Raw genomic sequence first — 275,166 nt, 5'->3', positions numbered from 1 at the left:
ATCTTGCCATTTGTGACACTATGGATTGACCTTGAGGGCACTATGCTAGGTGAAATAAGTCAGAGAAAGACAAATGCCATAAGATTTCATTTATATCTGGAATCTAAAAACCAAAAAAACCAAGCTCATAGATACAAAGAACAGATTAGTGGTTTCCAGAGAAAGGGGCTGGGGAGGAGGACAAAATGGAAACAGGGGGTCAAAAGGTACAAACTTCCAGTGATAAAATATTTAACTCACGGGAATGCCATTACAGCATGGTGACTATAATTGATAATACAGCATTGCATATTTGAAATTTGCTAAGAGTAGATCTTAAAAGTTCTCATCACAAAAAAGCAAAATCTGTAACTATGTATGGTGACAGACATTAACTGGACTTATGATGAAGATCAATTCAAATGAATACAAATAATGAATTGTTATGTTGTACACCTAAAACTAATATGATGTTATGTCAATTTTACTTCAATAAAAAATAAACTATTGAAGATCCCAAAAAAGTTTTGTTTATGTCGGTTATATTAATTCATATTAAACATATTGGAAATTAAGACAGAGAAATTTATGAAAAATCCCTCTGGACATCTTTACATAAAAGGAATAAACTTTTAATTTGTTTAAACCATTGTTAATTTAGATTTTGTTGTCACATGCAGCCAAACCTAATCCCAGTGGAGACCAGGAAGTGGCTGGATATTGGGATGGCATGATGTGGTCTTGACCTTCTAACTTAAACCTAGAGAAGATGTAAGATGCATGCCAATCTGGGGTAGATGGAGAAGACCAAGAAGGGTAGACTTAAATTCCATAGTAGCTTTCCTAGAGAGAACAGGGCTAATTTTATTTTAAATTAAAGGTGATCTATCTACTAGGGAAGGACAAAAGTGGAATCCTGAGAAAGAAAAAAGCAGCAGGCTGCACTGTTGGAATCTCATTAAGTGCAGCAGTTTTATTTTTACATGGACATCCAATGTGACAGTCTCTAGATTCTACTTTTCAAGTAGTACTAACTTGGCTGTGCTTTGACCCTAAAATAAGATTGTCCTAGTTTCATTGAACAAAAGGCAGAACTAGATAATCACACATATGGTATTAGAGGGGTAGACTTCTGGCACTACTACTCTAACATTTGCAGTGAATACATGAAATTAGGGTCTTCAGAAGAGAAGCCATGAGGTCTTTGTCCACAGATAGCAGTATCGTTGGACATAGACACAAGGCAGTGTTTTACAGATTTTCTCACCTACATAGGGACAGTCACTCACAATGAGGATGTAAAATGAAGAGGAGTCCCAAATAGGTAGTAGAATAAATTGAAAGAGCATCTTTGAAGATTCCCTTTGAAAGATCACTTAAGCTTTTTCTTATTTTCTAAGAATACAAAGTCTATCAAAAATGACTAGTGGAAACACAATAGTCCAAAAATTGCAGGATGTAGCAAAAGCAGTTCTAAAAGGGAACTTTATAACAATACAGGTCTCCTTAGAGAAACAAGAAAAATCTCAAATAAACAATCTAACCAGGGGCCCCTGGGTGGCTCAGTCAGTTAAGCATCTGCCTTTGGCTCAGGTTCTGATCTCTGGGTCCTGGGATCAAGCCCTACGTAGGGCTTCCTGCTCAGTTGGGAGTCTGCTTCTTTCTCTTTCTCTCTCTCTCCCTCTGCCCCTCCCCACCACTCATTATCTCTCTCTCAAATAAATAAAATCTTAAAAAAAAAATCTAACCTTATACTGAAAGGAACTAGAAAAGAAGAACAAAGTCCAAAGTTAGTAGAAAGAAGAAAATAATAAAGATCTCAGAGGAAATAAATGAGAATAAAGAAATAAAAACAATAGAAAACATTAATGAAACTAGGTGTGGGTTGTTTGAAAAAATAAACAAAACTGATAAACCTTTAGTCAGACTCAAGAAAAAGAGATGGAGGACCTAAATAAATAAAATCAGAAATACACAAGAAGGAACAACAAACACCACAGAAATACAAAGGATAAGAAACTACTACAAAAAATTATAGGAAAACAAATTAGACAACCTAGAAGAAATGGATAAATCCCAGAAATATACAATCTTCCAAAACTGAATCAGGAAGAAATAGAAAATATGAATAAACCAATTATTAGTAATGAAACTGAATTGATAATTGAAACTCTCCCATCAAACAAAAATCCAGGACCAGATGGATTTACAGGCAAATTCTACCACACATTTAAAGAAAATCAATATCTATTCTTCTTAAACTATTACAAAAAATAGAAGAGGAAGAAAAACTTCCAAATACATTCTATGAGGCCAGCATTACCCTGATACCAAAATCAGACAAAGATAATCACCTCCCCCCAAAAAAACTACAGGGCAATATTCATGATGAACACAGATGCACAAATCCTCAAAAACATTAACAAACAGAATCCAACAATACATTAAAAGGATCATTCACCACGATCAAGTGGGGTTTATTCCAGGGATACAGATATAATTCAGTATCAGCAAACCAATCAAAGTAGTACACCACATTAACAAAATGAAGGATAAAAAATCATGTATGATCAACTCAAATGATGCAGAAAAAGCATTTGACAAAATTCAACATCTGTTCATGATTAAAAAAAAAAAAAACTCTCAACAAAGTGGGTTTAAAGAGAACAGACCTCAACATGATAAAGGCCATATACGACAAACTCACAGTAACATCATACTCAATGGTGAAAAATTGAGAGCTTTCCCTTCAAGGTCAAGAACAAGACAAGGATGTCCTCTCTCACCACTTTTATTCAACATAGTGCTGGAAGTCCTAGCCACAGCAATCAGACAAGAAAAAGAAATAAAAGGCATCCAAATTGGTGAAAAAGAAGTAAAACTTTCACTATTTGCAGATGACATAATACTGTACACTAAAAACCCTAGAGACTTCACCAAAGAACTTTTAGAAGTAACAAATGAATTCAGTAAAATTTCAGGATACAAAATTAATATACAGGAGTCTGTTGCATTTCTATACACTAATAATGAAGTAGCAGAAAGAGAAGTTAAGAAAACAATTTCACTGACAATTGTGCCAAAAATAATAAAATACCTAAAAATAAACTTAACCAAGGAGGTAAAAGACCTCTGAAGACTATAAAACACTGATGAAAGAAATTGAAGATGACACAGACAAATGGAAAGATATTCCATGCTTATGGATTAGAAGAACAAATATTGTTAAAATGTCCATACTACCCAAAGCAATCTACAGATTCAATATAATCCCTATCAAAATACCAATAGCATTTTTCACAGAACTAGAACAAATAATCCTGAAATTTATATGGAACTACAAAAGACCCTCAATAGCCAAAGCAATCTTGAAAAAGAACAAAACTGGAGGTCTCACAATCCCAGATTTCAAGATACACTAAAAAAGCTATAATAATCAAAACAATATGGTATTGGCACAAAAAGAGATGCAGAAATAAATGGAACAGAGTAGAGAGTGCAGAAATAAACCCATGATTTTATGGTCAATTAATCTATGCCAAAGGAGACAAGAATATACAATGAGGAAAAGACAGTCTCTTCAATAAATGGTGCTGAGAAAACAGGACAGCCACATGCAAAAGAATGAAACTGGACCACTTTCATACACCATACACAAAAAGAAACTCAAGATGGATTAAAGACCTAAATGTAAGACTTAAATCATAAAAGTCCTAGAAGAAAACATATGCAGTAATCTCTTTGACATCGGCCTTCTCATTTTTCTAGATATATCTCCCGAGGCAAAGGAAACAAAAGTGAAAATAAACTACTGGGACTACACCAAAATTAAAAACTTTTGCATAGTGAAGGAAACTCTCAACAAAACTGAAGGGCAACCCACTGAATGGGAGAAGGTATTTGCAAATGATTTATCCTGTAAAGGGTTAATATCCAAACTGTGTAAAGAACTTAAACAACTCAACACAAAAAAACCCCCAAATAATCCAAATAAAAATAGGCAGAGGACCTGAATAGACATATTTCCAAAGAAGACATACAGATGGCAAACAGACATACGAAAAGATGCTCAACATCACTAATCATCAGGGAAATGCAAACCAAAACCACAACGAGAGCGGTGCCTGGGTGGCATGTCAGTTAGGTGTCCGACTTGGTTTCAGCTCAGGTCATGATCTCATGGGTTGTGGGACCAGTCACGCATCTGGCTCTGTGCTCACCAGGGAGTCTACTTGAAAGGTTCTCTCCCTCTGTCCCTCCTCGTGCTTGCTCTCTCTCTCTCAAAATAAATAAATAAATCTTAAAAAAAAAAAAAACACAATGAAATATCACCTTATATCTGTCAGAATGGCTGGTATCAAAAAGACAAGAAATAACAAGTATTGGTGAAGATGTGGAGAAAAAGTAATCCTTGTGCATTGTTGTTGAGAATGTAAATTGATACAGCCACTGTGAAAAACAGTATGGAGTTTCCTCAAAAAATTAAAAACAGAAATACCATATGATCCAGTAATTCCACTACTGGCTTTTGCCTAAAGAAAACAAAAACACTAATTCAAAAAGATATACGCACCCCTATGTTTACTACAGCATTATTTACAACAGCCAAGATACGGAAGCAACCCAAGTGCCCATCCATAGATGAATAAATATGTAGTATTATATACACAATAGAATAGTACTCAGCCATAAAAAAGAATGAGATCTTGTCATTTGCAAAAACATGCATGGACCTTGAGGGCATTATGTTAAGTGAAATAAGTCAGACAGAGAAAAATACCATATGATTTCACTTATATGTGGAATCTCAAAAATAAACCAAAAAAAGCAGAAATAGATCCATAAACACAGAGAACAAACTGGTGGTTTCCAAAGGGGAGGGGAGAGGACATGGGCAAAAGGGGGTGAAGGGGAGTGGGAAGTACAGGTTTCCAGTTTAAAAAAAAAAAAGTGGATTTTCATTTCCTTCCTCTCCCCCGTTCAACATTTCCCACCTCCCCAGAGCCACTTTATTGGCTGAGAGATTGTCCACTGAAATCTATAAATGAGACAAGAATGCTCTGTTTTTCTTTAGGACACTTTCTTCTAGCTATGACACCACAGATCTCAGCTCATCACTACTAACTGACCAAGAGGCCAATCCCAAGTAGGAGACTTTAATTAAAACCAGACTAGTCACTCCTTGTTATAGTCATCTACTTAATTCCTGGCCATCCCCTTACTGACGTGGTCCATGGTCTTCCTCTACTTCTTCTATCGCCATTCTTAGCACTTTTTAAATCACATAGTTGGTATATCCAAGTCATGTGGCCTCATCTTTTCCTCTATCCCACCTTCTCATCACAAATAATTTCACCATATCTTAAATATTTATTTCAAGTATCCAACTATTTGAATATCTATCTTTCCTCTTCTTTACTTTTAAAAGTCCTTTCCTCCATCCACTGGTCCTACCACTCTTTCAATTGACCATCATGAATCCCTATACCTACCTCATGTTCTCATTTATCTCTTTACCCAGCTTATATTCCATGATCCATCACCATAATCACTCCCTTGAAAACGCAGTTTGCTTGAACCTATCTACCTTCATTATACCCAGCTGGAACAACCCAAACCCTGGTTAAACCCAAGTCTCCCCCTATTCTGTTCTGGCAATTATACCAGAACAAGTGAAAGTGACTGGAGAAAAACAAATGGCTGCTCCACTTAGTCTCACTTTAAATTTACCAACCCCAATATCAAGTGAGCCTTCAGCATTGCTTAGCAATTCCATTGCATTTCTTTAGAAATTTGATTTCCTATTATCTAAGAAAATGGTTTTCACATGTTCTCACTATTCAAATCTCCAATACTCCCATTCATCTTCCTTACTCTCAACAAAAACTTAATTCTCTGAGAAATTAAAAGGAATCATAAGAAAACTACCTCATTTACCCATCACCAATTCTACCCAGCTCCCTGCATCTCTACCAGTAATTTTACAATGAATGAACTGTCCCTGTTCCCCAGGCCAACATCTTTGTGAACTGGATCTTGTCCCCTCTCACCTTCTCGAGGATGTTTTCCTGCAATTATTCTTTCTCTCTTATATACCCAGGTATCTTTTTTCTGTTGTTCCCATAAGTATCTCTCCCTTTCTCCATGATTCTTCTAAGGTCCCTGGGAAAAAAGTGAGCAATTTCATTCACAATTTCTCTTACTATTCAATTTATTTTGTCTTGGAAGGCCAGGAATAGCTATTAGATCTACATTTATTTTAGGAGTCCACACAATTCTACCTTTTTTTCCCTCTAGTACAAAGATTTCTCTTCGTTGGCAGAGAAGAGAGAAGCAAAATAGGCATATGACACTATCATTTGCACATCTCCCCTTCAGGTGCCTGATTTCTCAGATCATAAATTTTTAAGGAATTCTCTGATTGTATTTAGCATATTTGCAAGTCCAAGTTCATTTTAAAAATTCTTGGTACTACTGGAGTGCCTGGGTGGCTCATTCAGTTGAGCGTCTGACTCTTGATCTCAGTTCAGGTCTTGATCTTGGGGTCATTAGTTTAAGTACCTCATTGGGCTCCCCACTGAGGGTGGAGCCTACTTAAAAAAATTCTTTATACATTATTCCAGGCCTATATGACATTTGTATATTCTTACTTGATTATAGTCCTATCTTTTCATCTTTTGTACAATTTTTTTGACACCTGAGCTCAAGGAAAATCTCTCTCTTCTACCATTCAAAATTTAAATAGTTCTTCTCTTACTTTCTTTGAAAGTATTTGCATTTGTACTTTCAGATTTTGAGAGTTTGAGACTCTTTTTTATTCCTCTTTCCCTCCAAGATTTCATGCCATATAACACTGCTCTTTGGTGAAATAGACTTTTTACAGTCTTGGCAATATATTTGACCATGTCTAATTTTTCTCTCCTTAACTATTAGAATTCTCTAACATCAGTTTTCCTGTTCCATCACTGGCTTTTGCCAACAATTCCTCTTTATTGCTTGGAATTAAGTACAGAGTAGCAATCCTCCTACTTGTTGTTTCTGTCTTCTTGGTAATTTTAACCATTGGTGAACATTTTTTTAGGTCATCTAACATGGACCAAATACTATCACTGTCATTACATTGTTTTTATTTTCAGAGGACATTGTGACATAAATATATATTTTTTTCAGATGAAGAAATAGAGATTCAAAGAAATAAAGTAACAAGTAATATTTTACTTATTTGATCTTATATTATATACAATATATTATTCTAGAAGCTAGAAATACAAACAAAATACAAAGTCCTTGGGATTTTTAATATTGTAGCAAAGAGAAAATCTGGCAGAAGACAGCTTCACAAAACCTGAATGTACTGAAAGTAGAAGGTGGGTGGTCCAGACAGTAATATTGGAATATATCAGAAGACTTCATGTTACCTGACAAAATGGATGTCTACTATAAATTTGATGACTGGAATTTATAAGGAACACAAACTAAGGGCACACTGGAGAGAGCAATATGGAGTTTAGAGTATCAGAAAATTTCACCACAGTAAGAAAAAAGTTAGGAATTTCTCATCCAGCTTCTTACTATAAGAAGCTATATAGGTACAATTAGTTGTAGCAACGTGGTTTAGAGCATTAAGTCAGAAAATTCTAGGATGGAGAAAAATCTGAATTTAAATTCTTACCATGTCACCTACTGGTTGTATAGATTTGAAAGAGTTACTTAATACTTCAGCTCTCAGACCTTGATTTGCTCCATTTGTAAAATGGGAATAATGATGTTAATCTTATAAGACTTGTGAGGTCACATTAAGATATACTTAGCATAGTACCTGGCACAATAAAAGTTAAATATGTATCAGCAGTTTTCAAAGTGTAGTCCATGGAAACAAAGAGTCCCCAAGATCCATTTCAGAGGGTCCTCGAAGTTAAATGATGCATTTCTTAATAATACCTTATTTGTCTTTTTAACTATGGTGACATTTGCACTGACTGTGTAAAAGCAATGGTGGGTTAAAACTTATGGCATCTTAATATGAATCAAAACAGTGGCACCAAACTATACTATACTAACACTCATTATAATTTTCTCTACCACATACTCTCAAAGCTGGAGGAATAATAGGCAGTTTTAGTTAAGGATTTCCTCAATCCTTGATGAAGCAATAAAAACTTAATTTTATCCAAGCTTGACCATTCCATATACATCTTTTTAATATTCTGTGCAATGAAATAAGAAGTACCCATAAAAAACTTCATACCAAAAAAATGATGGTTATCTCAATGAAAAGAACTTATATGATTCTTTGAGTATGTGAAACTAACTGCTTTTTTCATGAAACACTTTTTACCTGAAAGAATGATGGGCATCAGTAGCAAAACAACAATTTGATTAAAAAATGGGCAAAGTACACAGAATAGACATTTTTCCAAAGAAAACATTCAAATGGGGGGCGCCTGGGTGGCTCAGTTGGTTAAGCGACTGCCTTCGGCTCAGGTCATGATCCTGGAGTCCCGGGATCGAGTCCCACATCGGGCTCCCTGCTCAGCTGGGGGTCTCCTTCTCCCTCTGACCCTCTTCCCTCTCATGCTCTCTGTCTCTCATTCTCTCTCTCTCAAATAAATAAATAAAATCTTTAAAAAAAAAAAAAAGAAAACATTCAAATGGCTAACAGATAAATGAAAAGGCACTCAACATTACTAATCATCAGGGAAATGCAAATCAAAACCACAATGAAGCTGACATGATGTCAACATCAATTTATGACAAAAACTCTCAATAAAACAAGTACAGAGGGAATGTACCTCAACATAGTGAAGGCCATAGATAACAAGCTCACAGCTACCATCAGACTCAATGGTGAAAAGCCACAAGCTCATCCTCTAAGATCAGGAACAAGACAGGGATGCCACTTTCATGCAACATAGTATTGGAAGTCTTAGCCAGAGCAATTAGGCAAAAATAAAAAACAAGTAAGAAATAAAAAGCATCCAAATTGGAAAGGAAGGTATCACTATTTGCAGAGAACATGACATAGAAAACTCTAAGTACTACACAAAAAAATTACAACAAATTAATTTAGAAAAGTTACAGGACACAAAATTAATACACAAAAATCTGTTGGTTTCTCTACACTAATAACAGATCTTTAGAAAGAGAAATTAAGAAAACAATTCCAATTACATCAAAAACAATAAAATACCTAGAAATAAATTTAACCAAGGAGGTGAAAGGTCTGTACACTGAAAACTAGAAGACACTGATTTAAAAAAATTGAATACAAGACAAATAAGTAAAAAGATATTCCATGCTGATGGACTGGAAGAATATTACTAAAATGTTTATACTACCCAAAGCAATCTACAAATTCAATGCAATCCCCATCAAAATCCCAATGGCATTTTTCACAGAAGTAAAAAAAAAAAAACCCCAAATTTGTATGAAACCAAAAAGACCCCAAATAACCAAAGCAATCTTGAGAAAGAACAGCAAAGGGGCGCCTGGGTGGCTCAGTTGGTTGAGCGACTGCCTTCGGCTCAGGTCATGATCCCAGGGTCCTAGGATCGAGCCCTGCATTGGGCTCCCCGCTCTGCAGGAAGCCTGCTTCTCCCTTTCCCACTCCCCCTGCTTGTGTTCCCTCTCATGCTGTCTCTCTCTCTGTGTCGATTAAATAAATAAATAAAATCTCAAAAAAAAAAAAAGAATGAACAGCAAAGCTGGAAACATCATTCTCTGATTTCAAACTATATCTCAAAGCTAATCAATATAATATTGTAATGGTACAAAAACAGACACACAGATCAGTGGAACAAAACAGAGTGTCCAGAAATAAACCCACACATATATGGTCAATTAATTCATAACAAAGGAGTCAAGAATATTGTCTCTTCAATAAATCGTACTAGGAAAATTGGAGAGCCACATGCAAAAGAATGAAATGGGACCACTACCTTACATCATATACAAAAATCAACTCAAAATGGATTAAAAACTTGAACATAAGATCATAAAATTCCTAGAAGTAAATGGGTGGTAAGCTCCTTGAATAAGTCTTGGTGATGATTTTTTTGAGTATGACACCAAAAGCAAAAGCAAGAAAAGCAAAAATAAACAAGCTTCAGCACAGCAAAGGAAAGCATCAACAAAATGAAAAGGTAACCCAATAAATGAGAGAAAAATAATTGCAAATTATTTATCTGACAAGGGGCTAATATCCAAAATATATAAAGAACTCATACAACTCAATAGCAAAAACCAAAGCCCCAATTTAAAAATGAGAACTCTGCATTTTTCTTTTTTTCTTTTTTTTACAATGAACATGTTATAGGATTTCTACAGCCAGAACTTGTTTTTCTTCCTTCCTTTTAGAGACCTAATGGCAGAAGTGAAAGCTAGAAAGACAACCAAAGTGACCAAGATTTCAGGAATTCTATTGCATGAGAATTGACCCAAATTAACTAAAATCCCACATTTTATGTAGCAAGGGTTAAATGAAATGTCAGTAATATTAGTTGTATTATATTAACTGACTCCTAATTGCCAGACACCAAATAGAGGTAAATAAATTATGTAATTGAGATTTCAAAATAAAATAAAATAAAAATTTGTTAAAAATGGCAAAAGATCTTAGTAGAGATTTTTTCAAAGAAGACATCGGATAGCCAGCAGGTACAGGAAAAGATAAAATTCATATCATTAATCACAAGGGAAATGCAAGTCAAAATCACAGTATCACCTCACACCTGTTAGAATACTTACACGCCCCCCCACCACAGAAATACTATTCAGCCATAAGAAAGAATGAAATGTTGCCACCTGTGCCAACATGGGTGGACCCTGAGAGGCACTGTGCTGTGAAGTGAGTCAGACAGAGAAAGACATGCTGTATTATCTCTCTTATATGTGGAATTTTGGGTGGGGGGAAGCTCATATATATAAAAAACAGATGCGTGGTTGCAAGAGGCAGGGGCTTAGGGTCAGAGAAATCAGTAAATGGTTTCTGTTTTTGTTATTTTTTTAAATAAATTAAATTTAAAAAAATTTTTTAGAAACACCATGAGGTATCACCTCCCACTTGTTAGAACGGATATCATCAAAAAGACAATATTAAAGGTTTGCAAGGATATGGAGAAAAGGGAACCCTGTGCACTGCTGGTGGGAACATAAATTGGTACAGTCACTTTGAAAAACAATACAGAGGTTCCTCAAAAAATTAAAACTAGATGGAACAGAAAGACCAAAGACAGGAGTTAGAAAAGTAGGAAGCACAAAAGCAGTAAAATCAAGTGTATCTATAAAAATCAGTCAAAGGGGGCGTCTGGGTGGCTCAGTCGGTTAAGCATCTGCCTTCAGCTCAGGTCATGATCCTGGAGTCCTGGGATTAAGCCCCATGTCAGGCTCCCTGCTCAGCAAGGAGTCTGCTTCTCCCTCTCCCTCTGCTCCTTTCCCTGTGCCCCTCCCCCCACTCATTCTCCCACACTCTCTGTGTGTGTCGTCTCTCAAATAAATAAAACCTTAAAAGAAAAAAAAAAAGAAACAGCTATTAAAAAAAATCAGTAAATGGACTCACAAAATAAAAGGATGTGAAGTATGACACCATATACCTAAAACATGGGGGGAGGGGGAAGAAAAAATTTAGTGCTTTTATATATATTAACGTAAATATATAGAAACATGTAGAAATATATGGAGAGGGGCGCCTGGGTGGCTCAGTCGTTAAGCGTCTGCCTTTGGCTCAGGTCATGATCCCAGGGTCCTGGGATCAAGCCCCGCATTGGGCTCCCTGCTCAGCCTGAAGCCTGCTTCTCCCTCTCCCACTCCCCCTGCTTGTGTTCCCTCTCTCGCTGTGTTTCTGTCAAATAAATAAATAAAATCTTTAAAAAAGAAAGAAATATATATAGAAATGTATATACATATAATTTTGAGAGAGAAGGGTATGGGGGCAGAGGAGCAGAGGGAGAAAGAGAATCTTAAGCAGACTCCACACCCAGTACGGAGCCTGACGCAGGGCTCGATATCATGACCCTGAGATCATGACCTGAGCCCAAATCAAAAGTCGGATGCCTACCCCAGTGAGCCACCCAGGTGCCCCTATATTAAAATATTTTATATTTCAAGTTTTTAAATTCTAGTTAGTTAATGCATATGGTAAAAATTGGTTTCAGGTGTAGGATTTAGTGATTCATCACTTACACATAACACCCAGTACTCATCACAACACCCATCACCCATTTAGCCCATCCCCCACCCACCTCTCTCCATCAACTCTGTTTCTCCTCTATGGCTAAGAGTCTCTTATGGTTTGCTTCCCTCTCTCTCTTTTTTCCCTTCCCCTTGTTCATCTGTTTTGTTTCTTAAATTCCACATGAATAAAATCACATGGTATTTGTCTTTCTCTGACTTACTTTGCTTAGCATAATACTCTCTAGCTCCATCCATGTCATTGCAAATGGCAAGATTTCATTCTTTTTGATGGCTGAGTAATATTCCATTGTATATATACCACATCTTCTTTATCCATTTATCAGTTAATGGACATTTGGGCTCGTTCCATAATTTAGCTATTGTTCATAATGTTACTATAAACATGTGCCCATTTGAATCCATATTTTTGTATCCTCTGGGTAAATACCCAGTAGTGCAATTGCTGGGTTGTAGGGTAGTTCTATTTTTAACTTTCTGAGGAACCTCCATACTGTTTTTCAGAGTGGCCACACCAGTTTGCATTCCCACCAACAGTGTAAGAAGGTCCCCCTTTCTCTATATCCTTGCCAATATCTGTTGTTTCCTGTGTTCATTTCAGTAATTCTGACAGGTGTGTGGTGGCATCTCAAAGTGGTTTTGATTTGTATTTCCCTGATGATGAGTGATGTTGAGCCTCTTTCATGTGTCTGTTAGCCATCTGGATGTCTTCTCTGGAAAAATATCTATTCATGTCTTCTGCTCATTCCTTAACTGGATTATTTGTTTTTGGGGAGTTGAATTTGATAAATTCTTTATAGATTTTGGCTACTAACCCTTTATCAGCTACATCATTTGCAAATATCTTCTCCCATTCCATAGGTTGTCTTTTAGTTTTGTTGATTATTTCCTTCACTATGCAGAAGCTTTTTATCTTGATCAAGTCCCAGTAGTTCATTTTTGCTTTTGTTTCCCTTGCCTCCGGCAATGTTTCTAGGTAGAAGTTGCTGCAGCCGAGGTTAGCCGAGGTTAAAGAGGTTGCTGCCTATGTTCTCCTCTACGATTTTGATGGTTTCCTGTCTCACATTTAGGTCTTTCATGCATTTTGAATTTATTTTTGTGTATGGTGTAAGAAAGTGGTTCAGTTTCATTCTTCTGCATGTGGCTGTCCAGTCTTCTTAACACTATTTATTGAAGAGACTTTTTTTTTTTTTTTTTGACAGAGAGAGAGCACGCACAAGGCAGAGTGGCAGGCAGAGGGAGAAGCAGGCTCCCCGCTGAGCAGAGAGCCTGACCTGAGGCTCAATCCCAGACCCTGGGATCATGACGTGAGCCTAAGGCAGATGCTTAACTGACTGAGCCACCCAGGCACCCTGAGACTGTCTTTTTTCCATTGGGTATTCTTCCCTGCTTTGTTGAAGATTAGCTGACCATATAGTTGTGGGTCCATTTCTGGGTTTTCTTTTCTGTTTCATTGATCAATGTGTCTGTTTTAGTGCCAGTACCATACTATCTTGATGATTACAGCTTTGTAATACAGCTTGAAGTCCAGAATTATGACGCCTCCAGCTTTGCTTTGCCTTTCAGGATTGCTTTCGCTATTCCAGGTCTTTTGTGGTTCCTTACAAATTTTAGGATTGTTTGTTCTAGTTCTGTGAAAAATACTGGTGGTATTTTAATAGGGATTGAATTAAATGTATACATTGTTTTGGGTAGTATAGACATTTTCACAATATTTCTTCTCCCAACCCGTGAGCATGGAATGTTCTTCCATTTCTTTGTGTTCTCTTCAATTTCTTTCATAAATATTCTATAGTTTTCAGAGTACAGATCTTTTACCTCTTTGGTTAGACTTACTCCTAGGTATCTTATGGCTTTTAGTGCAACTATAAATGGGATCGATTCCTTGCTTTCTCTTTCTGCTGCTTCATTATTGGTGTATAGAAACACAAGAGATTTCTCTACATTGATTTTTTATTATTCTAAGTCTTTTTTTAATTTAATTTTATTATGTTATGTTAGTCACCACACATCACATCATTAGTTTTTGATGTAGTGTTCCATGATTCATTGTTTGCGTATGACACCCAGTGCTCCATTCAATATGTGCCCTCCTTAATACCCATCACCGGGCTAACCCATCCCTCCACAACCCTCCCCTCTAAAACCCTCAGTTTGTTTCTCAGAGTCCATAGTCTCTCATGGTTCGTCTCCCCCTCCGATTTCCCCCTCTTCATTTTTCCCTTCCTATTATCTTTTTTTTTTTTTTTTAACATATAATGTATTATTTGTTTCAGAGGTACAGGTCTGTGATTCATCATTCTTACACAATTCACAGCACTCACCATAGCACATACCCTCCCCAATGTCCATCACCCAGCCACCCCATCCCTCCCACCCCCCTACCACTGCAGCAACCCTCAGTTTGTTTCTTGAGATTAAGAATTCCTCATATCAGTGAGATCATATGATACTTGTCTTTTTCTGATTGACTTATTTCGCTTAGCATAATACCCTCTAGTTCCATCCACGTCATTGCAAATAGCAAGATTTTGGGTTTTTTTAATGACTGCATAATAGTCCATTGTGTGTGTGTATATAGGTGTGTGTGTGTGTGTGTGTGTATGTATATATATACACACATACCACATCTTCTTTATCCATTCATCTGTTGATGGACATCTTGGTTCTTTCCATAGTTTGGCTATTGTGGACATTGCTGTTATAAACATTGGGGTGCATGTACCCCCTTCAGATCACTACATTTGTATCTTTGGGGTAAATACCCAGTAGTGCAATTGCTGGGTCTTAGGGTAGCTCTATTTTTAACTTTTTGAGGAACCTCCATACTGTTTTCCAGAGTGGCTGCACCAACTTGCATTCCCACCAACAGTGTAGGAGGGTCCCCCTTTCTCCGCATCCTCACCAACATCTGTCATTTCCTGACTTGTTAATTTTAATCATTCTGACTGGTGTGAGGAGGTATTTGATTTGGATTTCCCTGATGCTGAGTGATGTTGAGCACTTTTTCATGTGTCTGTTGGCCATTTGGATGTCTTCTTTGGAAAAATGTTCATGTTCTATATTGATTTTATATCCTGCAACTTTGCTGAATTCGTGTTTCAGTTCTAGTAATTTTTTGGTGGAGTCTTTCAGGTTTTCTACATAGACTCATGTTGTCTGCAAATAGTGAAGTTTGACTTTGTCCTTGCCAATCTGGATGCCTTTTATTTTTTTCTGTTGTCTGATTGTTGTGGCTAAGACTTCCAGTACTATGTTAAATAGTAATGGTGAGAGTGGACATCCTTGTCTTGTTCGTGACCATAGAGGAAAAGCTCTCAGTTTTTCCCCATTGGGGATGATATTAGCTGTAGGTCTTGCATATATGGCCTAAATGATATTGAGGTATATTCCCTCTATCCCTTTGTTGAAGGTTTTTATCAAGAATGGATGCTGTATTTTATCAAATGCATTTTCTGCATCTATTAAGAGGATTTATGGTTCTTATCCTTTCTTTTATTAATGTGGTATATCACATTGATTGATTTGCAAATATTGAACCACCACTGCAGCTTAGGAATAAATCCCATTTGATCATGGTAAATAATTCTTTTAATGTACTGTTGGATTTGATTTGCTAAGTATCTTGTTGAGAATTTTTGCATCCATGTTCATCAGGGAAATTGGCCTGTAATTTGCCTTCTTAGTGGGGTCTTTGTCTGGCTTTAGACTTAAGGTAATACTGGCTTCGTAGAATGGGTTTGGAAGTTTTCCTTCCATTTCTATTTTTGGAACAGTTTGAGAAGAATAGGTATTAACTCTTCTTTAAATGTCTGGTAGAATTCCCCTGGGAAGCCAGCTAGCCCTGGACTTTTGTTTATGGGAAATTTTTGATTATTGATTCAACATCTTTGCTGGTTATGGGTCTGTTCAAATTTTCTATTTCTTCTTGTTTCAGTTTTGGTAGTTTGTATGTTTCTAGGAATTTATCCATTTCTTCCAGATTGCCCAGTTTGTTGGCATATAATTTTTCATAATATTCTAATAGTTTGTATTTCTGTTATGCCGGTTGTGATCTCTCCTCTTTCATTTGTGATTTTATTTGGGCCCTTCCTCTTTTCTTTTTGAAAAGTCTGGTAAGGATTTACCAATTTTATTAATTCTTTCAAAGAACCAGCTCTTTGGGGCACCTGGGTGGCTCAGTCATTAAGTGTCTGCCTTTGACTCAGGTCATGATCCCAGGATCCTGCATTAGATCTCCCTCTCCCACTCCCCCTGCTGTGTTCCCTCTCTCGCTGTCTCTCTCTCTATGAAATAAATAAAATCTTTAGGGGAAAAAAAAAAAAAGAACCAGCTCTTCATCGATCTGTTCTACTGGATTTGTTTATATATTGTTTATTTCTGCTCTAATCTTTATTATTTACCTTCTGCTGGCTTTAGGTTTTATTTGCTGCTCCTTTTCTAGCTTCTTTAGGGGTAAGGTTAGGTTGTGTATTTGACACTCTTCTTGCTTCTTGAGAAAGGCCTGTATTGCTATATACTTGTCTCTTATGACTGCCTTTGCTGCATCCCAGAGGTTTTGGACTGTCATGTTTTCATTTTCATTTGCTTCCATGTATTTTCTCAATTTCTTCTTTAATTTCCTGGTTAACCTAATCATTCTTTAGTAGGATGTTCTCTCTCTCTCTTTTTTTAAGATCTTATTTATTTGACAGAGAGAGAGAGCGCGCACACGCACAAGCAGGGGGAGTAGCAGGCAGAGGGAGAGGGAGTAGCAGGCTCCCCGTTGAGCAGAGAGCCCAACGTGGGGCTGGATCCCAGACTCTAGGATCATGACTTGAGCCAAGACAGACGCTTAACCAACTGAGTCACCCAGGCGCTCCTAGTAGGATGTTCTTTAACTTCTATATACTTGTGGTCTTTCCAAATTTTTTCTTGTGGTTGACTTCAAGTTTCATAACATTGTGGTCTGAAAATATGCGTGGTATGATCTCAATCTTTTTGTACTTGTTGAGGCCTGATGTGTGACTTGGTATGTGATCTATTCTGGAGAATGTTCTATGTGCACTGGAAAAGAATGTGTATTCTGCTGCTTTAGGATGAAATATTCTGAATAGGTCTGTTCAGTCCTTCTGGCCCAGTCTGTCATCCAAAACCATTGTTTCCTTATTTATTTTCTACTTGGGCATCTGTCCATTGCTGTAAGTGGGGTGTTAAATTTCCCTACTATTATTGTATTATTAACAAACAAACTCATTGATATTAATTGATTTATGTTTGGGTGCTCCCAAGTTGGGGGCATAAATATTTACAATTGTTAGATCTTCTTGTTGGATAGACCCTTTAATTATGATATAGTGCCCTTCTTCATCTCTTTTTACAGTCTTTGGTTTAAAATCTAATTTGTCTAATATAAGTATGGCTACTCCAGCTTTGTTTTGACATCCATTACCATGATAGATGATTCTCCATCCCCTCACTTTCAATCTGGAGGTGTCCTTTAGGTCTAAGATGAGTCTCTTGGGGTGCCTGGGTGGCTCAGTTGGTTAAGATTTGCCTTCAACTCGGGTCATGGTCCCAGGGTCCTGGGATCGAGCCCTGCGTTGGGCTCCCTGCTCAGTGAGGAGTCTGCTTCTCCCTCTCCCTCTGCCCTCCAATTGTGCTCTCTCTCACTATCTCAAATAAATAAATAAAATCTTAAAAATAAATAAAAATAAAATGAATCTCTTATAAGCAGCATTTGTATGGCTATTTTTTAAAATCTATTCTGATACCCTATATCTTTTGATTGGTGCATTTAGTCCATTTACATTCAGAGTAATTATTGTTAAGAATTTTGTGACATTGTATTACCTATAAAGTCTCTATTGCTGGAGATTTTCTCTGTTCCTTTCTAATCTTTGTTGCTTTCAGTCTTTCTTTCCCACTTCAAGGGTCATCTTTAATATTTCTTGCAGGACTGGTGTAGTGGTTACAAACTCCTTTAGTTTTTGTTTGGGAAGCTCTTTATCTCTCCTTCTATTCTGAATGACAGCCTTGCTAGATAAAGTATTCTTGGCTACATATTTTTCCCCTCAGCACATTGAATTTATCAGGCCACTCCTTTCTGCCCTGCCAGGTTTCTATGAAGAGATCGACTGCTAACCGGATTGTCTTCCCTTTTATGCTAGGGATTTCTTTTCCCTTGCAGCTTTCAGGGTTCTTTCCTTAACTCTGTATTTTGCAAATTGTACTACAATGTGTCTTGGTGTTGGCTGGGTTTTGTTGAATTTGATGGGAGTTCTCTGTGCTTCCTGGATTTAGATGACCATTTCCTAGGGGCGCCGGGGTGGCTCAGATGGTTGAGCATCTGCCTTCGGCTTGGGTCATCATCTCCAGGTCCTGGGATCAAGCCCCATGTTGGGCTCCCAGCTCGGCAGGGAGTCTGCTTCTCCCTCTCCCTCTACCTCTCCCCCTGTTTGTACTCTCTCTCTGTCTCTCTAATAAATAAATCTTAAAAAAAAATAGATGACCATTTCCTTCCCCAGATTAGCAAAGATTTCAGCTATAATTTGCTCAAATAAACCTTCTGCCCCCTTTTCTTCTCTTCTTCTTCTGGGACTTCTAGGATACGAATGTTATGACACTTTATGGAGTCACTGAGTCCCTAAGTCTACATTCATAATCAATACTTTTCTTTCCCTCTTCTTTTCAGCTTATTTTTCATAATTTTATCTTCTATATCACTGATCTGTTCCTCTGCTTCATCCATCCTCATTGACATTGCATCCCCTCAGTTTTGTATCTTGGGCATAGCATTTTTCATTTCAACCTGACTAGTTTTTAGCTCTTTTATCTCTGCCAAAAGGGATTCTCTAGTGTCTTCTATGCTTTTCTCAAGCCCACATAGTATCCTTATTTTTGGGGTGGGGGGGTGTTCAGAGGGAAAGGGAGAGAAAGAATTTTAAGGAGGCTCTATGCCCATTGTGGAGCCCGACATGGGGTTCAATCTCACAACCCTGAGATTATGACCTGAGCCAAAATCAAGAGTCAGACACTTAACTGACGGAGGCAGCCAGGCACCACTGATTGTTGTTTTAAATTCTGGTTCAGGCATATTACTTACCTGTTTTGATTAGTTCCCTGGCTGTGACCTATTCCTGTTCTTTCTTTTGGGGTGAATTCCTACATCTCATCTATTTGTCTAGGTCACTGTTTTTTGTGTGTTAGGAAAGCTTGTTATATTTCCTGTCTGAGAGTAATGGCTATATTAATAAGAGGTCCTATACTGTCCAAGGCCTGATACTTCAGGAAGTGTTTCAGACTGTGCATCCTACTGTTGTGTTTTGGTTGCTCTTTCCCTCAGGTCAGTCCTCTGCAGAGTTTCTCCTTGCCTACAGTGGGTAATGTTTGGACCTTGTCGACATTGTGGCAAATTTTAACGAGGTATGTTTTGGTCTGCTTGTTAAGAGGCTAAATCCTATTTCCCCTATTGCTGAAGTTTGCAGCACTCTATGATCAGTAGATTTGGTGTGCAGGAGGAGTTTGTGCTTGTCTTCTGGGGGACGGGCCTGCTGCACAACTTTTCAGGCTGACTTGCCATAGTAAAGATGCACCTGCAGGGCGTGGTGCGGGGGCGGGGGGAGAGGCGGTGCTTGGTGCAATTGGCTTCAGCCTCCACTGTGGATGTTGTGTTGCTCACTGAAATCTGTCAGTGTTGATGGGGTGGGTGGGGATGGCATCGCCCCACTCTCTTGTCCCCTAAGTGGGGAGTTCACGCCCACCACTCTTCAGGAAGCCCTTACAGAAGAGCAAACAATCTCCCCTCTTGTGTCCCCACCTTCTGTTAGATCCCTTCCTTCACTCTGTGTCCAAGCTGTCTGCTTGGCAGGCAGCACAGTGCTCTTGTGTTTTATCTCAGGTGCAGGGACCCAGTGCAGGGTGGACCCATGTTGATCCTCTGGGGGTGGGTCTTGCCATGCTGCAGCTGGTGCCAGTTAGTCCCAGAAAAGCAGTTACACCATCATGCAGCAGCTTGGAGTGTATGGTAAAGCACAGCAAAAAGCAGGTACCAAGGTTTGCTGCCCTCAGCAGGTGTCTCTGTTCCTATGCTAATGAACACAGCAGCATGTTGGCACCCATCAGCTCTTTGGTCCCCTGAGATGCCCCACCACCTCTCCCAAATGCACTCCAAGAAGGGGAACTGTCTCTCCCAGTGCTACCCAAACCACACTGTCTGCTCCCAGGCCTCTGCCCTCCTTCCCCACAGGAGCATCACTATGCCCACCAGGCTCCACCCAATGGTGGTGTGGACTTCTAAAATTTCAGACTTTGGGCTCCGCTGCTTGTGAAAACTTGTGATAATCAGCTGCTCTAGTTTTCCCAGTCAATGGTTTTGTGGAAGTGTTTCTCTTATGGAATCCCCTGCATGCTGCTTTGGTTTCTTTATTTCTCGCCCTTCTCTCTCTGAGATCAAGGCTCCCTCCCCTCTGCAGACCCATGATTCCTTTCTCCCCAGAATCACATCTCTGCACCTCCTATCTTCTACAATGTGGCTTCTTTACTCTCTCTAGTTCTGCAGTTTGTTCTTTCAGCATTCATATCGATTTCTTGGGTGTTTGGAATGATTTGATACCTCTTTAGCTGTGTTTGAGGTACGAGTCAAGCCTAAGATCTACATACTGCTCTGCCATCTTAATTCCTATTTAATGCTTTTAGAATGGGTGCAAACTTAAGCAACCATCCACTTAACAGAGACTGATATATGCATATAAGCCTAATGGTAAGCACAAAAATTTGTAATAGATCTGCAATAAATAAATAAATAAATAAATAAATAAATAAAGAGAAAGGAGTTCAAGTATATCACTAAAAAATACATCAAACAAGAAAAAAAGAACAAGAGAAGAAAGGGACAGAGAAGAACTATAAAAACAACACTAAAACAAGTAACAAAATGGCAATAAGTACATACCTATAAATAATTACTCTGAATATAAATGGACTAAATGTTCCAATTGAAAGACAGTGTGATAGAATGGATAAATAAAGTAAGACCTATTTATATGCTCCTTACAAGAGATATACTTTGGATGTAAAGACACATGCAGATTGAAAGTGAAGAGATGGAAAAACATTTATCATGCAAATGGATGTGAAAAGAAAGGCAGAGTAGCAATACACAATACTGACATGAGACAAAATGGCTTTAAAACAAAGTCTGTAAAAAGAGACAAAAAGGGGTGCCTGGGTGGCTCAGTTGTTGGGCATCTGCCTTTGGCTCGGGTCATGATCCCAGGGTCCTGAGATCAAGCTCCACATCGGGCTCCCTGCTTGGCGGGAGGCCTGCTTCTCCCTCACCCACTCCCCCTGCTTGTTCCCTCTCTCTCTGTCAAATAAATAAATAAATAAAATCTTTAAAAAAGAGAGACAAAGAAAGAGACCACATAATCATAAGGGGAACAATCCAGAGAAGAGAAAACAATTGTAAATATTTATGCACTCAACAAAGGAGCACCCAAATACATAAAGCAGCTATTAACAAAGGAAATAATCGATAGTAATCCAGTAATAGTAGGGAACTTTCACCTCCCACTTACATCAATTGATAGATCATCCAAACAGAAAATCAACAAAGAAATGGGCTTTGAATGAGACATTGGACTAGCTGGACCTAACATATATTCAGAACAATCCCTCCTAAAACAGAATACACATTTTGTTCAAGTGCACATGGAACATTCTCTAGAATAGATCGCACGTTAGGCCACAAAGTAAGTCTCAATAAATTCAAAAAGATTAAAGTCATATTATGCATCTTTTCCAACCACAATGCTTTGAAACTAGAAATCAACCACAAGAAAAAAGTCTGGAAAGAGTACAACAAATAACATGCTACTAAACAACGAATGGGTCAACCAAAAAATCAAAGAGAAAATTTAAAAAAAATACGTGGAGGCAAATGAAAATGAAAAAGAGTGGTCCAAAAGCTTTAGGATGCAGCAAAAGCTGTTCTAAGAGGGAAGTTTAAAGCAATACAGGCCCATCTCAAGAAGCAAGAAAAATCTCAAATAAACAACCTAACCTTACACTTAAAGGAGCTTAGAAAAAGAAGAATAAGCAAAACCCAAAACCAGTAGAAGGCAGGACAGAAACAAGATCAGAGCAGTAATAAACAATATAGAAACAAACAAACAAACAAACAAACAAAAATCAAAGAAACCAGGAGTTGGTTCTTTGGAAAGACCAACAGAATTGATAAACCTTTAGCCAGACTCATCAGAGAGAGAGAGAAGGGACTCAAAATCAGGAATGAAAGAAGAGAAACAACAACTGACACCTCAGAAATATAAAGGATTATAGGAGAATATTATAAAAAACCATAGGCCAACAAATTGGACAACCTAGAAGACATGGATAAATTCCTAGAAACCTGGGCCCCTGGGTAGCTCAGCCAGCTAAGTGATCTGCCTTCAGCTCAGATCACGATCTTGGTATCCTGGGATCAAGTCCTGCATCCGACTCCCCGCTCAGAGGGGAGTCCGCTTCCCTCTCTCTCTCCCTCTGCCCCTCCCCCTGCTCATGCTTTCTCTCTCTCTCTCCCTCTCTCTCACTTGCTCACTCTCTCTCTCTCTCAAATAAATAAAATCTTAAAAAAAATTCCTAGAAACCCATAATCTCCCAAAACTGAATCAGAAAGAAATAGAAAATTTGAACAGCAGTGAAATTGAATTAGTAATGAAAAAAATTCCCAACAAACAAAAGTCCAGGACCAGAGGGATTCACAGGTGAATTCTACCAAATGAGAAGAGTTAATACCTATTCTTCTCAAACTATTCCAAAAAATGGAAGAAGAATGAAAGCTTCCAAATTCATTCTATGAATGAATTACCCTGATTCTAAAACCAGATGAAGTCACTACAAAAAAAAAGAGAACTACAGGTCAACGTCTCTGATGAACATAGATGGAAAAATCCTGAACAAAATATTAGCAAGCCAAATCCAGTAATACATTTAAAAAATCATTTACCATGATCAAGTGGGGTTTATTCCTGGGATTCAAGGGTGGTTCAATATTCATAAATCGATCAGCATGATATATCACACCAACAAGAGAAAAGATAAAAACCATATGATCATTTCAACAGATGCAGAAAAAACATTTGACAAAGTACAACATCCATTCATGATAAAAACCCTCAACAAAGTGCATTTAGAGGGAACATACAACAACATAATAAAAACCATATATGAAAAACCACAGCTAACATCATAGTCAATGGTGAAAAACTGAGAGCTTTTCACCTAAAATTAGGAAAAAGACAAGGGTGTCCTCTCTCACCATTTTTATTCAACATATTTCAACATGGAAGTCCTAGCCACACCAGTCAGACAAGTAAAAGAAATAAAAGGCATCCAAAATTTGGTGAGGAAGAAGTAAAACATTTCACTATTTGCAGATGACATGATACTATATATAGAAAACCCTAAAGACTCCACCAAAAAACTACTAGAACTGACAAATGGATTCAGTAAAGTCACAGGATATAAAATCAATATACAGAAAATGTTTGCATTTTTATACACCAATAATTAAGCAGCAGAAAGAGAAAGTAAGAAAACAGTCTCATTTACAATTGCACCAAAAATAAAATACCTAGGAATAAACTTAACCAATGAGGTGAAAGACCTGTGCTCTGAGGACTATAAAACACTGATGAAAGAAATTGAAGATGACAACAAATGGAAAGATATTCCATGCTCATACATTAGAAGAACAAATATTGTTAAAATGTCCACAGTACCCAAAGCAATCTACAGATTTAATACCATCCCCATCAAAATACCAATAGCATTTTTCACAGAACTAGAACAAATAATCCTAAAATTTGTCTGGAACCACAAAAGACCCCAAATAGCCAAAGCAATCTTGAAAATGAAGAACAAAACTGGAAGTATCACAATCCCAGATTTCAAGATATACTTCATAGCTGTAGTTACCCAAACAGTATGGTCCTGGCACCAAAAAAGGACACATAGATCAATGGAACAGAGAGCTCAGAAATAAATCCACAATTATGTGGGCAATTAATCTACCACAAAGCAGGCGAGAATATGCAATTAGAAAAAGACAGTCTCGGGGCACCTGGGCGGCTCAGTTGTTAAGCGTCTGCCTTCAGCTTGGGTCATGATCCCAGGGTCCTGGGATCGAGCCCCACATCGGGCTTCCTGCTCGGCAGGAAGCCTGCTTCTCCCTCTCCCTCTCCCCCTACTTGTGTTCCCTCTCTCGCTGTCTCTCTCTCTGTCAAATAAATAAAATCTTTAAAAAAAAAGAAAAGAAAAGAAAAGACAGTCTCTTCAACAAATGGTGCTGGGAAACCTGGGCAGCCACATGCAAAAGAATGAAATGGGACCACTTTCTCACACCATAAACAAAAATAAACTTAAAATGGATCAAGGACCTAAACGTGAGACTTGAAACCACAAAAATCCTAGAAGAGAGCACAGGCAGTAATTTCTCTGACACTGGCTGGATCAACATCCTTCTAGATCGATCTCCTTAGGCAAGTCAAACAAAAGCAAAAGTAAACTATTTAGACTACATCAAAGTGCGAAGCTTCTACACCGCAAAGGAAATAATCAACAAAAAAGACAACCTACTGAATGAGAGAAGATATTTGCAAATGCAGTATCCAATAAGGAGTTAGCATCCAAAATATAGAAATCAGTTATACAATTCAACACCAAAAAATAATCCAATTAAAACATGGGCAGAAGACATGTATAGACATTTCTCTAAAGACAACATACACATGGCCAAGACACATGGAAAGATGCTCAACATTACTCATCGTTGGGGAAATGCAAATCAAAAGCACAATGAGATATCACCTCACACCTGTCAGAATGGCTAAAATAAAAATGTAAATAACAACAAGTGTTGGCGAGGATGTGGAGAAAAAGGAACCCTAGTTAGTGGGAATGCAAACTGGTATAGCCACTGTGGAAAGCAGTATGGAGGTTTCTCAAAAAATTAAAAATAGAATTACCATATGATCCAGTAATTCCACTACTGGGTATTTATTTACCCAAAGAATATAAAAAACACTAATTTGAGAAGATATATGCACACATATGTTTACTGCTGTTTATTTACAATAAACAAAATATGGAAGCAACCAAAGTGTCCATCAATAGATGAATGGATAAAGATGTGCTACATACATATATATTATAATGGAATGGTCCTCAGCCATAATAAAGAACGAAATCTTCCCATTTGCAACAACAGGGATGGATCTAGAGGGTATAATACTTAGTCAAATAAGTCAAAGACAAATACCATATGACCTCATTCATATGTGGAATTTAAGAAGCAAAACAAATTAAAAAAGAGAAAACCAAAAAAACAGACTCTTAAATATAGAGAAAAAACTGGTGGTTACCAGGGGGGAGATGGGTGGGGGAATGGGCAAAATAGGTGAAGGTTAAGAATACACTTATCATGATGAGCACTGAGTAATGTACAGAATTGTTGAATCACTATATTGTACATATGAAACTTCTATAATACTATATGTTAATTACACTGTAATTAAAAATTTAAATGGAGACATTTAAAAAATTAAAACTGTAACTATCCTATCTGGCAATTCCACTTCAAGGTGTTTATCTGAAGAAAATGAAAACACTAGGTCAAAAAGATATCTGCACCCCCATGTTCCCTGCATAATAGCCAAGACATGAAGCAACCTAAAGTGTCCATCAAGGGATGAATGGATAAAGAAAATGTGTTGTGTGTATATGTATCATGGACTATTATTCAGCCAAAAAAACAGGAGAAAATCTTGCCATTTGTGACAACATGGATAGATGTTGAAGGCACTATGCTAAGTGAAATAAGTCAAATAAAGACATACCATATGGTCTCATTTTATGTGGAATCTAAAAAAAAAAAAAAAAGAACTAAACTAAACTCATGGAAACAGAGTAGATTGGTGGCTGCCTGGGGTGTATGGTGGGGGTGGAGGAAATGGGTGAAGGTGGTCAAAGTGTACACATTTCCAGTTATAAGATGAACACATTATGGGGATGTAATGCACACCATGGTGACTATAGTTAACAATACTGTGCTGTATATTTGAAAATCGCTAAATGAATAAGCCTTAAGAGTTCTCACCTTCCCCCCCACACACACTGTAACTACATAAGGTGATGGATGTGTTAACTAAAATTATGTTAATCATTTCGGGGCGCCTGGGTGGCTCAGTTGGTTAAGCGACTGCCTTCGGCTCAGGTCATGATCCTGGAGTCCCAGGATCGAGTCCCACATCGGGCTCCCTGCTCGGCAAGGAGTCTGCTTCTCCCTCTGACCCTCCTCCCTCTCATGCTCTCTGTCTCTCATTCTCTCTCTCGCAAATAAATAAAATCTTAAAAAATAAAAAATAAAAAAATAAAAATAAAAAAAAATAAAATTATGTTAATCATTTCAAAATATACTCAAATATCAAATCATCAAGTTGTACACCTTAAACTTACAAAGTTACATGTCAAGTATCCCTCAATAAAGTCGGGGGAGGGGAGAATGATAGGCAGACAAACTATAGTTATTCAGACTTTGATATCTGGACAGTTCCTTGAAAATGAAGGAAGTGAGCCTACAATTTTAAGAACAATAACTGACTACATTTGTTGTCAATGGCCAAATTTAAGCTTTCAAGAGAAAGTTCTGAAAAAACTTGTACCTGCCATGGTGACTTTGATAGCTTCCCAATACTTAAAGACTTCTGGGTTAAATCAGTGGTGATCTTTATGAATATGATTTTAAGGTATTATATAATGATACGTATCAGAATGAGAAGACGTGCACAACTTGGTAACCAATATTTGACCAATGCATGAGGTTATAAAATCTTGCCAAGGAGTGCCTGGGTGGTTCAGTTAAGCATCTGACTCTTGATTTTGGCTCAGGTCATGATCTCAGGGTGGTGAGACTGAGCGTGGAGCCAGCTTAAGATTCTCTCTCTATCTCTCTTCCTGTGCCCCCACACTGCCCACCCCCACTGCCGCCACCCAGCTCATGCAGTGTGCACTCACACTCTCTCTAAAAAAAAAAAGAAAAATCTTGCCAAGATAAAAGATCCAAAGTTCAGGACAGTATATATTAATGTAGGAGGGCCCAAAAAAAGTTCATTGGTTTCTGATTCCACATTACAACTTACTTTTGAGAAACTACTATTTGTTGAATGTGGTTTAATATCAGTGACTAATATCCACAATTATCTGAAAAAGATATTAAAATATTCCCTCCCTTTCCAACTACTTAATATGTGAGGCCAGGCGTTCTTCACATAACTTCAACCAAAACAATGCATACATACAACAGATTGAATGCAGAAATAGATGAGATAATTCAGCTATTGTGTATTAACCCAGACTTCAAAGAGATTTATTTTTTATTTTATTTATTTTTTTAAGTAGGCTCCATGCCCAGTGTGGGGCTTGAACTCATGACCCTGAGATCAAGAGTTGCATGCTATACTGACTGAGCCAGCCAGGCACCCTTAAAGAGATTTCTTTATAGCTCTTCTCACCGAATATTTTTGTTTTGGAAATATGGTCATTTTTTCACAAAAATATGTTATTTGTGTTAACATATAATGGCCTTATTATAAAATAATACTTTAAAATTTTTCTCAATTTCAATTCTAACATGGTCATTAATATTGATAAATATAATCCATATAAGCAAAATCTCTTTGAGGTCTTCAATAATTCTTAAGAGTTCAAAGTAGTCCTGATACCAAAAAGTTTGAGAACGATTACCATACATTATTTATAGTTAGCTTGCAGACAAATGTAATTTTGTCAACCTTGGTGTTATTTGATCCCTTTCTCACCAATGAATACATATTTCTGATATCATAAACCATTGGTTTTAAATCCATATCTCACTCATTTTTCCAGAACCAGAGAAAAAGATCTATTACATAAAGAGGAACACAAGTAAAGAAAACAACAATTTTTTTCATCAGAAAGAATGCAAGCAATCTATTGGAATAACATCTATATAGTACTAAAAGAAAATAAAGGGGTGCCTGGGTGGCTCAGTCAGTTAAGCGTCTGCCTTCGGCTCAGGTCATGATCCCAGGGCCCAGAGTTGGGCTCTTTGCTCAGTGGGGAGCCTGCTTCACCCTCTTCTCCTGGCTCGCTATCTCTGTTTCTCTCTCAAGTAAATAACTAAAATCTTAAAAAAAAAAAAAAGAAAAAGAAAAGAAAAGACTATAAAGAAGAATCTAGCCCAAAATTCCTTACCCAATGAAAAAACAAAAACAAAGAATTGTTTAAAAATGTCAAAGAGCCTTCTCAGACATAAACAAGCTGTAATGTTGTCTCAACAGTAGACCTACATTACTAGAGATATTAAAGGAAAACTTTTACATAGGTAAAGGAATTACACCAATTGGAAATCTGGATCTAAATAACAACAGCAACAAAAAGTGAAGAGTACTAGAAAGTCTAACTACATGGGCCAATGTATTATTTTTCTCTTGCTGCTGTAACAAATTACCACAAATTTAGGGGCTTAAACAATTTAGTTCTGAAAGTCAGAAGTATAACACAGGTCCCATTGGGCTATGATTAAAATATTGTCAGCACTTCACTCCTTTCTGTATTCTCTAAGAAAATCCATTTCTTTACCCTCTCTAGCTTCTAGAGATCACCTACATTGTTTGGCTCACGACCCTTGTCATCTTCAAAGCAAGTAATGTTGAATTTCTCTGACCCTTTTTCCATAGCTGCAGATCCCTCTGAATACAGCTGGGAAAAGTCTTCTGCTCTTAAGGGCCCATATGATTAAATTGGATCCACCCAAACAGTCCAGGGTACTCTCCCCATCTCAATACCCTTAACCTAATCATGTCTGCAGAGTCCTTTTTGCCATGTAAAGTAACATACTCACAAATTCTGGGGATTAGGATATGGACATCTTTGGGGTTCTCTTTGCCTACCACAAATGTAGAAGACGTAAGCACTATCAGCAAACTTGAATTGACATTCATAGAACATTCTACCCAACAGCAGCAGCATACACATATTTTTCAAGTGCACATGAGACATTTACCAATGTGTAATTTTTGGGGTGTAAAACAAGTCTCAATACATTTAAACAGATTTAAGTCATATGAAGTAAATTCTCTTTTAAAGGACTTTTACTAAGTATGATAAACTCGCAAACTCAACAATAAATAAACCCAATCAAAACTGACAAAGATTTGAACAGGCACCAAATAAGATAAGAATGGCAAATAGGCATATGAAAAAAATGTCAACATCATTAGTTATTAGAGAAAGGCTAATTAAGATCACTGAGAGATATCACTACATACCTATTAGAATGGCTAACAAAAAATGAACAGAACAACTGTGTGTGAGGATGTGGAGTAGCTTGAACTTTCACAAACACTGATGATGAGACTGTAAAATGCTACAACTACTCTGGAAAACAGTTTGGTAGTTTCTTACAAAGCTAAAAATGTATCTATCACATTACCCAGATGTCAACGTCTAGTGCGTTGGGGTCCCTGGGTAAGGGTCGCGAAATCACCAGGACACAGGGGATGCAGAGCAAAGGCAGCACTTGCAACTGCATACTGCCGTTTATTTCTTGACATCTTATATACTCTTTACAATCAAAATATATTGTTACTGATTAACAATGTAAGCATTAAAATATCCCGATACTTCTTTACGCAAGAGAGGACAAAAACAAATCAACTCCGGTTGCACCGGAATAATTACATATCTTAAGTAAATCTCATTCTCTGATCAGCTTTTGTGCAAAGGTACTTCATGACCCATTCCCCGAAACTACATAGAGATAGAATCAAATCCTATGCAGGAATGCTGAGATTAGACAATACCCCGCATATACATTTGAAGCAGGATGTTATCTGATCATCACATCCCCGCACACGAAGCCACTCTCCTCGGTGGGCGTCACAAGGAACAATGTGCCCAAGATTACTCAAAACATCATGAGCCATTTCTCAGCTGACCGGATGCCTGAGGCATAGGCACACAACAAGGCGAGGGAGACTTTTCCCCCTCTCAGGCCTGGGCGTTCCCGACCTTACCCTGTGTGCGCCACAGCACACAAACAATTCCGGCCACAGAGGGCTCACATGCCTATGTTGGCCTCACCCAGACACTGCTTTCCTAGGTATTTAACCAAGAGAAATGAAAGCACATGTTCACATAAAGGCATGTACATGAATGTTCACAGCAGCTTTTTTTATAATGGCCCAAAACTGAAAACAACCCAAATGTCCATCAATAGATAAATGACTGAAGAAATTGTGGTTATGTTCAAACCAAAAACTACTAATCCAATGAAAAGGAATAAATTCATCTAATGACATGGATGAATCTCAAAATATTTGAATTAAAGAAACCAGAGAATAAAGAGTACATACTGTGTAACTTCATTTATACAAACTTCAAGCACCTGAAATCTCATCTATAGTAACATAAAGCAGATTAGGTGGGAGGTTGCGGAAAGGAGCAGAAAGGGGAGATACAAAAGGGGACAAGGAGACTTTTTGGGGTGATGGATATCTTCATTATCTTAATTATGGTGATGGTTTCTCAGGTTTTATATGTGTCAAAACTTACCATACTTAAATACGTGCATTTTACTGTATGTCAATTTAGCTCAAAGCAATTAAGAAAAAAAAATAAAGGGGTAATAATAGAAACGTGTTAGAACACAGGTGGCTAAAGAATGAGGAAGAATGTGTTAATCATTATCTACAGCCAGGTGTCTGCATATTAATCTGTGTAATATGATGTTTCTATTTCCTTTAATTTTTTCCCATTGCTTCTCTCATTTGGTAACAAAATAGTATAATGGGTCTGCTAAGTTTGTCCTTTTAGCATGAGATATTAGGGATTCTTGATATATTTATTCCTACTACTGGCTTTCCTTTTTTTCTTAACTCCAAAACACATGATATGATACTTACCTAACTTCAGAGGGCTCAAAGTAAAACTTATACACTTCTTTAAAAAAAATTCAGGTCAAATTTTTCTTCAGTAACTTCTTACTCTATTGAAATTCATCAATATTGTTAATAAACACTTTTGTGGATCTATCGGGGTCTGGAGACTGTGAGATGAAAAGAGAGGCAAAGGATATATTCTGTACCCTAGAAAAGTTTATAGACCATTTATATCAAAAAGGACATGAACGTAAACAAGTGGAGATTAAAGAGACACTCTCACACAATGTGATAGGAAATTCAGTGATCAAAACCTTGAAACTATCTGCAAACTGTTTGCATTAGTTTCTTATTGACAAATTACCACAAATTTAGTGGCGGAAAACAAAATAAATTTTTCACTCAGTTAGAAGTTCAAAATCCATCTCACTGGGCTAAAGTCCAAGTGTCTGCGCGGCTGGTTCCTTCTGGAAGCTCTGAGGGGGGAATTAATTTCCTTTGCTTTTTCAGCTTATGGATGACGCTAACCTACGTTCCTTAGCTCATAGCTCTTACATCACTCCACGCTCTTGCTTCCATCGTTACATCGCCTTCTACTCTTATGAGGACCCTTGTGATTACATTGGGCCCACCTGGAAAATCCAAGCTACTTCCCCCATCTCAAGATCCTTAACTTAATCACAACTGCAAAGTCCCTTTTACCATGTTAATGTATTCACAGGTTCTAGGGATTAGGATGTGGACATCTTTGGGGTGCCATTATCTAGCCTACTACACTCTGACCCAGAGATTCTACTTCTAAAAGTTTAATCCACAGAAATGTGTGCAGGGATTCAACTATAAGGATGATCACCTGAGAAACCAATCAATGACTTGTAGAAGAATTTCTCCGTATCTTTAACAAAAGCTATACTGCTTGTCCTTTATTTGGGCTGTCCAGCCATGGATCCTCATAGCATACTCAGTAGTGTCTGGAGTTCAAATATTAGTTATTAATACTACTATTAGAATCCAATAAGGTTTGGGATTTAGATGGAAGCAGTTTTTACGTGACGGATGATGTGTGTATGGGGTAAGAGAAATGAACACAGTAAAGAAAGTAGCTTGAAATTCCTTCTTCCCCCCCCCTATATTCTCAGCCATTGTAAACTCAAGTAAGAAATATCCTCAATGTTGTCACTGGAAAAATCATTGATACTATAATTAAGAAAATTCTCTTTGTTGCCAGATATGATCATTCAGTTCTATTAATTATCATGTATAAGATAATCAGTCCCTGGCATCAAGTCTATATGTGCTCTAAATTTGGAGGAGACTATTATGGAAATTCCAAGCATCAATTTGTTTAGAGGCCTAATAACACTGTGAATTTAACAATGCAATACATTAGAGAAACACAGTATTTGAATGTCACTACTGTGTGAACAGAACTTCTCAATAGAAGTTAATGGAATTCAGAGGCCTTTTTGTAATACATTAATTATAAGGAAGAAATCTAGTATTTTTATGCCCTTTATTTATACTATCCTTTCCTCTTCCTCTTCTACTGATTTCCGAGACATTCCCTTCACCCTTTTTCAATGGCTCATAGTTTATTCTTGCCAGATTCCATGTCTTCTAACATGCTGCCTTCACATTCCTTAACTTTCTCAATTCCATCTTTTCCACTCTACTCCAACTACTGGCTAATGTTTCCAATTGGTAACTTATCATTCAAAACTCATAAAATTCCCCTCTGACTACAACCTCCTGTTCATGCCCTCCTATTTCCTCACTCCACTGAATCTGCTCTTTGTCTACATTGTTATTTCTAGTGCCTCAATCCTGATCAGTATGAGGGAAACAGCATCACCAGCCAAAGGCGAAGGATCCTGATATTTAATGTCCTGTTTAGACCTGTCTTGACTAAATGAATCTGGATTAAGTTTTTAAAGATACTAAGCTCTTTAAAGTAAAAAATTTTAAAGATGTATTAATATAAGAAAATGCAAGACAAATTAAAAAATTAAAAAATTTGACAAATCTTGGTTTGTTGGATTTCATCCTCAAGTAGGTCCTTTTCAGAAGGGCCATGCTGCTGTATTCCCACAAGTTTTTCATATTTCATTGCCTTTCTTTTTCTTCTGAAACTTCAGTTTTTATCATCTTAATTTGTTCCAAATTGTACATGTTTCTTAAATTCCATCTTTTCCTAGGTACTTCCTCCTAGAGTTCTCTTAATTCCAATTCCAATCTGGATTGAGTTCCAGTTGTCCAATTGTGATACATAGACTTAAATTCATTACTCTCCTGGGTTAGATTCACTATTTCTTTAATCCTTATTTTTCTCTTTTTGTTTTGCTTGTTCTTTGTGTGTGTGAGTTTATTCTCCCATTTTGTTAGAACACACTTTCTGGTAACTTACTAGAATAGGATATATGGGAAGTACGCTTTCTGAGTTCCTTCATGCCCAAAAATGTCTTTACTCTCCTTTTGCTTTCTAGTGACTCTTTGGGTGGATATGGAATTGTAAACTAAAACTGATTTTCCTTCATTTATTTGAAGGCATTGTTCCATTGTTTTATAGCAATCTTTGTTGATGATGAAAAATCTGATGCTAGTTTGATTCTCATTCCTTTATAATTGAAGTTCCCATAAGACATGAAATAAAGTAGAGCATTTGAGGCAGGAAGACTCTGAACAGGCCCCAGAGTAGGCCCCAGGCTGGAGTAAGAGAAGGCAGTATTAAAACACTAGTGAAATCCCCAATAGCTACTGAAGACAGATGAATATTTTGTTTCAATTTCTATTTGGGACTTCTGGACATCATCTTTATAGGAGGACTCTGTATCAGCATGGAGTAGCTACAGCAAAAGAGAAATAGTGGTATGGCTTATTTAGGCAAATGGAGTAGAGATGTATCCCTTGGCTCCCATGTAGTGAGGAAAGGATGCAGGTGTTTCCACATTAGGTACATGTCAATAGCCACCCTCCCCCCCGCCCCCAATGACAGCCCTGGGCAAATTTGTAATGACTTCTCAAAAAAAACTTACTGCAGGCCAAGTAAAAGTTGTTAACTACAAAGAACAGTTAAAAAATAAAACTGAAAGTGGCTGAATATAAGACCCAATTTTGGAAGAAAATTTGCTAGGGCTAGAGAGGCAAAGATACAGAAAGGCCTAGAGGACATAAAACTGAAGTCAAAGGCTACCATTGTCAAGCTACGAAACTCATTTTGGCTACCTGGCAAGGTTTCAGAGGACCTCTAAATCTAGGCAATAACAGTATATAGCAACAATAGCTAAACTTAGGGACAGAGCTTGACTCTTTTTGATCAGACTTACTATACTAAAACTCTACATTATTGGGGGGGGACTCATCAGACACTAAGAATTTGGGAACGCAACTAGTTGCTAATATTAAGCATTTATATTTTCAGAACTGTGTAAACATCACATATCCTTATCCTTCATAGGGAATAACTAAAGCTTCTGCCTCCAAAGGGTAAAAACAAAAGTTGGGAGGCTTGAAGAGCCCTAGATCCTTACATAGTTATTACTTCCTCCTGATTCGGATTTCGCTTATCTTGTTATATGACCAAGAAGAGTGGGTTAGAGAATAGACACTCCTCTCCCTTTTCTTTTTTTTGAAGAAGCTCCGTATGTAGGTCTTACGTCCATTTGCTCCTTTCTTGAACAATCCTTTATCACATAGTTCATCCTTTCAAATTACACACTTCTAAAAAGAGAAAGTAAAAATAGCATAAGAACCTTGGCTTTCTTTGAATGTAGTGAACAGTCATGCAATTTTATTTTTATGCTAATGATTTTATATAATGCTGACATTGTAACTTTTACTTTTTTAGTGAAAACAACAATATAAATATTTTTAAAGATGAGAAATCACTTATATACCCACTGTCCTACTAGGGCAACTGTTTTAATTTTTGTATATTTCCTCCTGCCTATGTGGCACAAAACTATAGGGCTGAAAGACCCTTTGAAAATCAACTAGTCCAATTCCTTCATTTTCAGATGAGAAAACTAAGACTCACAGAGCTATGAGGTTAGCCCAGAATCACACCTTATCACTTTCTTTAAAAGAAATTTTAATCCTAAAAAAAAAAAGAAATTTTAATCCTAAATTAATAAAAAATAGTTGTTAAGACATGAGTAACTCCCTAATTTATTTTCTCCACTGAGAAAGCAACTGCAAGGGGGAAATATCTCTATTATGCAATATAGTATTAGTCTTATCAAAAGCATTATCTGGAGAATTATAGCTGCAAAGTCTGGATTCTTTAATAAAAGCTCCCAGAAGTCCAGGAACTTCTAGAAAACAGATGTGAATTCAAAGCCTCTGGATTTAAGGATTTGTATTCAAAATTTACATAATGCTATGCATTTAGCTACTGCTGAGGCTGTCTGCAGATTGTGGATTCTGGAATGCACCCTCCTTGATAAGATAGCAAATTATAACTCTTAAAAAAGAGCACCTAATTGAGTCTTTCTCTGTGCTGTAATTCAAAGAATTGAAATAGCATTGAAAAGGGGAGTACTTAGTAGGGAACGTGACGGCTTTGCCCAAAACAACTGTGTTAGAAAGAGTCTGGACTCACATTAGTGGGATTTTTACTGTGCCACAGCAGAAAAAGGCACAACATGGGAACAGAAAACTCCAGTTCTGAGACTAGTCTGACTCTACCACTAACCAGGAATATAATCTGAGGCAAAACACTTAATTTTTCCAGTTTTGTTCCCACATGCATAAAATGAGGTGAGCCTAGCTGGTTTCAGAATTCTTTTCCAACTATAAGATTCTGATTCTTTCTCCCATGTATGTAAAAGCTAGCCTGTATTTCAGTCTTTGGGAAAACCCCAGGTGTTGAGAGCTGGCTTTATTAACAAAGTCCTAATAACCTTTCGTTCTCTTATCCTTCTGAGGTAAGCCCTGGGCAGAAATCTGACACTTTGAGTGCCTCATTCCCTCCTTCATCTCCCGCCTCCATACCATCCATAACAAAACCCCATTGTCTCCTCATTTGTTTCATCACTCCTTCTTCATCCACATGACCAATACTGCAGTACCAGGCCTTCTTATCTGAGCCAGGAACAAGTCTCTGCTTCTCTCGTGTTCTTCTCAGTGTATAATTTGCTATTCTATTGAGCTCTCTGTTCTGTTCTATCATTAAGATTTACATACCTACAGGAGTGATCCTTGATTTCTCTCTTTCTCTCACACTTCATATTCAATCTGTCAGCAAATCCTGTTGGCTCTGTCTCAAAGATACGTCCAAAATATGAGCGCTTCTCATCCTCTCCACTGCTATTACCCTGGTCCAAGCCAGCAATAGCTTCTGGCTGATCTTCCTACTTTCACCCTTGTTCTCTATCAATCTATTATCAACACAGCATCCAAAGCAATCTTATTACAACATTGTTAGATCACGTCACTCCCCTGCTCAAAGTGAAATTCTTTGCAATGGCTTACAAGGCCCTCGATGCTCTAGCCATTGTTACCTAACTTATTTCCCACTATGCTCCTCCTCTGCTCCAGCTACATAGACTTTCTTCCCATTCCTCCAATTTGTCAAGTAACTCCAATATCTCCTTCTCAAGAGCCTTCTCCAGGGATTCTGTTACACTGCCTAAAATCGCAGACCCTCTTTTTCTTGTTTTATTTTCACCTCCACAGGTATTACTATGTAACACAGTATGTTTTACTTATTTTCCTTCTTTATTGTTTCTCTTCCCCATGAGAGTAGGGATTCTTGTCCGTTTTGTTTATTGCTATATTCAATGCATCTAGAACAGTGCTAGCCTAGTGGATGCTCAATAAGTATTTGTTGGTTATTGAATTAATTGTGAGAAACTCTGTACCAAGGGAACATAACAGCATATAAAGATGGAGACAGACACTAAACGTCTTATTGGTTTGTTCATGGCAAAACAAAATTTGATCATCCTTCTAATGTAGTAAAAAAAATCATTGCCTTTTAATTGTTTTACATCTCTTTTAAGATGTTTTCGATCTCAGGGAAAGCATTCTCCATTATCAAAGCCTTAATCTGTTCAGTATGGAATGGATCCCCTTATTTTCCAAATGTTATTGTGTACATTTGGCAGCTCCTCTAAGTTATACAGAAGAAACTAAGCTCTGTTTTAAATTAAAAATTTCAGGTCTTGACCTTTAGTGCTCAAAATCCTAAAAAGTTCTAAGATTGTAATATTAAATTCCAAGTGGAAATACGTGGCTATTCAATGTAACAATGAGAGGGATGATAAGATATTATATTAACATTAGGGGCGCCTGGGTGGCTCAGTCGTTAAGCGTCTGCCTTCGGCTCAGGTCATGATCTCAGGGTCCTGGGATGGAGCCCCACATCGGGCTCCCTGCTCTGCGGGAAGCCTGCTTCTCCCTCTCCCACTACCCCTTGCTTGTGTTCCCTCTCTCGCTGTGTCTCTCTCTGTCAAATAAATAAAATCTTAAAAAAAAAAAAAAAGATATTATGCTAACATTAAATTTATCGAAGAGGTAGTATAAACTCCATTTTGCGTTTTCCATCTGTTTTTCCTTTATCAGAGAGACACACCCTGGCATACAGGAGATGATTGATCAGTGATTTCTGGACAGATTAGTGTTTTCAAGAAAAAGAAGCATCTTGAATTTTTTGTCACCGCACTAGCCTGGGGGTTGTGGTCTTTCAACTCTATTCGCATTCTGCGTTATCAGGGACCTGAATTTACCAGCCCAAGAAACTCCGGGAGCGACGTCCTCACACAAGTATGACGACGAGAACGCTTCTCGGGGGGGCGTCGCCCGCTCCCTCAAGGTCCCGGGGAAACATCTGTGGGTAGAAGGGGCTCCACTGCAAGAGCGCGCGACGGCCTCCCGCGCTCAGTCTGGAGGACTTGGTCCTTGTTTCCCGACCGCAAGACCCGCTTCTCCTCCGAGGAGACAGAGGGGCCGGCCCGTTAGCTGACAGCGCCGCCCGGCGCGCAACCCGAGCCGCGCCCCGGAGCTGGGGTGGGGGAGGGGCGGCGGCGGCGCTCGCGCTGCGTCGAGTTTCCCAGAATTCCCAGCGGCCGCGGGGAAAGTTTACGGGACGTAGGCGGCGGCGGCGGTAGCGGTTACTAGGCGGCCCTCGGCGGACCATGGCCCTGGCCGGGCGTTTCTGGCCTCTGCTCACGGAGTTCTCGGGCAGCATCGCGGAGCGAGCAGATTTCCAGGAAGGAACTGACAACTGACTGAGTTGTGGCCGGCGCGCTTAGCGCCCCGAACATGCGGCAGTCCCTGCGGGCAACCCCGGGCTGCGGAGAGGCGGCGGCGGCGGCGGCGGCTCGGGAGGGAAGGAGGCGGCGGCGCCGGCGGAGGTGGCGGCGGGGCCGGCCATCGCCCTTCGCGGAGCCCTAAGGAGGCTGCTTGACGCGGCCTGGGGCCTCGTCGACAAGGATGCTGTCCCGAAAGAAAACCAAAAACGAAGTGTCCAAGCCCGCCGAGGTGCAGGGGAAGTACGTGAAGAAAGAGACGTCGCCTCTGCTGCGGAGTGAGTGTCGGGCGGGGCGCACCCACACCTGGCCCGAGCGGCAGCCGGGAGCCTGGCGGGCGCCCGACGCGGCTCCCTGCGGCTTCTCTTTCCTGTTGGTCTCTGTGAAATACTGTTTTTTAAAACTGTATTGTGCCTGAAGTGGTGGTCATTGTTTGAAAGCCGATAAAGTGTAAGAAGCTTAGATTAGTCCTTCCCCCGTGGGCCTCCCTAAAAATAACAAACTTTCCCGTTCCCCACTAGGGCGGAGTGTTGTTTCGTTTTGATTACTAGAAGAGGTTCTTTGGGAACGCTTAAATTGCTGATTCCCTGATGCTACAGGGGTGAAAGTGATTAGACTGGGGCACACTTTTTGCTCTTCTAGATACCTCGAGATATGCCTTGTGTTTGCAAACATTTCGGGTGTCACTCGTCCGTGCAGGAAGTTGTGCGAACTCGGGCAGAATTCCTTAGCCCTTTTGCGTGTTGTAGACGTGAGGAGGTGACAATTGATCGTCGCTGTTGTAGCCGCTATCCAAAGCCTCATCATCAGTCTTAGATCTTAGAGAAGCGAAGCCAAGATCATGTGTGTTTGGGTATTTAAGTGAGAATTGCTTCAAATACCACCTTCCCTCCCCGAGTCCAAAAAAAAAGGCGAAGTACGCAAAAATTTCTATCGTACTTTAGGAGAAATTGCCAAAAAGTTTTTTTTTTTTTGAACTTTAATAGTTTGTGTTTCTCTCTGCCTCCGCGCCACACTTTTCAATTTAAGCATTTGACTCTGCTTTTTCAGCTGTATCTTTTGAATTTTAAATTCTTGCTTGAGTGTTCAAAACATCTGTGAGGTAAGGAACTAATATTTTGATGTTCATACTGCATAGTGGGCACTTTGTGTAAGTGTCCTTCTTGGAAGCTCCTACAAATCTTGTGACTTAAGCATTACCTCATTCTGTAATTGGGAAAGCTGTTCATAGAGGTTCCTAGTATTTACCCAGGATCACACAGAAAGGTGTGGAGAGCATGTTTTTAAAATAATAACCACATCATTAGCCTTAGAGATTTATCCTTGTATTTGCAGTGCTTTCTTATAGAACAACAAAATAGATCAATGGGTACATCAGTAACCAGAAAATTGATTTTTATTTATTTATTTTTTTAAAGTTCATTTATTTAAGTTATCTCGACACCCAGCATGGGGCTCTAACTCAACCCTGAGATCAAGAGCAGCTCATTCTTCCCACTGATCCAACTTGGCACCCCTGAAAATTGATTTCTTTTTTTTTTTAAGATTTATTTACTTATGAGAGAGAGAGAGAGAGAGAGAGAGAACCTGAAGGGGGGAGGGGCTAAGGGAGAGGGGGAGAGAGTGCAGCGGACTGAGTCCGACAGGGGACTTGATCTCACCACCCTGGGATCACGACCTGAGGCTGAACTCGAGTCAGAGGTTTAACTGACTGAGCCACCCAGGCACCCCATGTTAGCCATACTTTAAAGCAAGTTTATTTGGATATTAACTTCTGTCTAGAGTTAGCTTCTGAAGCTTATTAATATCAGTGCTGTCTAATATTGTTTACTTAATAAATGAATAAAAGTTTCCAAATCTAGTTTTTTTTTCATGTTATAAAGTTATTTGCTTTGTAACCTGACATGTCTAAGCCACTTAAGTTCTGTATTCAGAAGTACTATATCCTGAAGGCCATTGTTCTACTGTTATCTTCTGTTTTGAATTATAATTGTGTGTTCTTAAGGGAGCCATAGTTTCGGGCTTGGCATTTTAAAAAAAATATCTATTTATTTATTTACTTGACAGAGAGAGAGAGAACACAAGCAGGAGGAGGGGCAGAAAGAGAGGGAGAAGCAGACCTCCCGCTGAGCAGGGAGCCTGATGTGGTGCTGGATCCCAGGACCCTGGGATCATGACCTGAGCTGAAGGCAGACACTTAACCAACCGAGCCACCCAGGCGCCCCAGGCTTGGCATTTTTGAACTGATTGAACATTTGTATGCCTCTTTGAAATGAGATCTTTTTATTTTTTAGTTTTCATAGCTAAATTTTTTACTTTCCAACTTTTGATTACTGTACTAGTATTACGTAATTCTGAGAGGAAACCAGATTATTTTAAAGTCTTTTTAAAGTAATCCACTTTTACATGTTTGGGAATAGCATTATGTTCTGTTTTATTTTTGAAATTGTGTTTGCTTGTAAAAGGATTTTTGGGTATTTTGAAAATGAAGTGAAATCAACAAACAGAATAATCTTAAATTATGTTGGTGATGTGTGTCTATTTGTTAGGTTGTTTCTTATTTTTACACATTTATTCATGAGTATTTCATTAACAGTAATTAAGCTTACTGACACTTCATCATGTTATGTATGGTGGTATTCAGAATACGTTTGATTCTGACTAAGTGTACACATACCACATTCATACAAATTATAAATTCATTTGAGTGGGAAAATACTAATTAAATTAGCCTTAATTTTAAAATACCCAAGTACTATCTTAAATCAGAATTTTAAATTGTGTTTGCTTAAGTCCATTGAAATTTTGCATTTGGGGTAATAGATGTAAATGAACAAATTTTGAAAAGTGTAATTATTACTTACTGAAGTGGTCATTTCACTCTGTTTTATTTTATTGTAGATCTCATGCCTTCATTTATTCGGCATGGTCCCACAATTCCAAGACGAACTGATATCTGTCTGCCAGACTCAAGTCCTAATGCCTTTTCAGCATCTGGAGATGGAATAGTTTCAAGAAACCAGAGTTTCCTTAGAACTCCAATTCAAAGAACACCTCATGAAATAATGAGAAGAGAAAGCAACAGATTATCTGCACCTTCTTATCTCGCCCGGAGTCTAGCAGATGTCCCTAGAGAGTATGGCTCTTCTCAGTCATTTTTAACAGAAGTTAATTTTGCTGTTGAAAATGGAGACTCTGGTTCCCGATATTATTATTCAGATAATTATTTTGATGGTCAGAGAAGGCGCCCACTTGGAGATCGTGCACATGAAGATTATAGATATTATGAATACAACCACGATCTCTTCCAAAGAATGCCACAGAATCAGGGGAGACATGCTTCAGGTAACTTAAAATTATAAATCCTACATTAGTTTAGATTTATTAACAATTAAAAAGATGCTCTTTTCTGGATTTTCTTGGGAACCCAACAGACACTACCAGAAAAATACTTTTCCATTTTGCCAGTTTTCTTAAGCCAGCTTGCAAATAATTAGTAATCTATGCTGAGTGAAAGAATTTTGTGCCCATTTATTTTATTAACTCATGTCATAAAAATTTAGTACTTACCCGAAGGCTATCTAGACTATTAACACTATGAACCTTGAAAACCTAGAGAATTTAATGTCTGCAGTTGGATTGAATCTAGGTTTAGGTTTGATAGAATGGGAAGGTTAGAGTTTCAAAGAACCTGGTCTTAAACCTGAGAAAGGAAAGGTGGATAGGAAGAATTGGGCACAGTAAAGGATACCGTGGGCAACTGCATCATTCCTCAGCTACAGCCTGCACTGTTTCTCCTAGCAAAACTGTTTTCCTAGGCCAATAATTATTTCCCAGATTGGTCACAAAGACTTACTGTCAAATGGTTAATTGTGTGTTGTCTGTCCTTTTGTTCTTTTAGGAATAAAAATACTAGCCATATAATTTTTTAAGATTTGTTTTCCATATTTGCTAACTTGGGAATACTTGTACAAGGAGCAGAAGAGATAGGAAAAATGCACAGTTCTACTTTATTCCCAGAGTACTGGATTACACTAGATAAACTGAAGCAAGCTGAAAATTAAAGTTTTTTATCTAATTGTTTATTTTGGCTGTTTCTAATATCATAAGTTATAAACCTCAGAAATGATTTGTTACCCAACCAAAATAGTAAGTTTTAAAAAATAAACTCATTTTTTAGAGTAATAGCTGCTTACTGTAGAAAATTTGCAAAAAGCAGAAAAGTAGCCGGGCGCGGTGGCGCGCGCCTGTAGTCCCAGCTACTCGGGAGGCTGAGGCAGGAGGATCGCTTGAGCCCAGGAGTTCTGGGCTGTAGTGCGCTATGCCGATCGGGTGTCCGCACTAAGTTCGGCATCAATATGGTGACCTCCCGGGAGCGGGGGACCACCAGGTTGCCTAAGGAGGGGTGAACCGGCCCAGGTCGGAAACGGAGCAGGTCAAAAAGCAGAAAAGTTAAGGGAATGTGCCCATCAGGCCAGAGATTCGTTGTATTTCAGTTATTTCCTTCATCTTTTCCTATGGTATTCTTTTTTTTTTTTTTTAACATTGTTGTGATTATATTTTGTACAGTTTTATATCCCTGCTTTTTACTTGAATAAATTTCTTAATGTTATATACTATTTATGGGTAGTTTCATTGACTTCATAATCTTCCATTTGGTGAATGTTTGGAGGTTATTATTTTAAATGTTAATGAGGGCCTGACTTGGGCTGCAAACATTTAGAAAGGGGAGAAGTGGGACTCATCTGCATTGATGGGACTTGGCCACAAATGGGATATGAGAGATAAGGAAAAGAGAAGATTCAGATAGGATTAGCATAGATGGTTGACTAAGTGAATGAATCCAGAGATTTCAAGTCTGGAGTCTTAAGACAGTTTTGGTGGCTGAGAGGTAGCAGGAATAAAAGCTTAAAACAGTTTGTTTACCATAAATACAGATTGTTCTTCGCACTTACTTTTATCATGTGTATTTATATTGCAAACATCACTGAGAACTCATAACACTTTTCTTCCTAAATGAAAGTATGAAGAATTAATAATGCCATGTTAAAATATTGTTTTAAAATTCTGATTCACAGAGTGTCATTGAGGAAATACTGCAAGAACTAAATTTCTACTGATCCTCTCTTAGTGGCAGTCTGACATAGTTTTTATAAGTTTAATGACAGATTTCAAAATAACTTTCCAATCATGAACTAGGGATAAATAAAATACAAACTTATTGGATACTTTTTCAAACTAAGGAGTCATTTTTAAAAAAGATTTGCATTTATTAGAGTGATAATGTGCTTGAGAAATTTCACTTAATAGCATTAATTTATATCAGGGCAGTAAGATTTAATGTTTTACCTTTTAGAGAAAAATAGTGCTTTTTTGAAGGAGTCTGTTAAGTGTCAGGGAAGGATTAATAACCAATTACTAACCAAGCAGAAAAGCCTAACAGCTGTCTTTTCCAGAAGGAAAAAATCTGAATATGAAACAATAGCTGGAAGTTTCTTGAATTCATCTTGAAAAAACTTGAAACCATGTTTTCGAGATTAATGCTGAAGAGAATTCAAGGAATTAGAGTGAATGGAAAGGAGAAAGTAAGTTTGTGGGAGGGTAAAGATGTGCTATAGACAGATTTATTTTCACAACCTTTAAATTTTGATTGTTGTTACTAAGTTGGTAAACATTAAGAAGATAAGGAAGAAAATAGTTTGGTAATGACTTAATGCAAGTAGTATATCCTGCCAGTTACTTAGACCTTCAGGAAATACCTTATCTTAAGGGTTAACTTTATTTTATTGTATTTGGCAGAAGCCAAAAACAGGTTGTATAATATCTCAGGGGGTTTCAGGGCTTAGCAAGTTCTAGGTTTAGCGGTGAAATCTGACCATTAACATTTTGGCCAGTGTACTGGGCAGGCACCTACCCTATGTGCCAAAGGAAGGAATTTAGCTGTTAACAGGAAGTCTTCAGTTGGAGTACTAAAGGCAGAATGAATTCCTTTGTTTTTCATTTAAATAATTTGGTTCTATACAGTTTTAAGTAACAGACTTTTAAAACTTTTATTTTTAAAGACGACTAAAGAAGTCAGGTTACCAAAATCAAACTGAAAAGTGTCAGCCTTTACAAAAAAACACTGAAATAATGTTTACTCCAAGAAATGCATAAATATTTAGTGAACCCAGAATCATCTTTGAGAAGGGGTTAATAATCTTTAGGGACACAACTTTATTTGTAATTATTTTGCAGAGGAGGAGAAAAGGTAGAGCTCTTTAGATCTCTTTATCAACATCTTAATTGTAACTTGGGCTATGGCATTTAGCGTTTATTACCCTGAAGCTTGTGGACCTTCATTAGAGTTGCAGATTCCATTTTATTCTCTGTAGCCACTACAAAATAAGTAAACCAGAATTTTCAAACTTTGTCTGTAAGGGCAGGTTTCACAGATATCTGCCGGGTTGTATGAGATTAAATTCTTTGGAGACATATCTAGTAAAGTCTTGGTGGAGAGACAAAATAATACTTTTATCCTCGTGTTTGGGTAATAATGTATTTAGTTTATGAATGGATTACTTTATATACATGGAAGGTGTTTGCACAACTTAATCCCTTCAAATTGAAGTTATTCTGAGGATTATGAGGGCCACTCATTCTTTTCTGGGACTAATTGAAATAATAGAAAACTAAAATTTTTTCCTTGTATCTCCAGAAACAAGTTCTTATTTTTCCACTGATTGAATTCAAAATTGGTAGCTTGTTTTTTCTTTTATTATTAGCAGTCATACTTTTCTTTGAAGAATTACAGTTGATCTTTTGTTTGTTGATTACTTTGTTAGTAATAAATTTGTCATTTGTATACCATTCTGTGGCTTTGGAAATAACTTACTTGAACCTTTGTTTTCTCATCTGTAAATTGGTAGTGATTCTATTACCTATAGAGCTATTTTGAATATGAAATAATAAATTTGGAAAAGGGTCAGGGACAGAGGAGACACTCATAATTGTTAGTGTTCATGCCTTTTATAAGAGTGTTTTGTGCTCTTCTATGCTTTTTTCCAGATTTGACATGTTTGGCTATTGAAGTTTCAACTTCCTGGCTGAACTTAGAGCAGAGGTCTCATGTGTTAGAGCTTAATATAGCTTTTTTTCCCCCTGTCTTCTGGACCTATTTTATTACTAGGAATGTTTTGTTTTAAATCTGATTTTTAGTCTTTTTGTATTGTACATTCTTCTCTCAATAGGTTTTATAAAATTATCCCAAATAGTTTGAAAAAAATTAGTGCACATGGCACTTTCAGAAAGTACAGGTGGAGTGTATCATGAAAAGGTTAGGAATCATGGTTTTAGATGGCACTGGTAAAGCTGATGAGCCTGTTTGGAACTTTGAGGACATCTTGGCCCCCTTATCAAATTGTTGAGGTTTAATTAAAAAAAATATGAATTTTTACAGAGGGGTCTTTGTGTTTCCTCTAAATATGAATTTCACATTTTATCATAGTTTAAATCTGGTGTTTGTTACCTAATATTGTTTAAATGTAGAGGTGTATGTGTTTCTAGATTTAGGCAAGTTCAGTATATGGAAATTTGGATTTTCCAAGCAGATGAATAAAATTGTCACAACTTTGATCTCTAAGCTTATACAGTTTTTATTACTTTATTATTATTTTTTACTATAAGAGTTTTTGTTTTTAAAAATGTTTGTATTTAGAAATCTGTTTATGTATTTCCAGGGGGACTTCTGTTGGGCCAAAAAGTTTTCATTTTTATGAATAACTCAGTGTGAGTAAAGTGAATTGACTCTAATTTTTTTAAATTGCTATCCTTGGTTATGGCCAGTAATACAACATTTTTAATGATGGAAGTATGAGAAAATATAAAGCCATTGCATGCTTTAAAATGTGATTTTAAAGTCATTTGCTGTGTGCATGTCTTTAGTACATTGGCTTATTTCTTTTTTGTTTAAACATTTTTTCTTTAAGTACAGAAATTGCTTAAGCTACACTTATTAAATAAACCTTCAGTTGCAGTTTGACAGAAACCAAGGTCCATTTCACCAAAAGGCTTGTTAGCTTTGTTTTGTTCTGTAGTTCCCATATGTTTTAGAAATATATGCCTTTCTTCTCAAAGGATACTGTGACTGTGTTTATTTTCTTTCTTGCATTTCTCTTTTTGCCAAAATAGTTCATAGATGCTGTTGTATACATTCTGCTGCATCAGTTCCAGAGACACATAATGACTAATTTCTCTTTTTGATCCTAAAATTGATGATGGGATCAGATGTCAGTACAGTTCATTCATCGTGAAGTTCTCCATCGGCCTTTTCCCTGTTGATTTGACAGCCATTAATGATCATTGGCTAGATCCAGTATTTCATTAGGTTTTGCAAATGACGATACCCTAATTCTGTCATTTCTTCTCGATTAGTTGGAATTCTATAATAACTGTCTCATCAATTATTTGGTTGCTATTCATATAAGAAAGGATAAATACTAAATCTTTCCCTTTATTTACTAGTTTTTAGAATAATGAATTGGCACCCTAGATACCTCCAGAGGTAAACTGAGTTTTTATTTTTAGTATCTGTGAACTCACGAATTTTTTATTAACTCCCAAGTTTTATTTGGATTTTGCCAGTTTTTTCATTAATGTCAGTTTTCTGTTCCAGGATCCAATCAGAGTACCACATTGCATGCAGTTGTCATTTCTCCTTAGTGTCCTTTGTCTGTGACAGTTGCCTAGTCTTTTCTTGTTTTTCATGACCTTGATAGTTTTGAGGAATACTTGCTAGATATTTTGTGAACTGTCCTTCAATTTAGATTTTGTCTCATGTCTTTCTCATGATTAGATAGGGCTTTTGGTTTTTGGAAGGAATAAGCACAGAGGTGAAGTATCCTCATCATGTCAAATATAGGGAGATACTTGTATATGTATATGACATTATTGGTGATATTAACGATCATACTTGGTTAAGATTTGCCAGGTTTCTCCATTGTAACGAACACTGCATGTTTGTTCTTCCAGTTTTTGTCTTCATCTTTCTTTCTTTCCTGAGCACAGCTTTTATCTCTGTTGCCTTACCATCTTTTGGATTCTTGCTTTTCTTTGTGGTCTTCTTTTAGAGAATTGATTGCTTCCTTTTTTCTCTTAATTAATGGGAGAATTTAGTTGCATTTTTTTTCCTGCTTTGGGACATTTTTCTGAATGTTCTTTTTAATAAATTTGTACCTTTTTTTTTTTGCAAAACTAATTTTTCTTATAGATTGATGTTGTGCTATTCTTATTATATATATTAAGCAAATTGAGTTTTCCTTTACCAGTTATTTGAAATCACCTCCTATATTGCTGGAGAGGGTGGAGGATTGTGGAGGGACAAGGAGAAATTACCAGGGTAGTGTTTTGGGCTAACTAGTTTTTCGCAGTGCTCTGTTCTTATCTCCACTTCTTTACTGTTCTTGCTCTGACATGCTTTTGGCAGTTCTCACATGTATATTGAATTAATTGAAGTTTTTATCAAGATAATTGTACATCAACAAGGAAAAACTCATGCAGAGCTCAATCTGTGTCATTAATCTATGGAAATAAACTAAATAAATCTTGGAGTTTGGGGTGATTAGTTATACACAATTACTATTCTTATGTGAGAATAAAACGATGCAGCCAGGGTGTTCTTCCCTCCCCCCCCCCCCAATAACAAACAGTAAACTTAAGGGTTTTTTTTTAAGGTACAGAGTTCTGTGAATTTTGATATAGATAGATAGATCGATCGATCGATCTATGTAATGCCAACACAATCAGTTTATAGAACATTTCAGTCACCCCTAAAAATTACCTCATTGCTGTCCCTTTGTGTAGTTAGTGTTCTTTGGTCTGTGACAGTTGCTTAGTCTTTTCACCCCACCCCTAATTCCTGGCAACCACAATTTTCTGTCCTAGTAGTTTTGCCTTTGCAATAATTTCATATGAATGGAATCATACAATTTACAGACATTTGAGGCTGGCTCCTTTCACTCTCTGTAATGCCTCTGAGATTTATCCATGTTGTTGCATGTATCAATAATTAGTTCCTTTTTACTGTAGATCCCGCTGTATGATTGTACTGGTTTACTCATTCTCTTGAAGGACATGTGGGTTGTTTCCATTTTCAACACTGTAAACATCCCCATACAGGTTTTTGTGTGAAGAAGCATTTTCATTTGTCTAGGATAAATATTTGGGAATAGAATTGCTGCATCATATGGAAAACATATTTAACTTGATAAGACCTTGCTGAAGTGTTTTCCAGAGTGGCTGAAGTATTTTGCATTTCCACCAGCAGTGTATGAGAGTTTCAGTTGCTTCACATCCTCATCACAACTTATGTTGTCAGATTTTTTTTCCTTTTTTTTGGCCATTCTCAAAGATGTGTATTGTCCTCTCATTGTGGTTTTAATTTGTAGGGTTTTTTTAAATTAGCACTGTCCCTGATGGTTAGTATGATTTGAGCATTTTTTATCTGCTCGTTTACCATCTATATATCTTCTTTGAAGTGCCTGTTCAAATCTTTTGCCCATTTAAAATATTTTCCTAGTGTTTTGAGAGTTCTTTATGAATTCTAGATTAAAATCCTTTGTCTAATTTGTGACTTGTAAATATTTTCTCCCAGTCTGTAGCTTGATTTTCTTTCTATTAACAATGTCTTTCATAGAGCAAACATTTTTAATTATGATAAAGTCCAATTTACCAATATTTTTGTTTTATGGATTACACTTTCAGCATCATGATTAAGAACTCTATCTAATGAAAGGTCACGAAAATTTATCCTCCTTTTTCTTTTAAAAGATTTATAGTTTTTATGTTTTACATTTAGATACATGATCCATCTTAAGTTCATTTTTATAAAAGAAGGTAGAAGGTATAGATTGTGATTAATTTTCTTGCATATGGATTCCAGTTGTTCCAACATCATTTGTTGAAAACTACCCTTTCTCAATCAAATTGCCTTTTTACCTTTGTTAAAAATCAATTGATTGTGTATGTGTAGGTATATTTTGGATTCTTTGTTCCATTGATCTGTCTGTCCTTTTGCCAATACCATACTGTCTTGATTACTCTATAGTAAGTCTTAAAAATCACATAGTATGAGGGGCACCTGGCTGGCTCAGTTGGTAGACCATGTGACTCTTGATCTTGGGGTCATGAGTTCGTGCCCCACGTTTGGCATAGAGATTACTTAAGAAAAAAAGAAATCAGGTAGCATGAATCCTCCAACTTTATTCTTATTTTTAAAAATGTTTTTGGCTTCTCTAGTTCTTTTGCCTTTCCATATACATTTTAGAGCCTGTTTCTGTCTGTATCTACAAAACTCATGCTGGAATTTTGATTGGAATTATCTTAAACTTAAAGGTCATTTCAGGAAGAGTTGTCATCTTAACTATGTTGAGTCTTCCAATCCATTAACATGGTAGGTTGTCTTTCAATTCTTTCATCAGTGTTTTGTAGTTTTCAGTGTACAGATTCTGCACATAATTTGTTGTCTGTATTTTGTTTTACTTATATGTAAGTATTTGATTTTTTGGAGCTATAATAGTGGTATAATTTGTTTCCAGTTGTTGTTAATATACAGATACTTAATTGATTTTTGTATGTTGACCTTACATGTTGCTACTTTGATAACTTTATTTAATGGTTCTAGGGCACAGCTAGACTATATTTAAGAAATTATAAACTGGACACAGTTTTACAAGTTTATTTTTGCTGTTTTAGGTGAAATGTCAAATCTTAAATCTTAAATGTGGTGAAATTTTATTTTCTTCACTTTTAAGCAGTATACATATTTAGTAGCTTTGCTAATAGTTAAATGTTTGTATAGCCTGGTGATAGATGCATCAACCAAAACTAATTCTGAAGAGGGAGTCTTGTTCCTCCTTCTTTTTGTAATTAAATTTTAGTAATACTGGCTAGTTTTATGAAAATTCTTATTTATAATTATAAAATTACGAATTTTAACAGAAGAGTATAATTAGGATAGTTAATTTTGTGCCTGTGTCTCCGGATGTCATATTTTTTAGCTTTGAATAATTGTTCTATTCCTTCTTTTTCTCTCTTCCTCTTCAGGTATTGGGAGAGTTGCTGCTACATCTTTAGGAAATTTAACTAACCATGGTTCTGAAGATTTACCTCTTCCTCCTGGCTGGTCTGTGGACTGGACAATGAGAGGGAGAAAATACTATATAGATCACAACACAAATACAACTCATTGGAGCCATCCTCTTGAGCGAGAAGGACTTCCTCCAGGATGGGAGCGAGTTGAGTCATCAGAATTTGGAACCTATTATGTAGATCACACAAATAAGAAGGCTCAATATAGGCATCCCTGTGCTCCTAGGTATAGTATCAATTTTATTTTCAACTTTTAGTTTTGAGATTGTCTAATGTTAGATTTTGAGCTCATATTTTCATCAAAGAGAAAGGCATCCTGAAGTTTGATATTTGAAAGCTTATGACATTTTTCTTTGGATTTATGTTTAGTAGTGATTTTAATAATTAAAAAAAAAACTTTGGGGCACCTGGGGGGCTCAGTCATTAAGTGTCTGCCTTCGGCTCAGGTCATGATCCCAGGGTCCTGGGATCGAGCCCCGCATCGGGCTCCCTGCCCAGCGGGAAGCCTGCTTCTCCCACTCCCCCTGCTTGCGTTCTCTCTCTCTCTGACGAAAAATAAAAATAAAATCTTAAAAAAAAAAAATTAGGGACACCTGGGTGGCTCAGTCGTTAAGCGTCTGCCTTCGGCTCAGGTCATGATCCCAGGGTCCTGGGATCGAGCCCCGCATCGGGCTCCCTGCTTGGCAGGGAGCCTGCTTCTCCCTCTCCCACTCCCCCTGCTTGTGTTCCCTCTCTCACTGTGTGTCTCTCTATCAAATAAATAAAATCTTTAAAAAAAAAAAAAATTAAAAAAATACTTTGTAAAACAACCTCAAAAAACATAATCAGTATTCGTATGATCAGATTCTGCTTTAATATACCAAAATGTTTTTATTGTAGATACCCAGAAATTGAAATAATTAAAACATCTCTCTTTCCATTTAAAATTCTATAAATAATACAGACCTCCCTCCTAATATGTCAAAATATACTTCTGAATTATAGCATCTTGCTGTTTTATTCAGTTTCTGACTATGTTCTGTTTCTTACTGTGAAAGAGAAAATTGGAACTGTACAAAACATCCCAGATCTGTTTAATAAATGTAGCCAGTGATCCTTTGGGCTTATCAGTAGGTCTCATGTGACCAGACTTTTAGCCCTGTGAATATTGTAGCCAGTTGTCATATGTAGCTATTGAGCACTTGAAAGGTGATTAATCCAAATTGCGGTGTGCTGTATATAAATGTAAAATTCACACACACTGTATTTCAAAGTACATTTAAAAAAAAACTAGTACTAGCTTAGTCATGAAATAGCAAATAAATTCCTGTTAACTACCTCTGAGCCGTAAAATTTAAAATGGGTAGAGTATCATCAGCATGTTGATAGGTGTTCCTTGTATCATCTAGCATAATACAGTCTTTGGTTATAGCAGAGTTCTGCATTTTTTAGAACCATTAAAATTGTTATGAAAATATACTTTAATATTATACCCTAGAAAACTAAGCTTTATCATTATTGTATCATTTTACATATTTGGATTTATTAATTCAATTTGGAAAAGTTTCTTTTCCCAGCGATTCCATTTAGTGGCCCTCAGTCAGTGTTTATTGAACAACTGAAATTGTCATCACTTCAAAAGAACCAAACCAACTCCTCTGCCTGTGTTGGGCTCTGGTCCCTTTGCCTACTCTCTAAACCATTTCAGGCAAGCTGCTGGCCTCCCTAGCCTCCATTTTCAGGCCCCCTCCTACCTGATCACGATTCCCACCAAGGGCAGGGATGAGTGGAACTCCCAGCACCCAGCACACAGACAGGCACATAGTGGGAATGCAGCCAGATGTTTGTTGACTAAGAATGATGGAAAATGCAAAAAGGAAAAAAAAGAGCCAAACATGATTACAGATTGCTATCACCAGGTGGCAGAAGACTCTGTGGTCCACACAACCAGATTTGAGAGTATATTGAGCTGACTTTTCTGTTTATCATCAGTAACCTCACATTATTATAGAATTGTTATAGTTTACAAGGCATTTTCACAATTTGCTTCTCTTAGCAGCTCTGTAGACATTAAACCAGAGAGAACAAACACCTTTCTTAAGCTCGCATCGATAGTATTAATAACTATTTTTGATTGTCTCTATTATGCTAATCTTTATACAGAACACTTGACTTACTAGCTCATTTATTTACTGTTGAGAACAATCATCTTTGGTATGAATTTATTCCGATTTTACAAATAAGAAGGCTGAAGCTTAGAGAAGTAAAGCAGTTTTGCCCACATTCATGTAACTCATGAGGTGGCCAAACTAAGGTTAACTCTCAGGCATATGAGACTTCAAAGCCTCAGTTCTTTCCCACCCCCCAATTGTGCTATCAAAGGATATTTCACTTTGTACCTACTTTGTACCTACTTATGAAAGAAGAGATAAATATAAAATTGCAGTGCCATTTGGACTTTGATCTTTAAATTGTTAATCACAGTCTAACAATTATCTTAATCCTAGGTTAGTATTGCAGTGACCTTTTCTGATGTACACATAAATATTGATGTGTGGAGCAGGCTCTTCCAGTTTTGTCTCCTATTCTGGAATAGATCACTTTGGCCTCCCAAATTTCAGTCTTTAGGCTTCAAGTGGTTCAGTGCTTTTTCCTTAGCATTTTCCCATATAACAACTGCCTCCCCACCTTGCTGTTGTTCTCTCTGTCCCACCAGTTAGGCCATTAGAACTAATTAAAAGCATGGTCTGTTTTTTCTTTTTGTTTTAAGTCTGTGTGATTTAAAATAGGTTCTAATCAACTCTAACTCCCATATGTTCTCATAATTTGGTAAAAGCAGAAAGGTTATTGTGGATAATTCAAGCGCAGTTCTCATTCCCACTGTACTGCATATTCCAAATCCTCTTTTCAGGCTAACGGAGGAAGAAAGTATCCATTCTCATTTTGAGAGAAACTATCAGCCTTTCCAATATAAATTTACAGCTAATTACTAGTTATTACTGAAAATTATTACTTTTAGTTTTAAGCCTTGGTATAAAGGTTATAATTTAGCTCCAAATTTTTTATAGCTTCCTTTCGGGTTCCTTAAAAAGAATAAATACCGGACAGAAGAAATCTCTTAAAAATATGTAAAGATTTTGGGCACCTGTGTGGCTCAATTGGTTAAGTGTCTGACTTCGGCTCAGGTCATGATCTCTGGGTCCTGGGATTGAACCCCACTTTGGGCTCCGTGCTCAGCGGGGAGTCTGCTTATCCTTCTCCCTCTGCCCCTCCTCCCACTTGTTCTCTCTCTCTCTCAAATAAATAAAAATCCTTAAAAAATTATATGTAAAGATTTAGCTTAGGTTTATATCCATCACTAATGACCTACTAATTTCCAAGAGAAGGTGGATTTTACTTTACCTTATGGTGTGGTAAGGGAAAAAAAAAAGTCAGACTTCTGTTTTTTTAGGTGGTAGAAGGAATTCAGTTTGGGCAAGAGGCACATTGAAAAACATTTAAATATTATTTGTTCTTTACAATTTCTTATTTAGATTTAGAGCCTTTATCCTGATGAATGTTGATTCTTTTTTCTTAGCGTACCTCGGTATGACCAACCCCCTCCTGTCACATATCAGCCACAGCAAACCGAAAGAAATCAGTCCCTTCTGGTACCTGCAAATCCATATCATACTGCAGAAATTCCTGACTGGCTTCAGGTGTATGCTCGAGCCCCTGTGAAGTAAGTGAATTTATAGCATAGTTTTGTTGAGAGGTGAGTGGAGCTGGAATGGAGTCTCTGGGCTGCTTAACCCACACAGCGCTATGTTTTTTCTCTTAATAATATTGGGCTTCTAAATATTTTACTTGAGGAAGGGCTATCACAGCTTATAAAGTTTGAAAATCATTGACTAGAAATGTAAGTTCTGCAAACATTTATTGATTCTTCACTTTCTTTGTATGCAGACCTGTGTTATACTAGGGATACAATAAGAAGCTTATGTTCTCCTAGGGGAGATTAACTTGTAAATAAGTGGTACATACCGTGTGATAAAAGTAAGGACCCAGGGAAGTCCTAGGTACAAGGATGAAGAAGCAGCAGGACACAGGGGTGTTGAGGAAATAATACAGGTAATGGTTGCAAGTTCTGGGGTGAGATGATTTGAGTTCACGGATACTTTTTAGCTGTGTAACCCCACGCAGAGTGCTTAACTTAGTTTTGTCTTTTGTAAATTGGGGATAGGAATAGTGCCTACTCTTATGGTTAAGAATTCAGTAAAATAGTGCATCTAAAGTATTTTTAATCACAATACCTTGTACATTAAGAGAGCTTAGTAAAGATGATGATGATGATTATTGGGGGGCAGAGGTATAAAATAGTGGTCAAGATCCCTCAGGAAGAAACTGAGTCTCATTTCTGGCTCCATCATCTACATACTGAATGACCTTGAGCAAGTCACTGAACTTAGATCTAAGTTTTTTTCCCTCTACTGAGCTATGGGGGATAAGTGATCATGCATTTTAAAGCACATGGCACAGTGGCTGCCTTGCATAAGCACTTAATATGGCTTCTTATTATTTGAGTGGAGCAAGGAAAGCTGCTGAAGAAGAAAATACGTGGGCTAGTTTTTAAAGATGCCTGTGAATTTGCCAGGCTCGTTGAGGATATTTATTGGGTGCCATAGTAGGCACTATTCTTGAAATAGAATCGTGAATAAATGAAATCTGCCTCAAAGAGCTTCTGTCTTCTGGAAAAACAGAAGTAGATATTCAGATCAATAACCCAACATGATAAGGATTAGTAACACTGGTATATTAAAAGTGCCATGATTTCAGAAAAGGGAGTTTTGTTTTTTTTTTTAAGATTTTATTTATTTGACAGAGACAGCGAGAGAGGGAACACAAGCAAGGGGGAGTTGGAGAGGGAGAAGCAGGCTTCCTGCCGAGCAGGGAGCCCGATGCGGGGCTTGATCCCAGGACCCTGGGATCATGACCTGAGCCGAAGGCAGACGCTTAACGGCTGAACCACCCAGGCGCCCCAGAAAAGGGAGTTTTTGAAAGCAAATAGTTACTGATTATCCATTGCTTCCTGTGTATCTTATGATGCGAAACTTTTACATATGTTATCTCATATAATCTTTCCAAAAACCATTTTACAGGTTAAAAAAATGGAGACTTTATCTTTGCTAAGATCATACAACTATTAAGTGGTGGATTTCGAACCTTTATCTCTAGTTTCGAGGATCATGCTCTTAATTTTTGTCATTATTAACTTATTTAATAAATACTATATACTGAGCAGCTATTAAATTCTTGTTAAACTTTGCTAGGCATTTCATATATGAGTACATGTACTTTTAACAACTCTGTAAGGTAACATTAGTTCCTGGTTGTTGTAGCCTTACTCTTTTGTATTTCAGAAACCAAAATTAACAGCATAAAATAGCCCAAAGAAGAGTTTTAGATAGTTTAAGATGATTGGACAGTGAATTTGGGAAAAAAATTAAATTTTTGATATTCAAATAAAAGGAATGTAAAACCTTTCATATATACTTTTTTGAAATAGTAACTCTTTTCCATAATTTTAAAGGATGATCATTGAAATAAAATTTGCAAGGCATTAAGCCAACTCTGATCTAAATTTTTACTGTAATATGTATTTACCAACTGTGTTGGATGGGGGCTCATGCATGCATATATGTATGCCTTTAGCCTAGGGATTTTAGAAGTTATTTTTTTGGCTTAGAGCCAGTTGTTTTTATTGGCTTCTTTTCGGGCTTTTAATTTGAATAGTTTGTTACCTCAAGGATAAGTCTCATAATTATTTATGATTCTGCTCATTTAGGCCAGATTAACATTCTTATAAAGTTATTGGTCATTTACTATGAAATATTAATTTTTGGCCAATATAAACATTCTTCTCAGTCTGCAAATTCACAGTTGTTAATCTATGGCCTGATGTGGAGACAAAACCATCTTCCAGGGTTCTAGTCCTAACGCATTGCTTCTTTTTTTCCAAGTCAAATTTAAACCTTGATAATGTAATTTTTAAAAAGATTTTAATTATAGATATTATTTTGCAAGATATAAACCTTGCTTTTCAAAAGTTTCGTTTTAGTTTACTTGAAATTAGGTACACATTTATCCATAGACGTTTAGCTTGATTTGGTGTCTAACCTAGTGCAGTTTCTTTATCTGATCCTACCCATACAGTATAGGAATAGAGTAAGGAATGATGGCAGATGGACTTTTCTTCCCTTTTTCCCTCTCTTCTTTCACTCTTGTTACCACTTGACCAACCAGTATGTATAGCCTTTGTTCGTATGCTGATCTTATGCCATATATAATATGTGTATTTATATTTTCCTTAAGTCTGGAAGAATATATGCCCAGCTGTTAAATTTTCTTATTTCTGGGAGTTGATAAGATTGAGGAGGGTTATTCTTTCTACTTTATAGTCATTATTAGAGAGAAATAACATAAAGAGCTTCCCTTTTTTGGGGAAAAAGGTCATACTTAAATGGAATTCCTTGCTGCTTATGAAAAGAAACAGACTCCCAAAGATTATAGCCCTTTCAACTCTGGTTCTGTGGGCTAATAAAACTTTAGGAAATGAGCAACTTAGTTATTTTTCCAAATAGGTCAGGACTCTCAGAATGAGCCATACTGAAACAAGAGAGCAGGTACTTCTTTACTGCTTAAAAACTTAAAATGAGAGTTCTTTACTGCTTAAAAACTTAAAATGAGAGGTTTAGGAACCCGTTGCTAAAATTTTTAGTTGGTCCAAAATTTTTGTCTCTACAGAAGATGGAAATGGTTGATATGTAGTCAACAAAGGATGAGCTGTTATCTATGAAGTAGATAATGAAGAATCATTTATTTAACAAAAGGAGAGGTTTTTTAGTCAAAAAACTAGCATGTTTTTTCCTTTTGCTAAACAATTGCCCATCTTCTAACTTCCTGAAATTTTAAAATTCTATCTCTAGCAGCAACTCACCAAAACGATTTTTGCATATACTTCCGAACTTGACTTAGTTTATATTCTAAATTTTTATTTATGAATTTAACTAAAGTTATGTTTCTGAAGCTGCTCACAAAAGTCTGTAATGCGTCCTACAATTGTAATTAAGCTGAACTACAGAATAAATGATAAGGTTAGTATATAACAGGAAAAAGACCATCAGGAACATATGTACTTTCCATTATTCCTCACACACACACACACACCCCCAACACCAGTCCCCAACAGTACTGTGGCATGGATTGTATTTTATTCCTATGGCTTGGCAGTCCTGCAGTGTCACCATTGCCCCAGCTCTGGGTGAAGGTAGAAAGGAAGAGTAGGCACACCCTAGGAGGGCAGGCACAGGGAAGGGACTTAGGCTGCATTGTGATCCCTGGAGCTGGAAATAGCAGCACTTTTGGCTCCTTAAAAACAGCATCCACTGGAGTGTGAACACATTTTTTGTAGGATTATAGCAATTGATGTTTGTATATATGGGTTACTTATAAGTAGAATACTGCCCTAGGAAAAACAGCTGAAGCATAGGCTACTGAAGTAGTTTACAGCCTGTTTTCTGAATGATTTACCTGTGTGTGTATATATGTAATATATATATATATATGTGTGTGTGTGCTACTGAAGTAGTTTACAGCCTGTTTTCTGAATGATTTACCTGTGTGTGTATATATGTAATATATATATATATGTGTGTGTGTGTGCATGTGTGTATATATATATTTTAAAGATTTTATTTATTAAGAGTGTGCACGTGAGCACACGAGTGGGGGGTGGAGAGGGAGAAGCAGACTCGACTCCCTGCTGAGCAGGGAGCCAGGCAGCGCTCAATCCTAGGACCCTGAGATTATGAAGGCAGATGCTTGACCGAATGAGCCACCCAGGCGCCCCACCTGTATATATATATTTTTAAAGATTTCTTTATTTGAGAGAGTGAGCACATGGTGGGAGGAGCAGAGGGAGAGGGAGACAAGCAGACTACCCACTGAGCGGGTAGCCCAACGTAGGGGCTCAACCCCAGGACCCCGAGATCATGACCTGAGCCCAAATCAAGAATCTGATGACGCTTAACCAACTGAGCCATCCAGGCACCCCTACCTGTATGTTTAAACCATTAAGTGACTAAAAATTAGACCTGGGGAATCAGATGATTTGTCTAGTTAAGAAGAAAAGAATGGGAATTTTATATTTTTTCCTAAGAAACAACAAAACAGTGTATTGGGAAGTATTATATGAGAAGGGAAGTAATTCCCATAGAAACAGCAGGGGGCAAGATTTTGGAATGCAAATGGGTGCCTTGCATACTTTTCTCATCTGTGCTTTTCTAGAGCACTTTTTCTTCTTCCCAAAGGATTTTCTGTAATTATTCTGATTGTTGCTTCTACCCTTAATCCTATTTTTGATGCTAAATGCTGTGATTGGGAAGTCAGGAAATTGCCTGAAGCTTTTTTTCTTTTTCCTTTTTTTTTTTTTTTAAGATTTTATTTATTTATTTGACAGAGACATAGCGAGAGAGGGAACACAAGCAGGGGGAGTGGGAGAGGGAGAAGCAGGCTTCCCCGCGGAGCAGGGAGCCCAATGTGGGGCTTGATCCCAGGACCCTGGGATCACGACCTGAGCCGAAGGCAGACGCTTAACGACTGAGCCACCCAGGCGCCCCTTCTTTTTCCTTTTTTAAAAATTTGAATGCTTATACAGAATGATGTTCATATCTTAAAACAAGTATGATATTTACCAATTTAGTCTTCTCCCTTTTTACTTGCTAGAAAGTACACAGATGATAAATGAGCTTTAATGTTCTTATAATTCAACTGGCATTCAGAATTTAAGCATTTTGAATCAGTAGACATTGCTGAAATGCCCGTTAGCTATGGAATTCTGACTCCAGAGGATTAAGATTTTTTGACAGGAATTATGAATTTTTTTCAAACAAATAAGATCTTAAGCTACATGAATAGCAGAGGTTCTAGGAAACACAACTGTTACTTCATAGAGGCTCATTGAGTATTTCTTATGGTATCTCTCTAATTTATGTTGGAGTTTCCCACTAAAGAGAATATAAAGCTTTCTACCAAGTATACCTATTAATAGATTTGCAGTACTCAAGTAATTAGGTAAATTTGGGATCCAACAAGATATGTTTCTCTTGTGGTTCTTCATATTGTACTCCTGGTATTCCTGGTTACACGTACCCAAGTTGTACAGAAATATAAGTCAATGTGCCAAGCACAGTCTGTGACTCATACTGACTGCTCATTATTTGTTTACTGTTTCTCGTTTTAAAAAACCTTTTAAAAATATATATTAGAGAATCCTTTTGGAATAAGATTTTAAATGAATTACCAAACAAAGGATCATTGGGTAGGAAATATTATAAATGACTATTAAAAATAAATTTACTAGAATTTACAAAGCTTCTGATTATATCTATTCTGTAATATGATTTGAGAAGTGTAACTTCACTATCATACAGGTATATGACCTGCTGTAGTTCAAGTTCTTTGTCTAATCTCAACATTCAAAACTATTACTCTGAAGTAGTTTGGTCCGTAACACCGCCTTTCTCATTTTTTGGTCACTAAACAGTTTTGCAAGAAATATATGGCCTCTTTAGGTTGTTTTTTGATCTGTAAGATGGGGAAATTGGATCAGAGTGATGTCTTCAGGTCTTTCAGTTCAGAGTGTAAATTAAATTACTGTTTTTGTTGCATACTTCCCTGTCAGTATGGGATCAACTTACCATTGAAGGAGTACTAAAAGGCCTTCTGAGATATATGTAAATACAAGCTAACATGAGTCCTTCTCCACATACTTCTACAGTATACTTACTCTCATTTTGAAAATAACTTATTCTTCCCTTTCTGCCTGATTTTGTTTTGTTTTAATCAACCTCAGGAAAAGAGCCCACGAATGATGGTTCCTCTTCATTCCTCTTTTAGTTCCTTGTTTGCTGTAGTGAACAGCATTCCTCAGAAAGTTCTGTCAACACTAATAACACAAGTGACTTTGCCCATTTTTATGTATTGTCTTTGGGCATAATATGGTCTAAAGCATTCTTAAGTTCCTGATAATTAAACTTTAGGTGAACTTATGAATAGCGTAGAATATGTATTCTTCTGAAATTATAGAACCACAGTGGTTTGAAATCTGTGTTCATTGTTGTCTAATGTTAATAGTAGAATAATTGATAAAGAAATTGGTATTTTTTAACTTAAATTGAAATGAAGTAGTATCAGCAGTTTTCTCCTCCCCCTAAAAAAATAGTATATTTAAGTAAGTTAACAACTGAGTTATTTTTAATTAAGGCTTATGGTTTGTTTAGATGTAATAAAGTTGATCTTTATAAAAATAGATCAGTTTGTTGCTGTAAATACATATTTATGTATGTGTTGTGAACATATGCATGATTATGTTTTAAAACAGATATGACCACATTCTGAAGTGGGAACTCTTCCAGCTGGCTGACCTGGATACATACCAGGGAATGCTAAAGCTGCTTTTCATGAAAGAACTGGAACAGATTGTTAAAATGTATGAAGCCTACAGACAGGCTCTTCTCACAGAGTTGGAAAACCGCAAGCAGAGACAGCAGTGGTATGCTCAGCAACATGGCAAGAATTTTTAAGTTAATTTTTTAAAAATAAAATTTAAGTTTTGTAAGGGCTTTAAAGTATTTTCACAGATTAAAAAAACTGCAAACAAGTACTTTGGTTAATAAAGGCAGCTTTTTGGAAATTAAAAATTCTAATTTTACATGTATTTTGTTATTAAAAATATTTTATTGAGAAAAAAATGATTATTATTTTAAGAGCCGACACAGCAAACACTTCTAAATGCTATATATTAGAAACTGCTTTGAGTATTCTCAGTGAAGACAAATGCAGCAAGAAATGTCTCATTATAACCAGATACTAAATAGGAATGATCACTTGGTAAACTTGGACAGTAGCAATATCTTTCTTTAAAAAACAGAACCTATGCAGTATTTAAAAAAAAAAGATGTGTACTGCTTTAATATGGAATATTATCTGGAATCAGTTAGTTTAAATATTACCATTGTGCAGTTCAAAACACAGAATGGGATTTGGGACCTTAATTGTGATAAATGTATATATATATAATATATAGGGTTCCCTCCCAAAACATAAAGAACCCTTTTAAAACATGTTGAGAACATATTTTTTGGTATGAAAGGGTAAAGGGCCTGTAATTTTTTAGGAATAAATGTAGGCATAAGGTCTTAGCCTGTATGGGAAAGGTGTATACAGCACTCAAAAGTTGCTATCATTTCCTTACTTTTGACCAGGGCTCTTAAAGCATTTAGTACCATGGCTCTGAGACAGTGGTGGGTCCCCGACAGTATGTAGCACACTGCTGTCCCCACAGACTGGGTTGAGCTGCCAAAAATGACAATCAGGGATTCATTAAGAAATCTTGGTCATTAAATTGATTTTACATATTTTTTATCTTGTAAGGATTTGTCATAGAACTTTAAAACCTACCATTTCCCTCCCAATTTTTTTCCTTTTAATAGTTAAGACATTGTTCATAATTAGTGCAGTACATTTGATTACAGAAAAATTTATGGCATTTTTAGCCTATAAATCTCTAGAATTCTGTGAATTTCAATATTAATTGAAGTAGCTCTTCAGTTACATTTACATGTGTTGTAAATATGTAAATATATTTTTAGTTTAGGTAATCTTCCAAAATACAAAGCACTCCCAGTTAGTTATCCGTGAGTTTGAATTGATAAAATGTTGAAAATGTTAAATGTTTGATTTTATATAACAAGCTTATTAAATATATTTTTGTGGAAACTAAATGTGTCATGTTTGAATCCATGTTTTTTACATAGTGTTATAAATATTTGATTTTTCCATTCAGAAGGTCCAAAAAGCAAAGGAAGCAGTATATAATGAAAGGGATATTGAAAAAATGAAAAAGCAGGTAGAATTTTATCAATTGGAAAAGTTATTTTTCAGAACATGTAATCAAACTTTTCTAAGATGTAGGCTTCTATGTCTTAGGAACTCTCATATAGTCTTCTATCTTAATCATTCTTTCCTGTTACTCATTATTTTGTATTACTGTTTAATTTAAACCTGGCTAAGCCATTTCTAAGGAAGTTAGAAATTACTATTTTAGAGCTCCCAGATTATAGAATCACTGATTTAAAAGAACTGAAAGGTACCTAAAAAAGGGATTAGCATACATTTCTTAAAGTGGAAACTCAGATTTGTAATGGTTGTCAGCACTGAAGAAAATGCATTTTTAATTTTAAAAAGAGAGATAAACCTTTTTATCAATCATTCTGTATCAGTACCTCCCAAACATTTCCAAATTCAGTATTTGTTTTTAATATTAGGAACCAGAGTAAACTTTAATAATAGGTCACATGTTAAAAGAATAAACCTATGAAGAATACATTTCTTTGTGTACCAAATGAAAAAATATACAATGCAGTGAAACTCAAGTACATATACAAAGTGATTTTTTGTGCATTTTTGATCAAGAAGTTTATATTCTATATTAAATCATAATATAAAAGAAGCAGTATTTAGTTTTTGATAAAGCAACTGAAAAGCTCTCAAGTGTCTTTAAAAATAAAAGCTCATGGTATATATAAGATGATACAGATTGAATCAAGCCTGTTTAGTTGTTATGCTATGCTTAAATGGATGACTATGTGAAATAATTTAAAAATTCTGTAGAAATTAAATGAGCATATCCAAACAAGGAGTAATATTACTACATGGTTTAATTATAACCCAGTAGTAGAATTTAGTAAATTCAAGCAGAACATGTGTACTGTCATCATAAATAGACAAACACTTTAAATTATAACAGCATATTTGAAGACAAAACTAAGAAACTGTACATGTTAACAAAAATGATATAACCATGCATTACATACATCTGCTTATTAAACACTGAAGTAAAAGAACTAAACCATTTTGAAATTTTCAGAGGAGCTTGGTATTTTACTCTGTCCTCATAGAAGCACTTTGAATGTTTGCATGGAGACATAAAACTGAATATTTAACTGACAATTGGTCATGCACCTGTACTTCTAAAAATTTGGATTAAATTTTCTTCTTTTCTGATTGTTCAGTACATTCTGACTTTGGCGCAGGAAAAGCTTGATGATACAGATGTCTGTGGGTTGCTGCTGCACTGTAAAGCTTGTATAAAGCCTAGAAAGACAAGAATCAAGATTATAATCACAGATGTAAAATTTTTCCTTTTTAGTGTAATTAGTTTATGTACTATATAATTAGCATGCTAAATGTGGAATCTTTATGTCATTAGTCTAAGATATAAATTAATAACTAATCTTAGAACTCAAAAATATTTTAGCTTGTCCACTGTGTGTGTGTTTTTGCTTTTGTGGATTGATCTTTGTGGTGGTAAATGGTTTATTCTCAGACTGCATTTCCTTGGACTTTGCACACCTTTTGGAGCAGGGCTTCCTAAACACTGTGCCCCAGGGGTGTGCTGAGAACTCATATCGTGAATATTACCAGTTTTGGAGGAATTATAGGATCTCATAACTTCTGACTGCCAATAGCTGTTTTATTATACACAGCTAGGCCACTTGCTATCCGGGCTTCCTTACAGGTTTTTCAGAATGGAACCATTTTTTTTCCCCATTATTTCTGGATATGGTCTTGCCAGTAAGTACATATGTTGCCCCTCCCCTTGCTACACTGGGATCCTTCATTTAAACATTCTCTTCCCTCCCTTGTTTCCATTATTTGATTTATATCTTATGAAACATTTTTCAGAAGCATTACCTCAGAAAGCCTTTTCTCATAAAGCTCTGATTGTTCTTTGTGTCTACAGTGTTTGAATCATAGGAATTTTTACATACTGCTTTACATAAGTGTCCATGAATATTTTTGTCCTTTTTTCCCCCTCAGTAAATGTCTAAGGTTCATTCCCTCTTCTGATTTTCATATATTGAACCCTCAGTTAAAACCAACTTTTCTGATGTAATTCTGGAGTCTGTGAAGAGTCTGAATATTTTTAAAAGCTTAATATCCTTTTTTTTTTTTTTTTTTTTTAAATTTTTTTTTTTATTTATTTGCGAGAGAGAGAATGAGAGACAGAGAGCATGAGAGGGAGGAGGGTCAGAGGGAGAAGCAGACTCCCCGCCGAGCAGGGAGCCCGATGTAGGACTCGATCCCGAGACTCCAGGATCACGACCTGAGCCGAAGGCAGTCGCCTAACCAACTGAGCCACCCAGGTGCCCAATATCCTTTAAATAGTAACCAATGCCCAGGAAATTCCATTAATTTTTATCTTTTTGAAGTCTCGATAGCTGTTTTCTTAAGTCTAAATAATGCCATCATCAGTTCTGTGAATGCACATTGGTGTAAATTGGTATTGTCCCAGATCTATCATAATCCTAACATTCAACTTAGATTTTTACTTTTTTAATGAATTTGTTTTACTGAATTTTACATAAAATACTTCTCTATTGCTTGTATTAAATGTATCATTGGTATTGATTAGACTAGGACATACTCCAGTTATATGTAACAGCAGAAACTGAGGAAAGAATTATGTGCTATCTCAGTAGTTGTTCCAGATCAGTTTTGCTTCCTGAAGATAATGACCAGAATAACTCTACAGAGATAATTTTTCTTATGTAACAAAGGATTCTTTCCTGCAAGCCCCGGTTCTTACCTCGGAGTTTTGCCCATGTGCAATAGGAGAAATGAACACCAATTTACAGGTCGGTCTGAGGAATGCTAAGAAAGTTACACTTTATACTGGCCTGGAACCTGCTTAGAGTGGTAAAGGTAACTGTCACTCAAAAGCCCGCGTTAAAAACATCTAAAGGTTGTAGCTCCATTTCAATACTCTCTACTAGTTAGGTTTCCTCAAGATGTATAACTTTTTATTTCACTATGCAGTAGAGCAAAATGCACAATGTTGGAACTTAAGAATTTTGGAATTTTTTACACATTCAGGAAATAAAACATAAAACAGGATATTCTTGATAATCAACTGTTATGTTTCATATGCAGATCAAATCACATAAAATGTCTGGAATAAATACAGTATTTTAAAACCATGTTAAAAATTCACAGTTAAAATTGTGAATCTTAGAAGAACACAGGAGCAGGTGTCACCAAAGATTTTTTTAAATTTAAATTCAGTTGACATACAGTGTATTCTTAGTTTCAGAGGTAGAGTTTAGTGATTCATCCGTTGTATATAACACCCAGTGCTCAGTCCATCACCAAAGACTTTAATCCATTAATGCCTAGTTGGTTTATAAAATGCCATAATTTTTATAAATATATAGCTCTCAATTAAAAATTTTAACTTACCTCATTTGTACTTCCCTGTGGCAAAGGCAGTTTAAAAGGGAAAAAAGAAAAGTATATATCCTGCTTCATTAATAGCATTATGATAATTCAACTTTGTTTATAGTATTTCTATAGAGCATTTAAGAACAAATACTCCTACAGGTTTTTTCAGTTCAGATTACACGTTTTATCTGAATCTTTCGAAGAACCCAATTGTATATTCCTCAGAGGGTTCAGCATCATATTCTAGGAAGGCTTTGGGATTTACCTCAAATAGCCCCTCTTTAGTCTTCTAAGGTTGAGGAGCTATTTGAGACAGTGGCCCAGAGGATTCAGTTTTTAATTCATTCTTTACCCACAGTACTACCATTAGTTTATCTTAACTAGATTCTTTAAAGGCACATGGTAAATTCATTAGTTAAAATTCCATTTTAAAGAGTATATGTAAGTATAAATGCTGGGAGAATTGTAGCTATTACAAGCTACCTGCAGAACATAAGTTCAAACGTCTTAACTCCAAAAGTTTATGAAGAATCTCAATTTTAGCCTCACTAAATGCCCCTAAATTTTCATAAGGTAACTGAAGACACTTCCAGAATGACAGAGTGAGTTCATGATCGTTCTAGGTGTGTTTATAATTGTCTTCCCTACCCACCCATCAATTATTTGAACAGTGGACCACAGTGACCCTGACTCTAGGCTATGGTTAATTGAAACATAAAGGACAACTGACCCATGAGCAGCTGATCCAGAGGTTGACCTGGACTCATGCTGTGGCCCGGTACAAATGCCTAGTTCAGATAGAGACAATCTGAAGTAATCAGATCTTTCTTTTGCTTTTTAGGAGTTTATACTAAAAGAGATAGTGATACAACAACTTATGATAGTGGTTCACATACACAGCCAACGCGAATCAAATGATAGGTTGTAAGTACGAAATAATCTTCACACATAAACAAGTCACAATCCGCTCAATAAAAACTCAGCTGTGCTTTCTCACACTTCTTTTTAACAGCTTTAACTTTTAGGATAAATAAAAGTAAAAAAACAAAACTGCCTAATCCACAGATATTTGAAGACACTGAAATGTTAACTGGAAACCAGTTACGTAGGACTTCACATATTGTATTATAGTTAGTTGTTTGTGTCTGGCCATCTTGACAGATTCTAAGGCTCTTGAAGACTAGGGCCCGAGTCAGGTTCACCTGTTTAGTTCTAACACCTAACATTGTGTCTGATACATAGTCTGCTACAATTAGCTGAAGAGGATTAAAAGTATTCTTACCTGGTCCCACAAGGCTGCAGCCACCTGGTCTATTACAGCTCCCAGCTCTCGGTATTCCCCAGAGTACCGGATGTATGCCCAGGTGCACAAGGTGATAAGAGTCAGTCCCATTATCATATTGCATAGGCTAGCTATGATGTCCAAACCAATGAATCCAGTCACACCAGCAATCACATAAGTGATAAAGATGACAACAAACAGTGTGGCTGGGGTACGAGCTGCATGGAAGATATTTTTGCTATCATTGTGCTTGATATACTGGATGTAAAGTTCATCTATTTCACTCTCCAACTGTTGAAGGTAACGCCGGCTAAATTCCTCCCCACCCATCTTCTTCACCCCTCGGAATAGCTTCACAGATTCTTCCTTAAGCTCCAAATGTTTGGCCTGTAGGTCATTAGGTGCCAGAAATGGTTTGTCACCACCACAAATCTGTATCAATAGACAAGTGCTGTTTATGCAATGCAGAGTAAAATTAGCAACTGTATCACAATATTCCACTTAGCTAGCTGAATTTGTTAGAACACAGTAATCAAAAGGAATTTACATATATGTTTTGTCAGTCCACATCTTTGCGCACTCCATATCACACATGAGTAATAAGTGGGACCAGTATTTTATAGATGACTTATGTAAAGCCATTCTTTTTTTTTTTTGACCTGGGAAAGAATATCCAAGACTTAATCCAAGTTCCTCAAGATGAAAAGGCATGATTCACAGAATGAACCCAAAATCAAATAAACTACTTATATACAAGTTCCTCTGGGAAATTTATTCTAACTCCACTGAAGTATTTTTGGCCAATGACGTTTAACTTAAAACAATAGCAATGTTATAAAACTCGAAAGTAAAATTAGGAAAAACATGTTCTTTGGCAGTTTCACTGATTTTGTTTGAATGGAGCCCTTTCACAGTATTTCCTTCAATAGACTAAATGGGAGAATATTCAATGTTCTTGGACTACATTTTCATTTTTTTCAAAAGTTACAAGGGAAATCTCAGTTACCCATACCTTTCACTTTTGTTATTTGAGATTTAACTATATAAAGCATACTCTCATTCTAGTCACCCTTTACTTATGTTGTGAACCATTCCTTATACTATATTTCCCTTGACTCTTGAAATTCCATCAATTTTGGATGTAATTTATATAACATGATTTTCAGGGGGAAAACCTATTATATTAGTAGATACGTACAATAATTATTAGATTAGCATCCTAATTCAGAACGTTGAAAAGAGGAAATGCAGTATATAGAAATACTGGCCCTTGAAGTTTAATTTCTTTTTTTCCTAATGGGTTTTTTGGTTTTGTTTTCTGTTTTTGAGAGAGAGAGTGTGTGCTAGAGGGGGCGGAGGGCCAGAGGGAGAAAGAGAGAGAGAATCTTAAGCAGATTCTAAAGCTCTTGACCTGAGCCCAAACCAAGAGTCGGATGCTTCATCAACTGAGCCACCCAGGCGCCCTAACGGGTTTTTATAGTTAAGATAAAAATACTGAAATTGTTGCATGAAGGGAGGTGTAGTGGAGAGGGTAGCACATGTTATTTTAGTCACTAGAGCTTATAAATAGTGGGAAGATGTGGGGAAGGAAGGAAGGAAGGAGGGAGGGAGGGAGGGAAGGAAGGAAAAGAAAGAAAAAGAAAGGGAAAAGAAAAAATATATCTCTAATGTAGAGAGAACACATTTATGTTTTAAATTGTGCATACATAGTGTTCCTTTCCTAAAAAATATTTTAGGTATACAATAAATAGAAATGTGATATATATAGGCTGAGAAAGAATAAGTCAAAGCCACTTCTTTGCATGTGTAGACAGTGTAACTTGGAAGAAAAAAAAGAATGAGCTCATGGAAGAAATACTGATTTTATTTAAATATTATTTAATTCTTACCTCTTCCATCTTTTTGTTGTATGTATCCTTGGCAGTTGCCACGGCCGCTAAATTGTTAGCCTCTGCTGTGGCCTTTGGACAAAGTACAAAATATGATGTAAAATGGAATTCATATTTATTAAACCTTCACAGGCAGTTCTCATTTCTGAGTATCATGTGCAAGAAATGTACAAGAACACAAGGTCATGAAATAATTTGAAAGAATTCAAGTATTTCCACTACATTTTAAAAAATTCATAAAATTAAAATTTCAAAATACATGTAAGTTTACTCGGTAAGCCATAGTTATAAAAATGAATTTCCATTTGGAAGATTTTTTCCTCTTAAAAAAATATTTTTAAGCCTCTCACCAAACGTGGGGGGAAAATCTATAAACCCAAACACATGGGAAATAATACACAGTACATTTTGTATGTACTAATATATATACAAACATGTCTTACGTTTAAGGACTGATAGTGATAGAACAATGTATCACTGGTAACAAAAAGGAACTATTAAGAATTTAATTTTTTTAGATAGGTAAGGAAAAAGCTAGTTTCTCCTTTCTTAAATGTTTATTTGTAGAGACCACGTGTTTTAAAACCTGGACCTGCTTTTCTACTTGTTACATGTGTGACCCTAAGCCACAGTATGAGTCTGTTTTCTAAACCAATTTTGTACAAAGAGAATGAAAGCTTTGGTATAAAGTGCTTATATGTCAGCACAAGTGAAGCTCCTCTATGTGTACATGAACCTGGTTAGCTGCACACACAAACAGTAGTTAACAGAAAAATAATCTTCCAATAAATCATTCCAATATTTTTATTTGCTGATTTCTGACTGCCAGATTGGAGCATATCTCTAGCTTAGCATAGCATAAAGCTAAGGAAAGCTTAGCTTTAGTGACAAGTATGTTTTAAAACGTCATGCCTCCTGATTAGTAAATACCTGTAACATGAAAAAAAAATACCTGTAACATGGATTTGGGATGTGGTAATTCTTCACCTTGGTAGATCTTTATATAAGCCTTAAAAAAAAGGAAAGAAAAAGAGAGACTCAGGTTCAAGTAATTCCATTCCATATTTCTCCAATTCTGTTAAATTGTTTTCTAAGCTAAGGTCTTGACAGTTTGGGGAACCATTATCTTTCTCATTTTAATGCCCCCTTTCTTAGTTCTGTTCCTTTTTCCTGAAGTGCCCTTTTCACACAACTCCTCTTGCCAACCCTACCCTTCTTAAAGGCTTAACTCACTGCCACCTCCTCTAAAACTTTCTCACATCCTTCTGCTAGGAGTAACCTTTCTTTTTCAGTTACTCACGGGCATTTGTACCTGCTGATTTGTACCTGCTGATGTCATAAGCTTTATGGAAGAGATTTCTGTAAGGGTCCTTAATCTCCTGCTAAATTCTAAGCTCTTCCATAGTGTTAGGCACAGTAAGAATTCAAATTTTAGGTAGATAAATAACATCTCATTTATTGCCAAGAGTGATGAAGATAATCACACAGGAGGTATGTGACAGGATTTTAAATAACAAAAATGTGAATTTTAAAAATTGGTATTTTAGTCCTTGGAGCATCAATCCACAAATGAGATTGGTAACTGAAATTCCCCCACTGTATGTGGTTGGTTTAAAAAAAAAAAGTGTAGTATTCGGTGCTACCTAAGGTAAACAAGTAAATGCAAATTTAAAATAATTCCACTTCAAATCGGCCCTCGGTGCAGAGAGAGAAATTGCGGAAGAATTTTCTCCAATAGGAAGGCAAAGTATAGCCCCTTTGAGAACATCTTCAGAATGAAGGTAAAATTCTGTATACCTCATGACTGAAGACTACTACATGTTATGGACCTCGAGCAACACCTTCTCCCCCAACAAACAAATAGACTTTACCAACTCTTAGATACATTCATACTTCAAAATATATTTCTCTCAAGATAGTTATCTCTTACGAGTTTTCTTTAAAATTTTAATTTCAGAAAGCAAGCTCCTCTTGGGAGTCTAATGATTTTTTTATTTTTATAGATTCCTCATAACTTTGCCCCCATATTATAGAGTCTATAATTTTTTTGTTTGTTTCAAGGAGGAACTGCATTCTAAAACAATGCTCTAGAAATGAGAGTGATACCTTGAAGTACTCCACCAGACCTCGGCAGGTGATTTTGTTCCCATTGATCTCTTTAATATCTAGGCTCTCAGGACTAAGTAGCCAAGGAATGAGTATTTTCAAGTTTTTGATGAATTCTTCATCTATTTCTACAAGTAAAACACATTCATCATTATTTTAAAAATCCAATCCAGTCCTCCATGCCATACAATAAAACATCCTTTGATTTCCTCCATTTCTTCCCCAGTGATAAAGCCTTCCCTCACTTTCCCATCATCTAAACAACTCCTGCAGCCAGCCCACTTTTCTCGGGTCGGTGATCCTCCTTGCCTAAACTTCTACTGCTAGTCTTTACTTCATTACATATTTACTTATCCTCCACCCATAAAATAGCTTTCTTGATGTTAAATGTTAAATAAATATTTTATACCCTATTCACATAACCATTTAAGTATTCCGATGTACTTAAGTTTGTTGGTGGTTTTCTAAATGGGGAAAAGGCCAGATACTTACTGGCTTATAAGATATATTCCCTCCAGAAAATGTTATGCTAAAATTGCTGTTTTTAGTGTACCCACCTTATGAAAAGTATATAGAACTGGGTAAGGTGTGATAACTAGAACTCAAGTTCAGAAGGATAGTGCTGGTGATGCCACCTCTGCTGGTGAAACTCACCAGTACAAATTAACATGGCAAGAGGCGGCCATGGAGGCAAATCAGAGGATGCCTGAGTTGTTCACCTATCATGTTTAGGACATTTGATTACACATTCCCATGTTCTAGCATTAGGCTTAAGCTTAACCTTACATATTTAGCAAAGTAACACAGAAAATACATCTTCAGAGAAGTCTTTTGAACAGTGATAATTTCTGAAATCATTAGTTCAAAAGATACAGAAAAACACAACCTACATAAAAAGCAAGATATGTCCAGAGATTTGATATCTTAAGTAAATGTAGTAACTGCCTATAATTTTTTTTCTTTTTTTCTCTTTTTTTTATTATGTTATGTTAATCACCATACATTACATCATTAGTTAACTGCCTATAATTTTTTAAAAATCTGCATTTCAGCAGAGTCACTGAGTTTTCAGGCTTCGGGACTGGTGATTTCTGAGGTCTTAAGAATAAAGATTCAAATTATGTGATTGTGTTTGCATTTTCCTTGCTTGCTATTACAACCCCACTATACATTGAAATACCAATTTACATAAGAATTCATGTTTCTCTTCTCTTGCTTGCTGCTTTTATGAGATGTATAAGCATAATGTTAGAAACCCTTCAGACTTATTTTACTTCATGTTTTGTACACCTCTGAAATTTTAGTGCCCATCTTTTATGAGTACTTGTAGAGGAGTTTATTTAAATGTATTTGCTGTTTGCATTGTACCAATTTTTACTGAAAATTTTGCTTTGTATTGTATTTTGATTTATTCAAATTTCTCATTGTGGTTGCTTTTCTAGTTAGCAATATGCACTAATACTACTGGTGTTGTGTTATGTTACCACGTTCCGTGTTCTGTTTTGCTGCCTGCTGTGCATCTGTATTCACTGATATTAATAGGTTTCTTTTTTGCTATATGACTTTATGGGTTTTTTTTAGCATTTGTAGAATATTATTATATATCTAGAATGTATGAATTCTTCCTGAATTTCCGTATAAAACAAAAACCTTTCTCATTATAAAACGACTTTAAAATCACTTCCAACACACGTATTTAAATTCCACCCTCCCATTCCCTTATTGGAATGGAACTGGAATGGAATAAGATACACCTGTGTATCTAATGCACCAGCAAGTGTGGTAATTATCATTAACGTAACCAGGATATAACCACATATTTGGATTAAAAATGTGTTCTGAAGGTGGCATGAGCCACAGTCTTTGTTCTCACTGAGACTTCCAATTTTGGATTCAGAAAGTACGAACCGAATATTCATAACATACACAGGTGGTGAGCTCTTGCTAACAATATTAGTTCAGCACAGTAAACACATGACCCAGAACATCTGCAGACCAGATCAATTTACAGAGGTGCACTAACTAGCTCTGGCCCACTGCAAGAGTTCAAATAAACGTGTGGGTAGATGATTATTCGGGATGATGTTATGTTTCCATCATTTCTTCAAATAATTTTTGCCACAAGAGTAAAACTTTGCTAGGAATTCAGGGGCTGGGCCAAAGTGGTTAATCTGTCACAATCATTGGGGACATGATAACATTCTTTCTAAGAACTCTGCAGGGCAGATGCACTGGTTTAGCACTGCTGTGTAAATCAACCAAGAAGATATTTTCTCAGGATTACCTTCATCAGAAACACCTTTTTAAAAATAATTACCTTGCAATGGTGTTTGGCTATGCTTCCTGAAGCCTAACTGAAGCTGCTAAGGAAGTATCTCCACAATTTATGATGTGGTTACTGGTCATTCTACATGTGGTACTATAACAGAGAGCAACCTCAAAAAGAAAGGTAACTCCTTGTTAGTTAAAAGATTCACTACGCTAAAAGAGGTATTCATTGGGCACTTAGAAAGAACTGGTTGAATGTAGCATGAATGAACCTGATCCTTTTGATTTCCTATGTGGGATGTCATTAAATCAATAGTTAATTTGAATCACAGTATTATAAGTTTCATATAATATGGGAAATGGTAAGACAATTTCAATAATGTGAAGGACCATGAACAATATAGTAATTATAACAATTTGGCAGTGAGCTAGAAAGTTATTTCTACAAGTCTGTGAAAGAGTATGTGAGAATTATCATCAAAGAACAATTTTTGCACAATTGTTTATTCAGAGACATTTCTTCCCTAGAGGAAGAAAGTTATTCAGATGCCAACCCTCTGGAAAACAGGACAGCCAGTGGACAAGACATCCTGGATACAAACCACATCAACTTATAAGATTCAAAATGGGATGGAAAAACAATGTGGACAGCTGACTTTCAAAACTGCCCAAGGAGAAACTGAGACTAAGTAGAACATTTTGGCAAACACAGAGATACAGCAGGAGTCCTATAAAGCCTCATCAAAATGCAACTTTGATGGGCACCTGAAGCTGGTTTTCATTTCTTTTTCTCTCAGGCTAACCACTTTGGTAAACTCATAATTTTGGGGTGCCTGTAAAGCAGTTGTGTGGGTTAATATATGTTTAGACATGTGAGTAAAATTTGATGGGAAACAAATCCATTAAAAAATGCAGTTCTATATCTGTGTGATTTGTCTTAAATTCTCTCCCTGAGCTCTTTCACTGCACAATGTGTCCGTTAATTTAAGAACCGTAGCTGTACACTACAAGGACGGAACAGCCAGAGTACTCATTGTCCCAGTAAAGGACTGTTGTTGAAGGCCTGCCCCTCCCGGCCTGGTTACGACTCCCCAACTCCAGAGAAGAAAGAGGGGCCTTGTGGGAGCCCTCTCTTTATGTCATTTACTCAAAACCCACTGAAGGCATTAGGTACCTACACAGTATCAAGAGGTCTGTGCTCACTGGTGGGCTGGAATTCGTAAGTGATAGTGAAATGAAAGAATCCTGCCGTTCATGCATTAATATGTACCTACTGCTATCTGTTCTGTTTATATAAAATGGAAGAAATAATGCTGATGATTGAGATACTTGGGATTCTATTTATGATATGTCATAGTTGAATAGAGGGCATCTGAGTATAAATGCCATGGATACAGGGGGAAAAAATAGGTTTGCTTTTCAAACCTGCCAGTTCCATAAAGGTGGATAGATGTTACGTTGTTCTTTTTTAAGAGGAATGTTAAGGCCCTTTGCGAAGAGCTGTGCTGGAAAGCTTGTTACGGCCCTGCCTCACCAACCCTGGCACAATGCAGAATGACCACAGTAAGTTAAATGTCGGAGCTCAGTGGCACGGGTACTCACTGCCAGGTTTATAAGTAAAAAAAGTCAGAAATGTCTTTGTACTACTTTGTATTAATTACAAAGCAAATATCTAAAGACCTGGTGATTATTTATGAGGAAATACTTCTGTTTCTTCCGACCCCTACGTCCACCCCATCCCATCCCTTTTTCTAACAAGTTGGGTTGCTTTGGAATCTTAAAATGTTAGTAATGCCTCTGTTTGACAAGCAAACACTATTATTATACTATTAGTATACATTATTTCAAAAACACTCTAGTGCTTTTGGGTTTTTCAGAAACTGGTCCTCATTCAGAAGATTTCATTTTTAGTGAAGCTTTTAATAATTTATAATTAAATTCTTCAGTAGCTTTTTTAAAGAGCTTGAGTTCAGAACTATGCAATGTTTCTTTCGATCTCTAGTTATATAACTTATAACAATAATTATATAACTTATAGCATTTGAATAATATAGACATCTATTTTTCTCCTCTAATGTAAGTAAGGAAAATTTAACAGGAAGACATTAAGGAGCATTTCTCAATGCACAGAGGTGAGCAGGAACCTCTGTGAAAAGGGGAGAGTCACTGCCTCCCAGGTGAACACAGGATTTTGCCTATTTTCTCCGTGTATGTATTCAGTACCCATAGAATCCTACAGTTCATCAAGGAGGTGTGCTCCGGCACCAGCCCAGGACTCCCAGTTCTCTTGAGAATTTTTAATCATCAGCCTCACATAAGTGGATAACCTAAATTAGCAGCTGTAAGCTCAGTAGATAAAATGACAATTTTATAACCAGGATAAGTAATGTAAACATATTCATTAAAAGACAAAATAAATAAATAAAATCTTTAAAAAAAAAAAAAGGACAAACCTTTCAGTTTTCCATCAAAGTTTGGATTGGTAGCTACTTTTAAGCCAGGATGAGGTAGCAGAAAACAGGAAATTTTGGTGAAACAGGAATGGATGTGTTTTCGAACGTTCTGTAGTTCTTCGTGCTGGTTCCCTGAGACCTGCAGCAAATCATTCTAAAGTTTAAACTACTTTCATCATAAACTGAACTCCAAAAGAATTCTGTGACATCTTCTATTTGCTACGTCTGTCTGGTCCCACAATGATAAAAATGACATGATAGGACTGGTACTAAAGAAAAAATAAAGTGTTGGGTGAACGGCCATATCTAAGTATAGCATACATATGGCATTATTTTTAGAATTAACAAATGTTTACTCTTATGCTAACTCAGATGGGCCTTCCCATTTTTTTAGTACAAATTAATGGGGTTTTATTCTAGCTAGTTCTTACAAATTCCACTTTTAATTCAAGTACTCATAGGAAACATGAATACATCATAAGATATTCCTACCTTCTTTTCAGGAGATACTCGACAGCCTCTTGTCACCTGGTAGGTATACATTTAAATTCTAGAAAGGCATCTGAATAATTGGGTATTTATAAGCTAAATTGTCCCCATTTTTTCAAATGTATTTCACAGTTAGTTAATAGTACAACTACCCTAAAAGTAATTATAAACCTAAAAAGATAAGCTGAGAGATCCTGATTATCAAGAAACCTTATTTAATCTTGATTTAAAAATTTTTCTCAATAGTTATTTGTTGTGATATCTGTCCATTGTAAGCAATTCATTCAATATTGAACTATCCTGACATTGAAAATGGAGAATCCTCTAATTTCACTTCTGTGAACTATTAGCAAAATGTTCTAAGACTGACTTTGGGGATTTCAAAATTAGATATTTCTGTTAAATTGACTTTTAAACCTTTACTAAAACATGACTCCAGATTTTTGTACTGTCAGCCTTGAATGGATTTAATTATTCAAATTAACAGGTTTATCGTTAGGAATAAATCACTGTTTTGTAAATATCTACAAAAGAATTATCTGTATCATAATTATTGATAATATTTAAAACTGTAACTCTGAAAGTATTGTATTAAATACCAATCTTTGTTCGTAGAGACACTAGAAGGGTCAAATAAGATTATATCTAATAAGTATCCATTCCGCAAATCATTGCAACAAAAATAATTCTATTCACTATTGGTGAAATTTCATGCACCTAAATATCTAACAAACCTTGAGGCGTTTCTCCAAGAATTTGGAGCCACCTTCAGCTCCATATGAAAATTCGTATGGGAAACTCCAATCCCGAACAAGAAATATCAGACTCTAAGAAACAATAAGAAGAAAGGATTGATAAGGGGACTTTAAATGGCCTCCCTGGGCTTTATATTGAAACCAATTAAACACTATTATTATCATTTGAATAGAGTTCTACACCACACTGTAGAATTATAAAAGCAAACATAAAACCTTTGAAAGTTTCTGAGCAATCTCTTCCCTATGAGATCATCCTTCCTGTTCCCACTAAGTGAAAAGAGAAAGCTGCCCCAAAACTCATTGTAGTCACATAGAGCCATTAAGCCTGTTTGAGGGCACCTCCGTCTCTTATCTCTTGGTGGCGTGCATTCATCTTGGCAATTTGGGGACAACTTTTTATGAAGACTCAAGTTTTATTTGAGGAAAGTTTTATCATCTCTTTAAATATTTTTCCTCTATTACATTTGTCCCATTCTCTTCTTCAGAGGCTCTCAGTATATATACACGGTATGCAGGCGGGTAGGAATCCAGGTTTTATGGGGCCCAAAGCTTATAAAATCTGTTGGGGGGAGGGCTCAATAGGAAAAAGAATACATAATTGGGCTTGAAAGTGAACATTTATTTAGAATGAGAAAAATAACAAATTACAAATTAATAAAAAGCTGACGAATATGCAAACACACAAATCCAGAAAAAAAACTAACATATCTTTGTAATAATTTTTTTCCTACTGTTTTTGGCTGCAAATGATTTGATCACTTCATCGTATGATGATTTCAAAATACTCTGATAGAAAGCTAATTCAATCTGTCCTCTAACAAGGCCACATTCTTTATCATAAAAAATTATTATTATTTTTTAAAGATTTTATTTATTTATTTGACAGAGACACAGCGAGAGAGGGAATATAAGCAGGGGGAGGGGTAGAGAGAGAGGGAGAAGCAGACCTTCCGCTGAGCAGGGAGCCCAATGTGGGGCTCGATCCCAGGACCCTGGGATCATGACCTGAGCCAAAGGCAGACGCTTAACGACTGAGCCACCCAGGCACCCATAAAAAAATATTATTGATAGTTTAGAAATGTTTCCATTTCAAAACTTATTTGTAATACCATGTACATTTTTAGTTTCCTCATCTGTCAAGTACGGATATTAATGGAACCCACCTCACAGGACTACTAAGTGAGATATGTATAAGGCATCTCTGGAAGGGTGCCTGCACATAGTTAGTGCTGTGTTAGCTATCTGATTTTTAATTTAATGGCCACATATTTTAGCAAATGGATAGACCATAGTTTATTTTGCCATTATCCTAGATGTTTTCCAGTTTTTCTATTATTCTAAGAAATGCATTGATAAACATCCTTGAAGCTGAATATTTGTTCACATGCAGAAGGACTGGATTTTATCAGGGACTGCGTTTCCAAAATTAGAACAATCATTAGAATTATTTGGGAAACTTTTAAAAGTATAGAATTCTTGGGCCCCACCCCAGACCTCTTGAAACCAAAGTAATAGTAGTTTTCCTTTAAGTGCTTATTATATGCCAACCACAGTGCCAGGAATTATACACATGATATTTCATGCATTCCTGAAACAGCCAAGAGACAGGTTATAATTTATGATGCTTTTCAGAAGAGATAATCTAAAAAGCCCCGCCACCTGACATTAAGGACTTGGCCAAAGGCACAAAGAGATGGAACAGCTAGCATTTAAACCTGGGCTACTTCAAAACCCCTGCTGCACTGGCTCAACAGGAGCATCAAACATGCACTGTAGTTTACAGTCTGACGTCTGCTAAAAGCATGCTTTTTTAAAAAAAACATTATTTATTTTAGAGAGAATGAAAGAGAGAAAGCACGAGTGGAAGGGCACAGGAAGAGGGAGAAAGATTCCCAAGCAGACTCTGCTGAGCACGGAGCCAGACGTGGGGCTTGATCTCAGGACCCTGAGATCATGACCTGAGCTAAAACCAAGAGTTGAACACTTAACCGACTGTGCCACCCAGGCGCCCCTAAAAGCATGCTTGCATTTATTTATTTATTTATTTATTTATTTATTTATTTATTTATTATTTATAAGATTTTATTTATTTGACAGAGACACAGCAAGAGAGGGAACACAAGCAGGGGGAGTGGGAGAGGGAGAAGCAGGCTTCCCGCTGAGCCAGGAGCCCGATGAGGGGCTCAATCCCAGGACCCCGAGATCATGACCTGAGCCGAAGGCAGATGCTTAACGACTGTGCCACCCAGGTGCCCCTAAAAGCTTGGTTTTTTAAATTATTTATTTATTTATTTATTTATAAGATTTTATTTATTTGACAGAGAGAGACACAGCGAGAGAGGGAACACAAGCAGGGGGACTGGGAGAGGGAGAAGCAGGCTTCCCACTGAGCCAGGAGCCCCATGAGGGGCTCGATCCCAGGACCCCGAGATCAAGACCTGAGCCAAAGGCAGACGCTTAACGACTGAGCCACACAGGCGCCCCTAAAAGCATGCTTTTATATAATTAAGAGATACTTCAAATTTTAGTTTCTGAAAAAATGTAGGAAATTGAGAAAAAAACCAGTAGTTTTTATGAAATTAGCTATCTTTAAATGGTCTTTCTAAAAGTTTTATACCTTCTGAGCTTCTAACTGAATCTTTATTTTAGTCTTGCTTATTAAAATGTGTTGATATGCCTTTTTAAAAAAGATTTTGTTTATTTATTTGAGAGAGAGAGCATGAGGTAGGAGAGCAGAGGGAGAGAAGCAGACTCAGCACTGAGCGGGCAGCCCAATGTGGGGCTCAAACCCGGGACCCTGAAATCATGACCTGAGCCAAAGTCAGACACCCAACTGATTGAACCACCCAGGCGCCTTTGTTGATATGTCTCTTAATTCTCTTTTAATCTCTAGGTTCTTCCTCCATTTCTTCTTTTCCCTTACAGTTTATCTATTAAAGAACCTAGGACTTTGACCTGTAAAGATTCCTATAACCCGGACCTTGCTGACTGCATATTCACAGGCAGTTCAACATGCTCTTCTGTCCTCTGGATTTTCTGCAAATTGGCAGCTGGGTACAGAGCCTTGATTTCAGGTCATATTTTTTTGGCGGAGTGCTCTTCTATCAGAAGGCACACAGTTTATGATTATCTCTCCTTTGGTGAAATTATGTCATCTTTGCTTATCTGAAGTTCATTTGTCAGTAGCTTTGTCATTAAGGGCTCATAAAAACAATATTCTTTGCATCCTTACGTGTTGATAAGTTTGTGACCAGTTATAACAGTTGTGACTTTCTATTTGAAAGTCAGTTTTGCTGAATACAAAATCCTTGGCTCACATCTTCTCTCCTGAAACCAGGGGCACTTCTGGGTTTGCACTACGGACTTTTTAAATTTAATTTATTTTATTTATTTATTTAGTGTGTGTGTGTGTGTGTATGTATTTTCTGGGGAAAGGAGAGATTCTTTTGGAGAGGAGAGTTTAAAAATACTGCTGGGGCACGTGGCTGGCTCAGTCAGTACAGCATGTGACTCTTGATCTTGGGGGGCTGTGAGTTCGAGCCCCACTTCAGGTATAGACATTACTTAAAAATAAAATCTTAAAAAAAAAAAATATCCCTATCCACTATCTTAAACAGTCCACTGCCTTTAAAAGATGCCCATTTTTGTCAAAATGAAACATAATAATTTTATAATTCAGAACATTTCTACCTAAAATATGTTATTTTGAAAACAGAGATTAGCTAGGAAGCAATTTTTGAAAAACAGAGGTTCATGAACCAGGATAAATGAAACCAAGTATGTGGATTTGGCTATATTTTGCATTTTTCTTGGAGAATTTTAGTTTCATTTTTTGGTGTTTTTCACTGGGCATCTTCCGACTTAGGGAGATATAATAAGATATATTAAGGACCATGTGTAGCATAGGATCAAATATGAAATCTTATTTTCTGAAATCAGTAATCTATATTCTAGCTATCCATCTATCGGCAGTATCAAATTCCCAAGTTCTCTGCTTAATGCTCCCATCCAGAGATGTGCTGGTAAACTTGCTCTCCCAGAACAACAAAATGCCCTGATTTTGTAGCATTTGACCATTTCTGTGGTGTAAATATGCCCATCATGGCTGATTTCAAGCTACTAGCAATTTAATAGTTGGCTTCTATAATTCCTGACCATTTACTAATTAGCTCTCATGAACTGGTAGAAGCCAGCTACAGCACACCCACCCGCCCCATCCCCTCCCAAGATAATTTGCTTTATATTTAAAATGTATGGAATTCTAGGAATCTCAGTCCTTATGTCAAAGTCATCAGTTTTTCCACAATGCTGAATCTTGATTTGTTCATACATACAGGTAGAGATAAAAAAATATATAAATTATCCTAATTTGTTCAGATAAAAATATTTGAAGTCATAAATACTTTTTTTAATGAATTAATTCCAGTCAGCAAATGGGGCAAATAATGGGACCTATGCTGTGCATATCCCACCAATGATCACATATATTTTTCTTAGTCATCAAAAACATTATAACCTTTGTTAACTTCCCTTTGGGGGCTATATCCTCCAGGAAATTATTCAAAAAGATGTTATAGCACTACGATGAGTGACAGTGAAAAACTGAGAAAAAATCCAAATGCTCAACAGCAGGAAAACAGTTACTCAATTTATGGCATATTAATATGATAACATATTAATAGCTATTAATATTACAAATACATGGAATATATAAATACATGTGTTGATTATGTCAGAATAAAAACTTATATAAAATAATGTTATTAGCAATATAATGGTAAATGTATGAGCACCTCCATTACAAATATGTGAAAAAAACTCCCAAACTCCCAGGAATAGACTAACTGTTCTAAAGCCTTAGAGCCAGTAAATACCTGAGCTGGTTTTTAACCACTTAATCAATCAATTTCAGTTCTAATTTCAGTTTCAGATAACAACTAAACACAGTTTAGAACTTGTTTTAAACCCATCTAGCAAAGTACAACTCCAATCAACAGCCCACTGAACGTCAACCGATCAGTGACAGCCTCATACTTTAAAAGTCAGTTAAGTAGTGCAAGACTCACTCCAGAAAATTCACTAAGGCTGATGTCAACCCATTTCTCACCTCTATAGCCAGCAAAAAACATACTTCTGGGGGCGCCTGGGTGGCTCAGTTGGTTAAACGACTGCCTTCGGCTCAAGTCATGATCCTGGAGACCGGGGATCGAGTCCCGCATCGGGCTCCCTGCTCAGCAGGGGGTCTGCTTCTCCCTCTGACCCTCCCCCCCTCATGCTCTCTCTCTCAAATAAATAAATAAAATCTTAAAAAAAAAATACTTCTGTATTCAACAACAAAAATTTTAAAACCAACATCAACCCATTCCTGCCTCTGTAAACCACATAACTTCAAAACAAATTCCTAAACCTTATATATAATTGTTAGTTTGCTTTGCTCAGTGAGACTAAGCCTCACCAGCATATCTCTTGTACTTAATAAAGCAATAAATTCAGTTTTGGGGGGCGCCTGGGTGGCTCAGTTGGTTAAGCGACTGCCTTCGGCTCAGGTCATGATCCTGGAGTCCCTGGATCGAGTCCTGCAACGGGCTCCCTGCTCGGCAGGGAGCCTGCTTCTCCCTCTGACCCTCCCCCCTCTCATGTGCTCTCTCTCTCTCTCTCTCTCATTCTGTCTCAAATAAATAAATAAAATCTTTAAAAAAAAAAAATTCAGTTTTGGTTTTTGTATTAGATTTTGAGTGATGGTCTCATCCTTTGACAGTTCTGGAAGTCCCTCACTTCGCAGCAGTCACCTCAGACTAAGGTGAATTCTCCTTGTCCCTTGTTCCAAAATCCCATTTGTCCTTCAAATTTATTTCCAGTTGAATAGGCCTCAACAATTATCTGATTTAAGTTCTGATTTGTTTCATTGAGCTCTTGTCACTGATTCATTTATCCTAGGATTTTTGTTATAAAGACCCAATAGGTCGGGCGCCTGGGTGGCTCAGTTGGTTAAGCGACTGCCTTCGGCTCAGGTCATGATCCTGGAGTCCCTGGATCGAGTCCCGCATCGGGCTCCCTGCTCGGCAGGGTGTCTGCTTCTCCCTCTGACCCTCCCCCCTCTCATGCTCTCTCTCTCATTCTCTCTCTCAAATAAATAAATAAAATCTTTAAAAAAAAAAAAAAAAAAAAGACCCAGTAGGTCTTTATATTACAAATACCTAGGTCTTCATATAAGGTCATCAGTTCTAAGTCTTTGTATAGGACAATTCAACCTTTAGTTTTGGAAGAGTACTCATTTGATAAGTAATTAGACCTAATTTTTGTATAAGGTTATTAGAACTTCTGGTTTGGAGGTGTACCATTCAGTAAATATTTTTGCTCTTAGCCTCTTTATGCTTTTGCTGCTTGCTTTGCCTTCTTTTGCTTGACAATTCATACAAAGTGTTGTCTCATGTATTTTTCCTTTGTCTTGAATTGTCTTGTGTCGCTGAATGTATAGGGAAGTGGTCCAGAAAGAACAGATAAAGGCATAAATTTAGTAAGTCTCCAGACCAATCAAGATGCCCCAAAGACTAATGATTGGAGGCCTGTTAAACTGGCAACAAATTTACACAAAAGTAATTAGTCAAACTTAGCCTTGGAAGCCCTACAAAACTTTTAAGGGGACACTCAATCCTGTCAATTTGTGAGTCACGGTGCTTAGTCCATAACACAGGATCAATGACTATTAGACTATTGATTATACAGCACTGTCCTGAACTCTGCTCGCTTGAGGAACCAAGCTGTTTTTCAGAGCACACACTTTTGACCAACTTGTTACAGGCCTGTATATATCAAAGCTGGACCCTCCTCCTGGAAAAATGTCTGCTTTCTATTTGTATTGCACTATAATCCTAATTATTGCACTTAGAAGAATAAATGACGTTTTCAAAAAAATTCAGAATAACAGTGGTCATTATGGTGATCTTTGTACATGTCAAAATAAATAACTAATACAGTTAAGGGGAGCTCTATAAAAATTAAGAGATATAATATCAAACACTCATTAGTTAGCCTCTTTAATTAGTAAACTGTGACCTCAAAACAAAAGGCTGAATCCAAGATCTCATCTCTCAATTTGACTCTCTTACCTACTGAGATACCTTGTATCTCTTTCAGTTTTATCTTCACCACTCACTTCACCCCTTCAATCCCTTCTGCTCCTTCCCCTGACCCCCTAAATGATTTCCGCAGGACTTTTTGCAGAAAGGGACTGGCCACGTTGCCCCAAACAACATCAAATTGCTAAACCGCAAGGCTCTATAGAAGCTGAATTTAAACCCTGGTCTAGAGTTGAGTTTCAAGGAATTTCTTTAACCCAAGAACACAGAAATTTGCTGCATAATTTAGGATTTTGTTAGATACTTACTGACCTGAATTATCAGTCCTGTTCCAACTAGTTCACTTAATTGTTAGTCCCTCAGATGGGGAAAAAAATGGTTAAGAGCAGTAGGGTAAAAAAAGACCAGGAGAACATTTAAACAACCCAGCTCTTCAAAATAATAATAATAATAATAATAATAATAATAAATTAAAACATTTTAATAGTCTTTAGAAGGCAAGAAAAATAGACAAAACACCACATAAGGCCATTTCAGAAGACTTTCTCTTAGAGATTAATGGCCAAAGATTCAAGGTTGTAAACAAAATAAAGATCAATTATAGGAAATGTTATAAATAGACTTCAGGAATTTTCAAACAATCTTCTGGGTATCTAGCTAAAGTAAATGGAACCTTGTCTTCTCTTTTTTAAATGGGCTCAAACATAAAATACAGGAATCAGAAGAAAAAAGCTTGAATGAAAAATCGTCGATTTAAAAATCTCCAATATATAGGTGACTTTTCAGAGGGGCTTGAATACTTAGCAAAGTGGAAATCAAAACAAATCTGTGGCCCTCCAGGTAAAAAAAGACCAAAATATCCTCTATTCTCTAGGAATCAGGAACCTACCCATAGCGACACCTATAGACATAGCAAGCAAAAAATCCACTTGAAGAACCAATGTCCTTTATGGGCTAAAAATACCTACAATGTGTATGACTCTAAAGAGACTGAAGGGAGGACGCCTGTGTGGCTCAGTTGGTTAAGCGTCTGCCTTCGCCTCAGGGTCATGATCCCAGGGTGTTGGAATCAAGTCCTGCATCGGGCTCCTTGCTCAGCAGGGAGCCTGCTTCTTCCTCTGCCTGCCGCTCCCCCTGCTTTGCTCTCTCTCTCTCTGACAAATAAATAAAATCTTTAAAAAAAGAGACTGAAGAATCTCTTTGAGCAAAAATCACCAAGGACATAAGCAGAAAAGTTGGAGAAGAATCTAAAGGAGTCCAGATTAATACCTTCCAAATTACATAAATCTTTTTTTCACATATATTAAAAAATTAGGCCAGAGCAGGTATTAAATTACAACATGCACACATCAGTGACTCATTGCCTTTTGCAGCCTATCTCCTGAGCCAGTAGCCAAGGCTTATCCTCTTGCCTCAGAGCAGTTCAATCTTGTCTAACTACTTGAAGCATCTTCAGACTCTGTACTAGGATCACCTTTAAATCTGATGGTACCATATACAATCACTATTGCTAACCGAAAACAACTAACGTTTTTCTGTTAGTCTTAACTAACGAAATATGTTATTTTATTCTTTTTGTATCACCGCCCAGCAACTAATACTTTTTTTTTTTAGACTTTTTTTATTTGACAGAGAGAGACACAGCGAGAGAGGGAACACAAGCAGGGGGAGTGGGAGAGGGAGAAGCAGGCTTCCCGCCGAGCAGGGAGCCTGATGCGGGGCTCGATCCCAGGACCCTGGGATCATGACCTGAGCCGAAGGCAGACGCCTAACAACTGAGCCACCCAGGTACCCCCCTCCTTTTTTTTTTTAAGTAGGCTCCACACCCAGCGGGGAGTGCAATGCCGGGCTTGAACTTACAACCCTGAGATCAAGACCTGAGCTGAGCTGAGTCAGATGCTTAACCAATTGAGCCACCCAGGTGTCCCTAACAACTAATACTTCCAATTCAGAAACTACTACGCTTACCCACTGAAAGAGAATTTCATGATTGTGTTTCTGCAGTTCAAGAAGGGGCCATGCCCAGTACAAATATTTTGGACACTCTCACACCAACTTATGACTTAATACTGTTTATGGATCTTATCTTAAAAATGTAAAGAGGTAATACTAGGATGGATATGTAATAGCTATACCAGATCTTGAATCCAGGTCTTTCAATTTCAAGTCCAATGGATTTACTTATATGCAAACTATATACAATCCCAAATAGGTATATGACAGCATAATTAGCAAACATTAATTGAACATCTGCTGTATGAACTTAGGTGTACTAGACTAAAAAAAGCAAACTACAAAGCTCCTGCTCTTAAGGTATTTATAATTTAGTGAGATGGGATGTACACATTCAAATCTAAGACTACAAGATATAGCTGAGTAAGTGCCTAGGATTAGGGGGAGGAAGAGAAGCACTGAAGAGTGGTGGAGTGCCGGGGTGTTGAGCCTGTGGCCTACCTATGAATGTAGGTTGATGAGCAGCTCTGCAATTTAAAGAGATTACGTGACCAGGGACAAGTTTGTCAACTACTCTGTGCCTTAGTGTTTCCTCATCAGTTAAAAAAGAGAAAGAGTAAAGAAGGAACATTATTATTTATTTTTATATAACTATAGTGAGTGTCATTTGAATAATGTAAGAAACATACTTAGCACAGTGCCTGGCACAAATAAATGCTCAATAAATTATTCTTGTTATACAAGTCTTCTAGACATTTCAGGTACCTAAATGTGGACATTGGGAGAATCCTGCTGTATACCACTGATCTGCTTCTATGTGGCCAGATGAATATTTATTCTGATTCGTACAGCTTTTGGATCACCCAAATTACTCTCTGGACAGAACATGGGATAAGGTAGCTTTCTCAGACAGTTGTCCTTTTTCTCAGCCCTACCATCGTATCTTTTCCTTTAATTTACAGCCCGACCAGGCAAACAACAGCCTTTCATTTTCTCAGTGAAGTCATGTATTTCTCTGGTATGACTTGGTAGTTACAGTCATCATAGATCTTTGACCAAGAATATTTTACTTTAAAGTAGTTGAAATCACTATCAAAGAATTTATTCTGTAGATGAACATTTTTAAATCATAGGAATAAAGGATCCTTAAATATAATTAAGTAAACCAGAGTAAAATAATTCCCAATTTTCCATATGTAGGCCCAATCTGAATGAGAAATTGTGAGAAACAGGAGGTTTATCCTAATACAACAATATATTATTATATGCCTCCTCTATTGTTATTTTCTACCAATCTTCAGTTTAACCATAACACTGGCATGGACTGAGCTGCTCACTAATAATTACATCTCCACCAAAAGAAACATGAAAAGTTGAGTTTCATCTTATCTCACAAAGAGGATTCAAATCTTTTTTTCCCCCAGCTTCACTGAAATATAATTGACATACCACATTGTGTATGTTTAAGGTCTACACCATGATGATGACATACATATACATTGTGAAACGGTTACCACAATAAGGTTAGCTAACATATCCATCACCTCACATACTTATCATTTGTGTGTGTGGGTGTGGGTGTAGTGAGTCAAATCTGTTTCTAAGGCCTGGGGTGTTTGGAGGGCCTTTAAGCATATGAAAATGGTTCATAAAAATGCTATGGGAGAAAACTGGGATGAGTTAATTAATCCAGAAGGTGAAGTACTTAAAAATCTTAAAAAAAAAGGTAAAATAAAAAATGTGAATTATTTGCTGATATCTCTGCTCTTTCACTAAGGAGGTGAAAGAGCAGAGAATAAATGTAAGTATACCTAAAATATGTGCTGAGGAATGAAATAAATCTTCTAAGAAAAGAGAATTAAAGTTTGTGTGCAGGAAGGTTTTTTTAGGGTTTAATCCTTCTTGTCTTCCTATTACAGGTAAAACTTGTTACTAAGCTCTTGTACATACAAATGTACATACAAATGCACATAGACACAGCATCCCATTTCTCTGTTACCAGAAGCTCCCCTCCCATAGATGCCCTCTGCCAGGGTGTGCCCAGCGGCTAATTCAGTCCTCAAATGTTATGTCTTGCTCTGGGTTCTACTTCCCGAGTGTGCTAAATACAGGCTCACAAGGAGCAGTTGTTGAAGTTTGAGGAATTTCACAAGTCAGTTGACATCACGGTTGCAGCTTGAAATCAGCCATGGTAAACGTATTTGTACCTCAGAAATCAGTAAATGCTTTCAATCAGGACCACCTCCTCCCTCCTCGCCAGCCAGCTGTAAACATTTATCAGCACACCACTGGCTAAACTTTACACTTCAGTACTGCTTTTAAACTGAATTCACTTCCCTTTTAGTTCTCTTCTTAAAAACAGTTTTTAGTAATACAACAGATACTTTGTTAGCTTGATATAAATTGGCTTTTGATATAAGAATCAAATTAATCTGTTAATTTAGCTATTCACTTCATTGACTAACTGCCCTCCCTTTTCCTGCCTGTGATAGATCTTGTTCATTATTTACAATTTCACCGTTTCAGAGGTAAGAATTCTTCTATTTTAAATTTGTTAAATTTAGTTTTGAGTACAAATTATTATTTTTTAAATTTCATTACCTCTCATCTTAGTCTCTCAGGCAATGCTTAAAATTTCTTCTCCACACTTTTATCCAAATAAATAAAGCTGTTGTCTTCTGAGATGGAGGAAGAGGTTAGAAGTGATGACCTCTCAAAACAGCTTGTGAATTAACTGAACTTTGATTTAAAAGTTATTTTATATTTGAACTTTTTCTCTTGAGACTTTTTCTAATTTAAATGTGAATTATTCTGTAGGCAGTAAGCTCATTAACATTGCTCTTAACGATGTTTTTAAAAAAATGTGAATTGGGGCGCCTGAGTGGCTCAGTTGGTTAAGCGTCCTGGGATCGAGCCCTACATCGGGCTCCCTGCTCAGTGGAGAGTGCTTCTCCCTCTGCACCCCACCCCATCCCGCCCCCTCCCCACTCCTGCATACTCGCTCGATATCTCTCTCACAAAAATAAATAAAATCTTAAAAAAAAAAAGGTAAAATAAAAAATGTGAATTATTTGCTGATATCTTAAACATTCTGAAATCTGAATACATTAGCATATTACCTTTTAATTTCATGATGTATAGAATTTGGTTGCATTTTAAATATTATTAAATATCTTTGGAAGCCACATTTGTTATTTAATGACATTCTCATTTCAATTTCAGATACTTTGATTTACAGGTGCCAACTTGTTTAGGAGTCATTGTTGACTCATTCAGTCAAAACTTTTTTTCAGGATGCCTGGGTGGCTCAGTCGGTTAGGCGGCTGCCTTCAGCTCAGGTCATGATCCCGGGGTCCTGGGATTGAGCCCCGCACCGGGCTCCTTGCTGGGATTGAGCCCCGCATCGGGCTCCTTGCTATGTGGGGAGCCTGCTTCTCCCTCTGCCTACTGCTGCTCCTGCTTGTACTCTCTCTGACAAATAAATAAATAAAATAAAAACAAAACAAAAAATAAAAACAAAAACTTTTTCTCACTGACATTTCAAAATGCCACCAGTTTGCCAACAAGTGATAATCTCTTAAAGTTTTTTTCTATTGTTTGTTCTCAATTCATTATTATTATTATTTTACCAAAAGCAGTACCTCTCCCTGTGTCTCCCTCCCTTTCTTTCTTTTTCTTCTTTCTTTCTTTCTTTCTTTCTTTCTTTCTTTCTTTCTTTCTTTCTTTCTTTCTTTTTCTTTCTTTCTTTCTCTTTCTTTCTTTCATCTATCTATTTATCTATCTATCTATCTATCTATCTACCTATCTATCTAATCAAAGCATGGGTTAGTCTCTTTTCTTCTGGCAAAGTGTAAGAAGCAGTAACATTTGCTGGTAAGACTTAAAAATCCTTTCCAGAATTTACAATGGAGTTCCCAGTCAGCCAATGGATCTGGAGAGTAACAAGTTCAGAGAAGAGAAAAATCAAAGCTGACAGCCCCATTACTATATAATACTCCAACTATCAACCTGACAAATTATTATTTTTTAAAGGTAACAGTCTAGGGGTGCTGGGTGGTCGTTAAGCGTCTGCCTTCAGCTCAGGTCATAATCCCAGGGTCCTGGGATCGAGCCCCGCATCAGCCTCCCTGCTCAGTGGAGACCCTGCTTCTCCCTCTCCCTCTGCTGCTCCTCCTGCTTGTGCTCTCTCTCTCTGTCAAATAAATAAATAAAAGCTTAAAAAAAAAACAAATAAAGGTAACAGGGTCTAGTAGGTATTGTAAACCAAAGAGAAGATTGTAAGCAGGGACTGGTTTTATTCTATCTGGACTCCTCTCCCCACCCCCTTCCCTAGACCTCAGGGAAAGATCCACACTCCTTCTTCACTCAAAGCATACCATCGTCTCTCCCTGCAAAGGCCCCTTTCTTGCTTTATCCTATTTTTCCCAGATCCCCACTCCCATTCAACTGTCTGCTCTCAATCATACTCACTCTAATATGTATTATTTTTGTGTATATAGAGCATTTTAAGTAATCATAAATTACTGTGTTCTAAATCTCAAACTTTTTTCCTACTTAATTCAGTATGGATTTTAACACTCTATTCATGCGACTCTGTAGATTATGGGTTCATTGCCTTTGGATGTTGCAAAATATTCCAGAATGTGCTTCTCACCATATTTATGTACCCATTCTTCTAGTGATGGACACCTCTGCTGCCTCCCACTTCCTGCTACTACTACTCTATCAATGCTACAGTGAATATCCTTACACATTTTCCCTGCTTCACAGAATCGCTGCTCCAATCTGCACTTTCACCAACAGGCCTGAGTGCTCGCCCTTACCCAAATCCTAGCTATCATTTGGTATTATACCCCTGTTCAACTTTTTGCCTATGAGTGTAAAATGGTATCTTGTTGTTTTAATTTTTATCTGATTATCAATGAGACTTGACATCCTTTCAAAAATGTGTTAGCCATTCAGGTTTCCTTTCTGTGAATTGTCTCTATGTCCTTTGCCTATTTTTTCTTTATTCAGTTTAACATTTTTGAATGGTTTTGTTTTGTTTTTAAGACTTTATTTTCCTAGTGCAGTTTTAGATTTACAATAAAATCGAAAGGAAGGTACAGAAATCTGCCATATACCACCTGCCCCTACACATGCATAGCCTCCCCCATTCTCAACATCACTTACCAGAATGGTTATAAGACACAGCAAAAGCTAGATGAGTACCAGAGACAGGATATTGGGTGGGGGCAAGTTTTTTGAAGGTTTTTCTTTCTTTCCTTTTCCTCCCTCCCTCTCTTTCTTTCTTTTCTTTTCTTCTTTTTCTTTCTTTCTTTCTTTCTTTCTTTTTCTTTCTTTCTTTCTTTCTTTCTTTCATTCATTCATTCATTCATTCATTCATTCTTGGTTTTATTTAGTCTAAGACTTAGCTTCAGTCCCTCTGATAAGCCTAGGCTGAAGCTGTCATGCTTCAGGAAAGCAGTTGTTGGTGTCTAAATCTGTACCTCCTCCAGGTTTTCAAGGCTCTTTGACTTAATGAAAATCTCCTGGTTCTTGATATATAAAGAGGGCTGAGGCAGAGGGAGCATTAATGGGCCAAATAATCACTTATACCACTCAATACAAGCTCAGATATTGCCCTGACATTATCCTGCTGGTCCAAGCAGAGGCTGAGCTGGTTGCTATTCTGATACCTAGTGCAATGAAGCAAGTGATGGTTCACACAGGTCAATGTGTAAGAAAGAAAAAAGTGGGGTGCCTCGCTGGCTCAGTTGGAAGAGCATGGGATTCTTTTGGGGTCTTCAGTTTGGACCCCACATGGGTCCAAACTATTATTTATTTAAATAAATAAAGCGAGAGAAAGAAAGAAAGAAAGAAAGAGGGAAAGAGAGAGAGAGAAAGAAAGAGAAAGAGAAAGAAAGAAAAAAAGCACCTCCAAAAAACTTGCTCCAACCCAATATCCTGTCTCTGGTACTCATTTAGCTTTTGCTGTGTCTTGTAACTCCTATTTTCCCAGGAATCTTGTTTGTTTTTAACTTTTATGTTTGACAAATTCATCAATTTTTTTTTTTTTTTTTTTAGTTTTTGTGACATCTCTAGCGTTGGATTCAGGGGAGAAAAGATGATATTCTTGTAGGAACCAAAATATCTAATTCATCTTTTCATTTTCCCAGTTTGTTAAATTTTTATTTCCCTATTTTAATCTCCTACTTGCATCAAATAGCATTAACAAAGTTATCAAAGTACTTGTTGGATGAAATAAAAAAGGAAGAAATGTGACCCTCTCAATTAATTAATATACCTGGTTATACTCTTCAGAAAAATTTAATAAGAATTTACCATCATTTTACCCTCCACTCACCTGAAATGGTTTCAGGAATATTTCCTCCATTGCCAGTCTGCCATACTCAGTGAAAAGCTAGATGGAAAATCACACACACACACACACACACACACACCACAGAGAAAACTTCAGTATCAGCAAAGTTCTACTTCTGTGCTTTCTTCCATTCTTTTTTTTCCTCACCAAGACATACTACTATATTATTAAGGTTACAATAATCATTTTAAGGAACTAAGTATTAGATAAAGCAGAACTACAGTAATTTTTAAATTTATTTTCTTATTTAAATTCAATTAATTAACATATAATGTATTATTGGTTTCAGAGGTAGAGGTCAGTGATTCATCAGTCTTATATAACACCCAGTGCTCATTACATCATGTGCTCTCCTTAATGTCGATCACCCAGTTACCCCATCCCCCCCAACCCCCTCCCCTCCAGCAGAACTACGGTAATTTTTAAATAAAAAATTAAGGACATAAAGTACATGTTAAAAATAAAGTTTCCACTTCAGGCTAATACCTTTATATCAAGAATGTAGGACAGTTTTTTGTAGGGAAGATGGGGGAGAAAGTAACATGGTAAATAACCTTTCAAAGCAGAACTCGCACAGATCAGACCAGAGAGCCATAAACTATGTTGGACATTGACTTAATTAAAATCTCCTGGACATATTTACAAAAGTTGTTGCCTGAGGAAATTTAACGGCACAATGGACTGAATTACTAACAAAGGCATAAAGGCATCTGGCTTAAAAATACAATCAGATATACCACCTTCTCTTCTTTCTAATTGCTCCCAATTGAGAGGAACCATATCAGTTTTTGTGTTGCCAGAAATGTAAGGTTTTAGAGAACAAAGACCTGAGCGGGTGACTGTGATTAGGCCTCTGATGAGCGTTTCATCCAGCCCAGCCCAGTGGGTTTCCCCAGCTGTACACAGGAAATGCCACTTCATCCACAAGACTAATAAGCCACAGCAGCTTCTCAGAGCTGGGGCGGAACTGACACAGAGGATTCCCACCTCTTGCCCCTTTAGGATAGCTCCCACAGCACCACCCTGCCTCTCTTGCAGAAGCATCTAGGAAGCCAAGGGTAATTCCTAGGCATCTGATTAGAGTGATTCAATGAATGTCTGGAATATCATGTCTAAAAGGCAGCTGGTCGAGGGATTAGACACTCACATTAGAATCATCTACTAACATAACTGGAATTCACAATCTCTTCTGAGGAGGCTGAGGTGTTGTCATTTACAGGAAAAATTTTAAATGGTCTCAGAAAAACATTACTTACTCAATCTCAAAGTCCAAAATCAGCCTTCTTAAGAAATCCCTAAGCTGGTATTGAACAGTGCCATACCATTAGCTTGGAAAATAATTGGCTAGGTTATGACACAGGACTGAAGAATTAAATCATACTTATTATAAGAAACAATTATTCAGCGTATTGCCTATTTGTCATAAATGCCGTGTGATGTACTAGAAATATATTTGGGAATAATGCTGGATGTGAACTCCAAATGCTATTTCCAACATCACAGCTTATCCTGCTTTATTATCCTTTGTTGTCTGGTAAATTTGTACATGGCTCTTATTGCCAAGATAGATTATATATTTAAAGGAAAATTTTCTATAAAATATGCAGAAGGAAACTATCAGAGAAACAACAGGTTTTGCTATGTAACCAAAATAACATGCACTGAAAGACAGCAGAGAGTGTTACAGGGATGTGAACTATCTTAAGGAAATATCTAATCTTTTACTTATTTGAGATTTAAGTGCTGCTTGGAGACTGGAAGGAGCACTGAGCCCAGGAGATACCCAGATTTCTAGTCCCACTTTACCACTAATTAGCCACATGAGTTTAGGCAAGTCATTTATTACTTTCAGCCAAATTTACCTCATCCGTAAAATATGAAGGATAAATTAGGTGTCACTCTTTCAGATCTAAAACAGAATTTTATGAATTATCATCAGGTAGCCCCTCCTAGTTTTTAGGTATAAAGTAGTCCATAGGAAAAAAAGTCTGGCATTCAACTGATATCATACCAACAATTATTAAATCTCTGACCATAAGACTTCAACTTCAGGTTTTTTTCTCTGCATTTTTGCTGTAATAATAAGCAAATAGAGAGGGCAGCATATAGAACAGAAAGGTTTTTAAAACATATTATTAAAGTATAGCTGACATACAGTGTTATAATATTAGTTTCAGGTGTACAGCATAGTGACTTGATAACTCTATACATTATGCTATGCTCACCATGATAAGTGTGATTACCATCTGCCACCACACAACATTATTACAATATTAATGACTATATTCCCTATGGTGTACTTTTCACCTCCATGAGCTATTTATTTTATAACTAGATCAACTTTACATTTTGCGTCATTTTTAAACCAAAGATTCTTTTCTCTACTCTAATCTGCCATATATATTCACATATATAGGGCCGATAGCAAGTAGCTTTAGAGTAACAAAGAAATTTGAAAACTGAATTAGAAAGAACATAACTATACAGGCTGAAACAAGAAACCTGGAAATAGGACAACCTCTATTTGATTATGTTTCTAAATCTTTCTGAATTAAGTTTTCCAAGTAGAAGAAGGCCCAACAAAACCTATACATCCTCAAAAGATGACCAGATATGTAAAAAAAGAGTATACATATTGTTACCTGGAGGTGCTGAAGATCATCCTCCTGGACATTCTGGGATAAGTTATATACCTTGATTAAGAAATGAAGTTAAAATGAGAAAATAATTAGCATCCGCTGAAGCACTTTTATTTTTGTAAATATCAATGTTCACAAAATCAAACTCTCTTAAGCGTATTCTTAAATAATGGTATTTATAAGACCTTGAGAGAGTAGTAAAGAAAGCTTGAAAGACAATAGACAACATACAATGATCACAAAATTGTTTCAGAAATACCACAGCCACCTGCTCTGGAGACAGAATATTAAAATTATTCATGAACCTAACTAAACAATTGGTCAATAAAGTAATCATTCTTACAAGCATACCAAAATAATAGCAATCTAGATCTGAATAACCCATACATAAAATTTTGTCTTAAAAAATTATGTTGACCTTTTCACAACTGATTAATTTAGTTAAGGCTATAGATAGTTCTATCACATTGAAGTTAGGTTCCAAATATCAGGCTCACATCTTTATACATACGCATTACTGCTCCATGAACAGATCACAGCACTAAGATGACATTCTTTTTTTTTTTTTTTTGAGGGGTAACTTCAAAAAAAAGTTAAGGATGCTTATATGTTTATGTATTGACACAAACAACATACGTTGTGTACTTACTTAAATAACAGAGTATTTCTCAGATAATAAAAAGTCATTACTAGGGATTTATATTTTTCAGTGAAAATATTCAATGTCTTCACGTAAAATATAAATAATAAATATTAAAAGGCAAAGTCAATCTTGTTTTAATTGGCTTGCTTATACTGCTGATTTTGAAGAAATTAGATTTTAAGTCATTATTTTAAAGGCTCATTCATCTAAGAAGTCTATTTTTAAAAGTTAGTCAAACACAGGTTATAATCCTGACTTTCATTTTAAAGCTTTTTGTAAAAAACATTCAGTCTTCCTTCTACCCACCCTCTCATTGTCCTAACCACACATGATACCCTGGTTGCTGGTTCACTTGCTTCATTCTCTGCTCACCTATAATTCCAGCCTTGACTTATTTATCCCAACCACTTTGCCTTCCCTACCTTTTAAACTATCTTACCTCTCTTTAACCATCTCTTTCTTGGTCACTATTTCTTCTTGCTCTTTCTAATGAATAGAAAATACCTAAAAACTGTCTAAAATCTTTCATGGTATATGTTCTATGACTATAGTAAAACTCTCCAAGGACTTTCAGGACAATTTGTAAAGCCTACGATAACTTCAAAAACAATACTTAAAAAAGACAAAGAAAGAAAAAAGGAAGGGAAGATAAAAAAATTTTTTAAAAGATTTTATTTATTTTTTATTTATCTATCTATTTATTTATTTAGAGAGTACAGGAGCAGGGGTTTGGGAAGAGGGAGAGAGAGAATACCAAGCAGACCCTGCACTAAGCACAGAGCCCAAAGTGGGGCTTGATCTCAGGACCCTGAGATCATGACCTGAGCCAAAATCAGGAGTAGGAGGCTCAACCGAATGAGCCACCCAGGCGCCACAAAGATAAAAATTTTTGTAAGACATTTACTTATCTAAATGTCTATTAAGTATTTTAAAAAGTTGGGAAAGCATCTTAAAAAAAAAAAAAAAAAAAGCCCGCCTGGGTGTCTCAGTTGGTTAACATCCGACTCTTGATTTTGGCTCAGGTCATGAGATTGAACCTCGCATCCGGCTCCCTGCTCATGGAGCCTGCTTGGGATTCTCTCTCTCCCTCTTCCTTTGCCCCTCCCCTCCTAGACACCCCCCACCCCACATCACACACCCTCTCACTCTCTCTCTCTCTCTAAAAAAGAAAAAAAAGCTGGGAAAACATATGTTTTTATACTTAGAAATATTTCTACTGGCTATGTAAAAAAAAAATCGCATTTATAAATCTTGTTTCAGTAAATGTAACTTATAATAGGTAGTTTCAATGTATCTATCTGCATACATCATAAGACAATATTATTGAGTTTATTGTAGGCTTTAAACAGAAAATATTATCAATAAGATAATACAAATTTTTCTGACTACAGACAGTTTGAAAACTGAACAGAAATTAGATAACAGTAACCAAAACAATTCTATTCTTACAGAAATCCTAAGAACTTGTATGCTAATTGAGCCAAATAACATATTTACTGTTTCTGCTGTTTGTCTTACTACCACATGTATGTAGGGACACATATATTCATAAGTTTTAGTTAAAGAAACAGCCATCAAAATGGATTTATTTTATTCCATACCTGTATTGAGCTGATCATTGTGCTAAGCGCAAATACTGTAGCTGAATCTCTCAGAGTTGACTGACTATCAAAGGTTCCCTGAGTATCCATCAGTAGCACCGCAACCTACAGACAAGTAGAGTACATCATTGATACTTTATAGAACAGATGCAGTATTAGGGGTACTACAAATTGAACACCACAAGAACTAAAGCAAACCATTATCAGTGAATACTTAATAGGTAAATTTTGTATGTCATGATTGCCACAGAAACTAAAAATATTAGCTGAATACTATAGTGATCAATTTTCATTGGTAACCCAACATAACAGAAACAGTATTGAAACAAAGTATAGATGTTAGTTTGCTGATTGATCTGCTGTTCTACTGTCCCTATGATTTTGCCACCTTGATCAACAGAAAGGGAAACAGGAATGCGCAATAGGATGCTACCCACTTCCCTTTTAAATTAGTTTTCAAAAGATCATTTTTGAGGATCCTGAAAAGTGGTAACTCTTGCAAGTGAAACTCAATTTTCTTTATGAAGTTTGCATCATACCTTCTTGCCATCAGGTTTATTGATAAGGAAGACTTCACTCCATATTTGGATTCCTGTGGTCTCTCGTTCAGACCCACCTCTCCATGAAAAACCAGTCAATGGTTCATTGTAATCTCCAACCCAGTCGACTGATTCCTATAAATTAAGAAAGTCTGTGATATGGAACTGGCTATGTGGTATAGTTTTTTCCACACATCAATTCTGGTTTGTATCTCTCTCCAACTATAGTCAAAAGGAAACAACATATTCATATCTACTGTACTGATACTTTATTTACTTTATCTAAAATATTATTACAAAGGAGCACTATCTGCTACATTTTATTCTAGGTCATGGGAATGCAAAGATATCATTCCAGGGGCGCCTGGGTGGTTCAGTCGTTAAGCATCTGCCTTCTGCTAGGGTCATGATCCCAGGGTCCTGAGATCGAGCCCCGCATTGGGCTTCCTGCTCCACGGGAGGCCTTCTTCTCCCTCTCCCACCCCCCCTGCTTATGTTCCCTCTTCGCTGTGTCTCTCTCTGTCAAATAAATAAAATCTCTAAAAAAAAAAAAAAAGATACCATTTCAGACCAGAGAAAACTCACAACCTAATAAAAAAAAACAGACAGACATGCTAACAAACCATTATGTTGCCATGTATAGTAGGCACAAACAGAAGCATCAGAAAAGAAATAACTCTTGGTCAGGTAAAACTTAATAGGAGAGGTGGTGTTTGTGCTAAAATGTGAAGGATGTTTGGGAATTTTCCAGGAGCGCAAACTTGGGGAGGGCATTCTAGAAGCAAAGAAATATAGATAAGAGAGAGGATATTATGTCAGGATATACACAATAATAACACATACAAACACTTTGGTATTGGGGGAGGAGGGAGTGAAAAGCAAGAGGAGAGGCACCTAGTAGTGTTGCAGAAAAACAAAAACATAGGAAATCTGTTACACTTTAATCTGGCAAGTGCTATTTAACACAAGCAACATGACAAGTGTTATTGAGCATTTAATTTTAATGTTTATCTCACAGTTAAAACTATGAATATGCCTAAAACTGTATAATCCCAAAGAATGGAAACTAATTTTGTTCACTTAATTTTCCCACCCATGTTAAGTAGCATACTAATGGTGATATGCTAGGAACACAGAATGGCAAGAGTTCTGTTTGGTTTTAAAGCCTAAAGTATTTTGGTAGTTCTATTCTTTATTTGTTTGAACTGAAGCTAGAGATAGAAGATATTAAAGTTAAATTTACAAAACTATTCAAAAATACCCTAACTATAAAAGATCAATCCCAAATGGATAATTATGGTATAAACATAACACAGTAGTGTGTCCATTTGGCCTCCACATCCATATTTGCAACAGAATTGCTATGGGTAAAAGGGTAGGAAAAAAAAATACTGGTATGTTCTCCATTCCCAACCTTCTGTTCCTCGACTCTGTTATCCTTCTGCTCTTGGTTTATCCTAAGTCCCTTAAAGTCTCATTTCTCTGCCACACTGTTGTCTCAAATGTTATGACACTGTTGGTTGCTTCTGGGGGTGGGGTAAGATGAGAATCAAGTGGGAAAAGATAAGAGAGAACTTTATGGGGTAACAGCAAGATATACTTGATAGAACTTGGGCCCATGTAGGCATATGCATTTTCAAAAAATAATAATAATAAGCAAATGTACACTTAAGATTTGTGCATGTAACTGTAATGTAAATTTTAAAACAAAACAACTAAGTACTGAAATATATGATAATGATATAGGTAGAAATATTTATGAGGAAGTGTGCCAATGTCAGCAATTTACTTTGAAATGAATAAAAAAATCAGATGCAGTGATGGGTGTAAAGAGGGAAGAATAGCTGAAGACACATGTGATAATGCAAGAATATTAATGTTAATGGTAAAATCTAGGTAGTTAGGTCTTCACTGTAAAATTCTTTTAACTTTGCTGCATGCTTGAAATTTGCCATAATAAATGTTGGGGAGAAAATTATTATAATAAAAAAGTTACAATAAAAGTTATTTGACACATTTTAAACACTCTAACATAAAGTTTATAATCATATCACTATGCTGTGTCTCTTTCTAAAAGAATAAAAAAATAAGTTATATTCTAAGGGACATGTGGCAAAGTGGCCCCCGAAAAAAGTGGCCTATGGAGTTTGGTGCCCAAAGCACTGAAGTTGGAATGGTTCTATACCACAGTGTATGTAATAATGGAACTGGAAATACTGAGCACTACTAAATAAAAACACAAAGTGACAAAAGCACAGAAACAAGAAAACATTTTAAAGCACTTTTTACATACCTGGTTGTACATGTATCTCAACATGAAGTCCATCAGGAATGATTTTCCTTTTCTAAATGCTCCAGCAACAGATACAGCAACAACCTCCTTGTCCCTGACAGCCTCTGAGAGAAGGATCCGATTTAGTGCAGTTTCATCTAACTCAAAGGAATGGTCATCTTTGACAATGAGGACTTGGACTGGTCCTGCCTTTTTCACCGGCTCCTCCTCTTCTGAGCTCCATTCATATGTCTTTTCTGAAAACCCACCTGTTGAATAAAATAGCAATTTATTTAGCTAATCATCTCAAAATACCAAGAAATGTATAGGTACCTCTCAATTCTCAAATATCTGAAACAGGGGCATAATGGAATTATAAATGCTCATTTTAATGACATATATTAGTATCATTAAATATCTCCGAAACACTTATGTCTCAGAAAGACTTATATCTCGTCTTTCTGATTATGTGACCAAATCAAACAGAATTTTATTCTCAAGATAGCCCCAAGTCAGGGCAGAGATCTGTTTGCAGAGTGAGAAAGAAAATCAAAGCTAAGGATTCTACTTTTGGAGCACAGGAATAAAATGACTTTAGTTCATACTTTCTTCATCCCCTAGAAATAAGTTTAGTTATTCACATAAAGGATCCTTGCAACATTTTTTAAAACTGAACATACATGGGAGGAAATACATACAGGGACTCAGAATTACATATTTTTGAAATTGGAATAAATTTCTACAGCACCTAGTTCAGCTCCCTTCATTACATGCATGCCATCTACAAAATCCTAGGTTCTTAAATGTCTAAAATTATACCTCATAGCAATGGAATACAGATAATTAAATTGGATAGGGCCAGATTACAGACATCCTTCAAATCCATAACAAAGAGATCTAGACATAATTCAATTTTAAAAAAGTTATTTGGTGGGAAGATCTTACACAAAAGCTATGGGACCCTGGGAAATTACCAAATCTCTCAACTCTTCACCTGTAAAATGTAAACTACTAATAGTACCTATTAATAGGGTTGTTGTAAAGATTAAGGGAGCTACTATATGTAAAGTGCTGAAATCAGTGCTTGGCACATAGTAAACTCATAAAGATTAGCTATCATCACCATCATCACCATCACTACCTTGGGATTATAGACTGAGCTAAGTATTCCTAGAAGTTGTTTCTGCCTATTTTCCAGAAATGTGTGTGTGTATGTAAAGAATTATCATATAATGATAAAGGGTTAATATCCAAAATATAAAGAACTGACACAACTAAATAGCAAAAAAACCCAAACAATCTAATTAAAAAGTGGGCAGAGTATCTGAATAGACCTTTTTCTACAGAAAACATGCAAATGGCCAACAGACACATGAAAAGGTGCTCAATATCATTAATCAACAAAAAATGCAAATCAAAACTAAATAGATATCACCTCACACCTGTTAGAATGGCCATTATCAAAAAGAGAAGAAACAAGTGCTAGTTAGGACATAGAGAAAAAGGAATCCTTGTGCACTGTTGGTGAAAACGTAAATTGGTGAAACCACTGTGGAAAACAGTATGGAAAAAATGAAAAATAAAATTACTATGTGATCCAGCAATTCCACTTCTGGGTATTCATCTGAAGAAAATGAAAAGACTAACTCAAAAAGATATATGCACCCCTATGTTCATTATAGCATTATTTATAGTAGCCAAGATATGGAAACAACCTAAGAACAATCTAAGCGTCCACTGATGAATGAAGGGATAGAGAAATTAGTGTGTGTGTGTACATGCATATATGCATGCACGTACACAACCACACACACACACACATATACATACACAATGGACTATTACTCAGCCATAAAAAAATAATGAAATCTTGCCATTCGTGACAACCATAGATGGACCTCAAGTGCATTGTGCTAGAGAGAAAGACAAATACTGTCTGGTCTCTTATATGTGGAATTAAAAAAAACAAAAACAAAACAAGTTTATAGGTACAGAGAACAGCTGCTGGTGCCAGAAATGGGGGGCTGAGGGTGGAGAAATAGGTAAAGAGGGTCAAAAGGTAAAAACAATAATATAGACAAAGAAATCTTGTTCTCTTGTTAAGTCATTTTGAAACTGATGCTTAGTTTCTTCATATGTAAGATGGAAAGAAGTTTTCCATTTAATTGTCAGAAATGTCAGTTTTGACAGAGGTCAACTTTTAGAATTAATCCTTAATATTTAAGAATTTTAGAATCCTAGACTGTGGCATTTGTGGTATATTACAAAATAACTTCAGTGTGTCAAGTGGCACATTCTTATATCTACCGCCTTTGTAATGTCCTCCCACTTTGACTCTGGGGTCAGCCATGTGATTCGCTTTAGCAGACATGACACAGCAAAGGCTTCTTAGAAAAGCCCTTATGTTTTTCCATTTTGCTGTTTCACTTCTGCCATTCACCATGTGAATATTCCCAAACTAGTCTGCTGCAGGTTGAGAGACACTTGGAGCACAAAGGCAAACAGCCCAGTCCCAAACAAGCCCCACAGCAAACCAACCCCAAGCCATGTGAGGGAGCTCAGCCAAGACCAACAGTTGCCTAACAACTATTTCAACATGTGTGATCAATAAATGCCTATTGTTCTATGCCCTTGAGGTTTGTGGTTATTATGCAGCAAAACAGGCAATAAACTACTGGTACAGCCTACAACCCCTTCCTTTAGAAGAAAGTACAGTGTAGTGGTTAAAAACACAGGCTCTGGAACCAGACTGCTGAGATTTGAATAAAGGCTTTCCCATTTTTAAGCTGAGTAACCTTCAGCAAGTTGTTTAACCTCTCTGTGTCTACCTCGTAAGGTTGTTGTGAATTAGTATATTCAAGTAACACACTTAGAACAGTGGCTGGTACATCATAAATGCTGTTAGTATTATTATAGATTTAGGAAACAAAAGCCAAAGATGTAACCGACCTTGCCCAAGAAAAGGATATAGAATTTCTGTATCAGGCAATCTACCATGGATGCTTTCTTGTGTTACTATTTATTTATTCCTTTTAATATTCCAGCATGGTAATTCGTTATTATCTGTATTTTTGACACATGAGGAAATTAAGAATTGGGTTAAGTAACTTTTCCAAGAGCAGGCCCACTAGTAAGCGATAGATCCGAGTTCACATAGTTAGTAACTGTCAACTTGAGGTTAGATCCCAGGTATCTAAACTTTCATCCCAGGCCTTTCTACTATAACATTCTCTCTCTTTAGGGAAATCAAATAACTCTTGGACACCACATAAATGGGCTCATTTGCTTTGTGTCAAAAGAACAGAAAGTCAAAACATACACCCATTAATTCTTCAGATCAGATATATGACCTAGCCTCAAATCAACCCTTAATAGCATTAATTTTGAACAAAGTGGGCTCTTAAATAACCTTTCATTTAAATCTTTGAAAATATATTTAAATAAACATTCTCTATTATGTTTGTAGGCATACCTTGGAGATATTGCGGATTCAGTTCCAGACCACCACCATAAAGCAAGTCATGAGTTTTTTTGGTTTCCCAGGGCCTATAAAAGTTATATTTATATGACACCATAGTCTATTAAGTGTGCAATAGCATTATGTCCAAAAACACCCCCCAAATATATACCTTAACTTAAAACTACTTTATTGCTAAAAAATGCTAATCATCATCTGAGCTTTCAGCAAGTTGTGATCTTTTTGCTGGAGGGTATTGCCTCAATGCTGATGGCTGCTGACTATCAGGGTGATGGGTGCTGAAGTCTGGGGTGACTGTGGCAACTCCCTAAAATAAGACAGCAATGAAATTTTCTGCATTGATCGACTCTTCCTTTTGTGAATGGTTTCTCTGTAGCATGCTTGCTGTTTGACAGCATTTTACCCACATAGAACTTCTTCTAAAATTGGAGTCAATTCTCTCAAACCCTCCTGCTGCTTTACCAACTAAGTTTATGTCATGTTCTAAATCCTCTGTTGTCATTTCCACAGTCTTCACAGCATCTTCATCAGGGGTTGATTCCACCTCGAGAAGGCACTTTCTTTGCTCATCTGTAAGAAGCAACTCCTCACTCATTCAAGTTTTATCCTGAGGTTGCAGCAACTCAGTCCCATCTTTAGGCTCCACTTCTAAATTCTAGTTCTCTTGCTCTTTCCACCACATCAGCAGTTACTTCCTCCACTGAAGTCTTGAACCCCTCACAGTCATCAAACTCAAAAGTTTGAAATATTGCAACAATTACTAAAATGTGACACAGGCACAAAGGGAGCAAATGCTGTTGGAAAAAGTGTCTACAGACTTGCTTAACACAGGGTTGCCACAGACCTTCAATTTGTTAAAAATGCAGTATCTGTGAAGTGCAATAAAACAAAGTGCAATAAAATGAGGTATGCCTGTACTTAATAAGAAGTTTTATAACTAGAGAAAAACAAGGCAATCATATTTCTTGGCATAATTTTAAATGGTCTTCAGATTAATTTATATATATATACATACATACACATATATATAATTGTACCACATTGATAACTATGTCTCTCTCTCTATATTGCTGTTCATCTTTAAGACAGTACTATTGTAATATTGCAAATCTAACATATAATTTCAGTTTTTCGTTAGTGGAGACAGACATATACCAATACTTTCTGAACAACAGTACAAAGCATCTGGAGACAAGAGGACCATTGCCTATAGTCATGAATCAGAGTTGTTCTCTCAGCAAAGTTAAGAAAAATTGATTTTATATCCAAAGGATGACACCTTCCATATTGCCTTATCTCAATGCTGGAGTCAGAGAGTCTTTGTTTAAGTCCCAGCTTCACAACTTACACATATATGAAGTTGTGGAAAGATTTAACCTCCCAATGGCTCACTATCATCTATCTGAAAAATGAGCTTAAGGATGGTACCTGTATCAGAGAGGCTTTGTGACAATTAAATAGTGTTCAGTAAATGAAAACCAAAGAGCCTGACAATTAGTACATGCTTAATAATGACCTCCACTAATAGTATTACTTATAATACTATTATTATTAATAGTGACTTCTATTAATACTATCGTTTGTTATTATCCATTCATATTTGATTCCAGTACCACCTGCCAACTAATTTCAGCCTCAGCACTAAGGCCCTTTGTTGAGGATGGCAAATATACATTTTCTTTGACAAAGCTCTTTGCCTATCATGTAGTTAGGATCTGATTACAGAACTGATGTGAATCAGAGACCTGGGTTAAACAATATTTTGGACAGAAAAACATCTTCAGAGCTGAAAACTATATCACAACTTTCTACAGACTGAAATAATTCTCTAAGATCATTTGCATCAAACTACATATATGTAACAGGCACTCTAAATGGAATTTCTGGGTTGTAATGTTTTTAAATATTCAATATTTCAGCACGATGCAATTTTGTTAAGTGGTTGTACCAATTTATCACTCCCTACCCACTCCTCTCAATTTCTTAGACATCCTATTGATCCACATCCTTTCAACACTTGGTTTTGTCTGACTTCTTAATTTTTGTCAGTTGCACAGGTATAAAATAAGTGAGTGGTATCTCATCATGGTTTTGATATACATTTCTCTAAATGCTAATGAGGTGAACATGCCTTTTGCTCATTTTCTGTTAAGTGTGTCTTTTTTTCACTGATTTACAGTGGTTTTTTATATATTTTGAATGCTAGTCCTTTGTTAGTTATATGTATGGCAAAAATCTCCTAGTTTAGAGATTACCTGTTCAATTTCCTCAAGCTATTATTGATGAACAGTCATTCTTAATTTCAATGTAATAGATTTTATTAATAATTTATTTTATGATTAGCACTTTATATATCATGTTTAAGAAATTATTCCTTATACAAGATATAAATACATTCATATACATTCCTCTAGTTTTTAAGTTTTGCTTTTGATATTTAAGTTCTTAATCCACAAGAAGTCGTTATTTGTGTAAGATGTGAGATAGAAATCCAATTTGATTTTTTCTATATGAGTAACTAAGTTTTCAGAAGTTATCAAAGCCTCCTTTCCTCAAGTAGTCTGCCATGTGATTTTTGTCATAAATAAGTGTTATACACATCCATACATAATACATGCATAAATATATATAAATATATACATTTATACACATATATGTACACACATATAATGACTTTGCTTCTGATCTCTCGATTCTGACCCATTCAATAATTTGTCTACATTAGCACCGATAGTATACTATCTTAATCAAAACAATTTTTTTCTGTAAGATTTTATTTTAGAGAGAGAAAGCACGGAGCAGCAGGAGAGGGAGAAAGAGTCTCAAGCAGACTCCATGCTGAGCGCTGAGCCCAGCGTGGAGCTTGATATCATAATCCTGAGATCACCACCTGAGATCACAAACTGAGCCAAAACCAAGAATCGGACGCTTAACCAACTGTGCCACCCAGGTGCCCCTCAAACAGCTTTATAAAAAGTCATTTTATATAGTATGATTATATTCCTCTAACTATTATCAGTCTTGGTGATTTTGACCCTTTCCATACAAATACTGGAATCAATATGTTAGTTGAATTTTTTGAAGTTACATTAAATTTATGGATCAATTTGGAAGGAATCAATTTTGTTAAATTGTCTTCCAACCCATAAACATGAGATATCTCTCTTAATCCCCTTCAAAAAAGTTTTTATAATTTGGGGTGCTGGGAAAATAGGTTTGTTACATTTATTGCTAGGTACATTAGATTTTATTGCTAATTATAACTGGTTTCATTGTTGTGTTTTTAATCATGTTTTATAGCTGTCGCTTGGTTAAAGAAATGTAACTGACTTTAATAGATTAGTCTCATATTGAAACATTTGTTAAACTACTATTCCCTATAAATTCTGAGTAGATACTTTTGGATTTTATTAATGTAGAAACAAATAATTTTTATAAATAATGAAGTTTTATTTCTACCTTTTTAATCCTTATGTATTTCTTTTCCCTTTCATGTATCATTGGACCTTCAACACAATGTTGAATAGCAGAGGTAATACTGGACACAACTTCTGATTTTAGTGAGCATAACTTCCTGATTTTAATGGGACTGCTTCCAATATTTGAGTTCATATTTGTTATAGTTTGGTTTGCTTTGGTAGATAACTTTATCTTATTAAGGAACTTCTCTACTGGTTTACTATGAGTTTTCAAAAATCATAAATGGAAAATGAATTTTATCAAATGTCTTTTTTGTATCTGTTGAGATGATCACCTGGTTTTCCACCTCTACTCTGTTAATGTAGTGAGTAATATATCTTTACATTTTTGCATAAACCTAGTATTTTCAGGGTACAATATCTTATTTATATACTATTGATGCAGTTTGGTAAAGTCTTGTTTAGGAATTGTGCATCTATATTCACCAATGAATTGAGTCTTCTCATTTTGTCTTTGGCTAGTTTAATATTCAGTTACATTACTTTATAAAAGGAATTAGCAGTGCTTTTCTTTCTATCTTCAAAAAGAGTTTGTAACAAAAAATTAGGGTGAACGGTTCTTTGAAATTTTGATAGATCTTGCCTACAAAACCATCTGGGCCTGCTGTTTTCTTTGTGAGATGATTTTTAACTGTTACCTCAATTTCATTAATACTTATGATGTAATAGTTACATTAGTACAAATAAAGTTTTGTATTTCTTCTTCAGAAATTTTTTGGTACATTTTATCTTTCGGAATTTTTCTCTATTGTCTAAAATTTCAGACAAAAAGTAAGTAAAGATGTATAACATTTAAACAGTATCATTTGGCCAACTTGGCCAACCTGACCAAGTTGACATCTAATAACTGCAAAACCATACATTCTTTTAAAGTTCATATGGGATATTCACCAAATAGACCATGTACTGGTTCATATATCAGATCTCAGCACATTTCAAATTTTTAAAATACTGCAAAAAATATGTTCTCTGACAATGGAGAAATTAAACTAAAAATCAATAAACAAGTATATATTTAGAAAATTCTTAATATTTTGAAATTAAGCAGTAAATTTATAAATAACCAATGGATAAAAGAAAATATAATGGAAATTAGAAAATACTGTAAACTAAATCATCTAATGAATCTGATCCATTCATCAGCAACACTATACACTATCTTTATCAAAATAGCTTTATGAAAAGTCATTACATATAGTAGGGGAAACCTGTATCCTATCTTCTAATTATTATCAGTTGTGGCTATTTTGACTCTTTCTGTATAAATGTTAGAATCAGTAGGTTGGAGTGTAGTATCTTATTTATACAGAAATAGTGAAAATATGACATAACAGAAACTTGCTTAGAGGAAATTTACACCTTGAAATGTATTTAGTAGAAAAGATGTCTGAAAAGGCATAATCTAATATTCATCTTAAGTGAGAAAAAGAATAACATTAAATGCAAAGAAAAGAAAAAGTAGGAAGTAATAAAGATATCAGAAACCAATGAACTGGAAATAGAGATCAACAAGAATGATTTAATAATCTAAGACTAATGAAAGAAAATAAGAGGAAAAAGTCACAAATCACCAGTTTCAGATATGAAAAAGGGGTATCACTACAGATCCTACAAATATTTAAAAGATAATATGAGGAGAATGACATCAACATCATGGTGACATGAGTCCTTTCTTTTTTCTCTCCTCTTTGATTTACAACTAATTGGACATCTATAACAAAAAAAAAAAAAAAAAAAGGAAAGAAAGAAAGGGCCTTTCCACAGCTTACTAGGACACCCAAGAGATCCATACATCGGTGCACCAAAAAGTGGGTGGACTGGACCACAGAGGAGGCTGCAGGGAGAGGGAAGAGGCAATGGTGCCTAGGGCTGTAGAGCCTCCAGCATCAGGTAGAGTAGCTGGGGCCAGGCACAAGCCTTTAAAGAGGTGGAGGGTAAAGGCAGTGAGTGGGGGTCTGCCAAGCTGGTTCTGCATTCCACCACCAGAGGGACCTTTCCTCTCTCTGAGGTAAGACTGCAGTGAATGGGTGGAGGGAAAGGAAAGAGAAGTAGAACAAGGAAAATGTCTCCTGTTGTCTGTCTGGCAAAAGAACCACCCAGGGACCTCTGGGACCCCACCTCCCCCGTTCAAGGAGTCCCTACTGGGCTGGCCTCCAGCTTATGGGAACACCCAAAATCCCAAGTGTTAATGTACCTCCCCCAACTCTAACACCACCCACTCTCCGCGCCCCACCCCCCAGCCAGCTTTACATATATGTAAATATATAAAAGCTCCAGTAAGGGAAACCAAAAACTTGTGCTATAGTGCCACCTTCTGGAAAACAAAGGAAGACTCCTAATTACCAAACCTGTTGAAATATAAGAATCAAAGCAAACAAAACCTTGCCTAAATAAGAGAGGTATTTGTAACTTCAAATGTGGTAGCAGAAGCAGTTTTCATCAAACAGCAGGAAAAAGTCATGGTAATATGGTATTATAGGAAGAAAATGACAATTTTCCAGCAACCAAACCCAAAGATATGGAATACTGCGATCTGATAAAGAATTCAAAATTGCTGTTACAGAGGTGCCTACAGGAGGCTCAGTCGGTTAAGTGTCCAACTCTTGGTTTCAGCTCAGGTCATGATCTCATGGGTCGGATCAAGCCCTGAATCCAGCCCCGCATCGGGCTCCATGCTCAGAGAGGAGCCGGCTTGAAGATTCTCTCCCTCTGCCCCTCCCCGAACTCGTGCTTGCTCTCTCTCTCTCAAATAAAATAAATAAATCTCTTTTAAAAATTGCTGTTATGAAGAAATTCAATGAGCTACAAGAAAACTCAGAAAGGCAATATAATGATCTCAGAAATAAAATTAATGAACAGGGGCACCTGGGTGGCTTAGTCGGTTAAAGCGTCTGCCTTCAGCTCAGGACATGATCTCAGGGTCCTGGGATCAAGGCCTGCTTTGGGCTCCCTGCTTGGCAAAGAGTCTGCTTCTCCCTCTCACTCTCCCTCTGGGTTCTCCCTCTCTCTCCAAAAAATAAATAAAATCTTTGAAAAAAAATTAATGAACAGAAGGAGTACTTTACCAAAGAGACTGAAATTCTTTTTTTTTTTTTTTTTAAGATTTTTTCATTTATTCATTCGAGACACAGAGATACAGAGAGAGAGAGAGAGCATGAGCAGGGGGAGAAGCAGGCCCCCCTCTGAGCAGGGAGCCCGATGCCGGGATCATGACCCCAGCCGAAGGCAGACGCTTAACCATCTGAGCCACCCAGGCGCCCCAAGAGACTGAAATTCTTAAAAAAAAAACAACAAAAAACAGCAATCCTGGAGCTGGTGAACTCAGTAAATGAAATGAAGAATGAGTTAGAATGCATTGGAAATAGAGATCAGATGGAAGAGAGAATTAACAAGCTAGAAGATAGGAATCTAGAAGTGACTCAGGTAGGGTGCCTGGCTGGCTCAGTTGGTAGAGCAGGAGACTCTTAATCTTGGGGTCATGAGTTCAAGTCCCACATTGGGTGTAGAGCTTGGTAATGAAATCAGCATAAAAAATTTTTTGACATCAAAAATAAGAGGAAGAGTAAAGGGATGGAACTTCTATAGGTGAATGAAGATAAATTGCTATGAGCTGAGAAAAGACTTTTTTAATCTATGAAATGTTTTATGTAAACCTCATGGTAAGCACATAGCAAAATCTAAAGCAGTGATATGAAACATAAAAAAACAGGAGACTGAGCAGAGCACCATGGAAAACCACCAACTTATAAAGGTAGACAGAAACAGAAGGAAGAAGAAACAGTGGAGAGAAAAATAACCAGAAGGCAAAAGATAAAATAGCCATAGTAAATCCTTGTATATCTATAATGTAAATGAATTGAACTCACCAAATAAAAGGCACAAAATGGCTAGATGGATTAAAAAACAAAAATAACAACAACAAAGTAAGACCCAACTATATGCTGCCTACAGGAGATTCCTTTCAGCTCTAAAGACACACCCCAGCTCAAAGTGAAAGAACGGTAGATGCTATTCCAAGCAAATGGAAACAAAAAGAAGGTGGGAATAGCCATGCTTACATCAGACAAAAAGACTTCAAGTCCAAAAAGGTTAACAAGAGACAAAGAAGGTCAGTATATAATGATAAAAAGGACAGTATATCAGATCATAAATATATATGTTCCCAAGAGCCAAGCACCAAAACATATTAAGCAAATAGTTACAGATCTTAAGGAGAAATAGATAACAATAAGATCATTGTAGGGGACTTCAATATTCCACTATCAGCAATGGATAGATCATCCAGACAGAAAAACAAGAGCAGATATTGAAGTAGAACACACTTTAGAACAAAAGGACTCAATAAACATATATAGAACATTTCATCCAACAGCAGCAGAATACACACTCTTTTCAAATGCACATGGTACATTCTCCAAGACAACTCATATGATAGGTCACAAAACAAATCTTAGCAACTTTAAGAACACTGAAATGATGACAACTATCTTCTCTGACCACAATGGTATGAAACTAGAAATCAACAAGAGGAAAATGAGAAGATTGACAAATATGTGGAAACTAAACAGCACACTTCTAAGCAAAACATTGGGTCAAAGAAGAAAACAAAAAGGAAATAAAGTAGGAGAATGTGTTTGGCATGTCTGAGGAACAGGAAGGAGTATGGTATGGATGGAACAGGTTGGGAAGGTGGTAAGGGGACAGACCAATAGACTAAGGCAAGCACAGATCTGTAAGGATCTCTAAAAGAGTGAATATTGGGGGTGAGACAAAGAAAAAAGACTTCAGTAATGTTTGTATATGATTATCCTTTCCTAGTCTACCTTTGTGTACTAGGTGTGAATGAGACAGATAACTCCAAACTTTTAGTTTATATCCTTAAGACTTTGGAGAGCTACATATGGACTTAATGAAGAAAAGGGAAATTATAGGGGCGTCTGGGTGGCTCAGTGGGTTAAGCATCTGCCTCTGGCTCAAGTTATGGTCCCAGGGTCCTGGGATAGAGCAGGGAGCCTGCTTCTCCCTCTCCCTCTGCTGCTCCCCCCTCTCTCACTCTCTCTCTATCAAATAAATAAATAAAATCTTAAAAAAAAGGGGGGTTGAATTATATAGTTAATGTAATGTAAGTATGCTCTAAAATAAAACAAATATCTGAATCATGACTATAAAATAATGAAATGGTTTATGGGAAGAAGTCTCATTGCAGTGTAGGCAAAAAGGAATATTAGGTATTCCTTTTTGATAAGAAATCTTTTAAAAACACAGAAATAATTTTTTATTAAATAGAATGAATAAAAAATAGAATGAATCTGTTAAATGTTTATAAATATATAGACATTAGTTTGCATTTCATCTAAAGTTAAGAAAGGCTTTTTATCTGAAACCTATCATAACTATCAATCTAATATTTATGCTAATAAATACTGACATATAAAAATAGGCATTTAGATAAGCTACAACCCAGATATCTACCAACTGATAAATGGATAAACAAAATATGGTATATCCATACAATGAAATATTATTTAACAATAAAAAGAAATGCAGAATCAATATATGCTACAACATGGATGAATGTTGAAAACACAATGTTAAAGAAGCCAGTCAGAAAAGATCACATACTGTATGATTCCATTTATATGAAACTCCCCAAATAGGCAAATCTACAGAAACAGAAAGTAGATGAGTGGTTGCCTAGGACCAGAGAGTGGGAGGGTTTAGGAGGTGATGTCTAGGTGGTACACGTTTTCTTTTGGGGGCTAATGAAATGTTCTAAAATTGGGTGATGAATGCATAACTCTGAATACGCTAAAAGCCTCTGAGCTGTACACTTTAAATGGCTGAACTATATAGTATATAATTATAGCTCAATAACACTGTTAAAAAACTATTTAGAAAAAGTTCAGTTTCTATAAAAAAGGTCAAAATTGAAAACACAGACTAAAAATATCTGGAGAACAGAGACTGTCTTACTCATGTTTATACTTCTTGAAAATACTTATAAGAAGCTCACACAGTAGGTACCCAATAAATATTTACATTAATTTAATATAAAATAACTGAAAAAGTTTTGAGATGCACAGTATTATTGAGAACAAATCTTATGTGCTTGATTCATTGTTCATAACTATATTTCACCTAAGCAATTAACAAAAATCCTTGGAATGCATGCCAAGTTTCTTTAGCACCAGATTTCTACCCTCTTATATATGTTTTGCTAAACTAAACTTAGTTTCAATTCCCTGAGCACTATGCACATTTTTAAAAGGGGAAGAAGCAGAAAACAGGTTAGAAGCAAACTAGACAGGAATTAGCATTTTACTATGGATGATACAAATGTATGGCTCACAAGGATAGAACCAAAAAATAATATTGTTTCACCTTTTTACCTACTGGATCTTATATTCAGTAAAGAGACTTCTGGCACTTTTCCCTTCTTTGTGGTATTCTACATCACTGGAAGCTGGCCACCCAGCTATGAATTTATATATGTTGAAAAGGAATCTTCAAAAATTTTAAATATGGAGAAGAATCATTTTAACATACTAGAAATGCTATGGGCATGTATTTCTAATTTTCTTAATTGTAAACTTTGAAAAAAATTTATACTTCGTCTTTCCAGCAAAAATTAAACCTCACAGTAAATGCACACACATATATGGAATTTTTGGTAAAGTTAAGCTTTCTTCATTTTGCTTCCTTTATACAGTATTTTTTAAATAATCAATTTCCATTTAATTTTAATTTTACTATAAAGTCATTTTCTGTGTTTCAGCATAATAAATTATTTAATCAGTAAAAAAAAAATTAAACCTTACGAGAAAATGAACTATGAGTACATTTGAGCCATTATAGAGAAAAGACATAACACCTAGGAAACTGTTTCTTGGCAACTGAAATTAAAAGGATATATTATATTTTCTTAAACTGTTATATCTCTTTTGAACAAAAAAACTTGAAGAATGACTGAAAACATTTGTCTGAATGACTGAGAATGACATCCAACATCACAACAAAAAGGAGTTTATACAGAAAGGGACAAAATGAGTTGGGGAAACAAAACAAAATATTAACTCATTAAAATGAATATCTTAAGAGTGAGCAAGAACAGAGAGATATGAGCTACAATGAGATGAATATACATAGCAGACTTCAGAGCACTACTATGCAGACTCTCAGATTGTTCTGCTGTTAGTAATACCTTTGAGGAGAGGATTACAAGGAATAATGCAGGTCCTACAACTTCAGAGTCTTGGAAGGAATAAGTAAGTCATTTAACAGGCTGTTTATTTATATTAAATACAAAAGCATTCCATAAACTATTCAATGGATGACTCTAGAAGAACAATGCCATCATGATTAAGACACTGTGTGTGTGTGCATATATATATATATATATATATGCACACACACACAGCAAAAATTAAACCCCATGTATGTAAATATATACACACACATATATATTTCATATATGTTCATATATATGTGAAAAGGCCTAAACAGAGAGATATGTAACTGATAAAAAGAAGAAATACTAATGGTTTATAGACATAGAGGGAAAAGTTCGGTCTTGCTAGTAACTGGAGAAATGCTAATTAAAGGAGATAAACTTTTTAGCTATCATAACTTGCAAAGATTAAAAAATATATACACTTGACCCTTGAACAACATGGGGGGTTGGGGGTGCCAAAAATCCACATATAACTTTTGACTCTCCAAAAAATTAACTACTAATAGCCTACTATTGGCCAGAAGCCTTACCGATAATAATAGCAGTTGATTAACACATATTTTGTATGCCATAGGTATTATATACTCTATTCTTCCAATAAAGTTAGAGAAAAGGTAACGTAATTAAGAAAATCAGAAGGAAGAGAAAATACATTTACAGTACTATTATAAAAAAAAAAAACTTCAGGGCCCCTGGGTGGCTCAGTCGGTTAAGCACCTGACTCTTGATTTTGGCTCCAGTCATGATCTCAGGGTCATGGGACTGAGCCCTGTTTGAGTCTGCTTAAGATTCTCTCCCTCTCTCCCTACCCCTCCCCCCACTTGTACATGCACACACTCTCTGATAAATCTTTAAAAAAAAAACAAAAACTCTGCATATAAGTATTACCAGCACATTTCAAACCCATGTTGTTCGAAGGCAAACTGTATACTTAGAGTTGGAAACATTCAAAAACATTTAAAAATAAATATACCCTTTAATAAAACAATTCCATTTCCAGGAATTTATACTAAGGAAATTATTGGGACTGTGCATATGTATTTATCTGCAAAAGAGTTCATTATAACATTATTTATAGAGTGACAAACTGGAAACAATCTAAATGCCTAACTGTAGGATACTGTAAATAAATTATGTCACAGCTACATTATGCAAAATATGGAGCCATTTGAAATCATGTTATAGAAAAATACCTAATCATAAGAATGTAAGAAAATATGTTGACATATTTTAAGAAAAAAGGCAGATGGGAAGTATCATTCCCATTAAGGAAAACAAATACACATGCATTTACAGTCACTGAAAAAAGTCAATTTCAGAAGTATTTGGTTTCTAAGCAATTGTCTGGTCCTTTAATCATGTTTGAGTCAGCTATTTGGAAACTGTTGGTTTCCCTTTCTGCTGAACATTGTCATGCTCAGGTCTATCTCTACTATTCTAAGCTCTTCTCCATACTGCAGGGACTGGAAAGGTGAGAACTATAGAACTACAATTCTTATAATCCCTTCTTAGCAGAGTTCTGATTTAGATTTTGTCTGTGAAAGGCACTCATGACTTCTGGAAGAGACAGGAAGTAAGAAACTTCTATTGTCTTCTAATAGAATGGATAGATAGGAGAGCAGATAGCACCCATGAGGCTTGCAGCACATGCCAAAGGTACGGAATTTTATGAATTCATGGACAGTGGCTAATATCTTGTCCAGACAGTCAGGTACTTCAAAGAAGTATGTGTCTGGACCTTGGGAATGGGCACAGAGTATAAGTATATTCAGTTCCATTTGAATATTCACTAGAGGGCATTCACTGCAGAGGAAGTGCTAAAAAATCAGATGGATAAGATGACTCATTTTGTGGATATCAGTTAGCCTCCTACTCTAGCCACTTCTGCTCAGTACACCCACAAACTAAATCAGCAAAAGAAATATGAAGCAACTAGGGGTGCCTGGGTGGCTCAGTTGGCTAAGCATCTGCCTTTGGCTTAGGTCATGATCCTGGCGTCCTGGGATTGAGCCCCGTGTCGGGCACCCTGCTCAGCAGGGAGCCTGCTTCTCCCTCCCCCTTACCAGCACTCTTACTCGCACTCTCTCTCTCTCTCAAATGAATAAATAAAAAAAAAAAATCTTAAAAAAAAAGAAAGAAATATGAAGCATCTATATTAATGTCAAACAAAATAGACTTTGGAGCAAAAAACATTACTCAAGATAAAGAGGCTCACTACGCAGAAATAAAAGGCTCAGTTCATCGGGAAGATGTAACAAGTCCACATTTGTGTGCATCTAACAACATAGCTCAAAAGTTCATAAGAGCTTGACAGAAGACTAGGGGGAAATTGACAAATCCACCAACATCTTTTCAAATCTCTACCAGGGGGCACCTGGGTGGCTCAGTCGTTAAGCATCTGCCTTCCGCTGAAGCCATGATCCCAGGTTTCTGGGATCGAGCCCCGCATCGATTTTCCCTCTCCCACTCTCCCTGCTTGTGTTCCCTCTCTCACTGTGTCTCTCTCTGTCAAATAAATAAATAAAATCTTTTAAAAAAATAAAAATAAAATCTCTACCAGAATTTTGAAGTATCTATCAGATATCAGTATCTGGTAGATCAAACAGTCCAGAAATCAGAGTATGGAAAACATGAACAGTGCATTTAGTAAGCTTGAGCTATAGAGAATTGCTGAATCACTACATTGTACACCTGAAACTAATATAACACTATATGTCAACAATAGTGGAATTAAAATTTAAAAAGTGATTTGACAGCAAGTGCGACCTTTAAGTACTTTATATTAATTCATTCGTCTTTAAAATAAACCCATTCATTATTCATTCTTTTTTTAAAAAAAAATAAGCTTGGGCCAGCAAATATATATAGCACACTGTATCAAAAATTAGAAAACATAAAATGCTTTTCAGGCTTTTGTGGAATATTTATATTAATATATACTAGGACATAAAGCAAGTTTCAACAAAGTTCACAGCATGGGTATTCTATAAACATGAACCACCCAATACTGTAGCAACTAACTGCATGTGGCTGTTTAAATTAAATTAATTAAAATTAAATAAAAGTAAGTACTTGATCCTCATCCTCACTAGCCATACTTCAGCTGCTCAAAAGACATATACAGTTAGTGGTTACCATATTGGACAGTATAGATATGGAACACTTTTATGACCATAGAAGGTGGTCTGCTATATAATATGGACTAGAGAAAGATAAAGTATGAAATCAGTAGCAAAAATTTAGAAAAATCCATACTTTCTTTTTTTTTAAGATTTTATTTTTACATAATCTCTACACTGAATGTGGGGCTTGAACTCACAACCCTGAGATCAAGAGTTGCATGGTCCACTGACTAAGCCAGCCAGGCACCCTGAAAAATCCGTATTTTCTATATATTCATGAATAAAGGAACAAATCAGTGTGGACATTTAAAATACTTGAAACTAAATGAGAAATAATCTACTACATATCAACATATATAGGATACAGCAAAATTGGCATTTATAGAAAACCTATAGCCCTAAATACATATATTAGAAAAAGAAGACAATCTGAAAATTAATGAGCTTGGTATCCAACTTTTTAAGTTAAAAAGAGAATACAGAATGAAACCAAAGAATATACAAAAAGGAAATAATACTGATTAAATAAAATATAAAAGAAAGAAAAAAGGAGGGATTAAACAATTAAAAATATAACAAGGAAAACACAAATAAAATTAAGTAGAGAAAATAACAAAAAAATTAAGAACAACCTTATGCCAAGTTGATGAAATGGAGAGATTCCAAGAAAAATACAAATTACTAAAACTGACTCAAGAAGAAACAGAAATATTTAATTGTTCCAAAATCAATATTGAAGTTGAATCAATAGTTCAAAATCTTACTATAAAGAAAACAGCAGGTCCAGGTAGTTTAATAGACTCATTTTCCCAAACTGGATCAGTCTAATCTTATATATTCCTTCCTGACCTTATCCCAGGAAGGCAAGATTACTTCAACACAGAAGATATTTTATTTTACTTATTTTTTTAAAAAAGATTTTACTTATTTATTTGAGAGAGAGAGAGAAAAAGCAGAGGGGAGAGGGAGAAGCAGACTCCCCACTGAGCAGGGAGCCCAACACCCGGCTCAGTCCCAGGACCCCGGGATCATGACCTGAGCTGAAGGCAGACACCCAACCGACTGAGCCACCCAGGCACCCCAACACAGAAGATATTTTAATGTAATTAAACATATGAACAAATTAAAGAATAAGAACCAAATGATTATTTCAATAAATACAGAAAAAGCATTTATTATAATTCCATATCCAGTGATGACTTTTTTTTTTTTTTTTAAGATTTTATTTATTTATTTGACAGAGAGAGAGATAGCGAGAGCAGGAACACAAGCAGGGGGAATGGGAGAGGGAGAAGCAGGCTTCTTGCCGAGCAGGGAGCCCGATGTGGGACTCGATCCCAGGACCCTGGGATCATGACCTGAGCCGAAGGCAGACGCTTAACGACTGAGCCACCCAGGCGCCCTCCAGTGATGACTTTTAAAAAGACTCTTATTTAGGAATAAAGGAGAACATTCTTAATCTAACTAAGACAAGAAAAAGACTTAAAAGATAAAGATTAAAAAGGAATGAATAAAGCTGTCATTATTGCAGGTGATATGCTTCCTTATGTAGAAAATTCTGTAGAATCAAAAGGCAGTTTATTAGAATTAATAAGAGAGTTTTGTAAGGTTGCTAGATATAAGGTAAATATGTAAAATTCAACTGTATTTTTAGGTGCTATTAACAGCCAATAAAAAATATAACAGGGAAAAAAATCATAGCAACAAAAAAATGTAAGGAACATAAGAATAAATCTGACAAAGGTCAGTCCTTCAAGGAAGGTCTTTAAACTACTGAAAGACAGCAAGAAGCAAAATCTAAACAAATGAAAGAATATACCATGTACATGAATAGGGATATTCAGTACAGTAAAAATCTTGACTCTAATCAAATTAATCAACAAACTAAATACAATTTTTTAAAAGATTTTATTTATTTGAGAAACAGAGAGAGCACGAGTGGGGGGAGGGGCAGAGGAGAGGCAGAGAGAATCCCAAGCAGACTCCCTGCTGATTGTGGAGCCCAACACAGGGCCTGATCCCAAGACCCTAAGATCATGACCTGAGCCAAAGTCAGGCACTTAACTGACTGAATCACACAGGCACTCCTTAACTGAATACAATTTTAATTTAAAAAAAATCTCAACTGGGCTTTCCAAAGAACTTGAAAACCTCATTCTAAAATTTTATACAGAAGCATAAAGCCAAGAATAAATAGTTCAAAACATCCTTAAATAAGATCACAATGAAACAATCTGTTGTACCATATATGAAGACACTATGAAACTACAATAACTAAAATAATGTGTTACTGACACAGGGATAGACAGATAAATAGCACTGCAACATAATAAGAAACCCAGAAACTGACCCACTCATATCCAGGAATAATATCTGACAATACAGTTTGGAGATCAATGGGAAAAAAGGTGGATTATTCAATGATGGGCCTGGGACCCTTGGTTATCCATATGGAAAAAAATTCAGAGATTCTACATCACACTATCCATAAAAATAAAATCTAAGTGGTTCTAGAGCTTAAAATGAAGTTGAGAAGACTGCAGAGTAGGAAGCACCAGGAGAATAATTACACTGACAGAATCTATCTGATACAACTATTGGAACTCTGGAATTTATTGAAGGCTTACAACTTCCAGGGGAAGGCTTGAATGGTAAAAAATTGCAGTTAATTTAAGTCAATTCCAACTCTTAACTCAGCAGCAAGTACTGATCCTTCACCACTCAGCCCTATGGCAGGCAATTACACACATGTTCCCACAGCAGCTTACATACATCTTGCAGAAGTCAGGGTAGGCAATGAGGAACCTGTCCTCCAAAAAGTGGGGATCTGTGTTCCTATCACTGATTACTGCTTCTTATCACAAAGGTGCAGACACAGAGGTGGACAGTTGTTGTATTCTCCCCCATTGTTGACTGCCCTTTCCTTCTAGGGAAGTGACTTCCAGGAGACTTAAAGGGCCAGTACTTTTCTTTTTTTCCCCGTCTTCAGTTTTCACCTTTTCCTCTTTTCGGAGTCAGACATTAAAGATTAGGGTATTCGAAAGCAACTACATATACAGGGAAAATCAGAAACTCGCCACACATGCCCAGGGAAAGGCCCAGGCTAAAAAAAGACCTGAGAAGACCTTAAGTTTACATCTCAGGCTGATCCTCGGCATAGACATCCTATAGCTATTAAAACAGAAACAAAACCAAAAATCCCCAAACCCAGAAAACCCTGGGGAAGGAGGAGAATCTGACTTTCTTATTTCTTATTACATTATTAGATTCAAATGTCCAGTCTTCAATAACAAAAATCACAAGGCATACGAAGAAATAGGAAGATATGACCCATTCAAAGGAAAAAAATAAATCAACAGAAACTGTCCCAGAGAAAAACCAGATGGTGAACCTACTAAACAAACACCTTATTAAAATGACTGTCTTAAAGATGCTCAAAGAGCTAAAGGAAAATGCAGAGAAAGTCAAGAAAACAATGACTGAACAAAATGGAAATAGTAATAAAGAAATAGGAGACCTAAAAGAAAGCAAAAAGAAATTCTAGAGCTGAAAAGTGCAGTAACTAAATTGAAAAGCTCACAATAAAGATTCATAGGGATATCTGAGCAGACAGAGGAAAGAATCAGCAGCTGAAGATAGGGCAATCGAAATTATCGGGGCTGCAGAAAAGAAAAAAGTTTGAAGAAAAGCGAACAGAGCCTAATGACCTGTGGGACACCATCAAGCAGACTAACATACGCATTGTAAGAGTACCAGAAGGAGGAGAGAGAAAGGGGTAAAGAGATTTTTTTGAAGAAACAATGCCCTAAACTTCCCAAACTTGATAAAAGACATGAGTACAAACATTTAAGGCTCAACTAACTCCAAGCAGAATAAACTTAAAGAGACCCACACTGAGACACATTATAACCAAATTGTTGAAAGACAAAGACAGAAGTTTGAAAGCAACTGACATCACATGCAAAGAATCCTCAAGATTATGAGCAGATTTCTCATAAGAAACTTTGGAGGCCAGAATACAGTGAGAGGGCTGATATATTAAAAACGTTTTAAAAGAAAAAAAAACCTGTCAACAAAGAATCTTATGTTTGGCAAAACTGTCTTTCAAAAGTGAGAGAGAAATTAAGGCATTCTCAAATAAACAAAAGCTGAGGAAGTTGATTACCACTAGGTTTGCCCTGCAAGAAATGCTAAAGAGAGTCCTGTAGATTGAAATGAAAGCACACTGGACAGTAATTCAAAACCATCTGAAGAAATAAAAATCTCAATAAAGGTAAATACATGGGCAATTATGAAAGCTAGTATTATTAGAACATTTTGTAACTCCTTTGTTTTCTACATGATTAAAAGACCAATATATTACCAAAAAAACCCCCAATTATTAGTCTAAAAACTAGTGTTATTATATAACTTTTGTCTGTAGTTTCACATTTTGTTTTCTACATAATTTAAGGGACTAACGCATTTTTTATTAAAGTATAGTTGATACACAATGTTACATTAATTTCAGGTGTACAATATGATTCCACAAGTGTATACATTAGGCTATGCTCACCACAAGTGTAGCTACCATCAGTCACTATAGAACCTTATTACAATACCATCAATTATATTCCCTATGCCGCACCTTTATCCCCATGACTTATTCATTCCATAACTAGAAGCCTGTATCACCCCCTCCCCTTTACCCATTTTGCTCATCTTCCCAACCCTCCTTTTCCCTCTGGCAACCATCAGTTTGTTCTTCGTATTTATAGGACTGTTTCAGCTACTTATTCATTTGTTTTGCTTTTTTAGATTTCACATATAAGTGAAATCATATGGTATTTGTCTTTCTGTCTGACTTATTTCATTTAGCATAATATCTTCTAGGTCCATTCATGTTGTCCAAATGGCAAGATCACAGCTTTTTATGGCTAAATAATATTTCAATGTGTGGAATATTATTACACACACACACACACACACACACACACACACACATACATATGGAATTAGTGTTTTCATTTTCTTTGGCTAAATACCCAGTAGTGGAATGCCTGGATCATACTGTATTTCTATTTTTAATTTTTTGAGGAACCTCCATACTGTTTTCCATAGTGGCTGCACTAATTTACATTCCCACCAACTGTGTGTGAGGGTTCCTTTTTCTCCACATTTTTGCCAACACTTGCTATTTCTTGTCTTTTTTATTCTAGTCCTTCTGAAAAGTGTAAGGTGAGATCTCATTGTGGTTTTGATTTGCATTTCCTAATGATTAGTGATTGAGCATCTTTTCATGTGTCTGTGGCCATCTGTAGGTCTTATTTGGGGACTAACGTATTTTTTTAAAAAAACTATTAGTTTATGTTTTTGTACACATAGTGTATAAAGTTGTAACTGTGACATCAGTAACTAAAAGGGATGCAAATGGAGCTATAAAGGAGCAGAGTTTTTGTATGTTATTGAAGTTAAACTGATATAATTTCAAATTAGAATGCTGTAACTTTAGGATATTAAATGTAATCCTTATGGTAGTTCTAGAATGTCTTAGTTCAGGCTGCTATAACAAAACACCATAGACTGGGTAGTTTATAAGTGTTTTTTTTAAAGATTTTATTTATTTGAGAGAGAGACAGAGAGAGAGAGAATGAGTGGGGGGAGGAGCAGAGGGAGAGGGAGAAGCAGACTCCCTGCTGAGCTCGATCCCCAGACTCCAGGATCATGACCTGCGCCGAAGGCAGACGCTTAACCGACTGAGCCCCCCAGGCGCCCCTGGACTGGGTAGTTTATAAACAGTGAAATTTAGTTCTCGGTTCTGGAAGCTAGAGGACCAAGATCAGGTTGCCAGCATGGTCAGGTGAGTACCTTCTTCCAAGTTGTAGACTCCTCATTGTATCCTGGCATGGTGGAAGGGGCTAGGGATCTCTGTGGGGCCTCTTTTAAGAAAGCATGGTTAATCCCATTCATCTCATTCAGAGGGTTCCACTCTCATGACCTAAGCCATCTTCCAATGACCCCACTTCCTAATACTATCACACTGGATATTAGGACTTTACACATATGAATTTTGGAGGGTACCAACATTCAGACCATAGCATATACTATACACAAGAAATAAATGACAGGGGAATTAAAATGTTACACTACAAAAAAAGTCAACTAAACACCTAAGGACAGTAATCAGGAAATGAGGGACAAGAAAGCTAAAAGGCACATAGAAAAAACCACAATGAGATACCATTTTCACATCTATTATAATACCGAGTGTGAGCAAGGATGTGAAATGAACAAAATACTTTGTGGAAAAATGCATAATCTAGATTCCATTTTATATTAGGTTCTTAAAAATGTATATTTGATATACACATGTTAAAAATGATCAGGAAATGATAAACATCAAATTTATGAAAGTGTTTATCTTTGGCAGGGAGTAAGGAAAGGATGCCATTAAGGAAGGACACATAAGTAGTGTCAAATACTGATAAAGTTTTATTTCTTCAGTTGGGAGGGGGCATACAGATTCTCATTATCATTCTCTTCAAAAGTGAACATCTGTGTTTTATATTGTTCATTTGTACACAGATATTTTTCTTTCTTTTTTTTTTTTAAGATTTTATTTATTTATTTGACAGAGAGACAGTGAGAGAGGGAACACAAGCAGGGGGAATGGAAGAGGGAGAAGCAGGCTTCCCCCAGAGCAGGGAGCCCGATGGGGGCTCAATCCCAGAACCCTGGGATCATGACCTTCGCGCTTAAACTGAGCCAACAAGGCGCCCCCACACACAGATATTTTTCATAAAACTTTATAAAAAGAGGAAGAGCCTCTAAATTCAAAAACACTCTGACTTTTTTTTATGACTAAAATGATCTCACAGTAGATCATTTTCCTGATGATCACAGGTTCTATTTAGAGTCTAGTCACTGGTTCTAAAGATAATAAAGGCTGCAGAGTTTGAAACTCAGCAAATATATAACCCAGGAGTCATCAAGACAAGGTGTAAGAAGATACAAAGTATAAAAAATATATAGGTACAGGAAAAATGTATTTGAAAAAAAGATATAGGGAAGGCAAATTAAATTAGTGAAATGGGAGGGGAGAGTCTGTAGGGAAGGTACATGTATGACTCAGTAGAAATTTTATTTTGTTTTAGGAGGAATAGATATATACAGAATGAGCCAAGTAAAAAGGGACAAATGGTCTCCTTTCAAGAAAAATAGAATGCAGCCAATTGGAGAAGAAAGAGCAGGAAGTGACTATACTATACTCAAGATCGCTTTTAATCTTACCTCAAAAAACAAAAGCAGAAACCTAAAAATTAATATTTGATCAATGGCTTTTCAACAAATAGACACTCCTTACACTTACCTAAGCTAAGATAGTTTTTTTTTTTAAATAAGGGCAGAAAAAGCTGACATACAAATATTATTTTTCGAAAGCAACATTGCACTGACAGTTTCTGTTACATTGTAGAAAACCCAAATTCCCATGTGGACTCCCAAGTTTTAAGCAATTGTAATTAAAAAAACAAATTAAAAAGGATGCATTTCTGTTTTGTTTCTGGTAGTACTTAAACTCTAAGCCCAATCTTGAAAGAATGCTTTCTGGGTTACTGTCTCTGAGAGTCATCTGAATCCTTTATTTTTCACACTAGTACATTCTTTGCCTTTTTTTCTAGTCCAAAGCGACCAAGTTTATAGAGCATTGATTTCTTATACCAGCTTAAGCCTCAATAGGCTTGTTGCGGGACCTTTTTGGCATATTATTTTAGTTCCTTGTCTTCATCACATGGACTGGGGAAGCAAACAATCCTAAATTTAAATCTTGGATCTATAACTTATATAAATTATGGGACCTCTGGCACATTTCCTCATGCTCTCTGAGTCTCGGATTCCTTATATATTAAAATGCAAATAATAATGTCTGCCTCTAAAGAATGGACTTTTAAATGCTTAAATTTATTTAAACTTCTGGTTCAGGGGTGCCTGAGCGGCTCAGTTGGTTAAGTGGCTGCCTTCAGCTCAGGTCATGATCCCAGGGTCCTGGGATCAGAGCCCTGCAACAGCATGGGCTCCCTGCTCAGCAGGGGGTCTGTTTCTTCCTCTCCCTCTGCTCCTCCCCTCACTCATGCTCTCTCTCACTCACTTTCTCTCTCTCAAATAAATAAAATCTTTAAAAAAATAAAAAATAAGGGGGGTGGGAGGATGGGTTAGCCTGGTGACGGGTATTGAGGAGGGCACGTTCTGCATGGAGCACTGGGTGTTATGCACAAACAATGAATCATGGAACACTATATCTAAAACTAATGATGTAATGTATGGGGATTAACATAACAATTTAAAAAATCACATAAAAAAAAAATAAATAAATAAACTTCTGGTTTGGTGCAGATTTAGGTACAGGTGTTGGGATTCTCAGTTCTACTCACAGACCTGCTTTTCAGTTGTATCTCTGGGTATGATCCTCAACCACCACCCCCAATTCTGGGTGTTAGTAGAGATGCTTCTCTGCTTTGTAGTTTCCATGGCCCTATTAGAACCTAACAGGTCTCTGACTACTCAGATAAAAATATTAGCTGTGATATGGTCCTACAGAATTCTTACCCGAATTTTAGGTTTCCTGTACAGATTTTGCAAATCTCTCTTGCCCTTTTCTTGGAAATCACTGTATTTTCCAATTCTGGATAGTCTACCTTTGAACTCCACTCACTGCTTTCTAACTTGTCTGAAAAGTATTTAGCTAGATGACAAGGTTAGTTCACTGTCTTTTTTTTACAAGCTATCAGCTGAGTTTTTTCTCATCATAGACCTCTGGCTTCTACAAGAGCCTGTTTTCCTTCTACCTTCACACCATGCCCCATTATCATATAAAACATTCCACAGTATTGAGGCGCCTGGGTGGCTCAGTCAGTTAAGCCTCTGCCTTCGGCTCAGGTCATGATCTCAGGGTTCTGGGATAGAGCCCCATGTCAGGCTCCCTGCTCAGTGGGGAGTCTGCTTCTCCCTCTGCCCTTCCCACTGCTTGTGCGCGTGCATGCTTTCTCTCTCAAATAAATAAAATCTTTTTTAAAAATTCCACAGTATTATGTTATAGAAAATAAATTAGAAGACAACCCTAGGTTCTAATTTCAGTCCTCTTACTAAATATATGATTTTTGCCAAATTATTTAACCTACCTGAGACTCAGTTTTTTTTTTTTTTTTTTTTACAAAAAACTATGTCCAGCCAACTAAAGAAGCTACAGATCAAATGCAATAATGCAGGTGACTGTGCCTTGAAAACTGTAGTTCTATACAATTTGCAGAAGGTATTATCAATTCAGTAAAGGGGCAGTATAGCATAGTGGTGAAGATAAAAGAATCTGAAGTCAAACTGCCAGAGTTGGAATCCTGTCTCTATCATTTACCTTTGATATATAAAATGAGGATTATAATACCTACTTCATATGATAATAGCTCAATGACATTAGCTATTCTTGTTATTATTAAATGCCTACTATGTTAGGTATTACACTAGGTGCTAGTAATAAAATGGAATCAGGACAGACATGGCTAAAATCTTCATCAAAAACGTCTATTTCCTACTCTATATGCTACGTTTTTCTAAGTCATTTACGTATTTATGTCATATATACTTTATAGTAAAGAAAAATCAGAGTAGTAAAGCATTTCCATAGAGCATCAAGACTCCACAATTCCAGTATTTCTTTCCTGTGAAAATATCCAGTGAACACATAGTGACTTTAGTATTTCTTTTCTTAATTCATCACTTGAGTTGAAACTCTTGATGACTTCTGGGTAAACTGTCTGGGACATGTTCCCATCAAATATAAATCATCCAATGCTTGTCAATCACCTAAAATGCTAATTAAAAGGCAGATTCCTAGACCCCATTTCAGACCTATTGACTGAAAAGCTCTGAGTGATTTGCAGCAACATGGATGGAGCTAGAGTGTATTATGCTAAGTGAAATAAATCAGAGAAAGAGAAATACCAAATGATTTCACTTATATGTGGAATTTAAGAAACAAAACAAATGAGCAAAGGGAAAAAAGAGAGAGAGAGAGACAAAACAAGAAACAGACTCTTAACTATAGAGAAGAAACTGATGGTTACTAGAGAGGAGATGGGTGGGAGGATGGGTTAAATAGGTGATGGGGATTAAGGAGTGTACTTACCATGATGAGCACCCGGTGTTGTATGGAAGTGTTGAATCACTATATTGTACACCTGAAACTAATATTACACTAACTGGAATTAAAATAAAAACTTACAAAAAAATAAAAATAAATAAAATAAAAATAATTAAAAAAAAAAAAGCCCCAGCTGGAAGATGTGGGAATGTGCATTTCTAATAAGGTCCCAATGTGATTTTTATGCAAATCCCATTTGAGAACCACATTCCCGAGACAAAAAAAAAAAAAAAAACCTCCACTATATAAGAAATCTGTACCCAAAGAAATACTGAAGAATAATGATCCAAAGCTTCACTAAGGAGAAAAATTTTAATCCTTAGAATAAATTTTCATATGCATGTCTTTTAACAGGGTTGAGTCAACAATGCACAGAGATCAAGACCAAAACTGACTTGAACATACACACCTTAACTGTGAGTATTCAAGAAATTCCTACTCTGGAGGCCAAGGAAAAGGGTGGTGGTAAGGGGACACTGAGAAAGCTTACTCATAATTCCATAAGAAGCAAAGAAAAAGGTGTTACTGCAATAGTCACACTTACTAAAACTGGGGTTTTGTAATCTCAGAAAATGCAACCACCTTCTCTTAAATTCAGACAACTAGACAGACCTCCTTGTGCCAACTCCCCCCACTTACCACAAATCTTGGATAATGTCTCAAATGTAAACCTTGCCTAGTGGGAGTGAAGTTGGTCCTGTGACCAAAGAGGCAACGAGAAATATGGTCTTTTGATAAAAGTCAGCCAAAAACAACCAATTAAAATATAAATTTATACCTGTTGGTCTGAAGGACAGTTACAGAAGAGATCTCATTGAGACACATAAGACAATCAAGGAGCTCCAAACTCCTAGTGGATGTAAACTTTCCAAAATAACAAAATATTTACCCACCAAGGACCTAAGATCGGCTCTGGTTCAGATAATAAAACGCCCTGAAAGGCTTTCGTTCCTAAGATGGTAGTGGGGCTAGCACTGTGACTGGAAGAAAACGGGAACCCAAGGCAGAAAAAGACGCCCAATCTGCCCACACTCTCCGTCCTGAACCAAGTCTGGAGCAGCAGAGCGGGCGGGGTTGCGATTTCTCCTGCATCACTGCGTTCTCTCTTCTCCGCCTGCGTGAGCGCCGCCCACCCACTCGCCGCGTGAACCCACTGGGCCTAGCCTCTCCTCCCCCCTCCCCTCGGCCTGGTGCTGAATCATGAGTCCAATATCTCCAAAAGGTAAAACCAAAGAACAATGCCACCCTCAGGGCTGGCCTGAGTGGGGTACCAGGTTGGGGTGAAGCAGCGGCTGCAAACCACAACTTTGCTTCCCTTCTTCCCAAATTCCCCACCCAAGCCCCAAATTGAAACAAGTACTGTAGTGCTGGGGGACTCCCAAGCGGGCGCCCCTTCTCCTGGGTTGCTCAGGTCCGCAACGCTCCCACCGGGCCCGGCGTGCTCTGCCTCATTGTTCCAGCACGCCGCCCGCTCGGGAGCCCGCGCCCTGCCAGGCGGAAGGGCTCACAGCTCCCGCGGAAGGGGGTGGAGGTTAGGGATCCTCACCCCCTCGCCCCCCACCCCTCTCGGCCGGGTTAACAACAGCCCCTGCCTACTCTCATCGCCTTCCTGCCAACCGATCGCTAAAGCGGAACCAACGAGTCCCCGGGAGGCTACCGGCGGGTGCTGTCCAAATGCTGCGAGGAGGAGGACTGGGGGAGGAGGGCGGGGGAGAAGCAGGGGGCTCCGGCCTGCAAGAAGCTGCAGCCCTCTCCCACAGCGCGATTCCGGCTACCCCGGTATCACTCGGCCATGCTTTCTCCCGCCCTACAGGGAGCAGCTCGGTTGTGGCCCGTCTCCCAGCCCTGGACTCCGCCACCGATCAGCCCTTGGCCCTCTTGTCCCCAGAAGCAGAAGGCTAGTCCCCATGCAGGCTGCAGAAGTCACCATATGCTACTCACCCCAACTGTTTCTGTCCCTGCGGTTCTTGGCCATGGTGGTCTGGGGACTGGTGGCGGTGAGGCGCTGTCACTGCGCTGGCTCTTCTCCCGGGCTGCAGGTTGCTGGCGGTGGGAGGCTCTGTGCCCGCCGCTGGGCGCAGTTCGCTCAGGCTCTGAGGATGTTGCTGTGGCGCTGGTGGGAAGGAGTGGGGAGGAGAAGGGAGGAGAAAGCGGATGAACCAAGCTCAGCATCACAAGCCCGAGTTCACACAAATATCAGCGTCACACCCTCCCTACCTCGGCCCACCCCCAGAGCATGAAGACAGGGACAGACGATGTACTGCAACATTTTCAATGGAAAACACACATACAAATAAATAGCACCCCCTCACACACACTCTCAAAGAATTTAACGGCATTAGCCAGTCACAGAAATACACAAACCAATATACTGCATTATTCTCAATGTTCAAATACCTGTTTCCTAGAAGAGTTACACATTAGTACAAATATGCAGGCAACATTTATATAGCCAAAGAAATTAAAATAATCTGCATTTATCTACCAGGCACCATTTCCCCCCATTTTAAAAGCAAGGTCATGCTGGTAAAGAGGGTATCAATGCATTTTTGTACCTGTATACTGAACAGGCCTGCCTTTTAAAATTAGGACAGCAAAATTTAGATCAAGATCAAGATAAATGAAAGCTGGAGATTCATCATAATATGTAACTAACTCAATATCTAGTGGGCAAAATTTCCCACTAGATTTGCAGAGAAAAACTCTGGAATTATATTGCCAAATATTTTAAGTAAAATCATACTACATGGTCTGGGTGAGCCTTGGCAGCCACAAAGGTTGCAGACCTTTTGAATTTTGAATAGAAAGCAAAAGGCAATAAACACTTTTAAAAAAATATTCTCAACCTCTCCCTTTCCACTGATTTCTTCCTCTCTGCCTGCAAACTCAGTTTTCAGTATTCTAGGAACAGTCCTTTCATGCTACTTGACCCTCAGGATACCATTATCCCATTCCTCACACAGTTTTCTCCTGCGTTCAGTTGTTGCCCACACTCTACAGATCAGTTTTGCCTACAAAATTACTGCTATCCTCTTAATTACCAAATCTTTGGTCTCTGCTTATTCTTCATCATAAGCAACTCTTCACTCTATGTTTACTCAATGTAATTTGCTATCATGGCTTCAGACAAGACCTCCATCCTGATAATTCCCAAATCTATGCCTCTAGTCTTAAGATCTCTCAAAGAGAGAAAATCATCATACTAGAACCAAATTTATAACTGCCTGAGGTCATCTTCACTTTGTTTTTCTACTGACACTTCAAAATCAACATTTCAAAACCAAACTATCTCACCCACCACTGCCTAATCTTATGCATTCCATATTTCAGTTAATGCTTCTAGTGATCTCAGAGCTGTGAACACTGTAAACCAAGTTTACATTACAGTTTCAGTAGAGTTGCATTCCCCAAACACTAATGAAACAACATAGGAAGACAGTTATTATCTCAACCCTATACCTACAAACTAAATTCATAGACTAAAAAGAAGTGTGTTCTGCTTTTCTTGTATATCTTAACTATAATTCTCAGCTCACATTCTAGCCTGATAATCCCTTTCAGTGAATCTCATTAAAAAGAATAGATTCCACACATACACATGCACAGACACACAAAGTTGTATAATTCAATATATTCTTTTTTTTCTATATATGGGTCCTTACAATATATATTCTTAACTGAAAAATACATTTTAAAAAAACTCTTTTCTTTGTAATTAATAGGTAATCTGTGGGATAATATTTGAGACTGTGACTATCTTGGCCAAGAACTTCACCCAATGGTTTTAGTATCCATTGATACCCTTGCCTGAATCAAGTTTATATTAATGATTTTTAAATGGTGATTTTTAAATAATTATATCATTTCTTTTACATTTCACAGTTAGCAGCTGACATTCCCTCTCCCATCTTTGTTGAGAACCACATAGATTCATGAAATCTAAAGCAAAAAAAAAAAAAAATTATTGTGTTATTTATCATCATTATTCTTTCTAATCCTCAAATTGCCCTAAATTTGGCCAATGGGAGCCCCTTCAAGTTAACACCTATGTGATCAGTTCCTTATTTTCTGGCATAAGAAAATGTTTCAAGTTTCCCTTGTATTTTCCCTGCCTCAGAACTAGAATTAGCCAATTTCTCCAAGAAGTTCTGGCTCCTTTCAGTGAAAAAAGAAATTTAGAAACCAAGATCTGGGTGCTAGTTGTGCTCATTGCTAGCAGAAGTTTCACTGTTTCTAGACTCTGACAGTAGACATTGTTAGAACATATTTATTTTGGGGGGCACCTGGGTGGCTCAGTCAGTTAATTATCTGACTCTTGTCTTAAACTCAGGTCATCTTGTCTTAAACTCAGGTCATGCTTTCAGGGTCATGTGAGCAAACCCTGTGTTGGGCTCCATGCTGGGTGTAGAGAGTGCTCAAGATTCTCTCTCTCTCTCTCTGCCTCTCCCCCCAATTCTAAAAATATTTATTTATTTTTAAAACCATAAGTTTAATCTACTCCAAATAAATACCTCCAACCATATGAAAATACATATATACAAGATTATTTATTACAACATTTTATGTAATTGCAAAAAACTGGAAACAATATATGAGAGTGGGTGAATATACTATATCTACACAATGAAATACTATGCTGCTGTAATAAAGAATAAAGAAGATCTCTATGAATGGATACAGACTGATTTCCAGAATACACTATTAAATGGAAGGGGGAAAAGTGAAAATGCTTTACCCATCCTGTAAGAAAGAAAAGGATATGAAAGAACAAAGGTATCTGCTCTTCTATGCAAAAGAAATACAAGAAAAATAAACCAGAAGCTAGTGAGATCAGTTACCTACAGGGGATGGATGGGAATAGGATGGAAGTAATGGGAGAATGGGAACAGGGTAGTAGGGGGTGAGGAAGATTGATCCTCCTTAAGTATAGCCTTTTTATATAGCTCTGTTTCTTAGAGCCATGGTAATGTTTCACATTCTCCAAAATAAATAAATAATTGAAATCAACCAGGTTATGGGGGTAGAGAGAGTTCTCAAAATGGAATTACAAACAAACAAAAAAAAGTGAATCTAACTGTATTACAGGTGAATAACATAACTACACTGAGGGTGTAGGAAGAACTAATCTGAAAAACTTCAGAAAACAGTATTTTGACTATATGCTATAAGACTAAAGACAAAAACTATACACAAGTATCATACTCTAGTTCACTTAAAAAATTTTTTTGACTATAGTTGATACACAATGTTACCTTAATTTCAGGTGTACAACATACTTCAGATTTTTTTTCTTCTAGGACATACATGGGCTAACAATTCTGAAATTACTTTATATATACACTAGGATTGGACAAATATATGGTACATAATCAGAGCCAGATTTCTTGCTTTTTAAGATAAAGTTATAATAAGGAAAGGAGGAAGGATAGAATGAACCCTGTGGTGTTGAGTCAGAATCTGAAGTATCAGTATGATAGAGTAAAAATACAAATAACTCAACTTTTAAAAATGGGCAGAGGATCTATTAGACATTTCTCCATAGAAGACATACAAATGGCCAATAAACACATGAAAAGATGATTAATATCTTTAGTCACTAGGAAAATGCAAATCAAAACCACAATGAGGGCCACATGGGTGGCACAGTCGGTTAAGCATCCAACTCTTTTGATATCAGCTCAGGTCTTGATCTCAGGGTCATGAGTTCAAGCCTCACATTGGGGTCCATGCTGGGAGTGGAGGCTACTTAAAAAAAAAAAACAAACCCACAATGAAATGCTACTTCTTACCTACTAGGATGAAAAAGACAATGAGTGTTGGTGAGGATGTGGATAAATTGGCACACCCATACACTGCTGGTGAGGATATAAAATGGTGTAGCCACTTTGGAAAGCAGTCTGGCAGCTTCTCGAAAAGTTAAACATTGAGTTATCATATGGCCAGCAATTCCACTCATATATGCCCAAAAGAAATGAAAACATATGTTATATGAAAACGTGTGTACAGGAATGTTCATAATAGCATGATTCATAGGAGTCAAAAGGTGGAAATAACCTAAATGCCAAATAACTGATGAATGGATAAACAAAACTGTGTATCTATACAATGGAATATTTGGCCATAAAAAGGAATGAAGTACTGATATATGCTACACCACGGATCTTGAAAATATTATGCTAACTGAAAGAAGCCAATCACAAAGACCACATATTGTATGATTCCATTTATATTAAATGTACAGTATTGGCAAATCTATAAAGACAGAAAGTAGATCAAAGTTTGCCTAGGGCTAGGGAGGGTGGAAGGGAGGTTGAAGAGAAACCCTCAGTTTCTGCTTTTGAGTACAGGTTTCTTTTGGGGGCAATTAAAATTTTTTAAATGTTTGAAATCAATTCTGTACAACTCTGTGGATATATGAAAAATGACTGAATTATACAATTTAAATTGGTGGATTATATGGCATGGCAATTACATAGCAATAGGCTACTTTTAAAAAGTCAAGGTCAAGTTTATTTTAAATCAGAAAAAAAGAAGGAAAGGTATTTGTACATTAGTACTCCAGATCTCCTCTCATCCTGACCCCACTGGAATGTTACTTCATAAATTATTCCCTCCCTCCTATATCCTCAATGCTTTTTTTCCCCCACTGGTTCCTTCACCGTGCTCATTTCCCCCCATCCTAAAAAAAAGGCTCTCTCAATCTTGTCATTTACAACAACATGGATGGACTTAGAGGGTGCTAAGTGAAATAAGTCTGACAGAGAAAGACAAATACCGTATGATTTCACTCATATGTGGAATTTAAGAAAAAACAGATGAACAAACAAAAAAGACAAAAACCAGAATCAAATACAGAGAACAACTGGTGGTTACCAGAGGGGAGGTGAGTGGGAGATAGGTAAAATAAATAAAGGGGATTAAGAGCACACTTGACTTGTTGAGCACTGAAATATGCACAGAACTGCTGAATCATTATATTGTACACCTGAAACTAATATAAAAGTATGTGTTATTATACTTCAGTAAAAAAAAAAGAATAAAATGTAACCTCCTTAAGAAAGAAAAGGGCTCTCTCAATCACAAGTTTCTCCATAGTTGATGCTACAACTCGTTCCTTCCCTATAATAGCTTAACGCAAAAGGGCAATTACTGTCATATAATTTTTTTGAAGATGGGTTGGTTCTGTGGTGATTAATTCAGCAGCTCAATATCATCATTGACCATATTAGTCAGGACATAGATTTGGCTGCTGTAAACAATTACAGTGGTTTAAGACAGATATTCATTTCTCTCTCATGACATAATCTGAACATAAACCCTCCAGGGCTAATATGGTGGCTTTGAAATATCAAGGAACGTAAGCTTGGACTTCCATGGTATAATCCAAGATGGCTGCTTGGGCATTTGCATCCTCATTCCAGTCAAATAGACGGGAAGAAAGGAAAGAAGGGCATATATCTATTCTAAGGGTACAACTCAGAAGTGGCACATATCACCTCTACTCAAATACTATTGACCAGTACATGTCCCACCTATTTGATATATTATGTGTATGTGTATCCAACTAAAATTTAAGAAATCTCATATTAAAGAAAGAAGGGAGGGCACCTGGCTGGCTCAGTTGGAAGAGCATGATCTTAATCTTGGGGTCGTTGAGCCCCATGTTGGATGTAGAGATTACTGAAATATTTTTTTTTTTTTAAAGAAGGGAAATGGATTTTAGAGAATACCAGCAGCCTTTGCCACAAGGACCAAGGTTGCATTTTACCATCCTTAGTGTGTGGACTTATTTTGTAATGTGGGCTCCTATCATGGTGCCAAAATGGCATCTGCCATTCCAGTCACCAGAAGCAGTTAGCCATGCCTAGAAACAAAAAAGGCATGTCTGTGCCTTGTGTACCTTGTTAAAAGCAAGGAAAACCTTCCAGAAGCACTCCCACAGACTTTACCTATGTGTTATTATCTAGAATTGTCTAGCCCTTTAGTAAGAGAAAAGAGGCTAGGCCAATCAAGATTTATCCCCTAGCATTGGGGAGGGTCTCAGTCTCATCTGATGGACACAGACACTCAGAAAAGGTCAACAAAATTGTGGTTCTGATAAGGAAAGAGAAGATAGTTTTTGAGCACAAGGCCCAGGTGATAATCACAGCTTTCATTTTCCCCTTATCCTCCACTAGTATGTCCTCTGATGGGGTGACCCAAAACTTACTTCCACGTGACCAAGTCCTTAGTGGCCTTATCTTTACTGGGTTGCTGCCGTTTCGTATTGTTCAGTAATAATTAGACACGTGAATACCAAGAGGTATCTTAGTACATACTGGGGTCTCAGACATAGTCCTTCTTATTTACTTTGTGGAGCAATAACCAATTCCCCTTGGTAATGAGGACCAATCACCCCAATCGGTACAATGATCCCCTCTCTAACTGTTGCCTCAATGGTTCAAAGGCCTCATATGGACCAGGTGACAGTTTCAGTTTCCTATTTAATGAAATTGTGACTGTGTTATCTGGGGATAGTATTTGTCCCTTAGGCCTTCAAATCCACCAAGCCCAATGTTTTAAAGACAAAGTTGTAGAGACAAAAATTCTTCAAGTGAGTTGTTAGGAATAGAAGAGCCACCACTCCACCCCTTGGTTCCTAGGCCCACACATTCTGAATGTGGGGTAGATAGCAACATATATTGGCTATTGGGTTAAGTCCTATCTCATATCCTTACTGGGTTATCTCCCAGCCAGCATCACAACTGATCCTTCTGCAGGCCTTTCCTCCATTCCCTCAAACTAGCTGCTTCTGAGTGATGGGTTTGAGGTAAGATCAGTTAATTCCATGGCCATGATTTCACTGCTATATTTTCCTCAAAGTAAAATGAATTTCTTGCTTAGATTTAATGTTATAATACATGATGATGAAATAAGGCATTCTATAAATCCATGAATTGTGGTACTAGTAAAACAAAACAAAACAAAACAAAAAACAACTTTCCAGGCAGGGAACATAAACCCATACTGGAATATGTATCTATTTTCTGAGGATGAATCCCTCTTCTCTCCATAACGGAAGGGATCTAGTATAATAAACTGCCACCAAGTGGTTGACTGGTCTGTATAGGAAATACTACCATACTGGGGCCCGGGCAATAGCCCTGTTATAAGGAGGTTAAACACTCCATAGTGGCAGTAACTATTATCCTTGGCGAGTAGAAGTCCATGCTGCTGAATCCACATTTGGCTTCCATTCCTTTTGTACATGAGCCCATTGAACTAGCATCAGGGTCATTAGGTAGAGGCTGACATCCGTAGGACAGACCATCTTGTAAACCTGATTATTGGAATGAATGCCCTCTTGTGGGCAGTTATGTGGTTCACAGATATTTTCACATTCTGGGTCCATTTTGAGAATCTATCTGTATTACCTCTCCCACTGACTTCCTTGTCTCAGATATTCTTCCTTTCAAGTTACTGGTCCACCTACTGGCCACTTTACATAAAGATAGATCTATACCTCAGGCCGTCTCTCCTTCCTAACGAAGAGGATAATCAGATGTTCTATTCAGTGTTATGCCCATGGGGAGAATTTCTCTTCATCTCTATTTTTCAAAACCACCTCATTATGGGTAGGGCCATAATTCAGAGGCTATAGGCTTCCAGTTGGTGTTAGTATATCATGCAGACCATTAATAAACCAGGCCCAAGCTTTTCCTTCCTTTGCTAAATGAGCATGAGCCCATAGAAAAGGTTAAAAAAAAAAAGGTGGCAAAGAAGTAGGGGCAGGTACAGAGGAAGTCTGTCCATGTAATTTATACATGCCTTCCATATCAGCTCAGGTCACCCCAGTATATGTCTTTCCATTTGACAATGAAATTCTGCTGCCCATGTTCAATTTATGATGCAGTAAATTAGATAACACCCAGTTCCTAAAGAGCAATTCACATCACACAGTCACTTAGTATCCCACAGTCAGGTGTTTAGTTTCTGCCAAGGCCTGGTAGCAAGCCAAGTTACCTTTCAAATGGAGAATAGTTGTCAGGAGATGAGGGCATATTCTTATTCCAAAACCCTATCAGTGCAGCTTGCGCCAATAACCTGGACCATCTGTAGGGCATTCTGTTTTTCCAAGTCATATGAAAAACTGGCAGTCATACAGTTTACATGGTAAATGGGTCAGAGAGCAGCACATGCAGTATGGTGGCTCCAAAATCCAAACAGGCCAACCAAGCACTGTGTATTGTTCTTTAAGGTGGGCAATGCAAGGTGGGGCACAGTAACTCCACTGATTGTTAGAAATTTCCCTATTGCACAGGTCTCTGAACTGGGTTTATTTCTCATCCTCTGATAGAAAGGTTTTTTTAAGGTATCTAGGGCAGTTGCTACTTCCTGTCCACCTATCCAGTTTGCACCACATCATCAAGGTAATAGAGTAACAGGATGTTCTATTGGATATCGAGAAAACAAAGGTCCCTCTGGAATGATACCATATTATAACTGAAGTGTTTACAAAGGCCTGAGGTAAGACAATGACCAGTCATGTGAAGGCTAACTGCTTCTGATTATTTTTTTTTAAGATTTTATTTTATTTATTTGAGAGAGAGAACACTAGCAGGGGCAGAGGGAGAGGGAGAAACTGAAATCTACGTTCTAGGTTTCAAGTCAATAGCTACATTCTAGGTGCCAAGGGCCATGATGATTTGCTCTAGTAAAGACTCCACTTGTGGAAATACAACTATGAGGCTTCTCCCTCAATTAAGGGGCTCCAGGCTTGTGAACTGGTTACAATTTAAGAATTGGGTGATATGTATTGAATCGCCATTACAGGGACTTGAGTTACATTTCTGCTCGTCAGACCTAGAACTTTTCTGCTTACATATGTCAAGTAGTACTTAAGTGGACTGTTGGTTTCTTTCATTCCTAGACATTGATGATCATACAGAACCAAAAAGATCCTTACAGTCAAACACCCTGATTATCACTTCCTCCTGAGGGTTATCATGGTAACTGCGCTGAACATGTCTTTGACAGTTAAGTCCCACCTGGCCTCTACCAGGATCTCAATATTCCCACTGAAATCATGGATCCTTATTTCACTGTGGCATCTCCATTATCATTTCCAACCAATTAGGACAGCCACCAAAGAATTTTTCAAGGGTATCTGTGGCCCTTTACTCAATGCCTTGATAAAGGTAAATTTTATGGGCCGTCATAGGGATGGTATGGATAGAGCATTACTAAGCAGGATGTACATAATAGGGCAAGTCCACCATTCCCATCTCCCTGAATCTTCAGATTCCTTCCTCTACAGTATGCCCTGGAAGTTCTGGCATTTCAACATATAGTCTACCAGCTTCGAATAACCAATTCAGAAAGACCACCAGCCACTCAAGTCAACCTGAATCACAGGTAAGTATTTGGCAAGATCCTGTAATTCCTTCAGTGTGTAAGTTTTCTCCTCAAGAACTGGTCTTGTCCTTCTCCATCAGGGCTATGCTGAAATCTCTCTCTTTTTAAAAGTTTTTATTTAAATTCCAGTTAGTTAACACACGGTGTAATATTAGTTTCAGGTGTACAATATAGTAATTCATCACTTCCATACAAACCTGGTGCTCATTACAAGTGCTGCATTCCTTAATGCCCATCACCTATTTGAAATGTAACTCTTATTCAAAGTTCTCAGCCTCATTTTTATCTACCCAAATGCCCCCATTCCCTGTTGCAGGGTCCCAATACTTCTCTACCAGGGATCTTACCTTAGCATAACAGATCTAGGTCTCACATTTAATTAATGTTGCAACTTGATAGCCTTTACTATTCGGCCATGGGCTTGATTCTCAGCCATTATCTTCTCTGCAGCTACATGAGAAATGTTTCTTCAAAGCTGTCAAAGAAGCTTTTTGATTTTCTACTCATGCCTTAAGTTTGGAATTCAGGCCATTTGTCTTTTTTCCCATGTATTCTCTCAGAGGCAATCAGAGCAAATGACACCATGATTTTAGTAATCATCACTATCAAAGCAGCTAAGTGCAAGAGATTGGTCTTCCAGTGCTGCGCCCTCCATCACACTCCATCTCTTGCCACTACCGATGGTTATTTCAGTAATTGTGATGCCATTGTTTCATTTTCTGTGGCAAGAAGTTTATACAGGTAATCATCAGATTATGTGAGTAATACCATCCCACAAAGCAAGGGTTTCTTTTCTGAGGCTTCTTCCAATTCCTGTAACTATCAATCAGGGTTCTGATAAGAGAGATACAGCACAGAAAGAGAATCTAATGAAAGGACTATTTATAAAAATGAGGACAGGGTTAAAGGAACCAATAAGGGAGAGTGAAACACCGTGAGACCAGCAACAGCGGAATGCCGTTATCATACTCGTCTTAAAGGGGCAAGGAAAAAGAGAGCTAGTTAGAATCCTCTAAGAGCAATACAGCTGTAGGACAGGGCCACAGCCAGGCAAGGTAGTCTCTTCTGTACATTAGGGCTTCTCAGAACACTAGTTTATATGAGGTGTGAGCAAACTTCAAGCATCCCTTCTGAATGTTATACTTATTATACTGTGAGGAAATCAACAAGGAACAACATATGATTATTTATAACTTACATTTTTTTTTCTTAGCTACTGAATTTGCAGACAGGACCAAATTGTGAACTGAATGCAAGAACACTGCTACCAGTCCTCATTAAAACCTAAAATCCACCCTGGGAGTCAAGATTAATAAAAAAAGCATTTTAACATATCAGATGATCATTTCAAGCTGGATAAAAATGGAATGTGCATTGCCTTCCTCAAGTCTTCTTTTTCTATTTTTTTAAATTTTATTTATTCATATATTTTTAAAGATTTTATTTTTAAGTAATTGCTACCCTCAAGTAGGGCTCAAGCCTACAACCCTGAGATCAAGAGTCGCAAGTTCCACCAACAGAGCCAGTCAGGCACCCCTAATTCTTCTTTTTTAAAATTCCCATCATAATGACCTGATACTGATTCTGAATGAGATACATGTTCTATTGCTGTCCAGGGCAAAACAGAATTTTTCTATACTTGGAAAATATGGTTCTTCAATAGACAACTGACCCTAACTAATAACAGAAAGAATAGTTGAACTATTTGAAAATCTAAATCATAACTGTGGCAGATGTCTTCCAAAATTTAATTAATTTATATCTAACAAATCTATGGAGCAATAAACTCAATTACACAGAGTTACATTTTGCAACTAGTTTATGCTGGAAGGTTCATCAGGAGATTATATAGGTTAAGCCTATATGTTCCATACACAAAAATTACTGTCCTCATGCTCTGTTCTGTCACACTTGAGAGTTTTAATTAGCCTTTCTGTTTGGATAGTAAGTTGTGAAGCTTACTAACTTCTACCTAGAAGTTAAAAAATTTTAAGTCCCCAATTTTTTTTTAATTCAGCGTTGGCTAAAGTTGAAACCAGAAGCCACCGATTATAATTAGCATTTTACTAAAGAACTTTGAAAGAACGGAAAACACTACAAAGCACAGAGCAAACCATTATAGGTTGTTATGTAGATAAGAGTAAAACCTGGAAGATGTTTACATGTCAGATATTATGAAGACACAATGAATATATGATATTGAGGCTGCGATGAAGGGCCTATCAAGCTATATCTATTCTTATTCCATACCTTGTTATAATATTGGGTAGTTTGTAAGAAACTCTCCTGTTAGCTACAATTTTTTAATTATTACTTTTATTATTATATTACTTTTACTTAGCAATATAATACAAAATTTTATTTATTTAGTAATACTTACTACTATTATTTTTTTAAGATTTTTAAAAAAGATTTTATTTATTTATTTGAGAGAGAGAGTGAGAGCAAGCATAGAGGGAGAGCGAGCACAGAGGGAGAGGGAGAAGCAGACTCCCCACTGAGCAAAGAGCCCTTTTGGGGCTGATCCCAGGACCCTGAGATCTTGACCTGAGCCAAAGGCAGATGCTTAACCGACTAAGCCACCCAGGTGCCCCACATTATTTTTTTTAAGATTTTATTTATTTATTTGACAGAGAGAGACACAGCGAGAGAGGGAACACAAGCAGGGGGTGTGGGAGAGGAAGAAGCAGGCTTCCCATAGAGCAGGGAGCCCGATGCAGGGCTCGATCCCAGAGCCCTGGGATCATGACCCAAGCTGAAGGCAGACACTTAAAGACTGAGCCATCCAAGCGCCCCACCACATTTTTTCTTTATTATTGAAACTATGTGCTTAATTGTTTACAATGTAAAACTAAATTTATGTACCATATGTTTATTTTATGGAAATTGAACTTGAATTTCTCTACCAACCGTATAATACTTAACCCATCAGCTATGAATTCACTGATCTTATTTAAATGAACTCAACCAGTATTTTAAAATCCTTAAGATTCTTTTGGAGTTGGAATAAAGCAAATGTTTTCCTCTTTGCATCAATTGTGGTACAAGTAATGATTATAACAGACACATTTTTTAACCACCACATAGAATTTCAATTTTTTCCATGCTATCCACCTCTGGGTTGATGGTCAAAGCATATGGATCTGCCATTGCTGGCAACATAAAAATATCTGCACTCCAGAGTCTTGTTGAAGCCTATGACCTTAAACTTTTTATTGCCCAATTCATATCAAACATTGTGTTTCAAGAATAACATGCTTGAAGGATTACCAGACATTTATCCTTGTTCCAAATTGGGAATTCAGAGTTTTCACTTTATGAAGGCTCATGAGGTAAACTTTTCTAAAGTCTTCAGATCAGGACAAGATGTGCCTCTCTTGATCAATTGCTTCATTGTGATCTCAAAAACACTATAAAACTCTCTGGCCAATTTGCTGCATTGTTTGGTATCCTATTTTCCCTCTCTTCAACAGCATACCTATTTCTTCGTTTACTTATTTCTATTTTGTGGTATAGTATGTATTTTCTGTATGCTGCCTCAAATTCTCTGGAATAATGCAAGTATAAATAAGTAAGAATAAATTTCAGACTAGAGAAAGGATCAATGCTTATAGGGTCAAAGGAAGAAAAAAAGAATCTATGACAGTAAACAAGTACTAGGATACCAATAGAACATTTGAAAAGATTTTGAGTCATTGAAGCCAAAAGTATGTGCCCACCAAAACAAGTGCCAAGAAGCTTTGAAAGAAGGAACTGTTCTTCAACAATTTTTTCAATGCAGCAAACACATAGGCTTTGTCCATAGAGCATGTAAGTCTGAGCTTACTTATGTTCCCTAAATAAGTGCCCTTTGTGCATGAAGCACAAGAAAATACATATATTCCTTGTCCTGTTAAGGTGTAAATTTAATTTCTGCATTATACAATTAATTACAATGATCACCAACAAGGAGTATATTGCCCAAGAACAGAACTGAATTGAATGTTCAAAACCACAAGCCAACATCTGCAACTTGCTCTTTTGTGATTTTTCAGTTATTAAATGCATTGGCTGAGTGTTATCTGGCTTTTATGCTCAAAACCTCTACTGAACTCCAGAAATATCTTTGCCAGGATACATAAATCTGGCAACTTTATTTCTACCTTCAGAACAGGACTGGAACTGAAACTGCAAAATAGTTTGTGAAACATCAGCCAAATTACTTCCTCGAACTCCTGTTCCATATTCTGTGCACTGCGAATTATTTTACAACCTCTTCTATTTGATAACCCTCTTCATAATCCTGTAAAGTGCCTTATCAACACTTTCCGAGGTGTCAGATGCAAAACCTTATTCTCTTCAAGCTGCAGATAACGATACTGAGATATTGCCAAATAATGATGTCTTGCCCCAGACACATACTGAGGAGGTCCTAGATCCAGAATCACGTTGTGGTCTCTGCTCTTGTTTTAGCTTCTGCAGAACTCCGGATCTCATTCAAGGAGCAATCCCCGCGGTGAGGCACCGCGTGTGCCCAACAGGGATAAAGGCCACTGAGGCTCAGAAATGTGGAAAAACCCAGTGGAAGACAGGTTGTGCAGGTGTGTAGGGAAGCCTCAAACTGGTCCCACTGGGAATGATTTGCAAAACAGGAAGGTGCAGTAGGGTGTGCCGCGCCTTAGTTGACCCGGCACTCCCCCACCTCCTTCCCTGGCGCCCCACGGCCAGGTTACTTCTGGCCCAGTGCCCTCAGCGTACCTTTTCCGTGTTGAACTGGAAAGGCTGCCCTCGTGCCCACCCTTCTCCCTCTACCCGTCACCCTCCAAATTTACCTGACGAAGCTGGGGGGCGGTTTACCGGAGGCCCGTCGGTTCACGAATGCCCAGGGGCGTCCGTAATCTCAGTGGGCAGCACAGCCTGGGCCCCGAAAGGACGCGCCCGGCCAGGGGGCGCGGTGGCCTGGCGGCCGGGAGGGTGTCGTGTCCCGACCAGGCCTCAGGGCGGCACTCTGGTCCCGCGGCCGGCGCGCTCGGGCGGGCCGCTGGGCGCCGACCCACGCTGGCCGGGAACGTTTCACCCGGTGACGCAGCCCCGGGTGGGGGACGTGGTGCGGCGGCGGCGGCGGCGGCGACGGTACGCGCCTCCGCCGCCGCGAGAGGACGTGCGGTGCGGTGGGAGGCGGCGGCGCAAGACCTGGAGTGGCCGGCGGGTGCCGGGAAGCGGGACGCGGGCGCCGGCGCGGAAGTAGGTGCGGGACTCCGCGCTCAACAAAGAGCCGGGCCGCCCCCCTCGGGTACCGAGCCGGCCCCAGGCCCCCGGCGGCGGGGAGACCGGCCGGGCTGTTCGCGGGCGGTCAGGAGGGGGAAGGGCCGCGCCCGGGACGGGACTGCGGGGCGCCGTGGACCCTCCCAGGCCCGCCTGACCGCGGCCCCCGGCGGGGCGGAAGGGAAGGGGCTGGGCCGCTCCGGGTTGTAGCCTTTGCTCGTCCCTCGTGCAGGCGGAGCTGCGGGCAGAGGCTCCATGTTGGGAAGCGGCGCCGCTCGTCCTCGTTAGCGGGAATCGGGGCGCCGCGGGCAGAGCCGGCGGGGGCCGGGCCCTGAGCGAAGATGGAGGCCCCGCTGCGGCCTGCCGCGGACATCCTGAGGCGGAACCCGCAGCAGGACTACGAGCTCGTCCAGAGGGTCGGCAGCGGCACCTACGGGGACGTCTATAAGGTGAGGCAGGCCGGGCCCGGCCCCGAGCCGGGCTGCTTTCCTGCGGTCGGCTGGCTCCCGGGAATAGGGCCACTTTCTGGTCAAGTATGAGACGTGGGGAGGATGCCTTTATTGTTGCATCTTGGGGATGAAGCGGACGGGTTTCTTTTTTACTCAGCTCAGAGCACCCTGTCTATTCATTGCTTGCTCTGATCGCCACCAACACGTAAAACTAACCACACCGTTGCAAATCACTGTTGTACTTTTTTTGTGTGGCATAAAGGCTTTTTACGTTTATTTGTGGTATCCAGGGAACTTCGAATCCCCTAGCACATGAGGAGTACTAGGCTTAGCATGGAAAAATGCTTCATGAAAGACGGTAGATGAGAAACAATATTGACATTAGACATTTGCATTTAGAGAAAAAAATTAAGTGGTTGAGCTTGATTTAAAAAGTCATATGAAACCAGGTCTGTCAATTTTAACTGTAATCAGTGTAATACTAATCAAAATGATGTGTGCACAAACATCCTGTGTAGAATTCTGCTTTTCCTGGCAGATGTTTCATCATTTGTATTTGGTTGATTTTTTTTTTCCCTACTTTAGCAGTTCCTCTCTCAGGGATTTAGAACATTCCATGACCAAGAGGGGATAAGAGCTGTTGTGTTTTTAATTGTGTTCTTTCGCATTATTTGAGACAAACGGGCGGGTAAGGTATTGTTAATTTGGGATTAAAGAAGAGTTATAGAGAAGCAAACTGAATTCCCTAAATCCATTGAGTTCTTGAAGGATTAAAAGGAAAGAGATTGTTTCAGATTGCTTTATGCTTTTTGTTTTCTATTTCAAAAGGAGCGTTAATGCAATTCATATGGCTATATTAAGGGAAATTTCCTTTGATTTTTGCAACAGCTTTGTTTACTGGATTTAATCATGATATATATCCCATTATTCCAAACAACACTCCTGTATATAGCTGAAATGGCCTTCTGTCATATGGGTAATTTACTGTCGACTCCTCTGGGGTATGTCGTTGTATTGCACAGATGGCAAAATGGAAAGAAAACATCCCTTTTTTCTCTTTTTCTGCTTTTGTTATTCCATTAATAATAATGATTCAAGGTGGTATATGACAACTCTAGCACTGTGTCATTTGACTGAAATGGACTGTGATGGGTAGGCTTTTTATTCATTAAAAGGGCATTTGAATCTTCTATGTAGGCACTGTTCTAGGTATGGGATGTTGAACTATGAGGAAGGTCCCAGTTCTTGCCCTGTGAATACCTTTGAATTCAAAGTGGATAATAAAAACAGAATCCTCTTTATGTAGAATTAGAGGTAATTAACTCTTCATTGTTTAGCCATGAATTAGCCATTTTGTGGAAGGCGCTTTAAAAAGTTGAAATTCCTATTTTGCCTTCTCAGTCCTACTTTTTAGTCATTTTCATCTTATGATTCACTATGTATTAGATAAGTTCAATTCAGTTCATGTTAACAAAATAGTCTAAATTCCAGTTCTTGTATATTTTCTCTTCTTCCTACTACAAGAAAATTTAAAGTGTTTTCCCCACAAAAATCTCAAAATAATCCACCCCTTTTTTTTTTTTTTAAATAAATATAATAACTAAAGCAACTCTCTGGAACAGGATTTTATTCTTGCCAGGAAAAGCAAAGGGTTGTGTTAAAGGGAAGGCTAATGCTTGTCTTTGACCCTGGTGCCTCCCTGCCCTGTGTCTCTCTTCCACAGCTCCTAAACAGAGGGTCAATGACTGAATATTTATCATACATCATCTACCCCCTCCACCCCGCCCCATCTCCTTCCTCACCACATTCATGTTCTCTCACATTCACATGTATACTCATTCCATTCTTGGTCAGCCTCTGATTCCTAAACATCCTCAAAATCCTGGTTCTTGTTTTCCTTTGTTCTAATTACCTGGAATCACCTTCCACCCCCCCCCCACCTTTTCAAATGTTGCTGTCTTACTTGTCCATGAAAACCTTCCTCACAGGCTCCTCCAGGAAGCCCTAGCTGTTCCCCTTTACCTCTCCCCCCCATCTATTACTTTCCCCTCTTCATTCTGTTCTAGCCACACCGACCTGTTTGCTCTTCCTTAAATATAATAAGCATCTTCCTACCTTTGGGTCTTTGTTCTAGCTATTTCCTCTGCTCAGAATGTTTTTCCTCTGACAGCCATGACTTCTGCCCTCTCTCCTTGCTAAACCCTCCATCTTTTTTTCCTGATTTATTTTTTTTTCTTTGCACGTAATCACCATGTAACATAATCTTTCCTTTTTTCTTGTTTATTATCTTTTTCAATCCACTAACATACTCCATGAGGGCAGGAGTTTTATCTGTTTTCATTTCTCTATCACTAACAGTACCTGGAATTATGCCTGGTGCAGAGTAAGTGCTAAAAATTTGATGAATGAATGAATGAATAATTCTCAGTAATTCTATCACCTAGTTGTCGGGACATATTCTTTTGACATCACAACATTAAGTTAGCACTTAATACTCTGTGTTAATATGTAATGCCTATTATATCCTGCTATGTATTTTTTGTACAAATTTTAATTGTTTTGAGTTCTCGAGGAAAACTGTTTCTGGAAAACTATTTCATAGCATACCCATTTTCAGCTGTCTAAATCCTACAGAATTGTGTCAGCTTGTATTTACTTTTATAAACCTAAAAACACGTAACATTCAGAATGTATTGCTGAAGTTTTGAAGCTCAGAGCAGTTAGAGTAATTTTGCTGTTTATCACTGTGTTTCTGATGAGCTGAAAATCCTTGGAAGCTTTAGAAGTATTTTCATTCGGTGATATAAACTAGTAAAATAATAACAGTGAAGAATAATGAAGGTAAGTTAGTTGCTCTTCTAGTCGGGTATTATCTACTTTTTTAAATAAATATTACAACTATAGCAACTGTCTGGAGCAGGATTTTATTCTTACCAGGAAAAGCAAGTATCTTATGAAGTACAAGCTTTAAAAGGACTACAGCTTTGAGACTCTTTGTGAATTATATATATGCTCTTCAAAAACACAGATCCCCTCTGAAGCTCCTGTCTTCGCTGAGAATCTCTAGTAGGGGAGAGTTCAATCTTGAACTGGCTATTCCCTGGTTGAAAAGATAAGAATTCTTTTAGATAAATAGAGCAAGAGCAGGAAATGGTAGAGGGGAAAGAAACAAAAAAAGAAATGAGGTGGAAGATGGGTGAAGGATTAAATTTCAGCTGAGTAAATTTTATTTGTAATTAATGTTAATATTTAAATCTGCCAACAGGAAGAGGAAGTCTGGAGATTTAGTGTTTTCACTACCTTCTGTCCACAGAAGAACTAGACATGTCAAATGATCTAGACAATTATAGTATCATGATATAGTTTATAATTAACAATACAAGCCATTGAGGTGGTCTTTATCAAAATATTTTTTTTTTTAATTTTATTTATTTATTTGACAGATTAGATAGAGAGCACAAGTAGGCAGAGAGGCAGGCAGAGGGAGAGGGAGAAGCAGACTCCCCACTGAGTGGGGAGCCCGACGCGGGGCTCGATCCCAGGACCCTGGGATATCAAAATATTTGAATCAAAATTGTTCCCAACCTCTATTCCAGAGAAGGTCTAGGAATCTTTTTTTTTTTTTTAACTTTTGTGGGCTATAAATTCAGAGTGGGCAAACCCATGTATTTTTTTTCTAATCTGCGTGCTTTTTCTGATTGATTATACAAGTATGACATGTCTAGCTACAGGAGGGAAGGAATAGATGTCTCTGGTTCATCACTGTGTGAGAGATAGATGCTCAATAAGTATTTGTTGAATGATATTAGTTATAGAAAATTGCCCAGAGATAACACAGTTAATAATTCAATATAGTTTATTTCAGGCTCTTTTCCTGTTTTTAAACCAATATGTTTCTAAAAATGGCTTTTATAAAACAAGGATCACAATGTATATCTTTTTTTTCTACTTGAATAGGAATGGCTAGCATTTTCCCTGGTCATTAAATATTCCTCAAAAATACCATTTTTAAATGATCTATTGAACAAACACTCATTTGGTGACTCATTCTAAGGTTCATATTTGTTTTCAATTAGAAAAATTTTTTTGCAATTATAAATAATGTATAATTTATATGGAAATCTTTGTCATGTAGTTTTAAAACTTTCATGGGTTCTTCTGGGTGCTGGATGAACTGGGTCCACTGGGACAAATCCCTCTTTTATATATACCCTCCTTTTCTCTCCCTTAAGCCAGAAGTCACAATTCTGGAATGACTTGAGGCATTTTGATGCATATTTCAGGATCCCATTGTATAGATTCATTTATTCTTTTTTTTTTAATTAAGATTTTATTTATTTATTTGACAGAGAGAGACACAGCAAAAGAAGGAACACAAGCAGGGGGAGTGGGAGAGGGAGAAGTAGGCTTCCCGCTGAGCAGGGAGCCCAATGCGGGGCTCAATCCCAGGACCCTGGGATTATGACCTGAGCCAAAGGCAGACGCTTAACGACTGAGCCACCCAGGTGCCCCAAGATTCATTTATTCTGGAAATATTTATTGGATGCCAATTGGATGTTAAGGTATGGGGAGGGAGACACAAGAAAGAAAAAGTACACTATCAACAAGGAACTTATAATTTAGTCAGGAAAACAGATATGTAAACAGTTATAATAGTGGAAGTGCTATAGTAGAAGTGAAGTCAAATACCTAATTCTGTTTTTCCTGGGAATAGGGGAAGGGAGGAGAGGAGAAAGAACTCTGATGTGAACTAGGGAGGGTTAACAGAGGAAGGGGCATTAACTGGATTGTAAAAGAATGCAGAGTGATTTTCAGGTGGACAAGATGGGAAAGATATTTCAGGCTATGGGAATAGTGGATGCAAACACCTGGCATCTTGAGAAACCATGATGAATTTTGAGGGATGTGCATCTGCAGATTTGGTGTGACCAAATATAGCAGAGATGTCATAGATGGAGAACATGGGCTATTTTCTGGAAGAAAAGGGCCAGATAATGGACCTTATATGTCATGTCAAAGAATTTGGATTTCTTCCTATAAACTGAAGAGACACTGAAGAAGAGAATCTCTCATGTTGTAGAGGATGGATTAGGTACAGTTGCTGGAAGTATAAAGACCAGTTATTGAATAATCCAAATGAGAGTTCATGCAAGCCTAAATTTAGGTTCTGGAACTGGAGATAAAAGGAAGGGATGGATTTGAGTCATATTTAGAAGATGATCAGAATTACCTGATGATTAATTGGGGGGGGGACAAGTAATCAGTGGCATTTAAAATTCTGACTTGGGTGATAATATTGCTGCCATCAACAAAATTAGAAAATACTAAATGTGTGGGTCTGGATCTTGTGTCTGGTTTTAGACATATGGCATTGCATTGGTGGGTATGTCTAATAGATGGTAGGAAATGTAGCTCTGGCCTTGAGAGATGAACTGGGGATACAGGTTTGGGAGTCATCATCACTTTATGGGGTGGTACCTATGAAATATAGGTGAGGTCACCCAAGAGAGTTTATAGGAGAGTTGAGGAAATGCTGTACTGTTAGAGTGGTGGCAGAAGAAAATGATATATTGAAGGTGTCTGAGAAGGAACAAAGAGGGATGAGGAAGTTCTTTACATAGAAATCATAGTTCTTTACATAGAGCTCATCTCTATCATCTCCTGCATCCATTCTTTTTCCCTTCTGTTCTGACTGCAATAAGGAAAATATATTGATCTTCAGAAATTATAAATCTGAAGTTTTGTGTCATTCCTCCTCTATTCTTCTTATCCATGGAATAAAGCCTTAGAATAATATACACTTTAAGGCCCTGCCTATCCTGACGTTCTAACCATTCTGAACTTTATTCAGTTCCTTATATTCACTGTACGTTCTGTCCTTTACGTTTTTGTGGGTACTATTTCCTTTTCTTAGAATTCTCTTCCTCTTCTTTCTCCTCTGTCTTCGGGTTTTTTTTCTTTAAGATCTGTTTATTTATTTGAGAGAAAGAGAGCACACAAGCAGGGCAGTGGGCAAAGGGAGAGGGAGAGAGAGAATCTCAAGTAGATTCCCCACTGAGCATGGACCCTGAAGAGGGGTTAAATCTCACCACCCTGAGATCATGACTTGAGCCAAAAATCAAGAGTTGGTCACTTAACCGACTGAGCCACCCATGCACCCCTGGGTTTATTTTTAAACATTGCATTTTTAGGGAGGCCTTTTCTGTCCCTTAAATAAGGTCATATCTGTTTGCTGTATGATTTCTTACCCTAATACTCATCATTTTTCACATGTCATTGTTGCTGTCAGTCTTCCTCCTCTATTCAAACTGCATGAGAACAGGGACCTTGTGTTTACCATTGGATCAGCTAGCCTAGCATGGTGCCTACCAGATAGTATGTGCTCAATAAATCCATTTTGAAGGAGTGAGCAACATAGTGCTCATACAAATAAAAGTCAGAAGGGTTCGTTAGGAGCAAAAGATTCAACATCAGTAATCATCAGGGAAATGCAAATCAAAACTGCAATGAAGTATCACCTTACACCAGTCAGAATGTCTGGTATCAAAAAGACCAGAAATAACCAGTGTTGGCGAGGATGTGGAGGAAAAGGGATCCTCTCACCCTGTTGGTGAGAATGTAATTTGGTGCAGGCACTGTGGAAAACAGTATGGAGGTTCCTCAAAAAATTAAAAACAGAAATGCCATATGATCCAGTAATTCCACTACTGGGTATTTACCCAAAGAAAACAAAAACACTAATTCAAAAAAAATATATGCATCCCTGTGTTTATTGCAGCGTTATTTACAGTAGCCAAGATATGGGAGCATCCCAAGTGTCCATCGATGGATGGATAAAGAAGATGGGGTATAGCTATACAGTGGAATATGACTCAGCCAAAAAAAGAATGAATTTTGCCATTTGCGATGACATGGATGGACCTAGAGGGTATTATGCTAAGTGAAATAAATCAGACAGAAAGACAAATACTATATGATTTCACTTATATGTGGAATCTAAAAAACAAAACAAATGAACAAACAAACAGAAAAAGCAGAAACAGAGCCATAAGTACAGAGAACAACTGGTGGTTGCCAGCAGGGAGGGGGCAAGGGGTAGGGGGATGGGCAGAATGGGTAAAGGGAAGTGGGAGGTACAGGTGTCCAGTTATGGAATGAACAAGTCATAGGGATGAAAGGTACAGCATAGGGAGTATAGTCAGTGGTATTGTAATAGTGTTGTATGGGGACAGACAGTAGCTATACTAGTGAGCATAGCATAACGAGTAGGGTTGTTGAATCACTATGTTGTGTACTTGAAACTAATGTAACACTGTCAGCTATCCTTGAATTAAAAATAGAATAAATGTGTTAAAAAGCAAAATTGTTGAAGTATAAATGGTAAGTAAGGAAGTAGAGGGAATGTAGACCCCTCCTTGAAGCAGTGTAACTGTGAAAGGAAGAAGCAATGAGACACACAGATGTTTCTTCCACTATTTCTGTTTTTTTCCTTCCACTGAGGCTGATTACAGCTTTTCAGTTATTATTCTTCAGGATTGTTTTATTACCCAGTGACCAGGAGTGTTGCTGAATTTAGAGAAGGAATTCCACAGGGAATGAAAACAAGACAAAGAATTTGGGAGGAATTGAAAATTGAGAAAGACTAAAGACAAAAACTTAGGATGGGATTGTTAGGGACTTAGATAGGGAATACTTTTAAAGCTTACTTCCCTCCCTTTTTTCTACCCTCCCTCCTTTTTTTCTCTCCCTCTTCCTCTCTCAAGTAGAGCCTCCGTTGATTACCAGCCCCAGTTGTTTCCCTACAGTATGGTTAGGATGAGGCACACTGATGAATGGGGAGCTGGAATGGAGCAGGGTGATGACAGGGTGGAAAGGGGTATTTAACATTCAACCAATATTTAGAGGACTTCTTATGTGCCAGATACTGTACTGGGGCCTTGGGATACATAGGTGAACAAAGTAGACAAAGATTCTTGCTCTCATAGAACTTACATTCTAGTAGAGGGATAGAGACGATAAACATAATAGATAAGTTGTGTATATGTTAGTAGGCGATTAAAGATACGAAAAGAAGGAAACGTTGAACAGGTTAAGGGGCATCAGGATCGCCAGGGTGGGATGGGGGGCAGTTGGGGAATTATATGAGGATCATCAGGGTATGCCTCATTGAGGTTAGATTTGAGCCAAGACTTAAAGCAAATGAGGGACTTAGCTATGTGGATATCTGTGTAATCAGAAGTCTTAAATATCAATCTTACTGAATCATCCGACCCTATCACTACAGTTAAATTGTAAGCTTAGGGTGAGGAATTAGAACTAAGACATAGTCGTTTCCATCATCCCATCTTATTGGCTGGTGCAAGAGTACAGATCATTGTGATTTTAATTAAATTAAGTTCATCTGTTGGAGGTGTTACCCATTCCTATGTAATTTTTCAAAAGCATGATTTTGTAAACAAATATGTAGCTGCCGCTACTATATCTCTCTCTACTAGTGATCTCTAATCTTTAAATGCTAATAAGTAGGCATGCCTAATGGCCCCAAATATGAAGGTGATAGAAAATGGATGTATATGCTGTTTATTATCTCTCTGACATTTGATATCAAAACATCACCTACTTTCTCTCTTTTTTTGATAGTAATACCATTTGTTTGAATATACTGTCCTTTCTGTGCCCTGGTAGTCTGGCATAAGAGATTATTGGGTTTTCATGGTAGTGTGAGAGAGAGTGAATAATTTGCAAAAATAGGTTAACAGCAAAAAATAAGGACTGTGCTTCAAAAATCTTATTTAAAATTACATGTTTTATTAAGCTAGTGGATATCTTATTAAAAGTTAATTAGATGTTATGTTAAATATTGTGTAAGGTTACTGTGAAAATAAAGTGTGTTATTAGGATGAAGTGTACTATTACGGATGTTTACTATTTTATAAATCATCTGGTTAAATCTTTTTCTTTTTTAAAGATTTTCTTTATTTATTTGACAGAGAGAGCACAAGCAGGGAGAGTGGCAGGCAGAGGGAGAGGGAGAAGCAGGCTCCCCGCTGAGCAAGGAGCCCAAAGTGGGGCCTGAGCCGAAGACAGACAGTTAACTGACTGAGCCAGCCAGGCGCCCCTGGTTAAATCTTAATTTAGTATTTCTTACTGTGCAGAAATAGGCTTATTTTATGACTGCCTAAAAAAAGAACATGGTTCTGGTTGTAGATATGAAGCTCTGGACTATGACTGAAGGCAAATTATTTAAAAACTCTTTTCTACCTTCATAGAAATGTTGTGAAAACTATAAAAGAAGTCTTTAAAATACTTTCATCTTGGTGAAGGTAGACATAAAACAGTCTGGTGTTTTATTTATATGTCTACAAATCACTGGTGCAGGTGTATAAATTCTAGTTTCAGCATTACCTTGTGGATATAGCCTTCACCTTAGGCTTATAATACATTTTAGTGTTTTTGTTGTTTTTATTACTTAGGTTCAGCATTTTCACTTTAACCATCATTTCCAGTGTTTTTGATAAAGACAAATGGGATAGATTGCAGATTGATTTAGATTTCTTATTCTGCTTTTGCTTTCAAAATTTATAAAAGTTTCACTTCTCAGCTTTAAATTGTGGTTTCAGACCAAATATACAGGAAGAGAAACATGAAGGTTATTAACAAGTGATAACTTGTATTTTCAGGGCTTTGTTGTCAATTTGAGAACTTAGTCCAAGTTCATATTAATTGGAGCAGGCACTTTCACTCGGCTATACTGGACTAATCGTACATTGGCTATTACTCTCCAGTTATGTGAAGTACTATTTAAGTTAGTGTAGATAACTCTCTGTAAAGGGCAAGATGAACTTAGGTCGAACGGATCTTTATTTCTGTTAAATGTAATCATCTTCCACTGAGATTTTGAGAAGATGAATTGGGAAGCCAGGCAGATAGCCTGATCTATCCTTGGAGGTGTTTGGGCCCATGAATCATATCGGCCCCCACCTTCCAACATTTTTACAAAAATGAAATCGGATTAAAGTGACTAAGAGTGACTAATGTTTGTTTAGCTCTTTCATAATCAGTGTATTATTTGTTTCTTACAATAATCCAATGCAGTAGGGACAGGTATATTATCATCTCTGGTTTACCCAAGAAAAAACTTACTATTTGTCCTAGATCTTACTGTAAGTGGCACTATGAGGTTTTGAATCCAGATTTTCTGACTCTGTAATCTCTGTTATTTCCACTATTCTCAGCTGCCTGGCGACTGTATCTTTAAATTCATTGGGGCACACACAGCCCTTAACACATTGCTTACCACATAATAAGCTCTGAACAAATTACGGTCAGATGAAACTTGGTGGCCTCACTCCTCGCTGAGAGATGAGGGATTTTTTTGGACAGATTTGAACGTGCATATAAACTTCAGTTTGCGGCACTAATTTTTAAGAGACTTTTTCCTGTTACCCCTTCTGGTCATTACTCTTACCCTCATATTTTCCAAATCAGAACCCAGGGTTGATTTGCCTTTACTATGGAGATGACTCAGCTCATAGTCACCCTACAATGGAAATAACTAAAAAGAGAATCTGTCCTTTTTCTTCGTTGTTGGGACACTCTTCTATTGTGCCTTCTCTTGCCCTCATTTTGTCTGGACTTTAAATTTACGGTTATTGTTATCTAGATTAACTGAGTCCCATAGACTGTATTGTGTAATGCTGTTATAAATTAAAATAAAATACTAATTATTTCAGGCAGTTATCATTAAGTAGTTACTTCTGTGTGCTTCTATCCAATTTAAGGTAAATAGGACTGCCTGAGAAGGATGTGACTTTTAGCATTATCTTGTGAACCACTCTGTTATTTCTCACACACATGCACCTCCTTTTTTAGGTGAGCTGTGCCTTCTTCCCCTCTTTTTTTTTTTTTTTAAAGATTTATTTATTTTGGGGCACCTGGGTGGCTCAGTTGCTTAAGCGTCTGACTTCGGCTCAGGTCATGATCCCAGGATCGTGGGATCAAGCCCTGCATCAGGCTCCTTGCTCAGCAGAGAGTCTGCTTCTGCCTCTCCCTCAGCTCATGCTCTCTCTGTCTCTCTCTCTCAAATAAATAAATAAAATCTTTTTTTAAAAAAGATTTATTTAATTTTTTATTTGAGGAAAAAAAGAGGGAGCATGCATGCAGTGGGGGAGGGGCAGAGGGGGAGAGGGAATCTCTAGCACTCCCAGCTAAGGGCAGAGCCGCTGTGGGGCTTGATCCCAGGACCCTAAGATCATGACAGGAGCCAAAATCAAGAGTCAGCCACTGAACCAACTGAGCCACCCAGCTGTCCCACAACTTTTACAATTTAAGCTTTTTAGCTATTAATTGTATTAGATGATGAAGATGCTTGGTTCCCTACCAGTTTTTTGCCAGGAATAATTTCCTGTTCTTATTTCGGCAGTAGCATAGATCCATGGGTAGGACTTGCCTTCCGGTTTTGCCTCTCTTCCTTGCCTAGGCATAAATAGCCTTCTTTCCTACCTTTTATTTTTAAAATACATTTTAAGTAATATGAGTTAATTTTAGAAAACTATGATATAGGAATGAATGAAAAATTACCTATATCTTCTTTACCAAAAGATAAACATTGCTGTTTATATCTTTGTAGACTTTTAAAAGATAATATTGAGGGTATATACATAAATCATAATATATATAAGCACATATATAATATATAATATATACTATATATGATAATGAAGATTTTTTCATTTAACAGTATATCACAAACAACTTTTTATGTTAGTGAAAATATACATTTTATATTTGTATATTATTTCCTTGTATCATTTTACAATTTAAAAAAAATTTTTTTGACTTAATATTTGTTTTGCTTAGATTTTTGGCCTCATTATACAATTTTTAATCCATTATTGTTGAACAAGTAGATTGTCTCCAGGATTTCCTTATTATAAGCAATGCTGTGATTAGTGTCCTTGAACAAATTCTTAACACAAAAGTAAAACTCTTTAAGTAAATCTCTAGAATTCAATTTTCTAAGCTTTTTGAAATTTTAGTGAATTTTGACTAATTATTCCTCAGAAGTGTTGAACCCACCAACAGTGTTCCCTATTTTAATCTTAAGCTCTTTCTTCCTTTTTCTTTGCCATTAGGACATCCAGATAATTCAATTTAAGTAATCTTTTGGATGGAACTCTCCTTTTAATAAAATCAATCTTTTCTAAGGGTTAGGAAAATGCTTTTCACAGGCAATAAGTGTCCTAACAGGCTAAGGCTTTAGTGTGTCCTGAGAAACAAAGTCATGTGGACAGATGTAGAGTAACCTTAACAGGAAGGCTTCAGGCTCTGAATATGTCTGCCTGGGAATATATCTGCAGGGGAACGCTGCACTGCAGTCTCCTGTGGCAGCAGGAGCACCTGTCTAGACCTGTACAACTGTGTGGAAGGCAGCTTGGAAATACGCCAGAAAAATTAAGGAATTTGTGAGTTGGCAGGGACTTCTCACGCAGTGCAAAAATCCCAAACCCTATCCTTGACAAGTGGTCATTTAACTTATTTAAACAATATGGACATAGTATGTTCAGAAGTAATCAGTTCTTTTTAGGTGCTATCTGTAATCTGTCCCATTGAAACTCAAACAGGGCAGGTACATCTTTGTAATTCTTTGCTCTTACTCCAGCAACACTACCCTCATATCTGACGTATCTGATGCATAGGTTGTGCTCAATGAAAAAAAATATTAAAACAATGAATGACTAATCTTTATTTTAAATTTTCATGTGGAGGTTATGCCATAAGTGACTCCACCCTTATTATATTTTGTTCCCATAAATTTAAGTCTTACTGGAAGTAGTTTCTTGAAATTCATATAACAATTTATATATGTTAATATGTCTAGTGTTTATAACCTCCCTTTTTACTAAAAGGATTTATAAGAGAAATAAAATGAAGCACTTTGCTCTTGTCAGAGGATAAGTATTCCATTCTGTTTTGAATATAACGCTTTAGACATTTATTTTTAAATTTTAAAAGTATCATAACTTTATAGAAATTCAAAAAAAGAAGTCCCCTTTAGTGCCATGAGTCTAGTGTTATAACTGCTATCATTTTTGTTGGACATCAGACTTGGAGCACTTAGTCAAAGTACATAGCAACCAGAATGGTAGGAACGGTCTGGAAACTATATGTGGCATTTTGAAGGGATTGGATGTTTGTCTGTAGTTAGAAAGAAGCTTCTATATATATATATGTATATATATACACACATATATATATTTTATTTATTTGAGAGGGAGAACACAAGTGGGAGAAAGAACAGAGTGGGAGGGAGAGGGACAAGCAGACTCTGCACCAAGCAAAGAGTCCGACGTGGGGCTCTATCCCAGGACCCTGAGATCATGACCTGAGCCAAAACCAAGAATCTGATGCTTAACTGACTGAGCCACCCAGGCACCCCAGCTTTTATATTTTTTATCTGAGCAGGGTTAAAATTAGAACCTAGACCCTGACTGCCATAGGGACTCAATAAATACTTAATAAATTAATAAATTTAGATATCTGAAATTGGTCACAGTAGGAGGAATATGCTAAATCAGTATTATCTCACAGTCCAAAACGAGGACCACTGAGGAGAAATTATAGGAAAGTAGATATTGCTTATCATAAAAAAAGCCTTTACACAACTAAAGTTATCCTAAAAATGAATGTATCCAATTGGCTAAATTACTGCTACAAAGTAGAAAAGAATTGTTTTTTTAGAAGGAAGTTGAATTAGATGATTTCCAAGAATTTCTCCAAACTGGGCTTCTAATAGAACAGTATCTCTGGAGTGGTTTTGGTTTTGTCTATTTTCACTGTTCCTTAAATGTGGGTGATTTTTTTTACATTCTATTCTTGACTTTCTTTTCTTATTCTCCATATTCTTCCTAAGTAATCTTAACTACCTGGCTTGGATTCAGTCATGTTGATGGTGCCCAAATCTGTCTCCAGTCCAGGTTAGCTCTTGAACTTCAGGAGCTATCTATTAAGTGGCTTATAGGGTATCACTAGTTGGTTTTCCATTGGAACCTAAAAGTTAAATATGTTCAAGTCTGAGCCATTCATCTATGCCGCTTCACTACCTTCCTGTCTTGCCCCATAAGATGTGTTCATCTTCTTTGTCTGTCTTTGTAGTGAATGGGACCACACTGTCCACTCAGTTGTGCAGTCCAGAAACTAGGGGTTATGCTAGGCTTGCTGTTTCTTTGCATTTCACATTAATTAACTTACCAGTTTGTAATGGAGACAAGCTTGAACTAGAGTATAACAGAGGAGGTAAAGGGAAGTGAATGGATTTGATTTATATTTTTAAGCCATCAGGATTTGCTTATATATCAGATGTAAAGAATGTGAAAGGAAAGAAATGAAGAATGATCTTGGGTTTGGATTTAAGCAACTGAATGGATACAATTAATTTTATTTAGATTGGGAAGATATGGAAATGAATGGATTTATGGAGCAGGGATAATTTAGTGTTCTGTGTTAGACTTGTTAAAGTTGAGATGCCTGTCAGGTTTCCATGGATTTAGGAACCTGGAGCTGAGTAAGGAGAGATTTGTCCTGGAGATGGTTGTTAAAGCCATAGGACTACATAGGAGAATGTTAGATAAAGAAAAACTGAAATTCCATCATCACTCAGGATAGTTAAGAAAAGAGGGAGTAATAAAGAGGCTGAGGCATTATTGAAGGTTTGAAGAGAAGGGAGTAAAATAGTCCTTATGAAGAGTGGAAAATCACCTTCTCCTAGTGGAGAAGTTGTAGTTTGAAATTTGTGTTATGATTTCAAAATAAGACCAGTCAACATTATTTTAAATTCGTTTCCAGCAGCATTTAGCTAGCTAGCTTTCAATACCAATATGGAATGAGTGGATGATTGGGTTTAATCAGATTAGGATCTTGCCAGGCAAGTGTGATACATGGGAAGATGGGAAAGAAGTAAGAGAGTGTAAGAGAGTGACTGTAAATGGAGTGATTGACCATGGAACCCTGAAAGTTAAGGGAATGTGAGGAATTGAGACGTAATTGGTAGCCATAGGGGAATACTTTCATAAGAATGGAAGGACTAGTGAACTGAAAGGATAGGTCATCAGCAGGAAGTAAGTGTTTGAAATCAAGATTCAGATAGGAGGTCAAGGAATGAAAAGTTAGGAAATAGATCTGGAGGATGAAGTCTCTAAAGACTTCCTTTAGAGGCAAGAGAAGAGGTGGAGAAGATGACTGTGAACCAGAGGCTATAAAATCTTAATGAACAAGGAGGGGGTGACCAAGAAGTTAGTAGATGGTAGCTACAAGAGAACAATGGGTGAGACAGTCTGTCTTGAGCTGCAGAGGAATCTTATGTCTCACCATTCCCTTCTTTACACTCTTAAGTTCCCTTAACACAAGATAATTTTACTTCTTTGAGATGCCCGTGTTTTCTCCTATCTTTACACTGTTGCCTGGAATTCTGCCATAATCACTTACCACCACCACCACTACCATGCTTCTCCCGCAACCCCAAGGTCTCTCATCAGGTCTCAGTTTAGATTTACTTTCTCTTGGAAGCTTTCCCCAGCCAACTTTGAATGGGGTCAGAACCCTCCTATGTTGTCTTTTATCACCTTTGAGGGCACTTGTCACAATGTATGGTATTTACTGTTTACTTCTTCTCTCTCTCCAACTGTTAAAAGCCTTGGAAGACAGGAACTTTTTTGTTTAATTATATCTCCAATATCAACAACAGTACCTGGTGCATAGTCAGTAATATTTGTTCAGTGAATGAACCAGTCAAAAACAGTGTTCCATAAAGATGCAGGTATAGAGGTTTTATAGCCTATGATATAATTGTTTACATTTTTTGTGGATGAACCAGTACTTTGCATTCTTCAAACCTTACAGATGCTGTATTGTAGTTCATATTCTTAAATCTCGGATGCATAATCCTGACTGAGAAATAGTCACTGGCCACTAGAGATAGCTTGTTAAATACAGAGAAGTCTCGATTTTCTGTTGTTATGTTAAAGAATATTTTTGGAGGAAGGGGCCATATTTAAAACTGGTGGCCCCAGTTGGCTTTACAGAAAAGTTTTGTGACCCTAAAAATATGATGGAAGGAAGTTAATTGGAGATAGGATGAGGGGCCTAATGTTAAGAACATAAAGTTGTGTATAAAGGCTGAGCTCACTTACCTTCATGGTGACTGTCTTGGTTGCCGTAGGTTTTAGATGACTGTCATTAGTTACCAGTTTCATTTTTTGACCTAATTTTAAAAAATTCTCTTCTAAAAAATTCTAACTTCATCGTGACAGAGGTGTAATGTTCATTATTAAGTCTTATCTTCCTATTCTTTCTTGAAAACTTGTAGGTAAAATGTGTAGACACAGGACTTTTCCTTTAATTATTTTTAGTCACCTTAAAAATTTTACAGCATGTGAAGAAGTTCATGGCTGAAAAAACTGGCAGCTGCATGGTATTGTTGAAATAGAAATGGCTTAATCAGGAAGATCAGCATCTTTACTTTTTTTTTTTTTTTTTACCTTTGACCAAGTGGAACTCTAAGGGTAACTTTTTAATATGAATTTAAAAATCCAAGACTGGACAGTTTGAGTTAAAATGCTTCTCTGATAGTAAATTGACTTGGAAATATTAAGAGGTTAAGGGGAAATGCATTAGCAATGAGAATAGAAACTTAATTTAACTGGAAAGGCTCTTTCATGGATTTTATTGTGACATTGACCCATTTATTATTAGTTTATCTTTCCCCACCGAGTAATTTCAATTCCTAATTAATAAGAGTTAAATAAGAGAAAAGCAGGGTGCCTGGGTGGCTCAGTCAGTTAAGTGTCTGCCTTCAGCTCAGGTCATGATCTTGGGGTCCTGAGATCGAGCCCCACATCGGGCTCCCTGCTCAGCGGGGAGTCTTCTTCTCCCTCTCTTTCTGCCCCTCCCTGCTGCTTGTGCTTGCGTGCATCTGTCTCTCTCTCTCTCAAGTAAATAAAATCTTTTTAAAAAAATAAGAGATTAGCTATAGTAACATTTTATTAGAGTTCTGGGTGTTTAGTATACTTTTAAGTCTGAATAGTGAATACCAATAACCTACTAAAATACCTAGGAATCAGAAATATATTTAGATCCTTTTTGTACAAGTGCTTTGGTACTTCCATTAGTTTCTTTTGCAGGATTTTCAAATTCTTGTGCGTTAAAAACAAAAATACTTGAGAATATCGCATTAAACTTGGAGGGAATAGTTGGGTTTCAAAATCAGTATTATGTATGACTCTTCTGGATTATAGTGTGAAATTACATAGTTAAATTTCTGAAAGATCTCTTTAGTAAATTGAATCTGTAAAGTCTCTGTTTAGATCTTTTTTTCTGAAAGCCTCTTTGCCTTTTATTATAAAAGAGCCTGGTACTGCTTTCTGTTTTAAAAATCCAGCTGGAAAATTACAGAGTACAAAAATTTGCCCATCGGTTCTTCATTTGGAGAGAACAGAAGTGTGTCTTCAAAATGGAGACTGACCTTTAAGCGTTCTATCAGTGGGAGTTTTAGCTTTTATTATTTTTCTTTACTTTTTACTTCTGTTACTACATATATTTTGGCTTCTGCCTGGTACAGCTGAATGTTAAAATACCATCTTTATTTTATGTGGTTCTGTAATTGTTGTTCATATCCTCCAATGAGCTGTTTCTTTCTGAGCCCCTCAGAATCTCTAAAAAAACAAACAAACAAACAGAAAAACACAGCAAGGTGTCCTTGGTCTTTGTGTCTTTATTTTGGTTCTATTAAATTGAAACAACATATTTGTGTTGATTGTAATCATGAAAATTGACTCCTAAATGTGTCTGAAAGTATCCTATACTTAAAATAGTTTTCTATGTATTCTTTTAAAAGTAATCAATAGACTTAATTTTTAGTACATTTTTAGATTACAGAATAAGCAAATAGTATGTAGAGCTACATTCATCTACCCGCCCCAGCCACCCACATACCCATGGTTTCCCCTTTTATTAACATCTTGCATCAGTGTGGTACATTTATTACAATTATTGAACCAGTATTGATATATTATTTTAGTCCATACTTTAAGATTCACTTGTTGTGTTGTACAGTTTTATGGGTTTTGACAGATACATAATGATGTGTATCCATCATTACAGTTTCACACAGAATAGTTGACCACCCTAAAAACCCCCTATGCTTTACGTATTCATCACTCTCCACCCAAACCCCTGGCAACCATTGTCCTTTTTGCTCTCTGTAGCTTTACCGTTTCCAGAATGTCACATAGTTAGAATCATATGGTATTAGACTGACTTCTTTCACTTAGCAGTATACATTTAAGGTTCATATCTTTTCATGGCTTGATGGCTCGTTTTTTTAAATCACTAGATAATATTCCACTGTGTGGATGTACCACAGTTTGTTTATCATTACCTATTGAAAGACATCTTGATTATTTCCAGTTTTGGTGATTATGAATAAAGCCTGCTGTAAACATTCTTCTACAGGTTTTTGTGTGGACCTAAGTTTTTAACTTAATTGGGTAAATGATAAGTGGGGATTGCTAGATCATATGGTAACGCTATGTTTAGCTTTGTAAGAAACTGTCAAACTGTCAGTATATGTGTTCTTAAGAATCAACCAAATTGGGGCATGTGGGTGGCTCAGTCGGTTGAGCCACTGACTCTTGGTTTCGGGTCAGGTCATGATCTCAGGGTTGTGAGATCTGCTTGGGATTCTCTTTCCCTCTTACTCTGCCCCTCCTCCCCGCTCGATTTCTTTCTCTCTCTCTCTAAAATAATTAATTAAAAAAAAAGAATCAACCTAATTAAAAATCTGGAAGGATATACTCTAAACTATTAACAGTAGTTACCTCAGGGGATGAAATGGGGGGAGATGGGGGGGGACTGTCATCTTATTTTGTAATATCTGAATTTTTTAAAACAAAATACTATTTTGTAGTAATTTTTTACGAATAAAATTTTTCTCTAAAATACTTTACTTAATGCATACTAATAAAAATTGAAAATGAGGGGTGCCTGGGTGGCTCAGTTGGTTAAAGTGTCCAACTCTTGGCTTCAGCTCTGGTCATGATCTCATGGGTCATGAGATTGAACCCCGAGTCAGGTTCCGCACTCAGGGGGGAGTCGAAGATTCTCTCCCTCTGCCCCTCCCCCCACTGGCTTATGCCCTCTCTCTCTCTCAAATAAGTAAATCTTTTTTAAAAAATTGAAAATGAGTGAACATAAATAAAAGAAGACCATTTAAGCAGTATATTATTAGTTTCATAGCACTTCCTAGATGTGGAGGATTTTAATATTCTTATTTTTTAAGTAAAGAGGATAATTACCTTACTCCAATCATAATTGTCTATTCAACAAATTTATAGAGCATCTACCTGCGGCATAGTTCTTTATAGAATCCTGCCCAGAGCTAAGAAGAAAACACACTTCATTCAGCCTTGGGATGTCAGGCAAGACTTCCTAGAGGAGGTGATATCTGAATTGCATTCTGAAGGAGAAATCTGAATTAACTAGGCTAATGTGGAGGGGAGAAGGGCAGGGGAAGGAGAATGTACCAGAATGAGGACAATGTTTTCAAACTAGAGACCAAGTCATTTGCTTCTGGTTAATCTGATTAAAATCAGAATTAATTGTTTCATATTGTCGGAGAAGCATATTAGATCTTTTCATGCTCTTGGCACTTGTTTGATAATCTGTATTTGGGAAGTGTGGGCTCATATTTTCTTTTGGTTTCTAGTGACTGGCAGGGTGTATTGCCCTAATGCCTGTTTTGCTTGGAAAACTGGAATAATGAATACCCTGAAGATATTTTGTTGCTGGAGATGTTTAAGCATCTGTCACTGTCACATGAGTTAAACATTGCACTCTTTATCTGAATTTTACAGCCTTGAATGGTTCAACTGTCACTGTTTGTGAGTGTACATACATGTTACTTTCTTGGGCCATCTATGTCTCTTATACTTAAATCTTGCTTCCCATATGTAAACTTCCACTATATATCCATAGATTTTTTTTTCTGTTTTCTATAGGATTCCAGGGAAAAATTTAAAAATTATCACTTAGAGAAATGCAGAAAGAGGGAAAAACCAGGAAGTGTATTGACATGAAGGGATGAAAGTGGATTGTGTTTGCTAAATTATAATGCAGGAGCCTTAAAAAAAGAATTAGTTGAGTCTTGTCAGTTGATATTTTTCTGAATCCTGTAAGTTGGATTTTAAACATTTTGGAAGGCTACTGACTGTTATTTGGTATCTTTTTCCAGATTATTTAAAATAATTAATAACATTTTTCCTTGGATCAAATTCATCTCTCAAATTAAGACCTTAAATATGAAAGAATTCACAATTTCTTACATTGAAAATCATCATAGGAAATAATTTAATGTAAAATATGATTAGCACATTACCCTGTTTTCAATAAAAGTCACCCCTGAAGTCTATTAAATATTATGAAATTAATACTTTTCTCTGGTAACTGTTGCATTTAAAAAAGGAAAACAGAATTCTCATCTATTGAAAGGAGCAGTGAAACCTTGACATCAGAATACAGTTACTGGGTTCTAACTCCCATCTGTTGCCCCCGGCCAGCAGAATAGCCTTGGGCATGTCCCCTAACTTGACCAGCTAAGTCTTCGTGTTTAAATAAATAGAATTAAGTAATGAATATGAGAGTTCCTCCAAACTGTAAAGCAATTACAAATATAATTTGCATCATTATCATGGAATTTGTCTTCCAATACACATTTTATAACCCACTGAACAAGAGGTCAATTATTACTGCTTATTTTATAACTTTTGGCCATGTTTTCTGTCCCAGAATCTCATTGGCATGTGAAATGTTGAGCAGTGGACAGCCTAAATCTATGTGGACATAATTTTCTATAGCCCACGGGAGGACTGAAATGCTGAAAGATCTTAGGAACTGGGGCAGGACCTAAGGCCAACAGATAATTCTTTCGTCCAAGGGCAAGAAAGAGGAGAGGGTAGTTGTGGTGTGAGGCTTTTGGCTGACCTGTTCCATGTCTCTAAATGTGTTTGTGTTTGGGTGAGGGATAATTATATTGGGGAGGAGAGTTAAAATGTCTGTTCTCTTCCCCAGGCCCCTCCTTACGCTAATTTACCATGATAGGTCAGGAAAATGTGAACTTCTTATCACAACTTCTGTAGAAGTGTGAGACTTCTGTAGAAAATCCTTTTTCTCTTCTTCCTGTTTGTGATTTTCCTTCTGTATCCCTCTCCCCCATTCTATTCTTTTTCTCACCTTCTTTATGTCATTTCTAAAAGAATTGCTTTGAAGGCTGTCTTCCCTACATTCTTGGTCATTATTCTATTTTCCCTTTTTCCCTCTTGTAACATTGCCTATTTAATCCAGCAAATTGGTATAATTTTACTTTGCTGTTTTATCATACGCTCCTTATTTTTTATGCCAATTATGAAAGTTTACATTTGAATCTAATAGAGTAAATGAAAGACATCGTAAAGTATTAAATTGCATTTCTACATATGGTATGCCACTGGATGTAGTGAAAATGAGCATTCATATTAGCAATGACAACATAATAGTACAATGCTTTTAGACTGTTTTGGTAGTATGTGTTGATGGCCTTAAATGCTCATATTCATACCCTTAGACCTAGTTAATTTCAAACCTTAGAATCCATTTGAAAGAAATAATCTTAAATAATGAAAAGACTATGTGTAGCATTCTTAATGTCTAACAATAAGGGAGAATGATTTTGTGGACTATTATGTAGCCATTTAAAATTATGTATAACATGGAGAAAGTTCATAATTTTAAAAACAGAATTAAAATTTGGACCTACAAGAGAACTTAGCGAATATAGATTTCACATTCAAAGTTGGTGAGAATATAAATTCACACAGTTTTGTTAAAGGGCACTATGGCAATATTTTCATTTAAAATCCACACACCTTTTGACCTAACAAATAGACTTGTAGGTTGACTTACTGATAAACTCTGGTATGTGCCAAAATATTTGCAGTTATAATCATTGCAGCACTAATTACAATAAGTCTGTCCAGGGGCACCTGGGTGGTGCAGTCGGTTAAGTGTCCGATTCTTGGTTTCTGCTCAGGTCGTGTACTCATGGGTCATGGGATCCAGCCCCATCTTGGGCTCCCTGCTCAGCCGGGAGTCTGCTTGAGGAGTCTCTCCCTCTGCCCCTCCCCCTACTTGGGTGTGTGCGGCGCTCGTGCACTCTCTCTCAAATAAATAAATCTTTTTAAAAAATCAGTCTGTCCATGATTTTTTGGTAAGTAGTGAATAGTTTCTTTTCTAGGAATTTATCTGAAGGAAATAAGGCTGTGGATAGATATGAAGCTAAGATATATTTATCCCTGTATTTATAACTGCAGAATAATATTAAAACCCTCCATGTTCAACAATACCAGATTAGTGAAATACAGTCTATCTCCCATCAATAGAAAATTATGCAGCATTATAAATAACATTGTAGAAGACTATGTATGATGGCATTATCTTCTACCGCACATACACATGTAAGCACTTACACATCTACACATGGAAAAAAAGAAACACATGCTCTATTTAACTTTTTTCCTCTGGGTAGTAAGATACAGATGACTTGTTTTTCTAAATTTTCCCTTAATGATCTATTATTATATTTATAAAATATATAAAAACCATGAGTATTTTTTTTAATCAATAAGAATATTAACTCTAGTATAAGAAAAGACTTAGCGGAAGTATAACAAAAATTGTAAATAATAGCTAGTTTTGAGTGGTGGGACGAAAGGTAACTGTGTGTGTGTGTCTTTTCTATATTTTTCTTTAATGAGAAAATATATTCATTTTATTGGAAATAAAGTTCTATTAAAAGCATGGTTGATAAGCAGCTAATTAACTTAGTGCCAAATAATTTTTATATAATTAACAAACTTAAAAACATTTTTATTTTCATTTTAGGCTAGAAATATTCATACAGGAGAGTTGGCTGCAGTAAAAATTATCAAATTGGAGCCTGGTATGTATTAAAACTCTCAAGATAATTTTTGAATACTTTTCTTGTGTAGTTCATAAATATAGGACTTAACAAGCATTTTCCATATTTTTTCCTTATTTCCCTTCTTCCAAAAAGAAATCTTTGTTGTCAGGGCAGTAAGATATCCAATATGGTTATAATTAAATTCCATTGGAGGTTGTTAGTTAAAGATGAGTTTGGTGTGATAGTTTTGTTGCTAAATAAAATTTGAAATGTGCACATTCAAAAATTGGAAGGCACATTGACGGTGTTAAAGTAATTCTGTTTTAAGGTTGTAGTGAAATATTTGAACTTCTTTTATGAGAATTTAATTAGGAAAGTATTCATTGATGGGGCGAGATATTTGGTAATATTTGGGATAATGGTATTTTATATGTCAGATGTAACCTGGCTGTTACGTTTAATAATTCTGGTCTTAGCCTAGTGCCTTTTTTTTTCTAAACACTTCTTTGTAACAGAAAGCTGTTTGTTTTAAAACAGACAGGGGTGCGTGGCTGGCTCAGTAGAGCATGCAAGTCTTGATCTTGGGGTGTGAGTTTGAGCCCCATGTTGGGTGTAGAGATTACTTAAAAAAAAAAAAAATACTGAGAAATTTGCTTTGAAAACAAAACAACTGTGTAAAACCTGAAACGATTTTGTTAATTTCGATAACTTAAAGAGTTTTCTAATGAGAGCAGTAGTAGCTTTTTCTCTCCAGTTTTTTATTGTGGTAAAATACATATAACAAGAAAATTTACCAACGAAACCATTTTTTTTAAGATTTTATTTATTTATTTGACAGTGAGAGACACAGCAAGAGAGGGAACACAAGCAGGGAGAGTGGGAGAGGGAGAAGTAGGCTTCCCGCTGAGCAGGGAGCCCGATGCGGGGCTCGATCCCAGGACCCTGGGATCATGACCTGAGCTGAAGGCAGATGCTTAATGACTGAGCCACGCAGGTGCCCCTGAAACCATTTTTAAGTGTATAGTTCAGTGGAATAAAATACCTTGATAATGTTGTGCTACCATCACCACCATCCGTCTTCAGGACTCTTCATCTTGTAAAACTTAAACTCTATACCCATTATATAGTAACTTCCCATTCTGGTCTTCCTCCTAGCCCCTGGCAACCACCATTTTACTTTTTGTCTCTGTGATTTTCACTACTCTGGGTACTTGATTTAAGTGGAATCATATAGTATTTGTCTTTTTGTGACTGGCTGGCTTATTTCACTTAGCATAATGTCTTCAAGTCTCATCCAGTTGTCACATACGTCTGAATTTCCTTCTTTTCAAGACCAAATAACATTCCATTGAATGAATAGATCACATTTTACTTATCCATTCATATGTTGATGGACACTTGGGTTGCTTCCACATTTTAGCTATTGTGAATAATACTGCTATATGAGGATGAGCATACAAATATTTCTTCCAGACCTGCTTTTATTCTTTTTATATACCCAGAAGTGGAATTGCTAGATCATATGGTAATTCTATTTTTAATTTTTTAGGGACCACCATACTGTTTTCTGCAGTGGCTGTACAATTTTGCATTCCTACCAGTAGTGTTCAAGTGTTCCAATTTCTTCACATCCTCATCAACACGTGTTATTTTTCTGTTTTGTTTTGTTATCGCAGCCATCCTAATGGATGTGAGGGGGTATCTCATTGTAGCTTTTGTTTGCATTTCTGTAGCGATTAGTGATGTTGAGCATCTTTTCATGTGCTTATTTGTATATCATTTTTGGAGAATTGTCTGTTTAAGTCCTTTGCTCATTTTTTAATTGGGTTGTTTGTTTCTTTATTGTTGAGTTTTTGGAGCTCTTTGTTATAATCTGGATATTAATCCCATATCAGATATATGATTTGCAAATATTTTCTCCCATTCCATGGGCTTTTTACTGTGTTGATATTGTCTTTTGGTGCATAAAATTTTAAAATTTTCATGAAGTCCAGCTGGCCTGTTTTTTCTTTTGTACCATACAAAAGAAAAAACAGGCCAGCTGGACTTCATGAAAAATTTCTGCCTGTGCCTTTGGTACCATACTCAAGAAATCATTGCCAAATCTGGTGTCAATGAGCTTTGCTTTATTGTAAGAGTTTTATAGTTTTACGTCTTACAAAGTGTGTGATCATCTTGAGTTAATTTTTGTATATGGTGTTGGGTTCGGGTCCGACTTTGTTTTTTTGCTTGTGGATATCCATTTTCCCAGCACCATTTGTTGAAAAGATGGTCCTTTCCCCATTGAATAATCTTAGAAGCCTTGTCAGAAATCTTTTTGGTTGAAGGTCAAAAAATCTTTGACCATATATGCAAGGGCTTACTTCTGGATTCTCTATTCTATTCTGCTGGTCCTTATGTCTGTCTGTATGCCAGTATCACACTACTTTGAGTACCATAGCTTTGTAGTAAGTTTTGAAATCAGGAAGTGTGAATCATCCAATTTTAATCTTCTTTTTCAAGAGTGTTTTGGCTATCCAAGGTCCCTTGAGATTTCATATAAATTTTAGGATAAATTTTTCTATTTCTGCAAAATAATGTTGTTGAAAAAGGAGTGGTAATTTTTGACCAGGTAGGTGAATATTTGCTGATTGTTCATTTGCTGCTTCATAAACTTAGACATGTAGAATAATTGTGTGACTGTAATTATGCCAAACAATTTCTTAATTTGAGCATTAAAAATGTTTTTGCATTTCAGATACAATATTTTCATCATTATGTATATGATTCATTAAAGAGAGATTACTGAGGGTAGCTTATGCTACAACACTTTAAAAATAAGCTTTCATATAAGACACGGTATCATTTTTTTCCCTGGGTATTAGAAATTGTTATAATATTCTTAGAGTTCTCCCCTTCTACACTGTTGGTGGGAACGCAAGCTGGTGCAGCCACTCTGGAAAACAGTATGGAGGGTCTTCAAAAAGTTGAAAATAGAGCTACCATACGACCCAGCAATTCCACTACTGGGTATTTACCCCAAAGATACAAATGTAGGGATCCGAAGGGGTACGTGCACCCGATGTTTATAGCAGCAATGTCCACAATAGCCAAACTGTGGAAAGAGCCAAGATGTCCATCGACAGATGAATGGATAAAGAAGATGTGGTATTTATATACAATGGAATATTATGCAGCCATCAAAAGGAATGAGATCTTGGCCATTTGCAACGACGTGGATGGAAATGGAGGGTATTATGCTGAGCGAAATAAGTCAATCAGAGAAAGACATGTATCATATGACCTCACTGATATGAGGAATTCTTAATCTCAGGATTACAAACTGAGGGTTGCTGGAGTGGTGGGGGGTGGGAGGGATGGGGTGGCTGGGTGATAGACACTGGGGAGGGTATGTGCTATGGTGAGCGCTGTGAATTGTGTAAGACTGTTGAATCACAGACCTGTACCTCTGAAACAAATCATACATTATGTATGAAAAAAAGAAGATAGTAGGAAGGGAAAAATGAAGGGGGGAAATTCAGAGGGGGAGACAAACCATGAGAGACTATGGACTCTGAGAAACAAACTGAGGGTTCTAGAGGGGAGAGGGGTGGGGGGATAGGTTAGCCTGGTGATGGGTATTAAAGAGGACACGTACTGAATGGAGCACTGAGTGTTATACGCAAACAATGAATCATGGAACACTACATCAAAAACTAATGATGTAATGTATGGTGATTAACATAACATAACAAAAAAAAAAACAAAAAAAGAAAGAAATGAAGGGGATTAAGAGTACACTTATTGTGATGAGCACTGAGAAATGTATAGAATTGCTGAATCATGTACACCTGAAACTAATATTATACTGTTTGCCAGTTACGCTTGAATAAAAAAAAATATGGATCACAAAAAAAATACTCTTAAGAGTTCTCTTATTAAGTGCTATTTAGTAAGTATAGAGTGATCTCCAATGATGTCACTAACACAAATAGAAGAGAATATAACACAACTATGCAAGCATTTGCCTCTTCTGGAGGAGTCGTGAGCAGATACTCAAGTTATGTTCAAGGGATGGTTATAGTCCAAATAATGAATGGGCTGCGTTCTCAGAGGGAAGAAAGATATTTATCCCTTCTCTGCCCTCAGTGAGTGCACTGGGCTTGCTTTAGCATATTCACTTATTTGAGTTGAATGTATCTTTAAAAAATCTTACTATACTGACTTCTCATTAAGTCATAAAAGAGAAACACATACCATCATATGATGTTATTATTTAATACATAAAGATTAATTGTTGGGACCATTAAGATTGAAAGGTTGGAATTTTTTTGTGCTATGTTGACCTTATGTCAGAGTTCCTTAATATGTAAGATTGACTAATGTTTAAATTCTCTCCCCTAAAAGAATAATATAGAAGTTCAATAAATGCTTGATAATGTGATTTTAGTATTTGATCATTTTTATAATGTTATTTGCCTATACTTATATGTTGCCCAATTCTACCAAATTGTCTTTTATTATCGATTTTTAGATGCCATTTGCACTTTGAGAATAGTGACTCTTCATATGTTTTTCAGGTTTTCCCCAGTTTGTCTTCTCTCTTCGTACTCTGCTTGTCATCCTTTTCTTTTCTGTGTGAAAGTGGTTTCTTTCTTCTTAGATAAATTTTCGGTTTTCCTTTCACTATTCTCCTTTTCCTCAGTAGGCCTTTTCTACTAGACAATTCTAAAAGTATTTAACTGTAATTTTTTCTAGTTTTTTCCCTTCTTTTCTTCCAGTATTTATATATTCGCTCCATCAGGAACAATTTTGTTCTAAGGGGCGAGGGAGAGCTCTAGGTTTATTCTTTTTCAAGTGGCTAGATAGTTTCCCAGAGCTGTTTACACAGACTCTTCTCTTTTATTCTCAGGGTCAAAATGCCTTGACTGTTGTAAACTAAATTTCCATGTATCCATGGGTTTTGTTTTCTGTTCCAGTGATTGTTTTTCCCTCCTATTCCTTCTTCAGTACTATCCTGTTTTTGATGATTCTAACTTTTCAATGCATTTTATAATCTTCACTGCTTTTATTTTTCAGGAGAACTTTAAAATCATTTTTGTCGAAGAGAAAAAAGCTTGTGAGGTTAATTTAGAAGATATAGCATTTTGAGAGTAGAAATTCAGGTCTTCAGCCAAGTATTATAACTTGCCAAATAATTCATATTTATGATATTTCTTGCTGTTACGAATGTCATTTCCCCCCCCCCTTACACTTTCTAGTTGGTTACTGTTGATATTTATGTAAGTCATTGATTTATTGGACTTATTTTCTCTCTGGCAGGTGGCTTTTCATCGATAGCATTTCATTAGATAGCTTTTCATGCCCTTTTGCCTTTAGTTTAACTTCGTCAAACACTGATCTTGCCAACTCTCCTTTTTGATTATATTTGTGTGGCATATTAACAAATGGATACAGCTGCTATACTTGGGCCTGTCATTTTACTTTAATCCTTTCTGGGTCATTGGTTTTTAGGTGTATGTGAGTTTCATTTTATAACCCAATCTGAATCTTTCTCCTTTTAATAGATGAGTCTGTTACTGTATTGTTTAGTGAAATGTTTGATCCTTTGTTGTGGTTTTATTTTCTAATGTTTTTTGAAGCTGTTAAAAATTTTAAAAATTATGGCTCTTTTACTGTTGATAATTTGCAAGGTACACAGTCTAGTTTTAACGGAGGATAGGATGGCTTACAAGACTTTGATTAACATGTTTAAATGGATGTTTTTGATTTATTAACTTAAGCACTGAAAGTCATTGACTTCTAGGCTTAAAGATGTTGAATTTTACCCCCTGCCTCTTCATCTCCCAGTTTTCAGACATTGGTTAGTTTATTTGGAGGTTTTTTTTTTTTTTTTAAAGATTTTATTTATTTATTTGAGAGAGAGAGAATGAGAGACAGAGAGCATGAGAGGGAGGAGGGTCAGAGGGAGAAGCAGACTCCCTGCTGAGCAGGGAGCCCGATGCGGCACTCGATCCCGGGACTCCAGGATCATGACCTGAGCCGAAGGCAGTCGCTTAACCAACTGAGCCACCCAGGCGCCCCTGGAGGTTTTTGCCTGAGAATTTTTTTATTATACTGGGGCATTGAGTGTGTGTTAGTCTGCATATCTTTTAAGAATTATAATATACCAATTATTTGAACTTAGTTTTATATTTAAGTGGATTCGGTGCTCAGTATTGGTCTTTTCATGCCATGTCCCTGCCATTCTGACTGGCTTATTTCGTATCAGCTATTAATAGAATGAATCAAATAATCATATACATTTTCCTCTATGTATTAGCAGTAGTATAGTTTGAATCCACAAATTGATTGTTCACCCCAAACCTGCTCTTCCCTCAGTCTTCCCCATTTTGACAAGCAGTTAGCCAAGCCAAAAATCTAGGTGTTGTCCTTGGGATTTCTCTCTTTTATTTGTACTCCAGAGTCAATCTGTTAGCAGGTTTCTTCAACTCTACCTCTAAAATATATCCTGCATCTGTCTACTTCTCTTTATTGCCTTCTCTACCCTTCTAGTCTCACTGTCCTGTCCCACACCTCCCATCTACTACCATCTGGTTGCCACCAAGCCACCAGACTGATCTTTTTAAAACACAAATCAGATCATAGTGCTCTCCTGCTTCAAAACTCTCTGAAGCTTTCGAATCCACTTAGAATAATATTCGCACTTTTAACGTTGCTTATAAAACCCTACATGATTTGCTCTGTCTCCTTCTCTGAACTCATCATGTAACTTTTTCCCTTCTCTAGTCTGCTTTCATTTTCTTTTTATTTAAACAGTCCAAGATTAAACTAGCCCTTCATTCTACCTGAAGTACTATTTTTCATGATCTTTTGAACAGAAGGCTTCTGGTCATTTACATCTCAACTTAAAAGTCATGTCCTCAGAGAGAGCCATTTCTGACTACCTAATTTGAAGTGGCTGCTCAAGCTCTTGTTATTTTAGTTCTCTGAAATAAAATGTATATGTTTATGTATGTATATGTGTTTGTGTAATAAATATAAATAAATATATAGTGGTCTCTCTTGGCTGCTATATTTCAGCATCTGAAACAGTGTAATACGGTACAGTAGGCACTCAGTAAATAGTTTTTGTACAAATGAATATTATAAATGTCTTTCTTTTGCCTTTGAATAAGAATGACCAGTTGACTAAATATAGAACTATTTGTATCACACATTATTCCACCCTCAAAAATGTGTAGACATCTTCTCTGTGTGTAGTATTGGGGGAAACTGTAAGGCTGTCTTGGCGTTTTTTCCTCTGCAGGTCTTGCTGCTTCTGCCTGATTATTTGTGGCACTAATACTGCTTATCTTCTATGAGCTGTGATGTTCAGAAGATAAGACCTTAATATTTATTATATTTTCAGATTTCAGTTCATGGTTAATAGTAATTGTAATTTTAGTAAATTTAGCAAATAACAACTATAAGTTTTTCTTATACTTTAAATATATATACTTTGCATTTTAGTAAGTAGTTTCATTTATTTTCATCATCTGTGCTTTAGAATTTGAGGAATTGATCTGGTTGTGACAGTAATTTTATTCATTTGGATGGTTTCATTACATCTTATTCGAGGATTTTTTTCTTTTGTATTTTGCCTCTTTTTATTTATTTTTTTTAGAAGATTTTATTTGAGAGAGAGAGAAAGAGAGAGAGAACATCAGAGGGGGGAAGGTCAGAGGGAGAAGCAGGCTCCCCATTGAGCAAGGAGCCCGATGCGGGACTCGATCCTGGAACTCCAGGATCATGACCTGAGCTGAAGGCAGTCGCTTAACCAACTGAGCCACCCAGGCGCCCCATGTATTTTGCCTCTTTTTAAAAAAATGTTTTTCCATTGACCATAGATATTTATTTATTTATTTATTCATTCATTCATTCATTTATTTTAGCATTTTCACCAAAGTAGATGGTGTTTTTCACATTTTTGGAATGTGAAAATTAGGTAAAAAATATGATGGTATGCTAATGAATTTTCCCAACATTCAGTTCAGATGCTTCAAATAATTCTGGAGACAGCTGTATTTCAGAAATGAATTTTTAACTGTACTCAGCAGCTTTTAAAAAAATTTGTGCTAAAGCCAGGATAATACAAAAGTGCTTCCTTGTATCGATTTAACAGATGAGCTGGTTTAGAATTATATTTAGACATGAAAAGATAATTACTTGCCAATATGACTTAGAAAAAGCCTTATGTCTGGTAAAACATAAACAAGACATTTTTTGTTTTTGTTTTTTTTTTTTTGAGTAAATGTTATCCCAGCTGTAAACTTAATAATACTTTTCACCCCAGGTAAAAATAGATTATTGAAGTTTATACTAATTGTACAGTCCTGAATTTTATTACAGATTTACCTCACAATTTAATCTTAAAGATTATTATATTTATAATATATATTTATGTAATAATATATTTAAAATTTCACTGAAACAGATTGCTTTTGCAACTCTAATACTCATAAAAATTCTAAGTGAAACTTAGAGTTAAAAATAAATTAGCGTAGAGAATTGGTTTTTTTAATTAGCCACAAAAATAAAAAGAAAATGTCAGCATTCCTTCCTGTGTCTCTGTATTTTTGTTACACTTCGTATACACAGGCAAATGATTATTTTTAAGAATGATTAAATCATCTCTATATCTTATTTTCATAGTAGATACTTATTAAATATGCGTACCTGCATCTTACGAATGGTGACATTCGAATAAAGTTTGGCTTACTAGTGATTAGTATTGAAAATAAATGATACTGATGATACCATTGTGAATTTTAGTTTCATTTTCCATCTCTTTGGTCAGACATAAGGACTGCCCTAGAAAAGCAGGCAGATATTATGATGATGCATGTCACCATGTTTTCCTGTCTGTGTCTGAATTGCAGCCTTCCCTCTAACTCATTTTACAGATGCTCATTTTGCTCAACAAGTCTGTAGCCAGTGGCAGCCGACAGCCAGAAGAGAAGCAAGATTCCTGAGAAAGCTGATCATCAGAATCCTACTCTCCCCTCCCTTCATTTTCTTCTCCCATTATTACCCCTCTTTTCTGGTGAAATTAAGGGTAGTATTTTAAAGTTATGCACATGATAGTTTATTAAAAACTGTGAACAACTCAGTAGCGAAAAGAACCCCAGTCTGATTAAAAAATGGGCAAAGGCTCTGAGTAGACATTTTTCCAAAGCAGACATCCAAACGGCCAGTAGACACATGGAAAGATGCTCAGCATCACTCATCATCAGGGAAATGCAGATCAAAACTACAATAAGATATCACCTCATACCTGTTAGAATGGCTCTTATCAAAAAGACAAGAAGTAAGTGTTGGTGAGGACGTGAGGAAAATGGAACCCTTGTGTACTGTTGGTGGAAATTAAACTGGTGCAGCCACTATGGAAGACAGTGTGGAGGTTCCTCAGAAAGTTAAAAATAGAAACGATGCTATGATACAGCAGTTCCACTCTGGGTATTCATCTGAAGAAAATGAAAACACTAACTCAAAAAGATACATGCACCCCCATGCTCATAACAGCAATTTTTTACAGTAGCCAAGATACAATAGCCAAGATATATATGGAATGTCTGTCCATGGATGAATGGATAAAGATGTGTGTATATGTAAAAAAAAAAAGTGCAGTCCCGGCATTTGTGACAACATGGATGAATTTAGAGGACATTATGCTAAGTGAAATAAGTCAGACAGAGAAAGCAAATGCTATATGATTTCACTTATATGTGGACTCTAAATAAAAACAAAAACCAAGCTCATAGATACAAAGAACAAATTGGTGGTTGCCAGAGGCAATTGGGTGGGGGTAGGTGAAATGAATGAAGGGAGTCAAAAGGTACAAAATTCCAGGTATAAAATAAGTCATGGGGATGTAATGTACAGCATGGTGACTGTAGTTAACAATACTGTATTGCATATGTGAAAGTTGCTAAGAAAATAAATCTTAAAAGTTCTCATCACAAGAAAAAAATTTTGTGATTACTGACAAACATTAATTAGACTTATTGTGGTGATCATTTTACAATATATACAAATATCAAATCATTGTGTCATCTGAAACTAATAAAATGTTGTATGTCAGTTATACCTCAATTAAAAACAAAACAAAACTGAGCTTTGCTTATAAGGATGTGATTTAATAAAATCATTATCCATGGTGATTAATGTGATATACTTTTGTTAGTTTGTTTTTTAAAATGCTGAATTGGAAACGTTCATGAAATAATTCAGCATTTTTAAATAAAATAACAAGTTAAATGTACTTCATTGGTTTAGACAGTTTTCAAAATGAATAGGAATCTGTATCTTTGGATGTTTAAAACTTTTCTCAGTTATTTCATTTTATTTTATTTATTTGAGAGAGCATGTGAGCGAGCACCAGTTGGGGGGGGCAGAGGGAGAGGGAGAAGCAGACTCCCCACTGAGCAGGAAGCAGGACGGATATGTGGGGCTCAATCCCAGGACCTGGAGATCATCGACATGAGCCAAAGGCAGACGCTTAACCGACTGAGCCACCCAGGCGCCCCTCAGTTTTGTTTTATAATACTCCATCTTGTTTGCTGGAAGTATAAGCAGAGAAAGTAAATTTTTAAAAAGTCAAAATGTATATAAAGATTTAAACAACCATTAGATTGCCTTGTTAATGTTCTTGAAAGAAATCCCAAAGTAGGAGCTTTGGCCAAATAGGACAGATGTCAGCTATTCTGGGTAAGTGGTATTTTCTTGCTTTTTTAGTATTTAACTTCTATTTTAAAATCTAAGAATTTTGATTGTTCAAAATAATCTGTGAAATAAAGTATTAAGTTAATATTACTTAACTAAAATAAGTATCCTGTCTTCACTATTTGGAAAGTTCAAGTCTGAATTGGTGGAAAAGTTAAGTTGGGGTCACAAGTGCCCACCAGTGGTTTGTTTTTTTTTTAATTGCCTTTAAATAATAGATACAGAAAGCTTATAAAGGCTAAAGAGACATTTTCTGTCATTTTAGGTAAAAATCACTTTGTTATGCAAGGGTACTCAGTTTCAGTTAGATCCCAGTTTGCTTTTTGAACACAAGATAATATTGAAATGAAGATACTTTTTGTTTCCGTGTAATTTAAAAAGTGAGCTTCAGTGTCTGATTCTAAATTAGTGAATTTAAAACTGATAGGGATTTTCTCTGTAGATGAGTTTTCAGAATCTAAGATAGGCATCCCAAGGAAAATGTTTTGTTAGAAATGACTGTTCTATTTACAGTCTATCCTCATTTTGCTCAGTGGAAAAAACTCCTATTTCCTTATTACCAACAAAAACAATGAAATCAACAAGACAGTTGAAAATTATCTGACAGAATATTTAGCATTGAATTAATTGGTTTTCTGGAAATGATACTGTTAATGTATTACCTGTATAGTAAAATCAGTTTTCCCTTTGATATCTGTCTTTAAGATTGATTTCATTTCATAAACTTCAGAAATATATTTAGTACTTATTAGTATAAAAAGCTTTTTCCATGCCTGGTTTAAAAAAAAAAAAAAAGCTTTTTCCATTGCTAAGTGTTACAAATATTAATTCAAAGAGCTACTTTTTGGGGCGCCTGGGTGGCTCAGTCGTTAAGCATCTGCCTTTAGCTCGGGTCATGGTCCCAGGGTCCTGGGATCGAGCCCCGCATTGGGCTCCCCGCTCTGCGGGAAGCCTGCTTCTCCCTCTCCCACTCCACCTGCTTGTGTTCCCTCTCTGGCTGTCTTTCTCTCTGTCAAATAAATAAAATCTTTAAAAAAAAAAACAAAAAAACTACTTTTTGCATTGTAATTTTACTGTAAATGATAACACAATTTTTAGATTACTGGATTTTTATTTATAAAACATATTTGAAAACAGTAAATTTTAAAACTTGAATATCCAACCATGGTGAAATGGTTAAATAAATTAGGCTATATTCACATAATTTTAAATTATTTTTATTATGGTAAAAAGTACCTATTATTAAGCTTTACCATCTTAACCATTTTTAAGCTTATAGTTTAGTGATGTTAAATATATTTACATTGTTGTGAAACAGATCTGTGGAACTTTTTCATCTTGTAGAACTGAAAGTCCACATCTATTAAACAACAATTCCTTGCTCCCCTTCCCTCAGCCCTTGGTAACCATCTACTTTTTATACTTATAAACTTGATTGCTTTAGATACCTCCTATAATTTGTTCTTTTGTGAGTGGTTTATTTCACTCAGCCTAATATCCTCAAGGTTCATCCATGTTTTAGCATGTTACAGGATTTCCTTTCCTTTTTAATGGCTGCATAGTATTCCACTGTATGTCTAAGCTACGTTTGGTTTATCCATTTACCCATCTGTTGATGGACATTTGGGTTGCTTCCATCTCTCCGCTATCATGAATAATGCTCCTATGAACATGGGCATGCAAATATCCCTGATACCTGCTTTCACATTTTTTGGATATATACCTAGATATAGGATTATTAGATCATATGGTAGTAAATTTTTAATTTTTTGAGGAACTGCCGTAATGTTTTCCATAATGATTGTACCATTCTACAGTACCACCAATAGTGCAGAAGGGTTTCAACTTCTCCATGTCTCTACTAACACTTGTTATTCTGTTTGTTTTTTGTTTTTGTTTTTTTTATAATAGCTTTCCTAATGGGTGTGAGGTCATATCATGTGGTTTTTATTTGCATTTCTTGGATGGTTAGTGATGTGGAGCATCTTTTTACATGCTTGTTGACCATTTGCATATCCTCTTTGGAGCTATACCTATTCAAGTCTTTTGCCCATGTTTTAATTGGTTATTTTTTGTTGTTGAGTTGTAGCAATTCTTTATATTTTTTGGATATTAACCACTCATCAGATACATGGTTTGCACATATTTTCTCCCATTCCACAGGTTGTCGTTTCACTCTGTTGATTGTGTCCTTTGATGAAAAAAAATTTAAGTTTGACATAGTCCCATTTACCTATTTTTGCCTTCGTTGGCTTGTGCTTTTGGTGCTATATCTAAGAAATCATTGCCAAATCCAATGTTAGGAAGTTTTTCTTTAAGAGTTTCATCATTTTGAATCTTACATTTAGATCTTTAATTCATTTTGAGTTAATTTTTGTGTATATATAGTGTAAGATAAGGGTCATCTCCATTCTTTTGTATGAAGATACTCAGGTTTCCCAACACTATTTGTTGAAATGCCTGTCTTTTCCTTGTTTAGTGGTCTTGGCACCCTTGTCAAAGATCATTTGGTCATAATTGTGTGGGTTTATTTTTGGGCTCTCTACTCTGAACTATTGATCTGTGTGTTTTTACAGAAGTAGCATGCTGTTTTTATTACTGTGACTTTGTAATGTGTTTTGAAATCTGGAAGTGTGAGTCTGCCATATCTGTTCTTTTTCAAAATTATTTGAGGCTCCTTGAGGTTCCAAATGAATTTTAGGATGATTTTTTTCTATTTCTCCTAAGAAGATGCTATTAGGATTTTGATGCAGATTATGTTGAATCTGTGGATTGCTTTGGGTATTTTATTGACATCTTAACAATAGTAAATCATCTTATCCTGAACATGGGATATCTTTCTGTTTATTTATGTCATCTTTAATTTCTTTGAGCAATGTTTTGTAGTTTTCAGTGTACTTTGACCACCTTTGTTAGGTTCATTCCTAAGTCTGTTATTCTTTTTGATGCAATTGTAAATGGAATTGTTTTCTTAATTTTCTTTTCTTATTATTCATTATTAGTGTATAGAAACACAACTTATTTTTTGTGTTGATTTTGTTTCTTAAAACTTTGCTGAATTTGTTTATTCTAAAAGTTTTCTTGTGGTATCTTTAGAGTTTTCTACAAATAAGATCGTATCATCTGCAAACAAATATTTTACTTCTTTCCAATTTGGATACCTTTTAAATGATTCTTAACGACACAGAAAATGTTTACAGAATGGGTCGTGAACCTGTAGAGTATGAGTCCAGCTTGTGTCTATGGTGGGAGAAACCTTAAATACTTACAGGACTGGAGGGGTGCCTGGGTGGCTCAGTCGTTAAGCATCTGCCTTCAGCTCAGGTCATGATCCCAGGGTCCTGGGATCGAGCCCCGCATCGGGCTCCCTGCTCGGCGGGAAGCCTGCTTCTCCCTCTCCCGCTCCGCCTGCTTGTGTTCCCTCTCTTGCTGTGTCTCTCTCTGTCATATAAATAAATAAAATCTTAAAAAAAAAAAAAATACTTACAGGACTGGAAGAAATGTGAATGGTGGGTGTCTCTTGATAGTGGATTTGTGGGTGACTTTTATTTTGTTCTTTATATTTTTCTACATTGGCTGACTGTTGTAGGATAAAAATATTAATGTGATACAATAATAAGAAATAAAACAGGTTTTATTTCGTTTAAAAAAGTAATTTCCATTATTGATGCCCATATAGAACTAGACATGTTTCTGATAGCTTTCTGTGAATATTTGTTTAAAAAGGATTAAAGTAGGAAATATGAACAATACTTGTACTAGAAATACTTGTAGTAGATAGGAAAAGCATGAACCCATTGATATTTGATGAAATAACAATTGGAAAATCTTGTTTCACTTTTTGTGGAAATATTAAAATATGCTAAACTCTCCGGAAATTCAATATATATTAAAGAATATTTTGCTAGTATTAGTCAAAGTTATAGCCCTCTCCAAAACATTGTCACATGAAAGGAACAGCATTTTAGGGGTTTGAGAGATAGGATAGGTTTGGGGCTCTGGAGACAGATTGCTGGGGTTCTAAATATTGTCTGCCACTTAATAACTGCATAACTTCAGGCAGGTTAGGAATTATGCTAGTGGTTCTGTTGAGGGAAGGAGGATATATGAAAATCACCTGTGGAACTTTTTTTTAATATATTTTTTAATATTTTATTTATTTGAGAGAGACAGAGAGAGCACATGAGCAGAAAGGAGGGGGAGAAGCAGAATCCCACTGAGTAAGGAGCCTGATGCAGGGCTCGATCCCAGGACCCTGGGATCATGACCGGAGCCGAAGGCAGACACTTAACCAACTGAGCCACCCAGGAGCCCCCAAAATCACCTGTGGAACTTTTAAAAAATAAACATTCCTACCTTCAAAAAGCTCCACCTTCAGAATATATCCAAACTCTTAATTTTGTCAACAGTTTCTTTGCTGCCATCCTGGCCTAAACCACTTCAACTCTAGCATGAGTTATCTCAATGATAGCTTTGCTTTAGGCCTTGAGCTATCACTGCCCCCCTCCAACTTCTTCTCTCCCCTGCCCCCCATATGCTATGTTGAATCTGTTCTCAACACAGGAACCGGAGCAATCCTTCTGAAACCAAGATACTATACTCTATTATTCAAAAATCTCAAAGGCTTGCCATCTTGCTTGGATTAAAATCCAAGGTCCTTATGATGATGGCTGAAAAGGCCATTTCCCTTTTTTTTTTTAAGATTTTATTTATTTATTTATTTATTTATTTATTTATTTATTTATTTAAAAGATTTTATTTATTTGACAGAGAGAGACACAGCAAGAGAGGGAACACAAGCAGGGGGTGTGGGAGAAGGAGAAGCAGGCTTCCCGCGGAGCAGGGAGCCCGATGTAGGGCTTGATCCCAGGACCCTGGGATCATGACCTGAGCCGAAGGCAGACGCTTAACGACTGAGCCACCCAGGCGCCCCAAGATTTTATTTTTTTGAGAGAGTGCGCGTCATGTGCATGGTGGTAGAGGGGCAGAAGGAGAGAGAGAATCTCAAGCAGACTCCTACCTGAGCATGGAGCCCAACTCAGGGCTCGATCTCACAACTCATGACTTGAGCCGACATCAAGAGTCACATACTTAACTGACTGAGCCACCCAGGCGTTCCCCCCTTTTTATTTTAGGTAGGCTTCATGCCCAGCGTGGAACCCATGCAGGGCTTGAACTCATGACCCTGAGATTAAGACCTCAGCTGAAATTATCACACACTCAACTGACTAGCCACCCAGACACTCCAGAAAAGGCCACTTCTGATCTGGCCTTCTAATTCCTGGCTCATCCCATCTTCTACCACTGTTCTGGTTCACTTTACAAACACTGGGTGTCTCTCTTTTTCTAATGTGCCAGATACACTGCTGCTTTAAAGCTTTCATATTTGCTGTTCCTTGGGCCTAGAATGTTATTCCCTTAGGGATCCATTTGACCTACTCCCTCACTACGTTCATGTATTTGCTCAAACATCACCTATTGGAAAGGCCTTTCTGACCCTTCAGTCTATGTAAAACAGCACTTAGCTCCGTCATTCTCTGATCCCAAGCTCTGGTTAATTAACTTTTCTTCTTAGCACTTATAGTACTTGACATATATATTCACTTGTTTTACTTTCTGACACCCACCCAGAGAGCAAGTGTTTTGTCTGTTTTTGTTTTATTTGTTTCACTAATACATTCCCAGTGCCTGACAGGGTCAGCACACAGTGAATGTGACCTGCCTGCCTCACTTCATAGTGCTAATATTACTTTCATACCAAAACCAAAGACGGTACAAAAAAAGAAAACTGCAGACCAGTGTCTCTCATAAACATAGATGCAAAAACTCTCCACAAGATACTAGAAAATCAGATCTTTTTTTTTTTTTTAAGATTTTATTTATTTGACAGAGAGGGAACACAAGCAGGGGGAGTGGTAGAGAGAGAAGCAGGCTCCCCACTGAGCAGGGAGCCCGATGCGGGGCTCGATCCCAGGACCCTGGGATCATGACCTGAGCTGAATGACTGAGCCACCCAGGCGCCCCTAGAAAATCAGATCTTAAGGACATTTTGAAGAGGATATCTAGGCACTTGCGAAGGCTTTAATAGTAGCAGGTACATTCTCTGTATGTTTGTTGGTCCAATTTAACTTCAGGACTCTGGCTTTCCTTTTCTTGAGTAGATGTTAACAATAGTAGTTTCTAAATTTACTAACCGTGTTTAGAGTTGTTTTTTGCTTTGTGCATAAAACAAAGAGAATAGAGAATGAAATTTTCCTGTAGTAAATGACCAGGAATTAGATGACAGAGAGAAATGAGTAAGATGATTAAGGAAAATAGATGTATTTATGAGAAAGATTGCCTGATATGGAATTAACTGTCAGGGCGAAACAAATTAATATATGCATGTTCATTGCCCTCTTTCCTTCCTGCCATCCAAAGGGGTAAAGGGAAGGAGTGTAAAAGAAATATATATATATATATATATATATATATTTAAAAATCAAATAATTGTGTATATCAGTAGCCAAATGTTAAATCTGTCTTGACAGGTTTGTTCTCCAAAACAAACAATGAAGATGCATAATGTTGGAATGGAATGGTTGTGTCAGTATAAATAGCTGTTGTTACAAACTGTAAATCAGGTACTTATAACTCAGAAAATACTTATCCAAACGGAATTATTTAAAACAGTGTTTCTGAAACTTGCCTGATCTTAGGAATCCCTTGAAGATTCTGATTCAGAAAGCATAAAGTGAGCCTAGGAATCTCTAATTAATAAGTGATTTTATGATTAGTTAAGAATGAGAGACATTACTTTAAACATCCAGTTTAGAATTTTAATGGGATAAAACTAGCAAGTGTAATACATAGGCCTTTATGTAATAGTTGGATGATACTAATAAAAAAGTACCTTTTAGCTGTCCTAAGAAGTTTTCATGTTATTTATAAAATAAGCAACAACATATTGCTAAGAAGCAGGACTGATTCCAATGTCAGCCATCTCAGACACAGAGCTACCATCCTTCCTGCTCCCTATGGATCACATTTCTGGCTGAAGACTGCCAGTCTTTTTTCCTAAGAGTATCAGGCTGAGTTCCTGAGAGAGAGAGACACACACACACACACACACACACACACACACACACACACACACGCCTAAGGTCATGAGCTTCTGGTCTCAGGGATTTCCCAGCTGTCTCTGCCTATGCTTTGGTACACATTCAAGCTCTGGTGGATCTTTCCCTTCCTATATAAGGATATACTCATCAGCCAGGTTTTCAGTACATCTCTAGTAACCTTAGCCACAATCATTCATAGACTCTTATTCTAATATTCCACTTTTAATGTGATCTCCTTGTTACTAACAACTTAGTCTCCATGGTTCAAATTTTCAAGACACCAAATGTGATTAGCTATCCCATTTTTTAGGTCATTTGTCCACCTCAGTGCCTTCAGCAAGTAAAAGATGACATGACACAGACTAGCGCTTGCGGCACCGAGGTCAGTTCTCTTAGGAGGGCTATGGAGAGGCTGCCAGAGGTTAGTCCTGTAGAAAAAAAAAAAGTGTTATTAACACAAATAGAAAGTCCAAAGAGAAAATTATTTGGTCCTTAAGAGAAGATATTGGTACCTTGGAGCATATTCAAGGTGCTAGCAAGACATCTGGTTGGAAATAACAGGTACTTAGTCAAAACTGCAGATACGGGGTTCTGTATTTCTCAGCTAGTCTCAAATGAAACTTCTCTTTTTTGAGGAAATAATCTCCTCAAAACCCATTTTTACGTGAACAACAGAGCTGGAACCTATAAGCCTGAGGCATCTGAACCTAGTAGATTTTATTCTTTATCTCAAAAGGAAACGGTAGTCTCATCACCCAATCAGAAGAATAAAGTGAACCCAAATTTAGATCATTTTGAAGAAGCTGATGTAACCCATCAAAGAATAATTGCATCTGTAATGAATTATTGTATTTAGCTTATCTGCCTTTCAGGATAGACTACAAAAATATTATCTTTATGTGTCTGCGCCATGGTACAGTTTCAATTCAAAGAACATTCTACCCGCTTTGGATTAAAGCTTAAGACAATGGTGAAACAGATATATGAAGAATATATTCAAAACGAGTTTATTCACAAAGTTAAGTATATCAAAGAAGGCACAGTCCCCAAACATCTGAGTTATTAAGGACCTGTTCTTGTGAACTCTAGCTTCCAGCTACAGCTGTAGAAAACTGTTGCTCAGTCTCACTAAGACCCCACCTTTTCTGGCAGAAACCTCATGTAGCTTCTGCTGGAACCACAGGTGGGGGGTGGGGGAGGAACTCAGCTAAATTTCCCCAGGAAGTAGTGGTTTGTTATTAGTAGTAATTCCGCCATATTGGCTCTTAAAGGTCAGTTTAAGAATTTAGACACCATTAAGAAGTTAGACATCATTAGTGAAGTTACTCCTGTGAGAAAATCTGTTCTAAATCCCAGACTTAGCTGGAGCGTTTTTTAGCACAGCTCAGATATGACTTCTGTGTACATTTAAAAGTGAGAGTAAGATGAAATCCAGCGAGTAGCATATATTAACAAAGTTAGGTAATTCTTTACTCTTCTTTTCCTTTGTAATTCAGGGCTTCCTGGTAAAGTGAGGGATAAGCTAGAATCTAGCTTGCTTGTTGGAGATTAGCATGTATAAATCAGTTTTAATGCTGTAATGGAAAAGGCTCAGGTAGAGGAGTAAGATATAAGGAGAAACCGTATTCTGGTGTCCAGGAGTGGACAAAGAAAGCCTCTACACCTAGGTGGGCAGGCTTTTTACTGTAACTTGCAGGAGCTATTCCCTACTTCTGCATAAACTGATAATGGGAAACATAGATCATCATCTGTTTTGGATTATCTCAGTTGAGCCCCTTCTACTAGCAAACAATTAAGAAATATTTTTTTTTACAAGTGAAATCTTGCCTTTTACAGCAACATGGGTGGATCTAGAGACTATAATGCTAAGCAAAATACGTCAGAGAAAGATACCATATGATTTCACTCATATGTGGAATTTAAGAAACAAAACAAATGAACAAAGAAACAAAAAAACAGACTCTTTAAACTATAGAGGACAAACTGGTGGCTACCAGAGGGAAGGGGGGTGGGGGGAGGATGGGGGAAATAGGTGAAGGGGGATTGAGGACACTTATGATGAGCAATGAGTAATGAATAGAATTGTTGAATCACTGCTGTATTCCTAAAACTAATATAGTTAAAGTATGTTAACTAACTGGAATTAAAAACTGAAAAAGGCCCCCCAAAAAAGACTACTATATAAAACAAAGTTCGATGGTGACAATATCATTTTAGGTGGTATTCCCATAACAACCATGAAATTCCCATAACTCCCCAATATTTCATTTTAATATAACTTTTCCTAGTTAAATAGGTTTGTAATAAACAAATTGGAAAATACAAATAAAAAGAAGCAAAATTACTTTTAATTTTACCACCCAGACATAAACATTGTATACGTTTTTTGAGACATTTTTTCTGTATACATATGTACTTATATATAAAACATACCTTTTTTAATATATCATGAACATATTTTCAAATCAAAACATGTTTTAACTGTATTATATGTATAACTGTACCATAAGTTATTTATTTATTTATATTTTAAAGATTTTATTTATTTATTAGAGAGAGAGAGAGAGCAGGGGAGGTGGGGAGAGGCAGAGGGAGAGGGAGAAGCAGGCTTCCAGCTGAGCAGGGAGCCCGATGTGAGGCTCCATCCCAGGACCCTGAGATCATGACCTGAGCCGAAGGCAGATGCCTAACTGAGCCACCCAGCCACCAAATCTTTTTTTTAAGATTTTATTTATTTGAGAGAGAGAGAGAGTACAAGTGGTGGGGAGAGGCAGAGGGACCATAAGTTACTTAATCATTCTTTCATTATTAAGTCACATTGTAGAAACATTTATCTCTGTGCAGTCTCCTTCAGAAAAAAAAATTTTTTTATAAACATTTAATGTATTATTTGTTTCAGGCGTACATTCATCAGTCTTACACAATTCACAACGCTCACCATAGCACACACCCTCCCCAATGTCCATCACCCAGCCACCCCATCCCTCCCACCCCCCTCCACTCCAGCAACCCTCAGTTTGTTTCCTGAGATTAAGAGTCTCTTATGGTTTGTCTCCCTCTCTGGTTTCGTCTTGTTTCAGTTTTCCTTCCCTTCCCCTATGATCCTCTGTCTTGTTTCTCAAATTCCTCATATCAGTGAGATCATATGATACTTGTCTTTCTCTGATTGACTTATTTTGCTTAGCATAAAACCCTCTAGTTCCATCCACTTTCTTGCAAATGGTAAGATTTCATTTTTTTGATGGCTGCATAATATTCCATTGTATATATATATATACCACATCTTCTTTATCCATTCATCTGTCGATGGACATCTAGGCTCTTTCCATAGTTTGGCTATTGTGGACATTGCTGCTATGAACAGTGGGGTACATGTGCCCCTTCGGATCACTACATTTGTATCTTTGGGGTAAATACCCAGTAGTGCAATTGCTGGGTCGTACGGTAGCTCTATTTTCAACTTTTAGAGGAACCTCCATACTGTTTTCCAGAGTGGTTGCACCAGTTTGCATTCCCACCAACAGTGTAGGAGGGTTGGTTCCCCTTTCTCCGCATCCTCGCCAACATGTCTTTTCCTGACTTGTTAATTCTAGCCATTCTGACTGGTGTGAGGTGGTATCTCATTGAGGTTTTGATTTGTACAGAAAAGAAATTTTTTAAGTGACATTATGAGTTCAAAGATTTTGTATATTTTTAAGGCTTCTGTGTTTTAGAAAGAATGGATCAGTTTATATTCCCACCAAAGTATTAAGACTATCTAATTCCTCAACTCTAACATTTATTATAAAGTTTTCCTTTCTTTTTCCCATATATAAGACTCAAAATGTAACTTGGTGTCTAAGTTTTATCATTTTGTTTTTCAGGAGATGATTTTTCTTTGATTCAGCAAGAAATATTTATGGTTAAAGAATGTAAACATTGCAACATCGTTGCCTACTTTGGGAGCTATCTCAGGTAAAAAAAAAAAAAAAAAAAGCATATGCTCTCCTTGTATTTTATACTTCTTTACTACCACTCTCCCTCCTTTTCATGTAAATGCTGTTACATATAAATTTTTAAAGTTATATTGTCTAAAGTTTTCTCAGGTTTTCTTACTGTCTCCCCTGCTATATTAGTGACACCTCCATTTATGCAGTTACATCTTATCTGGCAATAAATATTACAAATGATTACAAATAAGTGTTTTAGCTTATAAAACTGATTATATTCTAAACCATTGAAGATGGTAAGTTACTATGCTTTTCTGTATCTGGAAGAGAGACTGCCAGGGCAATTTCCTGTACACCCTGTAATCCATTCTAAACCCTGGTGTACTGAAGAGGGAAAGCCTTCAGAGCTTTCAGTGATTAAGAATTCCTAGCTAATGTAATTTTCTTTCTCTTTCATATTAGTCGAGAAAAACTGTGGATTTGTATGGAATACTGTGGTGGTGGATCACTTCAAGATATTTACCATGGTACTGTTAATTTGACTTTACATTTTAAAACTGACTTTGACTTTAATGATTGTTTTTATCATTTGTAGTTAACCAGGGATATTGGTAGGTAGATATACTGTTTTACATTCTTCCATTCTGCTCCTGTAGTATTAGTGCATACAAGAAATCTAAACTTTATTTTTGTTGGTTATCCAGTTAAATTTGCTGAAACCTGAACTGAGAAATCCAAGAGTTCTTGTACAATCCAAATTTTACTTTTTAGATGTAGTCTCTAGGAAATCTTATGTAGCCTGTAGGAAAATATGTTATCTACAATTGAAACTGCCTCAACTTCCTTGTAAGTAAGAATTGAAATACAAAGGTTAACTCTCAGATAAAAGAAATTATATATCTGTTTTAAAAATCATTTAGCATAGCTAAGAAAGCAGTTTAATTGTTGCTATATTTTTGTATTAAGAATGTATAATTTTTAAACATTTGAAGTATTTTTTATTGAGCATTCTGTTAGGTAATTAGGCCATTTTCTGAGTTGAATTAGATTTTACTATTTAGAAAGAGTCTTCATTTTGGCTCCATAATTTAGCTTCCAATTTGTTTTGTTGTTGACAGTTTCCTGATTTTCTAGAGTTTATGAGACTAAGCAGAGATCCTTATAAAACAATGTTTTTTCTTTATTTAACTGAATATGGAATAGTAAAACTCCCGTTGCGGCTTTGCATTGTATCATTTATTAAGAATTATGTGAAATACTTTCAAACATTTCTGGGCTGAAATCTTTATATTGACAGTCTTATCAAATTTCAGTCATCAAGTTTACAAATACAACCATAGTAGATGTAAAAATAAGTGCTCATCAAATTTAAATAATATTTGTAGCTTGTAGAGGTCAGATTTTTAAAATAATCAATAGAGCAATCGTTAAATAAACTATGCTGCTTCTATAATATGGAATACTATGCAGCGTTTAAAAAGATGAAGTAGCTCCATTTATACTGACCTGGATATATCTCTCCAAGGCCTCTTTAAATGGAAAAATTGGATCAAGAAAAAATATGTATAGCATAATCAATCACACGTAGACTTTGAAAAATAAAACTTTTTATATTCACATTATATGTGAGTTTTAATGCATAGCAAAATGAAAGGATATGTACCACATTGATAAGTCATTACTTCTAGGGGAGGATAAGGTGGGACTCATAAGTAAAATTTTGAATTCTAATAAAAATGTACTGATGTATTATTTAATTATAAATTAATAAATATAATAATAATCTAATTTTGTCACATAACCCATGACAAAAAAATAGTTGTGACTGATTTCTAAACTCTGGACACTGCCTCTTTTTATTTAAATAATATTTAATACCACATAAATATTACAAATATACAAAATATTACAAAGAGTTTTTAAAACAAGAGTGAGGGGTACCTGGATGACTCAGTTGGTTAAGCGTCTGCCTTCTGCTCAAGTCATGATCCCAGAGTCCTGGGATCGAGCCCTGCATTGGGCGCCCTGCTCAGCAGAGAGTCTGCTTCTCCCTCTCCCTCTGCCCCTCTCCCCTGCTTGTGCTTGCACACACACGCTCTCTCAAATAAAGTCTTAAAAAAATAAAACAAGAGTGAATCCCATTTTTTAAAAGTTTTAATTTCTTATACACTAGTCATTTTCTTATGTATTCTGTCATACTAGAATTAATGTTCTCTTTTATTTTATCCTACTGCTAATTTTAAAGAATTATTGGTAAACAACTGTATGCCACTCAATTTAAAATTCTTTTCTTTGATTTTATGAAGAATTATGATCATTTATATGAAAAGTTTTTTTACAGTTATAATTTTTATTCACACTTTTACAGACTGAGAACTCAAGAATATGGATAAATAAAACTATATAGCTGGCATTTTTTAATTAAATTTTTAAAATTAATTAAAACAAAAAAATTGTTTTAAGACATTAATCTTATTTATGAAATTTCTACTTTCCATTATTAAACCTGATATTTGTTGAATTAAATTGAATCCAAGAAGTATCCATCCCTGTATATTGTATACTAGATAGCATAGTAATCAAGAATATCTACACTTACAATAAACTGTTAATAAGGCGGCTTCCCTTGTTTTATTAGTCTATCCAGTTGCTAAATATCAAAATTTTATGTTGCTGTGTAGCTGTAGAGAGCCAGTGATTAAAATATGCAGTAAAATATTTCTTTTAAGGGAAGGTTAAAGTACCTGATTTGGTTTCACTGCCAGCAAACACCACCCCAGATTTCAAATATTTTCACGGTATTGGAATGCATTTTTTTTTTTTTTAAGAGACAGAGAACGAGAAGGGGGAGGGGCAGAGAGAGAGTTCCACGGAGCCCAGCGTGGGGCTTGATCTCACACCCAGAGATCATTACCTAAGCCAAAACCAAGAGTCCCACACTTTTTTTTTTTTTTTTTAATTTTTTTTTTTTTTTTTAAGATTTTATTTGCGAGAGAGAGAATGAGAGACAGAGAGCATGAGAGAGAGGACGGTCAGAGGGAGAAGCAGACTCCCCGCCGAGCAGGGAGCCTGATGTGGGACTCGATCCAGGGACTCCAGGATCATGACCTGAGCCGAAGGCAGTCGCTTAACCAACTGAGCCACCCAGGTGCCCCCACCAAGAGTCCCACACTTAACCAACTGAGCCAACTGAGCCACCCAGTCGCTCCTGGAAGGCCTATTTTTTAAGTCTCTGGTTAGGTACTTACAAAAGGATTTTATATTTCATAATAGAGATCTGGTTGTCACAAGTGACCCGGGGGGTGCCTTGGTGGTGAATTAATCATCTGACTCTTGATTTCCGCTCAAGTCATGATCTCATGGGTCATGGGATCAAGGCTGTCCCCCCATTCCCCGCCCCATAGGGCTCCACACTCATGGAGTCTGCTTGAGATTCTCCCTCCCTGTCCTTCCTCCCAAGAGCACACGAGCTCACGCTCTCTCTCTCTCTCTCAAATAAATAAATCTTAAAAAGGAAGAAGGGGTGCCTGGGTGGTGCAGTTGGTTAAGCCACTGACTCTTGGTTTCAGCTCAGGTCATGATCTCAGGGTTGTGAGATCGAGCCCCACATGAGGCTCCGTGCTCAGCGCAGAGTCTGCTTGAGATTCTCCCCTCTGCCCCTCCTGCTTATGCTCTCTCTCTCTCTCTCAAATAAATAAATCAATCATAAAAAAAAAATTAAAGAAGTCAGGGCGCCTGGGTGGCTCATTTGGTTGAGCGACCACCTCTTGGTTTCAGCTCAGGTCATGATCTGTCAGGGTCCTGAGATCAAGCCCCACCTTGGGCACTGTGTTCAGCAAGGAGTCTGCCAGAGATTCTCTCTCTCGCCCTCTCCCTCTACTCCTCCCCTGCTCACACACTCTCTGTCTAAAATAAAAATAAATAAAATCTTTAAAAAAAAAAAGTTACCTGGTTACTTTTTAAATTCTTAGATAAGGTGCTGGATCAAGCCTTCCTGTTTTGAAAAATATAGTATATGTTGCCTTTCAATATATTTCAACAATTGATCTCTTACGGTTCTCTACTTCTTTATATAACTGTAATTAATTATATATGTTTATCTCATTTCTTGGCTTTACTTCAGAAAAATTGTTCAGAATTAAGATCATGTCTGTTGTTTAGTTCTATAGAACGTCCTATGATGCCTAGAACTATGCTTTGCACATAATGGGTGCTTATATTTTCAGTGACCAGAGTTCTTACAGAGTAAATCTTCCATTTTTAAAGTACATTTTAAAGTTCTCAACTTAATTTTTTTTTTGTTTCCTGATTATAAGAACAATGTGTGCTCATGTTGAGAAGTCACCCAATGATATGTACAGAAGTTTTATAATAGTTTGTCATTTTTTTTTTTTTAACTTTTTTTTTTAAAGATTTTATTTATTTATTCATTTGAGAGAGCGAGAATGAGAGAAAGAGGAGCACATGAGAGGGAGGAGGGTCAGAGGGAGAAGCAGACTCCCTGCCGAGCAGGGAGCCCGATGCGGGACTCGATCCTGGGACTCCAGGATCATGACCTGAGCCGAAGGCAGTCGCTTAACCAACTGAGCCACCCAGGCGCCCAATAGTTTGTCATTTTTACGGTAGACTGTTTTTAACCTGTTGTATTGAAATGTATAACAATGTGGTCTTTCTTTTTTCCTAGTTACTGGGCCATTATCAGAATTGCAAATAGCCTATGTGTGCAGAGAAACTTTACAGGTAATACATTTGCTTATGTGGATAGAAAGGCAGTTCTAGTTTCACAATTGAAAACTGTAAAATGATGATCTGCCCTAAAGAAAAAGAGTAAACCAAATGATTTTTCTGTTAACCTCTCATATTGTAATTCTGTAAGCCTGGTTCTTTATTTCTGAATGAGTCACAAGAATTCCTTTAAGCTGATGCTGGTATAAACAGTGGTGATGTCTGGTGTTCCATTTTGTCAGGTTTGGCCCTCAGTTGCTGCAGAGTTAAGGAAGGCCACAGGTGTGAATTATTTTTTGTGAATGAATCACCAAACCTCTCAATCCTAACAAGTTGTCTTTCCCTTTAAGTTTTATGACAAGAGAAGGAATCCTTTTGCATAAAACATGAAGCCTTTTACTGTTTCTCCCAAAATGAGAATAAATTAGCAAAGCATAACCCAGAATGTTACCTGGAACTTCTAGCTCTATGTGATTATTAATAAGTATCATTGATAGCAGAATCCCATTTTATAGGTTTGGTCAATATTGTATTAAGCAGAAGTTTCTTTACTTCTTTATTTCAGAACCTGTGAGAGCTTTTAGTGTGTTAATAAACTAGATTGTGACCCTTTAATAAAGGTATAGAGTATGCAGCATTTCTCCCAATTTATTTTTTTAGTGCCTTGAAAAGCTAGCAAGTAATAATTTTGTTCATATCCTTTAAAGCATTTAAATTAGGAATTAGTAGTAGTGATTACATTTTTTATTTTGGTAATTTACAACTGATAATTGTTAATTAATGCTTCTATCCCTACATTTCCTAGATTGTGTAGTTTGTTTAGAAGTGAAATTGATGTTCTATATGTTATTTTTCCATATTTTAGGAACTGGGAGATTGATTTGATTTAAGAGAAAACTCTAGTCATTTCTAAGAGTTGGTTTCCTCATGCTTTAGAATACATACCACGTCAAATCTGAATGTTAAATATACAAAAGTAAATTTGTCATATATATATATTTCTGTAATACTCTCATAAGATAGATATCTACTTTTTCTGTTCACATAAAATACAAAACTAATCAGACACTCATAGCAGAGAATTGTTGACAGATTTTTTTTTATTTTAATTTCCAAAAGTCATTGCTTTAAGTAATGGATAGAGTACAACATGGAAGTAAGAAACAAAACGAAAACTTGAATTTGCATTCTGACCCTGGTATATGACCACAATCTATTTTATGGTTCTAATTCCCTAAGTATAAAATGAGCATTGGTAAGGATGCCCTCCAAGATTAGTTCCAATTTTGAAATTCTATTATGCTGACAAACTTCCACCTTTGGTGTCTGTTGACAGATGAATGGAGAAGGTATAGTGTATATATACAGTGGAATATTATTTAATCATAAAAAGAAGGAAATCCTGTCATTTGTGACAACATATTTGAACCTGTAGGACATTATACTAAATGAAATAAGCCAGGCACTAGAGACAAAGACTGCATAAGTAACTTTTATGTAGAATCTAAAACAGTTGAACTTATAGATGCAGAGAGTGGAATGAATGATGATTACCAGGAGCTTGAGGGTCAGGGGCGAGAAATGGAGACTATAAAGTTGAAGCCATGTAGATTGACTGATGACTAATGTACAGCATGACAACTATATTAGTTAATAATACTGTACTGAATACTGGAAATACATTAAGAGAGTAAATTTCAGGTGCTTTTGTTAAAAAAAAAAAACCAAACCAGTAACTATGAAGAGATGATATGTTGACTAGCTTGACTCAAGTAATCATTTCACTATGTGTATATATATATCAAATCATCATGCTGTATATCTTATTACATATAATTTTTATTACATAAAATTTTTTTAAAAAATAAAAAGGGCAGAGATTGTCAGAATGGAAAAATGTAAGACCCAACTAGATGCTGCCTGTAAGAAATGTACTTTTATAAAAACACAAATAGTCAAAAGTAAAAGAAAAGATATATGATACTATTAAAAAGAAAGCTGGAATGGCCATATTAATATCAGACAAAGTGACTTCAGAGCAGACTACTACTTCTTTAGGGCCACTCCGTCAAAAGATGTAACAACCCTAAATTCTTGAGCCCCCAATAACACAGCTTCAAAATAAATGAGCAAAAACTGATAAAATTATAAGGAAGATAGACAAACACACAGTTATAATCAGATATACCCCTCTCAGAATAATTCTGTGGACCAAGTAGGCAGAAAATCAATAAAACCAACCAGCTTGACCTAACTGACATTTTAGTCTAACAACAGTGTGATACATATGCTTTTCAAGTGCCCATAGAGCATTTATCAAGATAGACCATATTTTGAGCTATAAAATATGTTTCAATACATTTTAAAGGATTAAATCATACAAAGTATATTCTCTGACCACATTGCATTAAATTAAAAATTAACAGAAATATTTCTGGACTATCTCCAAATATGTGGAGACTAAATAAAGCACTGTTAAGTAACCCATGAATCAAAGAAGAAATCAGAAGAGAAACTAAAAAGTATTTTGAACCAAATGAAATGAAAACTTAACACATGAAGGTGTGGGGTATTCCTAAAGCAATACATAGAGGGAAGTTTATAGTACTGAGCACTTCTATTAGAAAGGAAAAAAAGGTCTAAAATTAACATCTTCAAATTCCATCTTAAGAAACTGAAAAAAAAAAAAATCAGATTAAATCCAAAGTAAGCAGAGAAAGGAAATAATAAAGATCAGAGTGAGAAATCAATGAAATAGCAGAAAAATAAAACCAAATCTGGTTTGGTTTTATGGCAGAAAACCAAAATCTGATTCTTTGAGAAGATCAATAAAATTGATAATCCTCTAAGAGAAAATAAAAAATTATAAATATTAGGAATGAATATAAAGATATTACCACAGAATCTACAAATATTGAAAGAATAACAAGGATGCTCAGTACCTAAAGAATATTATGAGTAGCTTTCTGCCTACAACTTGGAAAATATTAACAATTTCCTTGAGAGACACAAACTACCAAAGATCACTCAATCAGAAATCATCTGAATTCTTCTTTATATATATTCCCACAAAGAAAACTCCCAAGTCAGATGATGTGGATAGGTAAATTCTACCAAACATTTAAGGAAAAAAATAATACCAATTCTACACAAACTCTTCTAGAAAATTGAAGAGTAAAGAATGAATACTTTCCAAATGATTTTATGGACCAGCATTTCTCCAAAACCAAAATCAAATAATATTGCAAGAGAACAAAACTATAGACTAATACTGTCCTTCATAAGCACAGATGCAAAACTTTAAAAGGAAAATAAGAGGTTAACAAGGGTAATCCAACAACATATTTGAAAAGATAATACATCATCAATAAGTGGGGTTTATCCTAGAATGCAATTTTGATTTAACACTCAAAAATTACTTTAAGTAATTAACCATAGTAGCAAACAAAATGAGAAAACCACATGATCATCTTAAATAGACACAGAAAAAGCATTTAGCAAAATCCAACATTTATTCCTGATAAAGATTCTGAGCATACCGGGAATAGAAAGGAACTTGTTCAACCTGATAAAGAACACCTATGAAAAACCTACAACTAAATCATACTTAATGGTAAAATACTATATGCTTTCCCACCGATCAATCAAACAGCACAAGAATGTCTGCTCTCATCACTTCTTTTCAACATTGTACTGGAGGTTTCAGCCAGTACAATAAGAAAAAAAATAAAAAGGCATCCAGATTAGAAAATAAGAAGTAAAACTGTATTCACAGATCACATAATCATTTATATAAAAAATGGAATAGAGTCTACAAAGTAGCTTCTAGAACTAATAATTGAGGCTAAAATGTTTGCAGGATTCAAGATCCATGTACAAGATTGATTGGATTTCCGTACCCTAGCAACAGACGATCAGAACTTTTATAATAACGGTAACAAAAGATATGACATTCTTAAGGGAAAACAAAAGATACATAAATCCCTGCATACTAAAAACTACAAAACTGCTGAGAAAAAATAAAGAAGACCTAAGTAAATGGAGAACTGTACCGTATTCATGGATCAGGAGACTCAACAATAGTTCAGATGTCAGTTCTCCCCAAGTTGACCTATAGATTCAGTGCAATCCCATACAAAATCTATGGAAGCACTTTTTTCTGTAGAAATGGAGAAGCTCATTCTAAAATTACTGTGGATATACAAAGAACCTAGAATAGTCAAACAACTTTAAAAAGGAACACAAAATTTGAGAGCCAGCAGCAATTTTAAGACTTATAAAACTGTATTAATCAAAACATAGTGGCATTGGCATAAGAGTAGAAAAGTAGCTCATTGGAACAGAATAGAAAGACCAGAAATAAATCTACACATAAATGGACTGCTGGTTTTTAACAAAGTTGAAAAGACAAATCAGTGAAGAAAGTACAGACTTTTCAATAAATGGTATTGGAATAATTGGATATCCATACGCCAACAAATGAACCTTAAGCTGTACTTCATATCATATGTAAAAACCTAAAAGTAATCATAGACCTAAATATTAAAACCTAAAACTAGAACTGCCAGAAGGAAACAAGAAAATTTTGCAGTCTTGAATTAAGCAAAGCATTTTCAGACATAACATGAAAAGCATGATCCATAAAAGAAAAACTTGGTAAATTAGACTTTATTAAAATTGAAAACTTCCATTCTTCTAGAGACACTGGTAAGAGAATGACGAGAAGCTGCAGACTAGAAGAAGATATTTGTAAAGTGTATATCTGATCAAGAACTTGTATCCAGAGTACATAAATAACTCTCAAAAGTCAGTAATAAAAAAACAAGAGCCCAATAAACAAATGGACAAAAGATTTGAACAGACATTGGACTGATGCTGGTCGGGAAATCAGTGAGGAATCTGTCACATGGGCCCTCTCCATCCCCCCACCTAATAAGACCCCTGCCCTTCCCCCTAAGGGAAGGTGACCCTGCCTGAAACAATAATTTTTATTAATAACTTCTTGTCCCACCCTCCTTCCTAGAAATTTTGTACAACTCCTTGGAACTCTACTTGATAGATGGGATGCTGCCCAACTTGTGAATCGTGCTTAATAAAGTCACTTGGATCTTAAAAAAAAAAAAAAAAGACACTTCACCAAAGAATGGCTAAAATTAAAAAGACTGACCTTAAGAAGGTTGGTGAGGATATGGATTAACTGAAATTCTCATACACTGCTGGTTTCAATATAAAATGGTACAGCTGCTTTGGAAAACAGTTTGGCATTTGCCTAAAAGTTTAAATTTATTACCACCATATAATTCAGCCATTACACTGCTAGGTATTACCTAAGGGGAAGAAATCATACTAGTACTTGTATATGAACCTTAATGGCAGCTTTATTTATAAAAGCCAAAAACTGTAAACAATCCAACAATCCAAATGTCTATCAACAGGTGGATGTGTAAACAAATTCGGTGTATCTGTACAATGGAATATTACTCAAAAATAAAGAAGAATGAACTATTGATATACACGTTAACAAGGAATCTCAAATTAATTATTGTGAATGAAAGGGACCAGACAAAAAAGAATATATTATATAATTCAGTTTATGTAAAACTCTAGAAAATTTAAATCTGTAGTGATAGAAAGCAGATCCGTGTTTGTGTGTAAGGAGGACTTTTGAGGGTGATGGATATGTTCGTTATCTTGGTGATGGTGTTACAGTAAAATATTCCTGATTTTTACCAGAAAATAAATTTGAAATCATAAAATACAGTAAACATTGGTTAGTAAAAAGAAACTCTTCTAGGTTCCCCCTCCCCCCCCAAAGACATTCTAGTTTTTTTTATTCAGTGAGAATTTAAGTAGAAAATACAGGTATTGGGGCACCTGGGTGGCTCAGTTGGTTACGCATCCTACTCTTGGTTTTGGCTCAGGTCATGATCTCATGGACTGTGGGACCAAGCCCCGTGATGGGCTCTGCATTCAGCCGGGAGAGTGCTTGAAGATTCTTTCCTTCTACCCCTAGTGCATGTGCTCTCTCTCTCTCTCTCTCTCTCTCTCTCTCTCATGAGAAATCTTAAAAAAAAGATAATGTAGGTGTTAGGTTTGCACTTTGCTAATGCATACTTTTTTTTTTTAACTTCAGGGTCTTGCCTATTTGCATACTAAAGGCAAAATGCATAGGGATATCAAAGTAAGTTCATTTAATATGCTTAAATTGGTAATTTTATCAGAAGGAGTTTTATGATGGTAATTTAATAGTATTTATATTTTTGTTTTAGGGTGCAAATATTTTATTGACAGATCATGGTGATGTAAAATTAGGTATGTTATTTCAAGTTCCTCAAATTTTTTCCCAAAAAGATTTAATAAAATTTTAAATGAGAATTAACATTATACAAGCTTAATATTCATATCAAGAACCTCAATAATATTCATGTTTTGATCCAGTAATTATACTCCTGAGATAGTTTAAGGAAATTAATCCTAAAGAAAAAGATCTATATTCATAGAACTATTAATTAGACATTATAACAGAAAAAAGTACAAACAGAGCTAGCAATAAAAAAACTGTTAAACTGGGGGCACCTGGATGGCTCAGTTGGTTAAGGTCTAACTCTTGGTTTTGGCTCAGGTCATGATTTTAGGGTCCTGGGATGGAGCCCCACATTGGGCTCTGTGCTCAGTGGGGAGCCTGCTTGTTCCTCTCCCTCTTTTCCTCCCTGTGCTCACTGGCCCCCCCCTTTCATAAAGAAATAAAAAATCTTAAAAAAAAAAACTGTTAAACTGTAATAAATCCACTTATGGAACATTATTCAGTCATCAAAATTAATAGTTAAGGAGAACAAGAGTAGATTCCCTGAGGTGTTAGTTAAATGACAAAAATGAACTATATGTATATTTAGTTTTTTACAGTCATGTGTAACAACAGTAACGTTTATATAGAGAAAAAAAGACTTTCTTTAATAGCACCAAAATTCTGCCCTACTTGTGTTAGAGTAAAAGGCATCCAGGTGGGAGGTTTATTTTTTTATGTTTTTTTTTCCTAATTAATTTCATTGTGCTTATAAGTTTTTTATTAACTTTGTTCTTTATAAAGTATGCTTCATTCTAGTAAAGTGCCAAAAAATGATTTTCCTTCAATAAATGTTATAAACTAAGCAAGAAAATATTTAGGTATTCATTTTATATACATTTCCTTAGCATTACTGTCTGAATTCTTAATAATGCCATGCCTAAGGGTGAAATTTAGAAATGTGGGTAACTTTATTGAAAGAACTAAAATTTTTATTCAATTTTTTTCCTTACTAGCTGACTTTGGCGTGGCTGCGAAAATAACAGCCACCATTGCAAAGAGAAAATCTTTCATTGGCACTCCCTACTGGTAAGATATTATTATGATTAGATTTTGTGCATTTTCATTTCTTCAGAGTTGGTGATCAGCATAGATACTTAGTGATACAATTGACAGTTGACTGAAAGTCTGGAAATTTGCATGCTCCTTGATACTATCATACTTCTGATTGGGTTAGGGAACTTTGATACCCATTTTTATTGTCCATCTTTCCCTGTGTTAAAGAGCTAATAATTCCTGGGACGCCTGGGTGGCTCAGTCGGTTAAAGCGTCTGCCTTCGGCTCAGGTCATGATCCCAGGGTCCTGGGATCGAGTCCCGCATCGGGCTCCCTGCTCTGCGGGGAGCCTGCTTCTCCCTCTGCCTCTGCCTCTCTCTCTCTCTCTCTCATGAATAAATAAATAAAATCTTAAAAAAAAAAAAAAAAGAGCTAATAATTCCTGTTGTCCCTGGGATTTTGTATTAAGAGGACTCATAAGTATGAGATTTTTCAAAAGAAAGGCTCTTATTTATAATCTCTTGTCATTTTTATTAGCCTTCTTTTGGTATTGATTCTATTTTAATCCAGGTCTTCACTTTCTGGTTGTTTAAAATTCATGCATGCACCAGCCACCTTCCTCAATGCATCTTACCAAGTACTGACAAAATGATCTTTCTGAAACACTGCTTTCATTAATGAAGATAGATAATTGAAATATAACAGAATATCTAGTAATAAACCTTAATATGTAAAATAATTTAATGAATATTATAAAAGGTGACAAAAGTTTGTATGAAAGGTTGGATTTTTTAAAATCAGTGTTTGGGTAACTTGCTATTTGGAAAGAAATTTAAAGTTGCTCCATACCTCATACCTAATGCCAAAATAAATTGTGTATGGAAATAGTTAAATATAAAAGTGAAACCAAATGAACTATCAGTGACTATCTGCTTTGAGTTGAGTAAGCCAGGGTGCCTGGGTGGCTCAGTCGGTTAAGCATCCAACTTTTGATTTTGGCTCAGGTCATGATCTCAGGGTCATGAGATCGAGCCCCTTATTGGGCTCCATGCTTAGCACAGAATCTGCTTCAGATTCTCTCCCTCTCCCTTTGCCCCTATTCCTGCTCACTCGCTCGCTCTCTCTAAAATAAAATAAATCAAATCTTAAAAAGAAAAAAAAGAGTTGAGTAAGCCTTTCTTGGCATAAAAGCAGAAAACATTAAAGGGAAAAATTGATAGATTTAACTACATGAAAATTTAAAGTTGAACACTAGAACAAAAGTGAAAGGCAAATAGCAAATCAGGAAATATCCACTAAAATATGACAAAATAGGTTTTAATATCTTTAATATATAACTTCTTAATAAGTCAATAAAAGTATTTCATTAGAAGCAGTTATTAAAATAATACATATGTCATGAAATACGAAAAATGTTTCCCCTAATGATGACCAAAAATGTAAATTAAATGAACAACACCATTCTTTTCTCCAAATTGGAAAATATTTGGAATCATGGGTAATACTTATCACTGTCACTAAATATTTGACAGTGGAAGTGGAAATTGGTAGAACAATTTTGAAGGATAATTTGGCAATAATGTTTTTCAAAAACCTTTAACAATGTTTGTTTTTTTAGTCTGAATTCTGCTTGTAGTAATTTATCAGAGAGACACAGATTATTATATGAAGGGCTTTATCACAGTACTTTAATAATGAAAGACTGAGAGAAGGTATGCACATGCAAGAAGAATTAGTTAAGGAAATTACATTTATTCAGATCAATGGAATAAATTGCTGGTATTAAAAATCCTGTTGTAATCAATCAATCAATCAATCCTGTTGTAAAAGATGAATGGTCAGTGGATAGGTTCATGATGTACTGTTATTCAAAAAAGCAAGATTAAAAATAGCATATTTAAGATTAAAAGTAGCATAATATAATGCCATGTTAAAGAAGATACATGTGTAAGTAAAATTTATGGATGTAAATATGTGAAACAGTGGCTGTTTGGTATAACAGTATACCAATGGGTATACTGTTGAGTGGGATAATGTTTGACTTGTTTTCTTCCATATACTCCAAATTCTCTTTGTCAACACATATCAGTTATAACAACAGGAAAAATAAAGGCCCAATAAATATCACTTAAATAAAAGTTAGAAGAAAACATAGCTAAGTTAGATTACCTATAGAATTTCCTTCATCATATGCCTATTTCCTTCCTCAGTCTCTTTCAGTGATTGTCCTCCCCTGTGAACATTCTTCTCTAGTCAAAATTTGTTTTTTGTACCCTGACTATATTAGGTATTATTACCTCCCTAGTATATCCATCTTCTCTGTTTATCTTAAGTCCTGCCTGGTCTTAAAACTGGCACACACTCTGCCTTTCTTCCTCATGGTAGACTGATAGATCGCAGCTCTGCTTCCCACTGCGCCAGGAACTGCAACACTCCTGGTCGACTTGGTGCTCCACTTACCCACCACTGATTCTGGTGGGCAGAAGAGCTGAAACCCATATGCTTTCTCTAGGTTCCAGCTCAACTTCTGTGAACTTGCCTTTAGTCATTTTGTTCCATAGTAGTGATTATCTTCTTCTCCTTACTCCTATATCCATTTTTATGTACATAGTACTTGCATATAACAGGGTACATCTACATATCAGCATTTTTAGTATACATATTTTATATCCTTAACCACCTTTAAGTTGAGAGACATTGTGCTATGTAACTTTTTGTAATCTAAGTACATATAAAGGGAACTTCCAGGGGTGCCTGGGTGGCTCAGTCAGTTAAGCTTTTGCCTTCGACTCAGGTCATGATCTCCGGATCCTGGGATCGCGCCCTACATCAGGCTCACTGCCCAGCAGAAAGTCTGCTTCTCCCTTTCCCTCTGCTCCTCCCCCGCACTCATGCTCACTCTCTCTCTCAAATCAATAAATAAAATCTTTAAAAAAATAAAAGCAACTTTTATCTTATGGATATTTAATATAAATTAATTTTAAAATAGTAAACATTAAAAAAAGAGTATTTCCCCCGAGTAATATTTATACTTTATAACTTCAAATGCCGTTATTATATACTACTGAATCCCAAACAAATAACTCCAACTCAGCTACTAAATTGACCTTCAGTCTTAGATATATTCCACAGTTGTTTGATAATAGCTCTACTCTAATATCCACAAGCCATTTTATACTCAAATCAGTCTCTTCAGTCAACCCCTTTCATTCAGTCTCCTCTGCCACTGCGTTTGAAAAGTCCTTTATCTTTTTTCCCTTGTATTTTTGAAATAGTCTTCCAGCTCATTTACCCCACTCTGTTTTTACCTCCTCTCATACTGTCCTTCACATTGCCATGAGTTTTAGATCAAGTTTACCCCCCAGAATTACCCTATTTTCACAATAAAGTCTAAACTTCCTTATATAATCAGTAGGCTATTCATTATCTAGCTCCTACTTCTGAAGTTCATTTTACAAATACTTTTTAGACCCTTTCAAACTACCTGTGGTGAACGACCAATTTTCTGAAATTTCCTGCTCATGACAGACTGATACTTTTATAAAATAAGTTAGAAATGGATTACTAAAAAATGATCATGTATTTGGACAAGAGTTAATACTCTCAATTCCTGTACTTACCATAGACTCATAACAAGCAATTTATGGCTCCATGGAAGGCTCTAGATCATACACTGAGGAGCACTGTCCTATCACCTTGCCAGGTGTTCCGTGCTCTCCTCCAGTCTCTCTGCATTTGCACTTGTGTCCTCTGAAATGTTGAGGCTCTTCACCCTGCCATAGCTCCCTGCTGATTCATTCTCACCTCCTTCATGGGATTTAGGTATTCTTTTCTTTTCCCGTATTATATGACAAGATTCACAAAACAGAAACCTAAAGTAAGACAACACAGTTTTTCCTCAGAGCACGAGTCTTCAGAGAAGATCCAAGATTTTGAAATAATGAATTTTGAAAGAGTATATCTGTATATATGTCGTCTTTACTAAGTCTTTCCCAGTAAACATCTGTCAGCCTCTTTCCCTCTAGTTTAGTGAATATAACAAAAATATAACAAAAAATGGCAGATTTCCTATCATTTTTAAAAACTAAAGATGTTATATTCACTGATTCCTCCTAGGATGGCCCCAGAAGTTGCAGCAGTAGAAAAGAATGGTGGCTACAACCAGCTCTGTGATATCTGGGCAGTGGGAATAACAGCGATTGAACTTGGAGAGCTTCAACCGCCTATGTTTGATCTTCATCCAATGAGGTGTTCTCACTATCTACAATTAAACAGTTATTAATAAAATTTTCGAGGAGAATGAAATATTGATAACTTGGGTGTTCCCAGCTCATTTTCAAATATGTCAAAATAGTAAAGGTGTTGTAAGGTACCTAGGGGTAATCAATCGCACCTAATACCTGCTCTCTTTTATTGCTGTTCCTAAGGCAGCATGGAGTGAATCATCAATACTATTTGAAGCTTTTCCATACAACAAATCTTTAATCATCATACTAGGACATAGCAGTTATCATTTAAAAAGTTTTTTTAAGTCTTTACATTCATTCTTTCATCAGTTAAACTTGTTTCTTTTTCTGTTCTAAGCAGAATTATAAGCAAATGATAAAAGATGTAGATGAGATTTTTTTTCTATTCTTTTTTGATTTTGTTTCTTTTTCTTTTGTCAAGGGATGATGAGGTAGCTATGCTTAGCATAATTACTATTTACATTTTAGGGCATATTGTCTCTCAGAAAAATATTTGAGAGTCTTTGAAAAGATTTTTAATATTTTGAAGGAAAATATAAATTGAGCTAAAATTTGAACTGTTAAATAGTAGAAAGTTGAAAACAGAGTAGGGAAAGTGTCCTAACATGATAGTGGATTAGTGTATATTACATAAGGAATTCATTTAGAGACTCTATAGGCAAAAGATAGATTGTTTATGAGTAAGTACCAGATACAAAGAAACTTGGAAAACTATTTGACCTCCTAAGTAACCAAAGATACACAAGTTAAAAGATATCTACTTTTAGCTGGAATGCCAGTAAAAGTAGAGACCTTCAGGAAAATAATTTGATGTTGCTTGTTATGGGCAATACAAATATTTCATTGATTCTACTACTTGGAAAATTATACTTAGGAGATAATCCAAGAAAAGGAAAAGCTAAGAACTACCCATTGTAGGTTAACAATGGAAAAAAATCTAAATGTGCAATAGCTGCTGAATTGTGTGTTTGTAAAAATTTTTTTTTCTTTTAGTTGGTAATTGTTAAGCAAATTTTTTTAGCAGTTAAGGGCAGCTGTTACATATGTATAAACCAAAGCAACATGGAAGATTGATTATTAGTGAAAAAACAATGTAATATTACCTAATATAATAATTGGTTATATAAAGACTAAAGAAGAGCGGAAGATCTGAAATAATGTCTCAGGGTAGTAGGAATATAAACTTTATATAGGAATCATTTCATTTTTAAAAAGATAAAATATCTTTGGTATTTAAAAAAAAGACTAAGGAGTTTGCTTAGAAACCTGTAAAGGGTTTTGTAGGAAATACTGAAATAGAGCATTTTAGAACTTCCTTCTTAAATCTTCCATCCTTCTGCCCCCACAGCCCTAGGAAATGAGTCAAAGGTGAATTCATAAAGTCCTCTTGCAGGTTTACTTCTACATCATTCATAATGAGAAAATGTGGAAAATTATTGTCCAAAAGAGGGGAAAAGACTAGGAAGTCGATATAATTTGCCTATATACCCAAAATAATTATAGAGACAAATCTTCCATTAAGTGTACAACCTGATGTTAGAATAACATATCATGTCTGTGTTACAGAATGATACATAATTACTATATATACTTGTGCCTAAGATACAATGCTGGTTATATATGTTAACAGTATTGTAATAAAACCCTTCTCTAACATTTGGTAGCTTTACCCTGTGAATAAGAGCTGGTTTGAAATTTAAATATCCTCTCTATAGCTAGGAGAAGTTTTCTATAAAGTATCTAAAATATAAAAAATTTAATTTCCGGGGTGCCTGGCTGGGTCAGTTGGTAGAGTATGCAACTCTTAATCTCAGGGTTGCAAATTCAAGCCCCGTGTTGGGTATAGAGAGTACATTAATTAATTAATTAATTAATTAATTAATTTATTTATTTATTTTAAAAACCACATTATTGGTGAACTTTTAAAAAATAAAATCTTTTAAAAAAACTTAATTTCCATATTCCATACCGGTTTTTGTCAGTGCCTACATATTAATTTGTATAAATGCATTACAGAATATTCATTCTGATTATTAGATGAAGTAATAAAAGTATTTCAGTATTGCTCTTTAACTGAAATTTTTATTCCAGGGCCCTCTTCTTAATGTCAAAAAGTAATTTTCAGCCTCCAAAACTAAAGGACAAAACAAAATGGTAAGTTAAAGAATACATAGTTTTATAGAATTTTACCGATGAAAAGGAGACAGGTTCAGGTCCCTTACCTTATAGATGATGAAATTGAAGCCCAGATCTATTAAACAGTTTACCTGAAATTATATATCTAATTTACTTGCAGAGCTGTGGCAAGGATATGGGTTATTTTCTTGACAATTCCAGTTCCTTAGGAACTTAGAGTAACAAGGAGTAGGAACAAACCCATGTCAATCCAAAAGATTTTTATAATCTGCTCTGGTAAAACTCTGATCATTTTCTTAGTTTTTTAGAAGCTTGGGTAAGAGATGTGGTCAGGAAACCATTGGCGATGAATAGATTAAAATTTTGGAGATTCATATCTTTGCCTTGGCTTCTATTACTTCTGTTAATGACATGTTTACTTTTATGGAAGATAATATGAAAAGGTTTCCCAAGTACCATGACACTTTATCACTGTTGATTTTTTCTGCCTTCCTTACCTAATATTCAAAAAGGTTATATTTATTTTCATCCTAATCTCTTCTTTCTCTTACTAAGTAAAGCAGTTTGCCTCTTCTTAAAGTCCATTAGGACATCTTTAATTGGATGATAAAAATTGAGAATTATTTTTCTGGTAATGTTTTCCCATACATTTAATAAAAGAAACCATGCAAATAAAAGTTTCCAAGTTCTTAAATTCAGGAATTCTTCATCTAGATTTAATGGATCTCTTATTGGGGGAGGCCCATGGGCTCCCCAAATTCTCTGTGTGTATTCATTATTCTAGGGAGACAGTCCATATCTTGTTTCAGATTTTAAGAGGCCTGTCCCCAAAACAGGTTCTAAACTACTGTTTTATGTTTTACTGGCTTGTCTGTGCAAAGTATTACTTAGGAGCCAGGCCATTCTGGGGATGATGCCAGGAGTGAAGGGAAAATCACACTGGAAATAAAGGAATTTATATCCTACTGTGGCTGTATTCTTTTGTGGTGATATGGGTTTCTTCCTAATCCTTGTTACCCTAAGCTCCTAAGCAACTGGAACTGGAGGACTTTATGGCAGGAATGACGGGATATTCATTCAGGAATGAATGACTACTAGCTGTTATGGCTAAATTCACAGTCAGATTCCAGAGCAGTTGTTGCCATTGGAGGACCTTTGCCAGTCTCAGGGTACTCTGACTCTGTTATCCGTACCACAAGTCACCAAATATAATGCAGTGATTTGATTTCTCTGCAAGAGAACTGCTATGTGGTTGCCCTTATTCCTAAGAAATTCAGTGACCCTTTAAGGGTTTAGATAATCTTTTACATTACCCACCATACCTCCGTGCCATTCTTCTGGTATAGGGAAACATTTATATATTATATTAATTTAAGCAATGAGAAAAGGCCATTTTGATTCCTAAGTGGCATCTAGAACACAAGATTATAAATCCTATAAATGATGCAGCTGCCCATTTCTAGTTTTTAGTGTATTTTTTAGAGGTTATATGTTACTGATTTGTCAACTAATTTCATCTTACTTACAGTTGAAACTGACACCTGTTTTCAAGGAATATACTGTGCTTTGGGTTTTGTTTTTTGGCTTATATGGAGCTAAGAGGCCTAAGAGAAAAATCATGTGTTTCAGACTTCCTAACTGCTTGTAAATTAGTTTTATTTAGTAACACCAAAAAACTAGTATTAGTGAAATATTTTTGTACATGTCTCTTTTTATTTGAAGGTCATCAACATTCCATAATTTTGTCAAAATAGCACTAACCAAAAACCCCAAAAAAAGACCAACTGCTGAAAGACTTCTGACTGTAAGTCAATTTAAATTATAGGGGAATTTTCTGTAGTCATGTAGTAAGTAGGCATATCACTTGAACAGAAGTATTTAGGATTTTTAATATAAGAATTTAGTGATCTCTTACTGCAGGGGTCAGCAAACTTTCTGTGAAGAGCTTAGGTAGTAAATGTTTCAGGCTTTGGGGCCACACAGTCTCTGTTACAACTACTAAATTTTGCCAGTGAAGCAGGAAAGCAACCATAGACAGTATACTCGAATGGGTATGGCTTTAATACGCAACTCTTGATTTACAAAAAGAGGTAGTGCCCCAGATTTTGCCCATTGGCTTTAGTTTGCCAACCCTGCCTTAGAGAAAACGCTTGAAAATGTTGCTATCATTTTTCTTGGTTTCTTATGTAAATTTATAGAATGCTCTGTGTGTATATGTATTTGTAGAATACTTTTATATTAGAAAGTCAATGATTACAGCAGTCTAAGGAAACTTTATTTAAATGTCAAAATTGAATTAGGTATCTCTGTACATTTATATAATGTTACTGAATTAAATGTATGCAAATTTGGAATACAAATGCTTTTTCTTATTGTGATATGGACTGTACCTCAGTATTCATTTGCATATATCACTATAGTGACATGAGTATTGAATGTCTAGTTGTTATAGCCAACATTGTAATTTTACACCTAATGTAGATCAGATAACTTAGAAAAATAATTCATGTTATAAACTTATTCCACAAGGGTGCTTTAGTTTGATAATATATAATTATGGTTTCTCTGATTAATATTTTTACTAATACATTCTCTAATTTATTTGTATTACGCTCCCATATGCTTGTCTCTGATCGTTACTGAATGAAAAAGTACAAATAACATTTTCTATAAACCACTGATGTAAAAGCATACTCATGAAACTTTGTTTTGTTTTGACTTAGCATACGTTTGTAGGGCAGCCAGGTCTCTCTAGGGCCCTAGCAGTTGAGCTGTTGGACAAAGTGAATAATCCAGACAACCATGCACATTACACTGAGGGAGATGACGATGACTTTGAGGTAAAGAGTGTTTGCAGTCTAATATTTGAAAATAAATGTTTAATATGGTCTGAGAGTTTGTTTTCTAATTTACTCTTTTAGTTATAATAGATTTAGCCACAAAGATTAATTAGCAATGTAAACTAAACTTATCCTGCATATAATTACCAGTTGATACTTTAAAAAAAAATTTGCGGTATAACATATGTAACGTAACTGGTTGACACTTTTTCTGGAAAGAACGAGGATTACTAAACTAATTAAAACTACTTATATCATTTTATTTTCCTAGCTGGTTTGCCCAAAGTTAGTAAGAGATAGCCAAAATTAGAATCAGATCTTTTTCCCCTCCCAGAAATCCAGAAATGCTTTCCCTTCTCCCTATACCTGAAATTCTGTAGTGAGAGTCTGATCTTTCTCTAAAGAGAAAGGACATCTATTTCTAAGGAAATAAAAGATTTTAGGAACATTGCTTTGGACCAAGAGAACAAAAAGTTAGCCAGAGCACATGCACATATGATTTTGCACAAAAGAGGCTCTCTAGAAATCCAATTAGTCATTTTTTAGTTTCTCTATTACACAGGTTATTAACAGAATACAAATTATTTTTAAAAATTGAGGCTCCCATAGAAATTTTATCCTTTCCAATACTTGTTGAAGACTATTATATTTTATATTATTACATGTAGCACTAGTCCTGTGTTTTCCTTCTCTGAAAATATTGTAAAATCTTTTTGAATTATATTCTGTTTAACAACAAAATTTGTAAATCCGAAATGAGGGACTTCCTGCCCGTTGTCAGGTACCTACTTAAGCTTTTATAAAACACAGCTGTACTTTTTCACCAGTGTTTCTTCCTCTCCTTTTAGGATTTCTTTTTATTTCTGTGTTTCTCTGAATTTGTCTCTTCATTTCTCTTTATGCCTTTATTTCCTTTTATATCTCTACCTTCACTCTGGCAAGGCTATAGAACCAAACTTTGTTATTATTTATTGAAGGAAATGTTCTACTTTATGTTCTTAAGTTTTGAATTATACCATATAAGTATCATGATAACTACTAACACTCTTTGGGTAGTCATTGTGTACCAAGTATTAGGCCAGATAATTTTCACGTTAACTCATCTAATACTCAAAACAGCCCTTTGCAACAGATTCTATTACTATCCTCATTTTATAAATGAGGAAATAAAGGAGAAAGAATAGAAGTAATTTGCCCAAGATCATATGACTAGTAAGGAGAGGAACAGTATTTGGATCCAAGGCAAACTAACTCCAAAGCCTATCGTTTAATTAATATGACACCATTTCTATATATGTATTTAATAGAAATAGTCATTAATCTTTGAAAATTAATCTTTAAAAACTAATCATTGCCTAGTGTATAGCATAGTCTTATCCTTGTATTAGGTACCTAGTGAATATTTTGTTGAGTGTTAAATGAACTTTAATTGAAAATATTGAATAAGCTAACCATTCATAGATTTTTATTTTACTTTAACTATCATTTACGGACTTGTAATAATTAAGATTTTAATCCCTTAAAAATTAAAAAATTATTAAAATCGTTGTAGCTTAAATGTGGAATTGATATTACTTGATTCCCCAATTTGTCTTTCACTGGTTATATAAATAACCAGACTCTTTTTTTATTTTATTTTTTATTTTTATTTTTATTTTAAAGATTTTATTTATTTATTTGAAAGAGAGAGAGAGAGCGAGAGCAGGAACACAAGCAGGGGGAGTGGGAGAGGGAGAAGCAGGCTTCCTGCCGAGCAGGGAGCCCGATGTGGGACTCAACCCAGGACCCTGGGATTATGACCTGAGCCAAAGGTAGACACTTAACTGAGCCACCCAGGAGCCCCGCCAGACTCTTTTTTTATTCCCCACATTATTTTGCTGGGCTTCCCAGATCCACTCTGCCTTCTGAGTTCTCCATTTCTGTTTAATGATATCACCGTACTTTTCAGTTCTTGAAATCCTTATGCCAGGTAGTTGGGGGCACTATGGTGTATGAGATTCACACTATCCCTGCCTTCAAAGAACTTATGGTATGGTCTCAAAGGAAACTCAGAAATACCAACAAATAATTTACAAGTATGATAACTTATGGAATGGGAAATACAGTGTGCTGTGGAGGCAAATTTTAGGGACAGGAAAGGACTTGCTGTAGAAGTGATAGGTAAGTTGAAAACCTGAAAGAGAAATTGGAATTATAAGAAGAGAGCAGGCAGAATTGTTCTGAGCAGAGGGAATAATAGCATGTTAGAAAGCCTGGTGATAAAAAAGAAGACTGTATACTTGAGGAACTAAAGAAAAGTTAGTCTGGTTTGAGTAGAAAACAAGGAAGAGGGTGGTAGGGGATGAAGTTATAGAGCTAAATACTAACCATTTCAAACCATGTTAAAAATTTTGGGCTTTGGGGCGCCTGGGTGGCTCAGTTGTTAAGCGTCTGCCTTCCACTCAGGTCATGATCCCAGGGTCCTGGGATCAAGCCCCGCATCGGGCTCCCTGCTCAGCGGGAAGCCTGCTTCTCCCTCTCCCACTACCCCTGCTTGTGTTCCCTGTCTCGCTGTGTCTCTCTCTGTCAAATAAATAAATAAAATCTTTAAAAAAAAAATTAGGGGCTTTACCTAAAGGTGGTAGAAGCCATTAAAGGCTAAGGGAGTGACATAATTGTATGTGCATTTTTTAAAGATCTCTGTGACCTCAGAATGGTGGTTACATTTCTGAAAATCTTTTAGAGGCTGTTGAGGTCATCCAGGGTAGAGATGGGTGGTGTTTTAGACTAGGAATGTAGAGCAAGGATGAAGAATAGTGGACTAATTCAGGAATTCTCTGTGAGATTGGGGATTGGATGAAGACATGAGGGTGGGGGATGAATAAAGGTCACTGCTAGATTTTGATTTAAATGCCTGGGTGGATATAAAAGTGCCTCATTTATTGAGGTAGAAACACTAGAGTAAAATCAGGTTTGGGAAGAAAGAGGAGTTCAATTTTATGCATAGTAATTTTGATGTTGCATGAGACTTCCAAATGGAGAGGTCTCATAAGGAATTAGATGATGTGGTTGTAACTTGGGGAGAAAAGTTTGGACTACAGATATAAATTTGGAAGTCATTAAGTATAGAAGTAGTTAATACCTTAAGGCATAAATGTGATCACTCAAGGGAAGCATGTAGAATGAGAAAAAGAGAAGGGCCTAAGACAGCATCCTGAGATTTCTCCCAAAATTTAAGAATCAAGTAAGCTAGGGGGCACGTGGGTGGCACAGTCAGTTAAGTGTCTGACTCTTGGTTTCGATCAAGCCCCATGTCAGGCTCTGCACTCAGTGCGGAGTCTGCTTAAGATTCTCATTCTCTCTCTCCCTCCGCCCCTCCCCCCCCGTGCGCACTCTCTCTCCCTCCCTCTAAAATAAATAAATAAATCTTAAAAAAAAATAAGAATCAAGTAGGCTAAGAGGAATGGCAAAGGATTGATAAAGACCATTAAAAGAAGGAAGTAAAGTTTTAACAAGAATATTGCCTAAAAGGGGCGCCTGGGTGGCTCAGTCGTTAAAGCGTCTGCCTTCAGCTCAGATCATGGTCCCAGGGTCCTGGGATCAAGCCCCGCATCGGGCTCCCTGCTCGGCGGGAAGCCTGCTTCTCCCTCTCCCACTCCCCCCGCTTGTGTTCCCTCTCTCGCTGTGTCTCTCTCTGTCAAATAAATAAATAAAATCTTTTTTTAAAAAAAAGAATATTGCCTAGAAGATAATTTAAATCATTGGATTTAGGTGGAGGTGCTTGATTACTTTTTTAAAAGGATAATACTCAAATTATCAAGGTGAAGCTAGATTGGGGTGGTTTGGAAGATAAGTATAGCAATACATTTATGCAATTTAGTTGTGAAAGGGAAAGGTAGGATGAACAGTAGGTGGAGGAAAATGAGTTGGTGGGGGATTTATTTAATTAGTTACTGCTTATATGGGGAAAGTAATTTTGAACAGGATTAAATGCTTATGAAAAGGATCCAATAGATAGAGATAAGAAAGATTTAAGAGAAACAAGATGAATAGACAAAGTCTCTGAGAAAGGAGGAGAGGCTGGGATCTAGATTATGAGACCCTTGATCTTAGGTAATGAAACACTTCTCTTGCATGAGAGAGGAGGTTATTTGAGATTGCTGCTAGAAGATTATCTTCTATTTGATGATTCCAGTTTTCTCTGTGAAGTAAATGGCAGGATCATCTCTTGAAAGTCTGAGGGAAAATGAGTGGGTTTGGAGAGTATGGAGAGAAGGTGTGAAATAGTAATTGAGGAGAATGGTTAGGTTAAATGATTAGACAAGTGTTTGTGGGCAAAGTTGAAGCCTCAGATGAGATGAATTTTTAGTGTGGTCTGCTGGGTGACTTTCCTCCAGTAGTGATTGGTATCCCCAATATAAACACAATGGTAGTTAGCTTAATTCATCCAAAGTTGTCATTTTGGCATGCCAGAGTACTGAAGGATAGTGGGGCAAAGGGAATTTAGGATATTGGCAAGAGATTGCTTGAAATTGTAGACCACCATATACAAACTGGATAGGAAGAAGAGTGAAGATGAGAGAATGGAGGGTAACAAGGTAATGGGTCGATGGACTTGAGATTCCAATGTGAACATGAAATAGTGTAATGGGAGTAAATGAGAGTGAGCTCAAAGGGTGAGAAGTTTGGAGCATAGCGTGAGTTTGAGTATCAGAGCTGATGGCAAGGTCCAGGCAGTGATCTTAGGAATTGAGAGTGTATGGAATATTGAAGTCTGGGAGAGTGAGATGAGGTCAGAAAACAAGTCCCAAACAATGGGCTGTTAAGTCCCTTGGTATAATGGTGGGTCTTGAAGTAGAGGAGAAAACATATGAGCCACTGTCATTCATCAGTGAATGAGAGTGAATCATTAGAAATTTGATAGGTGGCAGTTGAGCTGAAGGCATAGTTTCAAAGGATCAGGAGCTTATGCAAAAGGGTGTAAAGTAGCAAGCTTCTCACTTGATTTACTACAGTATTCTTACTTAATCTCCCTGCATCCAGTATTTCTCCCCTCCGTGCCTCCTTATACACTTATCCAATTACTCTTAAATCTGACTCTGAAATACCACTCCTTTTTTGTAAAATCTCCAAAAAATTTCTTGGCCGAGAAAATAAAATTGAGAGCCCTCGGCCGACATTTGGAGCCTTTCATGATCTGGCTCTTCCCCAGTCTGTCTGTCCAGCTTTGTCATCTCTTCACTTAATCTTCACTGAAGCCAAATAATAACCAACTCCAGTTCCTCCGAATGCTCCAATTTCTTTTTCTTCTTGCATTACTTTGTTCATATTCTCTTTGCTGTCTAGAATGCTTCCCACACTGCTGCACATCCAATGCCTACTGTCCTTTAGGCCCAGATCAGATTATAGCTCTGTTATGAAGAACTTCTATACCCCTTCAGGTGGAAGTCATTTCTTTTTCATCTGGGCATTAATAGTAATTGTCTTAATGAATGGCATTGACCATTTTCTAATCGTATTATTTGTGCATCTTAACTGCCTACACTACAAACTCCTTAAAGATAAGATTTCTGTCTGACTTTCTTTGCATCTTTTCAGTACTTTATACAGTATAAACATGAAATAAGTGAATAACTTTTGAAGTATCTTAGTGTTCATTTAATTGTGTATATCCTATAATTTGCTCTATTAGTAGGTAGTCATGTTTGTCAGTGAATGATCGTTTAGTTGAAAAGAAAAGTTTGACCTTTTAACTTTATCATTGAAATTTTTTAAAGTGTGTATATTATGCTTATATTCACAGCCCCATGCAATCATTCGTCATACCATTAGATCTACAAACAGGAATGCCAGAGCTGAACGGACAGCTTCAGAAATAAATTGTATGTGTTTGGTATACATTTTTAATTGGTGGTTTTGGAGGGTTGAGCTGGGTGTTTTTGTGGGTCTTTTTGGAATAATAAAATTTCAGACTAACTGAAGCTACATGCTTTAACATAATCAGAATACCTCTAAAATAGAGGTTGTTTCTCGGGTTTATAATGGAATTCTCGTTTTTTAATTAAATGGTTTTTATACACTAATTATAAAGGTAATGTATGTTCATTGTAGAAAATTTGTAAGAGGAAAAAAATAGAAAATTAACATTGCCCATAATCTCATCACCCAGTACCAACCCACAGATAATATTTTTGCTAAATTGCCTTCATGTTTTTCCGTGACTGAATTTAGTTAACATAGAAGCATTTTCAATATACTAGCCTAGCCTTTATAATCATTAAAGGTTGCATCCTTTTTCACTGAGGTGATATGTAGTTGAATAATTTCCTGTTGTTGGATATTTGGGTTGGTTCCAGTTTTTTTAGTCTAAGTTAACAGGAGAGATGAATCTTCTCTAAAATATATACTTAAAAGGGGATATTGACATTTATTCAATAAATTAATCATTGACAAATATTTTGTATCAAGGATATTTGTTACTTTAGCCAAATTAATTTAGAAGAACAGATTTGCAAAGAAATTTTAGGTGTGAGTATATGGACTTAAATGCATACTTGTTTCAAAAGAGATTTTTTAAAAGTTTACAGTAAAAGATAAAAAATTATAAACTATAATAAAGATAATTTATTAAGTACGTAAGCTAATTGGAATTATTGCAGATGAGCATCTTGTTGAAGTCTGAGTTTTCTTGAACCCAAATATTTCTAGCTTTCTGGATACAGCTTTAGAAATATCTAGGTCAGTGGAGAGTTAGAATGTCCTTCCCATATCCATCGATTCAGTCAGGGCTTTTCTTAGTTAAACCGGTAATTCAAGATTTCATCTCTTTGTTAGTCTCAGATTGCTGATATTTCTTATGCTATCTTATATAATCCCAGGTGAACTCTCTGGACTTCAAATACCATACAGCAAAGTGGCAAAGTTGCTATTCCATTATAAAGCTATCTTCTTTATTTTTTGCAGGTGTATAAGTATTCAATTAATAGTCTAACTTGCCTATATTTTCTTCTGTAGCTTTTGAATTTTATGTCATATTTAGCAAAGCCTTCCTGATTTTAAGATTACAAAAGAATTCTATTATTTTTCTTCTATTTTTACAGTTTCCCTTCTTTAATATTTAAATCTTTGATACAAGATATTAATTTATTTGGTAAGAGGAATGAAGTATGGATTCAACTTCAGTTCTTTTTAAGTGACTACCCATTTGTCTAAATGCTAATTATTAAAAACTTAATACTTTCACCAATGGATTTGTTATATCACCTTTATGATGTACCTAAATGGCCATATATATTTTTGGATTCTTTCCAGAAATTCTGTCATTGCATTAGTATGTCTAGTCATGTGCCAATAGCATAATTTGATTATTTTGTCTTTATTACGTCTTTTAAAATCTGTTAGGACTAACCTTCCTCCTACTCTCCTCACTCCTCCCTACCCCCCCATATGTATCTTATTGCTGTTTTTTGTTATGATATTTTGCTAATGTATTTTTCCACATAAACTTAAGAATCAGCTTATCTAGTTAAAAAAAATTCTCAGTATTTTTACTGAGATTTCATAAAAGTTCATGTATTAGCTTGGGGAGAGTTGACCTCTTTATGATAGTCTGTCTTCTTAACTAAGATAGGCTTTTTCAGAGGTAAGTTCAAGACTTAGTTCTTTCCTGAATGCCCAGGGTACTAATATCTTCATGGTGTAAGCTCTTTGTGCTTCAATACCAGAAAAAATTGGTAAAGTTGAAGGTCATTTTATTGGTGATTTATCTTTACATTTTCTCAAGTCTTCTTTTGTGTCTATCCAAGAGCATTTTATAGCTTTGTTTTTATGTGTTTGGCTTAATAGATTTTATATACACCTAGTTAGTTTTATTCATAGTTTTTTGTTTCATTTTTTAAATTTGAGCTGGTAACTTACATACAGTAAAATGCTTAGGTGTACTATATGATGAACTTTTAAAAATGTATACACTCATGAAACTGCCACCCAGATCAAAATATAGAACATTATCAGAATCTCTGAAGGCCCCTTCCCTAGTGCTCCTTCACAGTCAGCGCCCTTCTATCTTCCTGTATCCCCCTGCCCTTTCCATTGCCCAGGCTAATCACTGTTCCGTTCTCTTGTCACCATAGATTGGTTTTTACCTTGATCTGGATCTTCAGATAAATGGGATTTACAGTTTGCACCCTTTTTGCTTGGTTTCTTTTGTTCAACATTATGTCTGTGACAGTCATTCATGTCATGTATAGAAATAGTTGTTTTCACAGTAATAGAATGTTTTATTGTATGATTATAACACAATTTATCTATTACTTGGTTGATGGGCATTTGATTTGTTACCAGTTTTTGGCTATTATGACTAGTATAAGCATTCTTCCTATGTGTTTTTAGTGGATGTAAGTAATTATTATGGTCTTGGCCTAGTCTAAGAGCACCAAGGATGAATTTGTAGTCCAGCAAAGTCAGGTGTGTTGACTCCGTATAATGAGGGAAAACACACACTAGAGGAATGATGGAACATCTCATTAAACAAAGGAAAAGAAGAGTTAGAGGGTTTTGGAAAGAGTAGAGTTCAAGTGAAATATGACAACACAAAAAAAGAGATATATATGATAGGGTGACTTTCTGGTCCAGTACTGTGAAAATTGACCCAGAGGCCTGTTTTCTTGGAAACTTGGAATGCTGTGTTTGGAAACCCCTTTATTTGAAGTTCTGTGTCTATTTTCTGCTGGTTATGGTTTCTATTCTCCTGGTTCTTCTCTGGTTATTTTTTATTATTATTATATCTTGGACATTGTGGCGCAACACTGAGTGCATGGTTGTGTCCTCTTTATTCTAAAGGGTGTTTAAAGAAGGAAGGAAGGGGGGGATATTGGAGGGGGAGATGAACCATGAGAGACTATGGATTCTGAAAAACAAACTGAGGGTTCTAGAGGGGAGGGGGGTGGAGGGATGGGTTAGCCTGGTGATGGGTATTAAAGAGGGCACGTTCTGCCTGGAGCACTGGTGTTATACGCAAACAATGAATCATGGAACACTACATCAAAAACTAATGATGTAATGTGTGGTGATTAACATAACATAAAAAAGAAAAAGTTAATTAACTGGTATGTCAGCTTGATCCTTTTAAAGCTAATGTCAGGTTTTACCAGAGTATTCAGCAAACTCTTTCCTCTGGTTAGAAACTCAGCTATCTTTCCTGGCACTGTGATCACCAGAATCTACATTTAGCTCACAGCACTCTGTTAGCTTTTGGTGACACACTTTGTACAGTCTTGCTTTTTTTTTTTTTTGCTCATGGGCAGTTTAGTATTCATCCAAAGACAAAGAGATCTCTTGGCATATTTCTAGAGTTCCTTCGTGTAGCTTTCTTATTTCTGGCACTCTGCCCTTCAAATTCCCACCACCTAAGCAGCCCCAATCTCCAGTCTTTGTTTCCTGCACCCGGTAAGACTGTTACTCTCTCTTCGGATTCCACTTTCCTGTGCCCTAGTTTGGAAAGTGCCTCCAGGTGGAAAGCTAGAGTGAATGTGGATCTTACCACTGTGTATTCCCTTCTCTCAAGGATGACAGCGTTGTGGGGTCTGTTAGCCACTACCCCAAAATAATTACTTCATATCGTTTGTACACACATTGGTGTTACATGTATGTAGATGTTTAAAGCAGAAGGGTAAGTCCAATTCCTATTACTTCATTATGGCTAGAACCTACATCATCTTACAGAAATAAAAGAGTATGTATAATAGAAGACCTCCCCATCTTTGGATTTTCGTAGGCCAAAGATGCACCCCCGAAGGTACTGTCAGTATTTCCTTTAAAACAAAACAATTTGAGGTCCCATCTACCACATAAAACAATGATATTGGAGGCTCTAGCATGTCTGTGCCATAAGTTATGGCTGCAGTAATTTTAGAATGGTCATAAGGAATTTGATTTTTTTAAGGAGTACTTATGTTTTAAAACATCTTAAATGTTTATGAAACTCATTTTTTCTTGGAATTTCTTGTAAGTCTTGAAATTTGCTTGATCTATAATTCTTATTGTTAAAGATAATAATGACATTTTCTCTTTCTTTTCTACACCTGCTTGCCTGCCAGTATTTCTAGTTGTGACAAAAAAAAAAACTTTAGTTCATCTCTGTCTCAAATGAGTTGAAGTAGTGAATTAGAGTAGTGGTTTTTGAGTTAAGATATTTTTTAAATTATGTTAAGAAATAAGTCATTAATAAGTGAGAGCTTTTTATTTTAGGTTATTTTTGAAAAGTTGATAGTGTTTTATGAACTGTCTTTCAATCTTATTGAAAATTTTTATGACAATGTTTTTGTTTAATGAATTATATAAGAACTTCATTACTTTACACATTTTGTTTTAGGGATAAGAACAACTGGATCCTTTTTGAAAATGATTTTTTAAATTTTTTTTTTTTTTTGCCAAGATTGTATTGGGTATCTTGCATCTTTATGATGCAAATATGAATTTTTTGGTTTGTTTGTTTTTTAATCACATTAAATTTTATGATCTTAAATTTCTGTGTACTTTATGGGGCACCTGGGTGGCTCAGTCGGTTAAGTGTTCAACTGATCTCAGCTCAGGTCTTGAACTCAGGGTCATGAGTTCAAGCCCCATGTTGGGCTCCATCCTACTTAAAAAAAAAAATCCCCTCGGGGCGCCTGGGTGGCTCAGTTGGTTAAGCGACTGCCTTCGGCTCAGGTCATGATCCTGGAGTCCCTGGATCGAGTCCCACATCGGGCTCCCTGCTCGGCAGGGAGTCTGCTTCTCCCTCTGACCCTCCCCCCTCTCATGTGCTCTCTCTCATTCTCTCTCTCTCAAATAAATAAATAAAATCTTTAAAAAAAAAAAAAAAAAAATCCCCTCAAAACAACTGTGAAGTAGATAATAAGCCATCCTTTTCTCTGTTTTAGAATATTTCACATAAGAGAAGTTTGAGCAGGCCAAGTGAAATACACATTGAACAAAATATATTAAATTTCCAAATACTATTATAACATTTAATTTAAATACTGTTTGTTCTTTTTAGATAATTACAGGTAGTTTGGGGAGGTTCATCCCCTCCATAAAGTTATAGCCTTAGAACAGAGTGTGCAGCCTAGACAGAAAATCCTTAAAGTGTTTTTTCTTAGTCAAGTGGATACTTTGATTAATTTTTTGAAATCTTTTATACACAAAAAGTGCTGCTTAATTTCCTGACTCCAGTGGAGAATTAAGTAGAGTTGTTAGGAAGATCCAAATTGTTACCTTCTTTTGGTAAATATAAAAAAAGGTGTACTCTTGCAGTAAAAAATCTTGTCTTTTCTTCTTCCTTTTCCCTTTCCCTCTCCCCAGTACATAAGCTTCTTGTTACATTTCTGAGATTAACCCTTTAGATAGAGTTTGTGAATATCTGTTACATATTTTGCAGTTGACAAATTACAGTTCGAACCTCCTCTGAGAAAAGAAACAGAAGCACGGGATGAAATGGTAGGAATTACTACTTTTGAAGTACTTTACAAATTAAAATTTGAGAAAACTTAGGAATACTTTGACTAAGGAACAAAGTTATATACTCTTCTAAGCAATAATTTTGATACTGCATTTCACACATTAAAGTTTGAAAAAGCTTATAGTTAGGTACATTTTGACTAGGGTATAATGTGTAATAGACCATTTTAACCATTCATTTTGACGCTTCTGAGTCTTTGGAAGGATTTACATGAAGTTATTAAATATATGAATTTGATGTTCAGCTTAAAGCTCTCAGGATATTTTTTCTTACCAACTCTTTAGGTTTAGAGTTTATGTTTGCATTACCTTACTGGTTTTAATATTTATTTGTTAATACAGCTTTTTTTTTAACCATTGCTCTTATTTTGAGGTTACTATTTCATTAAACCTTTCCTTATCTAAAAGGAAATAAGTAATAGAGCAAGATATTATTAGAGTTGCCTAGATGTTATCTTAATATATTTACTTTATTTTTCAGCTTTGGCAAAGTATAATTTTTATAGGAATTATCTTCTGTTAATGGATCTCTTCATTCTTAACATTTGGCAGTAATGCTCTTCTTACTGTATATATTGATATATAATTCTCAATTTCCATGCCATTGGGAAAAAATAGCACCAGTAAGTTCACGATAGCTTAATAATATGATGTTTAGCTTTCCACACTAATGGATTAGTGACGCAGATAATTCAGAGTTACGTTTTTCTGTTTTATTTGGAATATAATAGCAATGGAAAAGAGGGCTTGTCATTTGAAACTGTATTTAGTATGTTTATGGAACTTCTTATGTATAAGTCAACTGATAATGAATCATTGACCTAAATATGTCAAATGACAGCAAATCTAGCTGGAGATTTAAAAATTGATTGAAAGCCAAGATGATTAACAATCATGACACTGAATATTTTCTTGAATCAAATAAGATGATTAATATCTGTTATAAGGAAACATTTTAAACTATTTTTTCACCTTCACAGGGAGTGTCATCAGATCCAAACTTTTTGTTACAGTGGAATCCTTTTGTTGATGGTGCAAATACTGGGAAGTAAGTTGTTTTTTAACTTAATAACTATATTTTACTTGATTATATAAGAACAGTATTGGGAGGGAGTGGTTTATTCTAACAAGTTTCAATTTTCATTCTTAGAGAAGTTGTGCTATGCCTTTTATCAGAGTAAAGCTTCTGACTTTTTAATTACCAAAAGGCATCATGTGTTAATCGTTAAGTTTTCTTGAGTTTTCTTCTTTAAGTCAGAACTTAGTATGTGTAATGTTAATTTACTGAAGGATGAGTTACATAATGTCATGGGAAGAAATACTATAGGAGGAGTTGAAAAGCTCCAATTCCATCTCTCCAGTATAGTTTCTTCATCTTCTAGACCTGTCTTCCCTCATCAGTTAAGTTGCAGGGCCAGCCTAAATGTTTCAAGCCTGTTTGTGCATTGCAGTGCTTTGAGTGGTCTTTGGAAGTACAGATTTCTGGATCCTCCACATTCAGCTTATAGATCTGGGGTTGGCAAACTATGGCCTATAAGACACATCTGACCCACTGCATATTTTTTGTACAGTCCACAAACTAGAATGGTATTTAGAATTTTTTAATAGTTGAAAAAAAATCCAAAGAACAGTGATATTTTGTTACATATGAAAATTATATGAACATTTCAGTGTCCATAAACATTTGTTGGAACACAGCCATGCTTTCACATTATAACGTGAAAAAAGCTATGGCTTTTATTTTTTTTTTAATATGGCTTTTCTTTTTTTAATATGGCTTTTATAACATGAAAAAAGCTATGGCTGCTTTCACATTATAACAAAAGAGTTAAGTAGTTGTGGCCACTGTATAGACTAAAGCCTGTAATATTTACTATCTGGTCCTTTACAGAAAGTAAAGGTGATGCAGATGTTACTGATCTGCGGATCCCACTTGGGGCAGCTAAAGGGTTTGACGATACAGCCACTTGAATCTATGATTCACAATGGCTTCCAGCTCTATAATTCTGAATCTGTTTTTTACTACTATGTTTAATTCATTTTTATTACATGCTAAATATGCAAAGCAAAACCGTAAAGTTAAAAAGACTTTGTATTTATTTTATAAAAATCTATTTTATAGTCTACTAATACAGTTTGACACAGTGAGGTCTTAAGTCTTCTATAGGTTGTACAAATACTCTTCAGCATGATCTAATTGTCTTTTATATCCCCTGAATATAAACAGATTTTAATGCACATTTAATGGAGTCTCTGTTTTATGTTATCATTTACCACCATCTGAATTGCATGTTTCTCTTTGTGTTAGATCAACCTCAAAACGCGCAATACCACCTCCCCTACCTCCTAAGGTGAGCTGCTTAAAATTTTTGAATAAATCCTTTTTTAAGTAATATAGTAATTAAATTTAAAAAATGATTTTATTGAATTTGTTCAAAATTCTCTTAAATATATTTAGATAAATATAGTTTCCTTTAAGAGGAGATTACAAAGATGTAAAATATATATTAAAAAAGACTTCATGAGAAATACAATATTTGGATAGCTATAAGAAAAAGGTAAAAATCAGTTATACTCATTTGAGAGAAAATTGCATGGAGAGGAAATAAGAGTTCATCATTTATAATCCTCATTTACTACTATAATTTGCTATTTCAGTGGAGTCATACTTCATTAAGTCTTTGCTTGTTTCTACTTATTAAGTACTTTGTGAATTGTTTATATAATTTTATCAGTTAAAATTATATCAGTTTTGACTTAGGGATGATTAAAAAAAATCACATGGCAAGTTCTTAGTTGTGTTGGGACAGTAATTCAACTCTTGTTTACTTTGCTTACTTAGCGCAGTGATTGAATTATATAGAAGAAAGGAAGAAAAGACATATCCCCTTTCCCCTCAAGTCTTTGATGCATAATGATAATGGAGTGTTTCTGTTTTATATCCAAATTTATTAAAGCACTTTTGTGTCTTATTATTACTAGCCAAGGATAAACAGCTACCCTGAAGACAACCTCCTAGATGAAGAAAAGTCATCAACTATAAAACGTTGTCCTGATTCAGAGAACAGAGCTCCCCAATTTCTCAGAAGACAGAGTAGCCCAAGTTGTGGTCCTGTAGCTGAGACTTCCTCTATTGGTATGGCTAGCAGTATCAGCAGTCCTCGAGTGCATACAGCTAGATACTGTGATCTGGGTAAATAAATCAAAGTGAAAACTGGAAAGAAAGCCATTTTCATATTTTAAAGGATGTCTTCAGTCAATCTTATAACTGTTTAAAGCTTTCTGAAGTTATTTTAAAATTCCACATGGATGGGCTATACATAGATTCAGTCCAGTTCAATCCTAATTTGATCCCTTACTAAATATGATAGGGTCTTAGAATGATGAATGGATGTTCCTACCCTCCAGAAGCTCAGGATTTATAGCAGAAGGTACACCCATGTACCCATAACATTAGACAAGACAGCTTATTTAAGTGTCTCATACAATAATCATATGTAATAAAGATGAGAGGTGTTTAGGAAGATAAGGATAGGGAATAGAGGGGGTGGGCCCTTACAGAGTATTAAAGGACTTGGTTGGAAAAAAAAAAAAAAGGACTTGGTTGAGTTTTCATTAGGGGGAGCCAGTGCTGACAGGCATTCCTGATGAGCAAGAAGGAATAAACAAATGTATTGAACCATGAAAATCTGGATTGTATTGTAAGTATAGTCTAGTATGAGAGAAGTGTGAGCTTTTGAAAGATATATAATGGGAGATAGGACTAGAAAGGTAGATTGAAGTCCACTTATGAAAGGCCTTGAATATCAGCATAGCATTCATAGAGCATTTCTTTTTCTCACAATATGGAAAGACATTTGGTGTTTTCATGAATTAAGCCCACTGCTAACTATGCAGTGCTACCTCTGTAGAATCTAGAGAAAGACCAAAGATACTTTCACTTGTCTGCCAGTAGAGAATATTTCCCAGTAAAGGATCACCCAAATGGTATACAAGTACTGGGGGAAAGGGAAAATTATTTTTCATGGAAAGTACTTATTTGTATGTTCATTCGGCTTTTAATCATGATTCTTTTTAGGAAATGGTGATGGTATTTCAAAACTGATTAGTGAAAATACAGAAGGATCAGCACAAGCACCACAGTTACCACGGAAAAAGGACAAGCGAGATTTCCCGGTAGGTATAACAGGCGTTTGGTGATTAGTTGTAACTATTACCATGTTCATCGTATAAGAGGCTGTCTCTGTATTGGTGGGCAGGGGGGCATAGTCTGTTTAAGTCAGTAATTTGAATAACTGAAATTCCAAATGTATAGGGTTTTTTTAAGGCTTAAGAGATCTTAAAGCATTAAAAATTATTTTTCCCACAGAAACCAGCCATCAATGGCCTTCCACCCACCCCAAAAGTGCTGGTAAGGAATATTTCTATGTAAACCACTTGCCAATTTCCATCTCTTTAGACACATCAGCAGATTTTTTATTTGCTGTCAAGTATCTTGAGCTAATTCCCAAAATACAAAGTCATTAAAGGCATTTTGATATACCATGGATCAGATCATATACCCTAATTTGAGTGAGTTGGTTAGAATTTAGAGAGTTTCACTTTTTGTAAATATGGCAGTTGGATTCTCAGATTAGCCTTCAAAGGCCAATTTAACTTTAATGTGGTATCAGTAGTACTGTGTTCTCTTCATAATATGAATTAAATACCTTTCTACCCCTGAAGCCATTTTCATATTGAACTATACACAATGAAAAGGAATAGGGAAGCTTATGTTAATACTTGTTCTGTGGCTCTTTAAGGTGGTTCAGCCAATCATATGAATGGGATGCTTTATAAATTATACCTTCTTATTCAGTAAAAGTCTAATATGTAACGTAACTATTAGTCTTTTTGTCTTTTTCACTATTACAGAGTTATACTGCAATTATAATCACTGTGATACTGCTCAGAAATATCATCCACTCTTTCACATTCTTAAATATTAGTCCTAAAGATAAGTGGTGACTTAAAATTCCTAAAATGTATCACTGATATATGTAGATGTTTGATAAATTTGATATTTTTGCCCTGAAATAGCGGATTACACAAGGGAAGAATAGGAGAAAGAGTTAAATGATATCAAAATAGGAATTTTGTTTTGTAATGAGACCATAAACATATGCAATAAGAGTCAGTTTAGCATTTTGTAATAATCTTAGCTATTTTCTAAGACTATATAAAATTATCTAATCAAATAAGTCAATATTTCTTTCTTTATAAATAAGATGGGAGCATGTTTTTCCAAAGTTTTTGATGGCTGCCCTTTGAAAATTAATTGTGCAACATCCTGGATACATCCTGATACAAAAGGTAAAATTTCTGAACTTTTATGTACATCTCTAATAAAATACTTGTTCTGGGAAAGTATCTTTATGGTCAGTGAACTGAGGTTGTTTACTTTAAAAATATGACTTTAGAGACTAAATAGGGCAGGTACCTGCAACAACCTAAATAGAGTTTTGGTGTAAGGTATTAGAATTTAGAGTATACAGGAAATGTTCTGATTAGAGGAGACTGAGTAGTCATCACAAGTGATTACAACCATGATTAGGGATTTTCTTTTCTATAAAAGGACACTACTGGGACAATTGATAATCTCAATCAGTAAAATCGTTAGATTAGATAATAGTATTGTTTCAATGTTAATTTCCTGATTTTGATCATTGTACTATGGTTATGTAAGACCTTTCTTTTTCTTTTTTTTTTTTTTTTTAAGAGATGCACACTGAAATAGGAATAAAGGGACATTGTGTTTGTAACTTAAATAGTTCGGAAAACAAAAAAATGTGTATATGGAAGGTGAAAAAAGGATAAAGCAAAAGTAGTAAATGTTAATATTTGTGGAATCTGTGTGAAGGAGGATATTCAGAAATTCTTTGTACTCTTAAAACTTTTCTGTAAATCTGAAATGACAGCAAAATAACAAACTTTATTTTTAAAAATTTATACTGTATATTTTTAAAGTGAGAAAGCCTAATACATAGAGGTAAAAATTTGGCATCAAATAGATCTGGGTTTGAATTCCTGCTCTGTCATTATTATATGACTTTGGAAAGATACTTAAAACCTCTGGTTCTCAGTGTGATCATTTATAACATAAGTACTCTTTTTTTTTTTTTTTTTAAGATTTATTTATTTATTTTAGAGAGAGAAAGCGAGTGGGGTGAGGGGTAGGTGGAGAGGGAGAGAGAATCCTTAAGCAGACTTGGGCTGAGCACGGAGCCGGACGTGGGGCTCCATCCCAGGACCCTGAGATTGTGACTTGAATCGAAGGCAGACCCTTAACCGACTGAGCCATCCAGGTGCCCCTAACATAAGTACTATTAATACCCACCTTGTTGCAAGGAAGGAAAAAGCCTACCTACCTGAGTGTCTGGCAATTAGCAAAAAGAGGTTAGGCAGTAAAGGGTGTTCAGGAAATGTTTGTTTCCACTTTAACACAGTAATAAAGACAAATCATATAATTATCTGTTTTAAATGCTACTATTAGGAAGTATAACAGAAAAAAATATTTTTATCAGTAAGGAAATGGGTTTTTTTTGTCTTTGTAACTTTTGATATAATTTCAGACTTACAGAAAAGTTAGAAAAATAATGCAAGAAACTCCTTTATACTCAGAATCATCAGTTGTTTCTATTATCTGCCTATATGTGCATTTTTTTCTGAATTACTTGAGAGTGCTTCCTTATACTTCATTTTGTATTTCCTATAGGAACAAGAATTGTCTCTTACATATCCATGGTACAATTGTGAAGATCAGGAAATTTATCATTGATGTAATCCACAGTCCATATTTATTTATTTTTTTAATTGAAGTATAACTGACATCACCATCCATATAGAAATTATTAATTGCTTCAATAATATTCTTTATTGTCTCCCCCTTCCTTTTTTCCCCAACCCAACAATATCCAATTCAAAATCACATGTTTCATTTAGCTACCGCATCTCTTTAATCTCCTCTGGTCTGGAACAGTTCCTCAACCTTTTTGTATCTCTCTAGATCTTGACATTTTTGAGGCTATTTATTTTGTAGAATGTCCCTTAATTTGGGTTTGTCTGATGAGTCCTCATGCTGAGATTAGGTAATGTGGTTTTGGTGGGAGTATGAAAGAAGTGTTACTGTGCTCTTCTCGGCGCATCCTATCAGAAGGCACGTTCTATGAGCTTGTCCAAGTACCAGTGATACTAACATTGATCAGCTGGTTAAGGTGGTATTCACTAGCTTTCTCCACTGTCAAGTTACTTTTTTTGTTTGTAATTAATTAGTAATTACTTAATTTCCTAAGGTGATTAATAAGTAGTATGGAATACATTGAGACTATATTAAATATCCTCTTGTTCATTAGACTTTCACCAACTGGTTTTAGCATTTATTGATAGTCCATTGACAATCCATTGACATCTACAGACAATTTCCCTTCTTTCCCATTTATTTATGTACATGTATTAGTTTAAGCTTATGAATTATTTTTTATTCAGTGAGATATGATCTATTATTAATTTTAGCACTTAAATTGTCCCAGAATTTTTGAGCAGTGCGAGTTCCTATGTTCTTTTATTTAGCATTTGGTCACTTCGTTACTTTCTGGCACAGCAGGATTTCTAGGCACATCTTACGCTTTCCTTGCCCCAGAATTGGAATCCGTCTTTTCCAAGCAGCCCTGGTTCTTTTTAGTGGAAGGTAGTATTTAGGAACCAAGATCTGGACGCTATGTGTGCTTATCGCTTCTGGTGTGTCATGATTTATAATTTCTTTTTAATTTATAGTTTCCTTCTTCCAAGAGTATTTGAGATATCTGGCAAAAATATATAGCTGTAATGAAAAATTTTAAGACATGATAGTTATGTTGAAAGGAAGGATTATATAAGTTAAGTAAGATAAAGCCAAGGGACGCCTGGGTGGCTCAGCTGGTTAAGTGGCTGCCTTAGGCTCAGGTCATGATCCCAGCCTCCTGGGATTGAGTCCAGCATTGGGCTCCTTGCTCAGTGGGGAGCCTACTTCTCTCTCTGCCTGCTGCCCTCCCCCCCACTTGTGCACACTATCTCTCTGACAAATAAATAAAATCTTTAAAAAAAAGAGAGAGAGAGATAAAGCCAGAGTGAATGAGTAACAGAGAATATATCTGCTTTTAAAAAATGAGATCAGAATTGGAGAAAGAGGTAAAGAAGATGGCATGAATTTTAGAAAATAATTTTTCTTTGGCTGTGGCTATCTAATTCTCAATACCATTAAAGGGATACCTGGGTGGTTCAGTCTGTTAAGTGTCCGACTCTTGATTTTGGCTCAGGGCATGATCTCAGGGTCTTGGGATCGAGCCCATCGTTGGGCTCTGCGCTCAGTGTGAAGTCTGCTGGAGATTCTTTCTCTCCATCTGCCCCTCTTCCCACTCGTGCACTCTCTAAATAAATAAATAAAATCTTTTTAAAAAAAAAAAAACATTAAAATATAAAGACATTTTATTGAATTATTTCAGAAAATTATAGTAAATTCTGGTGATTTATTTCAACTATTTTAGATCAGTACATCATTTTTGGAACTGAAGATGGTATTTACACATTGAATCTCAATGAGCTACATGAGGCAACGATGGAACAGGTAACTTAGGACTTTTAACTCAAGAAATTAGTTTGAGTATATTGAATAAAAGAAATCTTTTAATTTTAAATTTTTATGGGCCTCAGTTTTAATTATTATGATTTAAATATTTAAGGAGGTGAAATTGTACTCTTTTCATGTTCATGTTACAGGATTTTTTTCCCTGTAAAGTTTTGGTAATTTACTAAAAGATAGAAAATAGTTATTTTTATGCTATTTCAGACTGTTGGGATTTGGAAGTTAAAGCATAAGGGAATGAAAATTGGAGAATTTTAATTACCTTTTTTTCTTTATAGTTATTTCCACGGAAATGTACTTGGCTCTATGTTATCAATAATACTTTAATGTCATTATCAGGTATGTATATAACAAAACTAATATGAAAAGTAAACCATAGACAAGGAGAGATACACAATTTTTTAATTGAAGTATAGTTGACACAAGAGAAATGTAATTTTAATATACAGTATTTTTAAATGTTATTTGTTACTTTGGGTAACTATAGTGTAGTAACTTTGAGACTTGTAGATGTTTTCTCCCAACTTAGAATGGAAAGAAACCTTGAGAAAGGACCTGTGTTTGGTGAAGGTAGCACTTCCCAAACCTGCCCAGGACCTAAACACCTGAGGACTATCACAGTGATTGTCACGTGAGGCCGTCCACTTCTGCTCAGACTCCTTCCCCGTCAACTATCCCAGCACCATTGGCCTTCCATGGAGAATTAACAGTTGAAGGGAAAGTATCAGAGGATATAGCTGCTTCTTTCTCTGTGATCTTGAACAAGTCACCCTCTCTCAGCCTCAGTTTCCTTAACTGTAAAATGAGGATGATGGAAACAATACCAGCCTTATGAGGCTGCGGTGAGGATTAAATGAGATGATCTCGAGCACTTAGCTTACACAGTGAAGGCTTACACGGGTGTTTGCTGACAGCATTCATGTTGTTATGGACCAGATGGTATAACCATTTTAGACTGATGTTTTAAACTCTTATAAACAAGTTCATTCCAGAGCAGTCTCTTCTAATTGTGGTTTTGTGTTTTTCTTTTTGGTTGTTGTTGGGAGGCAGGGTAGGTGGTATTTTGGGCTTTTTTTTTTTTTTTTTCCCCCGATTCTTACCTACCAAAACCGATTTTCTTACATTTTAGATTTAAGTGACTACCTAGAGGTTTGCTGCTTACTTTCATTCTGATAGTAGAGTAGAAGATAGTTAATTATCTCTCTCTGTCTCTTAATAATCCTAATGCTATCAACTATTAAATTAGCATTCACCCCTCTCTCTGCTTAAAATAATTAATTATTTTAGTATTTCTTAAATTTTTTTCATTTCTTCTCTATATGTGAGTGTTATATCCCAGCTCTTATTTACTGTACTGTCAGGCTTTTTGGTACCTTTCCGCTACTTATGCTTTAAAGCATCAGTACTGATACACAGCCTTACTGATAGGTGGATCATTATGAATTGTGGCCTAATTTAAGAAATGTCATTTTTATAATTTTAACTGGGTGTGTATAACTTGAACTCTTCTACTAACCATTGCCTAATAGAGATTCTTCAGAAATTTGTATGTATGAGCTGATGACAGTGTTTACAAAGAACATATTATTTGTGCATAAATGACTTCTAAAGAGCTGGGGTCCTTGAAAAAGTACTGAATCATTTTGATTTTAATTATGCGTCCCCCAATTTTTTTTTGTTTACCAAAATAATAATATATGCTATTATAAAAATAAATTTAAACCCAATTGTGTTTAACAATTCTGATTTGCATACATGTAAAATCACTTTCCTCTTACTCTCTTACTGCTCATTCCTGCCTTTGGATATAAGCTTAAAAACCACACAGAATACATTTTATATATTTTTAAAATAACTATAGGAAAACAGGGAAAAGTTAGCCTATAAATTAGTTATTTCCATATTCTAGTTAATATGACCCATAAAACTGAATGCAGGTAAGTGGCAGAGCTCAATAGGCGAAGACATTTATTCTGCCTGAGGGTCTGCGTTTGTGTGGACGTGCACACATACATATACATGTGTATTTAGCTGCCTTGCTAGCTAATATAGGGGGGAATGGAGAGAGGTAGGGTGTGGTATGGTGTTAGGCAGAATGTTTTCATTCTAAGAAAATACGGGGAATTTTGTTGAGGATAAGACTCAATACTGTATCATAAGACTATTTCATACACAGTTGACCCTTGAATAATGCAGAGGTTAGGGTTGCTGACTCCCAGAGCACTTGAAAATCCCTATAACTTACGACTCTCCAAAAACTTAAGTACTAATAGCCTACTGTTGACTGGAAGCCTTATCAATAACATAAACAGTTGATTACCACATTTTTATATGTTAAATGTTTTATATACTATATTCTTACAATAAAGTAAGCTAGAGAAAAGAATTTAAGAAAATCATAAAGAAAATACATTAACAGTACTGTTGTATTGTACTTATTTTTTAGAAAGTTCACATATAAGCAGACCCACAGAGTTCAAACTCATGTTCAAGGGTCAACTGTATATTTATGTTTTCTGATAGTAAAATGATAAATACTTGTTCTGTGTTGTTATGGTACTATAGCGTGTATAATAAGGAATCAGTAGATGTTTCCCTTATCTCCCCCTGCTTAACACACCTGTGGTTTTGATTATATGGAAATTGTAGCCCCATTATCCTGGTATTATGGCATATAATATTAGTTTGCTTTGCTTTTCTTAGTATTTTAATCTGTTATATTTAAGACTTCATTCACAATTTTAAACCAAGGTAATTTGATAAATTCTTGATAAATGGGTCTATCCCAGAAAGATAATATAATACAGTTTTACAGAATTTCCTGTGTTATACTAAAATATTCACATGTGCATCATTATAACTCAGTCCCCTGTACAACAGTGTTTAACCGTTTTTTCTTTCTGTGCTGGCTTCATTAAGGCTTATATATATTCTGCCCAGATCACCTGTTAATTAAAATATACCTAATTCCTATATTAGGAAACATAATTATCTACTTTCTTAAAACTCTGTTATCTTTCAAAATGTATTAACTGGGTTTTTGTTTTTTGTTTTTTCATATGTTTTTCTATTTTACTTGGCTCTTTGCACATTTCTGGACTCCTTTATTTTAGAAGGTAATTATGTTTTCTTTTGCTTGAAAATTCTTGTTTTTCTGCTGTGAAAGATTCTAATAAAAATATCATGTTTTTCTTTTATAGGAAAAACCTTTCAACTCTACTCTCATAACCTTATAGCTTTGTTTGAACAAGCCAAAAAACCAGGATTAGCTGCCCATATTCAAACTCATAGGTTTCCAGACCGCATACTACCAAGGTACAAAATATTTTAATTCTTTTGGGAGTGAGGGGCATTAATATCTATTTTTAAAATAACCAGTTTTCCTTGCCCACTAAAAAACTTCCTTTGTTTTAATTCTGAAAGGTAGTTTACACTAAAGTGCACTTTATATAGAATTCAAAAGATCAGTGTTTCCTTAGCTTGACTGTCCAGGAGAACCACCTATAGAAGTTTTATAAATATAGATTCCCAGGCCCTGTCTCAGTCCTAGAGAATCAGGTAGTTTGGGGGTCAGAGTTTACGACTGGTTTTGTAAAGCTCCTTGACTGGCTTCGGTGTAGCCAGGTCACAAATCATTGGGAGCCACTGCAGTAGAGTACGTTTACCTTGTCCTATGTTTCAGAAAGTTCGCTTTAACAACAAAGATTCCTGACACAAAAGGCTGCCACAAATGTTGCATAGGTGAGTAAACGCTGTTTCTCAAACTGGATGATTAGAAGTTTGAACATTCTTAAAATTCTTTAAGACTATGGAGAGTCTTATAGTATCAAATAGGAAGGAAGGTAGGCTTTATATTTGTTTTTAATAAGTAGTTAAGGGGCCACTGAAGCACAAGACTGTGTGGCAGGACATGGCATAAAAATGGTTGGAGATAACCAGTCCTAATGCTTTCTCAGAGCGTAGTGTCCCTAGAGTTTTTTAACCATACTCCCTGAGGCTGTATCTCTGCTAAGATTACCATTAATTTAACATTTGCATTTATATAGCCATTACAGCTTAGTGCTTTACGAACATTATCATAGGAGTTTAGCTAACTATGAAGTTAGAGGGAACAGTCCACACAAGACCACCCTCTTCTGACACCAATTGCAAGTTTGGGGGGTTTCCAAAACCACCCTCATGTTAAAAAATTCTCTAGAAGACTCAGAACTCACTGAAAGTGGTTATACTCATAGTTACGATTTATTACAGGGAAGGGATAGAAATTAAAATCAGCCAAGAGAAGACGGGCATAGGGCAGAGTCTGGGAATAGCACCAAACATAGAGCTTCTGCTGTTCTCTCCCCGTGGAGTAATGGACAGTGTTACTTTTCTGGCAGTGGTGTGTGACAATACACATGGAGCATTGCCATCCAGGGAGCATACTCTCAGTACTCAGAGTTTTTATTAGGGCTCCCCTCACAGAGGCTTGATTGTCCACATGGCTGATCTCAATATCCAGTCCCTCTGAAGGTCATTTGATACTGCATGACCCAAAGCCTGTATCCCAAATCACATTGCTGGGTTTTTGTCATGACTGTCCTTCCCCTAAGAATGTCCAGTGTTGCAAGCCCCCACTTGAAATCATATTGTTAGACTATTCAGTGACCCAAGGCCCCAGGCAAACAGAAGACACTCCTATCAAACATGACATTCCTGAGGCTTAGAGATTACCTCCCAAAAGGGGGGACAAAGGCCAGACTTCTTTTGGAGCAACGTTAAATTTTTTACTATATAATTATTTTACCTCATTTAACCCTCAATCAACCCCATGATATTTGTTATGTTGCTAGTAAGAAACAGAACCTGGGATCAGACCCAGTCCATGACTTCAGATCCTGGGCTCTTAACTTCCCGTTTAATTTTATTTGTTGAAGCAATAAGCTTACTCATTGATCTTCATGCTACATGGTTTCTTAGTTATAAACAAATTTCATAAGCATTTTTCCAGGGAGAATCAGGTCCATATCTGTTAATCAGATTCCCAAGATCTGTGACTCAAGAAAGATCTTAGAAGCTTACAATCTTAAGATAAAACTCATAAATATATTAAGATACAGCTTATTTGCAAATAACTACTCTTATAATCAATATATATAATTGTTGATGGGAGTCAAACTGGGGAGAAGGAAAGACCAATTAGGATTTTTTTGTAGATTTGAGTCAAGAAAGTTACATCTTTAGTAAAATGTAAAATAGTTATTTTCATCTTGCCTTAAGTAAACTACTATACCAAAGATGAAATCATAGATTTCAGTTGCTTCCTAGACTTTCTGTTTCAGTTAGTTTACTTAAAAAACAGCTCTTTAGGTTTCATTCTAGGTGTTTTAGTGCTTAAAATACTGTCCCTTGTAGAAGGTTTTTAGGTGTTTTAGTGCTTAAAATATTGTCCCTTGTAGCAGGTTCCTATGTTTAACAGCCTAGTCTATTGAAGATGTTTAGAAGTAATTGTATATAATTCAAAATTGAGATAAGAAAGTGAAAAGGAAAGGGTAACAAAGCCAAAAGAAAAAACATCATTTTTCTTTACTTATTCTTATCATCCTCGTGAATAGAAACAATCATTTTTCTTTATCAGCTAAATAATCACTTCAGATAGTTTCTTCCATCCATATTTTGGTATCAATGGCAAGCCACATTTCATTGTTTTTCCGATATATCAGCACTGCCTTTATAAAGAAAGTGAGTTAGCTCTTAAATGAGCATAACTCAGTTGTTGCTTTTAATGAACTAAACTAATTATGTTTTCGTATCAAGGTGTTCAGTGTTTTGGTTGTGTCTGTTTTGCTTTGTTTCTTTCCAGTCAGAAACCCTTACACAGGACATAAATACCTCTGTGGAGCTTTACAGTCTGGAATTGTTTTACTTCAGTGGTATGAGCCAATGCAGAAATTCATGTTGATAAAGGTATGTATTACTTTGTTTATAGTTTTCTTCTTTAGAAAACCCTAGTGTATAACTGAAGCTAAAATTATATGATCTCAGGGTGCCTGGGTGGCTCATTCGGTTGAGTATCAGACTCTTGATTTTGGCTCAGGTCATGATCTCAGGGTCTTGAGATGAAGCCCCATGTCGGGCACCGCGCTGAACATAGAGCCTGCATAAGATTCTCTCTCCCTCTCTGCCTGCCCCTCCCCCCCCAAAATAAAAATAAAATGCTTAAAATTATATGATCTCAATGCTACTATGCTACTCCGCACATTTACAGTTATTTATGGGTGTTTACTTGGTTTAGGGCTTTTTGTATTCTTGTTAAGGTTTCCTCTGTAACTTATGTTAGTAAACTTACAGAAGCATCACAGCCATAAAGATGAATCTGGCCAATTCTCTAAAACATATTTTTATAGAGAACTCAACCATATCATGATCATTTTAGAGGTAGTCATTTTTTAAAAGTAGATCAATCAAGGAGAAAATGAAAGCCTTTCTTTTGGCTTTATTCAACAGTATGAATGGGGAGATTTTTTCTAAAGTATATTTCTGTTGTTTATTTTTTGCAGCACTTTGATTTTCCTTTGCCAAGTCCTTTGAATGTTTTTGAAATGCTGGTAATACCAGAACAGGAATATCCTATGGTCTGTGTAGCTATTAGCAAGGGCACCGAATCAAATCAGGTTGTTCAGTTTGAGACAATCAATTTGAACTCTGCATCTTCATGGTTTACAGAAATTGGCGCAGGTAAGTGTTTTTAACCTTATGTTAAAATATTGATGCTTTTGCATATAAAAGAAGCAGAATAAGCTCAATTAGCATGGCCTGGTTCAAAGAGTCAATCAACATAGTTTCCCAAGTAAGTCCAGAGGAACATGTACATATTGTTTATGATCTCTATATGCCTGAGGCAATTGATACAAATTATTTTACCAAGAAAAATTTTAATGATTCCTGACATACAAAGGTCTTAGTTGTTATCAGTTAATTTTTGAACTTACTAAATAATTAAATTTTCTAAGACATTTTTCAAATTTATCAGCTTCTCAGGCAAAGAGATTTACCTCTTTCCTATAAGTTTTTACCCCCACACTTCCTAGAATCATTAGGTTCAAGTGCTTTTCAGACTTGCCTAGAAGCTTCTCATGTGTGACTTCCAAGCTTTACCATTTACTGGGAAACAGCTCTTGCGCTTTTTAAGAATAGTTCATTAGCCTAGGATTTATCATATGTGTCTCATTGAAAGCTCTGAAAAGGTTGGGAAGTTTATTCTTAAACTTTAAAATTGGAACAAATGAACCACAAATTTTTAAAAATCTACATAATAAGTGAGATGAAGGGGATCTTTTACTGTTTATTGTGCTAGTATATTATTTGATCATCTGTAACCCTATATTTATCAAGTCTTTTTTTTTACATATGAGGTCAAGCAATCTTCAGTCAGAACTATTTCATTACTTACCACTGTTATATTTTCTTATTACCTTGTGAAGAAATTTGTTACAAGCATCAAGTTTGATGCTTGTTCTTATTAAATATCTTACTATATCTTTTGCTCATTTATAGGCTAAATTGTAAGAACTCTTTATACAATCCAGCTATTGAAGTTAATGTAGAACCACACCAATGTCACTTTGAGAATAAGAATCAATATGAACCAGTGATGTTCTGATAAATGTTTAACAACAGGCACTTGGGGTACAGAGAAGCCTGACTTGTAGCAGTTGTCAGTTTCTGTGGTATAAATACTCCCAACCAAGGGAATATTTCAAACTACCAAACCTGATGTCATGTGGCTCACAAAATTCCTGAAAATTTAACAACCCAGTACAAGCCAGTTCCAGCATGCACTGGATTGTCTATGATCACTCTCTTTATGGACCAAGTCATAATTTCCAGTAAAATAAGATTGTATTCTGTACCCTCCCAACCCCACCTATACTCCACCTTTCTTCCTAATTTATTGTTTAAATGCTTTTAGTTGAGTTAGAAGCACCACCTTCTGTATGGCTAACAGAAAGATGCAAATGACATTGTTTTATCATGAAATATAAACAGCCCAAACAGAAACATGTTTCTATTATGTAGTTACTGCTAAAAAGGAGAGTTATAGATCAGTTTATTTAAAAACCAAGATCATTTTTGGCAGACAGCCCCAACTTTTATTTTTTTTTTTACTGGTTAGTATATAATGGTAGTATAGAGCAAGATATTTCATACAGTTACCTGTATTTGCAACCACTTTCTTCTGTATGATATATTAAGAGGTTGCATTGCTCAAGGGTAGACATTTAGTTAGTCCTCTTTTGAATTTGTGGGGGGTTTTTGTTGCTTTGTTTTTTAATGCCTGAGGGTACTATTCTACCCACTTTTAACATTGTCTAGGCTAAAATTAAGGCAGACCCGAAATTACTTTCTTTTTTTTTTTTTTAAAGATTTTGTTTATTTGAGAGAGAGAGAGAGAGATAGCAATAGAGATAGCGAGAGAGAGCACAAGTGGGGAGGAGAGGGAGAAGCAAGCTTCCCGTTGAACAAGGAGTCTGATGTGGGGCTCAATCCAAGGACCCTGGTATCATGACCTGAGCTGAAGGCGGATGCTTAACCAACTGAGCCACCCAGGCGCCCCTCAAAATTACTTTCTGAGGAAAGCCAGAACTCTGCTTAAGGGTTATCATTCAAATCACCCTCAAGCAGAGGTGGTCCTTATTAGGCTTCTCCATTTTTGCCTCCCATCTGTGTTCATTGTTGAGGTCAGGCCTTGAGTTGGCGACAGTTGTACCAGTTAAAATGAACTCCTATTCCAAGACTCTTTCAGTCTTAGTTTAACTTATTATTGCAATGTCTTTATCTCCAAGGGTGATGCCTAGCATATTATCAGCACTCAATAAATATTTGTTGAATAAAGGCATGTATATAGATTTACTGAGAAAAACTGTATGTTGGAGTGTTGACTGAGGTCTCAGTTCTGTAGATCTAAATGCTTCACTTTGTATGGGCTTTTTGAAAGGTCCACAAACCCCAAAGTAATATATAAAACGTTGTGTTTATGTTGAAATGTGCAGTTTCTAAGGGAGAGGGCTTCCCAAAGAGATGTAATTAAAAATGACTGTTCTAGGGGCGCCTGAGTGGCTCAGTCGGTTAAGCAGCTGCCTTCTGCTTAGGTCATGATCTCAGGGTCCTGGGATCCAGCCCCACGTCGGGCTCCTTGCTCAGCGGGGAGTCTGCTTCTCCCTCTCCCTCTGCTCCTCCCCTCTGCTCAGTGCTTGCTAGACCATTCAGGCAAACTGAGTGCCTAAAATGAATTGTTTTACCAAAATGTTTTACAAAAATGTCATCACACCTGTTAGCAAAGCAGCCCCATGAATATCAGCAAAGTTATGAAAGTTGCTTCCTGGAAAGATGTTGTTGACAGTATTGTCCATTATGTTACTCTGTGGCCTCTTAATAAAGGAAGTCCCACTTACACATATACACACATATACCAACACCAGAAAGGTTTCTCTCTGATCATAATTTCATTAATCTTTTTGCTTTTTCTGAATTACTGGCTTATATTTATTTCAGATGCTGTGATTCACCTAACTGATCTTGCTTCCCTCCTCCCACTGGCTACTGTAAAATACACAGCAAAATCTAGTCATTGTATAGCATGCATTTACTTTGTTCCTCATATTTACCCTTGGCTTCATTTTAAGTTTGTAACCTTTCTATAACTAGTTGAGGTATTAATTAAATGCAAAGTTGAGTTTTTCGCAGCTCATTTAGTTATGCTTAGGACTTAGGTCTGTTCTAAGTTGACCTACATACATTTTTTGAAAGATAACATAATTACAAAATACAATTTCTGTGTTAAATTTCAAAGACTAGTTTTAAATGACAGAAAAAATTCAGTATTTGTGTTTCTTTTCTAAGCTCTGGTTTCTAAAGCATGTTGTGTAACAATAACCCTGTTTTTTTTTTTCCCCTTCCAAGGCAGCCAACAGTTAGATTCCATTCACGTAACACAGTTGGAGAGAGATACTGTTTTAGTGTGTTTAGATAGTAAGTATGATTTTAAAGTTTGAGTATACTACTTGATATAACATCTTTTCGTGGAATTAATTCTGTTAAACTATAATTCAAGATTTCCCTTTTCTACCTTAAAAGTAGCTTTTTTTATTGATGAAAAACCTAAATTGGCTACAGATATAGTAATTAATTGATCTGTTTGTTAATACTGTTCTCTGACTTTTTCTTTATTTTTTTTTTACCTACTTGGAAACATATTAGGACAGCTTGCCATAACCCTGGGGTAAAATTTTGTATAAAACTATTCTGTATAAAATTCTTATAAAACTGAAAGTTGTTTTTTTTTTTTTAAAGATTTTATTTATTTATTTGACAGAGAGAGAGACAGCGAGAGCAGGAACACAAGCAGGGGGAGTGGGAGAGGGAGAAGCAGGCTTCCTGCCGAGCAGGGAGCCCAATGCGGGACTCAATCCCAGGACCCTGGGATCATGACCTGAGCCGAAGGCAGACGCTTAACAACTGAGCCACCCAGGCGCCCAAAACTGAAAGGTTTTTTCCTACCTTACTGTAATTAATGGAAAAAATAGAAGGTTATAATAGTATGGTCACTTTGTCATGTAACATGAACTTTTGGAACCATGTAGAAGTGAGAGTCTAATGTACAGACAGATTTGACACCTTCATCTGTTATTCATAATTCTTTTGATGCAGGGAGAGATGTTATTGATAGGAGTATGTTGTACTATAAGCAGTGGAGAAGCAGAAAAAACTCCAATGACAGGAATTATTTCAATTTTCAAAGAAGTCTGGTTCCTAAAACCCACCTTATTTTTATACAGTAAATCATGCAAGGTGAAATTCACCCAGACTTAAAATTATACTTGAAACTTGGCAACCATTGCTATGTTTGATCCATTCCAGTATTTTTAAATTACTGGACCTGCCTATAGGTGTTCAGGGTAATTTTAAAAATTGTTCTACTACTGAATTTGCCTGTATTTTTGTCCTAATTTCTATTCTCTAAAGAGTTCCCTAGTGGATTTGCCTTATAGAATCATAAAGATCATAAGTAAACCAAAACCCAAATTGTTTCATTCACCCATCATCCTTTCTTTAAGTACTTTTGATTCTTTGAATACTGGTAAGATTGGAGTGTTATTCTGTTACCTTTAAGTGAATTTGATAAATTCTTTTTTATCCAAACAAGTAGGAAGTTCAGTACTGATTAAGGAAATAATCAGAATTTAATATTAATAATGTTGAACCTTTGGGGCACCTGGGTGGCTCAGCGTCTGCCTTCGGCTCAGGTCATGATTCCAGATCCTGGGATCGAGCCCCGCATTGGGCTCCCTGCTCAACGGGAAGCCTGCTTCTCCCTCTCCCACTCCCCCTGCTTGTGTTCCCTCTCTCTCGCTGTGTCTCTCTCTGTCAAATAAATAAATAAAATCTTAAAAATAATAATAATAATGTTGAACCTTTAATGCTGAAATCCCTAAAAACCTGACTCATCTAAGGAAAATGTGTTTAGTTTTCATTTTGTTGATTTATGTATTTTATCAAAAAATGTTAAAAACCTTTGATTAGCTAGGCCCTCCATTTTCCAGTTATTCAAGGTAAATGGAAAGGTGACTTTCTTGAGCTTTGGGTTTTTTTTTAAGGGAGCAGAATAAGACTTTAAAAATGACTTGTCAACTATACAGTATAAATCAGTTTTAGTAAGCGGCAGAAGAGATAGGCCTATAATCACAAATCATGGTAGACAGATAAGAAAGTAATGCAGAGAGGTGTCTTCCAAGTCAGAGCTAAAGATGGTTAAATTAAAAACAAATAGATAAAAATAGATTTGTGTATACTCACCATCCCTGAATTTACTTACAAGAAATTATGACCCTTGGGGTACCTGGGTGGCTCAGTCGTTGGGCGCCTGCCTTCGGCTCAGGTCATGACCCAGGGTCCTGGGATGGAGCCTTGCATCTGGGCACTCTGCTCAGTGGGAAGCCTGCTTCTCCCTCTCCCACTCCCCCTGTTTGGGTTCCCTCTCTCACTGTCTTTCTATCTCTGTCAAAATAAATAAATAAAATCTTAAAAAAAAAAAAAAGAAATTATGACCCTTCAGAAGTACTATTTGTTGCCCCTGTGTACCTCTATACAATATTATTCATATACTAAAGTTTTGGATTACTACAAATATTACTTATCATATGTTATATAATTTGGTTTTTTTGTTTGTTTGTTTTTGTTTTGTTTTTTGTTTTTTTTGTTATATAATTTGTAATGGAAAAAATCAACTCCAGTTGCTAAGTACTTGGCACTAAGGTCGCCACCTTGAAACATGCTTTTTAAAAAATGAGAATGTAGGTGTTCAATATATCCTAAAGAGAAAGAAAAAAGGAAAGAAAAAAATAGCAGTGGAATTGCCTTATTTACTAAAGAAGGCACTTTTATATCTAACAAAACAGATAGTTTTGCACATATTAATGACAGTTTTTCAGTGGGCACACTTGAATCATGATAATAAATAGTTGAACTTTATTAAGAATATTTGTTCTATATCCATATAAAATCCACTTATCAAGTTCCATTTATTTTAGCAGATTTGCATTTCCAGTTTTGACTTGCTTTTTCTTTTTTTAAGAATTTGTAAAAATTGTAAATCTACAAGGAAAACTAAAATCAAGTAAGAAACTGGCCTCCGAGCTAAGTTTTGATTTTCGCATTGAATCTGTAGGTAAGTCTGCTTTTTTTTTTAATTTAAGTATAATTGACATACAATATCCTGTTTGAGATACACGTCATAGTCATTTGATATTTTTATACATTATGAAATGATCCCCACAATAAGCCTAATTACCATCTGTCACCATACGAAGTTACTACAGTAATGTTGACTGTATTCCCTATATTGTACATTACATCCCTGTGACTTACTTGTTTTATAACTGGAAGTTTGTACCTCTTAATCCCCTTCACCTATTTTGCCTAAGCCTCTATTTTTTAATAATGTGTTTAGAATACTTGATTTTTTGTTTATTCCATACTTAGGGTTATCTAGACCAGCACTGTCTCATAGAAGTTTCAGTGATGTGGAAATGTTCTGTGTGCTCTTAAATATAGCAGTCATTAACCACACCTGTTAAGTGCTTGAAACATGGCTAGTGCTACATTTTCATTTTAATTTTTTAAATTTTAATGTAATTGTAATGTTAATAGCCACATGTGGCCAGTTGCTTTTATCATATTGGACAGTGCAGGTCTAGACCTTACTAAATCTTCTGTTGTTGTTTCCTGGGTAGTTAAAACTTGAAATCATTTTTAAAATTTCTGTTCATTGTTCCTTTTGCTGCATGAAGTGAATTATGTACTCCCAGTTTTTTTCCAAATCATGAAGGTATTTGTGTGATGTGTTTAATGGTGTTAGATATGCTTTAATTCTTTGCCATGTAAAGTTCTGGTTGGTGTGTTGATGGTTATTGCTTTTAGGTTCGTTTATATATAAATAACTAGTTCCCGGGGCGCCTGGATGGCTCAGTGGTTAAGCATCTGCCTTTGGCTCAGTTCATAATCCCAGAGTCCTGGGATCGAGCCCTGAATCAGGCTCCCTACTGTACAGCGGGAGACCTGCTTCTCCCTCTCCCACTCCCCCTGCTTGTGTCACTGTGTCTCTTTCTGTCAAATAAATAAATAAAATCTTTAAATAAATAAATATAGATAGATAGATAAATAACTAGTTTCCCATAGGACTTGGAAACTAATATGCCATTTTAATTTGCTTCCTTGCCAATGAGTATTTTACTCTGTGTAATACTCATTGGTTTTATGATAAAAATTATTATATTTTATTGTTGTTTGCATCCTCAATGGTTATATGTCAGTAAATATTTTCCCAGGGGTGATAGAACTTATGAAAAAAATACCATAACTGGAAACATTTTGAACAATACATGATATGACTCTACTATAAGTCAAAAATAGTTAAAAGCAACGTTGGCAATTTTTATTTGGGCCGTAAAAAATACATGTATTTCATAATTAAATGTATATTCTTTTAAAAATGTGTTTCTCATTTAGAAAGTTTCTGTTTTATCTATTAAATATTTTAATGGTTTCTCAACCGGAATTTTGCCCTTTCGCAAAGTACGTTCATCCCTCTGTGTAAACATTTTACATAAAAGTAATTTGCTTGCAATTGGAAAATTTAATTTATTGAAGCAGGAAACCTAAACGTTCTGTAGATGCCCAGACAAAAGGGATTTTGAAACTAGTTTCTTCTTTTACTCCTTTATGTGCTGGATATTGCATACCAGTTTCCAAGATTTAATATTTTCAATAGGGATTCTGACATACAGATCTTTAGTTCCTTTTCATTTTAACTGAAACATACTGGTACCTAAAGTTTTTCACATGTGTCACATTTTTTAGGGAATTTTAATTGTTACACAGAAGTTTGTTCCTCTTAAGCTACCATCTCTCCTTGCTAGTGAACTTGGAAATAATTACAAGGATCCTCCTGGGTAAAAAAAGAGTCCCTTTAAATCACCTTTTAAAAATAAAACCAGTAACTGAGTCTTCTTATTTGTCACAGTTAGTGAAACATGTGATTTGTTACTGTAAAATACTTTTATTTTTATTGAGCTAACTTATATTCCCAGAACATTCTTACATTAACTTTTTACAGAGTCCGTATTCTAGTAAGAAACAAAATGCTTCAGTCACTTTCTCTCTTTACCTTTACTGTGTAGGGCATGTGGCTAACTCTCCAAAATCAAATGGGCTCTCTCCCTCACTGACTGCACTTTAATACCTGCAGCCCCCTGCCAGGAAGGGCCTGCTCTCCTCCCCCACAGTTGTGTGGCCTGCCTGCTCTATTTCTAAACCTCTGAGTTACCCTATAAGGGTGCCTCAGTGAGCCCAGGCCTGTTGCTTGAAACCAAGGAGAAGATAAGAGATGGACAAGGCACAACAAGAACAGGTTTCCCTCCAAGACCTTCAGGCCACACCAGGGGAACAGGGGAAATGGGTAGGGAGCAGGAGAGGCTGTGGCATGTCATGTGGTGGCCACACTTTGGGGTCATGGTCACTCCTGAATCCAAAGCCATTAGGAAGGTGAGCAAGCTTGGTGGTGAACCATTGTGTGGACAATGGGGCCTGCAAGTCCAGGGCAAAGGCCCAGGGGACTCCAGAGGCCTGAGGTGGGTGGGGGTGGGGGTGCTGAAGGCCACAGCAGTGAGAACTGTAACTGGGAGCCCCTCCGAATAAGAACAGGCTCACAGATCAAATATTCAGTGTGTGGGTACATTTTGGATTATAAGACAGGTTTACGTTTTAAAATAAAATTTGTAGTAGGGAAATGTAAATATAAATAAAAGATGCTTCCTTAATAGCTACTTGTAAATATATGACAGTATTTAAATAACCATGTTTTTGATCCAAAAAAACAATTATGTATGTTTTATTTTTTTATTCATCTAAGACAAAAGATAGCATATGAAAGAGAAATTAATATGTTGATATCCAGCTCAGTAGAAGTTAGCTCATGTTTAAATGAATGCCTGTTATATATATTTTTGAAAACTTGCATGACCCTGCCTCAATAAATTATTTGAGCTTAGGCATGGCTTAGCCACAAAAATGTTGGGAACTGATGGTCTAGACAGTGGAATTTTGCACCAAGCACTTGGAGAGATTTACATTAGAATTTATTTAAAACAGTGAAGGAAAATGTATAATGAATTACTCTGTGCTTTATTTTAGTTTCAGTTCTCTCTCATCTTTTTTAGTATGCCTTCAAGATAGTGTGTTGGCTTTCTGGAAACATGGAATGCAGGGTAAAAGCTTCAAATCAGATGAGGTAAGGCTTCTCACATTACCTCCTGTGATTCCCACAAAAGATTTTAAATGTTGAAACATTCATTTTATGCATTTTCTTTCTGAACCCACATTACTGTTTAGAGCCTTTAATGCTATTAACTGATAGAGCAAAATTGCCAGTATTTTCCCTTCAGATAATTTTATTTTGTATTCATTGTATGATTCTCAGTGGCCGTGAGGAATTGTCAAACATGAGTTTGTACAGTTTCAGTTCTCTAATTTGTAATCTGTAAATGTGGTGCCAAGGTTGCTAAACTTCTCTAAATTTGATAAGTCTTTTCCATAATCTATAAACATATAGCTTCTTTTTTAACTGTTTTTTAAATTCTAAGTTAATATGTATTAGATCACAGCACTAAGGAGAAATCTAAGAAAATTAACTCATTTAGTAAGTAATTATTGAGTACCAACAACATGCAAGACACTATTATTATAACAGTGTAAGGCATAATGAAGTATAATTATAAATATCAAACCTTTTAGACCATCTGTGTTCCAGGCACTTTACAAGTATTAGCTTATTTAAAGCTAATAATCCAGTGGGGTTAGGTACTATTCATAGTCCCTTTTTTTTTTTTTTTTTTTAAGATTTTTTATTTTTTATTTGACAGAATACAAGCAGGGGGAGTGGCAGGCAGAGGGAGAGGGAGAAGCAGGCTCCCTGCTCACAGGGAGCCCGATGTGGGGCTAGATCCCAGGACCCCGGGATCGTGACCTGAGCTAAAGACAGACGCTTAACCGTCTGAGCCACCCAGGCGCCCCTCATAGTCCCATTTTTTATAGGCACAGAGTGGTTAAGTATCTTGCCCAGGTTAAGTGGCTAGGTAAATGGCAGAGTCTGGATTTGAAGGGAGGGTCTTCAAAAATCACTTCTAGTTGAGATAATCAGGCTACATTTTATGCAGGAGAGGGACCTGGAATCCCGCCTTGAGAGATGAATCCTAATAGTTAAGATGATACTAACGTAGACATTTCCTACTCATATGAGTACCTGTGTAATTCTTCTACACAATTGTTTCACACATTTTTGGACTTATTTTAAAACTGAAAGTCTTCTATTTGAATTATCTTTAGTTTTATCCATGCTCATATTTATATGTGACTGATTATTTGTACCTCTTACATGAATATGGAGTCAGAATGCTTCCAAGAGAAAATAGCGTAAATCAGCTGTCTTTGGATATGTCATAGTTTATCTAGTTACTCATGTGACTAAATGTCACCAGGTCCCTGCAGTTAATGAAACCTGTAGTCCTACTTACTGCCATAAAATTAATTGTCCTTAGATGCTTTTCTCAGTGTGTCACTCCTGTGGTTAGAAATCTACAGAAAATGCCTGTTGCTCACTATATCACGTACAAATTCTATTTCCTATTTTTAACTCATCTTGCTTACCTCTTTCTTTTTGTTTTCTCATCCTTCATTTGGGCCTAGCTGTGATATTCATAAAGTACTACTCAACCATTCAACCACAAAAAAAACAGTAAAGAGTATATTAATAAACTGGTTCCCACTATGGGCGCCAGGGCTTAACCGTAAAGGGACCACTGAGGAAGGATATAGAGCATACTTCAGGTGGGAAGGCTGGTGCATTTATACGCCAACTGCTGTCTCTTTTGATTAAGTGTTATTCCCAGCGGTATAAACTCCCCACACTTTGGAATAGTACCTGCACATGAGTTTGTATACCTTCTACAGCTTTGGAGAAAACAGAGCAGAGGAATACCATAGATAACACTAAGTAAGACACTAGTACTTGGGAGTGCCCAGCACAGCTCTGTGGAACTCAGGTGGGCTATGGGGTGCCACGTCAAGCATCTGCACTGAGGGAAAGGAAGAAAGAGTAGGGGCTCTGCAGTTCAGCAAACCTGTATTCAAATCCTGGGTCTGCCAGTTATATAATCTAAGCAAGTTATTCAACTTCTCTGAGCCTTAGTGGGTTTTTTCCCCAATAATATGGGAATTATATATCACAAAGAATTCTCCTCAGGAAAGTACCTGACCAATACCAGATGTTCCATAAATGTTCATTTATTTCTTAATAATAAGGCAGTCAAAAAAAAAACTTACTAAAATTTATATCATTTGAGGAATTGAGCCTATCAAAAATTGCTCTGTCTAAATGGTTTTTAAATTATGATTTAAATAATATGGGGATGAAGGTATGACTATAGGTATTTTCTTTTCGTAGGTTACCCAGGAGATTTCAGATGAAACAAGAGTTTTCCGCTTATTGGGATCAGACAGGTAATAGTTTGGTTGTTTTAATTTCATTACCAAAGGAGTTCAGTAGTTGTGTTCTTAATTATATTATCACCCTGTAACTGTTTCAAACAAGATTCTTAGAAGGCTCAGCAACTAAGAGAAATTTCTTTGTATCTTTATTGAGATAGAGAAGAAGAATTTAATTATTCGATTCAGCAATCTTTTCACCAGTGTGAGGATCGTGATTCTAGAGATAGTTATAGTCAGCCAAAACAAAGTGTGTTCACGCCCCTAGTACCATGACATATTTCAGGTCCCTTCATTTTCATCATTTGTTCCTGGTTTGTTATCTTCTATTAACTATCACTACATAAACCCAAAAGAATATGCACCTCCTGACATTTTTGTATCAGAAAACATTTGACTCCGTTTCTGAAGTCAGTCTAAATTAGAAGGAATTATGTGGTCTCTGTGATCAAAATGAAAGACAAATTCCAAAACTGTGCCATCTTAGGAAAAAAATTTAGTAGCTTTTGTTCTCCAAAGTCTATATTGTCTACCTCTACAATTCATAAAATACCCCTCCCTTCCTATTTTCCCACCAAAAGTTGTTACTGCAGCAAAATTGGCTATGGTAGTAGGCATCAGTTGTGAGGCAAGGACGAAAAACCTCTGATCTTCCAGTTCAGGCTGGTCACAGAATCAGTATTTGGATGGGTGTCTCTTAGAATCCTGTTTTCTTCTCTACGCTCTTCTTTCACCCCCCTCTTGTTAGTGTATATCGTTGACCCTTGAACAACAGGTTTGAACTGCATGGGTCCACTTACATGCAGATTTTTTTTCAATAAATACAGTACAGTACCGTAAATGTATTTTCTCTTAGGATTTTTTGAATAACTTTCTTCTCTAGCTTACTTTACTGTAAGAATACAGTATGTAAATGCATAAAGCATACAGAATATGTGGTAGTCAGCTGTTCATGTTATCTGTAAGGCTTCTAGTCAACAGTAGGCTATTCATAGTTAAGTTTGCAGGGAGTTAAAAGTTATATATGGATTTTCAACCGTGCAGGGGATCAGTGCCCCTAACCCTCATGTTGTTCTAGAATCAGTTGTGTTCTAAAGCTTTATTATACCTTTTATTGGCATATACAAGTAAGCAAATTTGGTTTTAATTGGAGTAAGATAATGAGACTGTCCTGAAATGTTTTCAGTATTTTATATTCATAAATTCATCAGTTGTTATTCAGTTTTGTTTTTAACCTTCAAAGTGTAAAGCTGAATTTGACAGTGCACCTGTGATCTTTATGAGAATATGAACAATGATATTCTTTCCTGGTTTGATATTAGTATTTGAATGAAGCATGCAGTCTCTGTTTTTACTTTTAAACAAGCCTTTTGTTTTGGTTTATTTGCAGGGTTGTCGTTTTGGAAAGCAGGCCAACAGAAAATCCTACTGCACACAGCAATCTTTACATCTTGGCTGGACATGAAAATAGTTACTAAACAACAAAAACTGATCTCAAATGACAGGAAAATGACTATACTCCATTGAAATCAACAAAAATATCTTAAGTTCAGTACAAACTACACTATGATTTACTTTAACTTTTATGGGTTATATCTCAAATAATCTGTACTTTAAGGTAGAATTCAATATTTTCTGTAGCTGGAAACAGCTGTTCTATCTCTTGCCACTGTGTGGTGGTTATATCAAGTTTGCTTAATAAAAGCTATGAGACAAATAGTCCTCTAGTTCCAGGAAACACAGTCTTTTAAAAAAATAATGTTTGTAACAAGGGTGCCATGATATTTTTAGATAACAACTCGTGATTATCTTCAGAGGGATAAATTTAGTGACAGTTTTCTTATTTTATACCATGTTTTATTCCTTCTTAATGAACATAATTTGATAAAAAAAAATTATCAAATAAGCCTTTCACTTTGACATTGGCCATTCTGTATGTTTTTGTAAAATAGAATATTTAATCCTTATTTATTAATCTCTTGCTGGAGTGGTGTGATATATGTAACTTTTAGCAAAGGAGGGTTTCAGAGCAGTTTAAATTTTTTTATAATGTATAAAAATTTTGTTTAACTTTTAAGAGTAGTACTTTGAGGGGTTAAAGGCAGTGTGTTTGGATTCAGTACATACATGCAGTTTTGCTTAACACAAGTATTTTATAATACAGGATCATCCAGAATTGCCTTAAAGGGGAGTTTTGTGTTTTCAATTATAATAGTTGCAGGGGGTCATACAGAAGATACTGATAATGGTTGAAATATTGTTAGAGGGGTGTGTGTGTCTAGATGTGACTACCATGTGTATGTATTCTTGACAAGCAGTATAATATACCTGTGATTTTTTTTTACATTAGGGATCATGCATAATAAATTAATATTCATATATTTGATCATCCCTGATGTAGGGGGGATGTATTTAACTGCCTGTGATATGTATTTTACTTATACTATACCAGAGGGGAAACTGTAAAGCAGCTACATGTGTAATCTTGGTTTTTTCACATATGTAGGTATTCATTTTGAGTAGGTTTAAGGAAAAAAAAATCTTTAAATAAAATTGAATTCCTGATGGGATAGTATAAATAAGTATTATAAAAACCAGTATTCTAAAAATAAGAAAGGATAGGGCCATTATTGAGTTTCTCTTTTGCTATTGTTAGTATTCAAAATTAAAGTGTCACTTTTGGTACCTGTTGTCTTAATGCATTTACTGAGAACAGTTAGCATTGAGACGATGAACAAGGGGTTAGCAATAGCAAAGTATAGACTATATTCAGCAGTTACTTGAGAGGACAACAGTATAACAATCTCAGTCAGTCTTCAGCAGTTCTGTAAAATAGTATTATCATTTCCATTTTTCAGATGAGGAAATAAGGGTTTAGCCAGGTTAAGAGATTTACCCTGTTCACACAGCAAGTTGGTTGAGCCAGACCATGAGTCTTGTGACTCTGTTCTTTTCACTATGCAAACAAAAAAATGTTATGCAAATAAAATATAAAGTAAATTTTCTTTAAAAATGCACATATGATCTGATTTCAGTAAGTGTGTGCTTGTTTATTTTGGGTATGTTAAAAGGGGCCTCTGAACTGAAGGACATTGGAACACTAGATGGCAGGCGGCCGTACTCAGAATATTTACATACTAGATACAAAGACCAGTGTCCTCCTTCTCTCACTGAATCCTGGCAGCCAGACCTTCCCATCCCAACAATATTCGAAGTCTTCTCTGTGCAATCTAGCCAGTTCAAGTGGAAAGACCTAAATAGATCCCGACATGAAAATCATAGTTAACATGCCCACCACCCCATGCATCCAGAGCTCGCAGTTCATCTTATAGTCCTATGCTATTAATAATGATAAAACAACCAAGACATAAAATCTCTGAGGAAAACCTATCACATAAGAGGGAGAAAACAGTTTTCGGGAAAAAAGCACTTAGAGGGAACAGACTATCCAAGATGATGTCAAAAGAAAAATATATATTCTGAAAGATGTAGCTATGAATCAAGAGTAGGAAATGAAAAAAGGAGCTTTAAAAAAATAAAAAGCTCTTAGAAAATAATATGATAGCATAGCTGAATAATTCAATAGAAGGTTTAGAATATAAAGTTGAAGAAGTTTCTGTAATGAGCACTGGATGTTATATATAAGTGATGAATTACTAAATTCTACTCCTGAAACCAGTATTAAAGCAAATGTTAACTAACTAGAATTTAAATAAAAACTTGAAACATTAAAAAAAAACTTGAAGAAGTTTCTCAGAATATAAAACAAAAGGAAATGGAAACACGGGGGGCAAGTTAAGAAGATTAATAACCCAGGAGGCCCATTATCCAGTCTTTCCAAAAAGAAACAACAAGGAAGAAATCAGTGGAGTATTTCAAGAAGTTTTTCCAGTACTAAAGAACTTTAGATTGTAGAATGAAAAGACAACAGTAGATTACAAAAACCTATACCAAAGCATATCATTGTGAAGTTTCAGAGACACTGGGGTCAAAGAGAAGATCTGTTTCCAAAGAAAAAGCGCAAGTTCTATACCAAGGAATAAGAATCAGGATCAAAGTTCAACAGAAGCATTGCCCTCAAAATTCAGAAAGAAATGTCTAACCTAAAATTCTGGACCCAAATAAACTATTAATCAAACCTAAGGGTAAAAATGAAGACATTTTTAGCGGTACAAGCTCTAAAAAACCTTACCTCCCAGATAGCCTTGCTCAGGAAGCTACTAGAGGATGTGCTTCATAAAAATCAGGGCATAAATGAAGACATAAGATGCAGAAAATGGGATTCCACACAGGAGGGAGATGAAGGGATGAGATATCCCGTTGATGGTGATGGGTATCCAAGGATGACACTAGACCAGGCATAGAGAACATAACGGAAGCATATTAGAAGCTCCTGGAGAGACCATTTCAGAAAGAATAAACTGGTAAAATACCTGATGCATCTCAGTATCTTAAGAGTGAAACTACTAGCAAAGAGTAAGAAGTTTCTCCTAAGACAGACTGAGAAAAGAACAAAGGTAAGATCATTTACTTCAGAGACCCCAGAAAATAGGCCTGAGGGACTTCTGATACGGAGATGGAGAAGTGGGAAAGGTTGATAGAAGAGTTCATTATTGAAGTCACTGCCATGTAGACAATGGCAGCTGGATTCTACCAAGTCTTCTAAGAAGCTGTATGATAGCTCCCATAATTGTCTCCTGAAAGACAAGTGGCCGGAGCCTTTATCTACAGATTCTCACTCCTCATGGTAGAGTTGCTGCCAGGGCATTATCTCCAAGTGTACCAAGTTGTACCTGGCACTTTGGCCAGGTAAGCTCCCTAAGTGTCAGAGAAGGCCCTGATGCAGAAAGCTGAAAGAGTTATGAGGTAAATCTGAGCCCATTTAGAACCATCCACTGCCTCAGTGCCTGAAATCACAGGTGGGTGGAAGGGATTTTTCAAGGCCCCAGGGTTCAATCAGTGATGGTATTGTTTCTTATATAAAACTGAAATAAACAGGAAAGCAAAATAGTGTATAGAAAAGAAAAAGTCAACTACGACCAGGGGTTGAATGGCATCATATTGTTAACAGTAAATACTCATCTAATCAAAATTGCAGCATAGTTGAAGTGGGAGAGGACATGGTGTTGTAGAGGTAAGGTAGAAAACTTACCTAGATCATCATCTTTCACAGTAGGAAATAAATGGATAATACCTAAAAGTTAAAAATCAAGAAATAGGGGCACCTGGGTGGCTCAGTTGTTAAGCGTCTGCCTTCGGCTCAGGTCACGATCCCAGGGTCCTGGGATCGAGCCCCGAGTCGGGCTCCCTGCTCAGCGGGGAGTCTGCTTCTCCGTCTCCCACTCCCCCTGCTTGTGTTCCCTCTCTCGCTGTGTCTCTGTCAAATAAATAAAATCCTAAAAAAAAAAATAAAAATAAATAGCTTACTTAGTGACAGAAGTAAAATAATCTAAAAGTTTTTGAGGTGAGGGGTGGGGGAGGGGCACGTATTTTGGGTGACAAACTTTAAGGACTATTTGGTTATTTATGTGCATGCCTATTTTGGGGTTTTTTGTTGTTTTTAATAAGATTTTTATTTGCTTGTTTGTCAGAGAGAGAGCAGGGGGAGGGGCAGAGGAAGAAGCAGGCTCCCCGCTGACCTGCTGAGCAAGGCAAGGAGCCCGATGCGGGACTCAATCCCAGGACCCCAGGGTCATGACCTGAGTGAGCCAAAGATAGACACTTAACTGACTGAGCCACCCAGGCGTCCCGGTGTTTAATGTAAAAGAAAATTTTAACTTTAAAAGTATGAACCACTGTTACATAACACAAACAGTATGAACAAATATATATAACAAGTTCAGCTTCTTACACTGTACCTTACACATAGTAGGCATTCGATAAATACTGATTATAGTTAATGTATGAATAATGTGGAAGGAGGCATAGTAATTGGGAAGGAAAAACTAGGGTAAGTAAACCCACAAGTTCTTGTGAGAGAAAGTATTTTCATCAAATTACTTCTTTTTTTGTTAAGTCTTCTGTCTATCCTTCTTTCCCACAATTCCACCAAGCACCAAGCACCCTGGAACAATGGCACCTAGAGGCCATGATCATTCCAGTTTCATTGCTTGACTCATAAGCTCTCCCACCCTGAAATTTTGATTTGTCACCAAAAATGTAAACCTTTTACTTCACTCAGGTCACTCAGTTCAAGCTATAAGTTTTGCACGACAGCTCTCACTGCTTAAGCCAGACTACTTTCTGGTTTTCAGAATTTCTACAGCACATAGAGATTATACATGTCGGTGTAACACTCAGTCGTTACTAGCCAGCCGAACCATAGCACTTAACCACTTAGACAACTTACTCAAGCTGCCTGGGCCTCCATCTCCTTATCTGTTGATGGAAAATAATGGCCACTTCACGTGGCTATTAGGAGGATTAAGTGTGATCATGTTCAGAAAGTTTCTTGGTCAAGGTAAGAAAAAAAGTTGGTTCCTTTACTTTTCACCAAGAATCTCACTTAAGGTCATAAAGAGTGCATTTTCATTCTTTAATTGTCCTTTCAGTATGTATATCATACATTGGTAAACTTACCATGGGGCTTTTTTAATTCTGCTTTTTTCAAGTTCCTTATATGCTTTTTCATTACAGAAATAACCAGTATCTTGTACTGAAGGTCCAAGAAGCTCCCATACCAAACCTAGCAGAAGGGATCATGTTAGATTTTACTGAGAAATTGCAGACTGTTCCTAAAGGATCTTAGGAGAAAGCAAGAAACATTTTTTTAATATCTACTACATTGACATCAGGAATGAAGTCAAATATTCTCACTTTCACCACTTGTTATTCATTGTACTAGAGATCCTAGTCACTTCAATGAACCTAGAAAACTAAGAAATTTAAAAATGAAAGATTAAAAGAATTGTAAAGGGGGCGCCAGGGTGGCTCGGTGGGTTAAGTGTCTGCCTTCAGCTCAGGTGGTGATCTCAGGGTCCTGGGATCCAGCCCTGCATTGGGCTCCCTGCTCAGCGGGGAGCCTGCTTGTCCCTCTCCCTCTACTTCTTGCCCCGGCTTGTGCTCTTTCTAGCTCACTCTCTCAAATAAATAAATAATCTTAAAAAAAAAAAAAGGTTTGGGAAGGAATAAAAATACCATTATTTGCAAATAAACTGTTAGAAATCATAAGTGAATCTGGAAAAACAGCTAGATGCACTGTCAACATATCTGTAATAGAGAATGAAATTTTAGAAGGATTCCATTTACATTACAGAAAACTATCAGATAAGAAAAAATGAGATGTAAGATCTGTATACTTAAAACTAACAAAACATCACTGAAATTAGAGAAGACCTAAATAAATGGCAGAGGATGCCATGTTGATGAATTAGGTTTGATATTGTATTTCTATGTATTTGTGAGAACACAAGGCAGGGGGGAGGATGAGCAGAGGCAGAGGGAGAAGCAGACTCCCCACTGAGCAGGGAGCCTGACACAGGGCTCGATTTCAGGACCCTGGGATCATGACCTGAGCCGAAGGCAGACGCTTAACCCAACTGAGCCACCCAGGTGCCCCAGAATTAGGTTTGATGTTGTAAGGCTGCCAGTTGATGTTAAGATTCTGTGTGATCCCAGCAGATACTTCTATAGAAATTGACAAATTGATTCTAAAATTACATAAAATGCGAAGTGTCGGGAATACTCCAGGCAATCTCGAAGAAGAAACACAAACCTGGGAGTCTTAGGCTACCAGATTTCAAGAGATGATAGAGCAACATTGGCATGAAGAGAGACGATGAGATACAGTCATGAGTCCAGAAACAAGGCACACTTAGCTCATTTTTGACAAATACACTGCCCTGGAGTGAAGCAAGAATAGCCTTTTCAATTATATTGAAAACAACAGAAAATCAAGGGAATCTTGACTCTACCTCACACAACAAAAGTACCAAATAGACTGTAAATGATCTAAGGTATATAAAACAATAATGCTTTTAAAATAAAACATAATATCTTCACAAACTTGGGGGAAGCAAAGATTTCCTAAACAGACCATTAAGGCTTTGACCATAAAAGAAAAAGTTTAGATAAAATGGACTTAATTAAAATTAAAATACTCTTGTTATCTAAGGACACCCTTACAAGAAGGAAAGGACAAGCCACAACATGGGAGAAGAGGCTTGCATTACATATGTCCACATGTACCCAAAAGAACTTCCACAAATCATTAAGAAAAAAGACAGACGGGGGACTGACTGGCTGAGTCAGTAGAGCATGTGACTCTTGATCTCAGGTTTGAGAGTTTGAGCCCCACTTGGGGTGTAGAGATTACTTAAAAAAATAATAAGATCTTTAAAAACAAAAAAGGCAGACAATAGAAAAATGGGCAAAAGATTTTTTTTTAATTTAATTTTTTTTTAAAGATTTATTTATTTAACAGAGAGAGAGCACAAGTAGGCAGAGCGGCAGACAGAAGGAGAGGGAGAAGCAGGCTTCCCACTGAGCAGGGAGCCCGATGCGGGGCTCGATCCCAGGACCCTGGGATCATGACCTGAGCCAAAGGCAGCCGCTTAACTGACCAAGCCACCCAGGCGCCCCTGGGCAAAAGATTTTGAACAAGCACACCACAAAAGGTAATATCCAGATCGTCAATAAATATATGGAAATGTATTCCACCTCCTTGGTGATCAGAGGAATGCAAATTAAAACAACGCAGTACTTTTACACACCCACCAAAATGGCTAAAATAAAAAGGACAAACAAATACTGTGAGATTGTGGGGAAGCCAGGGCACTTACACATTGCTAGTGGGAATGTAAAATGGCACAATACTTTGGAAGACAGTTTGGCAGTTTCTTAAAAATAGTAAACATAGATTTACCATATGACTCAGCAATTCCACTCCTAGGTATCTGCCCAAGAGAAAACACGTCCACATAAAGACTTGTATGCAAACGCCCAAAGGCGCATTATCCATAATAGCCAAGTAGAAGCAACCCAAATATCCACCAGCTGGTAAATGGATAAACAGTATATGTTCTATCCATGCAATGGAATGCTATTCAGCAATGAGAAGGAACAACACACTGATAAATGCTACAATGCAGATGAACCTCAAAAACATGTTAGGTCAAAGAAACTAGTCCTAAAAGATCACATATTATAATGATTATATGAAATGTCCAGAAAAGGTAATTCTATGGAGACGGAGGGTAGACTAGGGGCAGGGGTTGAGAAGGGAGAGTGACTGTAAGTGAGCACGAGGTTTCTTTTTGAGATGATGAAAATGTTCTAAAATGAGACTGGGGGGGCAACTAGGTGGCTCAGTTGGTTGAGTGTCAGACTTGGTTTCGGCTCAGATCCTGAGACTGTGAGATCGAGCCCAGTCTCAGGCTCTGCACTTAGCAGCGAGTCTGCTGGAGATTCTCTCTCCCTCTTCTTCTGTCCCTCCCCCCCCAAATAAATAAATAAATCTTAAAAAAAAAAAAAATGATGGGACACCTGGGTGGCTCAGGCGGTTAAGTGTTTGCCTTCGGCTCAGGTCATGATCTCAGGGTCCTGGGATCAAGTCCTACGTCGGGCTCCCTGCTCGGTGGGGAGCCTGCTTCTCCCTCTGCCCCTCCCCCTACTCGTGCTCTCTCTCTCTCTCTCTCTCTCTCTCTGTCTCAAATAAATAAAATCTTAAAAAAGAATGAGATTGTGATGATAGCTGCACAACTGTAAACTTACTAAAAATCATCTATCTGCACACTTAAAGTGACTACATTTTACGGTATTTTAAGTATAACTGAATAAAGCTAAACAGAAAAAGAACATCCACGGGGTCAATAAATACTTGTAAAGGTATTAAAATTCATTAGATACCAGAGAAACATAAACTGAAACAATAATCCCACTACAAAATAAGCCCACAGTGCAATACTATTACGCATCCCACCAGAGTGACTAAATGACAAAAGAGGACAGTAGGAAGTGTTGATGAGGATGTGGGGCAGCTGGAACTCATGTACTGTCAGAAGGAGTGGAAACTGGTACAGTCACTTTGCAAAACAAGCGCAACGGACACATCTCAGCAGCCAGCATTTCCAATCCTAGGTGTACGCCTCAAAAACATCGTTACCAAAAGACCTAGAAGACTGTTCATAACCGCATTATTCATAGTTTCCAAAAACTGGAAATAACCCAAATGTCCATTTACAGTTGAAAGGATAAGTTGTGAGATGCTCACAAATCAAATACTGCAATGCAAGGAGAAGGAGCTACGACAACAACATGTCTTTCAACACCTCTCCCCCAAAATAAACATAAGGCTCCAGGTAAGAGTCCAGACATTGAAAAACATTAAAAGTAGACTGTAGGATTTCACTTAAATGGAGTTCCAAAACAGGCAGTGTGTAGTGTAGTGTTAGAAATCACTACAGGATAGTGGTTGCTTTTGGGAGGAGTGAGGGAATACTGGTTGAGATAGGGCCTGAGGCGATGCTTTTGAGGTGCTGGAAATGTTCCATTTGTCACTTCTCAGCAAGCTGTACACTGATGATCGATGCATTTTTTTTTTTTTTTGCATGTACGTCAATAAAAAAGCATTTATTGGAGTCCATGCCAAGACCTGTACTGGGGAGAATATTCTCTAATTTTCAACATTAACCCAATGATATCAGAAGTGGGGCTCCTGTTTTATAAATGAGAAAACCAAAGAGGTTAGTCCTTGTCACAGACTGTTCCACAGAAGGGGACTTACTTGGGGAACCAGCTGTGTGGAAAATAAGAGTGAGAAGGAGTAAGCTGGAAGGCTCCGGCAGATGTGACACACGTGAACTGAGACGGGGAGGAAGAAGGATTTGCTAGAGCCTCAGACTGCAGTGCAGCTCTGTGAGCAGAGCATCTTGGCCAGTCAGTGGGCAGCCCCAGAGCAAAGACTGCCCACTAGAGGATTTTCGTGTTAGAAAAGATGAACTCAGCTTTCAAAACCATAGGCAACTCAGTCATTAGCTGGGAGCAGCCAAGCGAAAGCTTGGACAAAGCTGAGCTGGATTCTGAAGGTTCACTAATTTCTTACAGCAGGTTCTCTCTTGAAGGGAGATCTGATTGGCACCTACCTACCTAAAGCTGCCACGCTCACACACTAAGTTAACTGGAAAGTTGGGGTGAATCCCAGATCCATCTCTCTGAATCCAGACAGTCCCTTCACGACCATATAAATAGACACCTACAAGTATAGCTCAAATATCTATGAAAGCCATTAAACTAGTCCGTATCTCTGGAGGAAATACAGTATTTGGAAATGGAAAGATGGGAGTAAGAAGCATTCCAGGCAGAAGAAACTATCCGAAATAAATTAAGTGATAGTTAAGCTTCTGTGTCAGGGTTCTTTGGCTGTCCTTTGGTGGTTGTAGATTCAAGAAAAAGCTGCAGAACTGGGCTCAGAGAAGAGCTAGTTGCAGGAGCCAGGGCTTCTTGGGGTCTCAGGAGGAATCCACTTCTGCAAGATTCCGGTTCTGAGGGAAGAGAATCTGCTCAGCCTGGGGTTGGTCATCCCTTGGCCATGGACGGGAAGGTGCCTTAAAACAGCAGTCACAGCGAGACAGATCGCCAAAGCAGAAGGAAGGAAGGTTGGGCTTTTAACAGAAGGAGAAATGGATGCTGAGCTGGTAAAAGCAACAGATGTCCTGTGTAGCTATAAACCATCACTTGGTGAAGCTTAAAAAAAAACCAAAGCCACTCACCACATGTGAGTGAAACAGTTGATTAAATCGTTATGATCTTCACCCACAAGTTCTTTCCTCAGCAATTTTGGTGAGCGTAAGATTTAGCACACTCTAAATATGACATTTAATTTTGGATATATGACTTCATCCTGGTCATGTTTGTCAAGTCTAAATCCTCCTGGCTTAGTAACTTCACTGTGGTTATTTGCGATTAACTCTAGGACACAGAGAATCCAGTGATCTACGTTTGTCCTTGAGCATCTGCCAGAGCATCCCAACCCTTTGACGTGTAACTGCTCTGTATGAAGCACTGACTGCGTCAGGCTTTCAAGGATATACTTCTGTTTATGGTTTCTGAAAACCCACAGGGAATACCAGTGTCCACTTAAATTCCTTAAAGCCCACGGGTGCCCGGGTGGCTCAGTCAGTTAAGCATCTGCCTTCGGCTCAGGACATGATCCCAGGGTCCTGGGATAGAACCCCGCATCGGGCTCCCTGCTCAGCAGGGAGTCTGCTTCTCCCTCTCTCTCTGCTGTTCCCCCGTTTGTGCTCTCTTGCTCTCTCTGTCAAATAAATAAAATCTTTAAAAAAAAACTTTCTTAAAGCCCAGTGTACAAAGTCTCCTTCTCCAGGATCCCACAACCTCTTGTGCATCCTTTATTAAAGCTCCTATTACCATACAACAGGTAGGAATTCCTTTCTCTCATAAGGATAAGGAACAATGACACTTATATCTGCATCCCCAGCACCGAACAGTTCCTGACACGTAGTAGGTAGGTAGTAAACATTTGTTGTATTAAACTACAATAGAATGAATAGCATGCAGTAACTTACTCGTGTATAACTAGTAAAAATTTTCTTTGACTCAAGTCTTGCTCCTGTAAAATGCAGATATATTGCAAATACCTTCCAGTTTTCTGAAAATGAGGAAAGTATTGGGAGTAAATTAGTAACATTATTGAGTCTAAGAATATCAGTCAGGCTCTAGGCAACAAAATAAGACACCACAGTAGGTATTTTACTAGAGAATTAATACGTGCAGTTGTTCCACAGATGTTAGCAGAAATAGGACATGAAGAGAACCCAGGAAAATAACTGCAGGAAGCAGTTACCACCAACAGGGTGGGAGGCACCAAAGGGTCCAGTGTGGGATTACTAGAAGCTGGCAACTCAGAGGAACAAAGCCGGTAAGATGGTGCTCTGACCACTGTGGACGGACTGCTGCCCAGCTGCCCCAAGCTCATCAGGAGCTCAGAGGAAGGGGCCCATGAAGTTGGGGCTCACACCTTGAGAAGAGAAGCTGCCTGGCTAATGCGGGTACCTCTGAAGGTAGGTCATAATTCAGGTTCTGGAAGGGTCAAAAGAAGCTGAAGCTGGGGAGAACTCCCACAGGTAAGGAATAGCAAGAAATGGAAAGAAGGTTTTTTCTCCTTTTCTACTCTCCATTCTCCTCCTCGTGTCCCCAGCTGGTCCAACCTTACTGGAATGGACTCTGAAAATTTCTAAGTTGCCCTTGCTAAAACTTAGCGGTGTAGAAGAAGTGCAGAGAATTAACAAATTTTAGTTAGATACCTGCTGTGTACCAGAAAGTATATTTTTAAAGACTATTTCTGTCACACTTGGGCACAATGAACGTGTGGCACTCACGGTAGATCAAAGATAAGAGTAATGTGGATCATAAAGGAATGGAAGATAGAATGTTTCAGTTAGCAGTGTGAGTCTATGTCTATCCCATCTATAAGGGCAGAATTTCAAGATACTTAAGTACTCCACAGAATCTTTTTGACTGGGAAAATTATTTTCTTCAGGGGTTTGAACAGATGTCTAGTCTCGGAACTTCTGGAATCGCTTCTTGGTGCCAGTGGCCTTCGGGACTTTGAGCACGTTGAAGCGCAGTCTTGCTCAAGGGTTGGCACTCGCCCACCATGACGATGTTGGACGTCCCTGAAGCAGGGCAACAGGTGCATGGACGTGGTCCTGTGGTTGTACTTTCAGATGTAGTGGAGGTAGGCTCAGAGGATGACAGTGGTCCTGTGCATCTTCATCTTGGTCACCACACCAGACAGAATCCGCCCTCGGATGGAGACATTACCAGTAAAGGGACATTTCTTGTCAATATAGGTGCCCTCAATCACCTCCTTGGGCACCGTGAAGCCAAGACCGATGTTTCTGTAGTATCACAAAAACTTCTCCTTGCCAGTTCCTCCAAGCAGGACCCTCTCCTTATTTTGAAAGATGGTTGGCTGCTTTTGGTAGACATGCTTAGTCTGAATGCCTACCATCTTCCCGGCCACCTAAAGAAAGGGTAATCCACAAAATCTTAACTTTTCTGCCACTTATTGTGCTAATGTTTTTACTTATAGCACAATTTACTTATACCACCTTATAGCAGCCACAGTGACACTGGAAAGAACACACACACTCATCATTCCGAGGTCCTTTGGTGTCCTTTATCTCCCCAGGAGTTCAAGAGTCCTTCAAGGGCCCAGACATGTCTGCTCTCTCCTTTCTGCTCCACATCAGAACTTGCTTTCCAGAGCCCCCACTTACAGCAGTGTGACACCAAAGAGCTAGACGGCGATTGGGTACCTCACCCTCCTTCTAGTACAGGAGAAAAGCTGAGAGGGTAACCAATTGCTCAGGATCACACAGTTAGTTATAAGGAGATGGGATTTGAGCTCAGACCTCTGAATGCCCAAATGAGTGTTCTTTCCAAGGTATGATGTGGCCTTGTATTAATACGTCATTTAGAGTCTACAATGGCCCTCCTTTTTCAGATATTTGCATTTTCTCAAGATCAGAACTTAAGTAAAATAATAACATGAAACTTTATATTAGATAGGATATTAGGGGAATCCTAGAGCTCTTTCGAAGTTCCTAAAACTGCATCCTATAGCTGCCTACGTCACAATCTTATGGCACACAGGAAGTCACTCACAACTTATATTTTCCTGAGAGAAAGGAGAAGGATCACGTGATTGGCACCTGCCATGTGTCAGACCCGTGCCACACATTTTACCTGTGGGACCTCGTTTCATCTTTAAAACAAGTCCATTAGGTAGTTATTATTATCCCCATCTATAAACAGTGTGGGGAAGTACAGCTCATATTTCTTATACTTTGTGGCTGTCCTTGGAAACTTGTTCTACGCTAGAGTCATTTCCCACATTACGAATCTGGGGATTCATAGGCCGAAACTCAGACTCCCTTTCCCCGCACATTCGCAGCCAGGGTGCAGACTCACACAAGTCTCAGAAGGAGAGCAGTGTGAAGAAGCTGTGCTGTCCTAAATCCATTTTCCTGGCTCGGACAGCAGACAGGAGTCTGGTCTTCAGTGACAGGAATGGCAGAGAGCCTTGCGTGCCGTGCGCAGGCATCTTGAGCACCAGCCGCGGCAGCAGGGCTGGGGGCTGGCCGACGCCGTCCTGCACGGGGGGCTTGGTACGGTTTCCGGTTGTGCAGTCTCCAGACCTGACCATCTGCCTCTCCCGGAGAGTCTACGAACTCCTGAATATCCCTTAATAAATCCCCTTCTGCTGAAACTAGCTGAAGTGGCTTCTGGGGTTGGCAACTAAGACCCCAGTCCACAATTCAAAACCACAGTGAGATACCACCTCACACCCATTAGGATGACTACTGTCAAGAAAATAAAGAAAAAGAAAGTAACAAGTGTTAGTGAGGATGTGGAGAAACTGGAACCCTTGTGTACTGTTGGTGGGAATGTAAATGGTGCAGGTGCTGTGGAAGACAGTATGGTAGTTCTTACAAAATTAAAAATAGGCTTACCCTACGATCCAGCAATCCCACTTCTGGGTGTACCCAAGACTGAAGTCAGGGTCTCAAAGAGATATCTGTACACCTATATCCATAGCAGCATTATTCACAACAGCTAAAATATGAAACATGAAATATGAAAACAGAATGCCAATTGCCAGAGGCTGGGTGGGGTGCACGGGAAGTTACCGTACGGTGGGTACGGCGTTTCCACTCTACAAGGCGGACAGCGCTCTAAGATGGTCGAGACTGCTGCACCACCACATGAAAGCCCTTGATACCACTGAGCTGTCCACTCGAAATGGTAAAGATAGTACATTTTATGTTACGTGCATCTTACCACAACTTAAAAACAAAGAAAAGACTGACAGTACCAAGCGCTTGCAATGATGTGGGGCACCTGGGACTCTCCTGCTTTGCTGATGAGCGTGCAAATGGTACAGCCATTGTGAAAAACCATATGGCGGTGCCTTGGAAGGTTACACAGACGTTTGCTGTATAATCCTGCCATCCCAGCTCTACGTATGTACCCACCTATGCCCACAGAAGAACTGATTGATAAGCAGGGCTCGGGGATGGGCGGGAAGGGTAACGTGAGGGGTACCTGTGGTGATAGAGCTGTTCTGTAGGTTGACTTCATCGATGTGAATATTGGACCGTAGTTTGCCAAGATGTTACCACCGGGGGAAACTGGGCAGACAGTTTACAGGATCTTTACAACTGTATGTGAATCTGCAATTTACCTAAAAAAAAAAAAGAGAGAGAGAGAGAGAGAAAAAAATCCCAGACCAATACAAGAAGTAATTTTCCTGGTTTCACGCAGCCAAAAAAGGGTAGAACCCAGATCTGAACCCTGGTCTGATTGGCCCTCTTCACGTGCTGTCCCCTTCCTCTGAGACCGTCCGTTGAGCGATCGCACGCTGTGAGCACTCAACCCGCACAAGGACTTGGAAGGTAGCTAATTTCTATGTTGCAGACGACACGAAGGAAGCATAAGGAGGTCGAGCCACTTGCCTGAGTCCTCACAGATGGCTCACAGCAGAGCTAGAGAGCCGTCTGGCTCCAGAGTTCATACTCTTACTAGGAAAATCAGGTCAAATGATGCTGAAGAAAAATAAATATGTTGCTGTGTAAGGTGCAGGATTTCTTACTGTTTGGGGGAAATATAGTTTAAATGTGTATGTTTTAAATGGATTTGTTTTAGATGCCTCACACTACCTCACTACTAATACTGATGAGCCGTTCCTGTGAAAGCTGCTTACAATAATAGGATTTCCTCCTGTGGTTGTAACTATGATCTTCATTCAATCCTCGGCATGTATGCAGCTTAAAGATGACCTTATGAAACTATTTAGATCTTTTGGATCAACAGATGCCTAAAAATTCAATGGTTGACATGGGAGATGTATCTAAGGTCCAGTGGTTTCCGTTTGTACAAAGAGTTATTTAGACACCAGTGAATAAGCATCACAAAGTTGAGAGGGCTTAAAGTATTAACTCCATTCAAGAAATGAATGCAGTTTTATAACCATCTGTACGAAAAGAAATCTCACTTTAAGTGAGGAGTATTTTTAAAGTGCAAATAATTCACACTCCCTGTCCTCTCCCCCACCTTGTCACACCCATGAATATTTCTATTTTGATACTGGGTTTTCTTAAGGCAGATTTCTATTTCTTTAGCCACACAATTGGAGTTCCCTAATTTGAAGCCGCAGTGGGGTATGGCAGGTGGAAAGAATACAAATCAGAATTGAGACCCAGGTTCTCGGCCTGTTTGCTGCCCAGAGCAAATTTGTTTTTTGACTCGGAATGCCTCATATACATTTTCTGTATCTGTTTCCTCAAATGCCAGGTGTGCCTTCTCGTCTTCCCAGACCCTTGGGAGGTATTTTGAAAGGCCCTCCATGTTCTCCTATCTAGTTTCCTTCTTGCTTTAAGTGGGTTTGGAAAGGAAATCATTCCATGGGCACACACACAGAGAATAGTTAATAACTACCATTTAGGGACACTTATGTTTCAGGCTCAATAACCACATTATCTTGAATCTTTATAACAATCCTACATGGTTGGATATATTAACTGGTTGGAATTACTAACGGCCCCATTTTATAAAAGCAGCAGCAGAGGGTGCAGAGGCAGGAGCACTGGCCATGTGCACAGACACGGTGTTTGAGCTCGGGAAAGTCACTTCTTGGTCACCCGTGTGCAGTGTGGTGGCCGACATGTACCAGCTCTCAGGAAGAGCCTGCTTTCCAAACAGCTGTTTCTGTGTCATGGCTTTAAGCTGAAGTTCAGAAAGTCATTAATGTGCTTTCCTATTTCTTCAGTCTCATAAATTTACCTTTGGAAAATTTACTTTTTTTCTAGCATGTAAGGGTTCAAAATCATAAAGCATGGAAATGTATATAGATTGCCTTAAGATAAGTGTGGTAGGCAATCAAATGTCCAAGGTGGCAAAGAGATGTCCACTTTGAGGTTTTGAAACTTAATTTCCTGAAGAAGGATCATTGTATACAGTGACTCATCCACTGGTAGCCCAGGCCCAGCTACCTAACCCTCCCAAGGTTTTAGTGTTAATATTGCTGAGCTCTTAAGGCATTTGGGTTCAAGGGTGAAAGTACTGGGTGTTTGCTTTAAAATCTGGAAATGCAAAAAAGGTGTTGAGGTTGTTAAGATTCAGAAACAAAGAAGGCTTTTTAGAAGAAGAGGTTCTTTAAAAGGATAGCTTACCATATGTAAAATGCAATAAGTATTTATTTTATTTTTCTTTTAGAGAGAGAGAAAGTGCGTGCATGAGTGGCGGTGAGGAGGGGGAGAGGGAGAGGGGGAGAGAGAATCTCAAGCAGGCTCCATGCTCAGCACAGAGCCCAGACACAGCGCTCAATCTTATGACCCTGAGATCATGACCTGAGCCGAAATCAAGATTCGGACCCTTAATCCACTGAGCCACACAGGCGCCCCTGCAATAAGTATTTAAAGGGAAAAACACACAAAATAACTAAGGTTATGTTAATTAGGGATGAAAATACTTTATTTCACTGTTGGCTAGGCTCACAGATAAAGTCAAGGATGATAGACCCTTATTTAATTTACAGTTATTTTCCCATATTTACATTAATTCACCAGTCTCCAGATAAGGGGAACGGTTACTTACATGTTTAGCAGTGATCTGTCACTTTAGGTTGTTCACAGATGGTCCTCGTTGTCACCATTCCATGTAGCACCTCCAAAGCATGGGCTTTGCAAATAGGTGCAGTTGGGTTTGAAACCTGGCTCTCCAGCCCTGGAGAGCTGGATGGCTTGTCTACTCTGACCAACCTCTCCGAGCCTCAGCTTCTTCTTTTATAAAATGGGGCTGTTAATAATTCCAACCAGTTAATATATCCAACCATGTAGGATTGTTATAAAGATTCAAGATACTGTGGTTATTGAGCCTGAAACATAAGTGTCCCTAAATGGTAGTTATTAACTATTCTCTGTGTGTGCCCATGGAATGATTTCCATTCCAAACCCACTTAAAGCAGGGAAAGTGAATTCAAGTATTTCCTCAAGCAGCTGTATAGTGTCATTTTAAGATCACGGTGACTCAACTCCCTTTTCCGTAAGGAAATAGAATTGGAAAAAGAAAAAGAAAAAGCTTCCAGCATTGCCCTGTGTTCAGCACTCAGAGGAGCTGTCGGTACTCTGCCCAACCTCGGGGACGTTAGTTCTCCAGAGTGTGAGAAGGAAGCTTAATGACAAGACTCATCTTCCCGGCAGCTCTAAAAAAAGGAGGGTGCTACACTGTGCACTGTAAGTACTTTGCGTCAACCCCCAGTGTCCTATACCTTCATTCAAAAATCCTGACAACTGGGGTGCTTGGGTGGCTCAGTTAGTTAGGTGTCTGCCTTCTGCATGGGTCAGGATCCTGGGGTCCTGGGATGGAGCTGCTCAGCGGGGAGTCTGCTTCTTCCTCTGTCCCTCCCCCTGCTTGTGTGCTCTTGCTCACTCTCTCTCAAAAAAAGAAAAACAACTTTATAAAAAAAAAAAAATCCTCACAACCACCCCTACACATTAGGTAGTTTTAGCGAAACAGGAGCAAAGGTTCTGGACTCACTGTCTATGTCCCCATCCCCGCTTCACAACTCACTAGCTTTGTGTCCTTAGACAGAGGACTTACCCATTCTAAAACTCACCGTCCTCATGTGAAACCTCTCGATAATGTTGATGCCCATCTCCCAGGACTGTTGTGAGGCTCATGTATAAAATATTCTGAGCATGACGCCTGCCAGGAAGAAAACACTAGTTAAACAGTTATTGTTTACGCAATAGTAATTATCTTGCACAATATCAAACACTAGTAAGAAGGTAGAAATCCTAGTCTTCTGACTCCAAACCCCAGGCTCTTTCTCTTTCACCATGTGTTACGTTGCAAAATGTTTACTGCTTCCTTCAATGATTAAAATACCTCAGTACTGTCTGCGTAATCCAGGGACACTGAAGGATTCTCCCTAATGATGCAGAGCTACAAATTAAAGATCATGGTAAGGAGAAAAAGATAATGTTGTCTCACTGTTCTTTGCTCTTGCTTGAGAAGGAAGGCCCACATATCGGACCATGTCTCAGTTCCCAAGAACTCTACTTCCCAGGAGCTGTATTTCTCTGATATCAAGATGGATTTCAGTCCTGCCGACCAAAAGCACTCCCTGTGATTTGACAGTAGAGAGGCCACATTATCCTCTCTGTTTGGTGCTAAATGGTGACATCAACTCTTTGTCTCCCTTTCAAAGTGATCCTCTAGTATTTTGCGCCAACTTCCTCCAAACAACACAACTGGTGCTGTTGCCAGTCACGCTGGCTTTCTGGTTCACTGCCCACGGAGGCGGAAATAAATGGCGCCCTTGCTCCCTACTTTAACTACCACTGGGCTGGGCACAGTTCCAGGCTCCTTGGGTACTGAACCTTGCAGGGTCCATAAAGTTAATTTTCCAGACTCACTGAAGCCTGGTATGAACTTCAGACAAGGCAGCTCTGGAGAAAGTCACACTGACTTTCCCATATCACTTAAAAATAATTTTTTTAACTTGTCAAAAAGAAACATTCACCAACATAGACCATAGGCTGGTCTTAATACATTGCAAAGAATTTAAATCATACAAAGAGAGTTCTCTGAAAAGAATGGAACTCTGATTCTAGAAATCAGGAATAAAAAGATATCTAGAAAGTCCCCAAGTAGTTGGAAATTAAACAACACACTTCAAAATAACCCATGGGTCAAACAGGAAGTCACAAGATAAGTTGGAAAATACTTTGGGCTGAATGAAAATGAAAATACAACATATTAAGATTTCTGGGATGCATTTAAAGTAGTGCTTAGAGAGGAAAATATATGGCATCAAAGGCTTATATTATAAACAAGAAATATCTAAAACTAATGGTCTAGGTTTCCATCTTTAAAAAACTAGAAAAAGCAGCTAAAAGCAAAGCAAACAGAAAGAAAAAATAATAAAGAGATGAAATCAATGAAAGTAAAAAACAGAAAAATCATAGAGAAAATCAACTAAATCAAAAGCTGTTTCTTGGGCGCCTGGGTGGCTCAGTCATTAAGCGTCTGCCTTCGGCTCAGGTCATGATCCCAGGGTCCTGGGATCGAGTCCCACATCGGGCTCCCTGCTCCGCGGGAAGCCTGCTTCTCCCTCTCCCACTCCCCCTGCTTGTGTTCCTGCTCTCGCTATGTCTCTCTCTGTCAAATAAATAAATAAAATCTTTAAAAAAAAAAAAAAGCTGTTTCTTTTAAAAGACCAATAAAATTGATAAGACTTAGTCAAACTGATCAAGAAAAAGAAGGGGAAAAAAACAAATTATTAATATCAAGAATGACATAGGGAACACCACTATATATCCTTTAAATATTAAAAGGGTAATAATGTAATAGTATTATACATTAACAACATTAAAAGGATGATAGTATAATATTGTTATATATGAACAACTTTATACCCATAAACTCCAGTATCTAGATGAAATAGACAAATTCCTTGAAGATACAAGCTACCAAGACTCACTCAAGAAAAAATAGATATCCTGAATAGCCTTATATATTTTATTAAAGAAACAGAATTTGTAGTTTAAAACATTTCAACAGGGAAAACTCCATACTCAGATGGCTTTATTGGAAAAATTCTAACAAACATTAAAGGAATAAATAATACCAATTTAATGTAAACGTCTCCAGAAAACAGAAGAGAAGGAAACACTTCCCCACTCATTTTATGAGATCAGTATTACCCTGACACCAAAACTAGAGAAAGACATTACAAGAAAACTATAGATCAATGTCTCTCAGAAATATTAATTCAAGAATTCTTAATAAAATGTGACTGACTCAAGCAACGTAGCAAAATGACAGAATATCATAACTAAGTTGGGTTTATCCCAGGAATGCAAGTTTTGCATCCAACATTTTAATTTTTTATTTTTATTTCTTTGCGTTCATTTATTTTTAAAGATTTTATTTATTTGACAGAGAGAGAGAGCACAAGAAGGTGGGGCGACAGGCTGAGGGAGAAGCAGGCTCCCCACTGAGCAGGCAGCCGGACATGGGGCTCCATCCCAGGACCCTGGGATCATGACCTGAGCTGAAGGCAGACACTTAATGGACTGAGCCACCCAGGTGTCCCTCAACATTTTTAAATCTATGAATGTAATTCACTGTATCAACAGACTAAATAAGAAAAAACATATGCTCATCTCAATAGATGCAGAAAAGTATTTGGTAAATTCAACATCCATTCACTATTTAAAAAAAAATTCTCAGCAAATTGGATTACAGAAAACTTTCTCAATCTAATAAAGGGCTTCTATGTCAGTTCTATATTGAGGCAAAACAACCCCAAAATATAAATATTAAACACTTACTATCTCACAGTTCCTGCAGATTAGTCGAATCCAGATATGACTAGTTAAGTGCCTCTGACTCAAGGTCTCTCACAAGATTGAACTTTTGTCATCAGTTGCGGCTACAGTCTATTCTGGAAGCTCACTGGAGCAAGAGAGGCAGTGGGGAGATCCACTTCCAAGCTCATTCCCATGGTTGTTGGCAAGATTCAATTCCTCACGGAACATGGGACTGAGTGCCTAAATTCTTGGCTGTTGGCCTCCTCAGAACCTTGCCATAGGGCAGCTTGCAACATGGCATCTGAATTCCCTCAGGGGAAGTGAGAAAGAGAGTACCCAAGGCGGGAATCCGTCTCTTTGTCAGCTAATCTTGGCAGTGATATTCCATTACCTTTGCCATATTTTATTCCTCAGAAGCAAGTTACGAGGTCAAGCCTACGCTGAAGGGAAGGAAAACACACAAGGGCATGAATACCAGGAGGCAGGGCTCTTTAAGGACCATTTTAGAGGCTGCCTACCACAGCATCTACAAAGAGATCTAACTGACATCATACCTAGTGGTACAAGACAATGCTTTCCTCCTAAGATCAGTAATAGAAATGTCTGCTCTCGGGGTGCCTGGGTGGCTCAGTCATTAAGCGTCTGCCTTCGGCTCGGGTCATGATCCCAGGGTCCTGGGATCGAGCCCCGCATCTGGCTCCCTGCTCATCGGGAAGCCTGCTTCTCCCTCTCCCATTCCCCCTGCTTGTGTTCCTGCTCTCACTGTGTCTCTCTCTGTCAAATAAATAAATAAAATCTTTAAAAAAAAGAAATGTCTGCTCTTACTGTTCCTGTTTGACATCACACTGGAGGGCCTATCAAGTGCAGGACGGCAAGAAAAAGAAAGAAAAGGTATACCAGTTAGGAAGAACTAAACCTATCCCTATTTGCTGATGACATGACTGTCTATATAGAAAACCCCAAGGAATTTACAAAAAGCTAGAACTTGTGAGAAAACATCCAGAAGGTAAATAAGCATATGGGAAACTGCTCAACATTAGTTATTAGGGAAATGCAAATTAAAACCACAAGAGCCAATTACCTACCTATTAGAATGGCTAAAATCAAAAGACCTGAATACGAAGTGCTGGCAAAGATGCAGAGTAATTGGAACATTGCTGGCAGGAATGTAAAATGGCACAGTGACTTTAGAAAACATTTTGGCAATTACTTACAATAACATATACTTATCCTGTGACCCAGCAGTACTCCTCCTAAGTATTATTTTCCTAAGAGAAAGGAAAACATATGCTCACACAAAAGACCATGCATGAATGTTTATAGTGGCTTGATTTATAATCACCAAGACTAGAAACAACTCCAATGTTCTTCAACTGGAAATAAAGTCTGGTTTATCCATACAATGGAATACTACTGAGCAATGAAAAAGAATGAACTACTGAGAAATGCAACTACATGGGTGAATCTCAAATGCATTATGTTAAGTAAAAGAAATTTAGTCAGCCTCAAAAGGTTACATTTATATGATATCCTGGAAAAGGCAAAACTATAGAGACAGAAAACACATCAGTGGTGGCCATTTGCAAACAATTTCTAGGAGGTTCACAGCTCACCTGTAGCTCATCCCTGGACCCCCTCTATATGCGACTCCCTGGTCAAGGCAGCCACCAATTCCTCTCCTCCCAGCTTCAGCTCCTTCCTGAACCCTATTCAGATTTACCTTTAGTGGCATGCTGCTTGGTGCATAGACAGTATGACACTTTTCTCTCCTCAGGTGTCACTTCCAAGGCAAACACCCGTCTCAGTGCTGGGCATATGGAATGGGCTAGATGATAAAGTACTGTGGCAGTCTGCCTAGTAGCAAACTATTTCATGATTTCCTCAGGTCCATGAACTTCCCACCATTGTGCCCAGACTTGAGTGAGTAGGAACCAGTTGGGAGACGGACGGGAATAAGGAACCTAAGACAGGGGCGCCTGGCTGGCTCAGTCGGTAGAGCATAGGACTCTTCACCTCAGAGTCCTGAGTTTGAGTCCCCCGTTGGGCTTGGAGATGACTTAAGAAAAACAAAACAAAACAAAAACCCTAAACCAAGGTGGGTTCTGTAAAACTCCATCTCCCACATCAGAAAGCCCAGCTATATAGGAAGTCGATGGTGATGGACCCGCAGGCTAATGGAGGGAAGTGCTGACTTTAAGCAGTTTCAGTCATCATACCTCCTTCTCCCTCTTTTCCTCTCTCTCTGCCATTCATTCACATTCGTTGACTGGATGCTGCAGCACTGATCAGGACAGACATAAAGGCGTTTGCAGCCTAGCACAGGCTACGAGGGAGTTACCGGTTCTCTGACCGTGTGGGGCCCGCCCTGCCCGAGAAGTTCAGAGCGCATGGGGGTTGGGGGCAGGGGTGCTCCCGGCGCAGGCGTCTTCCCAGCCGACCTGCCAGAGCTGCGTTTTTCACGCGCTGCTGGAGGCTGCAGTCCTGCAGGCCTCCTCTCCCCGCGGAGGGACGCGCGGCACCCGGGCCCCGGGGCCGCCCACGGGGGCCCATCCCCGCCGCCGAGGTGCGGCGGCCCCGCCCAGGCCAGCCCGGGGCGGGGGCCCGTTCCCATAGGGATTGCGGCCGGGGCGGCGGCGAGCGCAGCCGCGAGAGAGGCGGCGAGGCGGGAGCAGGGCCAGGCCGGGCAGCCGCGGCGCCGTGAGTCCGGGGCGGGGAAGGCGCGCGGGCCGGGACGGCGGGCCTGGGCGCCACGTGGCGCCGCTCGAGGCTGCGCGGCGCGGGCCGGGCGCGGGGGGCGGGGGGAACGGCGCGGCCCTGCTCCCCGCCGAGGCCCACGCGGGAGGCGCCCGGCTCCCGCGCCTCGGGCCCTCGCCTCGCCGCCCCCGCGGGGCCCCGGCAGGTGTCTCCTTGCCCAAGGGAAATGAGACCCGAAATGAGAACCGGGGAAGCCCTGAGCCTTCCCAGTCCTGCAGCCGGCTCATGTGTCTTAGATCGGATGAACTAGAACGTTAAACAAGATAGATTATCTTACAACTCGGTTCGTTTTAGGATGACGGGTCGCATTAGAATTGTTTTACAGAAGGCAGCGAGCTCTAGGCTGTCATCCCGGATCTCGTTGCCATGGCCGAGGGGCGAGGTTTAAGGACATGGGTCGATTCCTAATTCTTTAACAAGTGCCCTTCTGTTCCAGGTGCTTGACAAAGACCCATCGTTGAGTGGGGCTCTAATGCAGTCTGTTCGAGCCAGTCTTCCATAAGCGACATTTTCAAACTATGTGAAGATCCGTTTTAAGATTTTTTCCTCTATGATGGAGAAGTATGAAAAAATTGGGAAAATTGGCGAAGGATCCTATGGAGTTGTTTTCAAATGCAGAAACAGGGACACGGGTCAGATTGTAGCCATCAAGAGATTTCTGGAATCAGAGGATGACCCTGTCATAAAGAAAATCGCACTTCGAGAAATCCGCATGCTCAAGGTAATGGATTCTTTAAAGTGAATTTTATAGGGACTAAAAAATTAAAGCGAGTCGTATTATGTCTAATAACTGTGTTAAGATGTGGTAACATCTCCTTCCCGCACGGACTTTTGTCCTCATTGACACAAATGGAACGTCTGTGTACAAGTCACCAATTACTTGGGGGGGGGCGGGACTTGTGCAGGGAAAGGGGTTCACTTTTGGAGATGCTGTGGGGTGTTTCATTTTTCTTCCTTGAAACTTCTCTCCCATGTGAGCTCTAGACCTGGTTCTTGAAGAGCCATCAACTTTGATAGTACAGGAATTTACCACAACTCCAGTTTGCTAGCATTCATGAGTTTTAAACTTCCAGACCATCTTCTGTTGACATTCTCAGCCCATTAAGAG

The 275,166-nt window shown here is 36.9% G+C and overlaps 4 protein-coding genes and 1 pseudogene across 15 annotated transcripts in view; 3 read left to right on the top strand and 2 right to left on the bottom strand.

Annotated features, from left to right (window-relative positions):
• Positions 1-38,203: 38,203 nt before the first annotated feature.
• SAV1 (salvador family WW domain containing protein 1) lies at positions 38,204-62,296 on the top strand. The gene is made up of 5 exons (XM_032405072.1): positions 38,204-38,652; positions 41,276-41,719; positions 50,456-50,726; positions 54,057-54,200; positions 60,900-62,296. Exons 1-5 carry the CDS (start codon positions 38,559-38,561, stop codon positions 61,099-61,101), a joined length of 1,155 nt encoding a protein of 384 aa, XP_032260963.1. The 5' UTR covers positions 38,204-38,558; the 3' UTR covers positions 61,102-62,296.
• A 92-nt stretch (positions 62,297-62,388) lies between these two features.
• ATL1 (atlastin GTPase 1) lies at positions 62,389-144,057 on the bottom strand. Of its 3 annotated transcripts, XM_032405071.1 has the most exons (16): positions 143,822-144,057; positions 129,558-129,729; positions 100,157-100,404; positions 97,864-97,998; positions 97,325-97,429; positions 95,084-95,134; positions 92,424-92,480; positions 77,022-77,114; positions 75,799-75,937; positions 71,078-71,205; positions 69,924-69,980; positions 68,972-69,043; positions 67,083-67,514; positions 66,531-66,588; positions 65,819-65,833; positions 63,586-63,673 (listed from the first exon to the last, which is right to left on the bottom strand). In XM_032405071.1, the coding sequence occupies exons 2-15, from the start codon at positions 129,589-129,591 to the stop codon at positions 65,820-65,822; spliced, it is 1,623 nt and encodes a 540-aa protein (XP_032260962.1). In that variant the 5' UTR covers positions 129,592-129,729; positions 143,822-144,057; the 3' UTR covers positions 63,586-63,673; position 65,819. The 3 variants fall into 3 exon arrangements, with proteins under 3 accessions (XP_032260960.1, XP_032260961.1, XP_032260962.1); XM_032405069.1 differs by lacking the exon at positions 66,531-66,588 and having other exon boundaries at positions 62,389-63,673; positions 143,822-144,056; XM_032405070.1 differs by lacking the exons at positions 65,819-65,833; positions 66,531-66,588 and having other exon boundaries at positions 62,389-63,673.
• A 36-nt stretch (positions 144,058-144,093) lies between these two features.
• MAP4K5 (mitogen-activated protein kinase kinase kinase kinase 5) lies at positions 144,094-252,626 on the top strand. 8 transcript variants are annotated; one of them, XM_032405061.1, is made up of 34 exons: positions 144,096-144,233; positions 144,487-144,703; positions 167,672-167,729; positions 189,397-189,487; positions 189,925-189,989; positions 194,147-194,202; positions 200,321-200,368; positions 200,457-200,499; positions 201,487-201,559; positions 205,643-205,774; positions 207,865-207,927; positions 209,632-209,713; positions 210,633-210,749; positions 216,532-216,610; positions 222,148-222,206; positions 223,208-223,275; positions 224,536-224,578; positions 225,210-225,420; positions 226,306-226,403; positions 226,597-226,638; positions 227,495-227,579; positions 230,789-230,868; positions 231,165-231,225; positions 234,000-234,002; positions 234,087-234,201; positions 234,569-234,627; positions 236,729-236,832; positions 237,426-237,603; positions 240,829-240,897; positions 243,500-243,592; positions 244,215-244,252; positions 246,642-246,712; positions 248,924-248,979; positions 250,355-252,623. In XM_032405061.1, exons 2-34 carry the CDS (start codon positions 144,596-144,598, stop codon positions 250,489-250,491), a joined length of 2,685 nt encoding a protein of 894 aa, XP_032260952.1. In that variant the 5' UTR covers positions 144,096-144,233; positions 144,487-144,595; the 3' UTR covers positions 250,492-252,623. The 8 variants fall into 8 exon arrangements, with proteins under 8 accessions (XP_032260956.1, XP_032260953.1, XP_032260952.1 ...); XM_032405063.1 differs by having other exon boundaries at positions 144,096-144,237; positions 225,210-225,363; XM_032405060.1 differs by having other exon boundaries at positions 144,096-144,237.
• An 8,573-nt stretch (positions 252,627-261,199) lies between these two features.
• LOC116632959 lies at positions 261,200-273,608 on the bottom strand (annotated as a pseudogene).
• The window catches only part of CDKL1 (cyclin dependent kinase like 1), a 56,595-nt gene continuing 54,964 nt past the window's right edge, over positions 273,536-275,166 (top strand). Inside the window, exons 1-2 of one of the 3 annotated variants that reach the window (XM_032405059.1) lie at positions 273,536-273,655; positions 274,495-274,779. In XM_032405059.1, coding sequence (XP_032260950.1) covers positions 274,609-274,779 — 171 coding nt within the window. In that variant the 5' untranslated portion in view covers positions 273,536-273,655; positions 274,495-274,608. The other 2 variants (XM_032405057.1, XM_032405056.1) reach the window with 2 other exon arrangements.

Source organism: Phoca vitulina, unplaced genomic scaffold, assembly GCF_004348235.1.
Source record: "Phoca vitulina isolate PV1807 unplaced genomic scaffold, GSC_HSeal_1.0 scaffold7, whole genome shotgun sequence".
Classification (NCBI taxonomy): Eukaryota; Metazoa; Chordata; class Mammalia; order Carnivora; family Phocidae; genus Phoca; species Phoca vitulina.
Note: the sequence above shows the minus strand (reverse complement) of the source record. Positions and strands in the feature narration are given on the sequence as shown.

Coding starts and splice junctions, on each gene's coding strand:
- MAP4K5 (XM_032405061.1), top strand. CDS start 144,596: ATGGAGGCCCCGCTGCGGCCTGCCGCGGACATCCTGAGGCGGAACCCG. Junction 226,404..226,596: donor AGGACAAGCGAGATTTCCCG/GTAGGTATAACA, acceptor TTTTTCCCACAG/AAACCAGCCATCAATGGCCT. Junction 227,580..230,788: donor GATACATCCTGATACAAAAG/GTAAAATTTCTG, acceptor CAACTATTTTAG/ATCAGTACATCATTTTTGGA.
- ATL1 (XM_032405069.1), bottom strand. CDS start 129,591: ATGGCCAAGAACCGCAGGGACAGAAACAGTTGGG. Junction 75,938..77,021: donor TCTTGGAGAAACGCCTCAAG/GTTTGTTAGATA, acceptor GATTTGCTGCAG/GTCTCAGGGAACCAGCACGA. Junction 71,206..75,798: donor CTTTGATGGAAAACTGAAAG/GTTTGTCCTTTT, acceptor TTTTACTTGTAG/AAATAGATGAAGAATTCATC.
- SAV1 (XM_032405072.1), top strand. CDS start 38,559: ATGCTGTCCCGAAAGAAAACCAAAAACGAAGTGTCCAAGCCCGCCGAG. Junction 41,720..50,455: donor TCAGGGGAGACATGCTTCAG/GTAACTTAAAAT, acceptor CTTCCTCTTCAG/GTATTGGGAGAGTTGCTGCT. Junction 54,201..60,899: donor TATGCTCGAGCCCCTGTGAA/GTAAGTGAATTT, acceptor GTTTTAAAACAG/ATATGACCACATTCTGAAGT.